At 55.2% G+C, this 261,093-nt stretch overlaps 6 protein-coding genes and 2 long non-coding RNA genes across 15 annotated transcripts; 3 read left to right on the top strand and 5 right to left on the bottom strand.

Annotated features, from left to right (window-relative positions):
• Window positions 1–45,726: 45,726 nt before the first annotated feature.
• Window positions 45,727–164,444, bottom strand: CACNA1I (calcium voltage-gated channel subunit alpha1 I). Of its 3 annotated transcripts, XM_082352714.1 has the most exons (37): window positions 164,367–164,444; window positions 153,892–154,136; window positions 135,141–135,279; window positions 133,417–133,550; window positions 114,451–114,548; window positions 99,988–100,147; window positions 93,337–93,652; window positions 92,080–92,172; window positions 88,537–88,843; window positions 85,715–86,136; window positions 78,139–78,290; window positions 77,287–77,472; window positions 76,859–76,976; window positions 75,965–76,120; window positions 75,381–75,474; window positions 74,507–74,709; window positions 73,366–73,839; window positions 72,890–72,990; window positions 72,011–72,134; window positions 71,668–71,736; window positions 70,874–71,058; window positions 70,293–70,419; window positions 68,856–68,981; window positions 66,370–66,459; window positions 64,787–64,979; window positions 64,074–64,225; window positions 62,715–62,824; window positions 61,979–62,112; window positions 61,058–61,128; window positions 57,750–57,828; window positions 56,947–57,068; window positions 56,122–56,466; window positions 55,727–55,873; window positions 54,751–54,873; window positions 52,949–53,114; window positions 51,236–51,432; window positions 45,727–50,026 (listed from the first exon to the last, which is right to left on the bottom strand). In XM_082352714.1, exons 2-37 carry the CDS (start codon window positions 154,113–154,115, stop codon window positions 49,376–49,378), a joined length of 6,588 nt encoding a protein of 2,195 aa, XP_082208840.1. In that variant the 5' UTR covers window positions 154,116–154,136; window positions 164,367–164,444; the 3' UTR covers window positions 45,727–49,375. The 3 variants fall into 3 exon arrangements, with proteins under 3 accessions (XP_082208840.1, XP_082208839.1, XP_082208838.1); XM_082352713.1 differs by lacking the exons at window positions 153,892–154,136; window positions 164,367–164,444 and having other exon boundaries at window positions 135,141–135,248; XM_082352712.1 differs by lacking the exons at window positions 153,892–154,136; window positions 164,367–164,444 and having other exon boundaries at window positions 51,236–51,435; window positions 135,141–135,247.
• Window positions 164,445–189,358: 24,914 nt separating this feature from the next.
• Window positions 189,359–192,891, top strand: RPS19BP1 (ribosomal protein S19 binding protein 1). Its single transcript, XM_082352847.1, has 4 exons — window positions 189,359–189,515; window positions 189,678–189,806; window positions 191,929–192,026; window positions 192,420–192,891. The coding sequence occupies exons 1-4, from the start codon at window positions 189,464–189,466 to the stop codon at window positions 192,552–192,554; spliced, it is 414 nt and encodes a 137-aa protein (XP_082208973.1). The 5' UTR covers window positions 189,359–189,463; the 3' UTR covers window positions 192,555–192,891.
• On the top strand, window positions 189,813–191,666 carry LOC309610254. Its single transcript, XR_014233805.1, has 2 exons — window positions 189,813–191,217; window positions 191,596–191,666. It is a non-coding gene; the product is annotated as an uncharacterized lncRNA (long non-coding RNA).
• A 3,045-nt stretch (window positions 192,892–195,936) lies between the features above and the next one.
• ATF4 (activating transcription factor 4) lies at window positions 195,937–198,139 on the bottom strand. Its single transcript, XM_082352793.1, has 3 exons — window positions 197,824–198,139; window positions 196,944–197,261; window positions 195,937–196,853 (listed from the first exon to the last, which is right to left on the bottom strand). Exons 2-3 carry the CDS (start codon window positions 197,167–197,169, stop codon window positions 196,024–196,026), a joined length of 1,056 nt encoding a protein of 351 aa, XP_082208919.1. The 5' UTR covers window positions 197,170–197,261; window positions 197,824–198,139; the 3' UTR covers window positions 195,937–196,023.
• Window positions 198,140–198,279: 140 nt separating this feature from the next.
• LOC309610247 lies at window positions 198,280–201,632 on the top strand. The gene is made up of 2 exons (XR_014233798.1): window positions 198,280–198,448; window positions 201,149–201,632. It is a non-coding gene; the product is annotated as an uncharacterized lncRNA (long non-coding RNA).
• Window positions 201,633–202,396: 764 nt separating this feature from the next.
• On the bottom strand, window positions 202,397–212,963 carry MIEF1 (mitochondrial elongation factor 1; the record flags this gene model as incomplete). Of its 4 annotated transcripts, none has more annotated exons than XM_082352771.1 (4): window positions 202,397–204,548; window positions 205,471–205,733; window positions 205,933–206,110; window positions 212,841–212,963. In XM_082352771.1, 3 exons carry the CDS (start codon window positions 206,108–206,110, stop codon window positions 203,742–203,744), a joined length of 1,248 nt encoding a protein of 415 aa, XP_082208897.1. In that variant the 3' UTR covers window positions 202,397–203,741. The 4 variants fall into 4 exon arrangements, with proteins under 4 accessions (XP_082208897.1, XP_082208896.1, XP_082208898.1 ...); XM_082352770.1 differs by lacking the exon at window positions 212,841–212,963 and adding an exon at window positions 206,953–207,096; XM_082352772.1 differs by lacking the exon at window positions 205,933–206,110 and having other exon boundaries at window positions 212,841–212,955.
• MIURF (mitochondrial elongation factor 1 upstream open reading frame) lies at window positions 212,957–215,231 on the bottom strand (the record flags this gene model as incomplete). 3 transcript variants are annotated; one of them, XM_082352848.1, is made up of 3 exons in its annotated part: window positions 215,072–215,209; window positions 213,583–213,776; window positions 212,957–213,197 (listed from the first exon to the last, which is right to left on the bottom strand). In XM_082352848.1, the coding sequence occupies exons 2-3, from the start codon at window positions 213,585–213,587 to the stop codon at window positions 212,957–212,959; spliced, it is 246 nt and encodes an 81-aa protein (XP_082208974.1). In that variant the 5' UTR covers window positions 213,588–213,776; window positions 215,072–215,209. The 3 variants fall into 3 exon arrangements, with proteins under 3 accessions (XP_082208974.1, XP_082208975.1, XP_082208976.1); XM_082352849.1 differs by lacking the exon at window positions 215,072–215,209 and adding an exon at window positions 214,352–215,040; XM_082352850.1 differs by lacking the exon at window positions 213,583–213,776 and having other exon boundaries at window positions 215,072–215,231.
• Window positions 215,232–230,393: 15,162 nt separating this feature from the next.
• Window positions 230,394–260,769, bottom strand: MGAT3 (beta-1,4-mannosyl-glycoprotein 4-beta-N-acetylglucosaminyltransferase). Its single transcript, XM_082352757.1, has 2 exons — window positions 260,645–260,769; window positions 230,394–235,200 (listed from the first exon to the last, which is right to left on the bottom strand). The coding sequence occupies exon 2, from the start codon at window positions 235,197–235,199 to the stop codon at window positions 233,598–233,600; it is 1,602 nt and encodes a 533-aa protein (XP_082208883.1). The 5' UTR covers window position 235,200; window positions 260,645–260,769; the 3' UTR covers window positions 230,394–233,597.
• Between the last annotated feature and the right edge of the window lie 324 nt (window positions 260,770–261,093).

Below are 261,093 nucleotides of genomic sequence, written 5' to 3'. Positions count from 1 at the left end.
ATATCTGATAATTTTGAAGAAGTATGAGACATTTAAAAAGCATTCTAATGCCCTGGGTGCCACTCCCAAATCAAAACTGATTTTCATCATGCAAACTCAGTTAAGAACTAGAGGGGACTGTTAGTGCAGGGACATGGGGTGAGACAGGTAAGCCAATCAGAAGGCTGTTGAAGTTAGCCAGGTAAGAGTTGATGTGGCTCAAACCAGGGTGAGCATAGTAAAGTAAAGTGAGAAGTGATTAGTTTAGGGATTTGCTGATGGGTTGGATAAAATATATGAGAGAAAGAGAGGAGTCAAAGATGAACCCAAGGTATTGGACTAAGCAACTAAAATTCAGAATGAAGTTACCATCAACTGAGATGAGGAAAGTTGAAGACAGAAAAAAAATTGAGGCATCCATTTTGTTAAATATCAGATGTCTATCAGATAACCAATTAAAGATATCAAGTAAACAGTTGGAGATGAGAGTGAGTTTGAGAGACAGGTCTAGATTGGAATGGAGGCTGAGAGTTAGTAGTTGATTTTTATTTAGAGCTATGAGACTGGATGAAATCACCAAAGGAGTCAGTGTGATAGTGGAAAAGAGTTGAAGGCCTGAGCCCTGGGGCATTCTAACATGAGATCAGGAAGAAGTTGGGGAACCAATGAAGGAGCTGAGAAAGAGCCACCACTGAGGTAGGAACAAAAAAAAAACAGTGTGTAGTATTTGGAATCCAAGAGGGTTTTTCTATTCTTGGCCCTTTTGTCTTCCATATGCATTACAGAATCATCTTGTCAAGTTCTTTCCAAAACCCTATTAGATTTTGAACAAAGTTGCGTTAAGTCTATTAATCAATTTGGGGGAATTTTTAAAAATTTAATCTTCTAATCCATGAACATGGTATATCTCTATCTATATCCATATAAATGTTCTCCTAATGTTTTTCAATAGGCTCATTATTTCTCCCACAGAGGGCTTCTATTTCTTTTTTAAAGACCTAATTCTTTGTTCTTGATATTTTTATGCTATTGTAAGTGCTACCATTTTGCTAATTTACCATTTTAAAATTTTAGAATAGAATAGTTTATAAAAATGTTCAGTGTACGGTTATACATTGCACATCCACATAGCCTCTATTCAGATTCACCAATTTTTAACATGTTGCCATGTTTGCTTTATCTCCCTCTGTTGCTAAACACATGTATGTCTGTATACACATTATTTAGGTAGACACACACAAAAACATGTTTTGCTGAGCCCTTTGAAAGTAAGTTTCAGATATCATGACACTTCACAACAGAATACTTCAGCATACCTGTTGCATGAATCAGGGTAATTATTTCCCAACCTACCTTCCAGTTAACTAATTCTCTCTTCAGCTATGTCTAATCTGTTGTTAAATCTCCCCATAGGGTTTTTAATTGAGTTATTGTATTTTTCATTTCTAGAATTCTACTTGGTTCTTTTAAAATCTGCTTTATTGCTTTTCATAGGTCTATGTTTCTTGCAGATATTTTCAAGCATATCTTTGTTACTAGGAATGGCAAGCAAACTAGTATAGAATTCTTACTAATAAGAACAGTAAGTAAACTAGAAAGTATTCTTGATAGGAACTTTTAAGAATGGCTTAATACATGCATTTAAAGCTATAAATTTTCCTTTACATAGCTGCAATCCACAATTTTTAAAAATTGAGATATAATTCACATACCATAAAATTTACCCTTTTAAAGTGTACAATTTAGTTGTTTTAGTTTATTCACAAGGTTCCACTATCCTATTCTAGAACATTTTTATTACCACAAAAAAGACATCCATACCTGTTAGTAGCCACTCCTCATTTCCCCCTCCTCCAAGCCCCTGGCAACTACTAATCTACTTTCTGTCTCCATGAATTTGCCTATTCTGAATATCCCATATAAATGGAATCATATAATACTTGGCTTTTTGTGTCTGGCTTCTTTCATTTAGCATAATGTTTTTTAGGTTCATCCATGTTGTAACATATACCAGTACTTCATTCCTTTTTATGGCTGAATAATACTGCTTTATATGGATATATACCACATTTTGTTTATCAATTCATCATGGACATTTGGGTTGTTTGCACTTTTTGTCTATTATGAATTTGTGTGAACATGTGTTTTCATTTCTCTTGGTCATATACCTAGGAGTTGAATTGCTGGGTCATATGGTAATTCTTATGTTTAACTTTTTGAGGAATTGACAAACTATTTTCTGAAGTGGCTTCAGCATTGAACCACAAGTTTTGATAGGTATTGATAATATTTTCATTGTCTTTTGGCTCAAAATATATTCTAATTCCTATCATGAAGAAATGTAGAAGTGTATTTCTTAATTTCCCAGCTTATTGTACTCGCTGGTAATTCTAGAACCTAAGGTTTTTGCAGGTCTGTTTTTGTTATCTATTGCCCTGCTGATTTGTGCTCATGATGTTATGTTTCTTGTGTACCTGGTTTTTTTAAAAATAAAGTTATTTATTTATTTATTTTTGGCTGCATTGGGTCTTCGTTGCCACACACAGGCTTTCTCTAGTTGCAGAGAGAGGGGGCTACTCTTTGTTGTGGTGTGCAGGCTTCTCATTGTGGTGGCTTCCCTTGTTGTGGAGCACAGACTCTCGGCACGCAGGCTCAGTAGTTGTGGCTCGTGGGCTCTAGAGCACAGGCTCAGTAGTTGTGGCTCACAGGCTTAGTTGCTCCGTGGCATGTGGGATCCTCCCGGACCAGGGCTCGAACCCATGTCCCCTGCATTGGCAGGTGGATTCTTAACCACTGTGCCACCAGGGAAGTCCCAACGTACCTGATTATTTTTGACTATGTGCTGGTCGTGACGCTTGAAAATTTATTTGTACAATTAGCACAAGAATTTGTTTTTTGCTTCTGCCAAGTGCCAGGTGCTATTGCACCACCATACTGGTTAGGTAAATCAAGGTCATGGCTTGAAATTTTCTAGAATGCCCAGGTTAATCTCAGACTTAAATTCCTCATAAGAGATGATTCATTTCTAATTCATTCTCAATGCATAGCCATTGGGTTCCACTTTGCTGTAAGGAGTATCTCTTGTTAGATGCCCCACCTTGTGTGCAGTAATTTCTGTTCCTATCACCTTTCAAGGCCATCAAAATGAAAGTTGGAAGTTGTTGAACTCAACAAGTGCTCTTAGGGAAAAGTGGCTTATATGATCATTTGCCTGTCAGGTCTCTGTCTTTTTCAGTGCCTATTATTTATAAGACTCTGTACCAGGCCCCGGGGATACAGTGCTGAGCAAAATCAGATATAGCTCCTGTCCTCACACAGCTTGAGTTCTAGAATTCTGGAGAAATTTGATAGATTAATCAAATTGTTTTTTAAAATGTGAGAGGCTAATAGTTCTGGGAAATAATATATAGGATTTGACCTGGTGAAAGAATTCTTTAAGGAAATAACTTTTGAGCTGAAATATGAATTCCAGTATTATTGAAATAAATGCCACTAATGACATGTTGGGCAAATAAACTTCTTTATGAAATAAAGCAGAGCATAAAATAAGTATGAAATCTTAAGACATCTTCTGTTGGCTTTCTTCATGCATCTGGGAAATCCACCAATGGATTCTTAAGGGGTAGTAGGATACAATATCTCTTTTTTGTAGTGGCTATAGAATTTCTTAGTTGCACATTGCCAACAGTTGAGAAGAAAAAGCTTCCAGAGATAAAGCATTCTTCACTCCCCACCCCCCCATCACCAAAAAGTGCTACATCAGACATCTTGAAATTTACTCGTTTAGAGAAACCCCACAAATAATTGAGGCAACAAAAACTATCCCTTTGAGAAACTACTTTACTTACTATGTGCTTGTTGCATGCACATAGTAACTTCAGATCTTAACTAGGTTTTACATAGCTCATATATTTTAATTCAACCATTTGTTAATTAGCATAATTAACAAGCACTTATTTGAGTTTCTATTTAGCCAACTCCATTAAACAAATAGAGCAAACTTGGCTTAAATTAGGAGTGGGTATATTCTGATTGACTTTGTAATTATCTCAGATTAAAAATACTTCATTAGATGTTATTCTCTTAAGCATTTTACTTGGAACTTGAGGATCTTATTATAAGGCAGTTATAAAAATATTTTACAGTTTACTTACTGTCAATTACTCATGTGTTCATTCTTTAAACATTTATTAAGCACCCTTTATGAGTAGGCAGTTTGCTAGACATTGGGGATACAATGGTGAACAAGATGGATGCGGTCCTGTCTTCAGAGGCACGGTTTAGTGGAGACACAGACAGATAACTGGGCAGTTAGAGTGTAACGTGCAAGTCCTGTGAATTCGGGAAGCACAGGACGGTGTGGGAGAGCCTGGTAGAAAGCCACAACCAGCTCTGATCTGGGGGTCAGGGACTGCCTCCCGGGGGAAATGAAGTCCAAACTGAATTCTGAAGGATAAGAAGGATTTAGTAAAGCAAAGGGTGTTAGGGTAGAGAGAGAATTTTCTAGGCAGAGAGAACAGCACCTACAAAAGCTGGGAGCCAGAACTAGGAGAATTTGAGGATAGGATTGCAAACTGGTGGGTCAGAAATGTGAGCACTTTAGTTTACCTTTATGCGTCGACACAGTAGGTGATGGGTAGGTAGTATTTATAGACTAAATAACAGAAAAGGACTGAGTGACAAGGAAATGGATCGTATTGAAAATGATGTGTCATAGAAACGTGGGGGTTAAAGGGTTTCCAAAATCCATTCACAAACGGGTAAAAATAGCCTTTAAAAGGGGGTTTTGGAGACCTTGGTGACTCATCTCCTCACCAAATGAGTTTGTGGTGACAGTGGTTTGCTCCTGACTGCCCAAGGAGTCCCTTCTTTCGTGGGCCTTCATTTGACAGAGAAAGGGAGCAGAGGACAACTTGGCAAATCAGTTACGTACTCAGTATACTGGGGACTATTGTAGGTTTCACTTTAATAGAGTGGATTCTGAGATGTGATAAAAAAGGGTTTAGGTATGTGGAACTGAGAGATTTTTATTTCTTGCAGAACACCAAGTAATTTGGGGAGGCCAACCATATTATCGTTATGCCAGAATATATGTGCCACCTTTTATCAGCAGGCAGGCTTAGAAAAGAGTCAATTGGCTCAGAAGAAACTAGTTGTTTGGTAATTTCAAATTCTGTCTTCTCACTGATGGTGCAGAAAGTTCTCAAAGATGTGGTAATTATCGTAGAATTATGGCTTCGGGCATTCGTAGCTATTCAAACAGTAAAATTCCATTATAAAAGATGACAGTCTGTGTGTTCAGTTGTGCTGCAGTTGAGAACTTGTCCCCTATAGTGTTACTGCATCGTTCTTACGCCATAGAGCAACGAAACAAAATGCAAAAAGCAGTAGTTCTAGGACTGGGTGATTGATTAAATCTGGAGGATGCGAAATAGGAATGAATCAAGGATGAGCTCCAGAATTCTGGTGTGTGTGTGTGTGTGTGTGTGTGTGTGTGTGTGTATCAACAACAACAATAAGAATGGTTGACATTCATTGACTGCTAACAATGTTCTAAGCACTTTTTAATTCTCTCCACAACTGTACCAGGAAGCGATTGCCACATTGCTTATGAGAAAACAGAGGCTGAGAAAAGCTAAGGAAGTTGCTTGTTCAGGGTCACACAGGTAGTTGTAAGGGTCAGAGCCAGACCTGGAACCCTGGTCTGTCTCGGTGTAGAGCTTGTGCTTGCACCGCTGCTGGCTGCACTGCCTCGCAATTCGGGGGGAGGGTAGCCAGGTGGGCGGTGGTGCCATTGGCTGGGATGGGAAAGTGAGGAAGATGGGTGGGCCTAGCCTGTCTGCCCCCTGCTTGGGGAGGAGCTGGAGCTCCTGCCATGCACAGCTGCCCTCCCCATCCACACCCTGCTGTCCAGCCGGTTGCCCCCAGTTTCTAGAACCGCTCAGCTCAAGTGGCCGCCCCGGACCTTCTGGGTCTTGTGCTGTTGGTTCTTGTTGCTGAGGAGCTTTCTGCTTCCACACACGCTCCCCAGCCCTTCCCTGCCCTCTTTCATGTCTAGACCCGAATTAGCAGAGCCTGGAGAAAGCTAGAACATAGTAAGAGCTGGTTAGGAGGTGGAGAGACTGCCCCAATTTCTTTTTCCCACATAATTAAACCTGGGAAATGCCATGTAGCCTCACACACACGATTTTTTTTTTAAATATTTATTTATTTATTTATTTTTGGCTGTGTTGGGTCTTCGTTTCTGTGCGAGGGCTTTCTCTAGTTGTGGCAAGCGGGGGCCACTCTTCATCGCGGTGCGCGGGCCTCTCACCATCGTGGCCTCTCTTGTTGCGGAGCACAGGCTCCAGACGCGCAGGCTCAGCAACTGTGGCTCACGGGCCCAGTTGCTCCGCGGCATGTGGGATCCTCCCAGACCAGGGCTCGAACCCGTGTCCCCTGCATTGGCAGGCAGACTCTCAACCACTGCGCCACCAGGGAAGCCCACACACACGATTTTAATTGGGGATTGCGTTCACTGGTTCACCCCAGCAGTGGAGAATTTTCATTTCTATGATGGGTCTCTGCCTCTGGAGTATATAATATGCACTTGAAAACCACAGAGCGCAACCCAGAAACAGCCGACAGAAACTAAAGAAAAAATTAGTTTTGATTCAGTTACATATGACAGTAATATGCTCATACTTCAGTCTTTAAAAAGTGATGGGGGGACTTCCCTCGTGGCACAGTTCATAGGACTCCACGCTCCCAATGCAGGGGGCCCAGGTTTTATCCCTGGTCAGGGAACTAGATCCCACATGCTGCAGCTAAGAGTTCACATGCTGCAACTAAGAGTTCACATGCCGCAAGTAAGGAGCTTGCCTGCTGCAACTAAGACCTGGTGCAACCAAATAAATAAATAAATATTTAAAAAAAGAGAAAGTGATGGGGAGCTCTTTCTCCATAGTGACTCTTGGTGGTTAGTTTCATTATCTCTGAGCTAGTGGTGTGATATTTGCTTTACGTCCACACTCTCTGTGTGAGAGAGTCCCGGGGGGTCCCCGGAGGAGCTGCTTCTATTAACCCTCAACCTGTCTGTTCCACCTGTATTCCCTCCACCCCCAAAAAACCAAAAACAGGGAAAGGACTGAACCAGAAACAGTAACACACGAGATTAAGCCGAAGGTGAGAATAAATACACAGCGTGAAAAGTACAAATTCCAAAGATAAAGAGAACTAGCAAGAGGGAGGAAAACAAATGCGACACCGGGAATGCGGGGGCCCAGAAGGCACAGCAGCCTGTCCCTTTCACAGGGCAGATGGCGGCCAGTACAGACCCACTGTGGACCATGTCAGCTGGCGGTTGCCGAGCCTTTGGACAAGGAACCGGAAGGGATGTAACTGAGAAGTTGGTCTGAAGCTGAGAGAGGCGGTCGTAGGGGAGGGAGGTCAGTCTGCGATGCGAGGCTGGGAGGCAGGGCCCAGCCTCAGTGGGAGCACAGCAGGACCCGAGGCAGTGCCGGCAGGCATACCTCCCCTCGTGGGGACCGTGAAAGAGGACACAGGAAACACGAAGCCAAAGCTTCCTACATTCCTGAGACAAGGTGCCCTTACAGAAGATGCCACCGCGCCTCGAGATCCACGTATGTGCCCCTGAATAAACAGGAGCCCCTGGAGGCCCTGAGAGCCCACGGGGAGGACGGGCTTTCCCTGCCTTCTCCCCCAAAGCTGCGGTGGGGACCGGGCTGGCGGTCCTCGGGGAGTGGGCTCCTTTGCAAACACAGCCGTCTTGTCTGTGGCTGGACAGATCCCAGACCAGCTTACTGGGTTGCTGGGAACCACTGCCGAGTGTGGCCCTGCCACCTTGGCCACTAAATCATCAAGGCTCTACTGAGGGGAGGTGCCCTTCACCAGCTGTGGTCCCCAGTGGGGACAGTAATGGCAAGCAACTTAGGAACCAAAGGTCCAGAGGCTCTTCTACCGGCCGTGTAGGTGGGAGCTGGCCGACAAGCCTCATCCCGAAGCCTGTAGATTTCCTCTTTTAGGGCATCTTAGGAAGCTACAGGAGGAAAATCTCAATACATGGGTTCGTTGTGCTTAACGGTTATTCATCTCAGGAGGTTTTCACTGCTCAGTCTGTTCAAATCCCCTTGGCCTTGTGCTTCCTAACGTTTGTGGGACACCTTACAGGTGGCAAAGCACTTGAATACATCTCTCTTTAGTCTCATGGCTCTTCAGAGAGCGGGGCAGATGAGGGATTGGAGCCTCAGAGAGGCTGAGTCAATGGCTCAAGGTCACACAGCTCTGAGCAGTGGGCGGGACGCCTCCCCCGGGTTTCTGATGCAGGAGGCATCTAGCTGTGCCCCCTCCAGCCCCTCTCCTGGCACAGGGAAGCATCAGCATCCTAATCAGTTGCCAAAAACTCAATATGGAGTCTCTGCCCTTAAAATTGTCTTTTACATTCTTAATCTTGTAGATTAGCTTTGTTTAAGCCATTAACATATTTCATCATCTCTAATATATGGAAATTAGTGTTTTCATGTGGCTCATTAATCTCCACTCCTTCCCCTAAAAGCCAGAGCTGTTGGGAACAATATTACACAAAGACCAGAATACCTCACATCCTTGAGATGAGCTGGAAAGGGGCAGCGGTGATTATCCACCCTGAGTCTGCCTCCACGCCTAGATGACAATCTTTAAAAGGGTGAATTTCAATGACTAATCTGCGGAGGTTTGCAGCCACGCTCTGCTGTTTAACATGAGGACATAAGCAGTATTCGACAGCTTCTCAGCCCATCACCATCACGGCATGGAAGAAAACAGTAAATAGAGATGCTTGATATTCACAAGCAATTGATTATTAAAATTCTGAATTTTAAAGAATTTTAAAATAATCTAGGGGGCGGGACAGGGTTGGGAGTGAGCGTGTGCCTTTCTGTGATTTCTCGCTTCTGTGTCTGCAGCTGGCCCCTGCAGATCCGCCGGGACCGCGTCCAACTCCCTGGTCTATATGGGAAACGTGATAAGGTGAGAGCCGAGTCTTCACCGCAGCTCCCTTGGGATGGGGGCGGGGACTTCCAACGGGCGTACTGGTGTAACCTGAGCCGTCCAACGTGGGTCGAGCTGGCGTCGTTGAGTCAGTGGCCTGTCCAAGCTGAGGGCCAGAGCTGAGGGCTCCCACAAGGGAGGGGAAGCTGAGCCACCACCGTCATCCCTGTATTAGTGTCCTAGGGCTCCTTGGCCACAAGCTTGGTGGCTTAAAATAATAGTAATTTATCACCTCACCGTTCTGGAAGCCAGGAGTCTGAGATCAAGGTGTGATCTGAGGGTCGCGAGGGGAAAGTCTGTTCCAGGCCTCCCTCCCTCCCACCTACTGGTGGCGGCTGGCAAGCGTCATGTTCGTCGGGGTTCCTTCGCGTGGAGACACCTCCCTCCAGCTCCCACCATTACGTGGCGAACTCCCTGCGTCTCTTCACGTGTCTGCCCTGTGCACATGTGTCTGTGTCCAAATTTCCCCTTTTTATCAGGACACCATCATGTTGGATTAGGGCGCATCCTAATGACCTCATGTCAATCTGATGACCTCTGTAAAAAAGACTTTCTGAGGGACTTCCCTGGTGGTGCAGTGGTTGGGAATCCGCCTGCCAATGCAGGGGACACAGGTTGGAGCCCTGGTCCGGGAGGATCCCACATGCCGCGGAGCAACTAAGCTCATGTGCCACAACTACTGAGCCTGCGCTCTGGAGCCCGCGAGCCACAACTACTGAGCTCAAGTGCCACAACTACTGAAGCTCGCATGCCTGGAGCCTGTGCCCCACAACAAGAGAAGCCACCGCAATGAGAAGCCTGCACACCACAATGAAGAGTGGCCCCCGCTCGCCGCAACTAGAGAAAGCCTGTGCGCAGCAACGAAGACCCAACGCAGCCATAAATAAATAAATAAATAAATTTATTAATTAATTAAAAAAAAAAAGAAAGACATTCTGAGATACTGGGGGTTAAAACCCCAACATGTAATTTTTTAGGGGACACAATTCAGCCCGTCACAGTCCCCCTTTCCCACACGCAGCCTCTCCTCTACTCACATGTGAACAAACATTTCAATAAAAGCAACCCCTTCCCCAGGCTCCCACCTAGCTCAATCCAGCCCCGCTCCCGAGAGAGTGCAGTGTGACCCGAGGCCAGCCCTCCTCATGTTCCCTTTCAACCATTCGGAGGCTGTGCAGGCTCACAGGAGGAGGCAGGGTGAGAATCGCACTCTGGGGATCGGACAGTGGGGACCTGAGTTCAGGCTCTGCCCGTTCTGGGCTCTGCAGCCCTAGGCCTACTACTCAGCCTTCCGAAGCCTCTGTTCCTTCACCTGCATCGTGAGTTAATAGCACCCACCTTGCCTGGTTATTGTGAGAATTACGCGAAAACATGTCTACAAGGTGCCTTGCACATAGTAGATGCTCAATAAATGTTAGCTCTCTCTTCCCATCTCCATGTTTCCCACACACCTCACACAGTCCTGGGATTTGGGGCTGACCTGACATTATTATATAGGCAGTTCTGCAACAAATATGTGCTTTTCGAGCTGCATTTGTGGCTCAATTAGTTGGCAAGGAGAAGCATTTTTCAGTGCCTGGGTTTTCAGAATCCACCAAGGGGTACCAAGCCAACTGGTAGGCTGCCTTCTTTGGAAAAGACATAGGGCCAACGCCGTGCCTGGCAAAGATTGACTGTCGCAGTGTCTCTCCAAGTCCCATGTTGCGTGGGCCTTTGTCTGCCGTACAGAAATCAATTGCCCTGTTCCCGGGAGACTGCATCCCGAGGAGTAGTATTCAGAAGAGAGCAGCTGCCCCGGAACACGCGTCTCTCTGCTCAGGGGCCCCGGCTGACACTGGCTCCTCCGTCCTTGCCTCGGGCAGGTGAGGCTGTAACCGCTGCAAAATGACACTCATGGGAGTGCTGCCCCTTGCCGAGGTCACCGCCGCCTCGATTTTGCAGGTTCAGAAATGCTTGCTTTATTAGCTTTTCCAGAAGTGCTCAAGCCAGAGGAGACTGATTTGTAATAACCCAAATCAAAAGAGACTCTTTTATAAGCCGTATCATTCTTTGGCACCAGACTTCAAGTGTTTATTCATTCATTTGTTTATTCATTCACTCATTCAACAAACTTCTAAGGAGGGCCAGGCACTTTCCCATGTTGACTCATTTAATTCTTAAAATAATCCCAAGAGGTCTCATTATCCTTCCCCTTACAGGCGGGGAAACTGAGGTTTGGAAAGATGAAGTCATTTCCCCAGATGCCTGCTCTTGTGGTGAACTCAGGATAGAGACAGGAAAGAATATGGGGGGGCCAAAGAGAAAAGCAGTGAGGAGACAAGGCTGGAGAGGCAGGTTGGGGCCTGATTATAAACCTGGGGGAGGGGGTGTCCATTGAAGAAACAATACACCAGCATCCTGGTGACCGTCAACCCAGAGAGGAGAAAGCGTGTGTGGCCAGAACGCTTGCATGGGCGCATGTGGGTTGCCCAGCATCCTCCCATCTCTTCATTAGGGTGCCTCCCGCTAACCACAGCTGTGCCTCCCCCAGAAGCGTTCCCTGATCAACATTCTTATAGCCAGTGTACTAATCAGCTCTCGCTAAGTTATGCTGTGGTCACAAACACCCCAGATTCTCGGTGGCTTATGACCACCACAGCTTATTTCTCTCTCAGGTTAAACCTCAGCTGCTGGTCAGCCGAGGCTCTGACCCACAACATCTTCTTTTTGAGATCCAGGCTGAAGGAGCAGCCCCTCCCTGGGATGTGCTCTCACAGCAGAAGGGAAAGAACAATGGTGGAACCACACGATGACTTTTAAAACTTCTGGCAAAAGTTACCAAGTAAGCCGCCTGGCCAATCCTGCTGTCCCTGGCAGGGGAGTAGGAACGCTTTCAAGTCAAGGCAGCAAATAATTGGCAACAGTAATATAACCTACTCTAACAGGTTATTTACATTTATGGTCTATTTTACAATATGGAAATCATAGCAGTTCCCTCTTAACAAGGCACTTACGTAGATTAAATGAAATGCAGTGTGTCTGGCAGCACAGTAAATTGTCAATTTACTTATAACTTTTTAGTGCCCAGCACAGTGCCTGACACACAGTGGGTGCTCAAGAGTTATTTGTGGAACGTTATTCATCAATGAATAGTTACCAAGCACCTACTCTGTGCCAGGCACTCTTCTAGGAAAGTTCTTGGGATCTAGTGGAGAACGAGACAGGCAAGGTTCCTGTTGTCATGGACCTTACAGCCCAGTTAGTGGGCACAGGCAATAAACAACGAAATCAGAATTCCAGAGAGTGGTAAGAGCTGTAAAGAAAATAAAACAGATTGACTGAAAACAGGCCAGAGAGTGAATGACACTAATTAACAGAGACCCCACCAAAGAGGTAACTTTGAGCTGAGACCTATATGATGAGAAGGAGCCAGTCATGAAAAGATACAAGGAACCAGCATCCTGAGCAGACGGAGGGTAGCACGGACAAAGGCCCCGAGGCAGAGATGAGCTTGACTGTTTAAGGAACAAGTAGAAGGTCAATCAGGCCAGGGTGTCCTGAGCGCAGGGGGCACCCACACAGAAGGCAGCTGGGGAAGAGGCAGGGGCCTCTGCCCCTTTTCTAGTGTCTTGCTTCCAGGATCGCCAGAACCTAGCACAGTGCCCGGGGCACAGCCAGAGTCTCGGAAGCATCTATTTGAGAAAGAGACCATCACGCTGGGACGACAGCCACACCAGAGGCAGAGCTCCTCCCCTGGAGGGGCTGTGGATGCTCTGCCTGTTCTTTCTTTCTGATTCTCCTTCTTGGTTCCTCATTGGCCCCTGGAAACTTCTCTCAGAGCAGCATCACCCCATGACATGTTACAATTTCCAAAATTACAGCTTTCTGACGTTGTAGAGATGGACTTCATTCTTATAAATAAACCCTCCCCAAATCACAGTGTGGGATGGGCCAAAAGGAATCCCACCCACTGCGATTGCTGTCGGCTCTGCCTCCAAACCGTGGCAGCCACTGACCTTGGCCTGGATTTCAGGGTGACTTTCATTTTGGGGGCCTGCATCTCGCTACCCACAAACAGTGGAGTCACATAGTATGCAGGTCTAACTCCACCTCCACGCTTCATACTACGCCGGCTTGCAGAAGAGAAGGAGCCAGTAATTTAGGTGAACGCGGTGGACTCAGACCTCAGAATGAGCCGAAATAGGACACGAGACTCAACGGTTCCCTCGGTGCCCTGGTGCCTCTCGCGGTGAGAACATCTTTCCTTCCGTGGTCCACAAGGTCCTAGTGTTTAAAGATCTGGGAGGTCTGAAGACACCTGGCTCCTGTAAAGTGATGGCGCTTAGTGCCAGCATGGAGGACGCCTGGGCCGGGCCGGCCACGTGCAAGCCGGGACGGCAGTCTCACGGGGACGCCTTACCAGGGGTTCCAGTGGGGAGTGGGGTGAGGAGTCACCATATGGGCAATCCCACCGTCTGGGCTCATTTTAGAGCAAAGCCCCGAGCTGCTTGTGCACGGAGGGCACTGGAGGAGGCCTGCGTGCTTGGCTGGGAGTCAGAGGACCAGATTCTGGCCCTGGCTGGTCCCTGAGTCAGGTGACCTGGGCCCCAGCTCCCCATCTGTAAGACAACGGGCTTGGGGTGGATGGTGTCAGTGCCCCGCCCCCATCTCTGACATTCTGGGATCTTGCAGGGGTTGCTGCTGTGGGAATATGGAGCATTGAAGTGAATCCTTCTGGGGAGGGATAGTGGGCAGAGGCCACCTCTGGGTCAAAGGAGCCATGGAGGGGACAACCATTGGACCCTCCCAAGCCAGACTGGAGGATCAGCTCCCACCAGGAAGGAATCGGCCTGTCCAGGAACCCCTTCAAGAGGGGCCATGGCCCTGGAAGCAGGCTGATTCGGGCAGTCAGCCGACCTCCTGGTCCAGGGAGGCTCCTTAGCCAGTGTCCTCTTTAGCATCGGACGCCCCAGAGGCAACAAAGTGATGCACCGTGTAGGTGAGCAGTCGGGGTGGAGCAGGCCCGGCCCCGGCCTAATTAGAAAGAGTCTCGAATCTCTGGTGGGGCTGGGGCACGGCCCCTCCTGCCAGAGGTCTCAAGGCGAGGTGGGTATTGGAAGCAGACGGGGGTGATGAGGGGGAGGCAGACCCACGAAGGCAGAAATGACAACCTGAGGAGGCTGCCAGTCAGCTGAAGCACCCCAAGTCCGGATTGCCTAATGATGCAAAGAGGGCTGCGAGGGGGCAGGGCATGACCGAGCAGGCGGCCAGGAGGGTGAGCCGAGGGAGACGGAGGCCCCACCGGGGAGCTGCGCCCAGGGCACCCCTGAGCAGACGCCATGCGGAGCCGTGACCGAGAACCTAGCAGACGGGGCCCTGGGTGGGAACCAAGGTCTCCTGAGTGCCCGGCACAGGCGGGGCCGTGGACGAACCCATGCCAGGGACGGAGCTGTGACACGGGCTAAATATCAACGTGAAGGTGACTCGGAGTCGTGGACGCACGTGGGCCAGCCTCTGAATGGAGTCACAGGCCAGAAGCCCAATCTGAAGAGCCAAAAGCAATAATAAGGAATTCCCCTTTTTGCCTTTACATCTCTTAAAGCTGATGCAGCTTGTGTCCTGAGTGGGACATTTTGGACCCTCTTTTTCCCTCATGCCCCACTCCTCTCCTGGGCTGCTCCTTTGCCAGAGCCCCAGCACCCCAACTCTCCAAGCTCTGCCTGGCCCGCGAGCTCCAGAAGGGGGAGAGAGGCCCTCCCAGCCCAGGGCAAGCCAGGGCCACCCACCTGGGACTGGGGGACACACATGGGGGGTGGGAAGCCCAGAGGAGGGCACTGTGGGCCTAGGGCCAGGGCTGTGGTGGGAGAGGGAGATGGAGAGGGAGGAAGGAAAAGAAAAAATTAATCACCGTCACACACTAAGCTCTGCAAACTAGGCGTTGCCTTCCCCAGGCTGTGGTGAGGACATTAGGCTCAGAGAGGTTAAGGAAATGCCCAAGAGCACACAGCCAGTACAAGTCGGAGGCTGGATTTGAACATGGATCTGCTTGAGGTCAAAGAAGTATTCTTGCAAATACATGACACTACACTTCCTATCAGAGAAGTGCAAAGAGAAAAGTACCCAGAGCTAACTCTGTGCGTGTGTGTGTATGTGAGTGTGTGTGTGTGTCCAGGTCGGGTGAGGGGTGGGCGATGGGGGAGAACAGTGATAAGAAGATACCATTAGCTAGAAAAGAGAAGCGAAAAGAAAGAGCTGCAGAGGGAGAGAATAAAGAAGTACAGTTGCAGGCATGAACCTCAAGGACAGACATCTGGGAACTTTTAGAGGTTGTCAAATCTTTCTTGATGTGTTTTTTCTAAAGCCCTGGTATCCAACTGATGGCATAACTTTAGGACAGAAAAACGGAACCAATTAAATGACACTCCACCACGAAATGTTTTCCCAGAAACCTCTCCATTGCCCTTGCAGGGCCCCAGGGCCCCACTGAATGGTTTAAACGGCACAGTGTTCAGTCACAATGTAAAGACCCAGCACTTTGCATCCGTAGCTGTGCATCATAATGTTTGCTATCAGGCTCTGGGGCCCAAGTCTATTAAAATTCTGATGCTTCTGTGGCTTTGGGATTGGATAATGATAGAAACTTCAGCAGAGGAAGAAAAAGCTCTAATGGCAGTTAGTACAGCAGAAGTCAAATGCAGAGGGCACAGTCACAGAGCCAGGGTCGGCTCAGAGCCTTCTGTCCTGACAGGAAGAGAGCACCTACAACCACTTTGGGTTCATGGTCACAGCTGATTCTTGGATGTTGTGAAAGGCAGGAAGGCTTATTAATAACAGTAATAACAACAATGATAATACGTTAGTAGCTTACATTCATATTTCACATGTGCAATTTACACCTGCAGAGGACTTGATGTTTAACAAAGTGCATGTCATACAATTCCCTCTCTCCATCCTAACAACAACCTAGCGAAGCAAGCAGGAAAAACACTGTGGAACCAAATATACCTGGTCCCCTCCTCCCCCCATGCAGAGCAAAACTGCACGACCACTCACCGGGAGGTTATGGTGGCCATGTCACTTAAAACGTCGCTGAAGCCTTTACATTAAAAGTCACGTGTTCCCTGCCATGGAACAGCCTGGGTCCCAGAGCAGGGAGACACCGCAGAGTCCCCAGCCAGCATGCGTGTGCGTCGGTTGGTACACATGGACGTCACCACAGCACCACCTCACCATACTGATGCCAAAAACTCGGCCTCTGTGCACCAATGTCGAATCGAATCTCGAAGACAGAGTTTTGGGTGAAGTAGAAAAGAATAGCTTTATTGTTTTGTGGGGCAAAGGGGAACACAGCAGGCTCCTGCCTCTCAAAACTGTGTGTCCCAACCTGGGAGGAATTGGTGAGGAGTTTTATAACAGTGGTTCAAGGGCGGGGTTGCTGATAAGGATTAGGGTGTGTGCAGGGCCTGCACCCCTTTAATCTGGCCTCAGGTGGTCTTCTCTGGAACAAAGAATGCTAACATTTTCCATTTGTTGGGGGTTTTAGTTCTATAAAGAGCTCAAAGATACTGTTATTCGTATCCCTTGAGGCGGAACCAGGACCCTGCCCCAAGGCTGCACTATTGTTTCTTGGCTGTTCCTCCCTTGTCTCTGCATCCCACCCCCCCCCCCTTCCCTGATTAGCAGTTGTTCTAATCTGCCCTTTGGGACTCAGGGAAGATCATGGAGGCTGGAGTGTATTCCCTACAAACAATAAACTGTGGGACAGAAAGGCTTCCGTACCCAGGAGGCCCACAGGGTCCCACTTGGTTTCAATACTGACTGGTGCAGAAATTAACCCCATTTCCAAAATGAGCCATCAGGGAGAGGAAGGATTGAATCCAGCCCTGCTTGCGTATTAGAACGGGTGACCCCGGGCAAGTTTAGCCTCTGTGAGCGCTGCATTGCTTGTCTGGGAAACAAGATGAACACCAGGTGGTTGGGAGAACTTAATCGGATGCCGCAGGGAGAGCGCTTGGCTGTAACGGGTGCTCGGCGGCCCTGCGACCCCGGCCCTGCGCCCTCCCCACTCCACCGGCGCCATATCTCACAGGTGCTCCTGCAACTCAGGGAGTTTGAGGATGACTCAGGGCTCCCCAGACACACTCCTTGAATTGCTCTTCCTTCTGCCCTCAGCTGAGTAGAATTTTTATTCCCGTCCGGGCTCAGAATCCAGAAGGTGTCTCCTCTGTGTCCAATTAGAACATTTTTCATTTCAAAATGTACTGTTGTCCGGGAACAATGGTGTGAGGCAGCGCTGTGCTGCTCCTGAGAATAGAAGCAGTGGAAGGCGTCTGAGAACAGTGGCACCTCTGAGCGGCACCAGGTGTCAGCAGGAAGGACTCTGTAATTAATTTTTAAATTTGCTATTATCATGCGTTTAGGCAGTAGGCTGACGTTTCGCTTGGTTTTGACCTTTAAAAATGTTACAGGCAATATCAACTTTTCTCCGATGTGAAGGACACTGACCCAGAGGCTATAAAAACCACAGCCTCGTGGATTGGCATCCTTCCTTTTAAAGATTCCTCTCTTTTCCCTTTATTTTACTTGTCATCTATATAAAGCAAACCCACACACACACAACCTTTGTTTTCCGGAAATGAGGTGTATGTTTCCATCCCTTCATTTTCCATTCCCAAAGTGTCTGTCACACCTTTCTTTTGGTGGTAAAATATACGTAACATAAAGTTTCCCGTGTTAGCCATTTTGAAGGGTTCCATTCAGTGGCATGACGTACATTCACATGGTTGTGTAGCCATCACCACCATCCATCCCCTGAGCTTTTTCATCTTCCCAAACTGAAACTCTGTGCCCATCAAACACTAAGTCCCATCCCTCCTCCCCCAGCCCCCGACACCCACCCTTCTACTTTCTGGCTCTATGAACTTGACTCCTCCAGGTACCACGTATGAGTGGCATCATATCAGATTTGTCTTTTTATGACTGCCTTATTTCACTTAGCAGAATGTCTTCAGGGTTCATCCATGTTGTAACGTGTGTCCGAATTTCCTCCCTTTTATAAATTTATTTATTTATTTATTTTTGGCTGCATTGGGTCTTCGTTGCTGCATGCGGGCTTTCTCTAGTGGTGGAGAGTGGTGGCTTCTCTTGTTGCGGAGCACGGGCTCTAGGTGCGCGGGCTTCAGTAGTTGTGGCACGCGGGCTTACTTGCCCTGCGGCACGTGGGATCTTAGTTCCCCAACCAGGGTTTGAACCCGTGTCCCCTGCATTGGCAGGCGGATTCTTAACCACTGTACCACCAGGGAAGGGCCAGAATTTCCTCCTTTTTAAAGGCTGAATAATATTCCATTGGCTGGATAGACCGCACATTTCTTTTTTTAAATTTTATTTATTTATTTATTTATGGCTGTGTTGGATCTTCGTTTCCTTGCGAGGGCTTTCTCTAGTTGCGGCAAGCGGGGGCCACTCTTCATCGCGGTGCGCGGGCCTCTCACTATCGCGGCCTCTCGTTGCGGAGCACAGGCTCCAGACGCGCAGGCTCAGTAGTTGTGGCTCATGGGCCCATTTGCTCCGCGGCATGTGGTATCTTCCCAGACCAGGGCTCGAACCCGTGTCCCCTGCATTGGCAGGCAGATTCTCAACCACTGTGCCACGAGGGAAGCCCCAACCACACGTTTCTTAAATGGTAAAAGACCCTTAATGGTTAGTGGTTACGCCCTGTTTCTCAGTGTAGAAAGTGTTGTCTCTGCACCTGATTTCATTTGGTCCCCAGCAGTGTTTGGAGATGGACGTGATTAGTCTGTCTCAGATGTGAGGAGCCAAGTCTTGGAGACGCTCAGGCCTCGGACCCAGGCCACCCTGATCTCAAATGTGAAAAGCAGAACTTATGCTTTGTTCGGGCTGATGTTCACTTTCCCATTTTACTTCTCTCCTCACATATATTCATTCATCTGAGTTTCCAGCAGGGGCTCAGACAAGGTCAGGGTGTTAATAGACTCTCATCTCAAAAACCTTTTGAGAAAGAAGGAAAAAAACCCACCCCAATCCCAGTGCCTCCTCTGTGATCTGCCAAGTCTAACTCCCAGTCTTCTTTTTTTTGTTGTTTCACATCTTTATTGGAGTATAATTGCTTTACAATGGTGTGTTAGTTTCTGCTTTATAACAAAGTGAATCAGCTGTACATATACATATATCCCCATATCTCCTCCCTCTTGCGTCTGCCTCCCACCCTCCCTATCCCTCCCCTTTAGGTGGTCACAGAGCACAGAGCTGATCTCCCTGTGCTATGCGACTGCTTCCCACTAGCTGTCTATAGTCTTTTTATAGGAGAAGATCATGATGATCGTGGGGGAAACACAGCAGAAGGAAATCTCTTATTTGCATTTAAAACCACGCAGGTGAGGCTGGGTCAAGGCTGGGGCAGAACCACACCAGGCCGGGCCGGGCCGGGGAAGCCGGGGAGGTGACAGTAGCTGCTGTTGGCCGAGCACCCGGGGCAGCAGGTCCTCTGCTGGGGCCTTTGGTCCCATGTCTGACGACAACCCCACAGCCAGGAACATCTGCCCCCATCGTGGAGACAGGCAAGCAGGAAGCAACCCGGGTAAGGACAGCTGCAAAGTCCACGTTCTCCGGCCTCATCCTCAGCTCCTCTGCTGCCAGGCTGGAGACAGGAAGGTGAGACCACTCCCCAAGTCCACCTTCGGGGACGGGGACCTGTGACAAAGCTCAGGCTGGGGCTCTTCCCACTGCTGCCACCACGGCAGGGCCTGGGGACCCTCCTCAGGGACAGGACTCCAAATGTCATCCCACCCCGCCCCCTCCCTGGACCACCTTCAGGCAGGGAGGTATTGGTGGTGGTCCTTAGCGCCGAGATATTTCTTCGCCTGTTCTCAGTAAACCGTGGACATTTCCTGAGTGCCTCTGCTACGTGCCGGGCTCAAGGCTAGGCACCAAGGCACCAAGATGAAGATGACCTTGTCTGTGACCTTGAGGGGCAGACTAGAGACAGCCGTCCCCTACCTGTTACCATACAATGGTGCTGGGTGAGGGGCTAATTCTGCCAGGGATGGGGAGGCGCAGCACAGAAGAGATGTTATTGAGCCAGGTCTACGAGGCTGAGCCCACCAGGTGGAGGCATGGGGTCCAGGCTCCACAGGGGGCACAGGCTGTGTGTCGTGCGCGGAAAGTCCGGCTGGTGAGTGACAGGAGGTGTTCTGGGAAGCAGGTGGGTGCACCATCCGTAAGACCCTGAAGACAATGAACACAGGACTTGGGACTTTCTCTTGCAGGCAGTGGGGAGCCAGGAAACATCTGTAGGGGGGAATCAAGGGCTCGTCAGCGCCTGGTGGACAGACACAGGGGAGCCGCTGGGAAGGAGTGGGCACGCTACTCCCCCTCCTCCCCCAGGGCAGACAGGGCGCCGGGATGGCGCCTGTCACGTCGTGGAGGCTTCTGGGGAGCAGATGTGTCCTCAGGGGCTTCGGGCCCTCGGATCAGCGTGTCTGTTAACAGCCGCTGCGTGCCTGGACTGAAAAGTCTCTGCTCACCCAGCTCATTGAGGGCTGGCCGGCTACGTCTGCGAGATACCGCCCGCGGCCGCACAGTGGGGAATGGAGGCTTCAAAGGAGGCAGAAAGGCCTGGCTGGCCGGCCCAGCCTTCCAAGGGAGCTTTGGGGTGTCATGAGGGGTGTGAGGCCGTTCCTTCCCCGACCGGCCTGCGGAGGAGGCTGAAATGTCATCAGAGGCTCATTCCTCTGACATGAGGTCTTTTCTTTCCAAGCACCAGCTTTAGAGGTGCCGTTCAACTTGGCCGCTCGCATCAGCTGTGCGGTCATCGGCAAGCCCCTTAAGCTCTTTGAGCCTCGGTTTCTGCAAGGAATTGACCAGTTTCCTCGAGAATGGTAAGACCTACATCCTCCAAGGTTGGCAGCAAGGGGACACTTCCGGGGGGGATGGGGCAACTCTCCACGGTTCACTGATCCCTACTGCCGGCCACATGAACACATGCCCCCGTTAATGCTCTGGTGACAGGTGGACACTGCCCTTGAACCCACAGACTGGACTAGGGTGACAGCAGAAAAGCAAATGTGACTATGAAGAGACAGTGAATGGACACAACACAGCCCGGTCTCTGGGTTCAGAGGTCCTGTTCTGCTTGAACAAGTTCCAGAGGGAAAGAGCCCCGATGGGCACCAAGTTCTGACGTCGTGACTCTCTCTCCAAATCTAGGTACAGTGACTTCACGTGGGTAGCTTGAAATCGGCCATAGCGGAATTATTTATGCCGTGGAAATTGGCCAGCACTACACAGCAGGACTTTTTTCTTTCTCCCCAAAGAGCTGTTGGTTAAATAGTTATTAGCACACCACTGGTTAGTCCCACTTGCCCACTCTCTGACCCAGAAATTCCACCTCTGGGTAAAAAGTAAGAGAAAAGAGTCCAACCATCCATCCAAAGACAAGGGCAGGAATGTTTGAGCTGCCACATTTATAATAAAGCCACATTCATGAATAAACAAAGAGTAGAAATGGGCCGATGTCCACTGGGAGGAGAATGGGTAAACTGAGTCACACCTGTACAATGGATACACCTCGGAGAGAAAGAGGGGCAAATGTTTGATACACGGCACTCAACAGCATGGATGAATCTCACAGACTTTATCTTGTGTCTCACAGAAGTCAGACACAAAAGACTACATTGTATGATTCCATTTACATGTTCAAGAACAGGCAAAACTGGTATAGAATGATAGAGGTCAGGATAGTGGTTACCTCAGTGGGGGGCGCAGGATTGGGATTGAGTGGGAAGGGGCAAGGGGTCTCTTCCATATTTTGATATAGGCGACAGTTACACGGGGGTACATATTCATAAAAGTAAATCAAGCTATGGTTTAAGATTTGTGCACTTTGCACGTTACATGCCTTGCAGGTAAAAACTAAAGACTGTGCGTGTGTGTGTGTGTCTGTGTGTGTGTGTGTGTGTGTGTCCTCCTCCTTCCTAGCTCCCGGGGCATCTCAGCCCCCATCTCCCAGGAGTTCAGACCATCCTTAAAGCGCAGACTTAAGAAAGATCACCTCCTGAGTTCTGGTATTCTGGAACACGCCGCCCAGGCTCACCTAGCTAGGATGTTCCAAACTCAGGCTCTAAACCTACTTCTTCCACCCAGGATCTGCGATGCTCTGGAGAAGGCAGACCTGGGGCGCACAACGGAGGTCTGAACCCGCCTGGGGAGGGTGAGGCCGGAGGATCTGGCCCAGAGGACTTGGGGCTGCAGAACTGTCTGAGTCAGTCCTGGGGACTCAGGAGAGAAGGAAGTCAAGCCTTGGGAGGAACTGGAGATGCAGCAGAGCCAGGTGAGGCCCAAAAGTGTGCTCAGCATCCCGCCGGGCCCCTGCCTGCACGAGACCTCAGACGAGTCTCCCAAGCCCTCTGAGACTCCATTTCCTCATCTGTAAAATGGGGATGAAGATTTCACAGGCCTCTTACTTGGATCACAAGAAGTGATATGAGTGCAATACCAGGCAGAGTTTTAGGATGTATGGAAACACTATATGTGCTCAAGGAATATTAGCTGAATATGTTAAATCTAACAAAGCACACCCCCCCCCAAAATAGATGAATACTAAATACTCCTGCTTAACCAAGCCCAAGGGTCCCAGGGGTTGGAGGGTGGCCTATTTGTGCAGGAAACTCCCTCCCTAAAGCCCTGAAGAATAAAACTTTCTCATGCTTATCCTGCTTTGCTGTTACTTTTATTAGAAATCAGGAATTCACCAAATTCCTCCGGCTGATGCCCTGACCCTATTCCACAGCCAATGCCCAGCTCAGCAGGACAGCTCCCAAGCCCACCCCGCAGTGTCTGCTGGACCTGTAGGGAAATGTCTGCAGTCACCGAGTGGCCCGGGGCGGGGCGGGAGCGCCGCAAGGAGAGAGCAGCCAGGCCTTCTCCTCAGCCCCCTCCCCTGCTTCCTTCGGACCCCTTCTTTCTCAAGGGCACCTAGTGATCAAGTTCATAATGCCCCAAGCTTCTGCCTGGTGAAGACACCTTTAGAGGAAACAGCAAATCTTTTCTGCAAAGCCTCCACCTGCCAGGCCACGTGCAGGCAGGGCATCGCTTTAGGGCTCAGGCCCCCAGACAGAGCAGGACACAGACCCTGCCCAGCAGGCCTGGGGGTGGGGGTCACCGATACCATCCCTAACCAGAGCCAGCAAAAAGGCTCAACCTGCTCTGTGCCACTCATCACAGAGAGTGGGGTAGGGGGTGAGGCTACCTGCGGCCCCTGAAGCAAAGGGAAGGGGAGGCAAATGCAAGCTCTCGGTCCCAGCCTCCCAGGCCTGTGCTGCCGGCTCTGGGGTCCTAAATGGCCAAGTCCAGAGCCAGGGCTGGCCAAGATGCCTGCTCGCCCTGGTGTCTGCTGTGTGTCTGGGCCCTGAGCATCTCGAAGGCTAGCGCAGACTGGGACCAGACTCTCCAGTCACCCTCTTCTGACCGCTGGCGCGGCGCCCAAAGTGCTCCTCCTGCTTGTCTGTGTCGTGGGGATCCTCTAAGTGCTCTCGACCTGTGACCTTCAGAGGAGCCAATGAGATGCTAGGTGGCAGGGCCCAGCGCCAAACCAGGCACATGGCCGTGGCTGTCACGCTCACATATGTCTAGTCTGAGTGCTCGTGTTGGTGCAGTTATTTCTGCTGCCCTTCCCTGGTCTGTGCGCCCTGGGCCCGGCTGCACCACCGTGGCTCAGACCCTGCCTGGCTGGTCGGCGCAGGCTGGCCCGTCTCCTGCCCTCCCTCAGCCCCTGCCCTGAGCCCAGGGCTGATGCCGCCTGCACCTGCTGGCCACCCCGTCCTGCACACCCCCGGGGGGGCCGACCCCCCCCAACTACCTCCCCCAGAGCCAGCCTGGGCCCCAGTCTAAACCAAGGTCACCCCGCCTCTTGTTTGAGGGCAATTTTTTCAAGAATCGTCACATTATTAGCAAGCAACCTGCTCCTTCCTGCCAGAAAGAAGCTAAATAAGTTTGTTGTTATTTTCCATCTTTAATAACTGCTTTTCAAACTGAGACAGAAATAAAATGGAAAAAGCAAAAGGGTTTAGGATCAGTAAGATGTCCTTGTCTGCTTCCCAGCCTTTGCCACGAACATTTCTACACCCATGCAGGGTCACACCCCACCCGCCCAACCATCCCTGCTTTTTCTTACACCATCCTGCACACGCTCTTCTTCATTTCACAATGCCCCTTGCAGTCCTTTTGTTATCAGGCCATGTAGATCGACTTTATTCTCGCTAATGGCTCCTGGGATTCCATGGTATGAATGCTCCATGGTGTATAGTGTTTCGAACCCATTTTGATGGAAATTTAGGTGGCTTCCATGCTGTATTAAATATCTTTGTGTACTTATGCCAGTAATTCCGTGGAATAAATTCCCGGAAGTGGAATTGCTGGGTTGAAAGTCAAGGCCTCTGTGGCTATTTCGTAGTGACTGCTCCCCGGGGGTCAGCCGGCAGCCTGCCAGGTGTCCTGCGCTGGTCCTGCCCAGCCTGCCCACCTCCCCCTGCCCACGAGCTCCAATGCAGGCCTCACAGCCAGGCCCACCCACATTTGACAGTCATTCATTCACTCATTCATCATTAGCTTCTCTGGCCGGCCTCGTGCTAGGTGCTGGGAATGCTACAAGGCCTGGCCTTGGATTAAATCCTCCTCATCGGTTAAGCCACCTGGAAGCCCTCCGTGCCCTCTTCCTGCCCCTGCACCTCAGGGGGGCAGAAACAGCTCCTCCTGCCCGCGGAGAGTGGAGCCCACACACAGAGAAGGGCAGGAACCCCGAGAGGCCAGAAGAGGTGCCCTCCCTCCTGCAGTAAGTCCTGGGGGATCTCCCTGGATCCTGACAGCAGACTCACTAACTCACTCTATTTATACTGGCTCCGAAGAGGTTTGCTCCTGGGAATTCCCTGGCGGTCCAGTGGTTAGGATCCCGCGCTTCCACTGCAGGGGGCCCGGGTTCGATCCCTGGTCAGGGAACTAAGATCCCGCAGGCCCCGTGGCGCGGCCCAAGAAACAACAACAATAACAATAACAAAAAAAGAGTTTGCTCCTTCCGACCCAACAAACCCTAGGGTGCTTCCCTCCTCTGTGGGCCCCTGGGGCGGAGACCCGGCTTCCGGTTCTGCGTCCCCAGCACCTAGCAAGCGCTGACAGTCACTTTCAAGGGCATCCACCATGACCCTGTGAGGGAGCACATGCCCCTTTGAAATCAGGACACTCAGGCCAAGAGGGTCTGTGTTTTGCCAAGAAATGACAGGGTCATGGTTTCAACTCGGATGTTCGCTCTGAGTCCGACTGTAACTGCTTCCCACAAGGATGTTATTGACTCGAATCCAGCAATCCCTCCACTTGTACCAAGTTTCCTCAGAGCTCCAGTCCGACCCCCTGACCTAGGTACGCACCCTGGATCCCCTGTGTCTTATCAGCAGAGAGGTTGGGAGTTGCAGGAGTACTAGCATTTCTGAGAAATGGAAGGAATGCAGATAACAAGGCAAATGCACTTGCATGAAAGTGCCAGGCTGTACAGCACGGTGCCGCCCTGGGGTGGCCCCAAGGGTCCCTGGGCTCCTGAGAGCCCCTGGGGCTGTGCCCCAAGTCCTTTGTGGGCCCCTGAGGAGGAGGAGGAGGAGGTGACAAGACCAGCCCCGCTCGGGAACACGCAGGGTTTACTGTCCCTCAGAGGCTCTTCGGTGTTGGAACAGGGCCCCAATGTGGCTAGGGCTTAGATAAGTCAGAAAATTCAAAAGTTTTCTCCCCATGTGACATTTCACAACCTCGCTCCCGCCCCTCCTCATGACAAGAGCAGGGACACTTCCAGGGAAGACAGAAGCATTCAAGGCCCATGTGACCCTTGTCCACAGGGACCCCATCTGGTCCTTGTCATCCCCTCCTCATGGGCTCTGAGAATCTGGGGTCTATTTGCCCAAGGACATCCTGGTGCCACTTGGGTCCTCCCCAGGCCTTCCTGATGAGAACATGTGATGAAAACAAAATGATGTGATTCTGGGGTGGGTGAGCTGAGGGGACCGGGGCTCTGAGAGCTGAGCAGCCCTCTCCAATGGATAAGACAATGCAGGCTGAGAGCAGCTATAACCGAGTGGGATCTGGGAGAAAAGCCTGCTGGCCGAGGAAATGGGCTTCAGACCCCTTTCACAGGAGCAGAGAGCCCAGCGCTGCTCCTTCCCTCCCTCAGGGCCAGCTGGTCTCCAAGGAGGGAGGTGACAGGGCAGGTCCCAGGAGCTGAGGGGCACGGGGCCCTGGGAGCCCTCCGGCCAGCCTTCTCCCTCAGGATCCCAGCCAGTGCTGGTGCCCGGCCTCAGGAAGTTCTGGGCAGCTGTCTTACGCTGGTTTGCGGGTTCCATCTTGGTGAAGTTAGTTTCTATCTGCATCAGGGGCCCCAGGAGTGACAGAGTCAGGTAGCCTCGTGGGCTGGGATTTGGACAGAACTAGTGTTCCTGGAGAGATGGGACACTGGGGTCAGACAGATCCAAAACAGGCGATGCCATGACATAGCATACTGAGAGGGAGTAGGGTTTTGCAGCTCCAGGAGGACTTCCTGGAAGAGGAAATACCACAGACACTTCTTTTTTTTTTTTTTTTAAAGACTTTTTATTTATTTATTTATTGCTGTGTTGGGTCTTCGTTTCTGTGCGAGGGCTTTCTCTAGTTGTGGCAAGCGGGGGCCACTCTTCATCGCGGTGCGCGGGCCTCTCACTATCGCGGCCTCTCTTGTTGCAGAGCACAGGCTCCAGACGCGCAGGCTCAGTAGTTGTGGCTCACGGGCCCAGTTGCTCCGCGGTATGCGGGATCCTCCCAGACCAGGGCTTGAACCCGTGTCCCCTGCATTGGCAGGCAGATTCTCAACCACTGCGCCACCAGGGAAGCCCCCACAGACACTTCTTATAAAACCAGTAGTCACTCTCCAGCAAAGCCCAGGGAGTTGGGGAGCGGAGAGCATCTAGGCATCCAGGGACCAGCATAAGCAAAGATTTGGGGGGCGGGGGCGACATGAGCCAGGTGGGCTGCTGTAGCTAGCATGGAGTTTTGAGACAGGGTACGGAGAGAAGGCTGGAAGAGTGGGCAGAGGGCAGCTGATGTTAGGGAGAGGGAGTCCTGTGCCAAAAGCACTGGGGAGCCACCAAAGGTGAGGGGCTGATGCAGTCAGATTCATTCATGCTTCACATAGATCCCGTGGGTCAGTGAGGAGGGCGAGTGAGGGGACCCCGTGAGGTCCAGGGGAGAGATGACAAGGGGACCCGGCACAGAGGTCTTGGCGGCAGCAGAAGGACCCCAGAGACATTTAGGAGACAAAGTTCTCGGGGCCTGAAGCTCAGCTCCCTTCAGCTCAAGGCCTGAGCAGGGAGAGCTGGTGGCCTGGGCAGGTCCCAGAACGGAGGTGGGCTTCATCCTGCAGGTGGCGGAGGAGTGGCAATGAGGCGGTCCAGGGCGGGAGCCCGAGGGAGCCCATTACACCCAGAGCCCAAGGGAGGGAGAGGCCATTAAACGTGTTCACTAATTTAAGATCAAGTAGAAGCTTCTCTAATGATCGCTACAGGCTGCCCCGGAGGCCTGGCTTCCGGAAGTCAGGGTTCTGCTTGTCAGCTCCAGGTAACAGCAATTCCATTCACATATTATAATCTCAGGCCTAAGCGTCTGCTTTCATGTTCCAGAGACAGAAGAGAAATGGCCCTTATCGTTTCGTTGTATCTGGTGTCACCACCAAAGCTGCGCATAGAGGGCCCTGAGCTGCTTTTGTACCTTGTTTAGTAGGCACTTCAAGACCTTTCTCCAGGAAGAAGACACATCTGAGCTGAGAAATGACTCCTAGTTTAACACAGTCCAAATCCACAGGACCCACGTAGGGGCGCCCACCCCTCCAATTAGAACCGCAGGGCGAGCCTCCAGCAGGAGCGATGGCATCGGTGCCCCAGGGGGCAGGAAGTCAGCAGGGGGGCAGCCAGCCTCTCTCCGGATGACCGGCGGGGTGTTGCAAGAGCAGGAGAGGAAAGGGTGGCGAGTGAGGGCGGGCTGAGGGCCAGGCAACCTGCCCGGCTCTCACTGAGGACCCTCGGGGTTACTCCAGGCCGGGTGATGATCGCCAGCCAGCAGGGAGGACGCTGTGGTCCAGAGGGAGAAGACACAGCCCCTCCACCAGCACCCGTGGGGAGGCTGGAGGGCCGGAGGCCTGCCCTGTGATGGGTGAGGAGATGGGGGATCTTAAAGCCACCACACGATCCAGCCTCCTTATTATAGACCTAGGTCCTAGTCTATCTTTCAAACTAATGAGAAATCTTGTTTGGACGCATTGGCGGTTTTTTTTCTTCATTTTTTATTACTTTCCCCCAAAGCCTTTCCTGAATACAAATCTATATGGGGAAGGGACGTGGCTTAGTGTGCTGTCAGCTCTGCAGGTCCCCTCTGGGGAGGCCGAGCTCTCCCAGGAACCGGTGCTGACCTGAGGGTCTGTTCAGGAGGCAGAGCTGACACTCACACTTCTTTCTTACTCCCCATCTGCCAAGCACCAAGTTTCATGGGTGAATAAAAATCCCACAAGCAAACAGTTCCGAGTGCTGCCTTCTGACAGCAAGAAAGTTGCAAAGACAACAGCAAGGCTGTTCCAGAGTGGAGGGCCAGAAGGGAGGGGAGGCCTGGGCAGGGAGGGGAGGAAAGGACAGGGACGGGGGGGCAGCGGGAGGGGTGGGAGGGGAGGGCGTTCGGGGGGGGCAGGCACTGGGTGCTGGGGTGGGTGAGGTCTGCAGGCGGGAAGAAGTTTCCAGACCAGGTCCAGGCCAGACTGTACAGGGAGACAGAGGTCAAAGCAAGTTGCTGCCAGGGTGTGGGGACCGTAGGGACCAATCATTTTGCACAAGGAGGACATCCCTGCTTCACAGCCCAGTGGCCTCATCGGGACCCAGGATAACAGCCCATGCTGGCGCTCAGCAGCACCTACCAAGGGCCAGGCTGGACCCCTGTGGAAGTGGGTATCAGGTCCCTGACTCCTTTTTCCGGGAGAGACCGGGTGTGGTGAAGCAACTGGTCTCATAACGCATGACAGTGCAAGATGCGTGGCCTCGCACGTGCTGGAAGTCAGGGTTCGAACCCTATCTGCACTCAGCAGCTGAGGAACCCAGGGAGGCGAGGCCTCGCGGCAGGCAGCCTTCTCACGGCAGCAGAAGGGGAGAACTAGTTCCTGCCTCCCCAGGAGGCGTGCTGGAGGCCGGGCATGAAGGAGGGCACCCCCTCTGCACCCCAGGCCTGCCGCCCCCTCCTGGGCTCCCCGAGGGCACCCCTGCCCCGCACAGCGCAGCCTGGGCGCTGCATCGGAGCCTGAGCCATGGGTGTCCCCCAGGGCCGGAACCGCCTTGGCACGTGGTCCCGCGTGGAAGGAGGGGCGGCACCCTGGGGACCGAGCCACTCAGGGGAGCTGTGAGCGAGCTCCAGGGTGTAGACGCTCCCCCAGGCTCTGGGATGCGGCTGAGAGATCTCTGGAAATGCTCTGCTCCCGAGGATATGGCCACGTGCCGAGGTCCCCATAGGTCCAGCTCCCCTAAACAGAAAGCTGGGCTCTGACACGAGCCTGCGTGGTGGTGGTGTCTGAATCTCCACCCTGCCGGGTGACCCGGGCCCCCCAGGGCGGCTGCTGATGCCTGCCTGGTCCCCCACGGGCAGAGCAGAGGGCCCAGGCCACACCGAGCTTCCCTGTCAGAAAGCTGTCACTCTTTGGGCCCCCATCCCCTCCTGGCCCCAGGCAGCCCCAGAGCTGTGACCCTCCTCTGCTCAGGCGGGGGATGCAGGCCAGGTCTGACCCGCCTCGGGATGAGGTGGTCCAGGAGGAGGGCCGTCGCACAGCCAACTGTGCGTCTGGAGAAGTGGCCTCCCCAGGGCCCCGGGCCTCTCCCCGGGCACCTCCCACGCCCAGTGCAGTAGATGCCCCAGGCTGCTCTCCCTGCCAGAGCCAGCTTCAGCCCTGACAGATGTCACAACCAAGACACCCCTCCTGAAATCGGCTCAGTTTCAACCCGTTACTCCTCATTACTCTCCTGAATGGCTCTGTATAAAGCTTCTCCTCCTCCACATTGGGTTCGTGCCCTTCAGAGGTTTGCAATGGGACTCATTTCTTGGCCCCGGGAGAGGCCGTCCATCTTCTTAATCTGACCTCAGAAATCAGCCACCTGGGCATCCCCAGCGGCCCCACTGCCCCCTCCAACCCCCGAGTCCTCTGGGCGCCTCTCAGGGCAGCACCCGTCCAGACATCCAGCCCCTCCAGGAGAGGGACCGCTGCCCCCACGTGCCCTGCCCCGTCCTCCTCCCTCCCGCCCCACCAGGTGAGGGCTCCCAGCTGCTCCCGCAGGAGTCCGCCCGCAGGCTGGCAGCTGCCTGTCCTGTCAGCAGGGGCTTCTCCCGGAACCGGGACGTCTTAAGCTTGTTGGGATCAATTGCCCGTGGCGTTCCGCCTAGCCCCCCTGCCAGGCACTGACAGCTTCAGTGATGGGGAGGAACGAGGGCTTCTCAGGACTCTGAACCAATCCCTAAGGGACATGGCCTTCAGGGTGGAGAATGAAGCGGGATCTGGAGGAGGCGGGGCAGTAAGAAGCATCCCAGAGCCAGTGACCTTGTATTTAGAAAAAGCCACAAGGCTGTAGGCCCGGGGGAGCCCTGTGAGGGGCAGCAGGACCAACAGAGTCCGGTGCCAGGCCCGGCACACAGTGGGCACTCAAGAAGGCCTACTGAGGGGCAGAGGAGGTACAGCAACTCTGGTGAAGGGAAATGGGGTGTGTGTGTGTGTGTGTGTGTGTGTGTGTGTGTAGGGTGTGTGCATGGTGTGTATGTATGGGTTGTGTGTGTGTATGTGTGTCAGTGATTTCTTGGTGTGGACAAGTCCCAGCCTTCTCTATCTTTGACTTGAACCCCCATTCAAAGACCCACTGGCTGGAATAGACCCTTTAAGTTTATATAGTGAGCAGTTCAAAGAAAACTGATTGAGCATCTGCTCTGTTCTGAGCAGGCAAATGATGAAAATGCAGCGGTAATGATGAAGACGCAGTCCTTGCTTCATGAAGTGTGTGTGCATTCTGGAAGGCTTCCTGGAGGAGGGGTGTTAACCTTGCAACAGACCAGAGAGACTTGGGATTATTAGACTAGTGGTTCTCAAACTGGGGTCTGAGCCCAGCAGCACCTGGGAATTTTAGAAATATAGATTCTCAGGCCAAATCGGACACAGATGGTAAAAAGCCCTCCAGGTGATTCAGGTGAGAACCACTGGGCTGGGCCATGGGAAGACCAGCACCGAGGGAACCAGACCCTGGGAATTCTCTCCTTTGGCCAAGAGTTTGGGGCCTGAAAGCGGTTTCTGGGCTCCTGTCCAGGTGCTGAATCAGCCTGCAGGTCAACAAAGTGTGCACCTGGGGTATGGGCAAAGCAGAAAACATTTCTCAAAGAATTTGATATTTAGTATTTCTCCAAAGAGCATCAAAATCATCATCCGGAAGTACCAGAATCTTGAACATTTTATCTGTTTTATCCCCCAAATTAGTATTAGGACTGCTCTACAAAGTCAGTGTATTCAGGCTTTCCCACGCATGGACCATCTCTCCGCCCCCTGCTCTTGCCCCCAGGGACCCCCTTCCTTCAGGAATCACCTTCCTTTAGATGTGGGTCTCGTGAAGGGCCATTGTGCCCCTCTTGGCTTTCTCTGAAGATGTCTTCATCCTGTTCTTGAGAGATATGTTTACGTGTTACAGATTCCAGGCGGACAATTAATTGACCCGTGTTTTAGTCTTTGATGATATTGGTTTCCAGGCTCCTAGCCTCTCTCACTGTGGTTAAGGAGTTTGCCTTCCATCGAACTGCCATTCACAGGTGGGTCATTTTCTCTTCTCTCGGCTTCTTGTAAGATCTCCTTGCTATTCTGCATCACTGTGACGGGTCCAAGTGTGGTTTTTTGTTAATCCCTTGCTTAGGATTTATTGTGCACCCTGAACTGAAATTCATGTCTTTTATCAGTTCCGGAAAATCCTCAGCCATCACCTCTTTGAGTAATGCCTCCCTCTCCTGTTCTTTGTTCTCTCCCTCTGGTTCCCCAAGTAGCTGCGCATTTATTTCTCACCCCAACCTTCTCGTCTTAGCCTCCATCTCGTATCTTCGGTTTTTCCCTCTGTCCTGCGTTACGCATTCTGGTAATTTCTTCTGCTCCATCTTCTAGTTCCCTGATTCCCTCCTGAACTGGGTCTACTTGCTATTTCTCCCTCCCATCTGTGGAGTTTCGTGTTTCAGTTATTACGTTTTTCATTTCTAGAAGTTCTATTTGGCTCTTCTTCATATCTCTCTGATCACTTTTTTAGCCTTTTCCCCCCCTTGTCTGTGTTCTCAATTCTTCTTTCTTGAAACATTGTTAACTTATTTTTTTTTAACATCTTTATTGGAGTATAATTGCTTTACAGTGTTGTGTTAGTTTCTGCTGTAGAACAAAGTGAATCAGCTATATACTTATTTTGATTCTAGTTCTGATCATTCAAAACTAGATGAAATCTTTTCATCTAGTTTTGCATGCAAGATTTCTGCTGACTCTGACTCATCATGGATCGTTTTCTCATGTGTTTTGCAATTTGACACTGTGGCCTGATGATATTCTGTAGGCACCCAGGAGGACTCAGAAGACGTGGGTGTGCTCCGGCCATGCGCCCCGGGTCTATCCACCTAACACCACTGTAGGTTAATTTCTTGGCCTGGGGTTTTCTGGACCACTGATCTCACAAATTAGAACCCCAAATGCTAGCGAAGTTCAGGCTAAATTGACGCGTTCTCAGGAAGGAATCTTTTTATCGTCCTTCATTGCAGAGCCCCGGACAAATGAATGTCCTTGTTATCTTTCTTTGCCAGAAGGTTGGTTCTTATAGCCCACCCTTATGCCAAGGGTACCACCTTCAAGTGTCCCAGCTTGAGACAAGGATCTCACTTCCCACTCCCAAGCTCTCATGAGCTCTAGATAAGATAGTGTCTGCATTGCAGTTAAAACCAGAAGTTCTAGGCTCCTGATAGCAAATGCCTCAGGGCATCCAAAGGTCAGCATTTGCTTCTTGTTCTGGTGTCAGCTCCCACATCATTACTGGCTCTCAGGAATTTCCCTTACTTTCTTGCCAACTTAGCTATGCATTGAATAAAGAAGTTTGTGGTAACTGAACCTGCATTTTTAGGTGTTATTATAGCAAGAGTGTCCCCCCCAATGCCCAGGGGATCTGACTATAGCAGAACAGATACTGTTTACCAAACCATTTCTTCTTCCTTTGGGGCTCACACCTAGACCACATCCCCAGCCCCCCTTGCAGCTAAGCATGGTGACATGTCCAGTGGGACCATTTCCAGGTCAGGCCCATGAAAACCTCCCACACGATCCACAGCGGCAGATGGCAGAGCCACAGGATGGATGTGCCTGCATCCCTAATCACTGCTTGAAGGAGAACTGCCTACCATTTCAGATGTTAGATGAACAGGAAAAAAGCCCCTGGGACTTAGGGGTTTATCTGTGACAGCAGCTAGCGTTCCTTAACTAGTCCACTGGTCCACCATTTGCAGGAATTAAAGTCTCACTTAGAACTGTCCCACAGTTTAGTATCACCCACATAATCCTTTCACGCCTTAGGGGCTTCAAGGGTATTTATCTGGCCTCGCTCTCAGGAGGCAGGACAATGGGTCACAGAGCCTGAGGGGCTCACTGGAGTTGCAAATGGGATGATGGTTTGAGAAAGATCCCCCTTCCCTTCCCTTCCCCGCCTTGTCACCACTCTGTGCCACGCCGTACACTGGCCACTAAGTCCCAGGCACGGCCCTGCTCTTGAGGAGCTCCTGTGTATTGGGGACACAGATGCAGATACAGGCAAGCCTGGGGCAAGAAGACGATGGTCGTAGTGGACTGAGGGGCTGTGATGACTCAGGCTGTGGCCCATTCAGACTGAGATTCCAGGGCCTGGCTGGGCAGCACCTGTCACAGGGACCCCGTGGTCCAGGTCACTGGAGACAGAGAATCAGGCGGGCCTTTCCCTGATCCAAGCAGGCAAGATTCCAGAGGGCAGCACAGCCTGCCTGGCAGGGAGGGGCCTGGCTCTGGAGGTGGACACTTGGCCCACAGCCAGCAGGACTTCGAGGCCACCCTGGGCAGGAAAACCTCGTTTCCACAGCCCTTAATGACACCTTGCTTGGTCAACTGGCGACATTGTCGGGATAGCACCTACAGTGAGACATCAGGCCAGGGGATGGGGCTACTGGACCCCATCTGGACCCCAGTAGCCCATGGACCCCATGGGCTACTGGACGGCTCACAGCCTGGAGGGACGAGGAAGGGCCCCCTGCTGGGAACCAACACTCCCCCCCTCCTCTGCCCCTCCCAGCTGCTGGTAACAGCAGTGTCCATAGCCCCCAGCCAATAAGAACACAAGTCGATTTTATGTGTCAACCTGGCTGGGCCGTGGTGCCCAGACGCTTGGTCAAACACTATGTAGGTGTTGCTCTGCAGGTACTTTGTGGGTGTGATGACATTTCCAATCTGCTGACTTTGAGTAAAGGAGCTGGCCCTCCATGATGCGGGTGGCCCTATCCAATCCGTTAAAGGCCTTAAGAGCAAAAACTGAGGCTTTCCAGAGAAAAAAGGATTCTGCCTCAGGATTGGAACACGGACGTCCTGCCTGAGTTTTCACCTGCCCTTGGGATTTGGGATTTGCCAACTCCCACAGTCATGCAAGCTGATTTCTTAAAATCAGTCTCTCAATTCCCCTCTCTTTCTCTCTCTCCCCTGCCTCTCGGCCTTCTCAGCCAAACCACAGTCTCGAGAGCTTCCTGCGCACCAAACACGGAGGGGCAGCCCTTGTCTTTCAGTTCCTGGTGGGTCTCGCAGGGGATTCAGACTCATATACGATGCCAACCCTGACATATCCCAGAGGATGGGATCCCAGCCAGAGGTTCGGGGAAGATGGCCCAGTCTGGGAAAAGCCTTGAGGGACAGGCTGAGAATTCTGCACTTCGCTCTGGAATGTCGTGCCGGCCTCCCCACGTCCATCCTGGGCCTGACTCCCACACACCCAAAATAAAATGTCTGAGCGCACCCCACACCTGGGGGAATTGCCGGAACGGGAGGGGGTGACAGCAGGGACGGCCCGGCCTGGCCTCGCTCCCAGAAGCGTTTAGCAGACAGAGGAGCCCCGCATACCCGCACCGGGGCTGCAAACTTGCCTCAGGAGATCGATGGTCACTGGGCTGCACCTGCTCAGCGTTCACTCCACGGCCACAGGGAGGCCAGGCTCCTGGGAAACAAAGTGCCACGTAAACACCCATCATCTGCTACTCCCCTCCCATCCCGAGCTCCACAGGTCACAAATTCCAGAGGGAAGAGGAGGCCGGCACTGGGGGCTGCGGTCACGTCCCAGCTGCATCTGTTGCTGCAGATGAAGGCCCCGTGGGAATGGGGTGCAAAGGGTCGCCATCAGCCCAGGGCATCCCTGTCAACCCCCCACATATCCTGCAGCCTGGGCCAGACCTCTGACCCTGATGGGGACTATTTTGGTCACTGCCCTGCATTCCAGAGAAAAATGCTCCTCCTCTGCTCCTTCCTTCTCTGGTTACCCCACCTTGGAGTAGAGCCTCTGGGTTTTTAGGGTTAAAGAGCAGTGGGAAAGCTGTGAACACAGGTGAACTAGCTGTTAAGAATTAATTAATTAATTAATTAATTAGCTAACAGTTAATTAGCTGTTAAGAATACTCAGAAGGGGGGCTTCCCTGGTGGCACAGTGGTTGAGAATCTGCCTGCCAATGCAGGGGACACGGGTTCGAGCCCTGGTCTGGGAAGATCCCACATGCCACGGAGCAACTGAGCCCATGCGCCACAACTACTGAGCCTGTGAGCCACAACTACTGAAGCCTGTGCGCCTAGAGCCCGTGCTCTGCAACAAGAGAAGCCACCACAATGAGAAGCCAGCGCACCGCAATGAAGAGTAGCCCCCCTGCTCGCCACAACTAGAGAAAACCTACGCGCAGCAACAAAGACCCAACATAGCCAAAAGTTAATTAATTAATTAATTAATTAATTTTTTTTAAAAAAAAAGAATACTCAGAAGCCCACAGACCACTGGGGAGTGTAGTTCATTTTCACTTACATCTTAAACCCTGTGAAGCCAGCCAGAAACAACACAGACCTCGGTGCCGGCTGGTCAGAGCTGGAATCTCGGTGCTGCCCCCGACTGGTGGAGGGCCCTGGGCTGGTCCCTTCACCTTTCTGAGCCTCCAACTCTTTGTCCACAGATGTGGGGATAATAACATCCTCTTCACCAGGCTGCCATGAGGGTGAAGGGCCACAAGGAAGCGCTCAGCCGGCATCCGGAGCTCTGTGCCCAGACCCCCAGCTCCACCTCTGTCCCTGTTTGGAGAAGCCTGTGGGGACACGGGACATGTAACAACTAACACGATTCCGGGGTGAGAGGCAGCTGGGGGGTCAGAGAAGGCCGGGAGGGATTTCAGGTGGGGAAGAGCGTGGGCAAAGCCCAAGACAAAACGTGGGCTTTGTAGGCATTTGAGGGGCGTTTCCTGTGCCCCTTGATACTTTGAGAAGTAGGGGCTTGGAGGCTTCGTCTCAGGCCAGGGCTCCAGATGGACCGAGCGGCCTCCCTCCTTGTGAAGGGAGGGACGGGGGTGAGGGCCCCGTGGAGCCCTGGGCTGTAAGGCCTCATCACCTCTACAGCAAGTCGCGTCCCCTGTGGGATCTGACCACGCGGGAGTGAGGCCCCAGAAGCCCCCGGCCGAGTGTGGGAGCCGCAGAGGAGAGGAGGCCAGCCTCTAAGGAAGGATACGTCTCCCTGTCCTGAGTTACCTACCGTGCACCGCCCCTGGTGGAGGAAGCAGGGCCACAGAGGTGAAGTTCATGCACTGAAGGGTCTCACAGTGCCTTCCACAGCTTCTTGTGGCTACAACACGGAGCCTGTGCGGAGCTGCCCTTGAGAAACATAGACACAGTGACCTGATCCCACCTGATGCAGCAGTTTCCATCTCCACTTCAGAGACTAGGAAACTGAGGCCCAGAAGGACGTGACACCTCTAGACTGACATAGCTCAAACCTTCTGAGTACTCGGACCCGGGGGATTCCCAGCTCTGTGGCTTCCTCGCTGCATGACCCTGATGGAGGCACTCCCACGTGCCTTGGTTTCCCCATCTACAAACTGGGAATCATCACTGCTTCCTGTGCACTGGCCCTAATAATGAAATGAGATAACACACGTGAAAGAGCCTCATCAGATGCCTAACATAATAAACCTTGATTAGAATTAGTATCCAGACCACAATGCTATTATTCTAATTTTCTCCCATTAAGTACTCTGTATTTGCTAAATGAGTGATTTTTTTTTTAGCGTTTTATTATGAAAATTTCAAACACACAGAAAAGTTGAAAGACTTTTTAGTGAACACCCAGATACGATAACAGTAGAATTCTACTGTTTACATTTTGTAATACTTGCCTTATCAATATCCATCCATCAATCCATCTTATTTTTTGATGCATTTCAAAGTAAATTGATGATATCAGTCCAATTCCCCGTAAATGCTTCCTAGTTAACTGTTTGAGAGGTGAAATTTACATACAATGAAATGCACAAACCTTAAAAGTCATTTGCATATAAATGTGTAACACAAACTTGTATCAGAATAAAAGACATGATTATCATCCCAGAAAGTTTCTTCGTGCCTCTTTTCAGGCAGTCCTGCCCCTACTCCAGGGAGGCAACCACTGTTCTGATGTGGTTTCCACTATAGGTTTCCACTATAGGTTAATCTTCCTGTTGTAAAATTTCACATAATACAGGACATGATTTCATAACACAGTACAGTATGTACTTGTACCAGTTATCTGTGGCTGCATAACAAATTAGTCCAAAATTTAGCAGCTTAAAACAACAACACCTAAGATTTCACAGTTTCTGTGGGATGGGAACCTGGACATGACTTAACTAGACCCTCTGGCTTGGGGTCCCCTAAGGCTGCAATCCACACACTGGCTGGGGCTGCAGTCTCATCTCCAGGCTCGGCTGAGGGAGGTCAGCTTCCAATCTCACTGGAATGGGTGTCGGCAGGATCAGTGTCTTGGAGGTTGTTGGACTCAGGGCCTTGTCCCCCCAGATATTGGCCTGAGAGTGGCATCTTTCAATCCCTCGTCACGTGGGCCTCGCACACAGCAGCCCACAGCATGGTGGCCAGTTTCCATCAGAGCACGGAGGTAAAGAGTCAAGAGAGGGCAAGAATGATGGAAGCCAGACTTTTTGCCGACTGCTCTGCAAGTGACATCCTGGACTTCCCTGGTAGCGTAGTGGTTAAGAATCCGGATGCCTGCCAATGCAGGGGACACGGGCTCAAGCCCTGGTCCAGGAAGATCCCACATGCCGTGGAGCAATTAAGCCCTTGCGCCACAACTACTGAGCCTGCACTTTAGAGCCCGCGAGCCACAACTCCTGAGCCCGCATGCCACAACTACTGAAGCCCATGCACCTAGAGCCCATGCTCCGCAACAAGAGAAGCCACCACAATGAGAAGCCTGGGCACCGCAACGAAGAGTGGCCCCCACTCACCGCAACTAGAGAAAGCTGTGTGCAGCAAGGTAGACTCAACACAGCCAAAAATTAATTAATTAATTTATTAATTAATTAATTAAAAGAAGTGACATCCATCACTTTTGTCATATTCTATCCATTAGAAGGAAGTCACTAGGTCCAGCGCACACTCAAGGGGTGGGGACTGTACAAGAGCATGAGTACCAGGGTCAGGGTCACTGAGAGCCATCTGAGAAGCTGCCACCACGGCACCCTTGGGCAAGACACCCAGGGCCTGCCCATCACCAGCTGGAACGGCTCTCCTGGCTGCTCTTTCTCCAAATGCCCCTCTGGCTCCGGAAGATGACCACAGTGACAGTGCTTGTGTCCCTTGGCGTGGCCTCCTGGGTAGGAAGATGCTCCTCTCCGTGGTTGCAGGTGGCCTGGTTCTTGTCCCAAAGCTGACTGGGGCCTTGAGCTCCTGACCTTTGCCTCTCCGTCCTCCTGGAAGGAGCGTCTGGTGCGGAACACCCCTTCGGGGAGCATGTAGCACGGGGTGCCCTGGGGTGGGGATGAGAACTCCCCCAGCTCTGCATTTAGCTCTCTTTTCCTTGGGGACGGTGCTGGCCATTTTCAGCACCAGCACGGCAGGCTGTCCCCTGATTTGCCCAAGAAGCGTGACCCTGGGCCATGGTCACTCAGTGGCAGGACAGGGACGCTGACCTAAGTGCCCTTCCCATCACCTGAGACACAGGACACGAGAGCGCACTCAAAATGTACCGTGTGAGGAGGAAAGAGCGCAGAATCAGGTCCAGGCCGTGACTCAGCCCTCAACCCACGTGGAGACCACAGCCCTCCCGCCACAGACTGTGAACACAGAGGGCCTGGGGTGGCCGCCTGGCCGGTGATGTGCTTTCTATTATTGCAAGTATGAGGGGGAAACGGGCAGGAAATCAGCAGAGAACCAGAGATGGAGGGAAATAGGACAAGACAGAGAGACAGAGATGGACAGAGAGAGGCAGGCAGAGACGAGACACAGAGATGGGCAGAGAGAGAGGGAGAGCAGCAGAGAAGACAGAGGGACCAGGACGTGAGGCTGGAAGGCCCACGCTAACGGGCTGAAATGCAGTGAACGGGGATGTCGGCAGCAGCACGGGGGGAGACCTTCCTCCCAGTGCCCTGCATCGCCCAGGGGAGACTCAGAAGCCTCATCCTCAGGAGCTTACCTCTGGATCGTAGCTGAGGAGACCCCAGGAGCTGCCAGCCTGGCCCCGGCGGGGCACAGGGACCCCAGGCAACTGTTCGGGAGAAGATCAGACCCGACCCCTGGGAGCGGGCACAGCCGGGAAGGCGCTGCAAACCCACACACACCGGACAGATGGACGGGTCAGTGCAACGTGTGTGGAGGGAGGCTTCCCGGCCCAGGAGCTCAGAGAGGCCCGAAATGCCACTTCTGTGTCCTCGGGGGTTGTCCCCACCCAGGGATTTGCCTCAGCGGTGTCCAGGCCTTAGAGACCCCTCCCCCTCCCCCCACCCCATCCCCCGAGCTCGTGAGCCGCGTGTGGCCCTGGGATGCTTCGGCCGGGCAAGTGCTCCACACGGCCATCCCTCCTGGGGTCAGACCCCAGTCCCGCCGGAGCAGAGCTCAGGACCCTCTGCTGGAGCAGCGGGGCAATGCCCCCTCCCCACCCACCCCCCTCCTCCTTGCTGGGAGCTCTCTCCTCCTCCCTCCCCAGACTCTCCAAGTTCTCCTTTGTGTTTTGGAAATAAAAATCAGGAAGTCTTGAGCAGCACTCATCTAAGCCGCTCGCCTCCCCTGAGGCCAGGAGGCCGGAGTGTGCTAAAAAGAGAGGAAAGGAAACGAAGACGGGAAAGGAGAGGCAAAAATCTATAGATAATATATCCAAATATTAGCCAAGCCTCACACAAAAGCGAGGAGCGGAGGGGGCAGTAAAATGGTGCGGCTGCTGTGGAAAACAGCACAGTAGTTCCTCAAAAAATTTAACACAAGATTACTACGATGCAAAAAAAAAAAAAAAAAAAAAAAAAAGATTACTACGACGCAGCAATTCCACTCCTAGATTTGTACCCAGGAGAAAGGAGAGATGTTTGTGCACCCATGTTCACAGTAGCACTATTCACAACAGCCAGAGGTGGAAACAACCCAGATGTCCAACAGCAAATAAACAAAATGTGGTGTATCTGTACAATGGAATATTATTCAGCCTTTAAAAGGAAGGAAATTCTGACACACAGATGAGCCCTGAAGACATTATGCTCAGGGGAATAAGCCAGTCACAAGAAAACCAATACTGTATGATTCCACTTATATGAGCTACCTGGAGTGGTCAACTTCGTAGAAGGAAGAATAATGGGTGCCGGGGGCTGGGAGGAGGGGGAGGGGGAGTTGGGCACAGAGTTTCAGTTTGGGATGATGAAAAAATTCTGGAGATGGATGGTGGTGATGGTTGCACAACCTAGTGAATGTTAATGCCCCTGAACTGCACCTTTTAAAATGGTTAAAATGAAAAAAGAAATGGTTAAAATGGTAAATTTTATGTTATGTATATTTTACCATACACACAAAAAATACATAGCTAATTTTTTTTAAAAAGTGAAGAGCTGGGACTTCCCTGGTGGCGCAGTGGTTGAGAATCTGCCTGCCAATGCAGGGGACACGGGTTCCAGCCCTGGTCTGGGAAGATCCCACATGCCGTGGAGCAACTAGGCCCGTGAGCCACAACTACTGAGCCTGCGCGTCTGGAGCCTGTGCTCCGCAACAAGAGAGGTTGCGATAGTGAAAGGCCCGCGCACCGCGATGAAGAGTGGCCCCCGCTTGCCACAACTAGAGAAAGCCCTCGCACAGAAACGAAGACCCAACACAGCCAAAAATAAATAGATAAATTTATAAAAAAAAAATTTTAAAAAAAAAGTGAAGAGCTGATAGTCATCAGAGGGTGGAGACCACCTGGAGTTGCAGGAAGGTTTCTGTAGGCAGTGACACCCAAGTTGGGGCTTGAAGGCTGGGGAACAATGACCAAGTGAAGGGCAGGGAGGCGGCGGGGACATCATAGTGGTCGGAGGGTGAGGACCAGAGCACCAGCAGGCCTCCGGGCACGGAGCCATGGAACAGGGTGGGGCAGGCAGAGGTGGGCTCAGAGGGCTCAGAGTGAGAACAGATTGCAAGGGCGAGACTGGCAGAGAGACTGCAAGCAGGCTTCCAGGAGGACCAGGGCAGGGTGGCGGGCCACTGGGCAGGGTGTGGGCCCCACTCCACCACTCTGGACCTGGGCAAGTCACCTCATCTCTCTGATAGGCTCGGCAGATTTAGCAATTAAGAATCTGAACTTAAAGAAAAGAATCTGAACTTCAGACAAACCACAGATAACTTTAGTGTAAGTATGTCCCCAGTATTGTATGGGACATACTTGCACTAAAAAATTATTCGTGGTTTATTTGATATTCAAATTTAACCGTGCATCCTGGATTTTATCTGGCAGCCCGACTCTCTGAGGGGTGGCCAACGCATTTGCATGGCTGTCTACCTCTTGTCCTTCAGGCCCTGGCTCAAACGACTCCTCCCCAGAGAGGCCTCCCCTGACCGCCCCTCCCCTCAGTCACTCTCTGTCACATCACCTGGCCGTAGCCTTCTTGGCCCTCGCGGGCTCTAAAACAACCCCACTCATGTGTCTGTTTGCTGTCTATTTTCTGTCTCCCCCTCTGAGATGCAGACCCATCCATGCTGTATCCCCAGCACCTACCACAGGCCTAGCGCATAATAGGTGCTCAACAAACATCTATTGAAAGATGAAAGTGAGGAGCCATCAGGGAGGGGAGTGAGAAGATGTGGGTGACGTTGGGGCACTGTGCACTTGCTGATTTTTCATACCCCACCCCTCCCGCTGGTGACTTGTCCCCTCTCCTGTGAGGCTCAGGGCTGACTAGGGGACAGAGCTTCCCCGGGCCCAGCCCGCAGGTGGGGCCTGGAGGTCTGCACCGGCCCAGCCCAGCCCGGGCTGGCCGCCCCTCCCCACAGGACCAGCCTCCTATCCACAGACTCCTAGGGCAGCCCTGTTACCATGGCAATGGCAATCCGAGGTCACAGCACTGGAAACCAGAGGATGCTTCCCTCCTGGAACGCCACCTCCAAGTCAGAATCTAATTCTCACTACAGTCATAATAGTGGTTTTGCATAATCGTCCATATATTAGTACCTAACATGCCAGTGTTTATTTGGTTAAAATTCATGAATTCAGGCCTAAATAAAAAGTGCTGATGGCCGAAGTTTTTCATTCTCTTAAAATGTTCTTGGTTTTTTTTTTTTTAAGTCAGTCTCTCTCCTTGACAGCAGCTTGCTTTTAATCCCATTATAAACGGGTAAGGGAGAGGAAAACAAAGCACGGCTCTGCTCCCCAGGGCCCCCCACCTGCACCCCAGCCTCAGCAGCAGAGCTGGACGCTAACTCCCCGGAAGGGGCGGTGCGGGTCACCGTCACCCCTGGCATTGCCTCCCTGTGTGACCTGGCACATGCCATGCCGCCTCTCTGGGCCTCAGTTTCCTCAGGTAGAGAAATGAGGGAAGGGCTTAGTTAGTCTTGAAAATCCCTTCTGCTTCCAAAACATAGACATGTAGCTGACATGTGCTGAGGCTCAACCAGGCACCAGGCTCTGGGCTGGGGGAAGGGACCATGGCTGCAGTCCTCTGACTGACGCAGTGTGATGGGGGCTCAGGAAACAGACAAGGACATCGGGGAAAAGCATTGGTGTGGAGGAGAAGTGGAAGCTGGGGGGCAAAGACACGGGGCAGCCAGGAAGCCTTCCTGGAGGAAGTGACGTTTGAGCTGAGGCCTGAAGTGATAAGTAAGAGTTAGCCAAGGGATGGGGAGAAAAGGAACAGGGGAGTCTAGTGGGTGGGCCTTGTCCTATAGGACACTGGGGAAGAGGCGTGGGGTCAGCAGCACACGGATGGTCTGCAGAGTGAGAGAGACTGACGAGGCCTGGAAAGGGTGAAGAGGAGGGGCCTGGCCCCAAGGCTCCTGTGAGAACCAGGAGGCAGGGACAGCCTGGGGGCTGGGAGGGAGGAGAGAGTTCCAGAAGGAGGGATGGTCCTAGTGACAGCTGCCTCCACAGGGCTCAGCAGGGTGAGCTGCGGGGCTGAGGGACGTGGCCCTGGGGGTCAGCAGGGAGGGTTGGGAGGGGATGAACGTGTTTGGATGAGGAGGAGTTTGGGTCAGGGAGCAGGAGGGAAGCAAGTGTGAGGTGGGCCTGATTCAGGCCAGGGTCCCTGGTAAGGGAGGAGTCGAGGCTGGGACCGAGACTTCCAGGGAGGGATAGGTGTTGGGGGACAGCGATCTAGAGATTTTGGACACGTGGAGTCCAGCAGGTCTGCCTCAAGGGGCTGGAGCAGGTGGTCTCCCCAGGGAGCCAGGGCTTGCTGCACCCTTCGGCCATGAGATCCTAGGTTGGGCAGCCAGACCAGGTCTCACAGGTGAAGAATGAGGCTCAAGCTGGGGCCTGGACCTGCACTTGGCCTGCTCTGTGGACAGCCTGCCTTGCCTCAGTTTCCTCAGCTGAAAATGAGGGTAACACCCCTCTCTGGACGGAGGCAGGCCCGTGGCCGGCACACAGCCCCCACCAGGGGTCGCCTCTCTCCCTGCCCCCACTGCTCTATCTACCGTGAGGCCGATGCCCAGGTAGAAGGGCCTTGGAAGGGCTCCCCTCTAGACACCCCGAGCAGGGAAAACATGGTACTCCGAGCAGCAGGGCTGGCAGCTGGGAGGGTCCATGTGGGTACCATGCAGAGGGGCCTAGACAGCTGCAGTGATTTCCCTGTTATCTGCCAGAGCTGCAGGGGCCACCAGAAGGGGATCACAGAGCAGAAACGGGGAAAGCAGGGGCGAGCGGACAGGATCACGCAGGGCCAGGGTTACAGGCCTGTCTGTGGGGTGGCCTCCGCTCACCTCGTTCTCCAGAGTGGGCGGGGCCTCAGAGAGGGAGGTGCAGTGTTGGAGGTTACATGCGATATCCCCGTGTCCCTGCCTTGGCCATGCCGAGACCCCCAGTCAGCCCCTGAGGAAAGACAGCACACACTGGGGGGGTGGGAGGCCCAGAAAAGGCTGTGAGGACCAGGCAGGCCCTCTAGCCACTAATTTGGCTATTCTGCTCCCACAGCTTGTTGACATCCAAGTGACCAGTCTCTGGACCTCTCTGGGCCCCTGGCCTCATCTGAAGGGCGGTGATGAGAGTGCCCTTCCCAGGGACGAAGCTGCAGGGAGCTTAGCCCGAGGCGAGGTTTTGCCGCATGCCCAGCCTTCATCCCCTCCTTCCAACAAGCGCACAGCGGTTCTCCTTGACAGTTCCTCCCTATCCTGCTCTCAGGCCATGATGCAGGTAGGTCACCCCCATCCCTGGATCCCCGAGTTCAGACCTGGCCAATCAGAGCATGGCACGTACCCCAGTCAACCTATGAGATTCCGTGAACTTTGCCAGACTGTCAGGGAGAGGAGCTCTCTTTCATCTGGGGATAGGCAGACAGGCCCAAAGCCTGGGCTGCTGGTGGCCACTAGGAGAGGAGGGAAGCAAACGCAGAAGGAAGCAGAGCCAAGAGGTGGAGAGAAACTTCATCCTAGCAACATAGTTGGAGCTCTTGATCCAACTGCACCTGAAGGCAACACTACCTCTGGACTTTTTAGCTACTTGAGCCACTAAGTTATTTCCTTCTTGTTTCTCACTTTCCTCCCTCCCTTCCTTTCCTCTCTTCTGGCTCTTTCTTTCTTTTATTCTCAATTTCATTTGAGTTGGGTTTTTGTCCTTTGAAGCCAAAACAGTCCTGAAAATACCTATAGTATGATTTCAGGAACAGTGCCAGGTGAGTAGACTATTACTCTCTGTGACCCTCTCACCCAGGTCCAGCATCTTAGCTACAGAACCAGAGTGCGAGAGCCAGGCCCCACTTCCTCCCCAGCCCAGCAGTCCCCAACCCATACCCTGGCCATGAGAGGACACTTTCAGGGGTGTCTCTAAGTCCCAGACACCCCAGGCCCCACAGCGTGGGCATGATGAACACATCACCACCCCACCCCCTAGGAAGCCCCCCAACTCTACACCCACCCCGCTGGAGAAAGAACAGCACAGACACATGGAGAAATTCTGAAATAAGCTTCTGGGTTTTATTCAAAACAGCACTGGTGGCAGCTGCCGCTTGGTTTCTCTATCCCGGGCCATCTGGGCCAGCAGGTACCAGCGCCATCAGCAACTAGGAGGGAAGTTTATTCACACCATAGAAACTGTACAGCGACTGGGAGTGCGATAGTCACAGCAGCAGGGCTGGGTCGAGGGCTTCCAGGAGGAGGCGGCCTCTGTCTCCTCCCTAAACCCCAGCACGGCCCAGGCTCTGCCAGGAACACTGATTATTGCACAGAGACAAAAAGAGTATGTGTATCTGGGCTAAACAGCGGCTTCTAAGACCCCAAGCCCTTACACAGCGCAGCAAAGGGGGCCAGAGGTGGCCCTGGAAACAGAAAGCTCCAGTGGGAAGATTTGGGGGGAAGACAGGCAGACAGGCTGATACTGTGCACACTTCGTCCACTTTTAGGGGGCTGCCTGGTGCAGGAGGCGGCCCAGCAGGGGACAGGAAAAGGGTTTGGCCGGGTAGACTATGCCCCATCTGGGCTTGGGTCCCTTTGTACAGGTGTTGAGTGGCCCACCAGCCACCACTCTGCAGAAGCCTGCAAACAGACAGCTTGGGGTGTCCAGCACCAGGGTCCCCACTCTCCGCAGGGCAAGGCCATGTGGGTTAGGGTAGGTTTGTGCTTTTGTGATGGACAGGCCACAGGATCAGGGAGGGCCGAGGGGCTATTCACCCAACCCTTAGCCATTTGGGCTTTTCCTGGCCAGCCAATCACAGCTTCCCTGGTCTCCCATCGCCTGTAGCTCCCAGGAAAAAGGCCAAGTGCCTGGGGTCAGCATTTGGGACCCTCCAGGAGCCAGCCCCATCTCCCACAACTCCCTCAGACAAAGCTTCTATCTTCCGTGTTCAGCTATTCCCACCTCCAGACACACCCTGCTCTGTCCAGCCCTCGCACCATTGCTCAGGCGATGCCTGGATCACTCTTCCCACGTGTCTGCTTGCTCTGGGGTCACTCAGTTCAGGGTAAAAGGATGGCTCTGTGTCAGACTCGCCCAGGATGTGTTCCCTGCCCAGCCACTTCTAACCCGGTGACACCAAGAAAGTCACTTCCCTGGTCTGTGCATGGGGCAGCAGTGCACACGGCTCAGGGCCACCGTGCAGAGTAAACAGGATGACACCTGAGCCCAGAAGACGGAAGCCGCTGACCGGTGTCAGATGCCATCCCCTTGAACGCCAACCCACCCTCCACACACGGTCCTCTCAGGTCCCACTGGCCACCCTCCGGCCCCCAGCACACACGTCCCTCCAGGAACACGCTGCCGTGCGCAGCCACTGTGTGCCTGGGCTCCCCTCCACCTCGATGGCTGGGGCCAGCATGGCGCTGGGAGGGCGGGCGAGGCAGAGCCGGGCCGGCTACCCGTGCCCCCTTCTTCCCCAGACGAGCGGGCGTCCCCGTGATGAAACCATGGGCGTGGCAAAGGCAGCCAGCGCAAGGCTCTCTGGAGCAGGCAGGCGGCTTGGGACTTGGGCCCGGCCTCCCTCACCAGCCAACAGGCCACCGGGGGCAGGAGGGGACGCGACCCCAGGCCCAGCCAACCTCCCACCCTGGAGGCTCCCGTCCTGGGAGGGAGCACAGCATCTGGGCATCGCCTTGTGTGTCCTCATAGCGACCCCTCGAAGAGGACTGCCCACCACCACACTTCTGGGCGAGGAGAGGGAGGCTCCAGAAGCGCGGGGGCAGATCCAGGTCTCAACTCCCCCGCTGCCAAAAGAGGCCCGCGGCCAGGCTGCGCCTTCTGAATCCACCCGCTTTGAAACACAGGGTCACTGTTTCACATTCCAGGTACTCAGGTGCTGGCCCCCCAATGGCACCCTAGCCTCTTTGCTGCCCAGGCCCCGGGGGATCCTGGGGTGGCCCCTTCACCTCCCTGGGCCTTGGTTTCCTCAGGTGTAAAGTGGGCCTGGCAACCCTTCCCCCCACCAGCTCTGGGGGAAAGGCTTTGCAGGCCACATTGCCCTCTCCCTGTGCACGATGCCCAGGCCTCAGGAGGCCCTATGCTGCCCAGAAGACACCCAGAGCCCGTCAAGCAGACCCTCCCCACTTGCAGCCCAGCCCAAAGCCAGACTCTTTAAGGTCAGGGTTTGGGAACAAGGTCAAGGGCTCCTCAGTGGGGCCCAGCTGAAGCCACTGAGATGATCTCACACAGGCAAAGGGCCTGGTTATTCCTGAAGCACAGTGGGTCCCAACTTGCAGCCTTTCCCACCCCATGACCCCTGCGTGTCTGCAGACCATTCCACCACCACATCCCAACCTTCTTCAGACTGACTTCAAGTCCATTCACTGCTCAAAAACCTAGCCTTGACCTCAGCAATATGTCTGTGAAATCATGGGTTCAGTGTACTGTTTTTTTTCTAATAACTACTAAACTAAATGCATAACTAGTCAAATAAAAAAATACCTGTCCGTGAACCCATTTGAGAAGCACTGCAGCTCTGGGAAAGTGGGGGTGATGGGTATGAAACAGAGACCCAGAGACAAGCAGCGGGAGGAGGAGGGAGGATGTGGTCTCCAGGTACCAGGCTGGGCATCACCCCTGCTTAGAATCCTGTCAGATCTGCTTTACCCTGAACTCCATGGAGGGTGGGGAGAGGGGCAGCAGAGCAGCTCAGGGGACAGGGGGTTGTGAGGGGACGGGGGGTACAACCTCCTGGAATGGCCGTGGCTCAGGGTCCACCTGGGGGGTGAAAGGCAATAAGTAACGAGCCACTGACTGCCCGAGCCCAGAAGCCCCAGGGGCAGCCCGAGCAGCACAGACCAGGCGGGTTCCCTTGACCTCCAAGCACCTCATCTGCTTAACGCCTCCACCTTTCCTCCCCCTCCTGCAGCCTTGCTGCCCTCAGCCTCCTTGGGACAAAGCCACCCAGGCCAGGGACCTCACCTGAGGCAGAGGCCCCTGCCCAGCCTCGGAGCCGCCCTTCCCCCCACCCCTGCCCTAAAAAAGTACGACTACTCACCCCTGGTTTTTCTAAAGAAAGACATCTAACTGGTTGACTAAGAGAGTTTGTGTGCTCTGGGGCATCTACAAAGGACTGTCACAACAACTAGACGGTCGGGAACAAGACAGACACCCCAACACCTGGACGGACGGGATCTTAGCAGCGTTTCTTCTTTAAAGGAAAAAAATGCACCCTGAATTCCACCTCTTCTTCTGGGCCTGTCTCCCCGGCCACGGGACCCTGGGAGGCCTGAGAGCCCTCTCCAAGCTACTCTCAGCCCAGGGGAGACGCCAGAAATCACAGCTGCCAACGCCCGGGCAGGACCTTCTGCCCTGGAGTGGGTCTGGCCTGGGTCCCAAACATCAGGCCAAAGCCCCATCTGGGCCCGGACCCGCACTCCCCAACTTTAGCACTTTCTGGAAGTCATAAGCTCTCGGTAGAAAAAATAAATAAATATATATGTCTGTCTCTATGTATATGCATATGTATACACGTATATGCACGGGCAGGACCACGCTGAGCCCATCTGAGCCTCGGCAACCCGGACCCTGCTCCTGCCCCAGCCCCGGCGGCTCGGCGCGGCGCCCAGGTCGCGGACGAAGTATTGCTGTCTGCCCCTGGCTCCTGAGGTAAAGAAGGTGAGACGGAGCGGGCGGGCGGGCGGCGGCCCTCATCTCCTCCCCTGGCTCGCGGCGTCCCCGGGCTGTGGCTCCCCCGGCGGCGGCTGCGGCTCGGGCGCCCAGGGGCCCCGGGCGGCGGCCGGATCGGCCTGGCACGGCGGGTCCTTGCGGCGATCGGCGGCCCAGGAGGGGCTGCGGGCCAGGCCTTGGGACCGGGCGGCGGCGCGGGGGCGGCCGGGGCCGGCGGCCAGGCTGCTGGTACTGCTGAACCTGCGCGCGGGCGGGAGGCCGGGCGGCGGGGGCGGCGGCCCGAAGAGGGAGGTGAGCGAAAGGCTGCTGAGCGTCTCCGAGTGCTCGCTGCCCGCGCCCCCGCCGCCCCCGTCGGCCCGGCCGCCCGCGCCCTCATCGTCCGACGGGTCCATGGAGTCGTGCTGGGTGCAGCCCGGGCTGGTGGAGCCCCCGCTGCTGTGGCTGCGCTGATGCGCCCGCAGCCCGCGCAGGCTGAACGGGCCCCGGCCCCGCAGGCTCGGGCGACGGAGGGCGGCTGGCGACGGGCCGGCGCGGAGCCCCGGGACGGGCGCGGGCGGCCCCAGGGCGCGCTGCGGGCTGTCGCTGAGGGTCAGGCTGTCCTCCAGCGTGGTCTGCAAGCTGCCCGCCGAGCTGCTGCGGCTGCCCTCCAGCGACGTGTTGCTCCCCGTGGCCTGCGGGGAGGTCACAGGGGATGGGGGACCGCCCGGTGTCCCGCAGCCCGCCCCTCCCGGTGACACGCGGGCACGCCCAGCCCTCCTTCCAAGCCCTCAGGAACTCCCTCGGGTCACACGCGCCATCCCAGGCTTCCCCTTCGCCCTACCACCACCTGTCTGAGCTCCTGGGTGGCCCTCCGACCCGGCCCCCTGCCCCACCCCACTCCCTGACCCTCGGGGACAGTCGGCATCATCCTTCTCGGACCCCATCAGACCCTGGCCCCCGGCGGCGGCGGCGTAGGCTCCGGGCTCACTGGGGGTAAAAGCCCTTGGGCCCCACCCCACCCCTCTGGGACCTCACTTCCCACCACCCTCCCCCTTGCTCACCGGGGTCCTCCCAGCCCAACCACACTCCCCTACCCCCACCCGCACCTCTGCTCTGGCTGCCGCCTGGAAAGTTCTTCCTGGCTGATACCCAGCCGCTTCACCCCTCACAGCCTTCCCAGCCCCTCCGCGCCCCCGCTCCCTGCACAGCGTTCCTCCTGGCCCGTATCACTATCAAAGAGACTGTACTTTCCATGCATTTCTTTTGGTGTATCTTCTCTCCTCCCACATCCCTGCAACGCACTAAACACTAAACTGTAAACCCCAGGAGGCAGGGATTCTGTCATTGTGCCGCCCGCTGTAGCCTCCAAGCCTAGCACACAGCCAGGCGCGCAGCTGGGGTCCGCAGTCACCAAGCAAGCAAACAACTGCCAGGGCCCTGGGCCCCGCCCTCCCTCCGCCGCAGGGTGCCTCTCCCGGAGACCTGGTCCCTTCCCCCAGCACCCGCCCACAGAAGAGGGACCTCATGTCCGCTGACCCTAATCACACCCCAACCCCCTCAGAGCTCCACCCCACCCCCTGCAAAGCCTCCCAACGCCCCCTCCTCCCCATCCCCTCAAGCTAGAGCCCATGACCTTCCTTCAGGGCCCCCCCGGCCTGGGCCCGCCCCACACTCTTCTGTCCCCAGATGCCCTAGGACCCGGCCCTGCCCATTTTATCAGCCTCTAGGGCCACCTCCTCCCTCAAGTCTCAGCACTACCCCCTCACTTTCCCAAGTGCCCCCAGCACTGCCGTGCCCCGTGCCTTTGGCTGGGCCCATCCCCTCCTCCTCCACCTTGGACTTAAGGGCCCCCCTCAGATGTCCCCTGACAGGGGAGCTCTCAGAGCTGGGAGGTGCCATACCTGCTGAAGGAGGGTGCAGTTGACGCTCGGCAACCGCAGGGACGCCCAGGAGCCCTGCAGGGCAATCTTGGGGAGTGTCCCGGCACCAGCGCCCTTCTCCTGTCCTTTCTGGCTGGCGGCCACAGCAGGGTGGAAGAACTCGGCCGGCATGGGCAGGAGTGGGCTGGAGGCATCCGGGGAGAAGCGGCTCGGGGGCGCTGCTGGGGGGGGAGAAGAGGGGGCTGGGGAGCAGGCTCAGGCCCCTGAGGGTGGCTGGCAGGAAGGGGCCACCTAACAAACTGGCTGTGAGGCCGTGGGCTCCCTCTCTGAGCCTCGGTGTCCCCTTTGTGAAAGCAAGAGAGGAACCCCGAGCCTGCCCGTGTGAGTCCTGGGAGGGTGGGCACTAGGCAAAGGCACAGGTTCTGGAGCCAAGCAGACCCAGGCTCAAGGCCCCCTGGGTTCCTTCCTCTGTGAAATGCGGACCAGCTGCCCACCTCGAGGAGTGGAGAGAAGGCTGTAAGAGCAAGAGGCAGCTGTGGAGCTCCCAGCCCCGTGCAGAGCAGTGCTCTCTATGACAGTCACCCCCCCAGGTCCTGACACCCAGGAAGTCTGGCCAGGCCTGGGGGCCCCCCTAGGACGCAGGCAGGTGAGCACCGCACCGGATGGCAGAGCAGACAGAGTGCTGGGGATGGAGAGGGGCAAGGAGAGGGCGAGGGGGAAATGAGAGCTGGGGCCGGTCTGTGGGGGCAACCTCTGTCCACGGTCCCCTCAGTGCCTTCCAGGATGAAGATGGAAGCTTGAATGTCCCCAGGTAGGGGGATTCCTAATGTATGTCTTATTATTTAAGAAAAATGCTAATGAATGGTTAGGTAAAGAAGATGGGATTTCGTTGGATCAGAACGGCTCTTGGGTCCTGTGCCCCAACTTTTGGTTCAGGAAGTCTGGGGTCTTGGCCCCTCAGCCATCATGTCCAGTCCAGAGGCCGTCAGCTTTAGGGAAGGTCCTCGGAAAAGTCACTCCACCCCCAGCTCCTGGAAAGCGCTCAAGGCCAGGCCCCCCAGAATAGTACTTGGGGTGAGCTCAGGGTCTGGGGGCCCCTCTCCTGCTGAGCTCACCCCTCTGCCCCCTTCCCCAGCCAGTGCTGTGAAGCCAGATCCCATCACCCTCCAAGGGGACTGGAGGTGAAGGTAAGTCCGTGATGGACCAGTCAACTGAGTCCTCAGTCCTCCCGCCCAGAGCCCAGCCACAAGCCCAAAGCGCTAACAGAGGATGCTGAGGGCGGGGCTTTGTATGAAAGGGCTGTTGAGGACAACAGGCTTTCTGTTGTTCAGCATTACCTTGTGTGACGATCTGTGGGATAAACACCTCTTGAATTCAGCTCTAGAAAAACCCTTCAATAATTAGGCAGCTTTCGTTCTGCTTGATGAGCTGTGTGCCAACGTGTTTCCTCTTTCACCACAGCTCCTGGGACACTCAGCGTGAATCTTCCACTAGCCTAGACTTCTGGTATAATTATGATCTCATTTCTCTGTATTGTTTGGCTCCTGATCTTCTGTCATTGTTCTATCAGGCCTGAGATTCCTATCTTTTATTATCAGTTATCCATCTGGTTCTTTCTGGACTCAATATAATAGTCTAGGCAAAAATACCAAGGAAAAAACTCAGCCCGCCCCCTCTGAAGCCAACACCCGAGATCAGGGCTGTGGGGAGCTGACGGGGGCTCCCACCCCTCACCTTGGCTGCTCTCGTGTTTCAGCCAGGACCGGACGGGGTTGAATGGGATCGACTCCATCTCACACAGGAAGTTCTCCGGGCCCGACGAGACGGCCGTGTTGGATAAGGGAAAGAAGCATTCACCCAGGTCCCCTACCCGCATCGGCTCAGGCGGGTCCGGCTCACCCTACGGGAAAAGGGAGGTGAAAGGGGCAGGATGGTGGAGGGGGGACAGCCTGCCACAGCTGCTTTCATGGCCCTGCTCTTCAGCCCTTTGCTTGGTCGCTCTCACTGCCTGGGAAGGCCTTCTCGCCTCCGCCACCTGGCCAGCAATCATCATCTTCCAAATCCTGGGTGAAAGGGCCCCGCCTCCAGGAAGCCCTCTCTGATGTCCCAGGCAGGTAGCAGTTTCCCACTCACTCCCCTCATGACTCTGAGATCCTTGAGGGTCTTCCTTGTCTCTGTAGCCAAGTGCCTAGTTCAGACCCTGGCCAGTAAAAAAGCCAAGTCTAGGCGGGTAAAGGCACCAGAAGATTGACCAAGCGGCTGCAGGGCCTCCCTGTGAGCATGACCCTGGGCAGGTCCCTTCCTGTGGCTGAGTCTCCGTTCTCACAGCCATAAACGAGAGAGTAACCCCTCCTTCTGGGGCCTGGCACCCAGAAGCTGCCAGCCTTCCTTCCTGGCACTCCCTGGGCCCTAACCCTTCTCAACCCTGCAGCCCAAGGCGACCTCTGCACAGTAAGCTCCTCAAAAGCTGCCTCAATGTCCCTCCCAAGGCAGATGAGCCCCCTACGAACTGTTCTTTGAGTCCTAATAAAACAGCACCCATCTAAGCCCAACGAGGCCCTAGAAACTGTGCACCCCAACATCCTGTGTGGAAAACAGTGCAGGGGTGCAGGAGATACAGGAAGGGGCTGGGGATGGGTGGCAGGAGCTGTAGGAGCTCTCAGCTCTCAGGGAGGGGACAGGGGGGCAGGGAGGGGCTGGGAAGATCCACTCCCCCCATCCCAGCCTTCCTGGAGCTGATGGAGGACAGCCCTGGGGGGCAGTGGTGCCAAACCCAGGCTGCCCCAGGAGTCAGGGGTCAGGGGGACCGAGGCTCTCTGAGGGCAGGGCCACTGCACCCCAACCTCAGGCCAGGGGCTCCCTCTCTCATCCCCGAGCTGGGGCAAGAACGACTTGGCCTTGAGGTCACAAGCCAGGTGGCAGACCTCCCCTGCCCGGGTCTGCAGGATCAACACAGTGGCCCTTCCAGCCCTCCTGGCTTCCTCAGACTGACCACCTCAAGGGCAGAGGTTGGGGACCAGCCCCAGGGCTGGCTTCCCTGCTCTGCCTTGCCCGGCTGTGTGACAGGACAAGCTAGCTCACTTCTCAGAGCTCTCATGTCCTCACATGTGAAATGGAGCCACATTATCCCTGCCGCACAGAGCTGGGGAATGGACACACTGAGTGCAAGTAAAGTCTGGCACACAGTAGGTGCTTGCACCTGTTTCAGCTCTTCAGCCTTACGGCCCCCTTGTAAGTTTGGCCCACCAGGGACAACTCCCATTAAATGGATCAAAAACATCCAAGGCTACAGTGAGTGGCCAAGGCCACTTGGATGCTGTGATTGGAGCCCTGGCTGGCCTTGTTGCTGTGTGACTTCAGGTAAATCACTCCACCTCTCTGTTCCCAGCCCTCATCTGATCAACAGGAGATGAGGGCCCAGCACACAGTGGGTGCCACTTAAATCGTGAGCCAGGAAGAAGCAGTGTTCCGGCACAGCAGGCAGAGGCCAGGCTCAAGGACAGATCCGCCTGCCCAGGAGCCCACCGGGCGCTCACCTTGCTGTCTCTGGGGCCGGGTGGGCAGGCTGCGGGATCCTCCAGACTCAGGTCATCGCCAAGCAGGATGGACGAGGACCTGTCTGAGTTCAGGGAGAAGGCCTCTGTCTCGGCCAGCTGCACCTGCAGGGAGAGGCGGCAGCGTCGGGTCACCCCTGGGGCTGGGATGGGGCAGTCTGGTCCTCCAGAAGGACGCAGGGCAGGGGTCAGAGAGAACCAGAGATCTGAGCATGGACAACATGTCCACCCTGTGAAGGGACCCAGCCTGGGCAGGGGGTGGGAGACGACACGAGGGTGTCACAGCCAGCAGAGTGCCAGGCCTGGGCTGGGCTGGAGGGCAGGTGAGCTGCCATGAGCTGTGAACCAAAGCTGGTCTGCTTGCCCCCAGGCCGAGTGCCACTCGAGGCTGGCTGGGTCTGACTCACCCGTGGCCCTGTGCAGGCTACCCGCACGTGCGGAGGTGTTTGCAAGCCCGGAGGACCCTGGGGAATTTGAAGCCACTTCAGGCTAGGGGGGTTCCCAGGGGCTGGAACACCCCTGGGGAGGAGCTCAGGGCCCCACTGGGGAGAGGGGAGCGGGCCCGCCTGAGCCCGCACAAGACAGGCCCAAGGCCACTGGACGCCCTGGGATGCCCATCCGGGAAACTCCGCCTGGAGTTTGTCACAGAAAAGGCAAACTGCACCAGAGGTGACACATGGGCTTCCTGCTGGCCCCAGCAGCCCACCACCAAGGTGGGCCCTGTCTGAGCACCCACTGTGTACAGACACAGAGAGGGGCCTCGCAGCTCCTGAGGCCACGCCACAGGCCTGCACTGAGCGGAGGGACAGGCCAGCCCGGGCTCGGGGAGGCAGGTCTGCCACAGCCCCCCGGGGCAGCGTCGGCCAAGTCGGGCCAGCCAGGCCTCCGCCCAGAGCCACTCTCCCCTCCGGCTGGCCCCCCACCCCGAGGCCCCAGCTCCCTCCGGGGCTGACACTACCTCCTGCTTGTCGTGGTGACACTTCTCGCAGCCGGCCGGCGAGGAGTAGTGGTGGAAGATGGAGCCGGACAGGTTGTCAATGATGGTCAGCTCCCCCTCCAAGGAGTCCTTGATGATTAAAGAGACGCTGTCCAGCCACAGGTTCTCCTAGGCGGACGGGGCGGGGTGGGGACAGGCGGGATTATCGGCCGGGTCGGGACGGCGGGGTGGGCGGGCACAGCTGCCCTCCTGGTTCTCTGCCCGTGGCCTGGGCCCGACCCCTCATCACAGGGTCGCCCCATCAGTGGAGCTGAGCGATTGGGGCCCGAAACGACAGAGCTTTCTGCCCGAGGCCCCCGGCCCAGCTGCCCTCCCGGCCCTCGGCGACCCCGCTGCCCTCTCCGGGCCCCGCCCACCTGGGCTGGCGAGTAGCAGTTTCGGATCAGGCGGCCCTCGGCGTCACCCGCGCTACCCGCCCCTCCTGGCCCGCGGCCAGGCACGTGCGCCCCCGGGGAGCCAGCGGGTGGCCGCGGGCCGGGGCCCAGGCCGTGGGCCATCTCCAGCTCGAGCTCGGCGTCCATCTCGGCGTCCTCCTGGGCCTCCTTGTTGCTGTCGTCCAGGTGCTTCATGAGCACGGCCACCACCACGTTGATGAGCACGAACTGGGCCGTGAGCACGAAGCTGACGAAGTACAGCGGCGACACGAACTGCAGGCTGCTCAGGCAGCTGCGCTCGTCATGCGTGCAGTCCCGCAGCGTGTCCTGCGCCCGGCGGGGCGGGGAGGCAGTGGTGAGGCCCGGGGGCCTCCAGGCACAGGCCTCATCTCTGTCCCAACGAGCCCCTCCCCGCCCAGTCCAGGCCAGACCGCGGGCCAGAGCCGGGGAGCCTGCGCTGGGTGATGGGCAGTGAGGCCAACGCCGAGGGCCTGGCACCCGGAGGAGCGGTGCCCGGAGCCCCTGGCCCTGGCCGTGGGCCCCCAGTCCCCTCTGGCCCTGGGTGGAGTCCTGTCCCCTAGAATCTGAGCACTGACCCCAGAGCAGCACTTAGGGGCGGACAGAGACCCTAGCCTCATCTCCACCTCACTGTGCTTCAGGGTCCCGGGCAGGTCCCTCTGCTTCTCTGTGCCCTGCACCCTCCTCCCGTGTGCGATGGGGCGCTGGGCAGGCAGAGGGCCCGGGAGCCCTGGCTGTCAGGACCCGGAACCCAGCCCAACTCTCCCTCCCCAGCCCACCCACGTGTACCTTCATGATCCCGTTCCAGTTGTCGCCAGTGGAGACCTGGAAGAGCGTGAGGAAGGCCATGCCGAAGTTCTCGAAGGTGGCGTGCCGGCTCATGCCCTCACACGGGTTCTCGTCATTGCACACTGCAAGGAGAGTGGGGTCAGCCCGGGCCACCCTGCACTGCTGCCTCTCGGCCTCATCTCAGAATCCCCACGGCAACCTCAGAGGTGCGTGCGGACTGTGCCCAGCCCACAGATGGAGAAACTGAGGCTCGAGGAGGTGGCACACAAGCTGGGACTCAAATTCCGGTAAGCCTGGCTCCTCCCTCCACCCAGGTATCAATTCCTGAGAGAGAAGATGGGGTGGGTGAGGGCCAATGCACAAGGGAGCCCCACTTTCTGGAGTCGGCTGGGCTGGATGTGGGCTGTGTTGCCCTTGGTCTGTGCCCCGGCCACTCTGCCTGCTAGGGCGGCACTGGCTCTGGACGGGCACCGGCAGGTGGAGCCAGAAGGGGCAACCCTGAGACGCTGGACAGTTGGGGGGCCCCAAGTCGGCGGTCCACTGCACAGGCCTGGGTGTGCCTGCGGACCCAGGCTAGCGTCTCTCAAAAGCTCCTATTCACACTGGGAGGGGCATGTGGATGGCTGAGGGTCGCCCATCCATCCCCTCCCAGGCCTGCTCTGGGGGCATCACCCCAGTACAAAGACCTTGACGGGACAGTCTGGTGGGGGAGTGAGTCTCAGGCCTCTCCACCCTGCCGAGGCCCTCCACCAGACCTGTTCCACGAACCCCCCAACCCCAGGCCTGCTTCAGGCGTCACTCACCCAGCTTCCCGAAGAGCTCCACTCCCAGGGCAGCGTAGATGAAGAAGAGCAGCATGAAGAGGAGGCCCAGGTTGCCCACCTGTGGGGACAGCAGGTGGGACTGGGCAGGGCCTGGGGAGGTGGCGGGTGGCAGGCTCCAGGAAAAGGACCAGCCTGAGGGTCGGGGCAGCTGTAACATTTCACCAGGCTCTGTGTCCGTGTCTGCCACCCCCGCACAACCTCCTGGAGGGGAGGCCAGGTCCGGCACAGAGCACAGGACAATAATAAAACACATGTGGAGCCTTTGCTGTGAGAGGCCCAGTTTCAAACACTCCACGTTCATTACTGCACACAGGGATCTATGAACTCTCTTTTATCCCCATTCTTCAGATGAAGAAACAGATGTACTGAGAGGTGAAGTACTTGCCAAGGGCCACATCGCTAGTAAGTGGTAGGACTGGGATCAAGCCCAGCAGGCTGGCCCCAGGGTCCGTGCACACAGTCGCTACACCTGTGTGTGGTTAGTCCCATCCCACAGATGAATGGAGAGAGAGAGGAAAGGAAGGTGCAGCAATAATGCCACCTCCTCCACGAAGCCTGCCTGGATTCCTTCAGGCAGACCAGGATGCAGTCTGACAGCATGAGAGTAACTGGTGTGTCCCTGTCACTGTCTCTGCCAGTCTGGGAAGTCCTTGAGAGCAGGGACATGGCTGAATTAATTCAGATCTGCTTCCTCAGGCCAGCACGGGCCCCGACAACAGAGCAGAGTGAACATAGGAATCATGCAAGACTGGGGGCCCCAGAAGCCTCCTGCAAATGCAGCCACCCCCATCCCACAGCTCCTGTGGGAGAAAAACATCGCAGATTCCAAACCTATTTCAAATCTATCCATAGTCCAGAGACGGCCTTTAACTCGTGTTATGGATGAGATAAGGCTCAAAAATGTTCCTGCCCTAGAAATGAAGTATCTCCAAGAACCCTCAGAAGACCTGCATGAATAGAATCCGAGGATGTTTGCATTAATTGCTGAAAAATAAACCACGTTAATCACAGACTCCTAATGCTTCTTTGCTGCAGACAAGGGTTTCCTTCCGATCTGTGCTACAATCACACCAACAGTGTCTGACTAATTAAATGATGCTCGTTCATTAATGAAACAAGCACTCATTGAGTACCTCTGAGGCCAGATGTGAGTCCCCGACTGCCAAAAGGAATCGGCAGGGCCTGAGCCTCAGCGCAGCTTCCCACCCTCTGCGGGCCCAGGTCAGCGTTTCTTCGACCTCACCTTTCCTACCAGCTCCCCCTCTTCCCTGCCCTCAGCATCTCCGAGTCTGCATGGCTACAGCAGCCTCCTCAACGGCCTCCCTCCCTCCAGCCTCTCCCTCAATCCATTCTCCTCATGGTCACCAGAGCAACCTTCTTAAAGGCAGCTCTGCTTGAGGCCTCCCTTATCCAGACCCTCCCGTGGCTCTCACTGCCCACAGGACAAAGCCCAGGTTTGCTGTCTTGGCATCTAAGGCCTGTGTGATCCAGCCCTGCGGACCCCCTCCCAGCCTGATTTTCCACCCCGACTCCAACCACACAGAAAACAGACTCCATTTGCATATTCTGTTTCCTCTGCAGGGAAGACCCTCTCTCTGTCTTTGCCTGTTAAATGCCTCCTCCCCACCCCTCAATACCCAGATCATGGGTCACCTCCTCTGAGAAGCCTTCCCTGATGCCTCCTCCCTCTGAGTGCCTGAGGCAAAGCCTGGAAGGATGGGGCTGAAGTTTCATTTTCATATCACTTTACATAGAACCGAGGAAATGTCCAGGGTCAGCTAGTAGATGGTGAGGGGTAAGCCCCTCACCCCAATACCACATGGTTCTTGGCACACGCATCTCTTAAAGTATAATTACTGTCACGTGTCTCCTACTTGAGGCTGGGACCTCCTAGGCATCTCCACATGCCCTGTGCCAACTCAGGGCTGGCCTGGGAGCCACCCTAGGATGCCCAGGGGTCAGAACAAGGGGAAAGGGGGAGGGGCAGGGGCAAGGAGGCCAGGCAGCCTGGGGGCACACACTTGCCACCCCCATTTCCATCCTTAGCAGACTCTTACCTGGCACTTCCTATGATCCAGGTACCGTTCAGTGCTTTATAAGCTTTAACTATTTTAAACCTCACAACACCCCTTTGAGGTAAGCGCTGATATCATCCCCCATTTCACAGGCAAGAAAATCAGGGCACGAGAGACTGAGTCACACACCCAGGCTCTCACGGGGGATGAGGCTTTGACCACAGGTCAAAAGGGCTTGAGTCTGGGCTCCAACCCACTTCCTGTCTACACCCCACTCCCCCAGCCCAGCATTCACCCTCCGTCTCCCATGTGACAAATTCCTCTGAAGAGATTTCACGTTAGGAAAGACCACAGCTCTCTGAATGAAGGCCCTTGCTTTCCACCCAGACCTGCTGTAAGCCGTGTCACTTTCCCTTTGCAGCTAGGCTGCTGGGAAGCTCACACCAACCTCAGAAACAGAACTCATTAACATCCTTAGCCCAGGTTCCTGAGAGAATTAGCTTTGCTTTCACCTGCCCCGGGCTGCTAATCTTTTATCCTCATTTTTAGCATGCTGTATCCGTGCCTTTTACTTTAAGACACTTAAAGTTCCTTAAGACTAGGTGAGTCATAACGAATAAATGAATGTATATGAGGCTCACCTCAGAGTGAGGTGAGACCACACTGAGGGGAGGGAGAAGGGGAGCCATCAGCAGTCAGGACAGTCGGGGAGGGGGAGCCTGGGACTGCAGAATTCCGAGGAGGATGAAAGATGCACCCTCTGTGGCCCTGACCCATCTCCCTTCCACTCACCAATGTGGGGGGCTTTCCTAACTTCCCAGGGTTCTCACCCAGGTCAGGGTTTCATGCTGTCCCCTCCTCGAATGTCATATCTGTCACCTCTCCATCCACATCACCACCTCTCCTACCAAGCCACCTTACAAGGTCAAGCTCAAAGTGCCCTGACGCCTTCCCTGATTCCCCAGTGTGAGGGCCTCTCCCCACACCTCCCGGAGGCCTCTGTCTTCCCCACCAGGCTGGTGACTCCTGAGGGCAGAACATGGGTGCTCAGTGGCCAGCCCAGGGGCCGGTACACAGCAGGCATGGGCAAGCGCTTGGCGAATCAGGGAGAAAGAAGCAGAGGGGACCCCGCCCATCTCTCACAGCCCCTGGCTCACATTTGCTTCTCTGGAGGTGGGACTCTGCCCCGGGTCCGGGAAGGTCTGGAGAGAAGGGAAGTCAGGGCCCATGCCCCCCAGGGCCCCAGAGAGGGTCCAAAGGAGCAGCTCTTACCTGGGGCAGAGCTTGCACCACGGTGTCCAGCAGGGCCCGCATCCCCGTGGCCATCTTCAGCAGCTTCAGCACTGTGGGCGACACCCAGCCCGGCCCACTCAGCCCGGGCCAGTGGGGACAGGCGTGTGCACGTATGTGCTCGTGTGTGAATGCAAGAGAGTGAGAAAGTGGAGGAGCGTGACATCAAGGATGACAGCTCTGCGATGCCATACTACAAGCACGTGGGTTCAGCTGAACAGGGCGGGGCGGGGGGGTGGGTGCACAAAAACATGTGTGCCCAAGGTCGGAGTGTCGGTGTAAAAAAGTCCAAGAGAAGGGGGGCAGGCACAGTGGGAATGGAGGGACATTAGGTGTGTGAGTGCGTAATTCACCGTGATGAGGCCACGATGACCGACGCGTGAGTGGCCCTGGGGTCTCTCCCTTCCCCTCTGGCTGGAGAGGGCCCCAGTGTTACTGCTGAGTTTGTCCACTGGCCCCCGCACCACTTCAGAATCTGGGGGCAACAGGCAGGGCAGGTGGAAGGGTGAGCACTAAGGCAGGAGCTTTTTGAAAGAAGTGTGAGGACAGCCGTGGGGAGAAAGGGAGGCTTCCGGGAGAAGAAAGAGGATTTCAAGGAAAGTGCGTCCCAGGCAGTGTTGGAGAAATGCTGGTGAGGACCCAGTGTCTTCCCAGCTGCACTGGGTTCCTTTCAACCCAACCTGAGACTGGACCGCAAGGATCAGGGTGTTATATGGAGGGGGTGTGCAGGGTGCAGTACAGAGCTGTCAGGACGAGGGTGCGTGTGTGCCCACGGCATGGTGGGTTGAGTGCGTATCAGGTATGGGCTCCTCCTGGCTCCTGTTCCCCTGCTCAGCGGGAGGCCCATGCTGCCCCGCAGCCCTCCCCCACCTGTCCCCACCCGGTGCCCGGCCCGCCCCTAACCCCGGGCAATGCGCAGGACCCGCATGATGCGGATGATGGTGGGGTTGATGGGCAGCGCCGCGTTGATCTCGATCTCCTCCAGCGTGATGCCCATGACAGACAGCAGCACGATGGCCAGGTCCAGCTGGTTCCACCTTTGCGGCCGGGCAGAGGAGGGCAGGAGTGAGAAGCAGGGTGAGAGGCACTCGAGGTTAGATACGCCCCCGCTGTGAGGAACTTCCCAGCTCTCCACCCTCCTGCCATGGCCCAAGGGGATCCCTAACAGCCCCTCCAGACCCCAATGGTTCCAGCTCCTTCTCTGCCCCCCACAGCCTCTGATCCCTCAAGCAAGAGGCTGACCAGGCTAAATGAACATCTCTGGCCTCTGCAGGGAAAGAGGAATGGGCTCTGACTCCTAGGTCTGAACCTTGAGCCAGATGCTCCCCCTGTGTGGCCTTGGGCTAGTCCATCAACCTCTCTGGGCCCAATGTGTTCCCTCTGAAAAGAAGGACTAGCATGAGGTATGCCCTGCTCTGCCTGTGGGGTATGGAGGACGCAAAAGAGATGAGCTGAGGAGGGCTTGGCAGAATGCCCTGCACCCATCAGGGCTGTAGGCAGCTCACACCTGGGGTCCCTGGCCATCAGTGCCCAGACACTTATTGGTTCCCCTCCTCCAGCTGCTCCAGGCTTCCCCAGAGGTCAGGACTGCTTCCCCATCCTGTAGCCCACTCTCTGCTGCCCCAGCCCAGCTGCTCACCGGTCCTTGAAGAAGCGCCTCAGACCAAATGCCACCAGCTTCAGCACAGCCTCCAGCACAAAGACAGTGGTGAACATGTAGTTGCAGTACTTGAGGGCTGTCTCCAGAGACTGCAGGGGCAGCAAAGAGAAGCATGATCCAGGCCCCATGACCTGTCCCCCACCTTACTCCAGCCAGAAAATCTCTGCCTTTTAAGGGGAAAATTTACTCCATTCACATTTAATGCAATGATTTACATATCTACTTTTATGCTTTCCACCTTACTTAATGTGTACGATTTACTTTACATTGCTGTTTTCTTTTCCTTATTTCTGCTGGCTTGGTCCAATTGCCACTCTATGGAGGCAGTATGGGGTAATGGTTAAGGGTTGTGGTTAAGAACCAGACTGCCTAGATTTGAATCCAGACTCAGCACTTACTCCTTATTCACTGTGTAACCTTGGCAAGTCACTTGACCTCTCTGGGACTTAGTTTTCTTATCTATGAATTGGGGATGATAATAGCACCCACCTCAGAAAGCTGCTATAAAAATTAAATGAGGTAATAGCCCAAGACCAGACAGAATAAATACTTGGTAAATGTGAACTATTATTATTCCATTTCTTCATGTTAATTTAGAAGTTCTACAATTACTGTTCCATTCCACCAATGGTTGCCTTCCTTTTCCCTGCACTCATAATATTCCTCTCCTACCATTTAAAATAAGATACTAATTCCTCATCTGGAGCCTCTGCTCTCCCCTCCTTCCCCGACTCCAGTAAGTCTTTAAGAAGACTTGCCCCTACGTACCCCTCATGTGTCCCTCACGCACACTGCCTGCAACTAGCTGGGAACTGGTCACCTCTCCTACCGCGGTGTTTGCCCCCAGTGGTCCTGCCCCTCCCCCAGGCTCCATATGCCCCGTAGTGGTGGAGCCAGCTGGCAGGCCTTGAATGCAAATCAAAGTTCCAGTCCTGCCTCCACCACTCACTGGCTGAGTAACTTGCACATATTTTACCTCTCTGAGCCTCGGTTTCCTCATCTACAAAAGCCTCCCCCAGACACACCTTAGGATTGCTGTGAGGATTAGAGAGTTAATATCCGCAGTGTGCCCTGCAGAGTCACACTGAACATACCACAGCTACTGTCACCCATGTTCAAGGCTGGGTCCAAATGTCATCCCTCCTACCCTCACCCCCGCCCCACCCCGCTCACCAGGACCGAGTGACCTTTCCCTCTCACTCATCTGTCCTACCAGGCCCTGCACCTCCTGAGCATGGGGTCGGTTCAGACCCTGCCCGACCCCATCCCTGGGGTGGGGTCTTGCTGAGGACCCAACCCCACCACGTGACCTCGGGCCAGGGGCCAGGCCAGGCTCACCGTGGGCTGATTGTAGTGCTCCAGGGACATGGTGACCACATTGAGGCAGATGATGAAGGTGATGAAGATGTCCAGGTAGTGGCTGGTGCACATGGAGTGGATGAGCAGCCGCGTGGGACAGTAGGTGGCATAGTAGGGCAGCCGCTGGGCCTCTGCAGGGGGTGTGGGGCGGCAGGGGGCAGAGCGGCACAGACCACAGAGGGTAGGGGCCGAGGTGGGGGCAGAGCACACAGAGGGAGAGGTGGAGGGGAGGGAGGAAGCAAGGGGGAGAGGCGCCAGTCCACACCAGGCCCTGGGAATCTCTGTTAGGTCTCCTCCCCCAGGCCAGGGCGCCTTGAGGGAAAGGGGTAGGGTGTGAGGGAAGGTGGCAAAGGGGGCACTGATTCTCCCCATGGTGCCCATGTGGGGGGTCCGGTCTGCTGGGGGCAGGACAGGGCTCCCGCAGCTCAGGGCGGGGCATCAAGGCTCTGCCCTTGCCCTCACCCTGGACTGAGCTGCCAGGGCCTCATTCAGGTGGGCAGTGGGGTCACCATCAGACTCCGGGTGGACACCGAGAGGAGTCAGGTCACCTGGACAGGTGGATGCTGGGGGAAGGGCAAGGCCAGGGGCCTGGGGGCCATGTTCTCTGTTCCCTTCTGGCTCCAAAGGCCCAGCGGCTGGGGTCACGCCCCGGCCTCAGCCCCTGCGCCCCACCCCCCGCGTCACCCACTCACTCCGGCGTTTCTTCTCCAGGCGCCGCAGCCGCTTCTCCTCGCGCCGCCGCGCCTCCTCAGCCTCCTGGTGCTGCCGGCACTTGTGGAAGTTCTCCACCACGACGCCCACGAACATGTTGAGCACGAAGAAGCTGACGATGAGCAGGAAGGAGATGAAGTAGAGCAGCATCCAGGGGTTGTGGTTGGGCACGGGCTGCGGGGACCAGATGGGGCTGAGGGAGGCTGGTCGGGCACCGGGGAGGCCCACTGTGCGGGGCACGCCCCACCTCACCGAGCCTCCGTGCAGTGGGGGCACCGGCAGCAGCCTCCTGGGCAACTGGGAGATTTGAAGGAGGCAGAGGTAGGAAGTGCCCACCCTGCTTGGCACAAGTATGGTGCTCAGCAAAGAGAGCCGTCCCCTTCCCCGCCATCTGTCTTCTTCCTCTCACCCACCATCTATCCATCCCCCATCCACTTATTCATCCGTCCACTCGTCATCCGTCCACTTATCCAACCATTCATCCACTTATTCATCCATCTAGAAACAAGGCAGGAAACAAAGCAGCCAGCAGAGAGAGCGCAACCCTGATGGAGTCTGTGCGTGTGTGTGTGTGTGTGTGTGTGTGTGTGTGTGTGTGTGTGTGTGTGTTGGCAGGGGTGGCAGGCAGGAGGGTACAGACTAAGAAGTGGAGGAGGATGTCTCCACGTGCTCTATTCCCCCCACATCCCCAAGTCCCACCTCTACCTCCAGCTCTAGAGTCTACGGGGTGAGGCCCAAGAGGCCAAGAGCCCGAGACTGCTTACAGGCCTAGGCGCTACCCGCAGCCCCGATTCCTGCACTGAGTGGGCCCTGTCATGACCAAGAGCAACTCCCTGCTCCTTCTCCCATGACCCCCACAGCCATGACACTGCCAACCCTGGTCAGCCACGTGTCTTGCCTAAAGTCCCAGCCTAGCCCCAGAGGGGGTCCGCACTCTCAGGGGGATCTTGGGAGCGAGGGTTCAGGCCTCCTCTCGGGCCCAGCCTCCTCCCTGACCCCTTCCACCCTCCCACTCCCAAATCCATCCTCACCCAGCAGCCTCGGGAAGTTCCCGCAAGCTCACCTCGCTATAACCCATCCACTGACACCCACTGCCCTCAGCTACGCTCCACCCCCGGCGCCATACGCAGGTCTTCCTGACCTTCCCACCCTGCTTCCCCGCGCCACCCGCCTCCTGCCACTCTCCCTCCACCTCTAGCCCTGGCCCTGGCCTCAGGACTCCCTGAGCACGCCACTGTCCGGCCCAGGCCTGCACCTGCCGTCCGCAGAGCTGGCTGGCCCCCGGCCTCCTCCCACACACTCAGTTCTCCACACACGGGCTTTGCAGCCCTCCTGGCGGAGCCAGCTCGCAGCGCTCGCCCTGCACAGAGCGGGTTTGTTGAGGCAAACAGAGCCGTGACTTACACCAGCCGGGGAGTGGCCCTTGTGGGGCAGGGTGCAGGCCAGGGCGAGGAGGGGCGGGCTGTGGCTGACAGTGGGAAACACCAGCTTCAGACCCCGGGGCCCCAGAGACACCGTGTCCCTCCCCCACTGCCCCGGCCGGACCTGGCCCAGCCACGCCCACCTGCTGGTCCACAGCGACCGCGTCCAGTCCATTATACATGATGTTCACCCAGCCGTCCTTGGAGGCCAGCACGAAGAGGGACATCAGGGCCTGGAACACGGGAGGAAAGGGTACAGGGGCAATGGGCGCGGGCAGTTCAGGCTGCATCTGCCCCCGCCATAGCTCTGGGAGGCAGAGGGACAAAGAGGCCTTCCCCAAGTCCAGGGCAGAGCTGTGTCCTCAACCGACAAACCTTTTCTGAGGATGCACTGTGTGCTTGCCATATGCCCTACAGGCACTGCTGCAAGAGAATGAGCACGGGACCGGGAGTCCTGGGCTCCAGTCTCAGCTCTGAAATTAACTGCACAAGAAAATTCATGAGGTCTTTTCCTCTCACCCACGGAATGGCGCTAACACTTCAGTGACTGCCTGCCATGCTGGCTGGGAGGGTCAGCTGAGACTTTAAACTGGAAGGTTCCTGACAAACATGTGGGGCCCTGCCACCATCACTCCAACCTTGCCTCTGGCACCTGAAAACAGGAGCTCATCAGAGAAGTCAGGACCAGCCCAAGCTCTGCCACTCACTGGCTGTGTGACTTGGGGCAGGCTCCTTAATGTCTCTGGGCCCCAGCTTCTTTGCTTGTAAATGGCAATAATTGCCCCATCTAACAGATTTTAGAAACAGAGGTGATCCCCAGGAGACAGCCAGCCAAGGCTCCTATACAGACGGCAGGCCGAAGCATCCTCAGGATAGATCTCCTGCCCTGAACTGGCCCCTCCTTCCTACCCACCCAGGGCACAGACCCCTCCTCTTCCCTTCCAGGCGGGAATGGTGCTGAGGGCTGCCCAGAAAGGGCTCAGGCCCAGGAGGAGGGCAGGGCAGGGGACAAAGAGGGAGCCCTCCCTGCCAGGCAGGCACACGAAGCCCTCACACACCAAGGGGCAAATGTCCCCGTGAGCCCCCGGATCACAGAGGCCTGCAGTACAGAGAGCCTGGGACCTTGGAATCACAGACCTGCTATCACTGTCCCCATTTACAGACGAGGACACGGAAGCACAGCGAGGGTCAATACCGGCCTGAGGGCACACTGCTGATAAACGGCCCAACAAGGAATCCAAGGTTTCAGGCCATGCTGTAACCTCCCACATGGCTCTGCAGGCTGACAACACCCTACTCAGGGGTCCCAGGGCATCAGCCTGGCATCAAGCATGCCCAGAACAGGAAAGAGCTGGGGACGCTCCATAGGGGCCAGGCCTGGGCCTGGCGCTGAGGTCAGGGAGGCAGGAACAAGGTCATAAAGGGCCCCCCGTGGCTTTCCCTCAGCCTCCTGGAACATCTCTTTTTAAATATTGTCTTAGGACTTCCCTGGCAGTCCAGTGGTTAAGACTCCGCGTTTCCAATTCAGGGGGCGCGGGTTCGATCCTTGGTCAGGGAACTAAGATCCCACATACTGCGTGGTGCAGCCAAATAAATAAATAAAACTTAGAACAAAATAAAAATTTTAAAAAATAAAACATTGTCTTACCAACCACTGAGTTGTTAAGAACTTGAAAATGTACTACTTCTGCAGAATCTGGAGGGGCAGGGGGTAACTGGGACCCAGTTCCTGACCCCATTTCCCGGCCACTCACTGCCCCTCTGAGGCCCCACAGCTCCTTTCCCAGGGGTCCCGGGGAGTGGAATCCCTGGTCATGGGGATGAGCGCTTCAGTGGATACAGTTGGACGGTCCTCAGCAGAGAGGCCTGGGCCCTGGGCCACCCAGAGTTGGATCCGTGCTCCCTTCCTGTGTGAACTGGGGAAGGCACTCCCAGGCTGGTCATACCCAGCCACCTAGGTGGGCCCTCAAGAAACAGGAGCAGTTTGGGGGTGGGGGGAGCTCTTTGGAGGCAGCCAGCTGGGGGCTCTCATCTGGGACACTACCCAGATGGCCGAGCCTGGAAGGCCACCAGGAGAGGGGACCAAGGGCAAAGCAGGAACTGGGCAGGGGCCTGCCTGCCAACTAGAGTCGGGACCAGAGGAGATGGGTGATGGGAGAAGAAACCCACCCTGGGCCAGGAGCCTGATACACTTTAATCTCTGCCACAGCCTGTACGGTGGCCTGTAACACTCCCATTTTACCAACAGGGAAACTGAGGCTCAGAGAGGCCACACCTACAGTAAGTGGCAGAGCCAGAATTCACACCTGGTCTGGCAGACTCCAAAAATGCCTGTCAGGGCCCCCTGGGTAGGGGGGTGGGGGCCAGGAACCAATGTCCACTAAAGCACTTCCTAAATGCCAGGCACCTGCTGGACACTCTGTATTCAGGGTCCCTAAGCCTCACGCTACCTGTGAAATGAGTTCTACCCCTACCCATTTTGCAGAAAGGGAAATCAAGGCTTGCAAAGCAGAAGCCCTGGCAGGGGAGGACTGGAGCCTGGTCTGTAATCCCAGGGCTGTCGGCACCAAAGAGCTGTCACCGCCCCCACCGGGGATGGGTCAGGTCAAGAGCAGAAGGGAGCACTCACCTGGCCCAGGTTGTCGAAGTTGTACTTGTGATGGACCCAGCGGTAGCTGGCGGCCACACAGTCGGAGCGGTTGGTGATATTGCGGGTGTCTATGCCCAGACAGTGGTAGAACTTGCCCTTGAAGAGCTGGGGGTAGGGACACGGGTCACAGGGTTAGTGACCGTCTTGCCAGTGCTCCCAGGGGGTGGGGGGGGGAGCGCAAATCAGAAGAGGGCCCCGCCCCTTGGGGTCACTTCCTCCTTGTACAGCCTGAGCCGACCACTCCACCCCACCGTCTCTCCAAGTCCCCCAGCATGAAGCGGGGCTGCTCGCATCCCATCTCACAAGTGAGGAAACTGAGGCCCAGCGGTGTTAGGCAATTTTCCCAAAGTCATTTGAGGTTTAAGAAGTAGCAGAGCCAAGCTTCACACCTGGTCTGTCTGATTCTTAGCTCTTCCACAGACCCCAGAGATCAGACACCAGTACCCACACTGGGGATTCGGGCAGAGACTCCACGCAAGAAAGTTGCCTATACATCCCCGAGAGACAGAGAGAAGTAAAGGGACCCTCTCTAGGGACCCAAGCCCTCTCCGTGTCAACTGCCTGGAAAGGGCAAGGCCACTGTCCACACAGGGTCCACACCAAGCCCGTTCTGCCCAGGAGGCCACGCTGTGAATCTCTCAGCAACCCCAAAGGACACCTGTGCATGGGGTTCCTCCAAACCTACAGCCCCAAACACAGGACCAGGTGGGGAGCCTGGGGGCCTCAGCACCGGGTTCAGACCCTCAAGAAATAGGGTCTCAGCAGCAGCTCAGACCGCAGAAGGCCCAGGTCATTCTGGCCGCCCCCCCAACACACTCTGCGATCTGCCCCACTCCTCGCTGTCCAGCCCTGAGGCCTCATTCTGTTCCTGGGCTGGGCCCCAACCCCAAATCTGAGTCAGCTCAAGGCCCTGCCTGGGTCAGAGACCCTCCGTAACCCCTACCCCAGAGAAGCCAAGCTCCAACTCTTTAGCTGCCATTCCAGGTCTCTCCCCACTCGGCCCGGCTCATCTCTCCATGCCAGCCGTAGCCCCGGGGCTCTCTCTCCACACGTGCCCTGCTTCGTCCCGCCTCCCCACACGTTGCCCATCTGCTCCTGACACACCTTCCCCCCCCGCTGTGACCTGCCCAAACCTCCTGTCTTTCAAGGCCCAGTGCCAAGGCCACCCCCTTCAGGCTGTTTTCCCCACTGTCCCCAGCCCAGCCCCGTGCTCCCATTTACCCAGCCTGCCTGACGGTCAGCCATATGGGCCGTGTCTGTCTCCCTCCCTGGAATGGGAGCTAACTAACTGCTGGCAGGGACCATGTTCCACCAGGGCCGCCTGGCACAAGGTCTGGAGAGTTGGGCAGGAGTGTGGAGCCTCTTCCCCGACTACAGAGCCCACCCCACCCCCTGCCCAGCCTGGGTGCCCCTCACCTGCACCCCCAGGATGCCGAAGATGATGAAGAAGGCACAGCAGATGAGGACGATGTTGCCGATGGGCTTGAGGGAGGAGATGAGTGTCTCCACCACCAGCTTCAGGCCAGGGGCCCGGCTGATGACACTGCAGGCAGGAAGGGGTCAAGGGTACCGTTAGCCGTCAGCCAGGCCCGAAAACAACCCCTACTTGGCCCAGAGTCACCAGAGCAGAGGCTCCCAGGCTCCAGATCTATATGAACAGCAAGGCACTGTGTTTTCACCCCAACCCCTTGGGATCCACACCACACCCTCCTCTAGGTATTAACGCCCAGAGATGGCAGTGAGCCACCAAGGACACACAGGGAGTGGGTAGCAGTCCTGGGGGCCACCTTCAGCCCCCGCCTTCCAGCACCTGCTCCAGGCTCCTCCCCCAGGAGCAGGGCCCACAGGTGTGACCCTGGCCCTGCTCAGCTGGTGCTCGGCACTCGCTATGGAGGACTGAGTGGGTGTGGATGGCCGGAGTGAGGGGTCCACTTAGACCCTGGGGGCTTCCTTGGACAGTGCAGGGATCCCCCATCCTCGGATGCGAGGGTCCTCACCGCAGGGGTCGTAGGGTGCGCAGGAGCCTCAGGACCCGGAGGACCCCCAGGATCTTGGCTCCCCCGGCCGAGGCCAGGGACACCACGATGTCGATGATTGACACGAAGACAAGGAAGCCATCCAGCACATTCCAGCTGCTGCGCAGGTACGCCTGCTCACCGAAGTACAGGCCCAGCGAGACCACCTGGAGAGGGGAGATGGGCGGGGTTAGCTAGACTCCTCAAGAGGGTGGAGCGAGATCAGCTGGGCGAGGGGCCCCGCCCCCTGTTCACCCACCTGAAGCCCTCTCCCCATGGCCAGGCCCCCCCCTTAGGCGGGACCCCTGTCAGAGTCAGGTAGGTGTGGGAGAGCCGGGAGCGGGTGGGCTGGAGCGGACACGTGCCCTGCTGCCCCCTCTGAAGGCGGGCTATAGGTCTCCCCCTACCCAGGGAACCACTCCCTGAAGCACCCCATTCCCTTCTCCCTGCACATCTGGTTAACCCAATTCGAAGCCACGTGCTCCGGGAAGCATCCTAGATGGAACCCTCCCCCTGTGCCCTGCACCTCCAGCAGGTACCTCCACGACACTGGAAATGGGTTGTGAGCTCCTGGGCAGCGGGCACGAAGCTGACCGCATCCCGCCTTCCCCAGTCCCAGGAGCCCAACCCAGGGGCTGGGACCAAGTGGGGGTGAGCCTCCAAGGCCACCTGCGGAATGCTGTTGAGGGGCAGGTGAGTGACAAGCTGAGCGGGGCTGGGCCAGGGCCTGGGGCCCCAGACAAGGGGGAGGAGAGGTCCCAGGGGAAGCCAGGTACCTTCAGTGTCATCTCGCCCACGAAGATGGCTGTGAAGATGTAGTTGGACACAGTGAGGAAGATGCGTTCCTGAAAGAACAGGGAGGTGCCATGGATCCAGGGTCGCCCAGGATTGGTCAGCCTCTGCCTTCAGCCAAGGGGCACCCAGGAGAGGCTGCCACTTCACAGTCCAAGGAGGCGGCCCCCTCTCCAGAGGCAAGCTCCCGGCCACATCTCCCTCCATGGCATCCGGTCTCGCTGGGCTCTCCAACCCTCTCAGCCCAGCATGCTGTCCCCCAGCAGGCCCTGGGGACCTGTCCCTCTGCCTCATTCCTTCCACCGCCCGAAGGCCCCAGCCACTCACGGTGCTGCCGGCCTCAATCTGGGGCCGCTCCAGGGCGATGGTGATGCAGTTGAGGAAGATGAAGGCCAGGACGACATAGTCAAAGAGCTTGTGGGCGATGATGGTCTGACACAGGACCCGGAACCTGGGCAGGGTGGGCAGGGGGCCACGTGAGTGTCAGTTTGGCCCTTACCCCAGCCAGGAGGAAGGTACCAGGAACACATGAGAACCAGGATGGCCTAGAGGAAGCTGATCCTTCTTTTCTCTGGCCACACAATAGGTGGTGGCTTTAGGTCTCTGCTCAGGATGCCCACCTGAAGCCACCTCTGCTGACCACCCTGCAAGCTCCTGGCACCACAGGGTGAAGGGCACCTGCCTAGCCCTGGCACTCAAAGCTTTCCAAACACTGGCCCAAATCTCTAAGCCTTGTCCTCCAGCTGCATGGACACATCGTCTGATACCCTCAGCTTCTGCCCCCAGGCCTTCCCTCGGGCTGCTCCCTCCACCTGGACCAGCCTCCACCTCCTTACCACCCCTTCTTCATCTACAGAATGCTGTCTGCCTCCAAAGCCCAGCACAAAGGCCTCCTCCCCCAGGAAGCCTTCGGATGCCCCCCTCCAGATGGAAGCACCCCAGGTTACTGGAAGATTTATCCAACCTGGTGCCCAGCACAGGATGGCCTAGACTGGAGGAGATGCCCCCACATGAACCCCTCCCTCCCCTGCAGACCCTCCACTACAGGGCCGGGAAGGTCCTCTCGGGTGTGGGAAACCACCCGCCCGCCCCCCTACCTCCCCACCCGCGCCCCGCCAATGGCCCTGCTTGGCTTGGCAGAAATCTCTCCCTCCTAGATGTGTCAGCCCCCTACTCTAACCCCACCCCGAGCCTGGCCCTGCCCACCTGTTCTCGGGGGAGAAGAGGTAGACAGACCAGTCCTCACGGACTTCGCACCAGTCAGGCTTGTAGACGTCAATCATCTTGCGGACGCGGAAGCACAGAGTCTGGCAAGGGGAGGACGGGGTGCTGGCGAGTCAGCGCTGCCCAGAGCCGCTCATCTCCACCCACCCTGGCCATCCAGCAAAGCGGGGCCACTGGATGACCTCCGAACTCTCCCAGCAAGACCAGAACCCTCGCCCCACCCAGGGCGGTCAGGGAGGGCTTCTCTCCCAGGGGCGGGCCCAGCTCAGAGGTGGGCAGTTCCGGCCCCGCCCCCTGTTCGCCCACCTGAAGCCCCCTCCCCACGGCCAGGCCCCCCCCTTAGGCGGGACCCCTGTCGGTCCCTCCCACTCCAGCGCCGCCCCTCGACCGCTCCCCGTTGCACCCCAGCTGACCTCCTCGTGGTCCCCTCCGTGGCCCCTAGAGCCTCGCGCACTCACGTAGTCCATCTCCTCCTCGTCCTCCCCGCGATCCCGGCGGTCGTCCATCTTAGTGAAGACGTCCTTGGCGAGGCTGGGCATCCTGCCATTGCAGTCCTCGTGCCCGGGGGCCGGGCCTGCCGCCCTCCAGGCAGCCCGTGGGTGGGCGCCCACGGCGGGCACCAGCTCGGCCAGGTCCACCGAATCTCTGGTGTCGAGGGACAGCGTCCGGCGGTGGTGGCGGTGACGGTGCGCCAGGTGGGGACCATGCTGCGCTTGGTGGGCGTGCGGGGCGTGCAGGGGCGCGGCCCGCAGCGGCCCCTCCTCCCGGGCACCCTCGCAGGCCCGGGCGCCGCTGCCGCGCTCCGCCGCCGAGAGCAGGGACTCGTGCTCCGCCGACGGTGGCTTGTGCTTGAGGCTGTTCCAGCTGGAGCGACGGCTGGCCCAGGCCCCACTGCGGCCCCACGGCCCGTGATAGGAGCTCCGAGAGCTGGACTGGGAGGAAGCCCGGGGCTCCGGTCAGCGCCACCACACACACCCACGGTTGTGACTGAAGGGAGCCTGCACACCCGCTGAGGCCCAAAGAGGGCTGCCCCCCTGGCCAGTGGGTGACAGAAGGGGCTAGACCCCAGGGGTCCTCTCCCTGCTCTGCCTCTCACTCCATCCACATCTACAGACACATGGGCACCTCCACTGTGTGGCTATGTCCCTCCTGCCACCTCCCTTCCCTTGATAAAGGTACAGCAAGTCATGGCATCTTCCCATTTTACAGGAAGGGAAACTGAGGCTCAAGAAGGACTGTAACTTGGTCATGGTTACAAAGTTTGGCAGTGGCAGAGGCCAGATACAAGCTCAGGTCTGCCCAACCCCAAGGCCCAGCTCTTAACCCTACACATTGCTGCTAAGACAAAAACCCAACTCTCTACACCAGACCCACTGGCACTACTCATTCATTCATTCACTCATTCCTTGTTGCCAGGTCCTGCTCTGTCCCTGGGCACCCAGGAGTGCAACAGACATGGTCCCTGCCTGGTTCTGGCTGGGCAGTCTGGTGCCCTAAGCCTAGGTACCAGTCTGAGGCTGGACTGGCAGACACTTCTTCTCAGGGTCCCTCAGCACACACCCAGCAGGGAGCCATCCAGAGCACCCCACGAGGACTCACCAGGGAGCGCTGGTCGTAGCTCACCCTCCCCAGTGACATGACACTGCTCTTGCGGGAGCCCAAGGCCATTAGCACGGGGTCTGGCTGCAGCGAGAGGCGGGGGGCGGATGCTGCAGCCCCAGTGGGGCCCAGATGTCCACCCAATGGGAGATTGGGGTCCAGGTGCCCGTTGGGGGTCATGGAGATTGGGCAGAGCTTGGGATCTGGAGGGTTCGGATAGAGACAGAGGGAGGAGCAGACAAGAGGACAGAACAAGAGCAAAAGAAGCCATGAGACAAAGAAACAGACAGGGACAGTAACAGAAATGAAGAGTTTTTCTGGAGAGACCTCCTCCACCAGGAAGTCCTCCTGCTTGGACCCCATCACATGTCCCTCCCCTCTGCCCCATTTGCAAGGCTCTCAGCTTTATTTTTGGATGAGTGGATCCCTTGCCTTCTGTGTTCAGGGCCAGCTCCGAGCTTCACCCAACATAGGAACCTCACTCCCATGCCCAACGCAGGAAGAAGGCAGAGCCTGGTTAGCCCGGTTACTGAGAAGGACACAGCATGGGCTGGAGAGGTTTCTTCCAAGCTGCGCAGTGGTGCTAAACAAAACCCAGGCATCCTGAGGCCCAAGGCTCTTCGCTACAGGCCAGCTGTATGGAGGGGTGAGGGTGGGCTGCAGCCACCCCTGTGGCTAGAATTCAGGAGAGCCATGAATGTCACTGACCTTGGAGATTTAGCGATTCTTTCAATTATAAATGTAAACAACAAACCATAGAGAATGAGCAGTCCTGGAGCCTTGGCTTGAGGGGAAACCAGATGCTGTGCCCTCTGCCCACCTAGATCTGGGGAAGAGTCCTGGCCTCCTAGGTGACGAGTGGAGGTCCGTTTACCTCCGCCACTGTCCAGGCCCTCCTGGAGCTTGTCAAACTCCTCCATGTTGGATGAGCTCTGGTCCTCGTCCGAGTAGGAGCGATTGGCGTCGCCCTGGGAGACCGTCCCTCACATTGGAACGAAAGTCAGCTTAGCCCTTCCCTCCCTCCTGAATTTTTCAATGGGTGTTTTCACACCCCCCCATTTTACAGATGGGGAAACTGAGGCTCAGAAAAGGGAAGCGAGAAGCTAACAAGGACCTAGGCCACAAACCCACATCTGCCTGATTTTAAGTGTCCCCAAAGCCTCAGAAAATGAAGGAGGCAGGATCCAGAATCCCAGATCTTGGGGACTTTAGGATCTCAGAGATGGAGAAGCCTAGGCCTACACCCCTGGGGGAGAGGCAGGGATCCTAGATGCAGACCCCCCCCCCACTTGCATGCTTCCTGTGATGGGAAGCTCATCACCTCACTGGCAACCCCCTCCTCTGGAGACCTGTCGCCTGCTAGATGTTTGAATCGCAGTCCTCCTCCATCCAGACCACCCCCCGCCCAGTCTCGTGCAGGCCCCAAAGGGGTGCTTCCTCCACCAGGGCCACAGTCACCTCCGCCTGGAAGCCCTCCACCAGGATGGCCACCAGCAGGTTGAAGAGCACATAGTTGCCGAAGGTCATGAGGGCAACGAAGTAGAGGGAGGCCCAGGGGGAGGTGGAGGCCATGCCATTGTAGAGGACGACGTTCCAGTCCTCCTGGGTAAGGATCTGTGCGGGGAAGGGGGATGACAGCTCAGCCCCTGAGTATCTCCAGGCCCCCCAGCCCACCAGGTGCCCTAGGTGCAGGCACGCCACAGCCCATGAGCACCTAGAGCACCCTCTCACACATGCTCGGGCACACCCAGGGTCCTCAAAAACCATGGCCCTAGCTGGGGGCAGAGCCGCAGAATCATGCACGTGCGCGTGTGTGCGCGCACACACACCCCCCCACACACACACATATACACACACACACTGCTCTTCCTGCTGCCCGGCCTGCCCACACCCTCGAGGCCTACGTCACACACTCCTGCCCTGACACGCGCTCCCCACTGACCCGTGCTCCCTCCTGGCTGCTCCCCAACCCCATCCTCTCAGCACCGTATCCCACCACCCAGGGCACAAGCCCACCGTGCCTTCTCCCCTCGTTCCTTCTGCCCCCACCACACCTGTGTGTACACACCCACTCAACCACGGCCACAGTACACTGGAGGAAACAGTCTCAGGGAAGAATCCTAACCCCACCGTCTCAGGGCAGGAGCGAGGGGGCAGGGACGGGCGCCTGGCAGCCAGACCAGCTCCCAGAGCCAGCGCTGCGTCAGCCTGGCCACTGGAGGCCGGGGTTGAGGGGCCTCCTTGCCAGGCCACTGCTCTTCCCTGGATTCTCTGAGGCTGGGGGCACCTCCAAAAAGTGATCCTGGGAGAAATTCCTTCCCCAGACACCCATGGACACATGCTGGGGCTCACCTGGAACACCGTGACGATGGCCCACAGCAGGGAGTCAAAGTTCTTCCGGTCAGGGACTGTGTCTCCCGTGTCCGTGCGGAGGCTGAATTTGCAGCCAAAGATGTGCATCCCAAGGATGCTGGGGGAGAGACAGAGGTGGCTCAAGGGACTCACACACACCGAGCTCTCTGCCCACCCACCTTGTTTCATTCTCAGAACAACCCACTAAGATGGGAGGGGCCAGTGTTGGTCCCATTTTACAGATGTGAACACAGAGGCTCAGAGGGGCAGTACTCGCCCAGAGCCATAGGGGATTAAGTGATGGTGCCAGGATTCGTATCCAGGTCTGGGGTGTTGCCCGGAGAAGCTCAACCAGCCACACTCCCCAGGTTCCTGCCCACGGGCCTGGCAGGCCCCACAGGTGTGGCCCCAGGGTGGGCGGGACTCACCTGAAGATGAAGATGAAGAGCATGAGCAGCATGCAGAAGGTGGCCACGTTATCCATGGTCTTCATGAGCACCACGAGCTGCCGCCGCAGCGCAGGCATGAAGCGCACCAGCTTCAGCACCCGCAGCAGCCGGAAGGTCCGCAGCACCGACAGCCCGCCGTCCGCCTGCCCCACAATCTCCCAGATGCTGCGGCCCGCCAGGCAGGGGTGGGGAGGGGAGAGAGGCAGGAAGGGTCAGAGGGAGGCCGGGAGGAGACGAGGGCAAAGGAAGAAGGAGAGGCCAGGTGGGCGGAGAGATGGAAAGCTTCCATTCATTCACTCATTCATCCAACGGGTATTGTTTCGCAGGTCACTGCGTCTCGTGGCACCCTAAAGCCAGGACTCTGAACCTGGATTCCATGGACCACCCCCCCCAAGAAGTCTATGGCCCATAAATATCACTGACCTCTTTTTGAGATTTAACATTCTTTTGATTATGAACGTCAACAACAAACAGCAGAGAATTAGCACTTCCTATGACCTTGTGGCCAATCGAAATCACTGATATTTTTCTATCACATGACAGCCGATACAGATGTTTCCAGATATTATTTATACTCATCCTTTCTTTGGAATGATGGTAGTCACGGACCCACTGCTAGATCTTGCTATTTAATGAATTAATCCAGAAGTACATATATTGCTAAATCACAAATTTTCAAATATTTTGATAACTGTATTTCAGTGTAATTAGCTTGATCTTATGTCCTTCATTTACTGTCTGGGGTCAGTGCATTAAATCCCCCTCCCACCCGGCTCTGTTTCTAGGCCCACAGGCTAGGGGCGGGGTTGCGGGGGGCGGGGAGGGCGGCACCTGATGATGACAATGATGCTGTCGAAGATGTTGTAGGGGCTCCGCAGGTAGTCAAAGAGCCCGAAGGCGGCCAGCTTCAGCAGCATCTCCAGGGCGAACATGCTGGTGAAGACCACATTGCAGATCTCCAGGATGTTGGTCAGCTCCTCGGGCTGTGGGGGTGTTGGGGAAGGGATCGGGGACCCGGTCAGGTCAGAGGGCAGCCGGGACACCCATCAGCTCTAGAACCTCCGGGGAGGCCCGGCTCTGCCACCCCCAGCTCCATGACCTGCATGTCAGTGTCCTCGCCGGAGCTCCATCCTCCCCCTGCACTTGGCCTCAAGAACCTTACAACTCTGCCTCATCTCTGCTGTCTTGAGAGGTCCACTGAGATGGGAACACACGGGGCTAACCTTCCACAAAGTTGGCAATGATGCTGGTACTGCACGCTAAGGGCCACATTATGATACCCATTTTACAGATAAGGAAACTAAGGCTCAGAAGCCAGCCAGAGGTTACATGGCTAGACACAGAGCAAGACAAGAAGGCAAACCAGGGGCTGTGGAAACCCCGTTTGCCCACGACCCTAACCCATTTTGGGAGCACGTGCAGGACCTGCCCTGTGCACTTCATAGGCGTCATGTCACTTAGTCCCTCACAAGAGCCCATTATGCACATGAAGAAGCAGGTTCAGAGAAGGCCAGCCCCCTGCCTGAGACTGCACGGTTAGTAAGGGGCAGAGCCAGGGTTTGAACCCAGGCAGCCTGGCTCCAAGTCTCCACCCTTAACCCCTGCCTGTGCAGACCTTCCTACACAGCCTTCCCCCCACCTCGTTCCTTCCTTAGCAATGGCCCTCTCAGGATTGTGGGTGGCTGGAGACCATCTGCCCTGTGAAGAGAGGACAGAGACCGTGCACCTACTGTGCGCCACCACGGCTCCCAATCCACCTGACCACCTGGTCAGTGGGGCTTACTTCGCCCGCTTCTCAGAGGAGGACACGAAGGCCCAGAGAGGTGAAGGGTCAACGTCACCAGCTGCTCAGAGGGAGACTGGCCCCTCTGGCCGAAGACCCAACCTCTGCCCCTGGAGCTGTTTACCTGCTGGTTATTAGCAGTAGGTGACACCCCTGCAAGTAGGACCACCCAAGGAACCCGAGTGTATGAAACAGGCCACCCTGTTGGCCACGACTGGGGGTGGGGTTCCAGGTCCTCCCCCCAACAGCCCGGGCCTCAGTTTCTTCATCCATAAAACGAGGGGATGGAGTCAGATGAGGGCCATACGAGGCTCCAGCCCCTTCTCTCCGCACCCCTCCCCCAGCCCTGGCCCCGCCAGGACTGGTGAAGTTCCTGGTCTCTGCTCACCCTGAGCCAGGTTGTTCCCACCTGAATCACGGAGAAGGGAAGGGCCATTTGTTAGGCCTGAACGTGTGCCCGTGTTGAGCTCGACCCCAACACAATTACTGACAGTCAATCTGTGAGGCCACTGTTAGCAACTCCATTTTACAGATGAGGAAACTGAGGCTCAGAGAAGGGAACTGCCCTGCTCAGAGCCACCCGGCAAGGCTGTGGCAGAGCCACCAAGTCAGACTCCAAACTGCTCTCCCGGTATCCACACCCACACCTCCCCAAGCTATTCCATCCATCATCCACTTGTTCTTCACTGCATGGACTCCACAGGTCTCCCAAGCATCTGTCAGGGGCTGGGCTTGTGCTACCCAGGGTGGGCGGTGCTGAATGAATCAGCACATTCTTCCTGCCCTTGAGAAGTGCAGGCTCCGCTGGCAAAGCCCATCGCTCAAGTTAACAAACCACTCAGCAGTGATAAAAACAGAGGGAACTAGAGGGTGGTTTGGGGGAACAGGGCGGTGGAGTCAGGAGCAGCTTCCTGTAGGAAACGACATCTCAGCGAGACCTCAAAGCCGAGAGGGGGAGTGGGTGACAGGGAGAAGAGAAGGTTGTCCAGGCAAAGGGACCAGCCCGAAATCGGGCTGGGAGGCGGGAGAGTTCCCAGCATCAGCACCGCCCACCCCAGCCCAGCCCAGCCCCCGCACCAAGCAACAGGGCCTCAGGCGCCTGACTTTGATTCCACTTGGGCCAAAGGGAGAAGAGAAAAAAATAACAACCCAACCCTCCCGCTTCCCGCCTGGTGCCTGGGAAATCTAATAAAACTGCCAGCTCCTCTCAAGGCCAGATAAAAGGAGAAGGCACCATTTCCACCTGTAATTACATCTGACTCACAAAACGGTCCCAAAAGGGGAGTGGGACCCTGAGAGAGGCCCCCAGTGGGGGAGGGGCTGAGGCCCGGCATCCCTGGCTGAGCCAGGGCCCAGATGCTACTCAGAGCCACCAATTTCCTAGCCTTTCAAAACAGAGGTGAAAGATTTGGACGCTGACAGGCCGTAATGGCAGTCACCCTGCTCTGGGCCACACGCACTGCACACACACTCCCGCCCACCTGCAACTGATGCAGAGCCCGCAGCTCTGCTCTCCCCGAAAGGTAGGTCACCCACTCGCTCCCCTCCTCCCTCGCAACAGCTGTTTCTCTAGTCAAGCGCACACCTGTTAATCTTTTTCTAATGGACCATCCATCACTCCTGCGAGCATTTTTCTGAGAGAGACAGCGAGTGGGAGAGAGAGATTGACAAATACAGACACAGTGAGTGAGACCAAAGGGGGAGGTATGTGGAGAGGGACAGGGCAGCCACGAGAGAGATGGACAAAGAGATACTCGAAAGAGAGGTGGACCGATAGACAAATATAGACCCAGGGAGTGAGAAGCAAACGCAGGGTGTGGAGAGACAAGACAGAGAGAGAAAAACAGAGATAAACACATAATGAAGGACCAAGATCATGACACTGTGAGTCAGAGACAGAGCCAGAAAGTGAGAGAGAGCAGGCAGACAGACAGACAGACAGACAGGCAGAGACTGCAGAGAGGTGGCTGGAGATGGCAAAGACCCACCCCATGGAAGAGGAGGTGCCGAAGGGCAGAAAAACCAGGTTAAGCCAGAGGCAGGAGGATAGAGGGCCGATGAGGAGGGGCTGCAACCTGAAGGTGAGGCCAGAAGCAGAGGGAGACGGGGCAGGGGCGGGGCCAGCTCGTCCCTGCTGGACGCCAGGCTTGGGAGGCCCAGCTGCCCAGCCCCTGGTCATTTCTGCAGGGCCAGATAAGGGCCCAGCTGGGCAGGGGTCTCTAAGCTGCCCCCAGGAACCCCTTGAGCCCAACATCATCCTCATGATAACAATGGCAGCTGGTGTTGAAACACCTCCCATGTGCCAGGCGGTGCTAAGCATTTTCCACGGATTATCCCGTCTAAGCTCAAACATTACCCTATAGTATCCCCATTTTACAGCCAGGAAACCTGAGGCTCAGAGAGAAGTGACTGTCCCTGGCCACAGCCAGGCAGTGGTAAAATCCGATCTCAAACCCAGGTCTCCTCCCTCTGGCCCGCCCCACCTCCCCGTGGCCTAGGTGCCTTCATCTGCACTACTTTCCCGACTTCAGGCTCCAGTTCAGCACGGGCATGTCACTGCCCTGCTTACAAGCCTTCCATGGCTCCCCACTGCCCTAAGGATAAAGCCAGTCTCAAGACCCTTCATGGACTGACAGCCCCTGGCCTCTTGGGCTGTCTGCCCTGCCCCGTGTGCACATCTTCCTTTCGTAGGAATGCCCATGCTCCTGGTGCCTGCATCTGCCCCTCCTTTGTCTAATGAAATCCCTGTCGTCCTTCAGGATCCATCTCCAGTGCCATCACCTCCAGGAAGCCTTCCCCAACTGCAGTTCATGTTGGTGTCTCTCTCCCCTAAGTCCTCACAGAGCTGGGGAATGTCAGGTACTAAGCCACTCCATCTTCCTCTTCCCAGAGTCGCCCCAGATCTGGCTTGGCAGTGACTTGATGAGACTGCTGAGAAGAGAATAAAGCCTGACCCTCTTTTTGTTGTCCGACGTGGTGAGCACCCTCTAGTTCCAGGACAGCCTTGTGCAGCTCCGGAGGAGTCATGGGCCGGGACGGGCGAACGCTGGGAGAGAGAGCGGCTGAGAGAGCCTGCCCCCAGGAGCAGTGCCTCCCCACCCACCTCCCGTCGGCTTCCTGGAACCTCCAATTCAACCTCAGCGTCTCAGCTTCTCACCACGTCACGCTGGGCAAGCCAGTCCGCCTCTCTGAGCCTCGGTTTCCCCATCTGCCCAGTGGGGACAAGACACTCACCCCGCCTGCCCTGGGGGCTGCCGAGAGGATCACACCGGGAAGATATGTGACAGCAAATGATGACAGAGAAATCTGGCTGCCCAAGCCGACCCCGCCCACCTGCCTGTCACGCAGCCTCAGTCACAGACTGTTCTGGGCCCACTCCCCTCCAGGGCTATGCCGACTTCAGCACCATCTGACCACCCCATGGGTCACACACAGGCCACTGCCTGGCTGACCCCCACTTTCCCCTGTCACCTCCTCCTAGGCCGGTCCCTGCAAGGAGTAGCTGCGGCCACGAGGAACCTGGTGACACTCCCTTGTGATTTTGGCAGCCGTGGCCACCTAAAGGCCACGGGCAACCACAGTCTCACCCCTCGTTCGAGCACCTGTGACCACAGAGGCCGGGGTGGCCCCACTTCACAGATGGAGCAGGAAAGCAATGCCCAGGCTCTGTTCTGCCCTCACCACCGGCCCCCCCGGCCCCCCACCCGGCGGCCACACCAAGCTCCCTGCCGGCAGGGGCCGCCACGATGCCTCCCTTCTGCGGTCACTTGCTCTGCGGGAGGGGGGCTGCAAGCGTTCACCGGCCTCTCCTCCCGCTCCCCCCCTTTTCTCCCTGCCCCCTGGCAGCCCTGGGCCACCTCTCTCTGCAGGCACCGCCTCAGCGGCTGCTCAGAACAACCTCAGGGGCGGAGAGCTTCCTGCCAGCAGCGTCTGGGAGCTAGGGGCGTGGAGCAGAACTTCCCGCGCCCCCCACAAGCAGGCCCTGCGCAGAGCTTGGCCAAACAATGGCTGCCACTCAGAGCTGCTTTAAAGAGAGTATTTTTAAAATTCTCCCTCCCCCTCACTTTTTCCTTAATTAATAATTTTTTGAGGCTCCAGACGGCAGCTGGTAAACTTACCCCAAGGGTGGTGGTGTAAGGCTCCAACAAAAGATTCACAAATCTTTCCTAACGAGTGGGCACCTACTATGCGCCAGGGTTCTTAATGCATCGAACCCTCCCAGCTACCCTGGGAGGAGGGGGTCCGTGTGCCCATTTCCAGATGGGGGGACACTGGCCGAAGGAGGCCAAGTGACTTGCCCAAGGCCACCCTACCAGTCGACAGCAGAAGCAGGGATGGAGCCCAGACCTGGGGCGGCGGATCGCAGCTCTCTGGCGGTGGTCTTCAGAGTGCGGCCGGGGTTGGGGGGCGGAGGGGGGTGTTAATACCTGCCTTGAGGATGGTTGTGAGGACTCAATACACCAGGCTGGCTCGGGGCCTGGCGCTAAGTAGGTGCCAGGGAGCCGATCGCTATGATGGAAAGGGCACGAAGTTAGGGCACCTGCTCGTGGATGAGGAGGCCAGGGAGGATCCTTTGAAGGGGCAGAGAGTGCCTACTGAGGGCAACCCAGTGGGGGCACCAAGAGGGGTCCTACGGTGCCAGAGAGAAGAGGCTCCCCCATCGGGAGGCTAGAAAGTTTGCCCAAAAGGACGTGGCAGAAGGAGTGAGGGGGGACGGGCCAGGCAGGAAGACCCTGAGGAGGCTTGGGCAGGGACCATAGCCTGGCCTGAGGCTGGGGCTGCAGAGAGAGGGGGAAGCTGGACCCAGAGGATGGAGCCACCCTGGCCACCGTGTTTTGCCGTGGAGGGATGGCTGAGAAGGCAGGAACCAGTAGTACACTGGCAAACGGGCCTCTGAAAAATAGCCCTGATTTGCAGCGTATGTCAATTTCCATGGTGTAGATACTCCCACCACGGCCAATTTCAAGCTACCAACTGTTTATAACGATGGGCTTGCGAAATCCTTGAGTATGAGGAAATCGGCTCTTGCGAGCTGGTTCCACAAGCCACTGGCAGGGGTGGTGCTCAGGCCCCGGTGCAGCAGGACTGTGACACGCGCCCTTGGTGCTGCCCCACCCAGAAGCTAGAGCCAGCACCCCAACAGCGCAGGCTCCCTGTGGGGCCTTCCCCGGGGATGCTGGGCCAGGCAAAGGCCAGAAGGCTGGACCCTAGGCGAGGGGGTCCAGCCTGCCTGTCTCACCAGCTTTACCCTGCAGAAAGCCTCCCCAGCCCTCCCCAGAGACACTTAGTTAAGCCAGAATAACTGGCAAACAGGCAGCTCCGAGCAGAGCGTGGCGGCAGCCCCAGGGGCTGCATTTAAGTGAATTGAATGAAGCCTGTGCCTGGTGAGCGAATGAAGAGGGAAATGAGAGTGTGGCCCACCACGGGGCACGGGGGGGCGGGACCTGCAGAAAGAGGGCCACGGGGAAGCCAAGGAGGCGTCGAAACCCTAAACTCTGCGGTGGTGTCAGTCTTGCCACACAAAGATGTGGGTTCAGATTCGGCCCCTGACTGGCTATGGGACCTTGGGCCAGTGACATCCCCTCCCTGGGCCTCAGGGTCACCAACTGCCAGATGGAGTGCCTCATAGGAAAGGGGTGCAGGTTAAGGGAGGGACCCCACCTAGCAGCTGGGGGACAGTGGGAGCCAGAAAATGATGTTTTTCCAAATGGATCCAGGGCTGGACTTGTCCAGGCTGTCACCCGGGGTGCGACCTATGGATTGGGGACATCTGTGCGGACCCCCCAGAGCCCTCCATCCTGTGTCCCCACAAATACCCCCTTGTACACATCCTCCCTGTGCTCCTGCCACTTCCCAGAAGCCATGCCCTCCTCCATGTGCTATCCCCCCTTGGGGACCCTTTCTCTGAACTCATCTCACCTGTGAATCCCCAGCAGTACCCCCGATGGCCTAGGGGGCCTGGGACACACCAATCAACGCAGCCAACACCCTCCCTGCGCCCCACGCACCCAGAGCTGAAGACAGAAGAAACCACAGATGGGGGACAGCCTTTGCAGGGCAACCCTGGGGCCCCTCAGTGCCGCGGGGCTGCGGTGAGGCGGGGAGTAAGTGGGGGTCGTGAGGGGCAGGAGGGCGTCCCACCTGCGGAAGGTATCAATATGTCGCAGGTGGAGCACGAAGGGCCTTGAATGTCAGTGGAAAGGTCTGCATTTTGTGCCAAGGTCAGCGGGGGCTCTGGAAGTTTGGGGGCAGGGGCGCTCCCAGCCTCTGGAAAGATCACTCCAGCCGTTTTGGAGAGAAGAGGCAGGAGGGTCACATGGAGAGGCGACAAATGGAAGTTAGGACTCTGCAGGGACTGGCGGGGGATGGGTTGTGGGGGACCTGGTGTCCACGCTGAGAGGCTCAGAGGGAAAGGAACCACATCCCCCTGTTCACACCCCAAGGGGCCATTCGGTCACTCGTTTACCCTGAGCTCCGCCCCCTCTGTGCCAGGCCCTGGGCTGGGCACTGAGGTCACGTGGCTGAAGGGGACCCAGGTCAGGGGAAGACAGACAGACAGCGGGTGTTCGACAGGCCCGGGCTCACCCGTGCCGGGCCCCCCCGGGCCCCGCCCCCCACACTCGCCTGCTGGTGGTGCTCAATGCCCATGCTGACGGTGTTGACCAGGATGGCCATCATGATGCCCCGGCTGAAGTACTTGCTCTCCACGATGCCCCGCAGCTTGGCTCGCGTCTCCCGCCACACGTCTCCGCACAGCCAGGCAGCCCCGTCCGCCTGCCCCTCCTCGTCCTCGTTCTCCAGCTCCGAGGAGGCCCCATCCTCACTGCTCCGGGCCCCGTGCCCGCCGGCCTCGTCCTCGCCGCCGCCCGAGCCCCCGGAGCCCGAGCCCTCCTGGCCCAAGTTGCTGCTGCCCAGGCCCGAGGGCCGCCGGCCCGCCTCGTGCTGGCAGCGGGGACAGCTGGTGGGGTCGGAGACCAGAATGGCAGAGATGGGCTGCACCAGCGTGTGGAGCGTGGAGCCCGGGGGGCTGTGTCGGGGGCACGGCTCTGGAAAAGAAGCCGAGGACGGGCTTGGTGCCTCGGGTCCCGCAGGAGGCGGCCCAACCTGGGTTACCACTCACGTGTGCCCACAGGGTCTGCCTGGAACCCGCCAGCCCCGCCTGGAGGCCAAGTGGCTTGTGGTTCCTGGGGAAGCAGCTTCACCCTCTGGGCTTCGTTGGCCCCCGAGGAAAAGTGGGGACTGGAAGCACCCACACACCGGGGCCATGGGGTGGATTCTGTTGGTTAATACGCGGCATGAGCCCAGAGCAGTGTCCTCGCCCTGTCACTTCCTGCCCCGTGGCCCCAGGTCGGTCACCGAAAGACCCTCCAGGAACCCCAGGCCCTCCCCACCGTCCTGCTTCATGACATCATGGAGCTTGGAAAATGGCTGAAAAGGCCGTTGTGGAGGGGAGACACCCCTCAGAGGAAGCCAAGGTGGCCTCGGCATTCCTCAGTTCTCCTGCCCGCGTGGGGGGCCTATCACCAGGGAGGAAGGGGGCAGGAGCCCCGGGCAGGGGCAAGCCCTTGCTCTAGAAGCACCACCCCCTACGACTCCCCCCCACAACCCTGCACAGCTGACTCAGGGTTAACCCCGGGAGGGGCAGGAGCTGTCATCCCCCGAGCTGCCCAGGGAGAGTGCGAGAAGCCGGGCCGGTCTTGGACCCACGTTCTGTGATCTGTGAACCATTTCAAAGAGGTGTCAGAGAGGCTCTTTCTGGATAGTTTGGTTCCTTCTTTATATTTGTCTGTGTTTTCCTAGAATACGCAGGTTTGGCTGGCGTAGCAAAAAATAAATAAATAACGTTAAAGGGAAAGAAAAACCTGTAATGTCTACCGTTCATTCCCACACTTGCTTCCGAACACCTCCCTATGTCTGGACAAGGCTCTCTGACTCAGTCACCCTCTAGACCGGTAGGGCGGCCAGAAGCCCAAGGGTGGGCCACCTCAGTGCTGGAGGTCACGGCAAAGTCCTTCCCAGCCCAACTGAACATGGGGCTGGGCCCCCTGACACTTGTTTCCCAAGGAAGGGAGATGGGGGAGGCACGAAGGCCCAGGGCAGGGGGCACAGCCTCCCTCCAGAAGCCTGTCTAGGGCTTCTCTCCACGTGGTTTCCACGGAGAGGGCGATGGGCGGCAGCAGGAAGCCCTGAGCTGTGAACACCCCTCTCCGCGTCATCCAGAAACACGGGGTGCCAGCCTTGCCTGACCCCAGCTCCCCTGTCCACGTGCTGGGCCAGCCCACGGGCCACCTGGAGCCTCCTCCAAGACCACGCCTGGACGGCTGGCCCCCAGGGGCGGCTGGGCGGCAGCTCTGAGGATGAATTCTCCAGCTTGCCTCCGAGAACCTCAGGTTCCCAGAACGTGAGACCTGCAGGGGCAGGGCCTGGGGGTGGCTGGCTCCCACGGCGCACGGCCTCATCCTCACTCCACGGCGGGGAGCCGGGCCGTCCACCGTCACAGCTGCGCCTACTCTGCGCTGATGCCGGCTGACTTCCTTGTGGGCACCGCCTGGGGGCAGGACTGGGCCTGGGGTGGGGCCCACCTCCTGTGGCCCTTTGCCTCCTCTTATGGGAGCGGTTCACGTCCCCCTAGAGGCGGGCTCAGCAGAGCCTGCAACTCTGACGTCCCCAATGCCGAGCTTTTGTCACTGACACGCTGTGTGACCTTAAGCGACTCCCTTCATCCCTCTGGACGTTAGTTTTCCCATCTGAACACTGAGGCTAATATTACTCACTCTGCTCCCTTCGCAGGACTGTTTTCTAGAACAGATGAGAAAACGAATGGAAACCCCTTTTTAAGCCTACGCTGCTAACTCTCTGGAACCGTCTACAGTCGAGCAGGAGAAACGGCCCCAAGGCAGGAGCAGATCACAGTGTTCGTGTGTCCCCAGCACGCCCTGCCTCTCTCTGCAGGGCTGGCCGCGGCCCTCTCATTCCAGCTGCCCGACTTCGCTGCTCAGGTGTGCTAGCAAGCAGGCAGGCGGCCACAGGAGCCCATCAGCGGGGTGAGAATGGAGACAGGCTACGGTGGTGGAGGATTTTATAGTTTCACAGGACTACGGACAGACTATTGTTCATTCTTTCAAGCGTGGCTCCCAGGGCGGAGCCCGAGTCCCTGTGCCCACATGGGATCAGAAGAAAATCCCTCCAGGGCAGGGCTAGGTCCCACAAGCGCAGGGCTAGCCCAGGCCAGGCACCAGCAGGTGGTCAGGAAAGGGGGGCAGGGAACCCGGGGGTGTGGATTGGAGCTGCCAGGGGAAGATCCGGGTTCTGAACTTGCTGGATACCTCTGCTTGTGCTGGGAAGACAGGGCACGTTTGCAAACAGTGCTGTTTCTGAGTCCCCAGCTAGAGGCACACGAGGCCTGCGCGGGGCACCCTGGAGGCCAGGGGAGGTGGGCCACTTACTGTAGTGCCTGGGCTCCTTGACGTGGGGCCCGGGCTTGGTGGAGCCGGGTGGCCCCGGGGCCTGGCGCCGGCTCTGCAGGGCCTGGTAGAGGCCCAGGGCCCGGCGCTTGGCCTTGCGCAGGATGTGGCAGACGTACTGGAAGATCTCCTCGTAGCAGTCACCAGGCTCGGCGTAGCTGGCCACCGTGCTGGAGGACAGGTAACGCTGCCGCTGCTCCAGCATCAGCCGGTGCTCCCGCTGCTTGGTCTCCGAGAACTGGGTCGCTATGACAACGAGGCACAGGTTGATCATGAAGAAGGAGCCCACCTGTGACCAACGGGAGGAGAGGACAGGGACAGAGGGGACGGTGGGGTGAGAGGAGGTGGGGGCAGGGGCGGGAGGGTGGGAGAGGGAGACGGAGAAGGAGAAAGAGAGACGGGGAGACGGCGATGGAGGTGGAGGGACGGAGGCAGGGCGAGAAGCAGAGGGATACAGAGGCCGAAAGGAAGACCGGAGGAGCGGCAGGGGCGGATCCCAGACATGGAACCGGGAAAGAGACAGCCAGAGACAGGGGGTTACAGACAGACAAGGGCAAGGAGGGACACCAAGGGAGAGTGAGACAGGCTCAGAGAGGACAGAAACGGAGGGTGTGGGAGGCACAAAGTGACAGGGGCGGGTGGAGACAGGGAGAGAGGAGGGGAGGGCGGAGCGCCCAGAGAGACGGAGAGGCACGGGCACAGATAGGGACAGGAAAAGATCGCTCAGGCCTTGCTCTGGGAGGAGGCCGGGGCTCAGGACAGCGGTGGCCCAGGCAGCTCCCCAGGCCCCCCTGAGGCCTGCTTCCAAGCCCTCTCCCCTCAGGCCCCTAGGCCTTGGCCACGGCTGCCCTCCCACCTGGGACATCAGCGCTGAGGGCAGGGAGGGAGGCACAGCCCCCCTCAGGCTACGTGGGCCCTGAGTCCCACCCCAGCCCTGCCCTCACTGTGGCCTTGACTTTGGGCCTCCAGACAAGAAAAGAGAAGCTTCCCTCAGAAAGGGCTTAGTTGGGCGTCTTTGTCTGGGCTCGGATGGGGTGGCGGGGAAAGGCTACCGGCTAGTGCTAGGAATTCTGCCACCTCGAGTCCCAGGGCCCAGCCCCAGGGGCCACCACAGGCAGAAGAGCCCCAGTTTCCAGAGGCAGCTCCTCCCAGGCACACGCTAAGCCTTGAACAGACTCTCGCCTGCCAGAGGGAGGGGGCAGCGTGTGTTTCACCCTCCTCCGGGCTGCCTGCCAGGAGGTTCCTGTAGGCCGCAGCCCCGGCAGCTGATCCCCCTTCCTTCCTCTCCCTCACAGCATAGCTGGGGAGCTGGGGCTCAGGAGGGGGGTACGGGGACGGGGGGGCTTCCTGGCCCAGAGGACTCTGGGAAAATCCCCTGCCTCTAAAGTAAGAAGATGCCTCACTCATTTGCTCTCTCCGCATTTCCTGGAGACCCGCTCGGCAGGCGTGTGTGAGGGGCACGGGCCCTGCCCGCTGGGAGCTCACACCTGGCGGCCTCTACCCAGCCCGCCTCTGTGGCTGCTGTCCCTGGGTAACTAGGCAGCTCCCCATCCCCTCTGCACCTCCATTTCCCCATCAAAAACATACGGCTCGGACGAGCTTAGGACTTCTGCAATCAGAAGGAGCCCTGGGGACCTGCGTGCAAAGGCCGAGGACCCCTCACCGGCTGTGTGGCCCAGGCCAGGCACCTCGCCTCTCTGGGGCTCAGGGTCCACACCTGGGAAACAAGCAGGTGACCCTGCGTGGCCAGGGTTGTGAGGGTAGCAGAACGGCACGGTCACTCAGCCTCTGCTCGCTGGATGCGTCCCAGCACCTGGAAAACTCACCATCCTCAGCCTCCTGCCAGCACCCTTTCTCCCGTGACAGGGCCACCCGGGGCCCAATAGTCGCAGCAATAATAGCAGCAGGGCACATTTATTGAGCATGTACTGCGTGCCAGGGGCTGTGCAGCCGCAGGCTCTGTCTCCTCTAACCCTCCCCAGGGCCCGTGAGGCAGGTGCCGTCACTGTTCCCCGCTTCACTGCGAGCTCAGGGAGCTAAGGGTCCTGCCCAGGGTCATGCTGGGAGTTAGCAACCCCAGACTCCACCCCTAAGTCCATCAGGAGAAGCAGATGAAGCGTCCTCCAGCCTCTCTCTGGAACTCAAGGCTCCTCTCGCAACCTCGGTGGTTCACAGTTCCCCCCACTACAGGATTCTGTCTGGCTTCAGGGTCTCTGTGAGGCGTCCCCTGCCCAGAAGGTTCTTCCCCCTCCAGCCTTTAAGGCTCAATTCCGGCATCACCTCCTCCAGGAAGCCTCTCACTTCCCCTATCCCTTCTCCAAGCCGGGTGAGAGGCCTCCTGTGGGCTCCCTCAGCCTCTTGGGCTTCCTTCTGTGATGGCTCCTAAGATGCAGTCTGGTACCTGTCTGCTGTAGCCCATCTTCCCCCACAAGACTGTGAGCTCCCAGGGGGCAGGGAGGGCCTGACTCACTGCTCAGTACCCAGCACGCGGCTCAGGGCCTGGCGCAGAGCAGGCTTCCCTGAATGTGCTAGGGAATGAACGAGCCAGTGGATGGACGGCAATGCTGAACAAAGCCTGGGTCCCTCCCTTTCTATCTAGGGTGTCTCCTCATGGGTCCAAGGCCCCAGCACCCCTAGGAAGGCATGGAAGCTAAGCCAACAGCGGGGGTGTCTCAGGTCAGCTTGTCCTGAGCCCCCAGGTCAAAGTCCCAGCAGCCCAGGATGGGGTGCTGCCCCGAGCCCCAAGCGTGCTCTCTCCCACGGCCAGGAAGCCAGAGATCCCAGCCCTGCAGCAGCAGGGAGCCAGCAGCGACTCTCCCAGGAGTGAATCACCTTGACATCTGGGGACTGTGCTATGGCTGAAGCCGCAGTCAGGCATGACAAGGTGGACGAGCTCGCTCTGCGGAGACTGTGCAGGGGAAGGTGGGAGGGGCCGGCCGGACAGGGGGCCCTCTCTGGGGGCGGAGAGAGCACCCCTTCATCTCCAGGTCTCCCCCACAAGACAGAGCTGCCCGAGAGCTGGGAGTCCCTCCGAGAATTTCAGGGAGTTCTACCAGCTCACAACCAGGCTCAGCCTCCCCTCCAGACCCTGCCCGGGAAGCAGCCCCGGGCTTCCGTTTCACAGCATCTCATCTTCCCGCCCCAGGAAACGAGGGAGGTGCTGGAGCCCTTGAGAAGCTTCCATCCTGAGGCTGCATCCCTGCTATGGTCATAAAAGAATGTATTCCCAGAGACTACGAGGCAGAGAGACACGCAGGAGCAGCGGGTGGACTTAAATGCCCAGAAATGAGAAATGAAGGCAATCGGGAGTGATGGAGGCCTCCACAGCCACCCCCGACGAGCTCCCTCAATCACCTGCTGCTCGGCTGCATTTAAAAACTGCCCCTCCTGCTCTCTCCCACTCAGCTCTCCGGGCTCTGAAGGGGCACCCTGGGGACTCCCAAAGACCCCCGCCCCCACTCTGGGGTCCCCTGGCCCATGGGTCCTTGAGCTTGCCCAGAGAGCCCCAGCTCCCCTGACACTTACTATGATAAGCAGGATAAAATAGATGAAGTTGTAGAAGGAGTGAGCATCCATCACGTAATACATGATCTCCACCCAGCCTTCCAGAGTGATCACCTGCAGCCAGGACAGAGCAGAAGAGGAGAGAGAGCGTGAGACGGCTGAGCCTCCAGAAAGGCGGGCAGCAAAGGGAGTGCCCCAGACAGAAGCCCCACCGCGTGCCGGGACACTCTACACACGTCCCCTCTCGTACTTCTCCCAAGGGCTCCACCGGGCAGACATCCTCATCCCCGACATGCAAGTGAGGAAACTGAGGCTCAGAAGGTCAGGACACTTGCCCAATGCCACACAGCCAGGAAGCAGTGGACCAGGGACTTAACCTGGTCCCTCTCGCTCCAGAGCCCCCCACCTTCCAGTCTTCCACACCAAGGCAGGAGGACTGGAAGCAGGGGGCCCTGGGCTGCGGCTCCAGCTCCCACCCCGGGCCACTCTCTGAGCCTCGGCTGCTTCTTCAGTGTGTGGGATTAACAGAGCCCACCTGGCAGGGTCGGGGCGCAGCTCAGGTGAGCCCGGGAGGGGGGCTGTGAGAAGCCTGGTGTGACTCTGTCCCCCATGCACTTTCCCAGAGAGGAAAGCAGAGGAGCCTTGGGCGAGACGAACGCTGGGCCCCCCAGCACCGCGGTCTTGTTCGCTTCTGGCAAATGCACAGAGCATTTGCCAGGTCACTGCCACCCACCCTCTCGGGGCCGAAGGGTCCCAAAACGCAGCTGCTGGGCTGTGATCACATCACGCCTTGCAGCTCTGAATTCTGTGACCCTGCTGCTCCCCAGAGCAAAGCGTGCCAAGCAGACCCCTCAGCGGCTTCTCAGCCACCGCCCTCTGCACCTGCCCCTTCCTGCCTCTGACGACAGCAGGAAGGCGACCTTGACTGAGCACTCACTGCACACTAGGCTCGGCTCGCACCATCTGGTTTATTCTTTTCAGCCACTCAAGTGTGCGGGGGGAGCTGTTATTACCCCCATTTTAGAGATAAGAAAACTGAGGCACAGAGGCATCAGGCAATACACCCGAGGGCCTACAGCCCTTTCTTCGAACCTCAGTTGCTCTGTCTCTAACATGGGCATGATAGTGCCTGTTGTGCCAGCAGGACGGGTACATTTCAATGACATGGGTGGCAAACCCCCAGCACAGAGCCCCGCCTGCCAGGTGAAGCTGCTCACCCCACCCCTCCCCAGCCCCAGCCCCCAGCATGGCGGCCGGTGCCAGGCCCGAGGGCCCCACCTGGAAGATGACGATCCAGGCATAGCCGATGTTGTCAAAGTTGATGGCGCCCTTGTGGGGGTTGGCGCTGCCTGTGCGGCACACATTGTAGTAGCGGTTCCAGTTGACGCAGAGCCCACTGGCGTTGAGGTCCTGGCGCCCCGCCCCGAAGTCATAGACGTCATCCTTGGACAGGCAGCACTCGCGGCCCTGCTCCTTGAGCGGGGGGATCTCGTGGCAGCCCATGATGCCGTTGTCCCCCGACAGGGAGCAGATGAAGGGCATCTCGTCGTCCTCCTCCGGCTGGTAGTAGGGGGGCAGGGCCACATCCCCTTGTCTGTCCACAGGTGATGGTGGGGAAAGAGGAGAAGGGGAGGGGTCACTGCCACACAGCATGGCAGGACTGGCCCAACATGCCACCATCGCCTCCAGGCCTTCGCACATGCTGTTCCCCCTGCCTGGGACACCCTTCCCCACCTCTGCCATGGTCACAAAAACTCCCACCTGCCCACTGTGGGCAGTTCCAGGGTCCCCCCCACCACCAAGAGGGAGCCTTCCCTGGGGGAGCCTCAGGGAAGACTGGGCCTTGCACTCACCCCCATTATTGCTCTTGGGGAAAATGCACCCAACTCCCCTGGGAGGCTGGAGCTCTTTTAGGGCAAGGACTGGGTCTCAGCATCCCTAGTACCCACACACTGTTTGGTCGGCGCAGAGTAGGTGCTCAATATACAAATGCTAAATTTTACTGATGCAACAGATTAAGGTAAGATACCTTCCTGCCCCACCCTCTCCCATCTATGTGACCTTGGGCTGGTCACTTCCCCTCTCTGGACCTCAATTTCTTCATCTGTAAAACAGAGATGACAATGCCTGCCCTGCCCATCCCGTAGAGCTAATCTATGATTTACTGCAATCCCAATCAAAATCCCAACATGTTTTTGTCTATGAAACCTGGCCAGATGGTTCTAGGATTTATATGAACGGGAGAATAGTCAATACAATTTTTTAAAAGAATAAAGATGAGTGGAGCGCAGCCCTACAGGAGAACAAAATACTCTACAAGTACGATTATTATTACAGTGTGGTATTGCAACAGGAACAGAAAGATTTGTGGAACACCACAGAGCACAGGGACAAACCCAGGTATAAAAGAGAAATTAGTATATTATAGAGACACCTTTTGAGGTCCATGGAGAATGGAAGGACTAGTCAGTAAATGGTGTTAAGACATTTGCTATCCATTTGGAAAATTAAAAAGTTAGATCCTTACCTCACACCATAAACATGTCTTGAAGACATGGTATCAAAAGGAAAAAAGAATGTCTATTATCTCATCATTAATTGTTTATATTGATTGCACACTGAAAATAATAATATTTTGGATATATTAGGTTAACTAAAATATATCATAAAATTTAAAATAGTAAACTGGTGCATTAAAAAGCATAAATGCAGCAAAAATAACCACAAAAACATCACAAGAAAATATGACATATTTTTGTTAACTCAGGATAGGTAAGGCCTTCTTGTATAAGACACATAAAATCCAAAATCTATAAAGGAAAAGGTTGACAAGATTGATTATATACAAAATTTCTATGAGACAAGCAATAGTATACAAAATAGGCAAACTTTTTCCATAAAGGGCCAAATAGTAAGTATTTTTTTGCAGACCACATGGTCTCTGTCCCAGTCATGCAACTCCACCATTATAACATGAACACTGTCATAAGAAACAAGTAAACAAGTGGGAATGGCTGTGTTCCAATAAAACTTTATTTACGAAAACAGGCCGGAGTTTGCCATCCCCTGGGATAAAGTATTTGCAGCGTATAAAACAGATAAAAAATAACCATCTAAAGCATATTAAAATCTCCTATAACTCAATAAGAAAAAGAACCCACTTGGGGGGGAAGGACAAAAGAATGGAAAATTCACAGAAGAAATCAAAATGGCCAACATACAGGAAAAGATGCTCACCTCACTAATAACAGGAAAATACAAACAAAAATAACAGTGAGATCATTTTACATCCATCCCAACAGCAAACATTTCAGGGCTGATAATATTGAGTATGGGGTGAGTGCAAACACGCTAATACACTATTGGTGGGAGTGTAAGTTGACATGACCTTTTTAGAGGGCAATTTGGCAACAACATCCATTAACAATTAACATGTGGACATCCAACCCAAATACATATGGTCCCCTGACAGTTTAATAAAGGCACTACTGCAATTCAGTGGAGAAAGGATGGACTTCTCCATCAGTGGTGCTGGGACAATCGGTCATCCATATAAAAAATGAATCCTGACCCCAACCACAGGTCATACTAAAAATTATTTGAAATGGAATATAGACCTAAATGTGAAAGATAAAAACAAGAAAGCTTCTAAAAGAAAACACTGGAGGACAGTTGGTAACCTTGGGTTAGGAAAGGATTTCTTAAACTGGATACAAAAAGCATACTAGGAAAATGATTGATATCTGGTCTTCATTACAACTGAGAGCTTCTGTTTATCAATCAAATGACACCGTTAAGAGAGTGAAAACAGAAAAAGAACAAAACGAAAAAAGAAAAAATTTTTAAAAAGAAAAGAAAAAACAAAAAGTATAAAGGAACAAAAAAATTTTTAAAGAAATAAAAAACAAAAAAAAAATAAAAAATATTTTAAAGAGTGAAAACAGAAGAAAAACAAAAAGAAAAAAAATTTTAAAGACAATAAAAGAAAAACAGAAAAAATATACAAAAGAACAAAAAGAATTTTTTATTTAAAAAAAATAAAAAACAAAAAGGAAAAAAAATTTTTAAAGAAAAAGAACAAAATTTAAAATATTAAAAAAAAAAGAGAGAGTGAAAACAGAAAACTTAGACTGGAATCAAATATTTGCAATATATATATATCCACCGAAGGACTCAAATCCAGAATATGAAGGTCCGCTACAAATTTATAAGAAAAAGAAAGGCAATCCAATTTTAACATGGCAAAAGACCATACAAACACTTCACAAGAAGATACACCAATGGCTGATAAAACACACGGAAAGGTGCTTATCACCACTAGTCATCAGGGAAATTCAAATTAAAACCACAATAAGGCACCATTGCACTCTCACTAGAATAGTAAAAATTAAAGGACTGACAATTCCAAATGTTGCTAAAGGATGTAGGGCAACTGGAACTCTTAGACTTTGCTAGCAAACATTTAGTGCAACCATCCTGGAAAACAGTTTGGCAAAACCTACTAAAGCCAATAAACATATGCACTCCCTTAACCCAGCAATTCCACCCCTGAGAATTTACCCAAGAGAAGGAATGGCCATATCCACCCAAAGACTTGGACAAGAATATTCATGAGCCATAGAGCCAAAGAACAAGAAACCACCCAGATCAACAGGAGAATGGAAAAACACATAGTGGTATATTCACTCAGCAGAATCCTCACAGCAGTGAAAAAGAAGGAGGGACTTCTCTGGTGGTCCAGTGGGTAAGACTCCTCGCTCTCGAAACATGGGGCCGGGTTCGACCCCTGGTCAAGGAACTAGATCCTGCATGCATGCTGCAACTAAGAGTCTGCATGCCACAACAAAGATCCCCCGTGCCACAACTAAGACCCGGTGCAGCCAAAATAAATAAATAAATAAATATTAAAAAAAAAAAAAAAGTAATCTAGAGATGATTTTTTTTAAAAATGAAAAAGGAAATACACAAGCAACAACTTGGATGAACCTCACAGACACTGAGACAAAGATGCAGACACAAAAGGTAACGGCCTATATGATTCCATCTAAAGAAACCTCAGAAACAGGCAAAGGGAATCTATGGTGATAGAGATTAGAATAGTGGCTACTTTGGGGTGAGGGGGAAGGTTACTGGGAAAGGGCAGGAGGGAGCCTTGCTGGGGACAGTAAGTTTCTCAGGGTAGATTTACAGGGATGTACAACCCAGGTAAAACCTCACTGAGCACTTAATAGCTGTGCCTGCTACTGAGTGTAATTTATACCTTAACCAAAAAAAGTATTTTAAAAAAATGGACACGGGCGCATACCTCGTTTTTTTTGAGATTTGCTTTATTGCGCTTCTTACAAATTGAAGGTTTGTGGCAACCCTGTATCGAGCACATCTATCGGTGCCATTTTTCCAACAGCATTTGCTCACTTTGTGTCTCTGTCACATTTTGATTATTCTTGTAATATTTCAAACTTTTATTATTATTATATTTGTCATGGTGATCTGTGATCAGGGATCTTTGTTGTTACTATTATAACTCACTGAAGGCTCAGATGATGGCTAGCATTTTTTGGTAATAAAGTACTTTTTAATTGGGGTATGCTCTTTTTTTAATACTATTGCACAATCAATAGACTACAGTATAGTGTAAACATAATATGCACTGAGAAACCAAAAAAGTCATATGACTCACTTTATTGTGGTGGTCTGGAACCAAACCCTCAATATCTCTGAGGAATGCCTTACATTTTGACTAGAAATTATGAGTCTAGCCATTGATCACAAAGATCGCAAGCATACACAATGCTCCCTGCAGGCTTGAATGTAAGAGCAAAAACTTGGAAACCATGCAAGGTCCATCAACAGAAGCTGGCTCACCAGCTTCTTATTCATTCGTGGAATAAGAAACACTGATGAAAAACACACTCAAGACACGCTGCCAGAGCAATTCTCATTTTTAAAACCTGTCTGGGGTGTAAATAGTCGTGTGTATGCATTAATGCCTAGACAGAATCCGCAAGAAGGGACCAGATGCTTTGCAGAGGACACCAGCCCAGGGCTCAGATTCCGGGCCCTGCCACTTCCTAGCTGGGTGACATCGTCCTGATTCTGTGCTCATCAAGAACACTGCAAATGACCATCTGGGGTCTCCTGAGGGGCTCATGTGCCTGGAAGGCTGCTTCGCACACACTCCCTGGGGGGCAGTCACGGCAGGCTTTAGAGTCAGGGGAACCCAGGTTCTAATTCTGTCTCTCACTTTGCCAAGCTGGGTGCCCTGGAGCAAGATTCTCCTCTCTCAGCCTCAGTTTCCTGGTCTCCACATGTTATCAAAAGTCAAGCATCACCTCCACGGCCCCTGTCACACAGGAGCGCTTCATCCTTGCTAACCAAGTAAATAAACTGGTCTAGAGATACCCAACAACGAAGAAAATAAACTCACAAGTGACATAATTTCAGACAGAGATAGTGCCAAGAAAATCAAGCAGGATAAGGCAGTAGAGGGTCTGGGGGAGTGGGGTGGTGAGGGAAGGCCTCCAGGATGAGGCGACATCGGGGCTGAGCTGGGATAATGAGAAGGGAGCCATGTCGGAATGACCTAGAGAAAGATCCATATGGGACGGAGGGGCCTGGATGAGACCTGAACCCAAAGCTGAGAGCTCATACCTACCCGTCTCCATCTTTGAAGGCCAGACCAGGAGAAGCAGGGTCGACCTCTCCTGCTGCCCCAGGCCCTGACTCAGGGGCCACCTCTTCCAAATGACTGACACAGTGAGGGCACCCCTGCCCCCCACAGGGCTCTTACCCACAAGGGTGCCCCGTCCCTGATCTACCCAGGTACCCTACTGTTCACGCCCACAGTGGTGGTCGGGTCAGTCCCTTCCCCAGGCTTCCCCCTGGCTCTCCAGCTTATCTCCATCCCCACAACCAACAGTCAGGCCAAGAGGGAGGCCCAGCCCATGCCTGTGCAGTGTCCCCAGGGGCAGGAACTGTCCCTCCTGCAGTCCTCGCTCCCCAGGGCCAGGAACTCCTTCTGCTGCGTCCTCGGCCCGAGTACGGGCTGGGCAAGAGCTGCCACTTGGATGAGTTTGTCGAGTGACAGGATGAATGAAAACGCTTTTTTGCTTCAGTCTCCCTGGGGCCTGGCACACAGCAGGAGTGCACTAATGCATATTAGTGAAACAAAATGAAAATATAGTCATGTCCAAATACATATGGGCATGTATGTACACTGAAAGAGGCTGCTTATGCCTCGTCGCTGAGATTCTGTAGATGTCACATTTCTCAGACAACTCAATGCAACTCCTCCAAGAGCCAAAGCTTGATTTCTGTTTACATAGCTTTGGACAATCATCTCTCTGAGGAGTTGCTCACCCCACTGCTTTTAGACGCAAGTGGGCCACATGTGAGCTGACCTTTCCCTGATGACTCAGAGTCACTGATAGGAGTGTCTGTGCTGTAATTAGAAAGCCAGGTTCCACGTCTGCTTTGAAGGTTTTCTGTCTCTTTATTCCTTGTTGTCATCACTCCTGCTTGGATCTTAACTGCCCTTTCCCCTCTTGCCCGACCTCCTTCTCGTTTGCTGTTTCCACTCCTTCGGTCCCAATTCCCAAGTAAGTTAAAACTATGTGTTAAGTAAGAGTCACTAGGTACTGAATTAGCATCTAAGGGCCTATCTTGGACTGGGACTTTGTGATACCAATTTTGAGAGCTCAGGGGACTTTTGTGCTCATTCTGGTGTCCAGCCATTCGTGAGAGACCTACCACCAACTCACCTGGGCACATCCCTTAATCTCTCTGCACCACTGGAAATAAGGATTGGGACCAGGTCTCAATGTGGAGACCTTCCTAGCCCTGAAACAGTCAGCGCCACTGCTCCCCCAGCTAAAGCTGGCCAGGAGCCTGGGGCAGGGGGGTACAGGGTGGGGGTGGGACTGCACTCACATGGTGAAGTTCTCCTCCAGGAAGCAGCGGTTGCGCAGCAGGCCCGCCCAGAGCTGCACGCCGATGATACCGAAGATGAAGAAGACAAAGAAGCAGAGCAGGAGGACATTCCCCAGCATGGGCAGCGTGTCCAGGAGCAGGTTCACCAGGATCCGCATACCTGAGAGAGGGAAGGGTGGGTGAAGGGATGGGCAGACAGGGGCAGAGGTCCCAGAGAGGACAGAGGGAGAGCGGGGTTAGAGGCACAGAGAGGGGGCAGTGAAAGGAGAGGTGGGACATATGGGCAGGGGCTCCTTACTGCCCTCAGCCTGCTCAGTGGCCACCAGACAGACTTCCTCCTTGGTACCGGCCCCTCCTCCCAGAGGCCATGGAAATGGCTCTGGGCCCCACGACACTTCCACTAGATTCTGGGTGAATAGGCAGGCATTTATGGAACACCTTTTATGTGCCAAGTGCTTTTCTGGGTAATGCACAAATATGATCTCCTTCGTGAGGGTGGTAATAGTATCCCTATTTTATAAAGGAGGCAACTGGAGGTTCCTAGAACTGAAGCTACTCGCCCAAGGTCACACAGATAGGAAGCAGCAGGGTCTGGATTTAAACCAGGTGTCCTGACACCAAGTTAGCACTCTTTCCACAACCCCCAAGTACCCGAAGGCCTAGGACTGAGGCTGGCTCATCTCCTTATGCCCAGCACCCACCCAGGATGGGCACAGTAGGTGCCTAATAAGTGTCCTTCATCTCCGGGGCAGTCAGTGGTTCCCTGACCTTGCCAGGACACATCAGTACCAGCCAAAACCACCCTGCTGACCCGCCCACTGCATGATGGAACCAGGCAGAGCTCTCAGAGCCACCTACAGAAGAACCCTGGCCAGCCGAGGGACTCAGACCTGGCCTGATGCCAGAGGAAGAGGACTTTTCCTTTCCTAAGAAATAGCTGCAATGAACAACCCAAGCCAGAGTCAAAAGAAGAGAAAATGGGGAAATGGGAGTGGAGATAGACATCCCCAGCGAGGGTGACAGGGTGACTTGAAGGGGGCTTCAGGCAGGCATGGGAAGGGGGGCAGAACATGTGTTCCTGGGGAGGTCTGACATCCTGAAATGCCTCAGGTAGGGAAAGCCTGTGGAAAGCACGTAGCCTCTGATTTAGAGAGATTCGGGTTCAAATCCTCACCCTGCTAGCCTCTGGGACCTGTGGGACCTGAACCAGTCCCTTCCCCTCTTGGAGGATAAGGCCCCTCAGCAGAGGGGCCCAAGAAGACAACAACCACTCTACAAAGATTCCCCAGCTCAGGGCCCACACCCAGCTCTCAGCAAACTCCGGGGCTCCCACCCCACAGAGGAAGTGGAGATGCTCAGCTTCCGGCACTGCTCCACACACTTACCACCCTTCACGTCTGTCTCCCCATCCTTCCCCTCTGCCCCTCCTGCCCTGGGCTGACCCATCTGCACCCTCCATGCCCTCTCTCTCCCCGTGGGCTCAGTACCCCAGCTGTGAAAAGGACCCAGCTCTCCCAAGTCTGGGTGACATCATCTGCACAGCTTCAGTAACTGTCTGCATGTCACCCACTCCCTCCTGACTCCTCAAGAAGATCCAGCCAACCCAGTCACTGGAGAATCTGCAGGAATGCAAGCCCCAGACAGGTGGGTCACCTCTGTAGTTTTGCCCAGCTCCCTTTCCCAGTCCTATGAAAACAGCACCAATTCCCCGATTCCAGTCCTATGGTTTGGGTGGGCTGACATGGAGATCACATGACCTAGGCCTGGCCAATCAGCATAGCTTGTTCCTCTAGCCTCAATGATTGGTCCAGGATGGGCACGTGACTCCATCCAGGACCAATGAGAGTCTGCACTGAGATTTCTGCTGGAACTACAGGAAAAGAGATGCTCTCTTTCTGCAGAAGTTACAAGCTGGGAGGAGTTAAGCCTGGAGCTGCTGGGGCCATTTGCCTCCCGGGAATAATGCCTGCCTGGGGTTGAAGCCAGCCCAAGGAAATCAGAGCCCAGGACAGAGAGGGAGTGATTCCTGATAACACACTCTACAACACAAATCTGGGCATGTCATCACTATGTATGAAAATTGCTGGCACTCTTATCAGTTACAGAAGCTGTGGTTTGTGGACCCCTGGCAGGTTGGGGGAGGTCCCTGGAAGGACTACAGAAGGTCCATGAACCTTATGGAATTGCTATAAAGTATGCAAGTATGATGCCATGAATTTTTCTGGGAAAAAGGTCCACACAAATGTCTGTGGCCCCAAAGATTGTCAAGAGCTGGTGGGTCACCCTTGAGTGCACACCCCCCAAGATCCTGTGATTCCTGTGAACCCTGCCTACCTCTCTAGCCTCATCTTCCTCTCTCCCTCCCTCTGTCCCCAGTGTGCACCCTATGTCTAGCAATATCAAATTATTTAAAGTTCCATAAAGCTACCATGGGATTTCACACCTCCATGCTTTTTTACTCACGCTGTTCCCACTTTCTAGAACACTCTTCCGCCTCTCTTGTGCCTGGCAAACCTCTATTCAGCCACCACAGCTCAGTTAAGGATCTGCTTTCTCTCTGTGAAGACTTCCCATACCCTTTCTAACCCCATCCCTCTCTCTCCTGCTCTGGGCAACCTCAGCACCTCTGACCTAGCCTAGGATGTACAGTTGTGCCATGTACAGTTGTGCAGGTTGCATACTGCACAACCTTGGAGGCACCATTTACATCAACATCCAAACTTCTTCTAACCCTAGTGTGTAGTCATCTGTTTACCCTCCTGTCTCTTCCACTTGGCTCTAACCTCCTGGGGGCAGGGCCTGTGTCTGTGTCACCTCAGTGTTCTTGGAACCCAGCAGGTCCTGGCCCAGAGCAGAGGCTCAGCCAACATTTATTGAATGACTGCTTGTGAATGAATGATGTGCTAAGTCATAGGGAGGGAGTGGAATGTTGGAGAGGGGAGGATGGAAGGATGGTGACCAGGAGAACAGTGGCCCTGGCCAGATTTTTATTTATTCCAGGGGTGATGGCTGAGGTAGTTATTAATGAGGGTAATTATTTGGGATTTGCATCACGAGCTCTGTATGGAGTGATTTCCAGTCAATAATTAATGCCCACCCCCATCCTCCCTCCCCACAAAACTAGGTCAGCCTCCTCTTGGGAAAGGCAGTGGGGCTCCTTTGCAAGCTCCTGCTCTCCAACTGAGAGCAAGCCAGGGTGAGTGAAGGCTCAGTACCCCACCTCGCCACATCTGCCCCCCCCCACTGCAGGGTAGCCAGGGGGTGTGCAGAAGAGGGAAGCGAGAAAACAGAGCAAGCACCCTGCAATCCATCCAAATGTTAAGTCAGTTGCAGGCCTTTCTGATGCCCCATCATTCATTCACTCATCAAACACTCATAAATACTGCTGCATACCGGGCACAGTGCTGGGCACATGGGGAAACCAAAATCCTCATTTTTTTATGCCCTCATTTTTTACCCCTGCTGGTAGAGCTTTCAGTCTACCAGCAGGGGGTCAGGGGACCACAGTGTTGGGGAAAGGGACCATGCCTGGGCAGTGAGGGCAGCTCTAGGCACATTCCTGGAGGGGCTGACTCAAGCTGGGCCTTGCAGGATGCCAGGAGCTGTGGCAAAGGCACAGAGGGGTGACCATTCAGAGAGGGCATCCAGACTGTGCTTGGGGGTCTAAAGAGAGCGGGGCTCTCTGTTAGGTGGCTGGTCAGGGTGGTCCACGGGCAGATTTCTAAACAGGCCGAGCGCTTGATCAGCTCTGGGCTTTAAAGGGGAAGGAGTAATCCTGGAGGACAGGACAGAGGACAGGACAGAGGCAGGAGGCAAGCACGGAGGGCCAGGTGGCAGCTGTGAGAAGGGGTGAGATCAGAAAGGCCTGGAGGAGGCGGCTCCGCACCATCCCAGCCCCGCTTCTCCGTGCCTGTTCCCCGGGCCCAGCCTTTGTTGCTCAATTAATTACATTTCTCAGTTCTCCAGGACATTGAAATTCTGAAACGCTCCTGAGAACCTGCCAGGCTGGCTTCCCTGAATGGCAGCCCGGTCCCTCCTCCCCTCCTGCCACCCTCTGCTGAGCTGGGCCGCAGCTCACTTCACAGCCCCCCTGGGGCCCGGGGAGTCCCAGGGCCACTGAGCCACCACATAATTAGCTAATTAGGGACTCAGAACGAGTTCATCACTTCCGCACCAGGAAACAGGGGCCACGCGATTAGGGAGCCAGGAAGGACCCCGCGAGAGCCCAGCTAATCCTCCTTTTATGCCCACGGTCAAGTAAGTAATTAGCTAAGGCAAATCCGATGGTTCCACTCTGCCCTCATTTCCCCTGGCACTGTGTACAGGAGAGAGAGAGAGACAGACGGAAAGTGAAACAGAGAGAGAACTGTAGACAGAGAACAGAGATGGAGAGAAAGAGAGACAGAGACTGCCTTTAAGACCCGTCACCATCTGCCTCAGACCATCCTTCCTGCTCATCTCCCTCCACACCGGCCCCCAGCCAAAGCCTCCTCCTCCAGGCAGTCTTCTCTGATTCTCACTCCCAGATACTTAAGAAGGCTTCCTGCGTCTAGTTCCCCCATGGCTCTCCTTTCTCCTCTCTCAGGATGAGCTTACCTGGTTCTGCTCTCTTAGTGTGACTTTTCAGGCCTTCAGCCTGGGGTGGGGACCAGGTGTGCCTTGGTGAGGGCAGGCTGCAGGCGACCCATGAGCGTGGTTGAGGGCCCTGCTTCCCTAGTTTAGAAGGGAAAGAGGACCCCGGAGTCCTCAGAACATCCAATGTAGCCCCTACCCTGATGAACACCCAGAGCATCAACCCACAACAGGACATCTGGGTCCCAGTCCTGGTTGCGCATCCTTGAGACAGAGCTTGCCCTCTCTGGGCCCCAGCGGCCTCATCTACAGAAGAGGACGGTGGTTCCTGTCCAGCCTCAGGAACACCCCAAGGCCAGGACACCTCAGAGTGGGGTGCCCCCAAAGTTAGAAGCCTCCAGCAGCCCAACCACCCCCCTGGGGAAAGTGTAAATCCTCATCCCAGCTGCCTCCCATCCCCCACCCACAGGCCCCACAACCAGGCTCCAGTCTAGCCCCCAAGCCTCACACCCCGCGTCCTCCACGCCGCACCCAAACCTGCTGCTCAAGCCAGACGGCGGATGCGCCCGGCACCCCGACTCCCCACCTCTGCACACACTCTGTCCCACTCACACCGCCCGCCACTCTCTGCCACAAGGGTTCCTTTGCTATTGTGCTGCCAGGGGCAATGCCGGGTGCACTTCCCACGGCAGGACGGGGTCCATGCTGGGGTCAGACTGACCCATTTCCAGTCCCCGGGAAGCCCAGGTTCTGGGTCACCGCCGGGCCCTCAGAGTCGCCCAGAAGTCCATCTCTCCTCCATTTTTAAAACTCAGCTGCGTGGTCACCTCTTCTGGTCCCTAGGCTGAGCTCGTGCTCCTGCAATGAGCTGCCACAGCCCCATCCTCCCTCCATCGCAGCACTTGTTACACTGTCGGCCTTCATCACAGCTCTGCCCTCCTCTCCCCGCCGGAAACCAGGAGGGCAAGGCCCACCAGGGGTGTTCTGCATCCTCCAACCCAGCCCAGGGCCTGGCACAGCGTGGCCCCTCCGAGGAGGGCAGCTTGAACGAATGTAGGAGTGATGGTTGAGTGGATGGATCTGTTCAACAAATATTTAGTGAGGGCCTACTACGTGCCAGGCACTGTTTTAAGCTCTAAGGATACATCAGTTTAAAAAAAACACACAAAAGGGACTTCCCTGGAAGTCCAGTGGTTAAGACCCCTCACTTCCACTGCAGGGGGCGAGGGTTCCATCCCTGATCCGGGAACTAGGATCCCACATACCACGCGGCACGGCCTAAAACACAGACACACACACACACACACACACACACACACACACACACACACACACCAAATCCCCTGCCCTTGTGAAGCACACATTCTAGGTAGGGGTAGGGAGAGATAGACAGAGAAACAGCAAACATAATAAGTAAGTACATTTCCTCATTTGTTGGGTGGTAAGTGCTACGAACACAAAAAGTAGAATGGGGGAGGAGATGGGGAGGGCCAGACTGGGGCCGGGGGTCAGGCTGGTATAAAATGGGGGCCAGGAAAGGCCACACCAGCAAGATGCGTAGAGCAACTGTGTGCACAGCTGGGGAAGAGCTCTCCAGGCAGGGGGAACCGCCAGGGCAAAGATGGGAGGAAATGGGGCTGCCTGCAGGTGACTGTGAATCTCTGGCTTCGACTCACTCTGAGTGTTGCGGGCAGAAGAGAGACATGGTCTCCTAGCTGCTGGGGAGAAAATGGACGGTGTGGGCCAGGGAGGAAGAAGGAGGCCCGTTAGGAGCCCCAGCCTGCAGGATGGTCTACAAACACACCTGTGTGACCCTGGCACATGCGGACGCATCTCTGGAAAGGGGGCCGGGCCTGTGGGCTGCATGGCCAGGAGGGTGACAGTGGCCACACGGTGGCTGCTTCCTGAGGGCACCCCCTGCCTTCCCCTGGGACAGAAATGGGGAGCACTGAGGGGGCGCCCAGGAAAGATGCGGCCCCTGCCCGGTGCCCTCCCTGCTGAGATTGCCTGGGCCAGACGCTAGGCTTCCTCCGTGACTCTCCAGGGTGGGGACCGGGCCTTCCGTCCACCTGCTCCTCTCCATCCCACCTGGCCTGGCCCAGCCATCGCTCACCTGCCATCCTGATAATGCACATCTGGCTGGTCCAGATGACATGGCAGTGGAGGGGGTCGTGGTTGGGTTCAGGAGACATTCTGAAGGTTGAGCCGAGGGGTGGGATGTGGATGCGGGCGGTAGAGAGGAGCCCAGGCATCTCCAAGGTTGGGGGCCTGAGACTAGAGGCACGGAGCAGCCCTCAGTAAAGATGGGGGTCCGCGGGGATGGGTGGAGTCTGGGGTGTGTGGCGTACACCCATGTGAAGTCGCTTCGTAAGATCTCAGGTCCAGGGTTCAGGAGAGAGGAGTATGGCCTGGAGCGTCATGTGGGTAGCATCAGGGTAGAAATGGTCTCTAGGTGGCATTTAAAGCCAGGAGCTGGGGGAGATGGATGACAGGTGGGCAAACTGATGGAGCTGCTCAGCCTTTTCGCCCCTTCTCGCCAGGGACCTCCCCAGACCAGACCCTCTGCCCTAAGGGAAGCTGGGCAGCAGCGAGGCAGAGGGCCCTGGTGGCGGTAGGGGGCCAGGAGGAAGATGGGGGTGTGCTTCCTGACAGGCATCTCCCCTGGGGGTCCGGGGTGCTCTCTGCAGACGGGAACGGTCAGCCCACGTTAGCGGGGCCACTCTGCCAGGCCAGCTCAAGCAGAAAGAGCCGAACTCGCACCAGCCTCTGCCAGGGGCACAGCCCGCAGCCAGGAGGAGGGGAGCCAGGCCCGGGGCAAGGGGCGCCGAGGCTGGGGTTGGCCTGGGGGATCCCCTCTCTCCCTGGTCTGGCCGGGTCAGCGGAGGGCGCTGAGCAGCCGGGAGAGGCCGTCTGCTGCTCCTACCATGGCCAGTGCCAACTAATCAGAGGCACAGTGGGTACCGGGAGGCCGGGCCAGGCAGCATACGGCTGGGCTGCCGAGGACACAGCTACTGGCCGCAGCCCAGCCTGGGAGGGGCCTGTGGGCTGAAGAGGGGCCTCAGTGCCCACTCCTGAGATAAGAAACAATCCCCAGGCAAGGAGTCTGCAGCCCTGCACCCTCCACCTCAGGGGAGGCCTTGGTTTCCTCCCCAAGGCTGTCAGGGCTCACGCCCTAGAGGGTGGGCCTGGCCCTGTGCCACTGAAGGTCCTCCCCTCACTGGGGCCCCTGCTGCCCTCTTATTCATTCTTCAAACGTCCTGTGCCCCACTCCTCTCTGAAGCCTCCTCAAAGTATGTCGTTGGTGGCCTTCCCCTCGGCCCTGATGCTTCCATTAGAGCACACATCCCCCGGCCCAGAGCTCCTGGCTTGAGTGTCTGCCTACAGACACGGGGCTGCATCTGAGTCTTCTCCATGACCCCACAGCTGACCCAAGACCTGGCCCCGTTGCCCCTTAGTGGATGCTACTTTGGATGAACGGATGATTGGATGAATGGATGAATGAATGCATACACAGTGCCTCTCTCCCTTAATCTTGTGTCCTGTCCCCGAATCACTCCTTCCTGATTTGTAGAATAGAACTTGACCCTGGCGGAGGAGGTGGCGGTAGGCGGGGCTACCTTCACCCCACCCCCACCCCAAGCATCTCTCCTCTCACAGTCCCGGCTGCTCTTTTCTGTTCCCAAGCCAGGTTCTCATCAGATGTTCCAGCCAGATGCTCTCCCGCCCACCCCCACTTCTGCTGAAAGGCAGCAGCCCTGGGGAAATTGGGCCCCTCCACTGCCTCTTCTCTCTTCTCTCCCCACCTTCCTCCTTCCCTCCTTTCCTTTCTTGGGGGCTGCCAGACCTTTCTTCCTCAGGGCAGCTGGGGGACCCTTGTGGGATCCAAGGACAGACAGTCTGAAGTCCAAGGTCCTGCACCCCAAGTCCCATTAAACACACGTACAGAGTAGAAGTGCTGAGATTCTCATGCAAGCTCTGTTTCAAGGTCCCCCAGCCCCACTGCCAATAGATGAGGAGTATGAGACCCCCACGTGATCAATATACGGTGTTTGCACCTTCACTGGGCACCTTCTAGGAGCAGATGTCATAAGGATGTTTTGCTGCCCCACAGCCTAGCGAGGAAGGGCTGGGACCCCATTTTATGGATGGAGAAACTGAGGTCCAAGAGGTGGAGCCACTGGCCAAGATCCCAGGCACAAACCCTGGTCTAACTGCTCTGGATGCAGCAGTCTGTAGCCCCAACACTGGGACCCTCCCTCTGTGAAAAGGGCAGGGATGGGGCAGTTCACAGGGCACATGTTCTACACCTGGCGCTGCAGACTAACCCACATGAAGGTGCTGTGTGCCATCCCCCTTGTGCAGACAGGGGTCCGAAACAAGAGAAGAATCTTTCCCCAGGTCCTGCAGCTAATTAACACAGGACCAAGCTTTGAATGCTGGCAGGGTGACTCAGACACCATGCTCTGCACTAACCATTGCGCCATCCTCCTTCCTGCCCTGACTCATCCACCTCGGGCTGCTTGGGGCCTGGCACCACGAGAACTCTGCGCCCTGACAGTGAAAGGCATTCAGAGGTCTGGGGCACACCATACTTGGGGGTAGATGGGAAGAGAAGGGGCCTTGAGGGCATTACTTCAGCCCACGGGGCCTTTCTACTTTGACCTTGGATGTGGGCAGGGATCTTTCCTGATGCCCTGCAGATGGAGTGGGCGGCTGAGATGCCTACACACTAAAAGGAAAGGAAGGAGGTTGTGAAAAGGAGCAAAAAGCTCTGGCCAGCTGTGTGGCCTTGGGCAAGTTACTCAACCTCTCTCTGACTCAGTTTCCCCATCTGTAAAGTGGGCATCACAATGGTACCAACACCCTAGGGCTGTTATGAAGGTGAAATGATACAGCCCATGTAAAGCATCTGATAAATTTTAGCCATTTATCATTATTAGGAAATCCCTAGAAGATGTGGAATGCTCACCTCCCACCTCCCCATGACATGCAGTCCTCTGCCCAGCCCCACTGTTCCCAGGACAGCCCCTCCTCTCCACCTTGGCACATGCAATTCCACTCCGTCTGCAGGGACCACCCTCCCCAGCCCTCTGTGTCCTTGGTGAGCATCTTCCAAAACCAGCCTCTGCAAAGAGGTCCTGACGCCCCCACCTTCCACCCCCAATGCTCCCAGCACCTTCTTCATAATAGTAGCGCCTATTGGCCACTTACTGCATACAAGGCTCCGTGCTAAGCTCTCTACACACATGAGGGCATTTCATCCTTACAAAACCATATGGAAATTGGTATTATTAACCCCATCTTATCGTTGGAGAAATAGAGGCCCAGGGTCCCACAACAGGCAGGTGAAAGGACTAGAACCGGGGCCTGTCGGCACAGAGTAAATCTCCAGTCCTGCCTGCAGCTGGGGCCGGACAGGAGCCTCACCCACAGCACTGTCAGCTCTGCCTCCCTGTCCCTGGGCCCTGCCCAGCCCAGCCCCATCCCAGAGGCGCCTGCACAGAGGTGGCTTCTTGCTGACCCAGGGGTTGTTAGTTGGATGGGGCTCCAGGAGGTGGGCAGGGGCCCAGGCGAGCCTCAGCATCCCCAGGAGCTGCCCCCGAGCTCCCCAGGCCTCCCGCCCAACGCCCTCCACCGACTGGGCAGGGGTGTGCAGTGGCAGGGTGCAGATGTGGGCCAGCAGCTCAGACTCAGCCGGCTCAGGCTTTAGCAGTAACTGCCCTAGTTTCTTACTGGAGAAAAAAGCACTTTTCATATTTAAATGGCTTGGCCAATGGGCTTTGGGAGGCACTGAAGCTGATTGAGGGGTGTATAGGCTGGGTGAGGCCTGGAGTCCGCTGGTGCCAGGAGGGGGCACTTTCAGAGATAATCCAGCCCCATCTTGCCAAGGCCCAGAAAGGGATAGCAACTTATGAAAGGTCACACAGCAAGGAACCAGAACCCAGCCTCCTGACTGGCAGTCTAGTGCTTCTTCCCTCCCTCCCCAACCTTCTCCCACGCACTATCTCCTGCCCTTTATCCACCAATGGTTCAGTGGCCAGGACAGACCTGGCAGGAGTAGGGTGGAGGGACATATTTTTAACGAGGTTCTGTAAAGAGCACCACGACTCCCAGGTGCCCCAACCATCCTGGACAAAGTCAGAACCACACATCTAATCAATCCCTCCTCCTCCTTTGTGCAAATAGGGAAGCTGAGGCCCAGAGACACCCAGGGGCTTCCCAGGTCACAAAGCAGGCTCCCTGCAGAGCTAAGAAGCAGAAATTACATTCCCTGACAACCCAGCTGAGTCTTCCTGGTTGGTCGTGTTTTTAAACTACTTTTTAAACTACAGGCAGCCGCCCCCCTCTCCACAGCTTTGCAATTAATAACCCATAATTTCACTTAGCCTAGTCCCAATTCTCTAGCCTGCCATCTAGTGGCCAAATTGAAAGCTACAGGCTATTGTTGAAAAGAAAGAGTCCCAGGGCAGAAGCGTCTCTAAAGATAAATAAATTGGAGGACCTGGAATGTTCAGGGAAACATCTAGGAAAAAAGAAGGTAACCAACCAAACTTCTCAAAGACACACTTCCAAGACTCTGTGCCCCCCGCCCATGCCACTCATTCCCCAGTGACTCTGGGCAGAACTCCTGGCACCTGGGAAGGACGCTGCCCCTTCTGTAAATGAGGGTCTGGATCAGAGGACCTGCTCCAACAGCCTGAGGCTCCTGTTAATCAAGTTGTTCATGAAGATGGATTTATCTTAAGGTCCCTTTCCAGGGGGGCGCATCGGTTATATTTTGGATCCTGGAGGGTTGTGCTTCCAGGTTCTGAGAAAGCAAGATTCGAGATTCATTTGTCAGCTGAGAGGTGGAATCAGCTCAGAGTGGAAACAGAACTGCCCACCTCAGGCCACTCTGGGCCTCCCAGCGAAGCCTATTAGAAGGAAAGAGGCCCCTAAGGAAAGACCCGAACTCCTCTCTGGGCCCTTGGGGCTACCCAGCCTCCAAAATCGGAACCTCCAGGAGCGCAGGGCCCAACCCCGCCCTTCTCCAGAGAAGTGAACGGACTGGCTCTGGGGACCTGGGAGCGACCCCTACAGCCAGGAGCGGCAAATGAGCTCCTCACGCGGGCAGCGAGAGAGGGCGAAAAGGGCAGGGAGGAGAGGCACATGGGCCCACACCCCACACACGTGCACACACATATACATACAGCACATGGTCTCTCATAGAGACGGAGACCCTCACACCCACACGCGCGCACACATGTGCACAGGTGTACAGAAACCCACCCAGAGAGAGAGGCCCATACCCTGTGTGTCTATCCTGTGTGTCTATCCTGTCTGCCCCCCACCCAGACCATCTCTTCTGAAATGTCCTGTCACATCGCTGCTCCCATGCCTGTCAGATCCCGAGACCTGACGGGAGGTGCAGGATGCAGGATCGTGTACAAACGCCCCTGTGTGACCCCGACACATGCACCCGCATCTCTGGAAAGGGGGCCGGGCCTGTGGGCTGCGTGGCCAGGAGGGTGACAGTGGCCACACGGTGGCTGCTTCCTGAGGGCACCCCCTGCCTTCCCCTGGGACAGAAATGGGGAGCACTGAGGGGGGCACCCAGGAAAGATGTGGCCCCTGCCCGGTGCCCTCCCTGCTGAGGTTGCCCAGGCCAGACGCTGGGCTTCCTCCGTGACTCTCCAGGGTGGGGACAGGGCCTTCTGCCCACCTGCGCCTCTCCACCCTGCCTGGCCCGGCCACGGCTCACCCACATTACCAGAGCAGTCCTCTGTGTCCACTCCTTCACTTCTGCCAGGTGTTTCTAAAACACTCCCTTGCCAGGTCAATCCCCACACTCCGCTGGGTCTCAGCTCAGACTCCACCTCAGGCCCCCAGTGCCCCCCACTCTGCCCCTCCCTGCACCCCCATAAGCTCCACATGCCCGGCACCCTTCCGTCTGAGCACTGACTGCACAGACTCGATAAACTTGGCCAGCGGGTCCACTTCACACCTATTTACTGAGCGCTTTCCACACACCAGGCATAGCTCTGGGCACTGAGGGAACAAAGTCTGCCTTGTGGTCAGTTTCCCAGTAGGAGGTGGCACCTGAGAGAGAGGAACATGCACCCCTGGGGAAGGTGGGCTGGTTAGAAACAGGCTCCAGTTTAGTCCCTGCCACTAACCTGCTGTGTGACCTTGGGCTGGTCATGGCCCTCTCTGGGTCTCATTCTCCACATTTGTTAAAAGGGGTAAAGATGGTTTTGAACAAGGTAATCTTTAAGGAGACTTCTAGGCTTGGTGGCAAGTGGGAAGGACAGAGACAGTCTGCCACCTAGGATGGCCTCTCTGGATGTCCCTTCCCTGCCCCCGAGGGAGTCTCCCCAGGACAGTGGGAGGGGCAAAGGTGATATAGCTGAACTGCTCCTCCCCCCTCTCCCACAGCTTTGGTTCTCACCGCTCACCCCCAGTCCCACCCCCACCTCTCAACCCCTCCCTCAGGACCTTCACAGCAACTCTCAGGGGCCCCTGGAGTTTCCCATCACGTCAAGGCTCATGTGTGGGGAGGTGACCTTGTATGTGCGACCTTGAGACCCCAGCACTCCAGGACCCTCTATGTAATTCACCCAGCCTGTGCCAACCTGCCCTCCCAGGTCACCTTGCTCCACAAATATCCCAGAGTACAGCCTCCATTGCCCGGCCAGGCCTGTCCAGGCTGACCAACACGTGCTGCGAGCCCAGAGTCAGGCTGGCCCCACAGGCACTCACAGCGGATGGCTGCAGAGAGGTGGGCAGGGTGAGTGGCAGGGACCCCCAAGGCCCCAAGCCTGGGTATTGGCAGAGTGGGGTCAGTGGTGACTCTGGAGGAGGACGAGGTGCCAGGAGCCCTCTCACCTTCTGCAGATTGGGAAACTGAGGCTCAGGCAGGGAAGAGAAGCAAGGGGTCAGACAGAGCCAGGGAAAGAGCTGGGCTTAGGACAGACATAACTATGCTCAGATCCCTGCCTTGCCCCTGAATTGCTGTGTGACCTTATGCAAGCCACTTAACCTCTCTGAGCCTCACATAGGTTGTTCAGAGGGTTAAGTCAGCCAGCGACATGTCAAGAGCCTGGCACACAGGTGGTGAGTAGATGCTCATAAAAGTTCCTGACCTTCCCCATCAGGGCTGAAGCCCCCTGCAGGCAGGGCCCTCCCCCTCTCCTTCCCTGGATCCCCATCCCATTCCAGACACAGGGCAGTGGAAAGAGTCAGGAGACCTCGTGGGCAAGTAACCTCAAGTCTCCAAGTCTCAGTTTTTTCATCTCAGTTTTTCATGAGACTAACCCACCTCCCGCCAGGGAGACTGTAAGGCTCTGAAGAAATCACAGAGATGAAAAGCTTTGAAAGCTCCATGATTCTGGGCAGGTGTCAGCGTTTGTTGTTATCAGATAACCTCTCTCAATACTAGGTGGGCGGACAGATGGACGGGCAGCCGGTCAGATGGGGGAGAGGGTGGGTGGACCCGTGGGAGATGAACCTATGGAGGGGGTGAGTGGGTGGGTCGGGAGCTCGAGCTCCAAGTCAGCACAAGTTGGGGGTCTGGGAGCCCCTCCCCGGTGGAATGCTGCACGACGCCCTCCCTCAAACCGAGCAGCTTCTTTTCACACACCTGCCACCTTGACAGCCCCCCCACAAGGAGCCTTGTCCCCAAAGAGCCAGCACTTGCTGCAGTCCGAGTCCTTTTGGGACCCAGAGGCGCCAGGGCCACCTTCCAGCATCTTCAGTCCCAAATAGTGCCCCTTGAACCCCTAACAGCAGGGCCCACATCTGTCTGGTCACTGAAGGATCCCGTGCCCAGCACAGGCCTGGCATGGGGAGATGCCGGTCAGTCTCTGCTGAGTGAGTGAGTGCCCTGGGGCAGGGCAGGGGGCACCAACTCACTGGGCACACGGTTGATGGCTTTGAGGGGCCTCAGGACGCGCACGGTGCGGATGGCCGACAGGTTGATGTTCTGGAGGTCCAGGGAGTACTCGACCATCCTGCGAAGAGAGGGGAGAAGAGTGAGGCCCGGAGCACGAGGGACAGCAGGGCCAAGGCCGGGCCGGCCACGCCCACACCTGCCTGGACGGGGTAAGACAAGTGGTCAGAAACCCCGCTAAGCCCCAGTCAGCCCTCTGGCCTTGGGCTGTCTCCTTGGGCCTGTCTCCTTCTCTGTAGGCAGCGCAGCTGACATCCACCTCGTGGACTGCCCTGAGGGTCCCGGTAGATGCGGCCAGGGGCACAGCGAATGGAGGAGCAGAGAGCCTGGGGCCCCACCGCATGCCCAGCACTGTGCCAGGCGGCTCCGGCCCCCGCTTCCAGGGCAGCCTCTGAAACAGGGAGGATTCGCCCCATTCCTCAGAGGGGAGAACGGAGGAACCGCCGAGCGGCCCCCAGGCTGAGCCCAGACGGCGACTGGACACCACAGACACAGCAGCAGCAGCGTCTGCGAAGATTCTGCTGAGGGCAGAGGCCGGAGTGGAGCCCCATTCCCTCCGTCTCCCCAAGTCCCCAGGGGCCCCCCAAGCCGGGGTTAGACGCCCAGATTTATGAAGAGATGAGGCTGTAAGAGAGGTGACACCACGTGTCCCAGGTCACCCAGCAAACGGGTAGAGGCTCAGGCCAGGAGTCGCACCAGTTCTGCCCCCCTCCACCCCCTCACACCCATCCCCCACCCCCCAACTCCCAGCTCCGCTGCCGGCTCAGCGAGGCCAGGCGCAAACTGTACTTGGTCTGCAGGAATAATCCCTCTCTCCTGGGCACACCCACCCAGCCAGCCCCTGCAAGGCGCCCGGCTCCAGCCTCGCGGGGCCCACTCCCGGCCTTTCTCCCACTGTCCCTTCTGCCGGCAACGCCTCCATCATCTCTGTCCATTGAAACCTTCCTCGGGTTCTGTGCAGATGCCCCTGGAGTCCTGGAAGTTTCTCCACACATGTGTCCATGATGAACCAGGCCAGTCTAGGTGCTATGGACCCAAGAATGACTCAGACCAGCCCCTACCCTCAGGCGTCCGCACTCAAGCAGGGGAGAGACTGAAAAGCAAAGACAGCACTGGAGCCCTCACCACTGCTCTAGTTCTCATCCTCGGGGCCTCACCAAACAGGTCCCCCTCCCCTTCCAGTCTGCCTCCTCCAGGAGGCCTCCCCAGATCTCCAGGGGAGGCAGATCTCCGGTGTCCCCTCTGTAGTTTCCTGCACGTCCGTCAGATCCTTCCTGCTCAGTTGCTACCTGCCCCCCGTTTCCCCCTCTGAAAGACAGGTCCCAGGGGCCTGCAGCCCCAGCCTGACCCCAGACGTCCCAGTCACCGGACCTGGGCCCCCCACCCTGGGACTCCGGCACTGCCGCCAGCTCCACCTATCACCACCATCAGCGGGAAGTGAAGGCTTTTCCTGCACACCATGCAAACCTGCCCGATTGTTGTGGAGCCATCGCCCCCTCCCGCTGCTTGAAGAGTAATTGAGTGAAAGCTCCGTTTGCCTGAAATGCCTCCATCCATCCCCCAGCTTTCTGGGGCACAGGCTCCGGCTCCCATGCTCGTGTGCTCTCTCTCTCTCTCCTTTTTCACACACACACATATGCAACACAAAGTCAAACGTCTGCACACAACCATTGGTGCGCACACACATACACACTCACTCCTTGGACACCCTCATCCACACTCACTCCTACCAGGGCCCAAATTCAGATGAAGGGACGTGACAAAAAGGTGACAGAGACCTAAGAACTGGAGACGGAGACCAGGGGTCCAGAGGAGGGGGCGGTGGGGGGGGGGGCAGGGGGACAGCAGCCAGGCAGAGAGGGTGAGGGCTGAGGCGCCCAGGGGCAGGGGGTGATCTGGGCAGGGGGCGCCGAGGGCGTGGAGCGGCGTAAGGATTCCGCGCGTGGGTGAGCCAAACTGTCATTTTCGTATTTGGTAGAAAGAGCTCTCCAGGCACCCAGGGAGATGTGTGTGATGGAGGCACTGCGGGGGCAGCACACACGGGCCCACAAACGGGCTCTCACGCTGGCGCGCACACGTGCACGTGCACACGCGCACACACGCCAGGCCCAGGAGAGCCACCCCGTGGCGGGCAGCCCCTCCCCCAGGCCCCAGCCTCTCAAACACAGACCCTCTTCCTTCTGCCTGGTCCTCTCCCTCCTGCCAGTGGGCTCGCTTTATGCTTTGCTGGGTGTGCTGGAGGTGGGAGATCCCAGCCCACGCCAGACTGAACCCACCCAGGTACTACGTCCCAGGAGCCCCTGGGCACACCTGCCGAGATCCATCAAGTGCCAGCGCAGGATTTGTTCCCATCCCGTGAAGTCTCACCACAGAAATAAATAGATGCTTCATAGACGATGGGTGGACAGAAAAGCGAATGGTTTTTGAGGACCTCTTGTGTGTGTTACCTGCGTTAACCTGCTCGAGCCCCCTCTACATTTCTCAGATCCCACCTCATCCCTCTCCCTGCTGCCCTGGACCAGGCCGGGCCCACGGCTACAGGCCACACCAGGGCCTGCCTCCTGCAGGAGCCCTCAGGACAATCCTGCCTGGTCCCTGACTCCCCCGCCCCACTCTGCCACGCGGGCCCTGTGCCCCCTCCATCCCCCCTCAAGGAACCCATCGCCCACCGTCTGGGACTACTGGTTCTAATTAAGTGAGGGGCACCCACCATGGGCCCTGCCCCAGGATAGGCTGGGAGGCAAGAATGGGAAACTACAGATGCGCTGTGTAGTCAGGCCCCATGGTGAGGATTCAGGTTCACCTTTCTTTCTCTAAAATAAGTGTTGGGGGTTGGGGGGGGGCGGCCTCTGGGTCCTGAGTGAGATACAACTTATGGCTGGGTGTCACCGAGGCCCACAGTTACCCAGAGTTAGTAAGCTTTAGGGTCTGAACGCCTCCTAGACCCCACCTCATGGGAGGCTGATCTGACTCTTGTCCCCATCTCTGAAGGGGACTAAGCAGCCACAGCCTGGCAGACCCAGAGCGACACAGTGACCCAGTCCCTTCCCTTCACCTCTGACCTGATCCTCTACTGCAAAAATTCCCCTAAGAATTCATCAGTTGCAGCCCTCAGGGTCCCCACTGAAAAGCCCTCAAGAGAAATTTCTGGGAGAATTTAGTGTCAAGATCTTAGCTCTGAGCTTCCTGGCAGTTGAGTCAAAAGGAGAAATGCGATGAGTCACTAAGTTCTTAGCAGCATGAACAACCTTGGCTCTGGGGGGTTCTGTTTGTTTGTTTTCTGGCTGCACCACGCGGCTGGCTGGATCTCAGTTCCTAAACGTTTCTCCCAGGTCCTAACTCTCTCTTCTATATTTCATGAACCCATCAGGGTGGCGGGGGAGGGTGTCCTGCTGCAGCCGCATCTCCCGTCTGGGGGAGCAAGACCAGATGGAAATGCTTTCAGTGATAAAGAGCAAATAGCAGGTGCGCAGTGAGGAATCCAGGAGTTCCCGTTCCCTGAGGGGAAGAGGATAGAAAGCTGGACATTGGACGAGGACGGCGAGAGAGGGGCTGAGCGAGTAGCCGGGAGGTAGGAACTGCGGGTTTAAGTCTCTGCCCCGGGATCACGCTGTCCTGACGGTGACCGAGCACCAACAAGCCCAACGCGTGGGACAGTCGCTGACAGCTCCAGCACCCAGGCCTCTCTGCTGACAGCTGCAGCAGCCACCTGCTTCCTCTCCACACGGCCCATCCTCGGTTAGTCCAAACCTCCTAAAACTCGAATCTAGGGACTTCCTTGGTGGCGCACTGGTTAAGAATCCGCCTGCCAATGCAGGGGACACAGATTCGAGCCCTGGTCCTGGAAGATCCCACATGCCGCGGAGCAACTAAGCCCGTGAGCCACAACTACTGAGCCTGCGCTCTAGAGCCCGTGAGCCACAACTACTGAGCCCTCGTGCCACAACTACTGAAGCCCAAGTGCTCTAGAGCCCGTGCTCCGCAACAAGAGAAGCCACCACAATGAGAAGCCCACGTACCGCAATGAAGAGTAGCCCCAGCTCACTGCAACTAGAGAAAGCCCACGCGCAGCAATGAAGACCCAACGCAGCCAAAAAAAACCAACTCGAATCTAGCTGTGTCACTCCTGGCCTTAAACCCTCAATGGCTCCCCATTGCCCTTCAAGGCCCTGCAGTCTGGCCTCGGCCCCCTCCCCCCACCCCTTGCTCCTACTCCATGCACCTCGGGCACCAGGCCAGGCCCACGGAGCTCACCAAACACACGATTCTCTGCCCCCTTCCCTTTGCGCGTTGCCTGTTCTCCTCACTCTCGTCCTTCAAGACGCCCTCCTCCATGAAGCCCTGCTCACGCCCTCCCTGCACGGCAGGCTGAATTCAACCCTCTCTGCTCTGGCTGCTTCCACACTCTGTTCACACCTCCTGTCTAGTTTGGGTTCCCCCAAAGCAGACTCAGCCAAGGTTTTGGGAGCAGCAGTTTATTTGGGGGTGATCCCAGGAGGCACAGAGAGAGAGCAGCAGAGAGGGAAAAGCCAGCGAGGGGCTGTTCAGGAGCAGGTTCCCCTGGGGTGCAGTGCCAGCAGGGACCCCGACGGGCTGTGTGCCTCAGACGTGGACCAGGAGGGCGGGGCTGCAGCATTATCCATCGACTGACCGGCCGGATGCTGGCCGGGCACCCCTCTCCTCAGACGCACCCCGCTCCCGCCCCGCCACGCAGAGCCGGCGCCGGGAATCTATGCAGCATGAAGAACGCCTGTGACAGAAGCAGCCACCTTCCGCCTCCTTCCTCCTCCTCCCCACTGGGTGAAAGCTAAGGCAGCATCCCCCACCTCCAAAAAGAAAGAGGGTGAAGAGGGCCGCTCTGTGGGTGAATAACCACCCGGCTGACTTCCCTTAGGCCCCAAGTAAGACATCACTTGCGGGAGTGAGAAATTAATCCCTAATTACACAGTTACTTTATGGTGCGGCTTCAGTGCTAAAAGTCTAAAAAAAAAATCAACAAAAACCCCCACTGCCTCCTGCCAGCTCCCAAGTGCCTAATTAGGTAAGTAATTTTGCTTTAAAGCGAGCACTTTCGTCCTGACATCACCCCAGAAGGAAGCTGACTGCACCCAGCTCCCGGGTGCCATGTCGTCTGGGGAGAGGGGCTCGGAGGTGGCCGTGCTGAGGTGGGGACCGTGCCGGGGTGGGCAGGTGGGGTGGACATCTGCTCTCCAGGGCCCTCCCCACGGATTCCTGCTGAGGGGACACCCTGCCCCACTCCCAGTTCCCCTGGCTCCCGGGACAGGCCCAGAGACCCAGGCCTGGTCAGCCAGTGGACAACCATTCCCCGGCCACCACCCTTGAGCTGGGACTGCAGGGAAGAGGTGCTCTTCCCGGCTAAGCCACCGCCAGGAAACCCGGAGGCACTAATGGCCATCTTGCCTCCGTGGTGGCCTGAGAGTTTTGCCAACACAAAGGAAGGCTGAGGCCAGAACTGGAGAGAAGCAGGATCCTGACCATATGGTTCGAGCACTCCCTCCAGCTGCACCCGAATCGAAGAGCTGCCCTCTATTCTTCCCAGGCACGTGAGCCAGTACCTGCCCTTTGGGCCTTGGGGGTCATTTGAGTTGGGTTTCTGTCACTGGCAACTCAGAGTCCTGCTGATTCAGAGGGGTTTCTGGAGCACTCACCACGTGCCAAGCACTTCACACCCCTTCCCACGGTGGGATTACGGCGCCCCACGCAGATGAGGAAGCTGAGGCTCAGACAGAGCCCAGGTCACCCAGCTGAGTAGTGGGGGACCCAAGAGCTCTGCATGACCCCTCCCCACCTCATCAGTCATCAGGCCAGGCGTGAGCACCTCCCACAGCTGGCCAGGTGGCCAGTAAGTACCAGTAAACTGAATCAGCAGCGCTTGGAGTAGAGCCAGCATCCATGGGGGCAGTGCTGCCCAATGGTTAGAGCATGGGGCCTGGGTTCCAATCCCAGCTCTGCTGCTAGTATGTGACCTTGGGCAAGTCACTGAATTGACCTCATGGGGGTGTGGGGAGGCTGAAATGTGTTCACATATGGGTTCAGTGCCTAGGACAGGGCCTGGCACAAGAAAGAGCCAGCTATTATCATATCACAGCCTCATTCGCTGCCTCGGTTCACACTGGCCCACGAATCACATGATGCCTGCTTAAATCCTTCCCTGGATCCCACCTCCTGCCGGGGAAAGCCCAGGCAGTAAGGGCCTCCGGAAGTTCTCTGACCATGACCTCAGCACTGCCCACCATTCGCCCTGCAGTCCAGGGACACCCACCATCTCAGTTTCCCAGAGTGCACCATGCTGTTTCCAGCCGACGTGCCTTTGCACTTGCCAGTCTCTCTACCTGGAGTGCCCTTCCTGGCTGTCCAGATCCCACCCCCAGGCAGAATTGAACTCTCCTGCTCTGGGTCCCACTGTGCCTCTACTAGGGCACCTCTGGCCCTGAGGGGTGCTGTCGTTGCCCCTGTTCCTCAGGGGCTAGCTCAGAGTCCTAGTTGAGTCCCCAGCCCCCGGCCCAGGGCCTGGCTTGGAGGCAGCTCCCTTGCCAGCTTGTCAAACAAATAACTTGAGGGACAAGATCAGAAAAAAAAAAAGCTTGGAGCTGACAAGAAGCACCATAAAATGACTGAGACTTAACATCTTTCCAGGAAATACCCCTCCCAGGAGATGATTCTTGTGTGTTGCTGATAAAAATAGGGTGTTTCCTCAATCTTTACAAGGGACCCACGGGGGCTTTCTTAAAATGTAATGTAAGATGTAGCTAATGGAAAGGAAGCTGAGATGCTGGAAATGGCAGATCATCTGTCAGGAGGAAGTTCTGTGATGACTCAGGCTTGTGTTGCTTGATAACTAGACCACCAGCCTATGCTACTATGCTGGTACCCAGCACATAGTAGGTGTTCAGTGGAGGGAGAGAGGAAGGAAATAATGGAAAGAGAGAATTAGGGAGTGATAACATTAACCCTTGACTTTGGCCAGCGTTTTATGATTTATGGGTCATTTTTACCCATATATCCTCACACAAATCCTATGAGACCAGAAGAACAGGGTTTCTTTAGCCCGCTTGACAAAGAAACTGATGCGCTGAAACCAACTCAGGCCAAGTTCAGAGTAAAGGGGGAACTGGGGGCCACAAAAGAATTTGGGGACCTCAGCAGGAGACCCTGGACCTTCTCTCGACAAGGCTCCACTCAGATGACAACACTCCAGTGACTTTATCTCTGGGTAGAATTGCCAGATACACACAGGACGCCCAGTTAAGTTTGAACTTCAGGCAAGCAATAATATATAATTTTTTAGCATACATCCCAAATATGCCTCCTGATGAGCCTCCCACAAAATTCAGCTCCCTTACTCCAGGGTAGTCTTGGCACCACGGTAGTTGGGCACAGCTGCTGGAAACCAGACAGAGATTCTTTTGGCTCTACCACAGCTTGAGGGAAAGGTCCCTCTTCCGAGACTCACTCCACATCCTTCTGAGAGCTGGTGAGGCTGCCCAAGTCCTCCAGGGGAGATCAACTAGAATATTTTGGCCTCTGAAAAGGTAAAACCCTTCATATTGTGAGTGAGCATGGGCTCTGGGGACGGCTGTACCTGAGCACCTCCCAGATCTGGTCCATACGGGCTGTGTGACCTGAGGCAGGCTGCTAACCTCTCTGAGCCTCCATTTCCCCATCTGGGAAATGAGGTTAACAACCCCAAGCTCTCTGGACTGTGGGGATGTAAGAGAGCCCAGCCCAGTCAGGAAACTTTAGTTCTGGTAACCCACCTAAGCAGCGGTGGTTTGTGCCTATCTAGAGCACCCTTCTCCGCTTGTAGGGTAACAGTCCTGGGATTTTCCAAGTCCATCCTCCCCACTCTTAGGCCACGTGGTATGAGAGAGGTCGACCCCACACCTAGCGCCAGGGGATGGGTCTTGACCTAGGTCTGGCCAATCAGAGTGCTGCCGCATTTAGGCTACAGTGATTGGTTCAGGGATGAGCACATGCCAATCCAAGCCAAGGAGGCTCTGTTCCGCCCTCGTTGGAGTGGCTGAGAAAGCAAAGGTGTCTTTCTGTTGAACCAGAGGGAGGAGGCTGGGCACTCAGGGCTGCCCGCCACCATCCCCCCAACTGAGAGGAAAGCTGCCAGGGATGGAGGTCGACACAGAGGAATGAGAAGAGCTGTGGGACGGGAGGACACACTGCCTGGTGACATCTTTCAGGATTCTGGATTAAGCGTGCCCTGAAGTCAGAGACCCCTCGACTTTCAGTAAAGGAGATGATAAACTCCCTCGAACAAGGTTCGGCAGGTTCCTGTCCATATAACTGAGAGAATTCTGAATGATTTATGATTGACTAGTGTCTGGCTTGTCAACCTGTAGCCTGAGAATCTCTGGTGATTTACCCCCTACCCCGCCCCCCATGACATCTAGCATCCTGTTTCCATGGAAACGGACCAGAGCAGTGATCATCACTCTCTCCCTCCCTCCCACTTTTCTCCATATGCAAATGAAAAATCATCCACACCAGGATTCTCCCTGGAACCTTCCCAGGTCCACACCCACCCAAGGGCCACTTCGGCTACAAGAAAATGGCCCCAGATCCCCCAGCTCTGCAGTGACTGGGCACAAAGATACACAACAAACATGTCATGGAGCCTCTCCGCCATGCTGGCTCAGGGCCAGGCTCCAGGGACTCCAGGTCGATGGCTCAGCCTCAGCCCTGCCCCGCAGCACGCAGGCCTTGGAGCAGACAGACCTGTAGAGCCCAGGATAAAGCAGGGTGTAAAGTCAGTGGCAGAGCCAGGAGGCTGCCCTGGGCCTGCTAACACGTGGAGTGCTTCCCTGACCCAGAGATCATGCACACAGAGCCATGCAGGAGGGAGGCCGGCAGCAAAGGCTTCTGGAAACAGCCCAGTGGTGACTCTCTGATGCTGGTAACCACAGCGGGCCTGCTGGCGGGCATGGGCCTCTGTGGAGCTTACACAGGTTGGTAATTGACTTTAGATTTCTCAACAGATCATGTGCACCCACAGTCAGCCCAGGTAGTGCTCCCAAGGCTCCAACCAGGACTTGGAGACATGGTAGGGCCACAGCTTTGGCCAAGAGCAGACGAAGAAACTCAGACCCTAGGAGAGGCGTGTGGCAGACTCGGAGAGTTGCCCACCCAATACGCATTCTCTCTTCTTCCAATCTTGCCTGGCCCCAGGGAACGATTCTTGGTTGATTTACCCAAATTCAATGATGTTTTCTATTTTCCTAGCTTCCCCTGCAGCTAAGGATGGCCATGAGATCCAGTTCTGGCCGAGCATGCTGGGACAGGGGAAGGATCTAGAAAAGAAAATGTTGTTTTCCAGATCCAAGTAGACAGGCACGGCTGGCATAGCCCTGTCTCCCTTCACCCTTCCTGCCTTCAGTGCAGACACGATGCCCACAGCTTCAACAGCCACCTTGTGACCATGAAAGAAAGACCTGGAAAATCACAAGGACATCAGCCCCCACATCACAGAGCCATCACTGGTAACCACTGACCTCAGAACATCGTGTTATGTCAGACAAAACACCCCAGGATTTGCACAAGTCACTGTTGGTCATATGTTCTGTTACTTGCAGCCAAATGCATCCCTGACAAATACACCCAGCAAGTTACACAGAACCAGGATTTGATCCCAGCCCATGGAGCCAAGCTGCCTGGGTTCAACTCCTGACTCTGCCCCTTGCCAGTCCATGACCTCGGGCAGGTCACTCCCTGTCCCCGTGCCTCATCGGTGAAATGGAACTGACCGGAGTCCCTCCCTCGCAGAGCTAGTCTGCAGATGAAGCCAGATAACGCACAGCATAGGGCCCAAGGTGAGTACTCAGCAAACAGTAGATGCTCTTATTTTTATCACCTGGATAATGCCTTTCAATTCAATTCCCTTTGCTTTTTAAAGTCCCACTGATGGGGCACTTTGGACAACAGGAACTCTCAGCAAGCAACCACAGAGGGGACACGTCTGCCTGATCTTCCTAGAAAGCCCTAGTCCAGGGATAAGGAACAATTCTTACTGACATTTTGTTTCCCAAGAGCCTGTAAGAGTCAGGTTGGAGAAGCTGTTCCCCACGCATACTCCGGAGAAGCTGTTTCCAGGGTGGGATAGATCCTGGTCCAGCCTCTCCTTCTCCCTCCCTGGCCAAGGCGCAGAGTTCCAGACGTTACCGCTATTTGTGTTAATATTATTAACGATGATAGAAAGTCTTACAAGGAGTCCCCACTGTTCCGTTGACACAGCACATCTGCTTGTCATGAGCATTAATTCAGGTCCTGGACACAGATCAGAGATGAAGCCCTCCCCATGCCTCTCCCCCTTCCTGCGGCTTCCAGGACTGGGAATCGTGCTCTCCACTTGAAGCACTCCCAGTGAGGGGCTCTGTGAGGGTCAAATGAACTAGACCCACTTGCATCAGGGCCACCTGGGCATTTGCATGTAATGCAGATTCCTAGGCCCTCCGTACCTGCTGGGTCTAGATCCCTTGGGTGAGGCCCAAGAATCTATATTTTAACATGTGCCCCAGTAACCCTGTCACTCTCTGAATTTTGAGGAGCACTGAGAAGGGGTACCAGGCTGCACGTATGTTTGAGGATTGGGAGGTTGCCCACTCCTGATCTGCTCACGCTCAGCCCTCAGCTGCTCCAGTTTCTACTCCGAGGTCCTTTCCAGGATACCATCATAGTAAGAAGCTTTCAAGGGACATCAGACTCAAGGCCACTACTGTTCCCTGCACTCTTCCAAGGCGGGGCCCACACCAGCCATGCCCTTGGCAAGGGCTCTGGCTCAGCCTCATTCTGGAAAGGTCCCTACAGCCCAGCCCTAGAGCCCTGGCTCAACCCCACCACAGACACCAGTCATCAGAATTCTTGGGGAAGGTTTTAACAGAAGCACCCAGGCCCCTCCCCACAGACGTCAACGGCCAGTTCATGTTGTTGGTTAGGGGAGGTGGTAGTATTACCAGCTTGATACAGCAAGGGAGATATACAGATAAAGAAAATCTCAAGTTCAACAAGAATGTCATTCAATATTTCACGGCCTCCTAATGGACTAAGGAAGAAAAGCGTAGCTTAAACAAGACAGTGAGGTCGGTTCAACTATTACCCATGGATTAGTGGGGCTTTGTCACACACTGGAAGAGAGTCTCTAGTGAGGTGCCACAGGGCTCACTGTCCTGGGCTGATCAAGCACAGGAAGTAAATGTAATGAGTGACTGAATCAAGACTCCAAGATATCACTATAAGATGAAATTAATAACAATAAATGCAAAGTTTGGTATTTGTGGTTTCAAAAAAAAATCAACTGTGTTTAGTTCCAGGGTGGGAGAGACCTGGCTTGGAAAGTGAACAAGACCTAGGGGTGGTAGGGAGCACAGCCCCTCACAGGTCACCATGATCCCACATGACCCTGGGGCAAGGGCAGTCCCTTCTCTCCCCCATAAGTCATCATTGGAAAGTTGGGGTCCTGCTCCCCAGTCAGGGACCAAGACAGCCTGAAATATGTCCAGCAGGTGAGGCCATGCACCTGTCCTTTGACAAATGGTGGGAGGTGCTGGGGAGACTCAGGGAGAATATGAGCCGCCTTCCAATTTGTGAAGGCTGTCATGAGTCTGTCGGGAGGCACCTGCCCATGCGCTCCAGGCCCCTCTGTGCGATCAGGCCCCTGCCCCCGTCTCTGGCTTCATCTCTCAGCACCCATCCATGCCCCAGATCCCTGGGCTCAGACAGACACCCTCCCCCACCCCCTGCCTGGTCAGCTCTTGCACACACCCCTGCCCCCCTGCCCCCCGCCCAGCCTCTCTTCCTCAGGAAGCCGTACACTAACCCTCCCCCTCCATCTAAATCAGGCCCCCAGTCCACATCCTCATGGCCCTTCTATACTTCTTTGCAACAACATTGGTCCCAATTTAGAAGTTATTTGGAACTTTATTATCTGTTTTATATCCATTTTCTAAATCGGGAGCTCCATGAAATCACAACAGCATCTGTCTTGTTCCTCTCGTGTCCCCGCTGCACAGCACCTGGTGTGTAGTAGGTGCTCAATAAATGCTGATTTTGTGAATGAATGGTCCCATCAGGTGGGAGCTACAGGAAGACAAATTTCAGCTTCGTGAAAGAACTTCCTAGCACATTAGGCTGTCCCAGTTTGCAATCGACTGCCTTGTGAGTTGCCCCCAGTGGCAGCACACAAGCAGGGGCCGAATGGATGTGGAGGTGAAGGCTCTGACCTCTAAGGAACCTTCCAGTACAGAGGTTCTGTCTCCTCCATCACTTGAAGAGGGAGCCAGTAATTTGGGGAAGAGGAGGAGCAGGAAGGAAGAAAACATCCTCGGGATGGCAGGCCGGTTACTCAGGAAACAGGACATTTATAGCTGCGAGCTTGGGTGGAACTGGGCGGGGGGTTGGGCTCTGGAGTCCAGGCTTGTGGCTTCCCATCCTGCCCTCTGCACCCACACCATCCCTAGGCACAAAGGACAGGAAGGACCCAGGACAGGGGTAGGTCTGGGTCACCAGAGTTCCCAGCATCCCACACGGGGCTGTTCATGACTCACAGAATGTCTTCATTGAACCCACCCCCTAAGCCAGGACTGGCTACGTAATTTGCGGGGCCCAGAGCTAAGTGAAAACGTAGGGCTGCTTGTTCAAAACGTATTAAGAATTTCAAAATGGTGAAAGCAGAGCATTAAATCAAGCATGGGGCCCTAGGGGACTCCATATGCACCCAGCCCTCCCTGACTCCCAGGAGGATGCTGGCCTGTGGACCCCACCCCCTCCCACCCCCACCTCAAGGACCAAGAGAAGACATCAAATGGTGACCTCGCCACAATGCTGAAGCCAGGCCAGCACCTCACTCTGCTCAGCTTAGATCTTCAGCGTCTTTATTTATAAATATGTGCAGACGGTGAGGGGGAAATCACTAAGCAATAGAGGAGACTCTTCAAGTCAAAAGGGCAGAGTGGGGTCACCTCCCTGGCGGTCCAATGGTTAAAAATCCATCTTCCAATGCAGGGGACGCAGGTTCGATTCCCGGTCCGGGAAGATCCCACATGCCACGGGGCAACTGAGCCCAAGCTCTAGAGCCCGCAAGCCACAATTACTGAGCCCACGCGTCGCAACTACTGAAGCCTGTGCGCTCTGGGGCCCGTGTGCCACAACTACTGAGCCCATGTGCTGCAACTACTGAAGCCCGTGTGCCTAGAGGCCGTGCTCCGTGACAAGAGAAGCCACCACAATGAGAAGCCCGCGCACCGCAACGCGGAGTAGCCCCTGCTCACTGCAACTAGAGAAAGCCTGAGCACAGCAAGGAAGACCCAGCACAGCCAAAATAAATAAATAAATAAACCATGCAGTACTGACTTTAAAAAAAAAAAATGACTTCCCTGAAACAGGAGCTAAGAAAAATTATCCTAAAACGTGGAAATACAGCAAAGGGAAGGCAGTATTTCTCACAATGTCTTTTGGAGCATTATTTAACAGACCTATCTAAGGATTATTTCATCATCTAGGGGAATATACCTTTGTCTGATTCACTCTTTACCGTTAATTAACAGTCTGGCTGCTGTGCAATTACATGTAAACTCGGAAATATTTGTAAGTGATTTCTGAGAGGGCAGACAGCAGAAGCAAGAAGAACTACAATCCTGCAGCCTGTGGAACAAAAACCACATTCACAGAAAGATAGACAAGATGAAAAGGCAGAGGGCTACGTACCAGATGAAGGAACAAGATAAAACCCCAGAAAAACAACTAAATGAAGTGGAGATAGGCAACCTTCCAGAAAAAGAATTCAGAATAATGACAGTGAAGATGATCCAGGACCTCGGAAAAAGAATGGGGGCAAAGATCGAGAAGATGCAAGAAATGTTTAACAAAGACCTAGAAGAATTAAAAAACAAACTAACAGAGATGAACAATACAATAACTGAAATGAAAACTACACTAGAAGGAATCAATAGCAGAATGACTGAGGCAGAAGAACAGATAAGTGACCTGGAAGACAGAATGGTGGAATTCACTGCTGCGGAACAGAATAAAGAAAAAAGAATGAAAAGAAATGAAGACAGCCTTAGAGACCTCTGGGACAACATTAAATGCAACAACGTTCGCATTATAGGGGTCCCAGAAGGAGAAGAGAGAGAGAAAGGACCAGAGAAAATATTTGAAGAGATTATAGTGGAAAACTTCCCTAACATGGGAAAGGAAATAGCCACCTAAGTCCAGGAAGCGCAGCGAGTCCCATACAGGATAAACCCAAGGAGAAACACACCAAGACACATAGTAATCAAATTGGCAAAAATTAAAGACAAAGTATTGAAAGCAGCAAGGGAAAAATGACAAATAACATACAAGGGAACTCCCATAAGGTTAACAGCTGATTTCTCAGCAGAAACTCTACAAGCCAGAAGGGAGTGGCATGATATACTTAAAGTGATGAAAGGGAAGAACCTACAGCCAAGATTACTCTACCTGGCAAGGATCTCATTCAGATTTGATGGAGAAATCAACAGCTTTACAGACAAGCAAAAGCTAAGAGAATTCAGCACCACCAAACCAGCTCTACAACAAATGCTAAAGGAACTTCTCTAAGTGGGAAACACAAGAGAAGAAAAGGACCTACAAAAACAAACCCAAAACAATTAAGAAAATGGTCATAGGAACATACATATCAATAATTACCTTAAACGTGAATGGATTAAATGCTCCAACCAAAAGACACAGGCTTGCTGAATGGATACAAAAACAAGACCCATATATATGCTGTCTACAAGAGACCCACTTCAGACCTAGGGACACATACAGACTGAAAGTGAGGGGATGGAAAAAGATATTCCATGCAAATGGAAATCAAAAGAAAGCTGGAGTAGCAATACTCATATCAGATAAAATAGACTTTAAAATAAAGAATGTTACAAGAGACAAGGAAGGACACTACATAATGATCAAGGGATCAATCCAAGAAGAAGATATAACAATTATAAATATATATGCACCCAACATAGGAGCACCTCAATATATAAGGCAACTGCTAACAGTTATAAAACAGGAAATCGACAGTAACACAATAATAGTGGGGGACCTTAACACCTCATTTAAACCAATGGACAGATCATCCAAAATGAAAATAAATAAGGAAACAGAAGCTTTAAATGACACAGTAGACCAGATAGACTTAATTGATATTTACGGGACATTCCATCCAAAAACAGCAGATTACACTTTCTTCTCAAGCCCGCACAAACATTCTCCAGGATAGGTCACATCTTGGGTCACAAATCAAGCCTCAGTAAATTTAAGAAAATTGAAATTATATCAAGCATCTTTTCTGACCACAACGCTATGAGATCAGAAATGAATTACAGGGAAAAAAACGTAAAAAACACAAACACATGGAGGCTAAACAATACGTTACTAAATAAGCAAGAGATCACTGAAGAAATCAAAGAGGAAATCAAAAAATACCTAGAGACAAATGACAATGAAAACACGAGGATCCAAAACCTATGGGATGCAGCAAAAGCAGTTCTAAGAGGGAGTTTTATAGCTATACAAGCCTACCTCAAGAAACAAGAAAAATCTTAAATAAACAATCTAACCTTACACCTAAAGGAACTAGAGAAAGAAGAACAAACAAAACCCAAAGTTAGCATAAGGAAAGAAATCATAAAGATCAGAGCAGAAATAAATGAAATAGAAACAAAGAAAGCAATAGCAAAGATCAATAAAACTAAAAGCTGGTTCTTTGAGAAGATAAACAAAATTGACAAACCATTAGCCAGACTCATCAAGAAAAAGAGGGAGAGGACTCAAATCAATAAAATCAGAAATGAAAAAGGAGAAGTTACAACAGACACCGCAGAAATACAAAGCATCCTAAGAGACTACTACAAGCAACTCTATGCCAATAAAATGGACAACCTGGAAGGAACAGACAAATTCTTAGAAAGGTATAACTTCCAAGACTGAACCAGGAAGAAATAGAAAATATGAACAGACCAACCACAAGTAATGAAATTGAAACTGTGATTAAAAATCTTCCAACAAACAGAAGTCCAGGACCAGATGGCTTCACAGGTGAATTCTATCAAACATGTAAGTGATTTCTGCCCAATATAAGAGATAACCCCAAAGGTTATGTTTTATGACCTTATAAGGCTGTTAACCAGCTTTGATTCTAACTGCCTCTTATCCCCACATTTTTTCTCCAGTGCCTGTCTTCCTAATTCTGCTGATTACCATCCTGCTTGTTCCCCATTAATGAGTTGAATAAATCTGATACATTTTCCTTCTAAGATTTGTGTGAGGGTAATTTTTTTTTTAACTTTTTGGAAATTACACTTTGACTTCAGGATCAGGAAAGGACTTTTAAGAAGGCTGATTTGGGGCTTCCCTGGTGGCGCGGTGGTTGAGAGTCTGCCTGCCAATGCAGGGGACACAGGTTCGAGCCCTGGTCTGGGAGGATCCCACATGCCGCGGAGCAACTAGGCCCGTGAGCCACAATTGCTGAACCTGCGCGTCTGGAGCCTGTGCTCCGCAACAAGAGAGGCTGCGATAACGAGAGGCCCGCGCACCGCGATGAAGAGTGGCCCCCGCTTGCCACAACTAGAGAAAGCCCTTGCACAGAAACGAAGACCCAACACAGCCATAAATAAATAAATAAATATTTAAAAAAAAAAAAAAAAAAAGGCTGATTTGTATCTACAAAGAGGTACGAGTGAATAATGCGTCCATAAAAATAAGCTGCTCTGAAAAATAAATTCAAGAGCCAGAAGCGATCCTGGGAATTAAAAAGACACAGAGGAGAGGAACGCTTCCATTAGGGGCGGTAAATAGAGAAAAGGACATCGTTAGTGATTCAGAAGGCCAAGTCAAGGAGTTCTCTCCAAGTACAGATGAAATCTGTGAGAGAAATGAGGAAAAATGCAGAGAATAGAGGAGGGAAATAACCACTTACTGGGAATTCCAGGAGAGAGCAGAGAAGAATGGGCAATCACCAAAGAAGATACAGAAGATTTTTTTTTGACTTGAAGGAATACATGAGTCTTGAGTTCCAAAAGGCCCCACAGGGAGCAGTTCTTCACTTACACCTGCCCTTGTGAAATCTCTGAATTCTGAAGGTGAGGAGAAAACCTACAAGCTTCTAGCAAGGAAAAAGCAGGCTGTCTCACAAGGAAAAAAGAACCAGATCTATAGTGGCCTCAGCTGCAATACTATGGTGTCGATTTGGCTGGTATCATGGGCAGGGTTCTGAGGGAGAAAAACTATGACTCTAGAACAGTACAGACAAAAACTGCCCTTCACCCACAAAGATCAAAGGAATACATGTTCAGACAGGCAAGACTGAAAAATGGCACTATCTAAACACCTTTTCTTTTTAAAAAAAATTACTTAAGGATGTCCTCCAGCCAAATCAAAATGAGAATGAGAATGAAGAATTTGACAAAGGGGTGACACAGCTCCCAGCATAGGGACCCCAGCATTAACTTCTAGTTTGGTCTAAATCATCGCTGATAATGTGGTTGTGAAACTGAATACAGCTCTTAGGGAAGGATACTCAGAAGAGCTGCCACATTTTAAAGAACACCAGTGAGCGAACCACTGCCCTTCAGGACTCATCTGTGGAATTCAGCATATACTTGGGGATACCAACTCCCCATCTCAGCCTTGTGCCTGGTCACCCTCCCTGCCCCTTCTCAAGGGCATCACACACGTATGCTGGCACGCACACATATGCAAATGTACATGCTCTCACAGATACTGACACGTGTATACACTCACACACACACACTCGTGGGCCTCCAGCCTTTTTGTCTCCCCCCCTCTCACCTCTGCCATATTGACCATTACTGGGCATGGTTAACACCTGCTCGTCCTTCAGCTCTTGTGTGTGTGTCACCTCCTCAGGCAAGTCCTCAAGCTCCCGAGCCCCCAGCCTGGCCCAGAAATGCTCTCAGAAAATCATAACACTTCCCCAGAGCTCTGGTCTCAGCGTGGGGCACGTTCACCCATGTGGCTGCTGGATGCCTCTTTCCAGACGGTAGTTGGGAAGGACAAGGCCTATGTCTGGATTTGCCATCCTCCACACCCCACATCGAGGACAGCGCTGACACTTAGTAGGATCTCAGTCAACCCCTGGCTGTGGGATGAATGTGTGAATGGGCCACCAGCCTGGTTTGACCCAGGAAAGCAAGGACAAGGCACAGAGCAGAGTCCAAAATGCTCCAAACAAGCTGAGTTGTCACCTGGCCTCTCTCTGACTGTAGCTTAAGTCTTGGCAGAAATAACCACAGTTTGGAGTCAGACAGTACTTGAGTCTGTGCTGGATCTCTGACTTGCCGAGTGATCTAGATGGATAATAATAATAATAATAGCTGGGATTTCCCTGGTGGTCCAGTGGTTAAGACTCCATGCTCCCAGTGCAGGGGGCCCAGGTTCGATCCCTGGTCAGGGAACTAGATCCCGCATGCCGCAACTAAAGATCCCACACGCGGCAACGGAGCTCCCGTGTGCACAGCCAAATAAACAAATAAATATTTTAAATAATAATAGCTAACATGTATTGGGTGTTCACTTTGATGTAGCTACTATTCGTTAAATTATCTCCATTTCACAGATGAGGAAACTGAGGCTTAGAGAGGTTAAGTGGCTTTCTCAAGATCATAGTTAGTATAAAACAGACCCAGTATCAGCTGACAGTGCAGGAAGACACATGATTTACCCGAATGGGGAGGTATGAATGTCTGTCTGTCCAGGCCACTCAGGGAAGGGACATAATTCCTTCCTTTTCAGGCGTCCAGGAAGGACCCAGACAATACCACACAGCTTCTTCAATATTACCAAGAAGCCCCAGGGATTATTCAAATTATGTCTGGCATGTACCAGAGGCTAGGACCTGTCTGATATGGTCTACCTACCCTGCCATGACAATGAAGAAATCCAGTCGGTTCCATGTGTCCCCAAGGTAGCACTTCTTGCCAAAAATGCCCAGGGCCACCATCTTGAGCACCATTTCCATGGCAAAGAAGACAAAGATGAAGTCATCAAAGACCTGCAGGGGCAGGAGGAAGGCAAGAAGCAAGGGACAGCATGAGGTTCTGGAGCAGGACCCAGGGTCAGAGCCACGGTGTGAGGTGGGAACATGGGCACGGACACGAGGGGCCAGGGAAAGACCTGGAAACTTCTTATCCTAGGCAGGGAGAGAACCTCAGAGATCCTTGTCCAATGGAGTCATTTCACAGATGAGGAGACTGAGGCCCAGAATGGGGAATGAGCTTGCCCAGGGTCATCCAGCCCACTCTATTTGTTCCCTAAAAGCAAGCATAATGACAAGGGACCCAGATGGGAGTGGGGCAAAGAGGGTCTTCCTGATAATCGCCATGCACTGGGCTAGATATTTGACCTCTTCAATTCTCACAATGACCCCATGAATGCTCCCATTTTACAGATGAGGAAACTGGAGCTCAGACTGTTTAAGCGACTTGCCACAGGTCACACAGCAGTGAATGGCAGACCAGAAATGACACTCAGGTCTATCTGACTCCAAAGCCTACATGGAAGGAGCTTTCTCAAGACAGGCCTGACACCCCCAGTGGGCACAGGTCTCGGTGCTGCCTTCTTCCACTCAGAAAGGAGGCCCCAAATATGTCCCTAGTCATGGGCTCAGGTGAGTGTGTATTTCCTGAGGATGGGGCCTGGGTGGAATTCCTCTTCCCAGGATCAATGAGGGCTACAGTCAATTCAACAAATGGGCGCTGAGCCCTTTCTGTGGGCAGCACATAGACTGGGTGTTGGGGACACAGAGGTGAGTGCTCGGTAAACTCACCACCTGGTAGGGAAGCCAGCCTAGTACCCACTGAGGCTAAGTGGTTCTAGCTCTACCCAGGGCCCTGGGGCTCACTGAGGAGCATGTTACCCACTTGGACCCCAGACCCACCCCAGAGATTCTAATTCTGCAGGTTTGGGATGGGTCAGGGGTCTGGATCTTTAACTAGTGCCCCAAGGGAACCTGAGGCCTTGGGCTGCTTGGGAACCACTGAGTCCTGTGGGAACACAGGAAGCAGAGGGCAATTCCTCCCAGGAGGAATCTGACTTTCTCAGGGGGACAGAATTGGATGTTTCCACATCTGTAAAATGGGTATAAACCTAACACCCTGCACTATGGGTGTACATGTGCCACAGGGACCAAACGTCAGGCCTCCATCTGGAACCTCGGTGAGATGAGAACAGGAGAGGTCCAGGAGGCCACCCCTAAAGGCATAGACAGAGTTATGGAGCTGGGCCTTTATTCCATGAGCACTGTGAGCAAAGGGCAGGCTTTCTGCAGGGAGTGTCCGGTCACCTGTGCTTTACTGGATGGGGGGTAGGGGTGGGGAGAACAGGAGGAAGCTGGTGGTGGGAGATAAAGGGGGTGTGGACTAGGGCAGAGACCTCGAGATAGAGAGGGTGGAAGGGAAACGGGTAAGACCAGCTGGGAGTGAGGAAGAAGAGGACAAGAGAGAGGGCAGGCCAGGTGGTGAAGATGTGGCTGGGCAGGGTGGGGCGGGGCATGGCAAGAATGGGCGGGGCATGGCAGGAGGGGCGGGGCATGGCAGGAGGGCGGGGCATGGCAGGAGGGGCGGGGCATGGCAGCCGGCCTCACCTGTAGGATCTGGCAGCGGTCTGACAGGCAGTCCACGTCGTCGCACGGCTGGTACATGCCGAGTGTCACGCAGTTCAGCAGGATCACCAGCATGCTGATACATTCAAACCACGTGCGCGCCAAGTCAAGGACGAAACAGCTGGGGGACCGCAGTGCGCCACCCACCACAAACACAGGGCCACCCCATTGCCCTCCAGGTGCCCCCCCCTGATGGGTCACTCCCCACATTTTCAAAGACCTTGGAGCCAGCCTACCCCTCTCACAACAGACAGGGCCACACGTGCCAAATCCACCAGGGAACCCAAACCCCACCAAGCCACCGCCTGCCAGGACGCCCCACCGCCTTGCCCCAGCCTGAGAGTTCCCCTCAGACCCAGAAAGGGAGAGGTCCCTAGAGGCCCAGCTGGCGGGCCATCTCCGGACTACCCCAGCCGCTCTGTCTCTGACCACCTGCCTCTGACTGTCTTTGCCTCCCTTCTCTGACCACCCTTCGTCTCCGCAACCCACGGCCCCTCCATCTCTGTCCGACCCCTGGAGCTGAAGCCTGCAGAGGGCCCGCCCAGCGTGGCTGAGATTGGCTGGACACCCTGCCCTTCTCTCCTCTCCTGTGGCTGCGTTACAACTCGTGACCAGACTCAGGCACGTCTGTGCCTAGGCCCTCCTCGGTCCCTGCACCAGGCGGGGCGGGGCTCAGCCTCCTCGGGCCTGTCCAGGCAGAAGGTCTCCTGCAGCCACCAGCCTTGGGCAGGGCCTCAGGGGCACTGCTTGGGCCCAGATGAGTGGGCCCCCCAGGCCAGGCCGCTCTCCTCACTAACACCCTCCTGCTTCCTGACTGGTTCCCGCCCAGTCTTAGAACACAGCCGACTGATGTTCAGCCCACCCCTCCCAGGCCACCTAGAGTCCTAGAACCAGGGGGGCCAGAGCTCGAAGGGACCTGAGGGCCTGGGTCATTCACAAGTTATCTTGCTGACATGCTCATGGTCTTTATCCACAACTACAACCGACATTCCAGGGGGACGGGGGGTTACATTCACAGCCCTGACAGGGACAGGCACCTAGGAGGAGTTCAGTAAATGTCTGTTGTGATTAAGTAAATCTCTCTAGGCACTGCCCACTCTGACACCCAAGGATTCTTGAGGGTCCTCAAATGAAAGCCCTGGCCCCTCAATTTCAAAGCCCTTGCCCTGAGCTCAGATGTAGCTATGGAGGCCAGACCCTTAGCCAGACCCCATCCAGCGCAGGGGGCGGGGAGTACCTCTTGCCTGATGGAAGACTGACCTGGTTTCCTTGGCAACGAACTCCTTCCCATCCCCGGCCCTTGCTCAACTTGGGATGCTGCCTTCCCTCCCGCCTTCCCCTCAGACCCTCCTCGCCCCAGCCCTGCTCCTTCCTGCCTCCCCAAACCTCTGTCACTCTCCTGCCACAGCCTGTAATTAACTTCAGTCGCTGCCAGGGCCCCCTTCTAGCCTGAGCATCGCTCCAGCAGCAGCTTCATCATTAATTAAGTTTTTTGAAGTTCAAACGTTCTAATTACCAGCGAACGTCCCCCACCCCCTTGCCTTTCCCCCCTGCCTGTTGTGCTCGCTCTCCTTCCAGCCACCTCTTCTGCTCCCTCTGCCCTTCCCGCCGGTTTCATGTTCAAAGTGCACTTGGCAGGTGTCTCCCAGGAGCCTGGCACTCCCACTTCTTCCTCACCAAGGCCCTGAGCAGTGGAGGTCAGCAGGCCCATTTTACAGATGAGGAAAACTGAGGCTTAGAGAAACAAGGGGCCTCTCCTAGGTCACAAAGCTGGAAAGCACCGGTGCTGAGATTCACACCAGGCCTGCTCTCCTCTGTAACGCAGGGCCCATCTCTGCCTGTGTCTTCACCACCCCCCCCCCGAGGCCTCAGCCCATCCTCAGCGTCTCTCACCTGGACCCTGCACAGCCTCCCCGATAGCCTCCAGCTCTGGTCTCTGCCCCTCCAGTCTGCCCTGTACACAATCCCCAGGCACTTGCTGTGTGGCCAACACTATCCGAGCTCTTTGCAAGTGTTATCTCATTTAATCCTCCAGCACTGTTATAAGCCCCATTTACAAGTGAGGAAACTGAGTCACAAAAGGGAACACAATTTGCCCAAGGACCCCAGCTGGGAAAAGGCAGAGCTGGGATACAAAACCAGAGCCTGCTTTTCTTGCCCCCAAGCTGTTTCATCACTGCCAGATTAATCTGGCTGAAACACAACTCTGATGATACCTCTCCCCTGTTCAAAAACCTTCCATGGCTCCCCATCACCTCCCCTGGCCTGACACTCAAGGCCTCCTACATTCTGACCTCACTGAACTCTTCTGGCCTTACCTCCCACCAGCCTTTGCATGCATTGAACTTCTTGCTGTCCCCAAGCATACGCTTTGCATGTATTTTCTTCTACCATCTTTACTAGGCAAACTCCTACTCATCCTTCAGGAGACAGCCCAGGTCATTTGTCACCTCTTCTTGAAGCTTCCCTTGAAGCACCTTCCCCCACTCACATAGTGGTGGCTCAGCATCCTCTCCGGAAGTGCTCCCCACCCACCTGGTCTACCTCATATCACAGTCATGAACTTGGCAGTAATCATGACTACTGCATGCCAAGCCCCTAGGGGTATGGCCCTAACGCTCATCACAGCCCACTGGGGGCAGGTGGAGAAACGGTCTGGAGAGCTGGAGTGACCTGTCCAAGGTCACACAGTCCGTGAGTGGGTCTGACTTAGTGGTGCGGGAGCCGCCGCCACGGGGGTGCCCCTGTGGCTCATCCCTCGAAGGGGCAGATGGAACGGCTTTCACCTCTAGATTGCTCAGCTTCAGACACTCAGAGATGGACAGTCTCAGCCCTGCCCCGAGGCGCTGGGGGAAATCCCAGATGGCACAGCCTGGGCCCTTTCCAGGAGCCCATGAGACTCAGAAGTCAGGCCAGAGCTGGCATCGCTGCCCGTGGTTCCTGACACGCTCCCCACTGGCTTGGGGATCAAAGGCACCAGCCCTCCTTGAAGTTAAACCAGACCACATGGTGCGGGATCGGAGAACGTCAGAGGGAGTAAAGGTCGCGGGTTGAGCAACTTGGTGGCCTGGCCCAACGCCCAATGTTGCCATCATTAGTCACAAGCACTGAGGAGCTCCGAAAGCCATCAGGCAAAGCTCCCGGGTTCTGGGACAATGTGAGGGAGGACAGAGGCCCAGAGAGGGTGGTAAGGGATTTCTGGGGAACAGGGCAGGCAGGGGTCTGAGTGCCAGCTCCACGAGGTCAGGGGCTTGTAAACAGCCCTGTGTTACCTCCCACAGAGAGGCTCAGGGCCCCCGTCTGGCACCTGAGGCTCTGCAGTTAGGACCCTGCCCCCTTACCCACTTCATCGCCCAGACTTGCATCCCTCTCTGTGTGACCTTTGTCACAGAACAACCCCAGGTCCTCAGAGAGCCCCTGATCCCATCCCCCACTGCACAGAGGGGACACAGGGGCAGAGAGCATCCCAGCAACACGGCGAGCCTGGATCAGAAGTGACCCTCTGACGAGAGACTCCCCGCCCACAGGGGTCTGTGACCCACGGCTGGATTCCAAACCCTACCAAAACCCCACATGTCCCCAAACGTCCAGGCTCTGCGTGTGTAGCAGCTACTAGGCACAGGTCACCACCCCACCTCCCAGCTCCACTCCTGCCCCCATCTCAGCCCCACCTCCTGCCAGCCCCGCCTTAGGAGCCGGCCCATCTCCCCGCACCCCCTGCTCTGCTCCCCTGCTCTGCTCTCAGTGCCTATGGCCCTCAGAACTGGGGCCTCAGAGCCCAGCAGTGAATTAATGCGCACCTACTGAGCGCCTGCTGTGTGCCCGGCACCAGGTTAACAACAGCGATAATGGTAACAATGGCAAACACATCTCAAGTGTTCTTGAGTGTTTGTCTGCCAAGGAGCTTTCTAATCAAACAGCATGTATTATCTCATTTAAACCTTACATGCCAGTCCAGGCCCTACTCCCGGGGCTCCAGAACACAGAGCCCGCGTAGCCATGGACTGAGGACCGGGGTCTGTCATCTGTGTGCAACAGGGGAAGCCCCGGTCCTTGTCAACCTCTTCTATAACAGGGTCCAGAGTTTCCCATTCTTTGGCTTTGGGGGGAAAAAAAAGCCACCTCACCAGCAAAGGACTGAAAATCCCAGGCTGCTGTTATGTGCTGATTACTTAACATGACCTTGAGTAAGAATAAGAGATTCCATCACAAACCCTTTAGACAATGGCTGTCTTCCAAGCGCTGAACATTCGCTCACAGCCTTTAAATACAATCAATCAATTCAGGCCTGGCAGCGTGAAGAGTCGCCCTGCAACTTCAGCCAACTCCCCCCAGCTGGCAGGTACTATTGTTATCCCCATTTTACAGATAAGGAAACTGAGGCACCAGTGCTGGCTCCAGGGCTCCAGCCACAGCCACCCAGGGTCACATGGCTGGTATGTGGCAAGGGCAGGATTTGAACCTGCTTCTGTTGACTACAAAACCCCTGTTCTCGGCCACATGCTCTCTGGCCCCAGGCACAGGGCCTGGACTGGCATGGGCTCTGTGGAATATTTGCTTTTCCCTTCTCGCCCACATTGGCTCCTCCCGATTGGGCCTGGGTCAGCAGTGCGGGGTCAAGAAGGGGGATAGTCCACCCCCGCCGTGGCTGGGAAGGAAGGACCTGTGTGCAGGAGATGGCAGGAGGGGAAGCCAGTGAGGAGAGGGTGCTGGCCTCAAGGCCCCCAGTAAGAGCCGAGCTAGATCAGTACCATCTCCACCCCATGCCTGGCTGCTGTCTTAAGAAGGCCGGGGTGTGACCTGGGAGGACAGGGTCACCAGGGGAGCCACAATGCCAGGGGCCCCCTCAAACCTGCCACTTCCCAAAGAGCAGAAATGACCAGCTGGGCAGTGTCCAAAGCCCCAGCAGGCCCCTCAGGGCAGCCTCCCTCTCCAGGAGCCAGAGCCAAGGCCTGCACAGTTACCATGGCAACCACCGCCCTCCATCCTGTAGGCCCAGCTGACAGTCATGGTTTCTGTAATTTGGGGGGCTCTGGGAAGGTGGGCAGGGGGTGGGAGTGCTGGGTTTGGCTGGGGCAGCCAAGTTTGTTTTAATTTTTGTCAAATCTGAAATCAGATCCATTTCCCAGGGTGCACCTCAGTTGTCTAAATAAATCAAGTGGAGGAAGGGGGCTGGGAGCTGCATCTTCCTGGACCAGGGAGGCAGGGAAAGTGGGCCAGCCCCTATACAGGGTCCCTCCCATATACGTCCCCAGGGAGTCCAAGGATGGGCACGCAGGCCTCGGCCCTTCATAGACCAGGGCCTGAGGTTCCAGATCCCTGTTCTTGGGCCAGCTCTTTGATCCTCCGAGGCCAGGTGCACAAGCATCCATGGAGCACCTGCTGTATACCTGGCCTGTGCATCAGTGTACTGAGATGAACCAGGCTCACTCCTGCCCGGGAGATGTCCAGAGTGCTTCCGTGTTCCAGGACCCGCCGTGGTGTGAGGCCACGTCGTAAAAGTGGTTACCATTTTGAATGTCAGCTATGCTCCAGGTCCTGGGCTTTAAAGAGGATATCCATTCGCTCATTCATTCATTCATTCGACTTATCTTTATGAGCAGCAACCACTCTGGAAAGCTGCTTGGAAGCATTTATTAAAACAAACATAAGCCTGTGTTAAGATCCAGCTGTGCCACTCCTCGGTCCATACCCCAGAGAAATGCCCAAATAAGTCCACAAAAAGGCACGTGCGATTCCTAACAGCCCCAACCTGGGAACAACCCAAGTGTCCATCAACAGGAGAATGAGTCGGGCAGGAGATTTCAGCTGGGGATGATTTTGGCCCCCAGTGGACATGTGGCCATGTCTGGAGACATGTTTGGTTGTCACAACTGGGGTTTGAAGGGTGCTCTTGGCACCCGGTGGGTGGAGACCAGGGACACTGCTCAAAACCCTACAATGCACAGGGCGGCCCCACTGCAAAGAATTATCCAGCCCAAAATGTCAACTGTGCCGAGGCTGAGAAACTCTGTGGTACATCCTTTCGATGGAATACTACCCAGTGATGAAAAAGAACAAACTACTGCAGCAGCACGGATGGAGCTGCCGGGCATAACGCTGGCAACAGGAGCCAGATGCGAAAGAGCAGAGAGTGTCCGAATCCAATTACACGAAGTGAAAACCCAGGCAAAGCAAACCAATAGGGAAGGAGGTCAGAACGGCGGTAACTCTGGGGGAGAGTCCATCGCAGGTGGGGGTGAGGGAGCTTGCGGGGCTGGAGATGTTCTTCTTGGCCTGACTGGGGTCACAGGAGTGTGTGTATATGGAAAAATGCCTTGAGCTGGACATTAAGATTTGTGAGCTCTACTGCAAGCACACTTTATCCCAATAAAAAGTGTAACAGGGCTTCCCTGGTGGCGCAGTGGTTAGGAATCTGCCTGCCAATGCAGGGGACACGGGTTCGAGCCCTGGTCCGGGAGGATCCCGCATGCCGCGGAGCAACTAGGCCTGTGTGACACAGCTACTGAGCCTGCGCTCTGGAGCCCGCGAGCCACAACTACTGAGTCCGCGTGCCACAACTACTGAAGCCCGCGCACCTGGAGCCTGTGCTCCACAGTGCGTGGGGGCCGCCACGGTGAGAAGCCCGTGCACCACAACAAAGAGGGGCCCCCGCTCACTGCAACTAGGGAGAGCCCATGCGCGGCAATGTGGAACCCAACGCAACCAAAAATAAATTAAATAAATTAATTTTAAAAAAAAAAGTGTAACAAAAAAATGATAAAGAATCACAGCTATAAGGAAAAATAAAATGCAACAATTAAAAAAACACAAGCACCCGCTGGGGCACCAGCTGTGATGGACCCCTAGGGCACCTTCACCACAACCCTGCAAGAGAAGGGTGCCATCCTTGTTTCACAGACTTGCCCAAGGCCACAACAAGGGACAGAACCAGATTTGAACCTCACACCATTCCATCTTTCTTTGTTTAAAGATTTGTTCTGTCCAAACCCACGGCAGCCTTGGGAGACAGGCATGGCAGACATCATCACACCCACTTAACAGATATGAAAATGAAGGTCCAGAGACTGCAGGACTTGCCCAAGGTGTCACAGTTGTTGAGCTGAGACAGAAAATTGTTCCACAAAGTGAAGAGACCCGCTGGGCAGATGGTCCTAGGCCTCTCTCCACTTACATGCCTCTAGCAACAGGGAGCTCCCCACATGACACACGGCCCTGCCCAGGCTGATTGGTTCTGGTTATAAGCTATGGAGCCTCAGTGGGCTGAGATCCCTTAGAAGGAGCGAGCTCTCCCTTCCTTGTCCCTGCCCCCCAGCCCACTTCTTAGAGCCCCTGTAATTTGACAACTCATTGAATTTGGCCAGTCTCTGATTCCCAGATGCCCAGCAGGCCTCCGTGCCCAGTGCAGACAGCTGGAGTGGGGGAGGCAATGGTGAGGGAACTGGGGCCGTCAGCTTGGAAGAAAACCCGGGGCGGATGGTCCACAGGAAAGAAGCTCCAGCCAAGTACACTCTCCAGACGTCACACCTCAGCCATCGCTGAAGAGAAGGGCAGGGAAGGCCCCTGGGGGACCAGGGTCTCCCTGTCTGTGAGCTGCCCCAGCCTCAGGAGCCCATCCACAAAGAAGGTGCACCGCAGGGGGCCTCCTGGAGTCCTAGGCAGTGGGTGTGGATACTTCCCCTGGGCCCTCCCAGCACCTTGGACGTCCCCCTGACGACGGTGTGGTCTGTCCTGGCCTCCCGCCCCCAACCAGGCTGTGCTCTCCAAGGGCAGAGCATATCCGACCCTCTCTGTGCCCAGAGGCCCACCTGGAGCGGCAGCTCAGGGGTATCTGCAGCCTCAGGGGGGAGTGAGGTCCCCGTCACCTGGAGGCATCAAGGAGGCTAAGGAGGGACTTCTACACCAGAGGGATCTGCAGCCTCCCTCCCCACCCTGAACTCCCCCTCCTCTCCTTTTTACCATCCATCACTCACTATTCATATATTCAGCCCCTCTTCACTGAGGGTCCCCTCTGTCTGGCCCACATTGGCTCCGGGAACCCCAAATAAAGAAGACATGGTCCCTGCCCTCCAGAAACCATGAGCAAACACTCCGTGGAGACACAGACGGAGAAGGTGAGGGCTGGACAGAGGGTGATGACAATCTCCCTCAGCCTCCTGGGGGCCTGTCCCCACCACACATCTCCCCTGCCTGCCCCTGATCACCCACGTACACACGTTCACGTGTGCATTCCCATGGAGCCCCACAGCCCCTCCCGCAAGTACACGCGCTAACTCGCGTGCACACCATCCTCCACACCCCCCAGGCAGCAGCACTGGCCACGGCCGACCCACTCTCTCCCTGGGGAAGCTCATGAGCCCTTTCTCAGAATAATGTTTTTAAGTGCAAAATTGTTCTTAAAAGAATGCTTAGTATTAGAAAGGAAGGAAGCCAGCTCTGTTAAAATAGTTGTCAAAATATTTTTTAGAAAAACAAATTTGTGATGGGGGTGTGTTTCGTTATCAACACAACGAATAACCAGAGCTGGGGCGGGTCTGATACCGTCTGCCTGGGAAGCAGGGATGAATGTCAATGACATTCCGAGAGCTCTACAACGACCATGTGGCACGGAAATATTAAATATCGGTGACCGCTACTGGTGACAGTCGCAGGCACTGCCAGTAACCCCACCGTGCTTGGTTGCCTCCATTCATAATAGATAGAAATGCTCCATTTCAGTCAGAAGTCAGGGAAAACAAACATGCAACTTGTCCCCATCCAAGTTCACGAACCTTAGTTTAAGACCCTTGTTCTGGAAACTTTCTCCTCCTGGGCACTGGGGACACCACAAGCCCCTGGGCAGATGCCCTTCCTGCCTCGGGGACTCCACCCCTTGAGTGCTGGCCCTTCTCAGGCTCCCCAGTCCCCAATCTCCCTTCTCCATCCCCTGACCCCACACCCTCTCCCAGAGCCTTGACAACCGTCCCTGGGCTGACCAGGTCCTGTCTGGTCCAGCCACAGGCTCACTCCCTGCTGAACTGGCCTCCTGGACACTGCTCTGGGACGTCTCTGGGAACCTCAAATTCATCAGATCCAAGACGGGATAGGTCCTCCTCTCCCCAGACCACCAAATTCTCCCCTGAACTTCCCACCCCCATGAACAAGGACCCCAACCACCACCAATCCTGCAAGTCGTCCAGACTAGAACCCTTCAGAGCCCACCCGCTCCTCGGCACCCCACTGCCCCAGGCAGGCTGCACTGTCTCACCCCTAAGCCCGTGAACAGCCTCCCCCTCCAGCCCTGCCTCCTCTGCCACATCCTCCACGCAGCAGCCTGAGGGCTCCTCCAAAACCAAAAGCCTTCCGTGGCTCCGCTACCTTCCAGAGAATTTCCAAATTCCTTGGCTCGCCATTCCTTCGTGTGAGGGCTCTGGGCCGGCCTCGTCTCTGTCCATATAACCTCCACCTCCAACCTTGTTTACTAGGATGCACCTCATTGAAGGCTTTGCTGCACACTTACTACGGGCAGGGCTGAGGGTCAAAGCTAAATCGGAGACAGGCATTAATGGAACATGGCACCTGTCCTCAAGGAGCTCACAGTCTAGCAGAAGGTGAGGAGAATAAGTCAGGTACAAAAGGTCTTGTAAGTAAATAGTACAAGGAGAGAGTGATGGTGCCCAACACAGGGTTGAGCTGGGGATTCAGCATCTGCCAAACAAGTGAATGGATGAGTGGGTGAATGGATTGACAGATGGGTAGGTAGGAGGGAGGGGGTGGGGCCTTTGGGTAGTTGGATGAATGGATGATTGAATGGGTAGATAGTTGGGAAGATGGGTGAATGAATGCACGGTTGTAAGGGTTGGGTGGATAGGTGGGTGGGTAGGCAGATAAATGGATGCAGAGATGAAAAGATGGATGCATGGATGGGTGGATGGATGGATGAGCAGGTGGGTAGATGGATGGATGAGTGGGTGGGTAGATGGATGGGTGGGTGGGTAGATGGATGGATGGATGAGTGGGTTGGTGGATGGATGGATGAGTGGATGGGTAGATGGATGGGTGGGTGGGTAGCTGGATGGATGGATGAGTGGGTTGGTGGATGGATGGATGAGTGGATGGGTAGATGGATGGGTGGGTGGGTAGATGGATGGATGGATGAGTGGGTTGGTGGGTGGATGGATGGATGGATGAAGTAAAGAAAGGCGGGTGGGGAGGTGGGTGGGTGGGTGCATGGGTGAATGGGGGACAGATGGATGGGTGGGCATATGGGAGGGTGATTGGGAATGTGACTTTCTAGTAAATGGCAGCTCCAGGACTCAAACCCAAGTCTACGGGACCACAGGAAACCCTTCCGGTTGGGACTCAGCACCGTCCCCGACTCCTCTTTGAGTGATTCCCACCCTCCGTCCCAGCCCTCCTCCTCACAAGACCCTCAACTCCGTTCTTTCTCAGAGCTTCAAGAGATCTCAGGGACCACCTAGGCCAGCGCTTCTGAGCCTCAGCATTATTGACATTTGGGGCTGGATAATTCTTTGCTGTGGGAGGCTGTCCTGTGCGTTGTAGGATGTTTGACCTTTATCCACTGGAAATCAGTAGCACACCCTCCCCAAGCTGTGACAGCCAAAAGCATCTCCAGACATTGCCAAATGTGGCCCGAGGGAAAAATCACTCCCGACTGAAAAATCACAGTTGATACAGCTCAACCTTCCCTCACCAACAATTTTAGGGATGAGAAAAGTGAGACGCAGACAGGAGGAGTGACCGGCCTGAGGTCACGGGGCTTGCACGTGGGCTCGGCCTCTCTCCCCAGCCCAGCGCCTCCACATTCATACAGCACCTCACCACCAGCGGAGCCTTCTCCTCCTGCTTTCTCATCTAGATGAGCCAGATGGAGACCGGCGCCCAGAGAGGTCCAGTTGTTTGCTCAGTATCACACAGCAGTAAGCACCCGTGTCAGGATTTGAACTTGGGGAGAGACGAGGGAGACGGGGGAGCAGAGCACAGCTCCACAGGGCAGCTGGGGGCGGAAATGCGGAAGGCAGCCCTATAGGAGAGCTGGAGGGAGATGAGCAGGAAGACACTCTGGCTGATTAAAAAGACATATCGATTTCTCTCCAAGGGAAACAAACAGGGCCATTTGTCTCCCCACAGGACCATGACGCGGTCTGAGGGAGGCGACAGGTCAAAGTTGGCTTCTGACACGAAGCTGCAGCCCAGGCAGGACGGACGAGTAAAAATCCAATCACGTTTTAAATGCCCCAGGAGGGGGCTGACTCTTCATCAGCCAGCCCTCTTTCTAATCCTCCTGCTGTGCACGGGTCAGAAGACTTCCCCTGGTCTGGGCTCTTGGGCTTCACAGGGCCAGCACACAGGCCGCCCCCCAACCCGCCTCCGCCACCGCCAGCCTGGGTGGCCCGCATGAGCTGGCCTCGACTAGCAAACGGGCGATCTCGAGGGGGGCGCTGAGCTGCACCCAGCGCACGGGAGGCCCTTAGGGGACGCAGCGCCCGCTCCAGCACAGCCTTCCAGAAGCTGGACCCCGAACGTCCTTGCACGCTCAGCCTCCACTCCTGTCTTCTCCCCACCCACACCCCAGGCTATAATCAGCAGCCCTGGTGACCCCAGCTTGGCTTGGAGCCTTTGACCAGGCTGTTTCCTCAACTGGGACGCCATGCGCCTCCGCCCACTTCCCATCAAAGTCTCTCCTGCCCTGCTCTTCCTCCACCGACGGCTCCTGCTGCATCCCGGGTCAGGACGGGCTGACCGCTGCAGCCTCCTGGTGCCCTCAGCCCCTCAGGGTCCCTCTGCCCGGTCTTTACCCCATTTTTCTTCACTGGAGTATGATTCGGGTGCGGCTCTGCCTCCCCCATCAGGCTGGGGACTCCTAGGGGTCACTGCGGGGTTCCAGGCCTGGTACACCGTGGTCCCACCCAACATGGCTGAACAGCCCTGGGGGCACCTCCGCTCAAGTCTGGAACAGTGTCCAACACTACTGACGCTGGGCTTCGATAAACACTTGTTGAATCAATCAGTCAATCAATCAATCAATCAATCAATCAATCTTCATTATAGGTGCCTCCTGCTTGGTCTGCAGACCTTACTCTCTCTCCCTCAAGCATCCTCCATTCTGCTCCAGGAGGGACCATTCTAATAAATGAAATTACTCATGTCCTATCCCTGCTGGACCCCCTTCAATGGCTCCCCAGTGCCCACGAGATGGAGAGCAAGCTCTAACCTGACACTTCATACCCTGCTATCCAGCCCCTGCCTCACACTGTTACAGCCACACTAAACTCCTCACTGTTCTCTACACTATTCCCTCTGCCTAAAATACCATCCCTCAACTGTTCTCCTGGAAAACTCCTACTCATGCAGCAAGACCCAGGCAAAATGTCCCCCCTCCAGGTAGGCTTCACCAATGCTCCCAGGCTGGGTCAGGGGCAGCTTCTGCACCTGTAGCTCTCTTTTTCTTTTTTTTTTTTTTTTTTGGCTGCGTTGGGTCTTTCTTGCTGCTCACGGGCTTTCTCTAGTTGCGGCGAGCGGGCGCTACTCTTCGTTGCCGTGCATGAGGTTCTCATTGCAGTGGCTTCTCTTGTTGCGGAGCACGGGCTCCAGGCTCGCAGGCTTCAGTAGTTGTGGCACGCAGGCTCAGTAGTTGTGGCTCACGGGCTTAGTTGCTCCGCGGCATGTGGAATCTTCCCGGACCAGGGCTCGAACCCATGTCCCGTGCACTGGCAGGCGGATTCTTAACCACTGCGCCACCAGGGAAGCCCCCTGTAGCTCTCTTTATATATAAATCTCCAGGTGACAGTACCTGAGATTGCCCTGTGAGTCAGGCTCTCCCTGGCCCAGCCAGGCTCCTCTACCTGGCCGTCCAGTCTACCCTGCTGACCAATGAGCATGCAGCATCCACTCTGACCACCATGAACATCTCCAGGGCACAACTTGATGCTGACTTTTAGTTCTGAGAAAAACAACCTTCTCTACACCAGATGGAGGGAAACGGACAATTTCCCAGACATGTGTTGCTTCTTCCAGCAACACTTGCCGTCCGTCTGGGCATTCCGCTTGGGCCAGGGCTGAAGGAGGAGGGGACACCTTCTCCGAAAGAACCCCTTCCCTGGCTGCGAGCAGGCCCTGGCCTGAGAGTCCTGGGCTCCGGTCTGCCCTGGCTTTGCCAACTACTCAACATGTGACCTCGGGCAGTTCACGCTCCCTTCCTTGGCCTCAGTCTCCCCAGCTGTAGAATGGGGAGTTAGCACACTCCCAGCCCTGCCACTGCATGGGAGGAGCTGAGAGTATCTGAGAGGTCATGGCGAGTGGGAAAGTACTTTGTAAACCGGAAAGTGATGAGCAAGCCCATCCGTGCCAGGCCTGCGCGTTGGAGGCACAGAGTAAAGTGAGAGCCACAGGTCCAGCCCTCTGGGGCCTCACGCCTGGAGGAGGAGACAAGGCCAGCAACAAACAATTCCCTGAGGCAGGAGGAAACTAAGATAGGGAAGGACTGATAAAAGGCTGAGAGAGCCTAGAGAGGAAAAAGCTGAGATCCAGGAAAACTTCCTGTAGGTGGCAGCCAGGAAGCTGGGGCTGGTGGGGCTGGCAGGATTTGGCACCATGGAGATGGGGGAGAGGGCATTGTGGGGGCAGACCCAGCAGAAGCAAAGTCAGGGAAGCAGGGGTGTCGGGGAACACCAGCAGCTTGTTTGGGCTTCAGAGCAGAGTGCGTGAAGGGAAATAGCAGAAAGGCAGCTGGAGGCCAACGAGGTGGATCATGGAAGGCCCTGAATCCAGGCTAAGTGAAACTATTCTGGGGGTGACAGAGAGCCACTGAAGGTGTTTGAGTGAGGAATGAATAAGCAAACAAATGGAAGAAGGCAGGCAGGGAGGGAGGAAACAGTACCTAACAAATGACAAAACGCTTCCATACTGGGAGCCCCAGGACACCCTGAGGGTGAAGGCGAGTGGGGAGGAGAGAGGGGGTCCAGGGGAGAGGCACTGATCCGAGGTTGCTAAGCTTTAGGCTCCTGGTCGGGTGTTCTTTCCACTGTGCAGGGAAGAAGAGGAGGGTGACACCAGCTGTCAGTGGGGCAGGAGGGGTGAGATCCTGGGAGCCACCTGCTTAGACAGGAAGAGGTGGAGGAACGCAAGGCCAGATTTCCCAAGGGCCCAGACACCGGGAAAGGGCTCAGGACAGGAGGGGTGGGGGTGAGATTAAGGAGGACTTCCTGATAGTCAAGAGCCCTCAGAGGCCCTAAAGGTCCTTATCAGGAGGCCCAAGGCCCCGTCTGGTGCAGCAGGACTGAGAGGTAGCCGCCAGAGGCAGGGGGATGGACTAAATGACCAGAGCAGGGGAGCAGGGTGATGGGAGAGGGGTCTTCCTACTGGTGATGGCCCCGTTTCTCTCCCCATGGTTAGGGCTTTTCAGGTTTTTCCCCCTCTCACTCCCCAGCCATCATGCCCTCTCCCCACCTCGACCCTGCAGGAGCCAGCACATTCCCACCCTTGCCAGCACCGCTCTCCCTGGCAGCCCAGCCCACAACCTTCTCAGACCATCGTCAAAGACGTGGGGCCCAGCTCCCCGCCAGCCTTCAGGACCCTTGTCCTGAGCCAGGGCACCCGAGCCACCCTAAGCCTGAAAGCTCCATCATCAGCTCCAGCGTGCACACAGCTGCCACTCTGCACTTAACAGTTTGCCCGGTCAATGCTTGCCCTGGAATTCTCACTGAACCCCCTGACATTCCCAGCTGGGGTGGGGGTTGTCGCAGAGGCTCCCATTTCACAGACGAGCAAACAGAGGCTCAGCAAAGACAAAGGCCTCTCGGCCAAGAAGCCAGGAGCAGGTCATCATTCACACTCAACCAAGCCACAGTCCCGGCGGTCACCTCTAAGTCCTCTCCTTCCAACACCAACCCCAAAGCAGCCACACCTCCACTCGGACCCCCCCTCTCCAGGCCCCACCAGCACCCTGGGCCACCATCATCCCTTGTCACCATCCCACAGGTCCCCTCTAATGATGGTCTCCTGGTTGACGTCTCTCCAAGGGAGCCAGAGTGACCCTCTCCTGCCCAAAATGGCCATAGCTGTCCTCTGTACGTGCCTGGTACACGGCACACACTCAGTAAAGGCTTGTTGACCGAGCTCATGAATGCGTGAGTGAAGGATGGATGAACAAGATCCCTTTCACCCCCAGAACCAACACACTGAACCCTCACAATGAACAGCACAAGGCTTGGCACCGCAAGGCTGTGATGAGACCCTGGGCCCTGCCCTCTTCCTGCCCAGTGACGACCCAGGTCAGAGGGTCTGCAAGGCGGGGGTCTCAGCCAGGTGGACTTCAAAGCAAGAGCACCCACAGACCCCATCCTAGCGGCAGAGGGTCCCCCGGCAGGGGACCAGAAGCAAACAGAAGTGGGACAGAGCGGCAGATGAGAACCAGGACCACAGCCATGAAAGCACAGAGCGATTGAGCCCACAAACAAGGAACGCGGAGCCCCGTCCCCACAGACACCACTGAGATGTTTCCTGACAAAGGCGGCAGGGAAATGGGCACCCCAGGCAGCCTCTCCTGACTTCACTGCCCAAGTATCCCCAACCTGCAGACAGGGAGACTGAGGGCAAGAGAGGGGAAGTGACTTATCCAAGGTCACTGGCAGCTGGTGGCTCCCCGCTCCCGGGCCAGGCTGGCGCCCTCCCCCGGCCCAGCAGAGAGGAAGCCCTCACAGCCCACCGGCTTCCACCGTGCATGGCTGGTTCGCGCCACGGCAGAAGCGCTGGCTCAGCGCTGGCTGGCGCGGGGGACACAGCAGCCAGGAGCATGCCGGAAGGCAGGGGGCTGCGAACTCCTCCAGGGGGCAGCCCCTGGCAGGGCACAGTGAGGTGGCTGCCGAAGGTAGACACTGGAACCCAGGAAGACCCTTGCCCGGCCACCCGGGACTGCAAAGCAAACGTCCCTGCTCCGGTGGAGTGGGGAGAACCCCGTCTCCAGGCTCCGCAGGGGGCAGCCGTGTCCTGGATAAAAGCTGAGCCTGGGGATTCAGAGAAAGTGAGGATTTCACGCCAGCTTTACCACATCCTGGCTGCACAACCTGGATAAAAGTTACTCAGCCTCTCTGAGCCTCTGACAGCACCTACCTCTTGGGGTGGTTATAAGGGTTAAAAGGTGATACTTCAGGCAAAGCGTTCAGCACAGGAAGCGCCAGCTCTTGTTATTATCGTTCCTGAGCCCTCCTCTGTGCTGGACACACGGCTGGGTGCTTTGCAGGAATCATCTCTCATCATCTTTAATCGTCCAATTACAGAGATGAGAAAACTAAAGCTCAGGGAAGGGAAACTAGAGTGAGTACAGCCCACCACTGGCCCTTCTCCCACATGCAGCCAGTTACACGCCTAGGAAAGGCTCTCAAAGTCTAATCTAGGGCGGAAAATAGGTTTCCAACTGATTAGTCATGCTGCCACGGGTGCCCTGCTGGAGGATGCTGTTATCGATTAGCAATGTCTGCACGGATAAGACATGGGTACTAGCAGCGAAACTGGCACAAATGTACCTAAATCACAGAGATAGAATCTGATTTTCCCTGGAAACAATGTCCTCTGAAGGCATTATGTTCTATCTAAAGACTTTATGCCCAATGTCTTATTGAATCTACCACGAGCAGTGTTTACTCAGCTGTATGTGAGGGCTCTGTTCACCTTTTGGGCACAGGTAATAAGAGTGATAACCACATGTGTGGCAGTTTTTCGAGTTTACAAAGATCCATTTTCGCATTATGTACTGCTTTTGTCTTCAGTGCAATCCTGTGAAATGGGTAAATACCACCCCCGTTTGACAGGTGGAGAAACTGGGGATCAGTGAGGCTAAGAAACTGGCTTATGGTCACACAGCAAACAACAGGCAGAACCAGCCCATGGGTCTGTCTCACTCTGGTTCCCAATGCTTTCCGCACGCCACCTACCCATGAGTCAAACAGCACCACGGACCCCTTGACATTTCAGACCCAGGGTCCTCCCTGCTGAAACCCTGCTGACGGTGCATGTTCAAGGCCCAGGCCAGGCAGGCAGGGAGTGGTGCTGACATTTGGATGTGCGGACCTTTCCCACCCCGGCTCACCAGCTCGTAGAGGGTCCCAGCAGCCTTCTGGCTCTCCAGTGAGTCAGGCGGTGACTCAGGGCCTACCTCTGGGCTGGGTGAGGAGCTGAGTCAGGGAGCACCAAGCTTCAAAGGGCAGCTGGCTCTGAGCCAGGGCCCCTCAGCTCCAGGGACACTGGCGCTCAGGACAGTCTGTCTGGGGCAGACCTCCCACACTGCCCTGCCCCCTCCCAGGCCTGCTGGTCCTGATAGCCATTCCCGCTGGCCTGACCCTGACGCCTACATGTCCACCCACGTTCCTTTGGGTTCTTGATGGGGAGCAGAATCCTGCAACGTCTGGAAATGCGAAGGGTCATTTTTGGTTGTCACAATGATTGAGGGCCACTACCTGCCAATATGTAGGGACCAGGAACACCAAATGTCCTGTACTGTGCAAGACAGCTCAGACCACAAAACACTGTCACATCCAAAATGCCAACCGTGCCCGCATTGAGGAGTACTGCGTTAAGCACTGCCCCCTCCCTGAGCTCCCTCCCAAGGACGAGGGGCGGGAGGGAGGTTTCTGGCCAAGGAAGAATCCTGGAACCCTCAGCACCTGATCAATGACATCCCCCTTCCCCCCCCCCACCCCAAGACCCGCAAGCCCAGCCTGAGTGCCCCATGGTTAAGCCTCCGCTCCATTCACTCCTGGAGACCCAGCGAGGACACTGCCAACACGCCCCCAGCGAACACTACAGGAGCACCCGTGGTGCGCCAGGCACTGTGCTGGGTGCTGGGGTCCCGCAATGAACAAGACAGGCTCGGTCTGTGTCCTGGTCACCTGACAGCACCCTGGAGGAGGCAAGTGTTAGATTCAGAATCACATACTGGCTAAAACGGAGGGGCTAATAAAACGGAGGGGCTAAGGGGGAATCACAGAGGGCTGCCCTGAGGAGGTGGCACTTAACTGCGATTTGAAGGATGCAACAAAGGACCTGGCCAGGTGAAGAGGAAAGGAAAGCATTTCAAGAAGAAGAGCAGGTGAGAAGGCCCTGAGGCCTGGAAGAGCTCGGGAAGCAGAGTGAGGTAAGCGAGGCAGGGCTTAGGGGGCTGGTTAGGACTTTGCTCTGCTCCTGCAGGGCAATGGGAAACAGTCAAGCGTCTTGAGCAGGGGTGACCCGAGCAGACGAGAGGCAGCAGGTGGGTACAGAAGAACTGTAGGAGGCAAGGTGGGTGGAGCCTCGCCCTGCGTGCTGGGGTCAACTGCCTCCGGTCCAGGCCCCTGGGCTTCCCGTCAGGCTGTCATGACCCCTGTAGTCACCACCCACCAAGTGGCTCAGTCACTGGGAGCTGGGCCACAGGCCAGGGTCTGGCTTAACTCTTCCTCCTCAGTCCCGGTGCAGACCTGAGGTTCACACCTGAGGGCTTCCTGAGCCAGCGAGACACTGCACTGACCCCCACGGTCATCCACAACTTCCAGAACATTCACATCAGCAGGACCCCAGGTCCTCATCCATCCGAGCTCCACGGCCCGAGCAAGGTGTCCCCTGACCCAGCACGTGAGTTGGCTCACCACCACCAGAGCCCTGAAGCCTCAGTCCAGGCCTCAGGCCTCCTGACCAGAGGGAACAGCCGGGCCCCGGGCAGGACCCAGACAAACCCAGGCCGCACAAAGGATATGGGTTACACACCATCTTGATGCACCAGTTCCGGGGGCTGGTGGTCTGTCGCAGGCAGAAGAAGGCAACGGGAGCCAGGTCTGGGTGAGGGACGTCTGGATTGACTCCGTCCAGGGGCTCCTCCGGGCCTGGAGGGGAGGGAGGGGGTCTCTGGGGCCCGGGCTGCTCCGTGAGTCCTGGCTCAGCTGCCCGGGCTGCGGCAGGGGAGGAGGGCCGTGGGGAGCTCTCGGCCATGTCGGCGCTAAGCAGGGAGCCCTGCGGAAGAAAAAGAGATGGCACTTGGCGGGGGACAAGCTTGGCACCCGTTCTGCGACCCGCCTCCCCCGACAGGGGGACACGGCTCAGACAGCCCAGCCTCAGGCCCCTCGGCCTCACTCTGGCTGTGAGGATTAGGAAAGAGCTGGTGGTCCTGGGGCAGGTCTGGTCAACCTTGCTGAGCCTCAGTTTGGGGAGATGAAAAGTGGGGAGAACAAAACCTTCTTAGAGTGTAGTTGTGATATTGTTGTGAGTTGTTGGTTGGTTGGTTGGTTTTTTTCAATGAGACTAGAGTTGTGTATTTATTGCATCACTGAAGTAAAGAAAATTTGCAGGAAAAAGGTGAAAGTGATTGTAAAGACAGACATTACTGCCAGGATGATGCGTGTTACAAAGCAGAGGTTGGGGTGCCGTGGGACCAGATGCTAGCGTACCTGGGCAAGCCAGGATGGAATCAGGGCAGACTTCCCCGAGGAAGTGACATCTGAGACGAGACTTACGGCTGAGCCCAGAGGCACCCCCACCCACTGCCCCGCAAAGCTGAGAACCCAGAACCCTCACACACCAACCTCTCTGCTTTACAGACGGAGAAGCTGAGGCTCAGAGAAGGGACACGATGGACACAGCCAGGTAAGAGCAGAGACAGAGCTCCGCCAGGGCTGGATTCCTGGGCACCCACCCACGGCAGCACTCAGAAGGGCCCCGTGCTTGGTTTAAAGCCCGGCTGTCACCAACTTGAAATCCTTAATACTTTTTGATCAAGGGGCCCACATTCTCATTTTGCGCTGGGCCCTGCAAATCACGTAGCTGGTCGTGACTTCAACACAGAGGTACGCTGACATCCTGGCCTCGTCTAATGCTCATTACAACCCCAGAAGCCTTATTAGGCCCATTTAGCAGATGGAGACACTGAGAAGGGAGGGGCATGCCAAGGCTACACACTGAACTAGGGCATGTCTAGAGGCCAGAAGCCCAGCACCAGCCCACCAAATTCAGTGATGACTGACTGTGGCCTTGCTTAGCCCCCTCCTCAGCCAGCCAACGGCAGGGCCCGCCCCTCCGCACCTCACCCAAGAGGTTACCAATCCCTGAATCCTCACCCACTGGGGTATCCTGGGCCCTGGCACCCTGGCAGTGCCAGGCTGGGCACTAGGAGTAAGAGATCCCTGGCACCCACCCGGCTGCCGCCCGCGGCCGCTTGGCAGTCAGCTGAGCCGCCCAGAGCTGATACATTTGGACATTTCTCTGGCTCCTGGGGGCAACAGGCGGGAGATGGCGCCTCCTGCCACTTCAGCCGGCTGGTCAGACAGGCAGAGTTTTCTCCTGAGCTCAGGGCTTTGCTCTTGGTTCTAGAAAAACAGCCACAGGCCTTACATAAGCTCCCAGGCACCTCGGTCCTCCACGTGTCAACCACTGGGCGGAAAAACATCCTTCCCAGGGTTGCTGCGGGTCTGCTCACCGCCGAGCCCGCCCAAGTCCACCGCTCCCCGCACTGGCCCTCGCTCCCGCCAGACTCAACCTCGTCAGGTCCCAGGGTGCCGGCTGCCCCACCTAGGTCTCTGCTCACACGGCTCCCTCTGCCGGAAGCACCCTCTCCCCATCTCCCATTCACCGTTCTCCCAGGCCCTGACGATTCATTCATCTGTCCAACAATTATTTCCTGAGCACCTACTATGTGCAGGCACTGTGAGGGCTCTGGGGTTAGGCTGGTGAAGAAGCCAGACTGGGTGCCAGCCCTCATTCAGCTTTCACTCCAGCAAGGGAAAGAGGCACACGGGTCAATTCATTTCTCTCTCTGGGTTTCCATAGCTCTTATCACCACCGAACATACCGTATAATTTATGTATTTATGTATTTATGATCCAGTGTCTGTCTCCCGACCTGAAAGGAGGCTGTAAGAGAGCAGGGACTGTGGTCTGTTTCGTTCACTGCTGTATCCCCCCAGAGCCTGAAACAGTGCCTGGAACATACTAGGTGCTCAATAAGTATTTGGTGAATAAATAAAAAGTGCTGGGAAGTAAATAAACAAGGAAGAAAGGTGGGAGTGGGGAGAACCCACCTCGCCCTCTCTAAAGAAAGACCTTTAAGATAAAAACAAGAATCAGAGGTCACCAGCCATGGGTGGGCTCGGGGAAGAGCCGTCCAGGTACCAGGAATGGCTGGGAGGCTGGAGCGCCCAGTGCATTTAAGGAACGGAAACGAGACCAGGGTGGCTGAACAAGGGGCAAGGAGGGGGGATGAAATTGAAGAGTTTGGCAGGGCCCACTGTGAGCCCACGGAAGGAGCTCGGGCTTTCGTCCGAGCGCAACAGGAAGCCACAGGAGGGTTTTTACACAGGGAGTGGTTTGCTCTGGTCTCTTTTTTTAGGCCATCCTTCTGTGGGCTGAAGGGAGACAGGGTGGAGGGGCAGGGGTGAAGCAAGGACGGCCAGAAGGAGACGGGAGAGATGGGCTGGGCTGGACTGGGATGCTGGTGGAGGTGAAAAGAAGGCGGTGGATTTGAGGTATATTTCACAGGCAGGAGAGCCTGGCCTCGCCTTGGCCCCAGTGCCACCCCACCCAGCTCTGCCGAAGTCCTGCCTGCAACCGCAGAGGTGGAAAGGGCTGCCGTGGCCTCTGGGACCACACAGAGCCGCCTCCTCTCCTCCCTCTCAGCTCCGTCCACGTTGTACTAACTTGCCCTTTGCCTCGCTCGGCCCTGTTTAAAGCTGTCACACTGTGCTGTCCTTTGCCCTCACACCTCTCCCCACATGCTGCGGGGCTCCTAGAGACCATGACTGCCAAAGCCACCAACCCACTCCCCAGGGCCCACCCAGCCTCCACCTCCCCAGGGCCCACCCAGCCTCCACCTCTGACCTGCTCCCCAGGGCCCACCCGGACCATCTCCCTCTGACCTGCTCCCCAGGGACCACCCAGACCATCTCCCTTTGACCTGCTCCCCAGGGCCCACCCAGCCTCCACCTCCCCAGGGCCCACCCAGCCTCCGCCTCTGACCTGCTCCCCAGGGACCACCCAGACCTTCTCCCTCTGACCTGCTCCCCCGCAGCTGCCCAGGCGACAGCCTTCTGGCCTGCTCCCCATTCCCAATTCCCTCTGCTCCATGCCTGTAGCCCAGCTCCTGTCCCCAGCTGCCCATGTGCCCACAGCGGAAGGCTCTTGGGCATTCGGCCGCTGGGGCCCCCTGGGCTCCAACCTGTCTGCAGATGGAGCCTCGGAGAGAGCAGAGGACTTGCCTTAGGTGGCAGCATTGGTGGATTCCAACTCAGGTCCATCTGGCCCCAGAGTCGGAGCTGCTTCCACAGCCAGAGGCTCCTCCCCCTAGATGCTCCCAGGGGGGCCCCGCAGGCAGTGGTGTCGTAACTCGACTGGCCTCCACGAGCAGGGGCAGGAGCAGGACCCCACTGTGTCTAGAACACCCTCCCCCCACTCCTGACGCCACTGGCCTCCTGGAGCCTCAGCCTTCCTCTCCGTTAAGCTCAGCCTTCCTCTCCTGCCTCCCTCTGCAGGCCCCTGTAAAGAGGCAACGTAACCTCAATGGAAAGGCTCTCTAGGACCCATGAAGGTGGCTGTCCAAGCGTGTATGGGGCCAGCTGTGCCATCCCCAGGGGCTGCCACCCCAGCGCTCTCTTTGCTCTCACCACCGTCACCACCACCAGAACTGCCATCACCGCCATCACCATCATCACCATCATCTCCACCGTCACCACCACCGCCACCATCATCACAGCAACACAGAGGCTCTGACTGAGTCTGACCCTGTACCAGGCAATGGGCAGAGGGCTTTCTATGCATTGTTTATGTCGATTCCCAACACAGTCCCATGACGTACAGACCATGATTATTCCTACTTCATGGAGAAGGAGACCGGGGACCAGGGAAGTCCGGCCCGAGTGCCCGAGACCATGCAACTAGTATAGGGCAGGGTCAAGGCCCCAGTCCAGGTCTGCAACCCCTGAGCCCAAGCGCTGAACCATCATAGGCACCACTTTGGGACAAGGAGAGGTGCCCTGGAACCAGCCCTTCCCCTCCCACCTAAGTCACCAGGCAGTGCAGATATAGATGCTGGTCCAGCCAAGACCCCCAGTGTGGGCAAAGACCCTCCAAGTCTTCCCAAGTCTATGGGGAAATCTGCCTCCCAGAGCCTTTAGAGTGTGGTATGGGGAAGCCTTGTGTCTGCAGAGCTCAGAGTCCTGGTGGAGAAGGACCTGAGGCCTGGCCTGGTGACCCCAGGCCGTGTGCGTGTGTGTGCATGTGTGTGTGTTCACAGGTGCACACAGGCAATAAGCAACTTGTTTATCCCTTTGTCAACAACCACACATCAGCTAATGTCACAGCTCGAAGAACAAGCTACAAATTCAGTCCGGAATTCTAGAATCCAGGAATCTCAGAATCCGAATATCTTAGAATCGCCCAGGACCTTAGAGGCCCAAGATATTAATGACGGTCACCTTACACTCTATAGTGTGTGTTTCAGAGCACAGGCACAGGAAGCCGAGACCTGTGTCAGAGTCCCAGCTCTGACACCAGCCCACCTTGGCACATGGCTCAGCCTGGCAGGGACCTTGGATACCCTGTCTATAAAATGAGGGTGTCGGCTGTCCCGTGGCAGGCTCGCTGGGAGGATGAACTGGGGTAACACATCAGCACCTGACCACGCCACCAGCCACTAGGCCAGCACACAATGAGCCCGTGATGGTCTCCCACGCTTGTGAGCGCCATCAGCCACGGAATTCCAGAACCCTGGAATGTAGGCATCCCAGAAACACAGCATCTGGTTTTAGACCCTGTGGGCTCCAGATCTTTACACAGGGAATCTCTGAAAAGACTGGGACCCCTGAAGTGGCCTAATCATCACCACACACATTCACCAGCACAAAGATCACACAGTCACACTCACACACACCCTCACACACACAAGCACACACAGAGACATACATACAATTACACACTCACACGACACCCAGTCACACAGACATCCATCTTACTATCACACTCACAGACAGACATGATCAAACTCACACACAGACACACACTCACAATGACACGCACTCACAATGACACACACTCACACACAGACACATACAACGTTTACTCACATAGACATGCACTCACACACCTCACACACTCATTATCACAGACACACAGACACACACCACAGCATCCACTCACACACCACACACACCAATGCAGAGCCTGCATCTAGAGGCCTGGAGAAAAGTCTCTATGAGGCTGCGGGAAACCTGCCTCCCAGAATCTTCCAGCCGGTGTCTCAGAGCCCCTGGAACCCTCTGTCTGTTCCCTCTTCCGCATGACAGCCCTGCAGATGCGTGACGACAGCCCGATCACCCCCAAGCCTCATCTGCCCCAGGCCTCCTGTCACCAGCTCCCTCATCCATTCCTTGGGTGGCAATTTCCAGATCATCTGTTCCTTGGGACCTCTCCCCAGTCATGCTCAAGTTTGCCTTCTTTCCTCTGCAAGGACTGGACCAGGTTTGCACCAAGTCACCCAGAGTAGAGCAGACAGGTCACCTGCCTGATTCTGCAGGGACAGAGATGGATCTCTCTTGATGCAGTCTGGGAGCCCCAGAGCCCAGCTGGCAACCCAGTCAGACTGAAGCAACTATGGGGCATGTGGTCCACTGGTCCCCTCTGATCTTCTTCCGAGGAGCTGCAGCCAAGTCAAGGCTCCTCTAGCCTAAAGAGGAATGGCTGAAATCTGTCCTCTAAGTGCAGAACCTGACACAAAACTTGCTCTGGTCTGGCCAGCTAAGCCTGCCCACATATTGCAGCCACCGTGGTTCTGTCACCAAAATCAACAACTCGCCCTCCCAGCTTTTCAGTGTTAAATGAGTTGGATCAGCAACCCCTCCCATGATGGCTAACAAGACTCATAGCCAATATTATTTGTTGAGCACTTACTATGTGCCAGGCACCTCATTACAATCCAGTGAAGTAAGCAGTTTTGCCCGCTCCAATTTATAGGTGAAGAAACTGAGGCACAGAGAGATTAAGGGATTTTCTCAAGGTCAAGAGCTACTTAGTCAAAGAGCTGGGATTTGGATCTGGGAGGTCCGAATCCAGGTTCCCTGTTAAAGGGTTGTCCAGGCCTGGCTGTATACAGAAGGCTGCAGCCCCCTCCCCCTCCCCCAGTACCTGTCCATCTGTCTGTCACTAGGCATCATCGTTTGTTTGCTGGCCCTCGGCCTCATGACAAGTACCAGCAAGTGAGGCTGTGTTTGAATCTTGATCAGTGTGTTTGAACATTTCCCAGCAGGTGACTCTGCTGATCATTTTTCACTCACTCTGCAGTAATTAGAGCTTTGGGTCTTACTTCAGCGAACAAATCAGGGTGAACATGGCCCCTGATGTAGGGAGAGTATTCTAGCAGGAAGAGCACTGGGTCAGGAGTCCCAGGGCCCAGGTTCAAGTCCCAGCTCCACCCTCTCTGCATCATAGAGTCTCAGCAAGCTTCATTTCCTCTTGTATAAAATGCAGAACAGGATTCTTTCTCTACCTCACAAAAGGGACAGCAAATGGGAAAAGAGATTCAGAAAGTACCTTAATGAAAGAAAAACGGCTTCCCTGTACCAGGCCCCATGCTAGGCACTGTAGAGACATTTCTAAGCCTCACAAAAATCCGTTAAGGTGCAAGTTATTATCCCAATTTTACGAGAAGCCGATGCTCCCCTGATGCTAAGTGCCTTGCCCCTCGGGGCCAGGCCTGTGACCATGGACTGGCTCATGCGTCTCCCGGCCAGGACAAGAGCTGAGTGATGCAGGGTGGAGGCCTAAGTCCCTGGACCAACGATGAGGGAAACACAGCCCTGACTGCTCATCAGGGCCGGTGGTCTTGGGTTAGGAGAGGGAAAACCCTGATGCTCTTCTCAAATAGCCTCATCAGCGAGATTGCCCAGGCCAGAGTGCAGGAAAGGGGGATTTGGTAGAGGGAGGGCCTCCAAGATGAAAGGAGAAAGTCTGCAAGGCAGGGCCAGGCCTGTGCTGACCTTGGTCCCAAAAGACTGTGGCTTCCACCCTGGAGAAACCACTACCCTCTCATCCTCTCCTGCACAAGGAGCCCCAGAAGCTCCCAGCACTTGCTCCAAGGGTATCCAAACACCTGTGCTTCCAAAGCACCCCTCCCCACATGCAACAACCACAGCCCTGGTTCTCCTTTCTGAGAGCACAAGAAGAAATCAGGCCCTATGGCCATGTGCCCACACGGCACCTGGCACAGGGGGTGCCCCAGGCCCCCTCCCAGGGGCACAGAAGCTCCAAGACTTTGTCTGTTCCCTTCTGTTCACTGCTATGTCCCCCAGTGACCAGAACAGAGCTTGGCACATAATAGGTGCTTAACAAATACAAAAGAGAAAAAGAGAGAAGGGAATCAGGAAATCAGGTTTGTTTTCTTCCCTCCTTAGACTGGCAGCCATGAGGGGGAGAGACTCAGCCCACATCTTTCTGGATATCAGGAGCCACAGACCCACGAACCTACGCCCACGGACCCATGAATCCACACATCCACAGGTTCACAGACACATATACCCACAGATCTATAGATCCACAGACCCATGGACCTAAAGACTCACAGACCTACACACTCACACATTCAGAGATCCACAGACCATGGATCATGGAGCATGGGCCCACAGACCATGCTCCCAGCTCCTTGGACTGTCTCTGAGCCCCCACCCCAGCCGTAGCACTCCTGGGGGCATAAGGATTGAAGGCACAAGGCAAGAGCACATCCTGGGAACGTGCGGGAAGAAAACATTCTGCAGCAAAGAACAAGAGGGAGAGGAGGGGTCGGACAGGAGCAAGGGGAAGGGAGGATAGAAGAGAAGAGGGGAGCCAGAAGAGGGGGAGAGAGGATGGGGGAGAGGGGAGGAGGGCGCTGCTCCCCCGGCAGCCCCCAGCCAGCCCAGCAGCCTCTCTTTCCAAACATGGTTTTTGAGCACCCTGAGCTGGGGGCTGGGCACCCAGAGAACAAGGCAGCCGAGGGGGAGACAGACGCGACTCAAGGAGCCCCACAAGAGCCTGTTATTACCTTGGACCATGTTCAGAAGCTGCTGGGGGTGGGACAGAGCTGTGCCCAGAAGCAGACTTTCCTGGGGAGCCCCACTCGGGGCACAGGGTGAGGGTGGCAGAGATGGTAGTGGAGGGGGACAAGGGCAGGAGCGTCGGAGGCGACCCCCCACGGGCTCAGGCTGTGGGTCTGGGTCCAGGACCACAGGGAGGCTGCAGCCAGGCCAGTCCTTGAAGCTGCTCCCAGCTTGGCTGCGGGCTCACGAGGGTCAGGCTGTCTGGAGCCAGCGACAGCGAGTGGGAGAGGAGGGGTTCTGGCAGTCACCTCCCCACCCAAGGTCAAGGGGAGTCAGGGCACAGGGATGTGGAACTGCTGCTTGGTGCCCCCTGGTGGGCCTAGAAGATGCCCTCTCAGAAGCACCTGGAACGGGGGTGGGGGGGAAGGGGGCAGAGAACCTTGGTCAGAGGAACCGGGAGGGACCTTCAGCCAGGCCGGTAGCCCCTCCCCCAGGCTGCCCTCCACGGTGCTCCAGAGGCAGGCCTGGGCAGCTCTGAGAAGCCAGGCACGGAGCTCAGAGGTCCTGGTGTGGTACCCAGGCCCCCGGGGGGTGTGTGTTGGGGAGGGTGGGAGCGAGTTTGGTGCCAGCCAGCTCGGCACCACCCCAGGATATGCTCTTCCCTTTTCCTCTTCCTCCCCACCGGACTGCAGCCCCAGAATCAGTCCCACTCAGTGCCACCTGCCCTGACACCTACTGGATCCTCTCCCTCTGGTCTCAGCACGGATGGTGGAGGTGGGAAGGGGACAGGGAGGTCTCTAGACTCCCCCGCCCAGTCCCCATCCCAGGCCGAGGTCCTGGAGCCTGAACAGAAAGTTTGTCCTCAAGCATGGACAAGAGTTTCCAAAGCCAGTCCTTGGGGCTGAGGGGAGACACTGATCCGAGAGGTGGCCTCACAGCATGGGCAGGGCCTGAGGATTGAGACGGTGGGGAAGCAGGCCCAAACTCCTCAGCGAGACCCTCTCCCGCGGGGCCTAGCCCACGGACCCACAGCTCCATCTGCACACCACTCTAGCCCTAGGCAGTGCCAGGATCTGCTGGGTAAATCCCCCAGGCGGCGAGAGACAGAAGGACAGACTGGGTCCCTGGTCAGGCCAACCTGAGCACCCCAGCCCCTAGGACGCTGCTCACATGGCGTGTCAGACCCCACCACACTGCACGGCAGACGCAAGCAAGCTTCCTCTCTCTCTCTCTCTCTTTCATACACACACACACACACGCAAATAGGGACACACGCACACATGCATACACCTGGGCCCAGAACATAGACTCCTAGGGCCTGAATACGGCTCGGGGTTCTCTCCAAATGCCAGTCTCATCCATGGCTCAGGAGCCCCCAGGACCCCAAAGGGAAAGAAAGACACAAGCAGAGCAGCTGACTGACGCCTCCGCCTGGGCCCATCCAAGAGCCCCCTCCCCCAGGCATCATGACCTCCCCCAGAGGCCCTCCCACTCCCTGCCAAGGCCTCTTGCCCCCCACATCCCACACACACACCACTCAGCAGACAATTAAAACCCGATCATCATGAACACTCATTATATAACCAGCCCCGACCTGCTGAGGATTCCTTTTACCCCCTAAAGTCCCAGCTCCCTCCTGGCTTCCTACAGCGAGGAATTGGGCACCCCCTGGGTGCTGACCAGAGAGGGGGCCGGCTCTCGCCCCCACCCGGGCCTCGAGGAAAGTTAAGGCTGCCTGGGATTTCCCCCATTGCATCCCCTGCTGCGGCTCTCCCTCCACCAGCACTCCCAGCTCAGTCCCGTGGACACTGGCACCAGCTATGGTCCCGCTGGCCGCAGAGCCGCAGCAGCTTAGGGGCAGCGGAATTGACAGCCCCCGGCCGGCAGCCTGACTTGTTGAATAAATTTCTGCAGCGCTGGCTCAGCCGGCTTCAGCATTGGCACCGAGAGAACTTTCGTGGCCTTGGAGAAGGGGCCGGTCAAAGTTTCCCGTCCTTCCTCCCAAGGCGCCTACCCCGAAGGCACGGGGTGGGGGGCCGGCCTGATGGGCACGCGCGGGTGGGGGACCGGTCCCCAGAAATAAATAAATAAACGCCTCAATAAAGAAAGAACCCGACGCGCCAAGAAACTGGCATGGAGCGGAGCCCTCCCTTGCTTCCCCTTCCCCCCATCCCCGCCCCCAACCCACCTACCTTGGCATGGACTTGGCCGGGCAGCGGGGGGTCGTCCACGTTAGAGCCGCAGGGGCGACGCGGCCCCCCGAAGCCAGAAATCGAGGGGGACCCGCAGCCCCGCCAGCTGCCCCCCGCCAATTCAGGATCAGCTGAGCCCCCGGGGCGCGAGGGGCGGCGGGCAGTGGGCTGCGGGCCCCGGGGCCCGGGCCATGGCTGGAGGAGGCGGCGGGCTGGCGGGAGTGTCGAGCGGCTCAGGCGAGCGGCGAGAAGCCGGCAGCGCGAACGAGCCGCGGACCGAGCCGGAGTTGGAGCGCGCGGCAGGCGGCGGGCGGGCGGGAGCGCGGCGCTCCGGGGCCGGGGCTGGGGCCGGGGGCGGGGGCGCTGCGGGGACCGAGCGGCGGGCAAGTGCCCGGAGGGGAGCCGCGCGGGCGGCGGCCCAGGGCGGGGGCGCGGGGTCGGGGCCGCGTCCCTCGCCCGGCTCGGCTGGGCTCGCGCCTCCGGCCCCGGGCTCGAGGCGCGGGGTCTGCGCGCGGCGGGGGCTGCGGAGGAGCCCGAGCGCCCGGCGGTGCGGGGACGTGCGGCAGCGGCGAGACCGAGCCGCGTCGCGTGCGAGGCAAAGCCGTCCTTATACTGACACCAAATGTCTTCGGGGAAAGCTGCAGGCGCGGGACGCTGGAGGGGGGAGGCGTGGAGGCGACAGACAGACTGACGGCGACGGCTGGTGAGGCCCCACTTCTCCCAAGCGGACAGGTAGCCCCCAGCCTTGAGGACACCTCCTTAAAATTCAGGGTCGTGCCTGGGGGAGGGTCCTAGCCCCTCAACATGGGGGCTGCGTCATGCATAAAAAGGGAGGGACCCTATTACCGACCATTCCCAAGTCCCAGGTACCTGGTTTGCCCACATTACAGTCCGGATTCTCACCGAGATGCGCTGAGAAGGGTGGGGAGAGGGTCCTTCGCTGCCCCAGTGAGGGCCTGCCCATCTAAGACCACCAGCTTTTACAAGGTGGAGCCTGGCTAGAACTCAACTCCAGAGGTCACTCCACAGCCCAGGCAGCCTCCCCTCTTCTCATCCACATCCAGCTTCTTCCCACCCTTCAAGGCTTGGCTGAAAAGCCACCTCCTCCAGGAAGGCTTCCAAGAGGGCTCCCAAGTGGAACAGATGCCTCTCTCCAGCTGCAAATGCCCCAGCCTTGCCAATTCCCCTGGACAGCCCAGGCCACAGGACCCTGAGGGGTCAGGAACCTCAGCTCAGCTCTCCCACCCCCACTTCATCTTCTTGGGGGTTGGTGGGTGGGGGCATCCTGCTGAGCTGGGGGCTGTGGTGGGGGGATACTGAAGCCTGCCCTGCTTGGTCTGGCAGATGGACAGAATGTTGGGGGAAGGTGCCTTCAGGCTTGATCCCAGCTTGGCCCCTTCCTGACTGAGGGCCTTGGGCAAGCCCCTTAAGGTCTCTGAGCTTCAGGTTCCTCATCTGTGAAATGGGGGTAAAAGTTCACACTTTGCAGAATGAGAGGAGTCTAAAAAGGTTTTAGCACCATGCCTGGCGCATAGTAGGTGCTCAACAAATATTCATCGCTTCCTACCTTTTCGTCTGTCCAGGGAAACAAGACAAACCTCTGTCACCAGACCACAGTGCAAGGTCTTATAAGCACACACCAGGCTAGGCGGTGTCTCACAGGCATGAACTGAGCAGGCCAGAAGGTGTCCACCGGTGGGATGGATTTATTTCAGAACAGAGTGGGTTTCAGATCAGGAGTCTCGGGGAAGACCTCATCAAAGGCCAGAGGCTTGCACCGGGCCTCGAAAGCTTGTGCAGGATTGAGATAAGAGAGGGCGTGGGTGGAGAAATGGCATCGAGAAGGGATAAAGGACATGTGCAAAGACATGGAGGTGGGAATGAGGTGGCGAGAGCAGGCACTCCATGCCCTGACCGGCTAAGTGCCCAGCTGGACAGCCCGAGGCCTGGGAGAGTGCAAGAGATCAGGCAGCAAGGCAGGGAGAAGATGCCAACTATTGCTCGCTTCCTCTCCATTCTCCTCTGGCAACACTTACATTAAGTTCAAAGGCTGGACGGGACCCTGAGAAGCACCAGGTGGTGAGTTCTCAGGACTGGGGCTTTTCAGTTACAGTCTCCCAAAGTGACTGCTCAGCTGCCCCCACCCCAGGTGCATACCTGGAGTGACATAAATCTCACCGCCTCCTGAGGCAGCTGCTTTGTTCTCTGTGCATCTCTGATCCTTCAAGTTCTGTTTCAGATTTAAGGAGAAATTTGCACTCCCCCGCTCCATGATCCAAGTCCCTTCCCTGTCCGGACAGGACTAACAACCCCTCCCAGCCTCCTTCAAGCATCCACACTGGCAGGAAGTCCTGCTTTATGTCCAACCTAAATGCTTTATGCTTCAACTAAAACCTTCATTGTCCACTCCTTCACTCTTCTGCCCACCCCACCGCTCAGCATTGGGATGGGCTCTGTGGACATGGGGGGCACACATAGACTAAAGGTCACGGAAGGAGTGTTGATGAGGGGCGACCCTCAAACCTGCTGGTGAATGGAAGTGCAATTCCAGGTCTCCGCAAGAAGCAAGGCTGTGGCAGTCTCTCCTGGAGGCCCTCGCTGGCTGCAGGAGCTTCATTTATTCATTATTGCTATTTATATTGGGCCTGGTATTTGCAGAAGGCTGCAGCAGTCGCGCACACTCATTAGGCCCCGCCATGCCCTGGGAGCGGGAGCCTGCCAGGGCCCTGCCAGGGCCCTGCCAGGGCCCTGCCAGGTCCCTGCCAGGTCCCTGCCAGGAGGTAGGTGTGATGGGCCCCAGCCCGGAGTCCCCTAGTGCACCCACCTGACAGCTGGGCCAGGCTCCCTATCCCCTCCCCCAGGGACAAGGCCCAATCCTTGTTGGGCCCTCACTCCCTATTCCAGCAGCTGCTGGGCTTCTCTGCCCGTCCCCGAGGAGAACTTTCTAGCAATTATAGTGGCTGGAAGGGTAGGGAACACCTGTCAATGGGGATAAACAAGCTGGGACTAAAGGAAGCTGGGGCAGGATTCCTGCCCTAGGACATGAGATAGGTCCCTTCCAGGCCTAAAGATCCAAAGAGTACAGAGACAAAGATTCCGATATCCTCAGAATCCACACTGATTTATTTCTTAAACACTTACAAAGCATTTTTCTGTGCCAGGCCCTGGTCTAAGCCCTTGACAAATATTATTAATGCGTTTAATCCTTTCCGCAGTCTTGTAAATTGTCACTACTATTTTACAGATGAGGAGCCAGTGGCAGAGAGAAGTTAGGTAACTTGCTCAAGGTCACACAGCTAATAAATGGCAGAGCTGGTATTTGAATTCAGGGGACCAGGCTCCAGAGTCTGTGCTCTTAACGAGGATTCTGGATTCTAAGATTCAAAAACTCTGAGGCTTCCCTGGTGGCGCAGTGGTTAAGAATCCGCCTGCCAATGCAGGGGACACGGGTTCGAGCCCTGGTTCAGGAAGATTCCCACATGCTGCGGAGCAACTAAGCCCGTGTGCCACAACTACTGAGCCCACGTGCCACAACTACGGAAGCCCACATGCCTAGAGCCCGTGCTCCGCAACAAGAGAAGCCACCGCGATGAGAAGCCTGCGCACCGCAACGGAGAGTAGCCCCCGCCTGCCACAGCTAGAGAAAGCCCGCGCGCAGCAACGAAGACCCAACACAGCCAAAAATAAATAAATTAATTAATTAATTAATTAATTAATTAAATTAAAAAAAAAAAAAAGATTCAAAAACTCTAAGAGTCAAGGTTTCCAGGATTCCCAACAGGCAGAATAACCCCATCTACTAGGGCAGGGAGGGGATGGACTGAGATACCCTCACATGGGCCACCCCGTGCCGCTTCGAGCACATTCCCCCGGGGCATGGAGAGGGACTGCTCTCAGCCCGGTACCCTGGATGCCTAAGAACCAGGCCCTGGGAGCCGCCCGCCATGATCAGAGCTAGGGATAGAAGAAAACCAATGGCAGAAAACGAACTTCAACATTCCAAGAGCTTTTATTAAGCATCTACTGGGTACCTACCGGGCCTGTGCCAGGGCTGAAGGACGTGACAAAATAGAAAGGTAACAGAAATGCTGACTGTGGATGAAACAGGGCGGAGATTTGGAGTCAGACTCAGAGGGAAGGTGGGCCAAAGCTGGGCCCCGCAGAGACAGGTGCTTGATGGGTTCAGAGAGGCCAAGACGGACCCAGAGCCCAGTCTGGAGGGTCGTGGCTGGATTGGTCAGGGGAGAGAAGAACCGGAAGTTTCAGAAGGGAAAGAGCAGAGAGTGAAGGGAGAGGAGAGAAGATGAGGGGGTGGGGTCACAGGGAAGGAGAGCCCCTGGGGAGGAGTCCCCGGAGAGCAGGACTCCGATGTGCCAGTCCCCTCTCCCCACAAGCCCCCAGGAAGTTGCTAGATGCGCACAGTCCTTGTGAGAGTGTGGGAATGTCAAGAAAGGGATGAAACCCCCTGGGAGCTGATGTGCACGAGGCCAGCCCTGGGCAGGTCAGCCAGCCCATCCCCCAACTGGACTAAGCTGATGGAAGCAAAGGTCAGAGCCAGAGGGGCCCAGGAGGACGCTGGCATCCCTTCAGAGTCGCTGCAGCCACAGGAATCCCGCCCAGGCTGGAAGGGTGGTGGTCCAGCATCTTACCCAGCTGAGGAGAGGCAGCCCCCTCCCCCGGACAGGTGCCCATCTCCTCCATCAGCCCACTTAACCCTGGTGAGAGGGATCACGAAGCTCATTTTACAGATGAGAGAACCAAGACCCAGAGAAATTAAGTCAATTGCCCAGGGTCACATAGCTAATGAGCGGCAGAAACAGGGTTCTATGCCAGAGTGAGTGAGTGAGTGTGTGTGTGTGAGAGAGAGAGAAGAAGAGGGAGGATAGAGATCCACCTGCCCAGGAAGGAGGCTGGAGATGGGCAGAGGAAGAGGGGACAGATCTCAAGACCCCCAGTTTCCTGGCAGGTGGGAGACCCCTGACTCACAGCCAAAAGAAGCCTTTGTTGCCCTAGAAGCTTCGCAGATGGGGCTTGAAGAACCTAGTCTGGGCGCAGTGGACACGGCTGCTGGATGCCCCAGAAGTCTGCAGTGGGTGGGGGCGGGGGGCAAGGAGGGGCAGCAGCTTTATTCCAGGGTGAACGTCAGAGAAGAGAACGGCAGCCCTGCCCAGACCCCCAGCCCAGACAGGACACCAGAAACCCCCTAACATCCGACTAGCGCTTGACCATTGGCAAATCACCCCCTCTGTGCCTCACAACATCCGGCACGCATAACCCGGCATGCAGTAGGTGCTCAGCATTTGCTCAGTGCATTCCTTGAATGCCAGCACTCAAACAGTCATTTCCAGGTCCATGTTACTGATGAGGGAATTGAGGTGATGTGGCATGCGGACAGTCACTCCAGGTGGTCACTCAGTGACATTTACGAACCACCTACTATGTGCCAGGTATTGGATGTACCGAGACGAATGAAACCCAGCCCAGCAGGGGGATGGCCATGTTCAGATAACAGGTGTTAAGCGCAGTGGAGAAGGGGGCCCACGAGGAAACCGTCTTTTCTGGTGGGGGAGGGTCAAAGCAGGCTTCACATGCAGAGCAACCCTCTGAAGTCTTGGTGGGGGGCAGTGGGCAGTGGGTGGGCGAGGGCTTTCCTGGCAGAACATTGCAGGAAGATCATCTCAGGCAGGGGTCAGGAGGAGCAAAGGCCTGGGGGTGTGAAGGAGCAGAGCTTGTTGTGGGAACAACCCTGCTTTGAATGCCAGGCCAAGGGGGTGTAAGTGGGGAGTGGCAAGGTCAGGTTTGTTGTGGAAGCCCGGACCTGGGTGCCATGTGAGAGCCCATCGCAGAAGGCAGGATTAGGGCCCGGAGGCCTAACTAGCCTGGGCTGTATTGCTGACAGGAGGGATGGGGACAGACTTGAGGGATGTTTTGGAGGCAGAGGGACAGGACTTAGAAACTTAGGGAGGGAGGGCCCTGGTTTCTGGTCCTTCCCCAGGTGGATGGTGGTGCCTGACATCTCCCCCAGCAGAGCCCCCAGGGCTCCTCCCAGCCTGGGAAGGCAGACAGTGGGTTGGGGGTGAGACAGGCACAGTGAGGGAGAGACAGCAAACGAGAGAGATGGGAGAGTATGAGATAAAGGACACAGGAAGAGAGAGGTGAAGGGAGAGACCAGAGACACAATGGAGCCGGAGGAGAGAGCGATGGGAGGAACCAAGGGAAATCAGCCTCTGCTTTCTTCTCTCTGTCTCTGTCTGTCTCTGTGGAAGTGCTTCTCCTTTTTCCTGTTCCTCTTTCCCGTCTCCTTTCCTCCTCAGCTGCCTCTCTGTCTTCTCCTTTCTCTGACTCTGTCCATCTTTCTCCCTCCATCCCCCTCTGTCCATGTCCACCTCTCCTCCCAGTATTTCCCTGTCTCCCTAACTCCGGGGGCCACTCCCTCTCCATCTGTCTTCATCCTCTGTGTGTAAGTCTCCCTGCACACATGCTCTCACTGCCTTTTTCTCTCTGCCCTTCCTGCTGTTTGCAGAAAGAATAATGGAGCAGGCATCTCTTCCCTTTATCCTCCGCTGGACAAAGGCTGGAACCCCTGCAGTCAAGCCTCCGGGAAGCCACCTTCAATGTCGCCCTCAAGGAGAGATGATTGGGGGCTGTGCGGGTGGGAGAGGGGCCCTGGGCTGGAGAGGCTGCTCCAGGTTGGCCTCAGTCCTCACCCTGCAACCTCGGGACCCCTGCTGGCTCAGGATAGGCATTGGAGGGAGCAGCTCCTAGACCTCCCTGCTTGGTCGAAATTCTTCCTTTCTTTTAAGGTTCTGATCTTTGTTAAAACTGGAACCCACCTCACCCCACCTCCCACTCCCCTACCGCCCCCCCCCCCCCACCCCTGGCTCCGGGAAGAATCATGGAGCCCAGTTCCCCAGCCCTGGGGCCAACTCTGGGTTTTACAGAATAATCCCCAGTCCTGCCCTCTGTTTGGCCTTGGTCTTGGGGGTTGGGGGGAGGGGATGAAAAGCCATAATCAAATGTCTCTGCCTAGAGAGTGCCTTTGCGTCCTCTAGGCCAGCTCAGTCTCTTCCCCCCATCACACCAGACGAGTCAGAGGTCCCTCACTCCTCACCCCCACCCTGACTTGATGGCCTAGCACTCTGTCCTGCCCCTGCCAGACTGGGACCCCTGCAAAGAAGGGCAGAGCTGGGCATAGAGCAGGTGGCAGAGGCTTGCTGAATGAATGAATGGATGGATGAATGAATGAATGATTACAAAGGAGGGTGTAACAGGGCCACTTTGCCCATTTAGCAGCTCCTCTCTGAGCCCCAACTATGTGCCAGGCACAGTTTTAGGCCATGGGGGTACAGCAATGAACAAAATGAAGTCCTTGCCCTGTCATGGAGCTTATATCGTAGTCAGCGAGTCAGAAAATACGTAAGATAAAAATGTGAAATATATAGTACATCAGATATGATCAGCCTGTAGAGAAAAATAAAGCTGGGGAGAAAGATAGACAGTGAGGATGGAGGGATCATTTTAAGCGAGGTAGTCAGGGACATGATCAGACTCAGATCCTAAAAACTCATCCTGGCTGCTGCATAGCGACCAGGCTGGGAGGGGGCATTGCTCATCGGTCTCTGCACGCCCTAGGGCCAGAGGACCGATGCTTTCTCAGCAGGTCCTTGGTCCCTGATGCAAATGGCCCTTGACATCTGGGCCCACCTACCCAGCTGAGGGCCCAGACTCTTCCTTCTCCCTCTGGGTGAGCAGGGCCTGGGGCTCAAGCTGCCCCCACTTTATCTCAGCCCCTCCCGTCCATCTCTCATCTTCCATTCTCTTCCACCATCCCCAGGGCACACACATTCCCTTTATAAAACCTTTCCAGGAGTCCCTCCATCTAGGGCAGAGACACAGACCATGGTCAGGGTGTTTGAGGGGTCCACGGGGGAATGGAGGACACAGGTGCACATCCTCAGCGGAGATCTGGGAGGCTTCCTGCAGAGAGTGGCTTTCAAGATGCACCTTGAAGGTGAGAGTAGCCATCCACAGATTAAGGTGGGGGGACACTTCCAGTGGGGGGTGGGGGGGTCGCAGAATCCAGCCTCCAATTCTGTTTGAATGTCAAATTATATATACACGGTTGGGGAAGCAGTATGAGCCAACCCACTGAAGCAGAAAAGCACACACCTGATGGAGAGGCCTCAGGTGCTCTGGTAACCAGCATGACCTCACCACCTCCACATCCATGAATTCCCTTGCTCCCCACCCCCAGCTTTTCAAGGTGAGCAGGGTCATCATGTTCCTCTGGCAGATGCAGAAGCAAGGACCAAAGAGGCCAACAGACTGGCCCGAGGTCACACAGCAGAAAGCGACAGAGCTCCAAAGCCCAGCCTGGGTCCACTCTCTAGATAGCCTGGAGCTTGCAGCCACCCTGCTCCCAGTCTTTGGGGACCTGGTGATCTCCCCGCACCCCAAGCCTCTGGGTAAAACTGGAGAGGGGTTCTCCACTGCTTTCGCTTCTGAGGTATAGAGCTGCACGCCCCCAAAGAAGAAGAAACACACAGAGACACACAATCCCCACACTCCTGTGTGTACACCACAAACACCACAGACAGCCTCACACATACACCCAAACAGATAGAATTTTTATTAAATACATCCTCACAGCAAGACACAAATTCGCACAGATACGTTCACACTCCCTCTCAAGTACACACAGCCACTTGAGTGTTACTGTTATTAGGTTCACACAAACACAAACACGAGAGCAAAAATACCCTTTCTCAAATGCACTCATGAAGGGAGAAAGACAAAGTTAAGTGTTAGAGAGACAGAGGGAAAGGGAAGGATGAGAAAGAGGAGGAAGGTGGAAAAATCGAGGGAGAGAGAGAGAGTGAGGGAACAGGCAGATCAGGGAGGGAGCGAGTTTAGAACATCCAAGAGGAGAGAGATTTAGGGAGAAAGATAGGAGAGGAGAGAGGAAAGATGGGGAGGAAAAATAAGGAGACAAGGAGGCAGTAAGGGGACAGAGAAGGAAGAAGGGAAAGAGGGAGAGGGAGCCTGTGATTGGAGCCTAACTTTAGCTGCAGCAGCGCTGATGACTCACACTCGGGGGGGAGCGTTGGGTTGGCTCCAGGCTTCTGTTTATATACCTCGATGAGCTAAATATACAGGCTAAGGGGTTCTTCTGTTCTGGCCCAGCAGCTCCTCTGCGTTCTTCCTCCCGCCCTCACCTCCCCTCCCTAACACACACAGGCACACACACGCACACACACACACACTCAGAGCCCCTGCCTCTCCCTCCCCCAAGCCCACAGGGCCCTGCCTGTGCCCTCCTGCAGCCACCAGCACACATCCTGCCCTTGCCTACAGCTCTCCCCACCAGTATATTGGCTGCCAGGAGCTGACCATGGAGCTTGGCTCCGAGGTCAGAAATAACATGGTCCAAACTGCCCCTTTCTGATTTCAGGAGGTCGGGGGGGAGGGGTTGACACTTGTCCAAGGTCACACAGCGTGCAAGTAGATGAGCCCCACCAGAGCCTCCTGTGACTGCCAAGCCAGAAACTCCCGCAGGAGGCAGAGGTGAGGGCCTGACGTGGTGGGACTGAGTGCCCAGGGGCAGGCAAGCTGGGGCCTGGAGAAGGAAGAGTGGAGCTTGGAGGGAGAGAGAGCACGACGAGCCAAATCCTGCAGAACAAGGAAGAAATGGAACTGGGGCTGATGGTAGGGGGTGGTGATTGAGGGTCTTGGGAGAAAAGGAGAAAGAGAATTCCATTGGCGAAATCATCTCTGGACCCACAGGGAGCTCTTCTGTCATCATCAGCCCCCAACCCAGCTCCCTGCACCCAGACCTCCTGAGTTGGCGTGCAAGGCCACCCCACCAGCTCAGTCAGAAGCCTGTAGGATCCCATCCTGTAGATCGTGGGCCGTGTCGCTGTCCGTGGTGCTGAACCTCTCCGTGGCCTCTCCCCAGCCTGGACAGTGTCCATTCCCACCCAAACCTCTCCCGGCAGTTCAGCAAGGTTGAGGGATGAGATAGTGGTGGGAAGGAAGGGGGAGATGGAGACAAAGGACAGGGATTGTGAAGGAGGTGGCCTCAGCCAAAGATTTTCAGGGAGAGAGAGCGATTTCTCCTTTGACATAGTTTTCAAATAACCACAGTGACCAAGAACACCACAGCAAAGATGGCTGACAAGTCGCAGAACCAAGGCAGAGTGAGATGTCTGCAAATCTGGGCGAGTGTTGACACGCACAAATGAATCCAGGCCGGAGGGCGGGAACTGGGCAAGCTGAGAGTAACGTCCTCAGCAGACTTGAACCAAAACACTTCTAGTTTTCCTGTGTTTTTATTACCCATCTTGATGAAAAGATTGTGAGTTTTCACACTGTCACAGAACAAACAGAGCCGTGACTTCCGTTTCCCAGGGTATGTGGCTATTTCACGTACTCCTAACAGCTCCATCACATTCCTGACAGTTTCGAAAATTTTTGTTTTCCTCTGGGAACGTAGAAGAATGCTAACCCTCCCTTTCTCCATCACACGCCAGGCTCAGGAGCCTCGTTCCCTGGCACACACCTGCCCCCGCCACCAATGCTCTACTTACACTTGCCCCCTCCCTATGCTGTCTCGTGCCTCCAAGGCCTTTGCACATGCTGTTTCCCCACACACACCTGAAGTGCCTTCCTTCCCCCTTTTCTCCATCTAGGCCGAGCTTCTCTGTCTCCTCTGCTGGACACTGCAGGGCAGGAAGTACCACACTCATCTCAGTAACCCCAGCAGCCAGCATAGAGTCTGTCATACCCATTTACTGGGCTTCCCTTCCATTTAGATGAGTGAGCTGAACCGAAGAAACACTTGACTAAATATCCTAGGATTGGGGAGGAGGGGTGCAAATTGACTTTTCGAGCAAGGAGAGTGTTGCAGGTGTTCAAAGGGAGAGGTCTCCAAGTTCTTAGACAGAAACTTACTGCATAAAGCAACCTTAAGGGAAGTTTAATAGAATCCTCCCTCCCTACTTTGTCTCATTTTGCAGATGAGAAAACTGAGGCTGAGAGAGGAAGGGCCTTGGTGCACGGTTGTCCAGGGAGATAGTGGGCATCCCGAAGTTGCCCGAGACAGCAGGGATGTCCTTCTGAGTGGGAGCAGGCGGGGAGGGGGCTGGCTCTCTCTTCCAGGCCCCTGGGCCCCAGCTTGGCCATACATATCCCTTAGGAGAGAATCTATCAGCCCTGGCAGAAAGATGGCCCCACTCCCTCTCCTCCACCACCCCACCTGCCAGAGAATCCCAGCCTTCAAATAATGAGCGATTCCTAATTTAATTACATCTTTAATTCATTTGGGTCTCTGAGGAGCTTTGAGCTGGAGTCTGAGGAAATGCTCAATAGTTTCCGAGAGGGAGGGAGGACTTCTTTTCCTGTTTCAGAGAAGGGAGAAAGAGAGGCCGTGGTCCCCTTTTCCTCTGGGACTGTGTGTGCCCCCTACTTTCCCTGAAAGGAATCCCTCCATCAGACTTGGACTTTGAGACAAACAAGGTGCTGGCAGAGGGCAGGGTGGCAGCTGGTGGAGGAAGCAGGGGGTATTGGGGAACACCCTCCCAAGTATTTTAAAAGACACATTGCTCACTCACGCAGCAGGAATTGGTTGTGGACTGCCTTCCGTGTGCTGGAGCCTCATAATCACTGCAATCATTTCTTGAGGGTCTTCCGTTGTCAGGCACTGCATCCAACTTAACTTTTACCTCTCAGTATTACCATCTGTGTTTTGCAAAAGAGGAAACCAAGGCTCCGAGGAGACGAAATGACTTGCCCAAGACCGTAAGGTAGGTAAGAGGCACAACCAGGACTCAACAGTTTTCTTTCTGGCTCAAAGCCGCTGCCCATAAACTCTACCTCCACCCCCACCCCCACCCGCCGCATCTCGGACAAGGAATCCCAGGAGATGTCTAATCCAAGGAAGCTGACACTCCAGGGATGAACCTCTTGGAAGTATTTGGGAAATCTTGTGCCTATGTGCAAATTTCATCAACTTATAATAATAAGGGCAGACATTTATACCGTCTTTACTGTGAGTTAGGCACTGTTCTAAGCACTTTCACATATTACCTCATTTAACCTTCACATCAGTCCTATGAGGTAGGTGCTAGTATTATCACCCCCATTTTACAGATGAGGAGACTGAGGCACTGAGAGGCGAGTAACCTGGCTAAAGGTCACATACCTGGGAAGTAGTGGGCTCTTAGAGTCCTGCAGAGTAAGGTTTATAATTCTGACTCTGAAGATCAGGAAACAGGCTTAGAAGGGGCAGGGCATCTCCCAAAGACACACAGGAAATGACCTAACTTAAACTCACACCCAGGTCTGACCAAGTTCCAGGCTCTCCATTGCATTGAGTAGGTGGGAACCTCAATTTCCTCATTTGTCGAATAGGTCAGACTTCTGTGTCACAGATTAAGTGTGAGGACCAGATGTTAACTGGGAAAGCACTCTGTAAATGGATAGGCACCAAAAACATGACAGCTACGTTCCTAAGGCACTTAGAATGTGTTCATTTAATCCTCACAACAACCTACAGGGTTGACATTATGGTTAAGCACAATTTATGATGAGGAAACTAAAGCACAGAGAGTTTAAGTAATTTGCCTAAGGTCACACAGCCCATAGATGGCGGAGCTAAGACTTGAACCCAGGCAGCTGACTCCAGAGTCATGCCCTTAACCACCATGCTCTGCTCCCTCCACCTGGGAGCATCAGGGAGGGTGGGGAAGGGATGGGAGCCAGTGACGAGGCCTGGGAGGACACAGAAGGAGGTCATCTGGCAGAGAAGAGGGGAGAGCAGATGAAGAAGAGGGGACAATTCTGGGACCAGACCTGGGGTGGGGACACAGCCTAGTGCCCCACCCCCAGGACCGAGGGGTCTTAGGAGCCTATTTGTGTAGAAGCCAAAGCCGTGGGGCCCCAGGCACAAAGGTTTGTATGGTGGGGAGGGGGTGTGTTGCCAGCCCAGGGGCCAGCAGATGGGGCAACAGCAGCCCTAAAGGCCACATGGGCCACCAACTGGACAGGCAAAAGGTGCCCAGCAACTCCTGCCACAAGGAAGCATCTGAAGGGGGACAGGCCTGGGGGCAGATGAGAGGCTGTCCAGAGGGGCTGATGACCTGGGCTGGGGCGCAGTCCTGGAGGTGGAGAGACAGGAGAGTCTGAGGTGATTTAGAAAGTTGAATGGACAGGACGGGTGACTTCTCTCATGGGGGGTAAAGGACAAGGGGAGAGTGGCACCCCAGTTTCTGGCTGGCGTGAGACAGAGGAGAGGAGAAGCAGGTTTGGGGGAGGAAAGCAAACTCCAGTTGGGACAAGTTGAGGCTGAGAGGTTTATGCAACATGCAAGAGCAGAGGACACGCCCAGGAGGCCATGGAGACATGAGTCTGGGGCCCTAGAGAGAGGTCTGAGCTCATGTAGAAGCCATACAGCCTGGGATGGCTCAGCCAAGGGCTGGTGGACTCACCAGCCTCCTTTTACCTGTTTCTCAGGAGAGGAGTTGAGTGGAGCTGCCAGGACCCTCTGGGGACATCTCCTGCCACCGTCCACCAAGCCAGGGCCCCAGTGGGGTGGGGGGGGGTCACCCAGGACTCCCTCCTAGACGGAGGCTGCAGGTTGCACTGTCCTCAGGCTGGGCTTTGCCTCCCGTCCAGGCAATTCAAGAGACAGGACCTCAAGCACAGATGCTGGCAGACAGTGTGGGCGCCAGGGGCTGACTTTACCCCAGCTTCAGGGAGAACTCTCCAAGTCTGAAAGCCATCCTGCCAGGGAACAGGCTGCCCGCTAAGGAGTGAGCTCCCCATGACAGGTTACAGCCACACAACTAATGAATGCTCCCTCCTCCCAACCAAGCCTTCCCACCCATCTCCCTGTCTTTGAGTCTGTGGACACCATCTGTACCCCACCCATCACACCAGGCTCTACCATCTCACATTCACACTCACTCTGCTCCCCTGTCATGCTTCCTGCCTCAAACCTCGCTCATACTGAATGAGGAAACAGTCTCCGGCACATAGTAAGTGCTCAATAATATTTTTTACCTAACAAATGGCTTGACATTCATTCAACAAACATCTGCCAGGCACCATTTGAGACCCATTTGAGGGTCTGTGGCTACAGGCAAGAACGAGATATAAACTGTTTCCCAGACAAGCAAAAGCTAAAGGGGGTCATCACCACTAAGCCAACCTTACAAGAAATGTTAAAGGGATTCCTTTAAAAAGAAAAGAAAAGGCCATAACTAGAAATACAAATACTATGAAAGAGAAAAATCTCACAGTAAAGACAAACATATAATAAAGGCAGTAGAACAACCACCTATACAGCTAGTACGAAGGTTAAAACACAAAAGCAGTGAAACCGTCTATTCTACAATAATGAGTTAAGGGATACACAAAACAAAAAGATGTAAAATATGACGTCAAAAACATAAAATGTGGGAGGGGGAGTAAAAATGTAGTGCTTTTAGAACACACTCAAGCGACCATCCACTTACAAGAGACTGCTATATACATAGGTTGTTATATAAAACCTCATGGTAGGGCTTCCCTGGTGGCCCAGTGGTTGAGAATCCGCCTGCCAATGCAGGGGACACAGGTTCGAGCCCTGGTCTGGGAAGATCCCACATGCCGCGGAGCAACTAGGCCCGTGAGCCACAACTACTGAGCCTGCGCGTCTGGAGCCTGTGCCCCGCAACAAGAGAGGCCGCGACAGTGAGAGGCCCGCGCACTGCGATGAAGAGTGGCCCCCGCTTGCCGCAACTAGAGAAAGCCCTCGCACAGAAACGAAGACCCAACACAGCCAAAATAAATAATAAATAAATAAATAAATAAATAAAACCTTATGGTAACCACAAACCAAAAACCAATAACAGATACACAAAAAATAGAGAAAGGAAGACAAACATAACACTAAAGAAAGTCATCAAATCACAAGGGAAGAGAGCAAGAGAAGAAAGGAACAGAGAAGAACAACAAAAACAACCAGAGGCAATTAACAAAATGGCAATAAGTGCACTCCTATTACATTTAATAATTAATTTAAATGTAAATGGACTAAAGGCTTCAATCAAAAGACTCAGGGGAAAAAAGGGTGTATAGAAGCTCTGTGGCCCTCACATCATGATTGAGAAGACAGACAAGACAAGAATAAGAAGTGGAAGTAAAGGAAGGGGTGCGGGGAGTGGGGTGTTGGGGGGCAGGCCACGGTAATTTGAAGATCCCAGGGTGATCCACCTGTGGATCCATTACTGCCCCACGCTGGCTCGAGGCTTTACATGCTGGCACTCCTGAGTCCTCACAACCCTAGAAGGTGGGTGTCATTCTTTTCATTTTGCAGATGAGGAAACCGAGGCACAGGCAGGGTGAGTCTCTGGCCCCTGGTCTCACACAGGACCTGAACCAGGCTGTCTGGTTCCTGTGCTGGGAGGGTGGGGTGAGAGCGTCTTAGAAAACCCTTCCAGGCAACCCGTGTGGCCTCGCCCTCGGGCAGGGCAACATCACTGGGGTGTGACAGGCACAGTCCCACGGGGCTCCCCTCCCCCCGCCCCCAGAAGGGCCTCATGCTTAGTTCAATGCTCTGCTCTCAGCTCACCATCTCAATTATTTTTTAATAGTTATTATTTTTTAAAATATTTATTTAGTTAGTTAGTTAGTTAGTTATTTGGCTGTGCCGGGTCTTTAACTGCGGTATGTGGGATCTTTGTTGCGGTGTGCGAGACCTTTTAGTTGCGGCACGCAAACACTTAGTTGCGGCACGTGGAATCTAGTTCCCTGACCAGGGATCGAACCCAGGTCCCCTGCATTGGGAGCGCGGAGTCTTAGCCACTGGACCACCAGGAAAGTTCCCCCATCTCAATTATTTTTGAACAAGGGGCTCCACACTTTTATTTTGCACTGGGATCCACAAATAGGTAGCCAGTCCTGCCCTCAGAGAACAAGGCCTCTAACAGATGCTCTCCCCACCCCCACCCCCACCCCCTCTTCCTCAGGCCTGCCAGCCCTAATCACACAGCCAAGGGGCACTGTCACCCGTCTTCCCCACCAGACTCCTTGACGGTGGTGGGGACAGAGCGTTCCTTCTCTGTGTCTCCAAAGCCCAGTGGGCAAAAGCAGACCCTCTGGGACTGTTGGCTGGGTTGGACCAGCTGGGTTGGGATGGAATGAACTGGCCCCTCTTGCGGGTCCTTGGTGGAGTTATTGGTGCAAATCTCTAACAACTCTGCCTCCTTCTGGGAGATCCTGCGATTCCCCTCTGGCCACGTCTGACTCCTGATCCCAGGCTCCTGACTGGGAGGCATCCCCTCAGGACACACCCAGTTAGGGGCTCTGGGGTCCAGGGACGTCCCCACCACCCGCCCAGCCCCTGCCCCCTGCACCCTCAGCTCCACCTGTGTGGGGTGAAGAGAGTCAGACATTTCACACCCTCTCTTTTCACTGGTTGGCAAAGAGGATCAGGGACTTCCCTGGTGGCACAGTGGTTAAGAATCCGCCTTCCAATGCAGGGGACACGGGTTCGAGCCCTGGTCTGGGAAGATCCCACATGCCGCGGAGCAACTGGGCCCGTGAGCCACAATTACTGAGCCTGCGCGTCTGGAGCCTGTGCTCCGCCAGAAGAGAGGCCGCGATAGTGAGAGGCCCGCGCACCGCGATGAAGAGTGGCCCCCGCTTGCCACAGCTAGAGAAAGCCCTCGCACAGAAACGAAGACCCAACACAGCCATAAATAAATAAAATTTAAAAAAAAAAAAGAGGATCAAAGGGGGCTGCCTCTCCTGGGCTGAGAGCAAGGGCGTGCAGGAGCGGGATGGGAGCCCCAGCCTCTGACCCTTGTTCCTCTCTAAGTCCCCCCTCTGAGCAGCTCAGGACCCTGGGGTTCCTCCTCTGTGGCTGAGGAAGCCCCAGAGGCCTGGCCAAAGTCTCAGTACACCCATAGGCCTGAAGCTCCAGCTCCAGGCTTCTTCGTCCTCTGCATTCTCGAAGCCTGAGCCTGCAGGAGACCAGGGTTTTCACCACCGAGCAGACACAGGACCCTGAAGCCGTGACAAAGCCTGCTCCTCCTCGTTCTGCTTCTGTTCATAACCTTCACATGACACAGGTCATTCCAGAGCCCCAGCCTGACCTCCTGGAGGCTCCTGGGGACGGTCAGGAGGGGAACTGGGAGGTGTATTAGTCAGGATATGACTGGCTATGCTGTGGTAACAAATCGATCCTGAAATCTCAGAGCTATAAAAACTATAACAGCAAGAGTTTATTGCTTGGGCTTCCCTGGTGGCGCAGTGGTTAAGAATCCTCCTGCCAACCAATGCAGGGGACACAGGTTCAAGCCCTGGTCCGGGAAGATTCCACATGCCACGCAGCAACTAAGCCCGTGCGCCACAACTACTGAGCCTGTGCTCTAGAACCCGCGAGCCACAACTACTGAGTCCACGTGCCTCAACTACTGAAGCCTGCACGCCTAGAGCCCGTGCTCCGCAACAAGAGAAGCCACCGCAATGAGAAGCCTGCGCACCGCAATGAAGAGTAGCCCCCGCTCACCGCAACTAGAGAAAGCCCTTGCACAGAAATGAAGACCCAACACAGCCAAAAATAAATAAATAAATTTATTTTTTTAAAAAAAAGAGTTTATTGCTTATCTGTGTCACAGTTCAACTGGACCATCCTCTGCCATCCACAGTGTAATGTACCAAGGTCATGGTAGCAAGAAACATGAGCCAAAGCTTGCAAGGGATGCTTTCAAGAGCCAGGCCAGGCCCAGAGTGGCAGTATCCCCTCCACCAACACTCCATCAGCCAGAACTAATTTCCTACCCTACCTAATTGCAAAGGAAGCAGCGGTAGAGGTAGGGGAGCTGATGTAAACACCAGCACTGTCCAGTCATCATTGGTAAGGGAGTTAATGCATATTCTCTGGCCACTTCTGAGAACTGAGCCCCTGTCTTGTTCAGTATCTGGTCCCTCCAAGACCAGCTCCTAGAGCCCCACCCTTGTTCTTGCAGGGATGCAATCTTACCAGTTTAGCATTAAGAACTCAAAATCAATCATCAGTCGCATTTTACAGCCGTTACTCCCCACCCCTGTCTTCCCCTCCCAGCACTTAGCATAAGCCCACAATCACCCAGAAGTTCAGGAGCTGAAAGGTTTGCACAGAACAGCCCATGCTCATTCTTTCTCTCTCTGTCATAATTGTTAATTTACCATTTATACTCTCAGCTATTTCTAAAGAGGATTTCTTAGAAAGTGAAATAAAAGATTAGAAATCATTTAGGGAAAAGGAATGAGCTAGATATATTAGAAAGTTGAAATGGACACGTTACAGTTGAATAATATAGTAATGTAATACAATAATGTAATCAGTTACATTTATTACTGCAGTACAGTAATAATGCTATCCAACCTGAGCTTCCTAGCAACAGAGGCAAAAAGGGAAACAACTTCTTCCTCCATATAGTCATCCCTTCCTGCTTCTTTTGCTGGTGCTCTTTTCCCTTCTCAAAGTTCTTTCTGTTTATCCTCCCTTGTTTTCAGATCCACTGGGGATAGAGAGATCCCCCCACCATTTTTTAGGCACCCATGTCCCCCTTGCAAGGAAAGAACAGCATAAAGTCAAATGGCTAAGGACATGGAAGCAACCCAAGTGTCTGTCGACAGATGAATGGATAAGGAAGATGTGGCACATATATACAATGGAATATTACTCAGCCATAAAAAGAAACGAAATTGAGTTATTTGTAGCAAGGTGGATGGACTTAGAGTCTGTCACACAGAGTGAAGTAAGTCAGAAAGAGAAAAACAAATTCCATATGCTAACATATATATATGGAATCTAAAAAAAAGGGGAAAAAAAGGTTCTGGGCAGGACAGGAATAAAGACGCAGACATAGAGGACACGGGGAGGGGGAAGGGTAAGCTGGGATGAAGTGAGAGCGTGGCATGGACATATATACACTACCAAATGTAAAATAGATAGCTAGTGGGAAGCAGCCACATAGCACAGGGAGATCAGCTCGGTGCTTTGTGACCACCTAGAGGGGTGGGATAGGGAGGGTGGGAGGGAGACACAAGAGGGAGGCGATATGGGGATATATGTATATGTATAGCTGATTCACTTTGTTATAAAGTAGAAACTAACACACCATTGTAAAGCAATTATACTCCAATAAAGATGTTTTAAAAAAAAAGTCAAATGGCTACAGTATTAGTGTAAGGGAAGCTCCAACCTGAAGAACTGAGCATACACAGGACTTGAAGGTCACTGTCACTCTTTTGGCTCTTGGTTCAGGGATGGAGCAGAGGCTAGAACTCCAGGGCAAGAGATACCTTATTCTTCATGGGGAGGGGTCCAGGCCATGGTTTCATCAAGTACCCTGGAACTGCATCTGGAGGGCAGACGCCCCCTTCCCTGATGTCCTACACATTAAATCACTGAATCCCCAGGATGACCCTGCAAGAGAGGCCTATATCTCCAATTCCCAATGGAGACACTGAGGCCAAGAAGGGAAATGACTTCAGCAATGTTACCCAGCTTCCCCTAAAGACCGAGCCACAGGGCAGGAGACCCCCAAGCTGTGGATGAAATGCTCAGAGTTCTGAGAGGGGGAGAAGTGGGGTTCCCAGGCAGGCCCCAGCTTGGTCAGGAAGGTTCAGGAGATGGAGACCAGTTCCCCTCTCCCCAACCTCAGACTCCAGTTGCCATGACAACAGGGCCTCCATTCCGGGTGTTTGTTGGAAATTTGCATTTTAATGGAGATGTAATTAGAATTTAAAAGCTGAGGCTGGAAGGGACAGAATCCTTCCCAGTCCCTGGGGAGTCAGAACCCCCCCTCTCACTACTCACCCTCTGCTCCACCCAGAGCCCTATTCTGACACTTTCACAACCACTATACTCCTGGCGTCCATCCCCACTGCCCAGATGGGGACCCTGAGGCCCCGAGCAGAGAAGGGACTTATTCAGGATCTCACAGCGAGGACAAGTCCCCAAGGTCTGCTCTGCCTAAGGACTCCCAAATTGACCCCCTCCGTGGTGGTGAGGTCTCAGAGCAAGAGTTGGCTGGAGGCAGGGGTGCTGGCTTGCTGAGGGCCCCTCAAGTCCTCCCCTCACTCTTCCAAGCTCACCCTTCCTCTCCCTGTAACCTCACAACCTCTCAGTGGCCCTGGGGGCCTGGCAGGGCTGGGGGACTCCTCCCATCTCAGCCCAGGGGGAACTGAGGCCCAAGGGATGTGCCACGGTCACACAGCAGCTTAGTGGCAGAGTTGTGCCTTTGGCTGGTCATCGCTGAGCCCTTAAAAATATCCCACCCTTGACCCCCCCACCCAGAGTCACTATCTGACCCCAGATCTCCGTGGAGAATTTCTAGCAGCTTCTTCCTGTGTCTTTATTAAGTTCTTAAAATCAGTCATGCCAGCAATTTTGTCTTTTCAAATCGTTGAAAAGAAGCCACTCTGCCTCTGCCTGGACCCCCCCAGACAGGCTGCTGTCCCTGGGAACTGTCTATGGGCACCACCCTAAACTCCACAAACCCTGGGGTCACAAACACAGGCCCTCAAGAGGCAGAAAAGGCTCACACCTGCTGAGAGTGTAACACAAGTGTGTGAGCAGCACAGGACCCAGATCCCTTGTTCATCTAAAATCCACTTCCCTGCACATGGCCTGGCCCCTAGTATGGGCTCAGCAGATGTTTATTGAGTGAATAGATGATTAAGCGCCAGGCCTGGTGATGAGGACATGCCATGCAAACTCCCACTGCACCCTCCCCTTCCACAGACCCGCCCCCACAAGAGCCCCCATGAAGCTCAGAGAGGCCATGTAACTTCCCCGGGTCACACAGCTGGTAGGTGGCAAAGGCTACATTTGAACACAGACCCACTGACTCCAGGCTCTTGAGCATTACTCTCCCCTTGTGCTGATCACAAGAGCATGGAGGTCCAGCAGCTACATATATGTGCAGGTCACACTCACAAATGTGGACACGGGTCCCACGGGCACACTGCTGGCCCACATGGCAATCCTTTATTTTCAAACATATAGTGCTTACTCTGTGCCCGATGTGCTGTTCCAAGTATATACTTTGTACTCAACCCTCACAGCCACCCTGCAAGGTAGGGACCATTAACATACAGATGAGGAAACCAAGCCACAGAGAGGTTATGTGAATTGCCCAAAGTCACACAGCTAGTGAATGAAAAAGCCAGAATCAGAACCTACACAGCCTGGCTCCAGAACGCATGCTCCCTCCAGACCTCAGGACCCCAGAGCCAGGAGCTCTGGGCCCCCACCACCCTCAGCCCTGGGAGGAGGGCTGGACAATATTTCTCAAAGCCCAATTCACAGAGGAGGAAACAGGTCTGGAGAAAGAAGGTGGCCTGCTTTGGGGTACACAGCTCTGTGAGCCCAGGCTGTGAAGCCCAGAGCATCTGCATCAGCCCCAGCCCCCTGGGGGTTCCCCCAGCCCTGCCCATCTCCCAACCCTTCCCTCTGCCCACGGTGCCCTCCCCCACCCGGGGGGACTGAGGAGGAGTGATTGCCTGGTGACAGTCTGGTCAGGAGGAAATGAGACCTGAGACATGAGCATCACCTCTCAGAAAAGAAAGCTCCAGAGACCCTGAGAGGGACGTGATAAAACCAGAGGCCGAAAGGAGCCCATTCCTCGTCCATTTAGAACCAGACAGCACAGAAATGGATTTTCTCTTGAGAGCTCTTGTGAACACACTTCAAAGCCACTGATGGCAGGAGTAGGAAGTGAGAGGGAGGGAGGGAGAGGGACCTCGGAAGTAACGCAGGGCCAGGCAGCAGAGAGAAGGGAGAGGGCCAGGCAATCACCGGTCAGAAAAGGCAATTGGAAATTCCATTTGGGTTTTCAATTTGAAGGTGGAGAAAGGCCAGGAACTTGGGGGGGGCAGAGACACACAGAAAGATGGGGAGGCAAAAGGAAATTACAAGATCCCAGGTGTCCCCCCCCCAAGACACAATCCAAAAGGTCACACACACGCTCACTCATGCTCTTGCTCAGGACTCAGAGACCTGGGTTCTAGTTTTCCCTCTGCTCTTGAAATACCCTGTGACCTTGCAGAAGACCCTACCTCCCTCTGAGCCTTGGGGTTCCCCCCCACCAAGGCCTGGTGAGGTTAAGTTGGTTCCAGAAAGGCCAGGAAGGAGACCGGGATGGGGCACGTGGGCGACAGAGGCTAGGGAGGCGGCCACCTCACTGTGGTGCTGCTTCTGTGTGGCCAAGGGCCTGGGCTGAGCAGGCACCGAGGGGCATCCAGAGAAGGGCCAGGGCCAGGCGGGAGCCCAGCGCTTCCACGTGTAGATGAGGAAACAGGCTGAGAGCAGGAAAGCACCCTGAAGCCAGGCAACCAGGACAGGAACCCACCTGTGAGACCTCATGACTCCCGCCCTCCACCCCTCACAGGGACAGGGACAGAGCAGGAGGGAGCTGCCCTTTCAGAGTCTGTCCCATCAGGGGTCCAAGACAGGCCTGGCACTTCTTAGGTGCCCATCTGCGGGCACCTCGTTCTTGCTCAGAGTGGGGCAGACCCGTCTGTAATATCACTGACCGACCCAGTCCCTATTCGGGTAATAAGAGCTTTACCCGTATTAACTTACTGGCTCCTCACACCCACTTTATTACGGAGCTAAGCCCCATTTAACAGATGAACAAACTGAGGCACTGTCTATTAAGGGATTGAGCGAGTGAGTGCCCAGCTGTCATGTGCACACCTTTCCGGAAGAAAGCCTCATCTCCCCGCTGGGCAGCCCAGCCTGGTGGTTCTGCCTCAGCTTCCCCACTCAGTCTTGGAAGGCCGCGGGGCAGGGACAGCCGGAAGCCAGGGCCACGCAGGGCTGGCCGCAAACAGCCAGCTGACGTCAAGGGGCGTCCAGGCCCCACCCTCGGACACCCCGGCCTGGACGGCGGCGGACCAGATCGCGGAGCCGCGCCGTGCGAGAAAACTGTCCTGTGGCGCCACCTAGTGGCCAGAGTGGCCGCTCGGCCCCTCCAGAGTCTGGCAGAGACGCTGCAGGAATCTACTGCTTCGCTGGGACATTGGAACACAAAAGATCCCTCCACCCTGGGGACCGTGTTCTGACCATCCCAGGTCGGGAGGAGAAAGAGGGTACGGTGGAGTTTGGTCCTTTGCCCTCCTGAGGGGCAGGCTCACTCATCCCACCTGGACATCTCTGCCTTCGTCTATCTGATTCGTGCATTTATGGAGCCCTTACTATATGCCAGACTCTATTCCAGGCTCTAGAGATGTAACAGTGAACAAAGAAACATCCCTGCCTTTGTAGAGTTTACAGTGGCGAATGGGTGAAGAAACAGTCAATAAACAATAAATGAGTGGGACTTCCCTGGTGGGCAGTGGATAAGACTCCATGCTCCCCGTTCAGGGGGCCCAGGTTTGATCCCTGCTCGGGGAACTAGATCCCACATGCATACCACAACTAAGAGTTTGCATGCCACAACTAAGGAGCCCTCCTGCCACAACTAGGACTCGGTGCAACCAAAAAAAAAATAAAAAAAAAAAATTAAAATAAAACAATAAATGAAGATAATAAAAGAAATTAAAAAACAATCTGGCTATTTCAGAAGCAGGAGAAAAAGAGCCTGTCTGACAGCATCACTGAGCTCCAGGGGACCCACAACCCTCAGGGCAAATCCGTGGAGCCTGATGTCAATGAAACCATGCAGCCCTCCTTGCTCCTCTGGGGCCACTCCTGTCCCAAGGGACATGCCCTCACTACAGAATCCTCCTGCCTGAGATACTCCCCTCCCACATGGCCATCTCCTCTTCTCCTCCGGAGTCCTCCTGACCCCCACCCAGCGCCCCAGCAATACTCTCCTGGGTGGCTGGCACTGGAGAGCAGTGCATAACTGCTCAGGCCAGGCTGTCTGTCTTGATTCCCAGCTCTGACACCACCTTGTGACCTGGACAGGTTCCTTGGCCTCTCTGTGCCTGTTTCCTCATTTGTAAAATGGGGAAAGCAGTTGTTCCTGCTCCAGAGGAGGGGAGGGTGGTGGTGGTATAAGTGAGTTAACAAATGTAAAACACTTAAGACAGCACCTTGACACAGTGTTTGTTATTATTAATGTCTGTTTAGGTTTTTCCCTCCTGGACTAGCTGATGGAGGTTAGTGAGGTTCATTCACAAAGGACCAACTGAGTCATCTCCATGTCCTACACTCTACAGTGTCAGGTATACAAAAGGATCTCAGAACATGTTTGTACGGTGAATTCAGTGGTTCCCCCTCATTCACCACTGATTTATTGAGTGCCTTCTGCATGCAAAGTACTGGGCTAGGAGCTGCAGATGGAGCAGTGAACAAGACAGGTTTCCTCCCCACAGCAAGAAGAGTACTAATTTCTAAGCCAGAAGTTCTCAAACTATTTTGTCTAAGAACTCTTTACTCTTAAAAAAATTCAGGATCCCAAAGAGCTTTTGTATGTGTAACTATCTAACAAGAGTTACCATGTTAGGGACTAAAACAGAATTTTTAAAAATACTTATTAATTCATTGAAAACAACAATAACAAGCCCACATATTAACATGTGACATATTTTAATGAAAACAAAACAAAATAGTGGGAAAACACTATTGTTTTGCATTTTTGCAAACGTCTCTAATGGAAGATAGCTGGATTCTCATGCCGAACTAGATCTGTGCGAAATGTTGCTCCGGTTGAAGTATATGAAAAAATACTTCCAAAAATACATTCCCCTTTTTCGTAAAAATTGAGAATACTAACACTCCGTCCCGCCCCCGGCCTCGCCCACTACGGAGACGCCTGACGCGAGAGAACTGACCCACCAGGCTGGGCTACCGGTGGACGGCTTCCGGGAGAAGGCGGGGCCTGGCTCCCAACGGGTCGGTTGGGTTGCGATTGGACGACAAATGCGTCCTTCGGCGCGTTGGCCCCGCCTCCAGATCCCGCCCAGTGGTAAACCTAACGCATGCGTCCTAAGGAAGGTGGGCACTTCCGCCCGCCCACTGCGGAACCTTTTGTTCTAGCTCGCGTTTCCACCGAAACGACAAGTGCGGCCAAGGCGGAAGTAGTTGAGGCGTGTGGGCGGAGCTAAGCACCGCTATGTCGGCTTCCTTGCTGCGGCGGGGTTTGGAGCTTTTGGGGGTGCCTGAGGGTGAGGAGCTTCTTCCCAGAGACGTCCAGCCTGGGCGGGAAGGCGGCAGGGGCTGGGGGCAGGAGCCCCGAGGGTGCGAACGATCCAGACCGGGCTTAGCCTCGGTGGGATGGGAACCCTGAGCGCCCTCCGAACCGAGTCGGTTCCTCTCTTCCGCTACAGCCCCCAGGGACGCGCCAGGCCAAACCAAGCCGAGCGAGGCTCCGATGAAGCGGACGCGGAAGGCGAAGGCGACCCAGGCCCAGAAACTGCGGAACTCGGCCAAGGGAAAGGTGCCCAAATCGGCGCTGGGTGAGCTCGGCAAGGGGCTGGACGCGCTGCTCCCGGGGTCGGGGGCGGTGCCCTGGAGGAAGGGGCGCTAGAGTGAGGGCTTGAAATGTTCCCCAGGAGTTTCTAGAATACCTGCTGTGCGACGGGCGCGGGGCGGGGCCCTGGGAACACGGAGGTGAACGAATCACATTGTCCTGGCCTTCAAGGTCTACAGCCCTAATAGGGAGAGAAGCATCGAAGAGTTTCAAAATCAGCGTATGGTTGCTGTGATGGGGTCTATGCATTAAGACTGTGGTGCTCTGAGAGGGACTTAGAATGAAAGGCCAAATCAGGCTTCTCTGAGGAAGCAACATTTAAGCCCAGACCCGATGGAAGTATACGAGTGAACCGGGGGAAGAGTATTCTAGAGAGAATAGCATAGGCGGAGTCAGAAAGAAGTTTATTGCCTTTGAAATTTTGAAAAAAAGAAGCCTGGTCATAGTGACATACAGTGAACGAGGGTCAGAGACGGAGCATTAAATAAAATTAATACTCCTTGTTCCAGGTGCTGTTCTAAGCCTCGTACAAATGTTTGCTCATGTAATTGCTCACAGCAACCCTGTGAGGTCGGCACTGTCATTACCTCCATTTTACAGAAGCAGAAACAGGCCCCTGCCCAGATAGTACAGGTAGAAACCAGGCAGATTGTCTCCAGAGCCCTGATCCCACCTACTGCTTCAAGGTGCTATGGCCTGGGCAGCGGTGATGGTGCGGAGATAAGAGAATTGTGCAGGTGGAAGATGCGGTGAGGAGGGGGCATTGATGGCGTCGGTGGTGAATTGGCTGTGAGGATGGAGGAGGAGGGAGTCAGCGAGTACGGAATATCTTGGGGGATGTGGCACCACTTAACAAGACCTACAGACTTGAAGAGGAGCAGGAGTGGGCAGGAATGCAGGGTAATTTTGACCTGTGGCAGGACTTGGTGAGCTCCTAGTGTGTCTTTGAATCTCCAGGGCCTGGTGCATAAAAAGTGTTCAAGTTGTTTGTTAAAAGAACTATGAATTCCGAGGAAATACAGCATGAGCAAAAGTGTGGAGGCAGGAAAGTGAGCCTGGGTTGAGCCACAGTGATTCTGGTGTGGAGCAGGCACACAAGGGGCCCGAGGGAGGTCACTCCTCCATCCCAGCCCCCGCCCCACCGCCCTGTCATGGCACGTGACTGAGGACTGAGGGGACTCTCTCAACCCTCAGTGGCCAACCTAAAGAACACCTCTGTGGCTGCCACCTTGGTCTGAGCTACACCATCTCTTGCCTGGATTATTGCAGAAGCCTCCTAACTGGTCTCCCTTCCACTCCCCCCCTCCCCCAGTAATCTTGTTCTCACCATAGCAGCCGAAGTGATCCCGTAAAATCCTGAGCCAGACCTGTCTCTCCTCTGCCCTGCACCCACCAGGGTGAGAGCCTGAGTTTTTCGGTGCCTGCTGAGGCCCCACATGATCTGCTCCTTCCAGCTTCATCTCCTCGGCTTCTCCCCTCTCTGTCTAACCACCTTCTGTTCTTCAAGCACATTAGTCACACTTCTGCTTCAGAGCCTTTGCACTGGCTGTTCCCTCTGCCCAGAATGCTCTTCCCCCACAGTGTCACACTCTCTCTCTCCAGTCTTTGCTCAGAATTCATTTCAGTGAGGCCTTCTCAGAGCCTCCTGTTTAGAATTGCAACCCTCCCCCTGGCATTTCTCATTTCTGTTTACTATTCTCTTTTTCTCCATAAAATGATCACCCTCTGAAATACTGTTTACCTTGTGTACCATCTCTCTTTCCACGGAATGGAAGTTCCATGAGGGCAGGACTTTTTGTCTGCTCTGTTTCCTGCTCTGTGCTCTTGCACCTAGAACAGTGCCTGACAGACACACGGTAAGTGCCCAGGACACCTTTGTTGAGTAAATCACTTGAGCAGGTGGAACCAAGGGGGACTTTGAGCAGGATCTGTGTGGAGTGTGGTTTTGACAGAAGAGCCCGGGCTGTTGCAGTGACCTGGGGAAGGGACGACGGGGCCTCTGGCAGGGCCATGGGAGGTGGGAGTGGAGTGGAGAGATGTCAGGAAGGGACCCAGAAGGCTTCCAGGGAGTGAATCTGAAACGATGCCACCCTGCCTGCCATCCACAGCTGAGTTCCAGAAGCGAGAGCGGCGAGGTTACCTTGGATTAAACCTGAGGTTTATGACTAGTGCAAGAAGCACAGTGGCCGAATCCGTCACCCAGCAGGTTCGTCAGGGGGATGGGCTGTGGGAAGGAACCTGGGGGGTGAGAACTGAGGCTGTTCCTGGGATCCGTGGGAGCCTCAGCCCTGAGCACAGGCTGGAGGGTGGGGCCCCCTCCAGGCTCCTAAGATCTGGACACCCGTCTGTGCTGTGAGGGGCCTCCCCCTGGAGGGCCGAGAGCAGAGCGGGGAAGGTGGGAGGCTGGGCCTGGCCTTGCTCCCCTGGGACCCCTGTGGGCCTCCGCTGGCTCCTCTGTAAATGGAAACCACGTGCCCTGCCTCCCGGGACGGAGTGAGGGCCAGGTGAGAGGGCGGCACTTGGGCGGCTGCACCAGGTTGTGTGGCTGCAAGTGGCTGCGAGTCACCACCCAGGGCTCCTGACTCTCACCCGCCCCCAGATTGTGCGCCAGGACCGGGGCCGCAAGGCCTGTGACCGGCCTGTGGGCAAGACTAAGAAGAAGAAGAAGGCCGAGGGCACCGTGTTCACCGAGGAAGACTTCCAGAAGTTCCAGCAGGAGTACTTCGGCAGTTAGGCTCCCGGGAGGGCACAGCCGCCTCGGGCCTCTCAGCCTGGCTCGGGGAAGCCCTGGAGTGGAGGCTGGCGTGGAGCTGGCGAGCTGGAAGCCTAGGGAGGACCTTCGCTCAGACCCGAACTGACATCTGCAGGCTCGGGAGGTGCCACCTGCCTGCTGGAAAGGAACACGTCGGGCTGTTTTGTCTGCTTTGGCCCAGGGAGGGCCTCGGGGCTGTTGGCTGTGGAGAGGCCGGTCACTGGGCCCTTGGGGACCACACCTCTGATAGGAGGAGGGCCGCTGGGTGGGCTTCCAGGTTCTAATAAACGTGGCCCAGGGGCTGTGTGCGCTGCTCTAACAGGGTGTCTCCCGCCTCCTCTGGCAGCGGGGAGCCTTCCCTCCCTCCCCCACCTCCCGGCTGGTTCTCAGGGCTCCAGGTCAGAAGTCCTGCAGCCCAGCCCCAGCGCAGGCACCACTGGAGGGCAGTTCACCGCACCTGCAGACCCCGCAGGCCTCCTCTCCCTGGGGTGGCAGCCCCAGCTGAGAAGGCAGCTGTTGAGGAAGCTGAGGGAGGGAGCGTGGCTGCCTCAGCCCGTGCCCAGGGCTTGTGCCCTTGTGTGTTTGGCTGGGGGGTGGATCAAAGGCCACTTGTGTTTTCTCTTACTTCTGTCACAGGAGGTGGGGACTAGTGGGGCGACTCAGGAGGTGAGCTCAAGAAACAGGGTTTTACGCTCAGGTCTGCGGAGCAGAAGGGTGCTGCCGGCCCAGAGCTGCTCCACCAGGGGAAGGCGGAGGCCGGGCCGTGCCCGGCGGGGGCAGCGCAGGGCAGGTGCTGTTGAGCAGATGCCCGAGTGGGTGGGTGGTGCTGCCCAGCTGGGTCTTCAGTGTGGCACTGATGACAAGTCCTAGAAGCCCAGGAGTCCCTTCTGAGGAGGGGGCCCTGGAGGCCTCCAGGTGGCTCGGTCTGGCTCACCTAGAGCCGCCCCCCGCATGCCTAAGGGCTCCTTGGGACATGTGTTGTCTGGTAGAGGACTGCTGAAGGGACCCTGCCGTGGGTTCTTCTGTGCAAGAGGAGGGAAAGTTTTATCCCTCACACAGCCAGACCCCGGCGGGGCTGTTCCTGGTTACTAGCCAGCTTTCCATCCTAAGTGGGGACAGGAGGGGACCACAGAATTGCCTGAGGCAGAGTTGGCGCCTGTCCTACGGTGCAGGTGGCCTCCGAGAGTAGGAAGCAGACCAGCCATCCAGGAAGTCAAGGTGGGCAGGAGAGGTGTCGTGACTCCAAACCGGAACTGCGCCACCGTCCTCGGATGGCTTGTTCCAAGAAGGGAGAAGGGGGTGTTTTCCCAAGCTCTCCGGCCGCCTGCGGAGCTCCAGTGGTCGCTGTGAGGAGAGACACTCCCGTGTCCTGGGAGGCTCATTCCCTTCCTCTTTTAAGCGGCTTAGCAAGCAGCAGCCTCAGCTTCCCCCTCTCTCTCACCAGAAGTTCTCTGAAGAACCGGCTGACCAGGGCCCCCTTCTAACAGGCACGCACCTGCTGTTATGTCATCACGTAGGGGTTCCTGCCCCCTCCCCAGGTGTAGAATGAGGGGCCTGCCTCTGCGGGAGGGTGAGAGCAGGGGTCCTGGGCTTCTCTGCTCTTGAGTTTTCCAGTCTTAACGTTTGTGCCGAGTAGCACCAGTAGGTGTGTGTCCGTGACCCCTAGGCGTGACTGACGTTAGCGTTCACCCGAGACTGGTCCTGTGGGTCAGGGTGGGACTCCAGAATCTACTGTTAACAGTCACCCTGGACGGTTCCGTTGCAGGTGGTGAGAAGGCAGCAGGGGGCCCTGGGGAGGGGCGCGCCGGTGCAAGAGCCATACATGGGGGTGCTGACTGAGAGCCGCGGACCTGGTGACTGACAATCTGCTGGGAAAGGGACAGGAACCAAGTCAGAGGACACTGGGGTGCCACATTGAGGGCCGGGAGGAAGAGGCCTTCCCTGATGGAGCGGCTTTATCTCCGGTGGTTTGGAGCAGCTGACACATTCACTTAGAGACCCAGGAGAGGGCAGGACTGCCACGCGGGACCTCCGCCAGGGTGTGTGTGTATGGGAGGCTTAACAAGTTCCTGCAGGAGCTGGGCGGATCCCATCAGGTGACTTTCTCCAGCACCGCTGGGGCCGGGGAGCCCTCTTGGAGGTGGGTGGGACTGTGTGCCCATTCGTCCCCACCTCCGAGGCTTCTTCTCAGGGTGCTCTTCCCCATTCTAGTGCACAACTTTCCCTGTCCTTCGAAGCCCAGCTCAGGGCAGTTAAGACCTTGAAGATCACCAGGTCCAAGGTCCACATGTGACACCCACTCCCTTGGTGCCTTGGGGAAGCATTCCCATCTGGGCCACCATTACTTCTCCCACATTACCCTGTTAGGCATCAGGAAGCAGGTCAGGGAAATACCAGCCCCACCACAGGGAGCAGAACAGGCAAAAGCCCATAACCCTGGGTTCAAACAGGCTCTACAACTTCTCCAAATGCCCTCTGCCACAAAACCTGTGACGGGGTCACCACAGGGGCTGCGTGCAGTGTTTACAACAGTGCCTGGTGCCACATTTGCATCACCCGCGTCCCAGCCGCTCGTCTACATTGTCTTTCACAATGGAAAACTGGTCCTCCCTCAACAGGCCCTAAAGGACACAAGAAACCTGCCCAGGCTGGGTTCAGACTCTTGTACTCAACGAGAGATGCCTGCCTTATCTTGCAATAAAATGTTACCAGCCAGGATTGCAATAAAGCAGCGTGGCTCCAGTGCCCTTCCATCCCGACATCAGGGATGGCAGGCCTTCCAGCTTGCCAAGGTGCCAGCCAGGGAAGCCTAGGAACCAGCCAGCCTTTGGGGCCTGCTCTTCCGTTTGCTCCAGCAAAAACTAAGACATCTTTCCCTGAACAGACCCTTCTGGGAAGGTCTCTCTACAGAACTGCAGATCATCAGTGAAACCTAATCCCCTTGTGTGCCCAGCTCAGACCGTGGGGCCTTATCTGGGTACTTAATATTGGCACAAAGCAACAATCATGAGGGAACAAGTGGAGCCCAGGCTCTTCTCTGCCACCCTGGTCCTTAGGCTAAAATTCCCCAGCCTCACTCGCACCCAAGGGTGGTTAACATCGAGTCAAAGTTTTTGGTCCTGGGGCAATCACCCAGCCACCTACTAGGGGGGGATCTAGCCCAACTCCCTGTCTCAGGGGTCCAACTGAAGTCATCAGTGATCCTGACATACAGCCCTACAGTGTCAGGAAAAAAAAAAAAAAAATTTGACTCTGGACTTAAATTTCAAGTCCTGACAACGAACCCCACAGCAAAATGCTGCTTCTGGGGATTGACTGGGCTCTTTACCAAAGACAAGAAACCAGACACAGCAGTCTACAGAAGTACTTTCACTACAAAATAATTTATTAAAACACACAGCTTCAGCACTAGCCTCCTATGTACAAGCACACACCCTCCTGACTACCCTAACTAGGGGATCCTCTTCTTCCCCCTTGCCTTGCGGACCTCTTCTATTAAATCTTTCAGATACTGGATCTCCTTGGCCAAGGAATCTGCCTTCTCTTTCAGAGCCTCATTCTTTTTTTCTAGCTCTTTACATTCACCAGTGAGGGCCTCCTGCTCTGCCCTCTTCTTCTGGCGATACCTAGTGGCTGCTGTCTTGTTCTGCTCCATTTTCTTCAGTTTCTTATCTAGTTTCTCACCCTTTACTTTTGCTATCATCTTCTCTCCAGGAGGGTCGTAGGGTTTGGGGCGGGCAGAGCCACCAGGGGCACCTGGAGATAGCAGGCTTCTATTCGGAGAGCCCCTTGAGGTAGGGGGGCTATGCTGGGGAGAGCCCAGATAGGAGTCAGGGCTCATACAGATGCCACTATCATTATCTGAGGGGGCATCCTCTTCCTTTACGCACTGAGGGTGCACCGTAACGTAAGCAGTGGAGTCTGGCTTCCTATCTTCTTCAGAGATCACCACTTCACTGCATAGCTCTAAAGTAAAAGAATGATCTGGAGTGGAGGACAGGGCCCCTGGGGAGAGGGGAAGAGGCTGTAAGAAAGTGAAAGGGGCACCCTGGTCAGTTGTTGGCAAACTTTCTGGAAGATGGCCTATTGGGTTCACTATCTGGCGGGGCTCCTTATTAGCCTCCTGGAGTAGGGGGTCAAAAAGATCACACGTGTCATCCAACGTGGCCAAAAGCTCATCTGGCATGGTTTCCAGATCATCTATACCCAACAGAGCATTAAAATCAAACTCCTTCAGATCCATTTTCTCCACCATCCAATCTGTCCCAGAGAAAGCATCCTCTGCAAAAGATTAAAGAGAGTTGGAACCAATGAGTCAACTGTACAAGACTATCACCAGATCCCACCATCAGATAAAAGAAGCCCACTCACCCTTGCCGTTATCTGAGGCACTGACCAACCCATCCACAGCCAGCCATTCGGAGAAGCCCGCCTTAGCCTTGTCGCCAGAGAACCCATGAGGTTTGAAGTGCTTGGCCACCTCCAGGTAGTCATCTAGGAGACCCAGGCTCTCTTCAGCCCCCAAACCCGACTGGTCGAAGGGGGACATGAAGTCCCCCACCAACACCTCGCTGCTCAGGAAGCTCATCTCGGCCATGTTGCGAGGTTTTGGTGGAATCGAGGAATGTGCTTAATTCGAAGGTGTCTTTGTCGGTTACAGCAACGCTGCTGCTGAATGCCGTGAAAAACCTGAATACGAATCAGAAACCAAGTCCCATTAAAGATCAGCTGGCCTAAGAACTTCATTTTTTCATCCATAAGGCTACATGGCCAAAACAGAACTCCATTCGGTGTTGAGAATCGGGACCACGTGGCCCCAGAGCCATCGTGTCACCCCCGCGTCCATCAGGCTGCACAAGATGGACGCCCGGCCGTTCCCCAACCGGCCAGAAGGGGAAGCCGCCCCACCCGCATGTCCAAATCCGGCTCTGGACGCCCGGCCCCGCCCACGCCCCCCCCATGACTCACGCCGCGGCCGCCGCCCTGCCACGCCGCCATCTTGGCTGCTGCCACGTTTCGCGGGGCGCCAAGTGGAACCCGGCGGGTTCGGGGGGGCCGGGGCTGCCGAGGGCTCCCGACCCAAAAGCGCCGGCGTTTTGGGGACACCCAAGCAGGGGCCACGCGTCCCGGGCGCTCGTAAAACCGCTCCCGCCTCCGCGAAGCCGCCCAGCCGCCGGCCGCGCCCAAGCAGGCAGAAACCCCTCACCGACCCGGGGGCGCACGGCCAGAGCGGCGCAGGCCCACTACTTACGCCATGGCTTAAGCCGCTGGGGGGTGCCGCTGCAGAGCCTGGTGCTGCTGCCGCTGCTGCAAAAGCCAATGCTGCCGCAGGCACTGCTGCCTCTAATACGCCATGGTGGCCGCGGACCCTGCGGGAGCGGAGGAAAGAAGGCACGCACTCGCACGGAGAAACCACATTTAGGCAGAAGAAGAAAAAATGGCGGCGAGACGCTGAGCGCGGGTCCCTTATAAACTCTGCTCCCTGTAAGGACGCATCACGGACCACATCCTTCCGCCGCGGTCACGTGACTCGCTCCTCCCACCCACGCATTGCCATCTATTCGACGCCCCTACCGTTTCCAATCTCCGACTTTTAAGTCTAGGGCGTAGCTGTGAAGAGAGAATGAATTGTTTTTATTTACGGCCTCAAGAAAAAGGCGCACTACTTTACAAGGCTTTTAAGATCAAAGGGTCACTCCCGTCCGCCTCCGGGGAGCGCGGAGGGATCCGCCACACTCATTTCCGGCGTTAGCCCGAAGGGCGGAGAGAGAAGTCTTTCAGCCCAAGAAAGGTTTATTACTGTGAAGTATGAGTTCTCCTAGTTCTCGCGCGAGATGCTGGAGGAGAGCGCGCATCAAGATGATTGGTCAGACATGGTGAGTCATATATATCTCGAGTTCCTATTGGCTCAGGCCCCTGACTTGCGCGGGAAGGGGCGGAGCGGCCGACGGTTCCAGCCGTCTGGTTCTGCGGTTCACTCGGTCTTCTCTGTGACGCCGCTTTGCGGTGGCTTCCTCAGCCGTACCCACCCGCAGCCGGTCAGGATTGCCCCAGGCAGCCCTGGCCCAGTGCGTCCCAAATAGTGGCGTTAAGCCCCGGCCCTTGCAGTCCTTTCCTGCCGTCCTCAGTGAAGCTCCAAACTAGCGACCAGGTTCAGGCCCAAAGATGAAACTAGGCAAAAGGAAATGTCATTTCGTGTGCATTTTCACACGCAAACACTTGCAAAATACTGAGGACGTGCAAGCCCTTCAGTAGTTGAAAGGGGAGGCTGATGACCTCAGTCGAGATCACCCGATCTATGTGCACTTACCATCAAAGGCGAGTCGGGGAAATGCGTAATCCTATAATCTAACCTATCGTATTTTTACATATCCGTTTAGCTAAAATATAACTTAGCTATTTTATTGAAGAATGCAGCCTATCACAGGGGAACTTCTTTCGGTTTATGTAGTTTCAGTTCCTCTAAGAAGGAGAGATTTTATTCAGCTGCTATCTCTCACTCTAGGGTAGTTTCAGTTAGCTCCCAACGCTGTAACTCCCAGGCATAACCGCTTCCCAGCAAGTCCTCCTAATGCCCAATTGCCGGAGTTTGTGTGTTTGGAGGCCGCAGTCCAGGTCAGGCCAACAACTTGCCCTCTCTACTGGGGAACTGTTAAGAGCAACAAGAAAGCCCTCCCCCACCCTCCAGCCCTCTCGTCAGGCACTGCAGGGGCGGAAACCTTGAGTTTCTGCTTCCATTCCTTTCAGTAAGCCCTACAAATATTATTTCTGAGGACTGATGTCAAAAATTTGGGAAGAACTGTCCTACATTACTGACCATTGACTTGATTCAGTCTAGCCCAGCAATTTTACAGTGGTAAACTGAGGACTAAAGGGATGAAGGGTCTTGCCCAGTGAAGGCAGTATGGGGTAGGAGTTATAAGAGATTTTAGGGGCAAACCCCCAAAACTTGGCTCTTCCATTTATTAGCGGAGACATTTTGGTTGAGTGACTTATCCTCGCTGAGTCTCAGTTTCCTGAGCTGTAAAATGAAGCTAATGGTGAGTATCCTTACACTTAGAATGAAGTAAGATAATATAAGAAGGCACTGAGCTAAGCGCCTGGTATCTGATAAGTGCTGGATAAATGGTTGCTATTACTGCTATTATTAGAACTCAGGTCTCCTGACACACCTCCCAAGGCCCCCTCCCCATCTTCATTACATCATCCTGCTTCCTCAGAGGACTATTATTTACTGAGATGAAATCAACAACTATAAACAACTGGTATATGCAAAGCATACTGGATGCTTGATGTGGGTTTTTTTTCCCCTTGGGGAATCACGAGTATCTACATATATATAAGGCATCTAGTCTTTCAGTGCAAAGGCAGTAAGAATCCCTGAGCCACTACCCAAATCTTACAAAGGACCCTCGGGGCATGTCCTCCTTTCGCTGTCAGATGACCATGCAGATGGTTGAGAATTAAAAGTAATGCTGCCCCAGGTTGACACCGCAGAGGGGTGGGAGAATGACTCCAGTGGCACTTTGTCCCATCCTTTCTATTATGGTGACCCAGATCAAGCACTTCAAAGGTTCTCCTAGCTGCAAATGGAGAACCAGTCCCACTCCTGTAGGAAAATGTTTCATACCACACACACAAGTCAAAGCTGTTGGAAAGGAGACTTTTATTTTCTTCTTCCCATGCTGTGGAAGGACAGCATGTTCCCCAGCTTTATTTCCTCCCTCAAGGAGAAAAAGGGACAGTAGTTTTCTGGGTCTCAGGGCTAAGCTGCTTCTATATGGACCTAGCCAAGACAGGACAGAAAGACTGGTGACTGATTCCAAATCTATCAGCTAAACACATCAACTGCTTATTGAAGGGCAAGCGACTGGAAGGCAGGTTGTGGACTTGGCCTCAGGGGCCAAGCATAGAGAGCATAACGTGATCAGAATGGAAAGGTAAACACCACGCTATATGCGGTTAACCCCAGAACTCACATCTCTGGTGTTTTGGCCGCTTAGAATCAGCCAAGTGTATCTACAAGGGCTACAGCCTCACAGCTCTAGTCCTAAGTCCTCTTACCGTTCTCTTTGGCCTTGAGCTTCAGCACGAAGAGCAGGGTTCTCACAAATCCTGTAAGAGCAGAAGTTCTCAACCAGGGTCATACTGTCAAAGATGTGCCACAGCAGAGCCTCTGGACACATGCAGGGATCCCAGCCCCGCCAGCACCTCTCCAGGACCTTTTGATCCTGAAGCTGATTCCTTGTCAAAACCATTTGAGCTCTCAACTTGAGTGGAGTAGAAGGGAGCAAAATCAGCTAATCCGGAGTGTGAACAGGACCACCAAGGGCTGAGCTCAGCAGGAAAGACTGTAGGCCTCACAACAGTTTTTCCAAACATGAGCTTCAATTATTTTTTTATTTGAAAAAAAAAAAGTCACAACCAAGCGTATAAAGAAAACTACTGTTGTCCTGAACTCATGTTTTAGGAAGGGGCAACAGGGAAAAGCAAAATACACTTTGGAATTGATTGGGTTTTCAAGATGATGAGTCTTTTTTCAAGCATTAGGCTAACTATGTGCTTTGCTAACCTAGATGGTGCAAAAAAACTTCCAGCTGGAGAAGTCGGAGCAGATGCTGTTGCTTCAGGCAGAGGTGGGGGTTACTGAGTAGAAGGGCAGAGAAGCAGGAAGAGGCCCTACATCTTTCCCCAGAGATTAAAAAAAAAAATGTGTGTGTATTGGCGGGGGGGGGGGGGGGGGGGGGGTCTTCCCCTCCTCCAACCAAGAATCTCAAAGCACTTGGCTGTCATCCAGGTGTTATGATGAGACTTGCCCCATCTCAGTCAGCAAACCCACCAGGACCTGAGCCAAGGATTCCCACCGCTTCTAGTTCTGAGGACTTCTAAGAGGTTCTTGCTTGTGAAGTGGCAAAGTTCTGCTTTTTGGTTTTGTGAAACATAGGTAAGAGACAGAGCTGCCCTGAGAAAGATGCTCTTTAAGAGGAGATACACTCAAATCACCATTACACTTGGCTTTGATAATTCAGGATTTGATCTTTAAAATCTTTTCTTTTTTGAGCTCTCCTTCCAATGTTTTATATGGAATTTGGTCAGACTCCAGCTTGGGAAAATTATAGGTTTTATAATATTCACATTGGGAAAACCAAATTCTTTATCTGAATGAAGACAAACCCATGCTTTTCCAACACATTCAGCCCTCCCCTCTCCCTTCCTTCCAGTGACACCAGATGGGCGCACTGGAACCGTCAATGCCAGGCTCCACCCCACATCCTCTACACCCTCTGTACATCCTCTACACCAACCCCGCAGGGTAGCACTCAGGCATATGGAGTGTTTTATAAACTCCAAGTTGATTCTGATGAACAGCCAGGATGGAGGAGCTCTCTCAGGGTTCTGGGTTTTCTATTTTTCATGCTCTCTCAATGTGTTCATACAAAAGAAACAACTGAACCATTTTAGGGAAGCTTTGCATGTATATGAGAGAAGAGGCAGGAAGAGTCTCCAAACATAGCCAAGGTTAACCCTAGTTCTCAACCTCCTAATCCAGGACAAAAAAGGGGACGGGAAGCTCTACCTTAAATTCAAAGGGAAGCTAAGGTTTCAATGCTATTTAAAGAGTCATTTCATGTCGCGGTCATTGGGAAGGAATGAGACAGCTGCAGAGAGCTTCACCAGAATCTCACTGATGGAGAGGTAGTAAGAATAAAAATAATAATAGGATTTGACGGCAGGAGAACAAAATACTGGATGGGCAGATCAGAAACAGAATTATCATCAGCCTCTTGGCACAAAAAGGAAAAAATAAACACAGAACAAGAAGATGCACTGACATTGTATATTAAACATTCCTCCCCACTCTCAGGATACTTTTTACATTGCAATAAATAGTGCAATTCTAGCAGCGGGAAACAAGAAGGAACGTGGCAAGTACCCACCTCCCTCTCATATGTGTTTTAGCCATATGCTCTCTTCCTAGGTAGCACCGATTTCCCCAGGTGCTGGGTGAGAGACAGGACAGGGGGAAGAGGTCTGTGCATCTGTGCCTGCCCTTTGGCCTCTGGAGGTGCCTGGAGAGTTCAGCAAACACCTCCATCACGTTCCTGTGACAGACACTGGGGAGCGGAGGGCTGGCTGTTGGGCCCGTTCTTGCTCTAAGGCAACATCCTAGAAAGGCAGGGCCTGACGTGGGAGAAACATGGTCACTGACGTTCAGCCGCCTGTATAGCTGAACCTCTAGCACTAAGACTGTGTCCTTGAAGGCCTTGTCCTAATTGGCAAGAAGGTGAGGAAGGGGGCAAACAACAGCCCCTTCCCTCCCGGTCTTTGTCTGACTCCTGCACACGGTGATGCTGGGCTGGACCAGCCACAGATGAGGCACAGACATCAAGCACGCAGACCCTCTCCACCACCTCCAGGTTCCCCCACTCTACACTCTCACTGATGGCCACTGAGAAACAGTCTCCGAATAACTCTGCATCCAGTTTATCTTGAGCCCTCACTCCTGGGTGCGGCATCAACAGTGCTCCCGTGAGAGACCTTCTTAGCACTTACGGATATGAGTTGGTCAAGAGTTGGCGGGGGGGGGGGGGGGAATGGGCTTCTTTTCCAGGAACCTGGGTCAAAGGCCAGCTTTTCCACCAGCTTTACCCCTAGAAACCCTAAATACTGTCTGGGCGCTCTCTGCAGAGTTCAGTTTGAAACATGCAATCATAACTTCAGTGACAGTCAACTACAAGGCAGCATCTTGATTAGGCAGATGTGCTCCAGAAAAAAAAGCAAAACAGGTGTGAACAGGTGGAAAAAGAGAAGACACTGAAAAGGGGCAGGTGGCAGGGCAGACGGAGCAGACCCATGCCAAGATGCAGAGCACCAAGTGGCCTCCACAGCCCGGGCCAGCGCTCCGCCTTCTCAATTCACTCAAAGAAAAACGAGCCTGGAGCAAGGGGGAGGGGAGGAGTAGGCAGCACAGTGCTTGGTAACGAAAATAGAAACGGGTGGTGAGAAAAGAGGAGAGAGAGATGCCTTTCTCATCAGCGTGAAGTGCCCAGGCCGATGACCAGCAAAGATGGGAGGCACCTAGGGACCCTGTGAGGCACCAACCATGGAACCAAGTGTTTCTAACAGAGAATCCAGGGCCTGACCGCCCGACACCTGCCTTCACCTGCCCTATGTCTGCAGCAGCACCTCCGGCTCAGACAGTGAGCAATAGAGAGTGTATCCCAATTCGTCTATTTCCTCAGGGGTGAGCTCTGCAAATAAGTTCACCTTGGGGTTTAGGGCGCTGGGCAGGACTCCGGCCTCTAAGTAGCTGATGAGTCCCCTCAAGGCCTGCAGGAATCGGTCCGCCAGCACATCTGGAGACCAGTCAGCCTCCTCCTGGGCCAAGTGGAGGATGGCGTTGGTGAGCTGGCTGGCGCTGAGGTGGCCCAGGGCCGGAGTGGACTTGCACACGGCCTTGAGGATCTTGAGGCACAGAGAGCGGCAGCCCGAGTCGGCCTGGTCCAGAGCCCGCAAGCGCGCCGTCTCGGCGGGACGCAGGCTCAGCCGCCACAGGTTGTCATACTGGGCTAGCCGATGTGGTTTGGCCACCAAGACAGTGTCACCAAGGGTCACTGATGGCAGGAAGTCAATGACGAGATGCCTGTCGCGCTCATACTGCACTTCCAGAGTCAGAGCCTCTGGGGGTGGGGCCGGTCGAATCACATAGTCCAAGAGGGACCCGATGGCCGGCCAGTTGATGGAGCCAGCCACTACCTTTTCGAACGTGTCTGCCACTGTCTTTGGAGAGAGGTAGCCCCCTACTACACAGCGGTCCCAGTAACTGCTACCACGAGGAAAGTACTCTGGGTTCTCCCGGCGAACCAGGAAGAAGCCGGGGATGTTCATGATGGTGTCCTCTCCAGGGATACACGACCACAGGTTCTGCTCCAGCACGAGGGGCACGATGAGTTGGATGTGGTCGGCTGTCACCACCTGGTGAAGAATAATTAAAAAGGTTTTGAGGGATTTAATCTGCTCAAGAGCCAAGTTTCCCCAAACACGGGTCCCACCATCTTATATCCCCCCCAACAAAAAGGGAAACTAGGGCTTCCGTGGTGGCGCAGTGGTTGAGAATCTGCCTGCCAATGCAGGGGACATGGGTTCGAGCCCTGGTCTGGGAAGATCCCACATGCCACAGAGCAACTGGGCCCGTGAGCCACAATTACTGAGCCTGCGCGTCTGGAGCCTGTGCTCCGCAACGAGAGGCCGCGATAGTGAGAGGGCCGCGCACCGCGATGAAGAGTGGCCCCCGCTTCCCGCAACTGGAGAAAGCCCTCACACAGAAACGAAGACCCAACACAGCCAAAAGTAAGTAAATAAATAATTAAAAAAAAAAAAAAAGGGATATTCCATTGTTTAAAAAAAAAAAACAAAAAACATTTGGGGCAAGCACCAAAGCTGCTTAAGAAGCTCCCTATTAAAAAAAAAAAAAAAAAAAAGGAAACTAAGAATTCTTCCACGTGACTATATCAATTCAGAGTGTGGATTTCAACCCAGGTCTGTCGGACACCGGCGCCCGTGCTCATTCCACACACCACGTTGCCTCTGGACACAGGAGTACACATGACATCCCCCAGGCCTTGACGACCCGAAGGAAAGCCAGAAAGGAAAGATAGGGACAAGAATATAGGAAGGAGGAGGCCTCTGACAGCTTCCTAGAAGTTGTGAGTATGACTAAAAAACAAAAAACATTAAAGGCAGGGATCTCCAAATGCTACCGCAGTATGTGGAATTCAGACGCAGTAGGACTGACCTTTCTGGCAAGCCTGGGGGACTGACCTCCTGTACCAACAGACCTACTGAGAAGCATCCTGGTCAGTACAACCCTGCCCTTCGTTAAGAACCCCCTGCTTACCTGCAGGTCATCATAGAGGCTGCCACTCAGGTACATGTCCCGAAGTGGCATGTCAGGCAACTTGGCCCGCAGGAAGCTCCGGAGCTCGGCACATATGTCCACGGCAGCTTGCTTGGCCCGAGCCTGCTCGCCAGCAGGGATGGCCGCCCGCTTCCGGTAGTAAGTAAGAAGTTTCTCCTGCAGGGACATGCGGAGTCGTGACTTCTTCAAGTCTACCTGGCCCTTCCTGGCCAATGGCTTGGGCCGGGGCAGGCAGAATGTATCTGCCAAGGCAAGAGAGAGAGGCACGTGAGCTCTTCCCGCGCTTGCTCATCCATGGCTGCCTCAGCCCCAAAGGAGACGGGCTTGGCACAAAAGGCTAGCATGGTGCCTGGCACGTATGTCCTTAAGAAATGTGTTGAATGCATGAGTAGCACTGAGAGCCCCGAGGTCAGTCCCAGAAGGGGTACCAGCCTTCCTCACCTGTGTCAAAGGCCAAGGAGCCTGTGGGAAGGGCCTGTAGGGACCTACTCAGGCCTGTCTTCATGTCCTTGTTGAGCAATCGGGGGGAGCCCATCCAGTTTGGTTCTTCCCAGCTCCTTTTCCCTGAATGGCTCAGGCGGGTGGGGCTGGTAGGGGCACTGATTGCCCTATCGTACATCTGAAACAGCAGAGAGGACCCAGCACATGACCTTCTTTCCTGTTTCCCTCCTTCCCAGCAGCTTTGCCTTAATGAGTTCAGCTACTATTTTTCAATAACTTTGTTTTATTCTAGATTATGGAATACTTTGCTCCGCACAGAAGATCTCAGGAAATACTAAATGATATAAATAAGAAACAGATTTATCCATAATGTCATAACCCAGAGATAATGGTTAATATTTTGGTATATTTCTTTCTGAAAATATATATTTGTGTAATTAGGATCCTCCTCTATATACACTTTTGAAAACTGATTTTTTTTACGTATCATTTTTATCACTCCCCCATATCACTAAAAATGAATCAGTGTTGAACATTATGGTACAATTTCACTGAATGGCTACTCTGTGCCAGGAGTTGTTCTAGGTGCACAGAATAAAGCAGTAATCCAAAGAGACCCAATCCCTGCCCTCATGGAGTTTGCAGTTTAGCAGAGGGATACAGGCAATATATAATCAACAAGCTAAACCATGCAGATATAGGTGTTAAGAAAAGTAAAGTAGGAAGGAGAAATAGGAAAAATGTGTGGTGGGAGTCCTGCTATTTTAAATAAGGTAGTCAAGGAAGGATATTTTGATTATTTGCAATTTTTCACTCGCTGGGATAAACTTTTTATTTGTATCTCCAACAGTTTCTTTAGGGCGGAGTCCTAGAAGTAGATTTACTGAATCCTCTTAAGGTCTCGTCTAATAATGCCAAATAACCAAGTTACATTTCCATTAGCGGTATCGAAGTCTTATTCTAAGTCAGCTCCACTCGGCAGCCTCACCACCTCTCCAACCCCTGGCTGAGTGCACTTACCCGCTTAACCGCCAGCGTAGCAATGCCCAGCATGGCTGCTCCGCCCACCCCCAGCACCAGCCGGGCGTTGGAGAGCACAAAATCAATGGCCGTCCCGATGCCATTATCATCCTTCTTGCTTTTGCGCTCACCAGCGCCTGCCATTGCTCACCTGAGGATGAAGGCAGAACACAGCCATCACCACCTCGGACCCTGAGAACCAGCCCTCCTCCTCCCTCCCCCGTCAGGCCGGTCCCCAACAATTTCAGGGTACTCTGTGAGTTCCAGGAACCCAAATCCTCCTGCCTCTCGCGCTCCATGTTCTAGGGTCAGGAGGGAGGTGTCGTGTCCCTTGATGTATCTGGATGCAAGGCGGAGGAAATGATCATGCTAGTCACGGGAAAACCTCCCCGCCAGTCCATTGAGATTACAGAGAGCGATTAGAAGCTGTCAGCCCTTTCTCGTGTGAGTGAAGTACCCCGCCCCCACGCAATACAACCCTCCGGACCCCTTCCCAACATTACAACGCAGATCGTATTTTGATCCTCTGACCACTGCTTATGGAAGGTTAGATCTGAGAAGGTGTAAATTAATTAGAGACCCACCTAATCCCGTCACATCACTTCACACATAGGGAGGTGACTTGCCAGAGGTCCCAGAGAAAAGCAATGACAAAGCCATATGCAAAACTCAGGCCGCCTCTCAACTCCTAGCATGATGGTTTTTCTACTGTATCATGTTTCCCCTTACCCAAGTCAAACTGTTCCTATTCTACGTATTTTCTGCGAAAAATAATAACAACAACAACACGGACTAAATACCCTGGCACACGGAGACATAACTACAAGTCCATATGTGAGAAAGATCCAAAGAAGAAAAGAACTCTCTGTGGACAGTCCCACTTGACAAATGCTTTGTTTCTTGGGGAAAGTGTGCAGGGGCACCACAAGAAGCTCAGGTGAGCCTGGCACTGCGACAGAGACCGAGAATAAACAAAACGGTCACTGCAGACTCAGCTGTTAACTGGAAAACCAAATACCCACCTGCTCAAGTGTGCTTGGAAAATGAACTAAAAACGTGGTCGCCTACGCGGAGCTCATGGGCACAAGGCAGAAGAGGCTGGCCTCCGCACAGCGCTGGAGCGAGGCGAGCACGCCTTTGCTCCCCGGCAACAACGGGGTCACCCTGACTGAAGCTCCCCTAGTCTCCCAGGAAGCCCATTTCCCATGGAGTTAGAACCCTGGGCCTGACCCAGTAAAGGATGGCAAAGTGGCTCAAATCTGAACACTGCTACTCCTCCTACCTCCCGTGTCCTGCACGCCAGGAACTATGTAGGGAAAAACAGCTGTCTGCCATTCACCAATACCCCTGTAACGGGAGGACAGAGCGGGACGAGATCACTGGTGCCTCTCCCAGTGAGAAGTAACATCCTCTCTAAACCCTTACAACTGGGTGTTGCTAGCGTTGCACGTCACGCCCCCGGCCTCCCCTGTCAACAAGAGAGAAATATGTCTGCCTCTACTTATTCCAGCAACTGAGTTAACTAAGAGTCGCTGTCAATCCCAAAATTATTTTCTTCCCTAACTAGAGTTCACAGCCATGGCACTTTTCTTTTCTCCACCTTTTACCATCGATAGGAGCCTCAGGTTTAGGGACCTAATGAGAGACTGCTTGGCCAAATGAAATATACTCCCACTTCAAATGCACAGAGCAAACAAGGCTGAGGAGCAGAGTTAAACTCTGTATTTACAGGTGGGGTCAGGCAAGAGCTCTAGTCATCCTCCCTCCAGTGGCCACTGAGACAGAGATGGGACAGAAACTCATCTGAGGCAGAGTAATCCAATCAGGACAAAGCTGATCATTACACAGTTCCCGATACAAAACCATGACCACTGTTTTATTGCTTTTAAAACAAAAGAAACTTTAGGGATGTATTTACAATAGGGAGGACCACCCTCTGAGTCAGGGGTCCCCAACCCCCGGGCCGGTAGTGGTCCACAGCCTGTGAGGAACCAGGCCACACAGCAGGAGGCGGGTGGTGGGCGAACGAGGAAAGCTTCACCTGCCGCTCCCCATCGCTCCCCGTCGCTCCCATCACCGCCTGAGCCATCATCCCCGCCGCCCGGGCCCGGGGAAAAATTGTATTCCACGAAACCGGTCCCTGGTGCCAAAAAGGTTGGGGACCGCTGCTCTAAATGATCCTTGCATGTGATGCAGCAGAGCAAGAAGGGCACATTCTCACTCCGCGCAGAAGCCGGAAGGAGCCTCTCTGGTTCCTTGGCCCCTCGGCCCCTCTGATGACTGGTGAGAACAAGGCACTGAGGTGGCATAATAGAAGAGCCTGGGTTTTAGTCGGAAATCTTGAGATTGAGTACTTGCCTTTGAGCCCTAATTAGCTGGGTGACCTCAAATGAGTTTCTTAACCCCTCAGCTATGTAATGGGGATAATGATGTCTGCATGGCCTAAATCACAGGGTTGTAGTGAGGAAAATATATCTACTAAAATACCGTATGTGAACACTTTATACACCGTAAAAGGACTCTACAAATGTGGGCCATCATTAAGTCTTTTAAGATCTCCATCCACAGGACAAAAGGTCAACTTCCAGAAGGCAGTCAGCAATCCAGACTGTCCTGTGAGTTACATTTTACCTTCTGAGATGGAGCCAGGAATGGCCTATGAAACCCAAGGTGATGCTATCCTGGGCTTGAGACCAAAACTATGAAGTTGAGCAGGCTTGGGAAAAGGCTTTTTTACTCTAGTGCAATATACTCCCCACCCCATCCAAGGACCAGGTGATGTCAAAGACCTGGTGACCTGGAAGAGGAAAGAACATCCACAGCTCCCATAGGGAGATCAAAGTTTCTATTCTAAAACTGAACTCAATCTGTTCCAGTTGAAACTACTTAAGCACAGTCTACCGTCCACTCAGGCTCTGCCGCACTAGCTGGGAGCCTGCGGGAGGCGGGAGCTCTGCCTGGCAAGGAGAGGGGCCTGGAGGAGCCCTGTTGTTTAATGGGTTTAGTTCCAGTTTTACAAGATGAAAAAGTTCTGGAGATCTCTTGCGCAACAATATGAATATTCTTTTTTTTTTTAATTTGTTTATTTATTTTTGGCTGCATTGGATCTTCGTTGCTGCGCACAAGCTTTCTCTAGTTGTGGCGAGTGGGGGCTACTCTTCATAGCGGTGCGCGGGCTTCTCATTGCTGTGGCTTCTCTTGTTGCAGAGCACGGGCTCTAGGCACGCGGGCTTCAGTAGTTGTGGCACGTGGTCTCAATAGTTGTGGCTCGCGGGCTCTAGAGCGCAGGCTCAGTAGTTGTGGCGCACGGGCTTAGTTGCTCCGCGGCATGTGGGATCTTCCCGGACTAGGGCTCGAACCCGTGTTCCCTGCATTGGTAGGCGGATTCTTAACCACTGCGCCACCAGGGAAGTCCCTACAATATGAATATTCTTAACACCACTGAACTGTACACTTACAAACAGTTAAAATATTGGAAAAAAAAAAAAAAAGAGGAGGCGGAACACTGACCTGGTGGGCAGGGCTAAGGATGGGGAATGTGAACTCTAGGCACATTTCAGACAAGTTGTTTAACCTGTCTCCTTAGATACAAAAATGGGAATAGAAATACTCATCACCGCATTACAGTGGGAATGATGAGTAATGGAGGCCCTGTATCTTCCTAGGATGACAGCACAGAACTGTGAAAATTCCAACTTATTCTCCTTGAAAAGGCCATATGACTTAAACATCTGGCTTGAGTAAACTTGAGAAGAGCTAACATATACTGAGTGTGTACCATGTGCTGGGCATTTTACACCTATTAGTTCCCTTGATCCTCACAACAATCCCATGAGATCAGTCACATTGTTATCTCCAACTTACAGATGAAGAAACTGAGGCAGAGGTTAAATAATGGCCCAAGGTCACCATGTCAGAAAGTTGTGCAGCCAAGAGTTGAACCTAGAGCTCACGGGGCTGGGGAGTAGTTTACAGGGGTCCAAGTAGCCTGCAGCCCCTCCTCGTACACGTCTCCTCTCCACTAACCACTCGGACTCGGCCATACACTTCCCGGGGGCATTGTGGCTCATTCCCTGCTGTGTCTTCAGGGCCAGCAGTATTTGACACGTAGCAAATATCTGTTGCATGAATGAGCTACTGATTCTATGGCTTTTTTTTTCTGGGCGGGGCGGTGGGGGTGGCGGTGAGGAGGTGGTAGCAGCACCTGTAACCCAACTCAGTCAAGAGACGAGGAACACAAAGCCTTCGGTGTTCACTTCCTCTCTCCCTGGGCAGGCAGGCCCTTGTGGGCATCATCTCTCACCTGGCCCTTTACTCCCCAAAGCCAGTCTGCCCATCAACCTGTGTAGCCGAGGAGGACCCAAAGCCACTACGTCAGGCTCCTCCTCCTGCTTTCCCTCCGTTAAAAACAGCGCCGTCCACCCAGCTGGCACGCCTCACACCTCACGGCCATCGCTCGCTCCTCTCTCCTCCTGCTGCGCCAGCTTCCGCCTGGAGAAGTCCGCTGCCGCACACGGTGTGCTCACGAGCCACCCCACCGCCGCAGTCCCTCCAGCTCACCTGGTCAGAGCCGCGGCCTCTGGTATCCCCTGCCAGTGTATTCTCCATGCTGCCACGGCCACGATCCCTCACCCACGCCATTCCCCTGCTGACAAAGCTCTGATGGTCCCCCTCTGTCAGATATCACGACCTCCTCAACAGGGGATTCGATGTCCTTCCAGACCTGGTCCAGCCTCACTCTGGTCACCTGCCTTACAGGTGCACCATTCGAGCCACTCTGGACTCGGGTTTCCAGACTATAAAATGTGGCAGTCTGTGTTTTCACCTCCACACTTGCTCATTGCCCGTCTGCCCGGCGAGCTTCTATTTCGCACCTGAGGCAGACCTCAAATGTCCTCTTTTCTGTAGCCACCTGTGATCCCTCCACCGCCACCCGCCCCCAAGGCACGGTTTTGGCATCATCCCTGTCTCCAAGCTCTTTACCCGACCTCTAGTACAGAGCTGTTCGCCCTGGAATTACCTCCCGCCGATCTCCACATGAGACCCGTCCCTTGATGGGCCACATCGTTCATCTCCACCTCAGAGCCTACCAGAATGCCAGGGCCAGAGAAGGCCCTCTGGGAAGTTGCTGAATTAAATACAATCATTTGGTTACAGTGGGACTATCACACTGGCATGGGAAGTAAATAGAACTAACATACCACTGGCCAAGAACCATTCCAAGTACTTTGTTTGCATTATCTCTTTTTTTTTTTGGCCACACCGTGCGGCCCTCAGGATCTTAGTACCCGGACCAGGGATTGAACCTGGGCCCTCAGCAGTGAAAGCGCAGAGTCCTAACCACTGGACCGCCTGGGAATTCCCGAGTTGTCTCATTTAATTCTTGCAATAAGCTGAAGAGGTTAGGTACTGTTATTTCACAAATGAGGGAATGGAGGCCTAGACAGATTTAGTGATTTACCCTAAATCCCACAGTTGTTAGTAGCAGGGCCAGGAAGGCACCGTCCTCCAAGGTCTGTACACTATGTTTGCTTTAGAGACTGTTGCAACAAAGTCTAGTTATGTTTGGGGAAACATGATCTTGCCCTCAATAGAAGTGAATCTACCAAAGAATGAGGCAGCCAGGAACTGAGCTCTAATAGTTTTAACCAATGTCTTTTCTAGCATTTTCATATGTAAAATGTTTTATGAAACAAAATGGTCTCCCGGTGGGGCCTGAAACTCAGGGCCTTTTTTTTCTTAACAAGGGAACATACTTCTGTTAATATGTTGTATTTCCTCCATTGATTTATGACTAAAGGACTCTGGTCACTAAAAGGAAAGGTTCTCCCTCTCCTGGTCCCCTGCAACAGAAAAAATGAAACCTATAGGAACAAGGGCCTACCTACCTGAGGCTTCTTACCGCATCTGTGAGGTGGAGGTGGGAGAGAGGCAGGCGTGTCTATGGAAGGCACTTTTGTCCTCTTTCCCTTGGAATTAGGATGGGAGGGGAAAGGAGAGGATCCTAAATAATCCCTCCCAGTTTGCTGTGGAGGAATGCCAGGCCCTTTTCCAGCTGCCTCTCCCGGGCCGCAGGATCCTCTAGCTTCTGATTTTTCCGGAACTCACGGCGGATGGAGGCAAGGTAGAAGTCTCGATCAGTGTAGCGAAGCTCTCGGCCTTGGCGCAGCAGAGCCCGGTAGAGACTCAGCACCGCCTCTCGGCTCCATGGGGCCATGGGGGACTGACAGGGGCTGGGCGTCAAGCTATATGCAGAAGGGAAGAAAGAGAAGCCTAGAATCAGAATTAATGCTGGAAGGGCCTGTGGAGACTATCTAATTCAGTAGTTCTTAATCTAGGTCTCAGAGACCCCCCCCCAAGGTCACAATATGACTTAGTGGCGGGGCTGGGACTATATCCCAGCCTACCGACTCCTGCTCCTGGGAAACTGCCGGTTACGCTGAAAGGCCAGGGCTTGGAAGCTGGGCTGTGTGTGCTTGAATCTTGGCTCTGCCACTTGTTTGCCATATAGCTTTGGGCAAAGTACATAACCTCTCTGAGCATCAGCTTCCTCACTTTTAAAATACAGATAATGCTATCTACCTTTACATATTGCTATGCATCAATACTATATACACTAACAGTACTTACCACATAGGGTTATTCTGAGAATTGCCTGAGATATCACTTGTAAAGCACCTGTAACAGAAGTTCACCACAAGGGGTGGTCTAGAGTCGTTGGAGACGAGGGGTCTCAGTCATACTTGAATCCTGGCACCACCGCTTATGAGCTCATTACCTTGGGCAAGTTTCTTAACTTCTCTGGGCTTACCTTAGTTCCTCATCTGTAAAATGAGGATTAAAATTGTATTTACCATATGGTTTGTATGAGGATTAAATGAGTTAATGTATGTAAACGTGGTTAGAATAGCACTCGGCATATACTAAGCAGTCTATCAGGGACAGGTATCAATATTATTAATGCTACCTACCCTCGTTTGTAAGTGCTCGATAAGTATTAGAATTAGATACACATAAACTGTCACCAGCTTCCTCCCGTAAAAATAAAGTCTTACACAATCACAGAGGGTTACCATCTGTAAAGTGCTTTGTCATCCATTATCACATTTAAACTGAGGACTTTATGAAGTAGCCAAGGTTCATAACAAGAAGCGTTAACGCTTATGGAGTGTTTACTATGTAGCACGCATGGGCTAAGCAGATCCCACGTGACAACTCTTCTCATTCCATCAACAATCCCAGTGTCGTCAGTATCCCCATTGTAAGTGGAGGAAACGGACGCTCCCAGAGGGAAGTAACTTGCCCACAAGCACCCAGCTATAAAGGGGGGGGGGGGGCACTCCTGACCCCCAACTCTGACTGCCTGTGTAATGATAACTACTATTTGCTGGGATCTTACCATGTGTACAGCACTTCCAGGTGCTTTACAAACTTTCCCAGCACAGCGCCTGGCACATACCAAGGGCTCAAAAAAGAAACTGAACGAAAGAGGGAACCCTCACAACGTCCCTGTGTGGAAAAAAGCATCATCCCTCTTTATGAAATAAAGAACTGAGACTGAGTGGAAGAGGTATTTGACTGGTAAAAAGGTCTGGACTTTGGGCCCAAAGTCGGCTAGCCATCAGCCTCCGGCCTTCATAACTTGCTGCGCGAGCTTGAGGAAGCCACTGTCCGCGTCCCTTTTTCCTCAGCTGTAGAAGAGCGCCCCTCGGCCCCAAGGGCCTCCCGGAGTGGGAGAGATGAATCCAGAAATCAACAGGAAAAGTGCTTTATGAAGTAGGAGGCGATTGTCACGCGAGGGCTGTTACTACAAGGTCGATCGGCGAGTGGACCGCTGGGCCCCGGCAGGTCCCCCCGACCCTGCGGGGCGTCGCACCGAGGCGGGGTGGAGAGACCCCGAGGCTGGGGCAGGCCGGCTCAGGGGCCCCGGGAAGGCTCCGGAGGCTGAGGCGGGGCCCCGGAGCGGCCTCCAGGGGAAAGCCCAGGGCGGGCTGGGGCGAGACCCCCGACGACCAGGCCGGTAGCCCGGACCCGGGCCGGATGGGGGGGCCCAGACAGTGGCCCTGAGAGAAGGCGTGGCGAGCCCCCGACCCCGGCCCTCACTCCAGCCCTCACTCACCTGCGGACCGCGCGCGCTTCCACTCCTCGGGATTCGCCTCTCGCCCGGTATCTCTCCTGGGGTCACCCACCAACATGGCCCCTTCACTTCCGGGACACGACCTTGCGCACGGAGCTGAAGAGTGGGACCGAAGAGAACCTGGAGGCAGGCGGGGACTGGAGGACTTCCGGTCTTCCAGGCCTACGCCTCTCTAGGGGTGGGGCCAGGAGCCGCGTCAGGCTACGCCCCTTGCGCGGCTCCGCCCCACAGGCCGGAGTCCCTCCTCCGTAAGTGACATCACCTAAGGACGGGCCGGCCGAGGCCATTCGGGCCCCGCCCACCCACTCGGGCCCCGCCCAGTCGGAGGGCCGAGGAGCGGTGGTCCGGGTTGGGTAGAGCTGGGGAAGGCCGGTTGCAGCCGTTGTGCGGCGTAGTCCCCCAACCTGCTGCCAGCTCTGTAGCCTGTCAGGCCCCAGCACTGTCTGCTGATCTCGGGCTGGAGCCATGGGCGTGCCTGGGGGAGGTTTAACACTAAGGGTATTCCCTATCGTGGCTTTTAAAGGTCTTCCGTTTTGTCAGACGGCTTTCTTTTCATCCCTCCGTGCTGTTCCCGCACCCCTGGCAAGGACCTACCTTTCAAGGTCCCCTTCAAATGTCCCCCTCTAGAAGTCTTTTACAGCCCCTTCCTCGCCCCTCATCCAACACACTTAGGTGTCTCCTTTGGGCCCCACAGAAATGTCTGCACACCACCGTTAGGGCTTCGCTCCTTCAACAACGAAACGTGTTTATTGGCGCCTGTTATTTGCCAGGCACTGTTTTTTAATTTCTGCATTAGTTTCTGTCTCTCATCAGATTTGAGGGCAGGAACCATGTCATTATGGAATCCGTAGAGGGAGAGGGGAAGAGGCAGGCTTTGGAATCAGGCCCAGGTGGCTCCAGATGCAGCTCCACCACTTAAGGACAGCTGCCTGCCCTCTGACAACTTTCCTAACCCCCTCAGCCCCTCTCCGCTTTTGTGAGGATTTAAAAGACATCTATCAGGAAGGGGTGGGCACTTACACAGAGCAGTTGCCCACCCATCCATTTATTCTTGCACAAATCCTTGTTTGGGGTGTCTAGTGTGCAAAGCACTGCCACAGGCATTGCAGGGAACAGAGAAATCAAGTCCTCATCTTCTAGTGGGGGCTGATGTGAGAGGAGGTGATAAGGGCTGGGAGGAGAAATACTGGGTGAGAGGATGGAGAGAAAGGAGTTGCTTTTTTTCTTGGAGTGTTGCTGGAAGGCCTGTCTGATAAGGGGACCTGAGTAGGACCTTCAGGAAGGGCATTCCATGTGTTGGCCCTCAGGTGGGCCCTCAGGCTGTCCTAGGAGCAACAGGGAGGAGGCCAGTGCATGGGGAATAGCGTGAGAGCGTGAGCAAGGGCTGGGGGGGGGGGGGGGAGGCGGGTGGCGAAGAGGCAGGACAGGGGGTCCTTATCAGGGGCAGGGGAGGGGAAATCTTGCTGGGACAGGAGCCACCAGAGAATCTGGAGCAAAGGAGTGATGGGACCTGACTTCCATTTGTTTGTTTGTTTATGGTGAAAAAATTTATATTTAGAATTAGCCAGCTGGATGCAGTTTAGATGATCCCAATTTTGTTGGCACCACCGCAAGCATCATAGTCAAGGCCAGTTAAACATATGCCTTCTTCTTTCCATCAGACCCCATCAGGGTGTTGGCCTTGGCTATGTGATGTCATAAAAGTGTCTTCCCAGCCTGTTTGATACGTGTTGATGGCCTTGACCTCCACAGTGAACACAAGTGCGTTGCTCTCTTCTTCATGGCAGACTCAGTGGTCTGGGGAACGTGGTGTTGGTGTAGTGGTCAAGCTTGTTTCTCCTGGGGGCGCACGTCCGAGGATATTTAGGCTGCGGTTGGAGCCGCTGTGTCTTTTGTGTGTGTGTCTGTGGATTCATTTCAGCACTGCCTTCTTGGCCTTCAAAGTCTTTGCTTTGGCTTCAGCTTTGGGAGGGCAGGGGCTTCCTTCTTCACTTTCGGCACCATCTTTGTGAAAAGGGTCCCTGACTTCCATTTTTCACAGGATCAGTCTGGCTTTGAGGCTAACGGGAGGCTGCAAGGGCTAAAGCAGGGAGACTGGTCAAGAGGCTGCTGCAAAGCCACAGGGGAGAGAGGACAGGGGTTCAGACCAGGGTGGCAGTGTGGAGGGGAGTGGCAGTGTGGAGGGGAGTGGTCAGATCCAGGAGGTATTTGGAGGTAGAGCCACAGAAGTTGCTGATTGTGGGGGTGAGATAGAAGGGTAACCCGTGGCTTCGGGGTCCTGCCTGAGCAATTGCCCTGGTGCTCCTCTGCTCCAGTCTATTCAGGAGCATCTTCCAGGCCTTCCAAATTGCTAAAAGAAGGCAGTTTTCCAGGGCCCTAGGGTCCCCACTCAGGTAAAGGAAGACTTTCCATGGCATAGGGAGCCCCATCAATACTGGGGAGACTGTGAACCCCTGGAACCTCTAGGAAAGGGAGGGGCCCAGATGGGGGTCTTGAGGAGGCTTAAGATTTAAGAGCAATAATGCGTGTGGCATCTGGGATCTTAGACATCATTCCCCCAGGGCTGGCTTGGTGTGGGAAAAGCACTCACACTGAGAGGGCACCAGCCTCTACAGCTGCCTTTATTAAGCATCTCTTGTGTGTCAGACACTGGATTGAGTAGTTTACAAATGTTGTATTATGTCTAATCCCAACAACCCTGTTTGGTCAGCATGATTATCCTGATGATGAAAACCAAAGCAGAGAAAGGTTCGGGCATTTCTCTAAGACACTGAGCCAGGCAGCCAAAAAGCTCGCTGTGGAGCCCAGGTCTGTCTTACTCCGAAATGTGTGTTCTTTCCGCTCTTCGAGGCTGCCCTACTTTGCTCTTTAAAGAAATAATTTTGTGACACAAATAAATCTAATTGGTGACATTCCCGGCTGGAAGACCAGGGGAGCTTTTATGTCTCGCCTAATCCTCCTGTTCTACAGAACATTATTTTTAGGAGGGAAGGAGGGAGGTCCCTTGGCGGGGAGGGGTCTGCCCTTCAGATCAGCTCCCCCAGACTCTTCTTACTCTTCAGGGTCTTCTCTTTATTTCCAGACTCACAAGGCTCCTCCCTGCCCACCCCATCCCATGCTCCCATGGCAACGGAGGTGGGGCAGTGGGGCAGGCATCTGGCAACCACATGCATCCATGGTGCCGAGATCTCAGGGCTCTACCTGGTTCGACAGGATGGGCAGGCTGAGACCTGCAGGAGATCAGTCCCCAGGCCACTGTGGTGTCCCTCGAAGGGGTCATCAGTGGACAGTAAAAGTGAACAGTTCCTGAGCTCTCTGCCTGTGCCAAGACACACGTGCCAACCCCCACCTGCCATCAGAGTCCTGTGAGGATAAGACTGTCATTGTCCCAGTTGCATCCAAGGAGATGGGATCTTGAAGAGCCGTAAGCGGTGGGACTAGGGTCTGAGCTCCAAACCATCCAAGGGCTAGATGAAGTCACTCAGGACAAGGGTGGAGGGAGGGCACAAGGAGGAGCAGCCCTGGGGACACGTATCGGAAGCAAAGGATGCTGGAGAGGGCCAGTCAGAAGACAGGAGTGTCCTGCAGTCTTGGGGGGAGGAGCGTATGGTCACAGAGGCCGGCGCCCCAGCAAGTCCCGTATCATCCTTCCCCTGTTAGGAGCTGGTCTCCGACTGACTGGCTCAGCAAGAGGTGGGGGCAGAGGCCCAGGGGCTGAAGAGTAAATGGAAAGTAGAGAGAGACACAGTGATTTTGCTGAGAAGGGAAAGAGCAAGATGAGAGGACGGTTAGAGGGGAAGAAAAGCAGGTTGGGTCGGGTGGGCTTGGGCTTGGGCTTGGCTGATGCTCGTTCTAACCGCCAGCAGGGGAGGGAAGGAGCCAGTAGAGGGAGAGAAGCTGAAAATGCCAGCGTGAGTAAGCCCTCCCTGGAGTGATGTCACAGAGGGGCAGGAGGGGAGAGTGAGAGTGGGCCAGGTTCCCCTTTACCTGCAGGAGGAGTGGCTCAGGCCAGCCCCAGGCTTCCCTAAGAAGGCAGAGAGAGTGAGAACCCTGAGGCCGGGTCTTTCCGGTCTCATTCCCTTTACTTTGCCGGGGAGGATGCCTTATAAAATTGAGACGCTCTGTAAATGCTTGGTGCTCTGAAGTGGAGGGAAATTGCTATTGGATGACAAGACAGAAGGCTCAATCCAGCCCACCAACCCTCAGCAGCCCTCCCAGGGGAACCCAGGGTGGAGTGAAGGTGTAGATGCTCGTATTACCCAGGATGATGGAGATGTTGGCTGTAACCAGATCCGGGAGAGTGAGAAGCCAGGGACCCGGAAATCATTCTCAGAGAGCCAAGCCCCTCCGAACGGGGTTTGCTGTCTTCAGATGTCACTGATCCTGTGTTCACCACACGAAAACCTGATATCCCTGGACGGGAGTGAGGTTCCCCCGTTGTCCTGTGAAATCTTTGCTGCCCGCGTTGTGCAGTCAAGGAGAAAGTGTTACAGGGGGCAGATGGGTGTGGTGGGCTGAGGTCTCTGGGCTTAGAGTCGGGGTGAAATGAATGAATGGCAGCTGTCGCCGCTGTTAGACCTGGGAGTTTATCCAGCTCAACCCTCCCTACTGACCCCCCCCCCAACACACACACACACACTCAACTGTACAGCCACCCAGAGACAGAATATACTGACCAAATTTTACTTTTTAAAGTTTTTATATCTGTGGTGTATTCATCTGGAATTCACTTTGGTGTAAGGAGTGAGGGAGGGATTGTAATTAGCCTTTTTTCTAAATGGCTGTCAGATATTTATGAAATAATCCTTCTTTCCCCCAATGCCACCTTTATTATATATTAAATTCTTGTGTGTATGTAAGCACCCCATCTCCAGTTCTTCAGAATATTGTGACAAGTTTACATTTTCCGACTTCCGGGTGAGTGTGCCCTCCGCAAGGCTCACTGGAGCTGCATCAGGAACTTTGACTTGGCACTGTAGGTGATGAGGAGCTACAGACTATATTTAAGTTGGGAAGGGGTGGTAATAGAATCAGATTCTAGATTGTAATAGAATCAGATCTAGAATGTAGAGGCAGGGCTGCTGGGTGTGGTTGTTCAGGTTATGTACTGCACAAGGACACCACATCCAAGGAGCCCCTGTCACATCTTAGACCTTGTAGAGTTGTATGTTTCTTATGACATTTCTTTAGCAGAAGGCAGTGATTTGTCTCATTCTAATGAAATCAGTACATTGTGGCAATTTTCCAATAGATGAAGGTAAAATGTCTTGAGGAAGAGATGCCCTTCCCAATTTTGCACGAAAGCCTTTATGGGCTGGCAGTAGCCCTGCATGGAGAATGGATTAGTAGAGGGAAACTGGAAGAGGGAAAAGGAAGAACAATGGATGATTTCTGCATTTCCAGGTCAAGGTCTGGGGTGTATGGCAAGGCCAGTAATTGAGTCCTTGGGGCCCGACTGGGAACACGCCAGTGGAGCAGATAGCAACATCTACTACTACTAACTCTAATGCCAGTTAGAGGCCTGGGAGACCGGTCACCCAAGGAAGGGTGAGTTACTACGTGCATCTCGGGTCAGTAGAATTCAGCAAGGATTTCGTGAGCGTGGCCAGGCCCTGGGCAGAGTGCTAGGGACCCAGAGGTGAGGCCCAGCCCTGCTGGGTAGACAAGACAAATGCTCCAGAGGTGTGTCCTCCACCAGTGTTCTTCCTCAGAGCGCTGACACCTCCCGTGCAAGTTCTGGAAACTTCATTCCCTCTGTAAAAGGGGAGACAAGGATCCCTTTCCTCTGTCTGCCTTTAGCACTTTGACATTCCCCCAGCACTGCCTTCAGCGTTTTGAGTTATTTCCTAGGTTTGGTTTTCTTTTATCGTTATCATTTTCCACGGTTCTGATTTTTATACATTTGCTTTTCCATTCTGTGGCCTGTATTTGTATAATCTACCTCATATCCTGGGTGGTGTCCAGTGAGAAGGAAGAAAGAGGAAGGAAAGGAGAGATGGGAAGCCAGCGCCGCGGGTCACGGACATGCCCGGCTCTCCCACCAGGCGGCAGTGCTGCACCACGAGAAGGCTGGTGGAACCCTGGTCCTAAATCCCAGCTGGGAAGCTGTGTGCCACTGAGCAAATTCTACCCTTAATGTCCCTAAATCCTAGGCTCCCCACCTCCAATCTCGCAGGCTGGAAAGTGGGAGGAAACCCCCCCCCAAATACTATTCAGATTACAGGAGGTCGCGTATGCAAAGGGCCTGGCGTGGACACAGCAGATGCTCAGTGGTCGGGTTCTCCTGCTCCAGGGATCCTTACCTCTAACAATGTCTGGAGACATGTTTGGTTGTCACACTTGGGGGAGTGGATTCTACTGGCGTCTAGCGGGTAGAGCTCAGGAATGCTGCTAAACCCTCTGCAGTGCACAGGACAGCGCCCCCAGCAAAGAACGATCTGGCCCACCATGTTGGTAGCGGTGAGGACGGGAAACCCCGGTCTACTCCCAATCGATTTTGAGCTCCTGGAAGGCAGAAAATGTGTCTTGTCCATTTCTGTATCTTCCTCAGGGCCTGTCACACGGCAGTCTGTCATTGAGTGGAGGGTCAAGTTGAGAGGCAAGTAGTGGCCCGTATATGGTGGTAGGACCAGCGGGCATCAGACCAGAGGACTGACGGGCATGGAGCAGGGCCACGTGCCTGACTGCATTAGCAGTGGGGCTTCCTGAGGGCTGAACAGGATTTGCAAAAACGTAACTGCCTCCTAAGCACATTAGTCAGATTGCTTCAAATGCTAACGATCAAGGGGCCTCTTTGAAAGTTTTATTGACTTGAGCACCCCCAGCAGAGCCTTCTGTCCCAAGAAGTGGTCTCATTAACTGGAACGGGTGAATCAGGAAACTCTCTGCCTCCTACAAATCTCAAGAATGTCGTGTCTTGTTCCTCGCACCCCTCAACCTACGCCCCAGGCCTTGACCAATGTTTGTGGAACCAAACGGGAGAAAGTCTAGAAGTCCCGTTCCTGGAAGGGCAAGGGAGTGGCGGGCAGAGCAGATCAAGGAAGGGAGAGGATTGTTATTTTTGCCTCCCTGATGGACTGTCACATGGATGACGGCCTGGCTTTGTCCTGTGTGACCCTCTAGAAGGCGGAGCCCCCTAAAGGGGGGCTTGTGGGAGGCAGGCTGGGTCTTCAGAGAGGCAGCCTGGCAGGACAGGCCGAAGGTTCTAATTACGCCACAGAGGCTGATCCAGTGTGATATTCAATAGAAGTGGCAAGTCTGGGCTAGGCTGGGTGGATAACTGCGGGGCAGCTGATCCTGTGGGCAAGCCCTGCAGAGGAGGAAGTTTGGGCCATAAAATACCTACTGCCCTCGGGTGGGCAGGGAGGGTGTCCGTGACAGAACGCCAGCCCTCAGGCGGGCAGAGTTGGGTGACTAAGGAGCAGGGGGTCAGGGAAGTGGGGGTATCAGACAGCACTGGAGACAGTCCCGGGTTCAAATCCTGGCGCCTCCACTGTTTAGTGGCGTTGAGTTGTTTAGTCATTCATTCCTCTGATAGCCATTGAGTTGTGCCAGAACTGTTTCTGGGAGACAAACCCAAAAGCAGGCAATTCTAAGTCCGTGTGGAAAGGGCATCATTGGAGACATTCAGGCAGAACGGGAGCCCAGAAGGTCAGCACCTAACCCGGGTGTGGAGAACCTGGGTTAGGAGAAGGTCAGCACCTAACCCGGGTGTGGCGAACAAGTTGGGTGCAAAATGGTGGCAGAAGGTTCTGGGATGAGATAATAGTGGGTACGAACTGGCAGAGGAGTGCTGAGTTCCATCAGATGAGTTCAAATGTTTCTGGCTGTGAGTAGCAGAAAACCCAACTCAAAGCGTCTTTATTCTTTATCTTTTTAAAAATATTTATTTATTCCACTTTCTTTATGGTCGCATCGGGTCTGAGTTGCGGCACGCAGGATCATTGTTGTGGCACGCGGGATCTTTCGTTGCGGCGCGCAGCCTCTTCGTTGCAGCTCATAGGCTTCTCTCTAGTTGAGGCGCTCAATAGTTGTGCTGCGCGGGTCCAGCTGCCCCGCGACGTGTGGGATCCTTTCTCCCTGGCCAGGGATCAAACCCGCGTCCCCAGCATTGGAAAGTGGACTCTTTCACTGGACCACCAGGGAAGTCCCTCAAGGTGTCTTTAACAAAAGGGAATTTATGGGCTCACATAGCTGAGAAGTCCTAGCTGTGGGTTTTAGCGGAGGCTCCACACAGCAGCCAGTGCTATAAGCTATATGCTCTACACACACCCCTGTATTTTTTCTGGTAGTGGAAGGGTAGTAGTTCCTTTTCTATTACTCTTGAAGAAGAGAGAAGAACTTCTTTTCTAGGAGCTTCCCGCGATTTCTTCTGTATAACTAGCCTGAATTGGTCCACTTGTCCATCCCTGAAGCAATCGCCCTGACCTGGCAGCAGATGTCACTAATTGGCTTAGCCATGCAGGGCTACTTCAGGAGCTGGTGTGTGCATGTGTGGGCATGTGTATGTGCACATGTGTGTGTGTGTCAACCTTGCCAAAATGCATGGTTAAATTCTGGGAGGAAGATCAGGAAACTTGCACAAGCCTCTTAGATAGCCTCATCCACCAGAGGGCAGACAGCAGAAGCAAGAAGAACTACAATCCTGCAGCCTGTGGGAAAAAAACCACATTCGCAGAAAGACAGACAAGATGAAAAGGCAGAGGGCTATGTACCAGATGAAGGAACAAGATAAAACCCCAGAAAAACAACTAAATGAAGTGGAGATAGGCAACCTTCCAGAAAAAGAATTCAGAATAATGATAGTGAAGATTCTATCTTCACCACTATCTTCACTCTCACCACTATTATTCAACATAGTTTTGGAAGTCCTAGCCATGGCAATCAGAGAAGAAAAAGAAATAAAAGGAATACAAATTGGAAAAGAAGAAGTAAAACTGTCACTGTCTGCAGATGACATGATACTATACATAGAGAATCCTAAAGCTGCCACCAGAAAACTACTAGAGCTAATCAATGAATTTGGTAAAGTTGCAGGATACAAAATTAATGCACAGAAATCTCTTGCATTCCTATACACTAATGACGAAAAATCTGAAAGAGAAATTAAGGAAACACTCCCATTTACCATTGCAACAAAAAGAATAAAATACCTAGGAATAAACCTACCTAGGGAGACAAAAGACCTGTATGCAGAAAACTGTAAGACACTGATGAAAGAAATCAAAGATGATACCAACATATGGAGAGATATACCATGTTCTTGGATTGGAAGAATCAATATTGTGAAAATGACTATACTACCCAAAGCAATCTACAGATTCAATGCAATCCCTATCAAATTACCAATGGCATTTTTTACGGAACTAGAACAAAAAATCTTAAAATTTGTATGGAGACACAAAAGACCCCGAATAGCCAAAGCAGTCTTGAGGGAAAACAACGGAGCTGGAGGAATCAGACTCCCTGACTTCAGACTATACTACAAAGCTACAGTAATCAGGACAATATGGTACTGGCACAAAAACAGAAATGTAGATCAATGGAACAAGATAGCCCAGAGATAAACCGACGCACCTATGGTCAACTAATCTATGACAAAGGAGGCAAGGATATACAATGGAGAAAAGACAGTCTCTTCAATAAGTGGTGCTGGGAAAACTGGACAGCTACATGTAAAAGAATGAAATTAGAACACTCCCTAACACCATACACAAAAATAAACTCAAAATAGATTAGAGAACTAAATGTAAGACCGGACACTATAAAACTCTTAGAGAAAAACATAGGCAGAGCACTCTTTGACATAAATCACAGCAAGATCTTTTTTGATCCACCTCCTAGAGTAATGGAAATAAAAGCAAAAATAAACAAGTGGGACCTAATGAAACTTAAAAGCTTTTGCACAGCAAAGGAGACCATAAACAAGACGAAAAGACAACCTTCAGAATGGGAGAAAATATTTGCAAATGAATCAATGGACAAAGGATTAATCTCCAAAATATATAAACAGCTCATGCAGCTCAATATTAAAGAAACAAACAACCCAATCCAAAAATGGGCAGAAGACCTAAATAGACATTTCTCCAAAGAGGACCTACAGATGGCCAAGAAGCACATGAAAAGCTGCTCAACATCACTAATTATTAGAGAAATGCAAATCAAAACTACAATGAGGTATCACCTCACACCAGTTAGAATGAGCATCATCAGAAAATCTACAAACAACAAATGCTGGAGAGGGTGTGGAGAAAAGCGAACCCTCTTGCACTGTTGGTGGGAATGTTAATTGATACAGCCACTATGGAGAACAGTATGGAGGTTCCTTAAAAAACTAAAAATAGAATTACCATATGATCCAGCAATCCCACTACTGGGCATATACCCAGAGAAAACCATAATTCAAAAAGACACATGCACCCGAATGTTCATTGCAGCTCTATTTACAATAGCCAGGTCATGGAATCAACCTAAATGCCCAATGACAGACGAATGGATAAAGAAGAGGTGGTACATATATACAATGGAATATTACTCAGCCATAAAAAGGAATGGAATTGGGTCATTTGTTGAGACGTGGATAGATCTAGAGACTGTCATACAGAGTGAAGTAAGTCAGAAAGAGAAAAACAAATATCGTATATTATGCATGTATGTGGAATCTAGAAAAATGGTACAGATGAACCGGTTTGCAGGGCAGAAGTTGAGACACAGATGTAGAGAACAAACGTATGGACACCAAAGGGGGAAAGCCGCGGGGGGGGATGGGGGGTGGGGATGGTGGTGTGGTGAATTGGGCGATTGGGATTGACATGTATACACTGATGTGTATAAAATTGATGACTAATAAGAACATGCTATATAAAAAAATAAATTAAATTAAATTCAAAAATTCAAAAAAACAAAATTCTGGGAGGAAGAGATGTGAGAAAGAGCAGGTGCAGATGTCCACAGCAGGTAGCACTGCCTGAGTGCCTACTGGGTGCCCAGTTCTGTGCCAGCTGCTTCACAGGCATCATTTAATACCCATGACAACCAACGCTTTGAGTCGTCATCTCTCCTTTTTTTTTTTTAATAAATAAATTTATTTATTTATTTATTTATTTATTTATTTATTTATGGCTGCGTTGGGTCTTTTGTTGCTGTGCGCGGCTTTCTCTAGTTGCGGCGAGCAGAGGCTACTCTTCGTTGCGGTGCGCGGGCTTCTCATTGCGGTGGCTTCTCTTGTTGCAGAGCATGGGCTCTAGGCACGCGGGCTTCAGTGGCTGTGGCTCGCGGGCTCTAGAGCGCAGGCTCAGTAGTTGTGGCGCATGGGCTTAGTTGCTTCATGGCATGTGGAATCTTCCCGGACCAGGGTTCGAACCCTTGTCCCCTGCATTGGCAGACGGATTCTTAACCACTGCGCCACCAGGGAAGCCCAGTCATCTTTACTTTACAAATGCTGAGATGGACACATCTAGGGTCATGTGATTGGCAAGTGGGAATCTGGGATTTGGACCCTGGATGGTTAGATCATAACACAGTCCCCGGTATACAGCAGGTACTCAATAAATGGTAGCTACTATTAGGGAGAATTCAAGAATGGCTCTCAGATTTCCAGCTGTTGTGATTGGGAAGATGAAGGGTCATCAATGGGATGGAAAGTACAGAACAGGGGGAAGAGCCTGTGGGGAAGCTGAGTTCCATGTGGCTCCTTGGTGTTTGAGGTGACCTTGACACCTTGGGGACTCATCTAACAATGGGATCCATGGACCAGATGCTCAGGAGAGAGGACTCCCTGGAGAGAGTGAGCCGACGCCACCTTGACTAGAGTCATATACTGTAAGTAGAGCAGTGGGCCCAGGACTAAGCCATGGGGAGCCCCCTTGTTGAAGGGGTGCATGGCGTAAAAGGAGCCCAGAAAGGCAACCAAGGAGGAATGTCAGGGAGGAGGAAGAGGAAATCACAGAGGCTAAGGGAAGGGGTGCTGAGACAGGCTGTGTGATCCGTGTGTCAGATGCACCAGGTGAGGAAATGGAGCAGGAGAACATAGTCATGATGAGGATAGCTCACACTTACGACACTCTCACAGTGCTCCGGGCTTTGTCCCAAGCTCTGAGCACCTTCACAACCACTCCGGAAGTCTGTCCTATGAAGAGCCTCATTTCACAGATGATCCAGGAGAGGGAGTTTACAAAGGGCTGGTAAAAGGCCTGATGGAGGCAGTTGAGGTTGTACCAATGGTGACATCTTTGCCCCCACTTTGGGGGGACCATCCCCCCTCCTTTTCAATAAGGCGATCAGTATATTCCAACCCCCCTACAGCCTCAGGGCTCAAGGCATGATCACATGACCACATACAAGTCAGTGAGATCCAGGCACAGGACTTTTAGAGGGAGGAGCTCTACTTCTTCTGTGCTGAGTACACAAGATGAGATGGTGTGAGACCTGGAGCTGCTACAGCCATCTTGCAGGCATGAGGGGTAAACCCATCTAAGAATAAGGACAGCACAGGTTGGGATGTGGAACTGAGCTGAGCCACAGAGAGAGCTGGATGACAATGTGACACTGAGCTCTGCCTCAAGCTGGATCCAAAGCCTTTGCCATTACTGAACTTTATCCCCAGCAAGCCAATAAATTCCTTCTCTGCTTTTCTAGTTTGGGTCGGCTTTTCTGTCATTAACTGAAAGCAAACTGTATCAGTTATGTAGGGCCACAACTAGCTGTGCAACAAATCACCCCACAGCTTAGTGGCTAAAGCAGTTCAGCTCATGAGACTGGATTGATCTTTAGATTGGACTTGACTGGGAAGTTCTCTGGCCTTGACCAGTTGGGATGATGGGGACAACCAGGCCACATGTCGAGGCCACACTGGTAATGATCTGTGTCACTGTTGATGTTTTGTCTCTGGAACCTTTCAGTAGTCTAGGATAGGTGCTTCAAAGATGGTCTGTGAACTGCTGAGCCTGCGCTCTAGAGCCCACGAGCCACAACTACTGAGCCCGTGTGCCACAACTACTGAAGCCCACGCGCCAAGAGCCCGTGCTCCACAACAAGAGAAGCCACCGCAATGAGAAGCCCGCGCACCACAACAAAGAGTAGCCCCCACTCGCCGCAACTAGAGAAAGCCTGCGTGCAGCCAAAAATAAATAAATAAACAAATAAATTTATTTTTATATATATATATATATATATATATATAAAAAGATTGTCTGTGATACTAATACAGGGTTGGGCTTTTCTCGCAAATACTGCAGGACAGGGTTGCAGGCAATAAGGGGGGTATATACATGAAGGGCCGGTTTTTTTGTAGATTGTTCCTTAATGTGGGTTTGTGTGATGCTTCCTTGGGATCATCGTCAGGCAATGCCTTTTTTGGCAGTAGACCTCATGGGTGATGTGGGGTCCTTCTCAGAGCATCTTCTCAGTGGGTCTGTGAGGTTGGGGGAGTCCTGTCTGTGTGTGTGATGGCTGACTGGCCGACAGGCTCATTCTTTTGTGCGTTATCCCTTCCTTTGTCACCAACAATGTAGGTCAGGTCTGAGCAGGTGGGTGCGTCCCTGTAGCAGCTGCCCGCCCGCTGCTGGGCAGAAGAACTGTTCAGCTGAACCCAGCCTGATGGTAGAACTGTGAGCAGATACATTGTTGTTTTATCTACTAAATTTCATGGTGGTTTGTGTTACAGCAATAAATAAGCAATAGAGTAAGGAAAAAAAAAACTATTAAAAGACTATATGAATTTGAAAGAGTTAGTTTCCTGCAATAACGGAGTCTCTGGAAATTCACTAGAACAGCAGGTGAGGGGCCAAGGATGCTGGCCAGAAGGCTGGCCCTGGGCCGGGCCTTTCACTCCTTTGAGCTTTAACCAGAGATTTGTGGATGTTTCATGATTTGGGGCACATGGGTGGGGACTTCCAATGGGCTCCAGGATGAAGGGCCTTCGGGATTTGGGGGTTTTATCTGCACACAGCTGAAGCTCCAACTTGCAAAGCAAACTGGGCAGGGCGGTGGTTAATGACTGGTGTTGACTCTAGTCATCACTTTTGCTCTTGTCTCCTCCATCCTGATGGAGCTTAACGGGTTGTCATGCATTTCCCTTTATTTCATTTTACCCTCTATGTGCAGTAAAGCTTTCTATGGGCCATTTTTACAGAGAGAAGAGTCTGGAAGGGAACATGCGTCCTTCCCAAGGTCATGGAGCCCGTCAGCACCCCACACCCTCCTGGACAGCCAGCTGACGGGGAGTGTTGTACCTGATGCTCATGGACAGAGCACCATGCCGGTTCCTGGGCTCTGAGGACTCTGCGCCAGCCTCACCTCACCGTCCTGAGGTCGTGCTTACCTGTCTGTGTTCCCCCACTGACTGTGGTCCTTCTGAGAACAGGGACTGTCCTCGCTCGCAGTGTCCGGTGACCCAGCACTGTGCCTGGCTCAGTTAGGAGCCTGGATGATGTCTGAACATTGACACAGGCATTGCCACCATCCTCTCCTCCTCATCCGCTTCCTCGCCTCTTCTCCCCCTTCCTCCTCCTCCCCGAGTGGATGCTGATAGAGGCAGTGCAGTTTGGCAGTTAAGAGCTCAGCTTCTGGGTTTAGGCAAACTCTGTCTGCCATTCACTGCCTATTTAATGTGTCCAAGCCTCACTTTCCACATCTGTAAAATGGGAATGATGGGGAGGGAACACTCTTAGCCCAGAGTTTGGCACGAAATAGGCATTTAATAAATAATGTCTATAAATGTTGATGGTGATGATTCACTCTCAGACACCATCACAGCACAAGTCCAGATTAGCTCCATAGGGGAGATGACCCATCCTGGAGGCTGACGCCCTTACCTGCCCTGGAGGGTTGGTGACAGGACTAGTCCTGGGAATTCAGATCTGGCCCTGGTCTGCCACCAAGTGGCTGTGTGGCCTTAGGACCCCTGACAGGCATAGGGAGGAAGACCACTGAGAGCACAATTGCAGGAGAATCGCTCCACTCTCACTAGAGGCACCAAAGTCTTCATCTAGATCCCCAAAGGGGTCCCCACCCACCTCAGGAGGGTGGGTATTGCCAGGCCAGGTCCTTCTGGGAAGGACTGTCAGCGCCCTCCCTTTCCAGGCCCATTTCCACCAGTGGGAGGGACAGATGCTCCCTTGGTCGGGGCAAGGGGAGGTGGTAACTGCATCTCTAAATGAAGATGCTCAGAACGGCCCCCTCCCTCACCGCTGTCCAGTCCTCAGGCAGGCTCACACCCCACCGACCCAGCAAGACCAGAGCTACCCACCCGCACCCCTCCCTGCCCCAGAGCACCCCCAAACTGGCCACTCAAGCACACACTTCAGACTTTGTAGCTGTTTTTATTATTAATATTATCTTCTCCTTTAAGCATCCCTTTAAGGGTGAAATGAAATCCAACCATTTACAGAGAAAATGATTTCAGAATGTACATATTGATTTTCCCTTACAAAAAAAATAATACTATTATTATTACTGGTGTCCTTAAATTACACATTTCCCAGGACTCTGCCCGTTGCTTGGGCAAGTCCCGTCTCCCCACCCTGTCACCTTTGTCCCCAAAGCTCTTCCACGCCTGCCCATGGGAACCAACATGATCCGAGGTGTGCTGGGCCTCCTTGGGTCTGGAGGCCACAGGGCGGGTGGTTCCCAGAGGAAGAAAGCTGGCTGCGGCGCCAGGGCCAGCAGTGCAGGGTGCTCACGTTCACAGCTTGGTTTCCCTTCATACTGGGGGAGTGGCCCAGGGCTCCCCTGCCCCCGAAATTCCCAGTGTCTGACGTGCCTATAAGTGAAACTCTTCAACCCCATGCCTTGGCCCCCACAGCCCGCTGGCAGCCGTGCGCTCCACTCCATGGCCAGGCCTCCACTTGGCGGTGACCATGAACGCGCCTGGCCCTCCTGGGTCTGAGAGGGAAGGTGGGGCCTGGCAGGTCTGAGCTCTTCCCCTCTGCCGTCCCCTGCCCCTGAGCTGGTGAACTGGAGGCCAGGGACCCCTGACAGCCTGGAGGAGGCATCCCTGCAGCAGCAGAGGGTGCCAGGGGCGTGGGGTGAGGAAGCTGTCAAGGAGGGGGGCCCTGGGCTGGGGCTCAGGCACGAGTCAGAAGCCCCCAGGGACCGCCCGCCCGGCGGGGAGCAGAGGTGGCTGGGAGGTGAGGCCAGGTCACCCTCGCCTGGGTGACCCAGAGCCACAGGGACACCCTGACCTCTTGAGCCCCTTAGCCCCAAGAGGGGCCAGAGAGAAGGGGGCTGCTCTACCTCCAAGGGAAGGGTTCCCTTGGGACACCCCCTCGACGGGAGGGACAGTGGGGGCAACAGAGACCCCCACACCTGCTTCACGCCCGCTCGCCTGAGGCTGCTCCGCGGCCAGCTCCCCGAGCCACACCCACGCTGGGCGCCTCCCCAGGCAGAGCTGTGGCAAAGGAGACGCCCTCCTCTCCCGGCGCATCAGGAAACCCCCAATAAGACACCCCAAGAAAGTCCCGGCTGGAGGCTGGAGGGGCTGGGGTGGAGGGAAGGGGCCGGGGGGTCGTGGTGGGCTCTCAGCCCTACAGAACTCTGGTCGGGAGGATTCTCATTCCTTGGACTGAAAGACAGACAGACAGACAGACCCAACATCCCCTTTAGCCTGGCTTTCCGGACTCCCCAGCTTGCTTTCTGCCTCAGTCATTTTGGGAAGTTGCAGGAGGTGTGGCCACAGGCTCCAGGTCTCGGAAAGGGTGGCCCGGGCCCTGCTTCCACATCCACACACAAGCATATATGTACAGGGACACACCGACACAGTCACGTACAAGTATACAGCAAGCATGCACCCATGCCCATAAATACACACACACACACACACACAAACACGTACGGTTCCACAGGCAGGCTCTGCGACCCGGCATCACTGGGTAAACATCTGAGGGGGCCTCGGGGAGGGGGCGTCTCTCCCAGCCCACAGCGGCAGGCTCTCACTGCACCCCGGCCCTGGGCTGGCAGTGAGGGGGGCAGGGGCAGGTTTCAGGAGCCCTGAACATGCGAGCAGGATCTACAGCTGCAGCAGTCATTTCTACCCTCTCCCCTCCTCTCCCTGTGCCAGAGATGCTCCTTGTGCCCATATCCATCCTCTCCTCCTCCTTCCTTTAATAAATGAACAGGGCAGCCCAGCTGAAAACTACTTTTCCCGCTTCCCTTGCAGCTACTTGTGGCCATGTGACTAAGTCCTGGCCAGTGAGACGCCATCGGAAGTGACTGTGCCATCTCTGGCTCATGTTCTTAACAGGAAGGGTGTGCACTTCCATGCCTTTTTCTGCTTCCCTCAGACATGGATGCACATGTGATGGTGGGAGCTCGAGCAACCACTCTACCCAGAATTGGAAAGTGTGAGGAAGGAAAGCAGAGCTGCCCTACCAGATCCAGACAACCTCCCTCTAGAGAGTTAAGTTAGAAACCAGCTTCTGTCTGCTTAAACCACTGTATTTGGGGGTCTCTTAATTATAGCAGCTTAGAATCTACTCTAACAAATACATCCCCTCCCCCACGAGGCAACTAAGGAATGAGATGACACACAGCTGGCCTTAATGTCCCTCTTGGGCCCAGGGCAGCCTCATGGCCCCTTCCTGGCCCCTAGCCAGCCCCAAGGAGGGGCACATGGGTGACTCCACCTGAGACGGTGGAGAGCTGGGGCCGTGGGATCCAGTGGGAAGGGGTGATGGGGAGGAGGAGGCCCCTCCCCCAGGTCTGACTTACTAGGCTGCCTAACGGTCCCGTCCCACCCTGAGAACTGGACTCCTGGTCTTGCAAGCACTGGGTGGGCAGCCCACAAGACAGCGATATCAAAAGTAAGAAGGAATGTCAAGGCCAGGTTTGGAACCAAAAGGAAGACTTCCCAGGCTTCCCCAGGCCCCACACCTGTGTCAGGTCCGGAGGGGCTGGGGGCACAGGGCCATCTGCGCAGTGTGTCCTGTGGGGCAGGCGGGTGGAGGTCCCTGCTCGCTCTGGCCCAGCACTCCTGAGGACACTACAAAGCATCCATCGGGGCTTCCTTCCAGCTGCCACTTTTCATCCCCTCCCACCTTGGTGTCCCTTCTTCCTCCTGGGCCCAAATGCATCTATTTACAGAGCCCTGGAATCTCCCGGCATCCCCCTTTCCCACTGCAGGTCCAAAGCCCCAGGAGGCCGAATGGTGGGCTTCTCCCCAGAGGGGACCGTAGCTCCCACTTGGCTGCCCTAGGGAGTTCCTGCAGGCTCCCTTCCCCACCCTCCCCTGCTCCCCAGTAACCACCGTGCACTCTCCGTTGGCACCTCCTGGCTGCAGCACTCTTGGAGGGGTGAAAGGGCCTGCTCTCCTCTCCTGACGAGGAAGGATGTTTTCTGAGCTCACAGGCCTGACCCTGGATTCACAAGGGCTTGAGTAGGAAAGACTCCCCCACCTATCCACTCCTGGTTCTCTTAAGAGCCACCCAGACGGCGGAAGGAGACATGAAGGTAACAGGGGGGCAGCTGCCCAACCCCCCTACCCCGGCCACTGGCCCTATAAGATCATGCAGCCTTAGCCTTCAGCCACGTCCAATTTGCTCCTGGCGGGTGGCCTTCCCTCCGGACCCTTGCTCCACCGCCCACCGTCTGCTGTGCTCTTGGGCTCCTGGTAGGGGTTGTCCAGCAGGTAGCGGAACTGGTCGTAGTTCTTGAGCAGGTACTTAGGGGCATACATGTGTTCGCCGGGGTCGGCCGGCGGGTACTCCTGCTGCGTGCCGTCGAACCAGCCCCCCGTGCGGATCAAGCTCCGGATGTAATTGAGGTCCCGCTTATCCTCGTAGTCACCCCAGCGGGGGAAGTCGCCGTTCTGGGCGGACACCAGCTTGAAGTAGATGCCCTCGGGCGTGAAGCACCAGGAGCAGTGCCAGCCGGCGAAGTGCAGGGGGCTGCCCAGCGACCACTGCACCAGGATGTGGCCCGTGTGGTTCTCGTACTGGCGGAAGTTGGGCATGGTGTAGTACTGGCGGCGGCGCAGGCGGATGCCGTCCAGCCCGTATACCGTCTGCAGCATGCCCACCGTGCAGCCCGACACCACCTCCAGGGTGCCCGGCTGCTTCCAGAAGAAGCCGTACAGTGACTTGCGCATGTGGAAGGCGAAGGGCTCCGTCCAGCCGTCGTAGAGCTTGAGGAAGAGCACGCCGTCGCGAGCGGGGATCTCGTCGGCGTCGTCGATGATGAAGACGTCGTCGGGCCGCAGGTTGCGCAGCCGCGACACGCCGTCCTGCGTCAGGAAGGTGCGCAGGTAGTCGTCGGCGATCCAGCCGTCCTGCCGCCCGCCCAGCGGGAAGTGGTCCAGGAAGACGTAGAGCACCTTGTGCCGGATGTACTCGAAGGTGCCGTTGGTCAGCATCTCGCGGAACTTGAGCGGCCGCGGCTCCCCGTAGGCCGTGAAGTTGGACTCGCACACCACGAAGGCGTCCACCACGTCGCCCAGCTCGTGGAAGCGCACGTCCAGCAGGTCGAACTCATGGTTGATGTTGATGGCGTTGATGACCCGCCGCGGCACCTCCCGGGGCACCAGGCGCTCCTTGGTGGGCAGGTTGGAGTACTGCACCACGGTGGGCACGCCGCAGCTCGGCCCGTGCCAGCCCGGGAGGCACACGCACTCCACCCACTTGCGTCGCGCGCCGCGCCCCCCCGGCCGCTCCCGGGTGCTCAGCAGCTGCCGGCCTGGGCCCCGCGCCGACGCGCCTTCGCCCGCCTCTGCCTTCTCCTCTGGCCGCCCTGATGGCGGCTTCTCCAGCATCTTGGTACCTGGCTTGAAGCAGACGCCCCCGGCTTTGGTGCGGAGGAAGTACTCGGTGGTGTCCTCGGGCAGCACAAAGTCCATCCGGTGGATTTCCTCCGTGGCCTTGCTTGGCGACAGCGGCTGGAGCAGGGGCGAGTGGGAATAGAGCGGGTTACGCAGCAGGTCGGGGCTGCCTGGCTCGGGGCTGGCCTGGGGCGTGACCGGGGCATTGTTCCAGAAGAAGCTGGACACCAGGTTAGGGCTGAGGGAGGCCAGTTCTCGGGGGAAGGTGACATAGGACAGGGTCTTAAAGAAGTGCAGGAAGGAGATGAGGCACAGGCCGGCCATACAGAACATGAGAAAGAGCTTGTAGCGTCTCATCTTCATCCTGCAGGAAACAGGGAGACAGCAGATGGGTCAGGGGTCTGCAGACCCGGGCAAGGGGAGCCTGAGGCTCTTCTCCTAAGGGAGGGAACGGGGAGGGCTTTGTTGCCACCGTGTTTGTGCATGTCCTGACCAGCGCCCGGTGACCCTGCAGGAAGTCACCTCCAGGCGACTCCTCTAGAAGTCAAGCCTGTGAGTCCAACTCACTGCACCAAGGACCCCTGGAAGCCCCAGCATCAAGGAAACCCCACCAGGCTCAGGACCCCTCCACTCCCACAACCTGTCCCCTCCAAGACCACCAGGTCACCACACATCCCCCTGGCAACCTGCTCCAGCACCTGGCCCGCCCCACCCTGACTGTACCAGCTGCATTGCTAGGCTTTGCTCCAGGAACAAAATGCATCCTGGGAAGAGCGCAACCCTGCAATGCAGAACCTGCCCCAGGGGGCTTCCAGGCCCCAAGGGAGGGGGAGGGTGTGTCGCAGGCTGCGGAGGTGGGGCCCCTTCCCTGCACCGTCCAGGGTGCTTTCTCGTTCTATCTGTCCATCTCTCTGTCTCTTTAGCTATCTTTTTTGTGTCTATATTGACAAACCTTTTTCACTGAAAAAATTCCCAGGTCTCAAGGGAACACTTTTAATTCTAACATATTTAAAGAACAAAATCAAGTAAAAGTTCCCCTTCATTACCCCATGCCAGGCAGTAGATTGCTATCCAGCCATAAACAGTTCATGTGTTTGAGGTGTATCACCAGTCTTATATGCAATTTCTCTGTTCTCAGTTTTTTATAATTATTATCATACTTGGTTGGGATGACCTACAGAGTCACAGGAGGGGCTGGGACAGAAACCGGCCTCTGGCACCTGGTGTTTTCATGTCCCCTTCCATAGATCCCTGTGTAGGGGACGCTGTCCTTTCCCTTAAAATGTTCCTTTCTGTGGCTTCCCCTTACATCTCTGGTTCTTCCTCTGGGTCATTTGGGTGCCTTCCTGCCATACCCTCCCCTTCATATCCTAACTTAAGCAAGGCTCCTCACCATTCTGAACCTCAGTTTCTACATCTGTGAAATGGGCACAGAGTTCCTGCTGTGCAGCAGGTGCTCAATAAACTTTCGCTTCTTTCAAAGCTCGAGGCTGGAAGACTCCAACATAAATTTTCTCTAAGCTACATGGTCATAAGGCGCAAAATCATGAAATGCTGGACCCAGAACAAAACTTTAAGGACCATCTCCACCAACCCTTTCATTCTGTGGAGGAGGCCCGCCCTCCCCGGCCTCACCTTGGTGAGGAGTCCTGAGCACGCTAGTGAGGAGCAGTCGAGTCGCCGATCCCGCTGGCCAGGGCGGTACTTGTGCTCTCAGGACCCAGATGTCCCCCCTCCTCCAGTTTAAATGCTGACCCCCTGGAGCCTGCCATTGGGGGGCCGGCACAGCTGACTATAGGAGGCAGGACAGTCAGGGGTGAGGGCCTGACCTCTGCTAAATGTCAGCTGCCCCAGGGCAGAGGGGGGACAGGTCTCCACTGGGAGGCAGGAGGGAGGGCTGCTCCTTGGCAACATTTTGAAGTGGGTCTTCCAGGTTCCTCTCCCCACCATGGGTTCCAGCCCTGCTCTGGCAAAGTGAGACCAGGCAGGCCAGGCCAGCAGGGCGAGTGGAGGGGCAAAGGGCTGAGGCCCAATGGAGGCGGGCGGATAGGAGCTCTTGCTGGGGTAGGGACTAAGCACAAGGCGACACTGCAGAAGCCTCCAGAGTGACCCACCCGAGGGCTTTTAGGACCTGGCAAGGCAGCCCTGATTTTTCTGGCAGATTATTTTCCCCACTTGGGGCATGTCTCTGTGGGGCATCCCATCCCAGCCCTTGCTGGACTGGCCGTGAGCTGTGAAGGGCAAGGCCGGGGCTGCCACTCAGACTAAATTCCCTGGCAGCAGTGAACAAAGGCCCTAGGAAGGTAAGTGAAACTCAGGGAGGCAAGAACGCCCTGCTTAGAGCAAAGGGGCCCCTACGGCCCTGCTGAGGTCACACTGACCCAGCTGCCCCTTGGCTCCCTGGTCAGGTTGGCTTTCAGGATCTAGTTACACCTGGCCAGCTGTGCGCTTCAGAGGACAGACTCACCAGTGCCTGGGATCCCCCTCTTAATCAGTGGGGTCTTCAGGGTGAGGCCGTTTGATAAGGCCCAACCTGGCTTGCTGCCAAGAATCATGGAACCGAGTGTGTCTCCCTCATCGCTCGGGCTGCTAGGAGGCTCACAGACACGGTGGTTGGCCCAGAGCAAGTCAGTGCCTCACAGGCCAAGTTTTCCAGGACACCTTCACACACAGCTGCCTGTGTTTTTTAAACTTATTTTTCTTGGCCCGATCCCTTTTTATCTTATCTTCAAGTATTTTGATAAGTGTTTCAGATACATTTTTTAGACTGAATGGCATATTAATAAGATACCAAATAAATAAATAAGCATTGGCACCCGGGGTCTCATGTAAGTCTCACCAACCCTGGGAGACTGAGGACTGTAATTGCCCCATTTTTACAGGTGGGGAAATTGAGACTCAGAAAGACGATGAGACTTTCCACAAAGAACCTTAAGAAGGTGACTGAACAGGACCTGAACATAGGTTCTGTTCCTGAGCCAGCCTCTTCCTCCTGACAGCTGAGACCATAGCCCTCCCTGGAGAAGCCGGCCTGGCTGTGGGCTAAAGCCATGGAACCAAATTTGGCCCCAGCTCCAGCATTTCTACCTCCATTATAAAGCTTCATCCAGAACCATCAGGTGTAACGATAAAGCTGATGATCGCTGACCCTTACAGGCCAGCTACTGTCCTGAGCACATTACATGCATGTCCTCACTGAATCCCCCCAACACGCAGCAGGTACCCTTGTCCTCTCCATTATACAGATGAGGAGACCGAGGCCAGAGAGATGGTATAACTTGTTCAGTGACACACAATTAGCAAGGGTCAGACTCGATTCTGTGGGGTCAATAATGGGATTTCATCCAGTGGTAAAGCTGTCCTGGATCCCTTCCATCTGCCAAGATCAACCCAAGTGGGGTGATAAGGGTCCCACGGACAGTCCACCAGTGACCAGTGAAGACAACCCAGTGGATGGAACAGCCACCATTGCATTTGACCCACACGACCCCCCGTGGGGTGTCACCCAACCCGTCTCCTCCATTCACTCAGCGACTACTTACTGAGAGCCCACTGGGTGCCAGGCACTGCGCTGGCCCTGGGAGCACAGGGGACGCAGATGACAAGAACCCCCATCCCGTGGAGCGGGCACGGGGGTGAGCCGGGCAAGGGACTGCGGCAAATCACATGGTACGTTACCAAGAGTCGTGCTCTGGGGAAAAATACAACAGGGTAAAGGATGGGGGGGGCAGGTTCAGTGGTAATCAGGTGGCCAGGGAGGGCCTCACTGAGAAGAGTGAGGCCAGAAGACGAGGGTGCAGGGCAGCGGGTTCCGGGCAACAGAACAGCCGGCGCCCAGAAGGAGAGCGTCTGCCGCGCACGAGCGAGGAGCCACACGGAGGGCAGAGCGGAGGGAGGTGGACAGGCCAGATCGCACGGGGCCTGGGGCCGCGGCCGGGAGTGCGGCTTTCACGGGAGGATTCTGAGCAGAACCTCCAGTCTGAACAGGCTCGCTTGGGCTGCTTGGCTGACAGCAGACTGTTGCCTCGAGGGCAGAGCAGGGAGAGTGGCGAGGAGGCCACTGCAGTGTCTGGGCGAGAGGCGGGGCTGCGGGAAGCGGTTAGATTCTGCTGGATTGCCGATGACCTGGATGTGAAGTGTGAGCAAGGAGTCACATTCGGTGGATCCAGGATCTGCAGGATGGACCAGCTTTTGACTGGGGCGGAGGCCACCCCTCAACGGCCTCCATGGAGATGGCCAATGGCAGAGCTGGGGCTGGAGGCAGCTCTCTCTGCAGGGTCCTCTCTCTAAGCGCTGCCCTGCCCGCTTCAAATGAGACACCAAATCGGAGAGACCAATCCACAGCCCCACCCCTGCCCCCTTCCCAGCGCTCGCCATGCTCAGCCCATCTCCTCGGATGTCTGTCTCCCCAGCTGGACACGAGCCCCCGAGGCACGGGGGCCCGGCCTCCAGAGCCCCGGCCTCCAGAGCCGCCTCCACGGGCTCACTGTCACTTGCGCGCGCACAGACTCTAGAATCAGACTGCCCAGCTCCAATCCCGGCTCTGCCACTTCCTATCTGTGTGGCCTGGAGCAGGTGAGTAACTTTCCTCCTTTGGCTCATCCAGAAAATGAGGGTCGAATAATAATCCATGCAGAGCGCCTAGCACATAGTAAGAGCCCAATAAGCTTCGGCTCGTCTTATCATTACTGTTATTCTCCCGCCTGGAAGAAGAGTAAGTAGAGAGGGACTTCACGTGGGGGGCGCAGCTGGTGCAAAGGCTCGGAGCTGAGCCCCTGGCAGGGCCTGGGCCCTGGTGGGTGCTGCCTTGTTTAAGAGCAGCAAGGAGCAGAGTGGGGGCCCAAGTGGAGCCTGGACAGAACCTGAGCCTGACGGGGGGTGGGCTGGGAAACGAGTGACCCGCGTCCTGGGGCTCCAAGGAAAGGAGGGAAGAACAGTGAGGCTCTCTGGGAGCCTCCCTAGAAGAGTCCACACACACATACACACGCTCCGTGTGTTGCACCCAGCTCCAGGGGCCTGGGTTTCCGGCGTGAAGGTGATGGGGGATGGGCCAGGTGCTTCCTGGTAGCGAGATAGTCATGGATGCAGGAGGCTGACCCAGACCCAGGATAGTGGCAGGACCAGCCCACCCTGGGCCTCCTCTTTCTGTACTGACTTGCAGCCGTGCCCATGCCCAGAAGGTTCTAGCTGGGCAGATTTTCTTCCTTCCCTCCCTCTTCCCACTTCTCCCTTCTCCTAGTGACCTCTTTCCTTGGGCTCTGCTTGATAAGCTTATGAGGTGAGAGACGGAAGCAGATGAGCCTCACCCCACGACCCAGTCACAACCTTGGGGTCTGGGCTCAGGCTGAGTCCAGTGGGGGCTGCTGGCCAGAGAGAAGACAGGTGCTCCCTGGAGGCCACAGGCTGTGACTTTGGGGCTAGCCAGGTGGGCAGCAGCCTCCCGGGTGCAGACGCACCCTGACAGCTGTCACCGGGTGACAGGAGTCTCCTGTGGAGCTCTCCGTGGTCCTGAGCTCACATGCGCTGACCAGGGTCCTAGCTCGGCCCTGGGATGCCCTTGGCCAGCCTCACCCTGGCCCCTGCCAGCCTCCTCTGTGGTTCAGCAGCTTCTGTCCTGATGGCCACTTCCCCTGTCTGCCACCCTCTGGCCCCCTTCCCCACCTGCCTTACAACACCCTGGTGACAGCTGTGATCCCTGGTGTCCTCAGCTCTGGGAGAGCCTCAGGGCACTCAACTCCTCCAACTGGGAGAAGGGGCCAGCAGTGAACAGGTCCGACACCTAGTAGGTGCTCAGGGTGCTCTTGGAATATCCATGGGGGAATCTTAGAGGTCGCACAGCTCACCCTCAGTCTCCATTCCTGGCAGGAATTGGCCCATCTACAACCCCCAACCCAAAAGTACCTTCAGATGGACCCCCACCACCACCCATCTGCTTCAAAGGGCACCTTGACTTTGAGCTGAAGGCTGACTCCCACCCCATCCCAGTTCTGCCCCATGTTACCAAAGGGCTCTGCCAGTTCCGTGTGCCAGGCCTTGCTCCTGGCCAGCTCTGTTAAAGGACTGGGCCAACTGGGGGGTTGCTTACTACTGACGGGCACCCACCACCCTGCAGGGCACTCTCAGTGACCCATCTGGCTTCCAGAACCAAGGCCAGAACTGGGAAATCTCGAGCCCCATGGAGGGTCCAGACTCCTCTCCCGAGGTTTGAAGGACCCTGGAAAAAGAATATTGCCCAAACCTTCACCCTAGGCCAGTATCCCTGCCAAGTGCCCATCTGGCCTCTGCTTGTCCAATTCTTAGTATCGCCCATTCCAGGCCATTTGCGCTGCTAGAAATTCTTTCTATTGGCCTAAATCAGCCTCCCTGGAACTTCCGCTACCACTTCTGGGTTCTTCCTTGGGGTTAAGCAGAACCAATCAGCATCTCAGAGATCAGAAGACGGCAACCACCACCCGACTCTGAAACTAAATAAAGGTCTTTCCAGCGTGAGGTTCCATAATCCCACATGGAGAAGAAAGGCAGAGGAGGTGACTACGGAATATGATAGATTCCAGAGTTCTGGCAAGACGGGAGAAACAGCTGACGCTGTGTTTATTCCTGCGTCTCTCCTTGTTTTATTCATTCCTTTGGTTCATATCCATCAGGCAGGCTCCACAAAAAACAAGCCTACACCCTGGGATCACTCTACAGGCAGCACATCATCCAGGCTGCTGGCGGACATTCACCAAGAACCTGCCGGGAGCCAGGCACTGCCGATGCAAGGGCTGGAGAGAAATCAGGGGCACATTCATGGGACCAACCCTGAAGGAAGGTATATGTGTGTCTCCATTTTGCAGATGAGGAAATGGAGGCTTCAAGAGGCTAAGCTGGGGCTTCCCTGGTGGTGCAGTTTTTGAGAATCCACCTGCCAATGCAGGGGACATGGGTTTGAGCCCTGGTCCGGGAAGATCCCGCATGCCGCGGAGCAACTAAGCCTGTGAGCCACAACTACTGAGCCTGCGCTCTAGAGCCCGCGAGCCACAACTACTGAATCCCACGCACCTAGAGCCTGTGCTCCGCAACAAGAGAAGCCACCGCAATGAGAAGACCATGCACCACAACGAAGAGTAGCCCCCGCTTGCCGCAACTAGAGAAAAGCCTGTGTGCGGCAACGAAGACCCAACGCAGCCATAAATAAATAAATAAGAGGCTAAGCTATTTGCTCAGCCAGCCAGGGCTTGTGGGAATGAAGCAGATGGAAACTGAGGCTCCCCAAGCATCCTGCACCTGCCAACAGGTAGACCTGGAGCCCAGTGGGGCTGCAGATTTGGGAGTCCTCTCCCAGGCTAAGCATGAATGTCTTGGCCAAGGGAGGGTCTGGTGTATCATGACCTTCAGTCCCCAGAAATTCTGCTCCCCTGGCACTCCCCGGAGAGAGGGAATCGGCTCAAGGGGCCAGCCCCGGCCAAGGACTCCCTCTGCCCAGGTGACCAGAATGTCCTGGCAAAACCTGTTTACCATGGGCTGGGGGTGGGGGCAGCTGCTGCTCTTTCCATCCACAGATAAGGACACCAAGGCCCAGAGAGGCGAGGCAGAGCCATACTGGGAGCCAGTTCTTAGACTAGCCGGACGGGGCACCCAGGCCACTTCCCTGGGCACAAGGGTCTGGGCCCCACTCTCTCTGCTGGCTCGGCTCCAGGGTGGGAGCCTGGCTGAAGGCTCAGTCCCATGCCCATGCTGAAGCCCACCCCCTCCCTGCTACTCCACAGCAAGCCCCTGTGCACCCTGGCCCTCTCTCTCCTTCTTCCAAACCCCTCCCCACTCCGCCTGATCCCAGCCCCTTCAGCTGCCTGAGGACTTTCCCACAGAGTGGCTAGCACGTGCCTGGGAAAGTTAGTCTCCGAGGCTGGGACCCGCCCTCGACTCCCTGGGGCTTCCTCCCCTCTTCCTACCGGTCACTGGCCCAGCCAGGACATCAGCCTCTGGTCCCCAAAAGCCCATGGGTGGGGAAGATATAGAACATTTCCACCGTCCCAGGATGTCCTATTGGACAGCACTGGAGGCTAAACAGATGAGTCATCCTCCGGCACCAGCCAGTGGGGTGTTTGTGTTCAGAAGCCTGCAGTGGCTCCCACTGTCCAGAACCGAAGTTCACAGCTGTTGTGACCCCTGCCTTGAAAGCTGCCTCCGCCTTGCCTTATTCATGTTAACTCGATGGTCACCACCCAGCACATGCTTAAATCTGTGCCAGCTGTCAGCTGGGGGTTTTACTTATACTTGACCCTCACAACCATCTTCGGAGGTAGGAATTATTGTCCCCATTTTACAGATGAGGAAACTGAGGCTCAGAGGGTAAAGCAACTTGTAGAGTATTCCTCTGCTCACCTGTGCAAACCCAGTGCTCTCCAGGGTCTGAGACCCACACAGCCTCCACTTTTAAAGGGGGCAGGGGGAGGTGACACTGGCCTGAGCCCCAGGCCACTGAAGGCTCTGAGTGGCGCAACCCCAACAGCCTGTGCCTCAGGGTGATCAAACTGTTTGCTTCCAGAGCTGTCCAACAGCACAGTCTGCAATGGTGGAAACGTCTAGGCCTGGGCTGTCCAATGCACCATCCACTAGCCACGTGTGGCTACTGAGCACTTGAAATTGACAGGGGAGACTGAGGAATTAATTAATAATTTAATTTAATTTTTAGTTTTAATAGCCACGTGTGCTAGTGGCTACTGCATTGGACCGCCCAGGATTAGAGGGACTGTGGAGGACGGAGGCAGGGAGGCGGGTCTACTGCACCCGCCCTGTGGGAGTGGTGGAGGAGCTGCGGGGGCGGGGACACACAACAGGACAGCCGTGGTGCTGAAGTGAGGGGGCAGTGGTGAGCCGTTGGTGAGGTACCTGCTAAATACTAGGTGACTGAGGGAGGGAGCGGGAGGAGGGATGCAGCCCGGGGGGGACTGGGGCCAGACATCCTGGGACCGAGAGTGGGTGCTGGAGGCGGGACCTGGGGAAAGTCTGGGAAGGAAGAAGAGCAGAAGCAGAGCCGTGGAGGACAAGCAGGTGCCGGTGGTCAGCGCGAGGCCGGGACACACACTGCCCCAAGCCTGGGGGAGGGGCCTAGGCCTGGATCTGCACACAGGCCACCTGAGGCAGCGTCCAGACCCTGCAGCCAGACGGCAGGACTTCGCCATTTCCCTGGGCCTCGGCTTCCTCATCAGTGTAATGGGGCTATAATGGCGTCCATGTCACAGGGCTGTGGTGAGCGGTCCACGTATCTAAAGTGCCTGGAACAGGAAGTGGGTGTGAAACAAGAGCTGGTGAGGGGCACACGGTGAACGTTTGTCACAGGAGGAGGGAGACCAAGGCCTCTGAGGTGGAAGCAGGGACTCTTGGGTGGCTTTGGGGACAAGGAGAGGGGCTAGACGCAGAGACATACAAACACCCCACAGAAAGGGCTCTGTGGGTGCTGAGAACAGGCGTTCCCAAATCCGGCGCCCCTCCAAGGTGCCCGAGCCCTAACCCTAACCCTAACCCCCCGTCCACGTGACCGGGCACCGCCGAACCGTCTCTTCCAACCCCTGCTTCTGCCCTGTCACAGCAAACCTCAGCAGCAACTGGGCTGGTCCCCTGCCTCGCCAACCTCCGTTCCCACATCGTGAATTCTCCAAGTCAGGTGGGGCCCGTGCTCCCCACGCCCAGCCCGGGGCCCAGACAGACAGACATTCAGTGAGTGTTCGGGACAAGCCAGAGCGAGGAGCACTACGGCGGAATTTCAGGCACGGGGATCTGCGGGCGCTGGGCCAGGGTGGAGGGAAGCCACCCTGGGGCTGTGAGAGGGCCTTGCGGGGATATGAGGACCGGGGTCGGGCCGCTGGTGCTTCTGCCCTGTCCTGGGGTGGGTGGAGAGAGCAGACTGGCCCCGGGCGTGGAGCTGGGGGTGCAGCAGGAGCCAGATGGGGGGATGAGGTCCTCACAGAGCTCAGTCCAGTGGAGGGACAGAGGACAAATGAGAGAACCGGCCAACAGAGGATGCCAGGCGTCAGGGAGGGCCTCCCGAGGAGAGGACACTTCAGCCGAGACTCAAGGTCAAGAAGGAGCCACCGCGCAGAGTGGGGACAGCGGCCCAGGCATTGGGCCAAGGGCACAGAAGCCTGTGTGTTGGGAACCCCAGTGCAGCGGCAGCAAAGCAGGGGCCCCAAGTCTTGTGAGGGGGTGTAGGGCCTCGAGGAGTGGCAAGGACACTCCCCACACTTCAGGGGCTCCTTAGGCAGAAGCCTGGGCACCCCATCTTGGTCAGCACCCTCTTGGGTCGCAATCCTAAGGCTGCTGTGAAAGATTTTCAATCTAAAATAGAACCAGAGGATGTAAAATGGAGAGTCTCACGCATGTGCCCTCAGGGAGACAAAACTTAAAGACCAGGAGACTTGATTTCCCGAAAACTGATAGCGATGGAATTTTCTTGCATTGGAGGGTTGATCAGAGGTTGCCTCCTATCAACCTTGGAAAGTTTTGCCAGAGGCAGGATGGAAGATGACCCAGGTCGAGTTGGTCTCACAAAGTGGACCAGATTGAGCTTTGTTTGTGTGACTAGACTGATTCTGTCTGCTCAAGAAGTTTTTAAGGCTGGTCTCCTTTTGTTTCTGATTTTAACAAACCCTCACTGAACTCTCCCCTCTACAGTCCCTGCCTGTAAATACGACCTGCCCCAAACCCTCCACAGACTTGCTCGTAGCTGGCTCCAGTTTGCTTGTCCTCACCTCTTTGAGCTGGCCTCAGTTTACCTCTTTATTGAGGTCAACACAGCTACACCCTCTAGCTGGGCAGGGCTGGGCAGGGCTGGAGAGCAGCAAGCCCGGAACATTCCTCCCAGGAGATGGCGCCTCCATCACCACCGCCTTCCTCAGGGCAGCTGGCACTTACTGATTGCGAGTGCCCGCGGGTGCCAGGTGCTGTGTGCGCTGGCCTTACTCCATTATCCTCAAGGCAACTGGGCGGTGAGGAGAGGGGCACAGGGGCTGAGGGACCTGCCTGAGACTCAGCTGGCAGCAGCAGGACTCACACCCACACGCCACCCCTGCGGCTTCTCGTTCAGGGTTTCCCGCACAAAGTCTGGGCTGCTGCCTTGAGCCTAGCCCGGGCCAAAGGCCCCCGCACGTCTGCCCCGGCCCCCAGCAGGAGCCCGTGGGCCTGTGTTTGTGGGTCACAATCCTCCCTGGCTCTGGCATGTGCCCAGACCAGCCACCAGAGCCCCGTGCCCAAGAGAGCTGCACCCTCCCAAAACCCCTCTGCCTGCAGCTTCCCCGCCCCCCGCCCCCGACTCCCCATGGAACAGTGTGAGCGCCCCCTTCCCCCGTGGCACTCTCAAGGCTGGCCTGCATTGACTTAAAACCACATTTCACAAAACCCAGGCTTCCCTGAAAGGCTGCAGGAGCCCCAGAGCCCTTTCCCATCCCCCACCAACTCCAATGGGAACAGATCACCCTGGACAGGGTCCCGTGTCACGGTCTCCAGTAGCCTGAAGGGGGTCTGATGCTCTAAAAAGTTGAGAGACCTCTGAGGCCAGGCCTGGACTTCAGGAGCTCTGGCGGCCTGAAGCTCCTTAGGGGACCTGACTCCTGCAGACCCCTGCCAGGGGTTGTCGCCTGCCCATGTGTACTGCCCTCTTGCCCACACCCTCCCTCTCTTCAACTTCTATCCCCACCTTCCCCATTATTTTTTCCCTAGCCCTGCTGGCCTGGAGCTCAGAGACAGTGAGGGAGGGTCCCACACCGACTGCACCCACCACTCAGGGGTTTTTGTTTGCTTGCAGGTTGCCAGCTGGGCCTGGCCGTATCGCCTGGGGACACACAAATCCCCGCGCCCGTGGCCACCCCTACCAGCCTGTTGCCGTATGGGGGGAAGAAGAGGGCCCACCTAAGGCCTATCCCAGAGCCACTCTCTGGCAGGTGCACTAAGTGCTTTAGCTCTAATCTGACCCTTACATTAGCCCCCATCACCATCCCAGGTGAAGAAAGGGGTTCAGAGTCTGAGTGACCAGCCTGACTCACCCTCTAAGTGGCAGCAGAGTGGCCGACCCAGCCCCTGGGCCCTCCTGCTCCCCACCACCCCACCCTGCCTTGATCTCTGCCTGGCACCTCCCTGGAACCCCCAGGCCCACCCTCCCCTCACCTCACCCATTACCTGCCCCGGGTCCCGGTGTGGCACACCACAGGTAAGGCAGTGTCCCATCCCGGCGGCTGCACCGTGCTTCCCGACCCCGCTCCCGGCCTATATGGCTTGATGGCAGCTGTTTGTCCCTGGAGGCTGTCCCCCAACCCCCAAGCTGAGCGCAGGCAGCAGTTAGGTGACTATGTGGTGAGCCAACTCTGGCCTGGCCTGACACCAACTCTGCCCTTCATCGGGGCTGGTTTCCTGGCTCCACCTCTTCCGAGCTGGGTGGCCTCACCTCTCCGGGCCTCAGTCTCCTCATCTACGAGGTACAAACAGGTAACCGAGCGGCAGGGCAAGGCAGCCCCACCCCGCGGGAGCCACTCCCCAGAGCCAGGAGCTGAGGAGGTGAGGGCACCTGGCGTTTCCGCCTCACAGGTGAGGGGGCCTGTCGGTGCCCTGCGCTCAGTAAACCGCGAGCCCAGCTCCTCTTGGAGTCTCTCCCTGCTCCCTCTCTGGGCAGAAGGTCACCGTGAACTGTGCCCTGACTCCCAAGGGGCTGCTGGGCACGTCCAGCGGGACGCGGATGGGACACGGAGGTACACACAGAAGAGCTCAGAAGCAAACTCCCTCCACCGGTGGGACCCAGTGGCTCAAACAAAGCGGGGGCTGGGGGCGGGGAGAAGAGCTGGGGAACCTGGGTCTGAATGCGACTCTGCCCATTAGAGAACCTGGGCCGTTCACCTGCATGGGGGCCCAGCTCTCCGGGGGTGGGGGGGGTGGGAAAAGAGGCTGGCCAGGGATGAGAAATCAGAGGGCTCAGAGGAGACCCCCAAACAGCTACCGTACTGCCTGGCTTCACGTCCGAGCCCACCACTGGCAAGGCATTAGTCCTCTGCGTTAGGAATGGCCCTCTCCGGGGTCCTCCCGAGAGGGTGAAGACGTAAATCAGGCCCTGGCGCAGAAGGGGGCTGGCCGGCAGAGCTGCCAGCATTCGTGCTGCTGGAGGGTGGGATGCATCAGAGGCCTTTAAACACGCTGCCCCACACCCCTGGGACCCCCTCTCCCCCTCCTCACAATCCAGCTTAGCCCTCGGCTCCCGGGGGGGCGGGGGGCGCGGCGCTGCAGGGGCGCCTCAACCCCAGCCTGCTCGGGAGAGAAACTTCCTGTTGGTCTGTCTGCCTGCGCTGCAGCCCCCCTGTGCCTCAGTGTCTCCCTCTGTCACATAGGGTCAGCCCCACCCAGTAGGGTGGCTGGAGGCCCGAGTGAGGAGAGTTGAGAGGACGCCCCCATGTAGGGGGACGTCCCAAGGGCCCAGGGGCTGGGTCACCTCTGCAGGGAGAGGGCTGGGAGAGGCGGGGCTGCGTGCGGTGCCAGAAGGGAGAGAAAGGAGGAAGAGAGAGGAGGTCAGGGTCCAGCCAAGGCGGAGCCAAGGCAGCAGGAGGCAGCAATGATGACTCGGGCAGACTATTAATCACTAATAGAGCTTGTGATTGAAGGACTGAGAAGAACCCGGCTTCCTCCAGTTCATGACAGTAACACGCTGTCAGTCCTTCAACGAATGTGGACAGAGCCCCGCCCCACGCAGGCCTATTGCTCACATCCTTATGGAGCCCACTGAGGCCAGTGGGGAGGAAACCCCCCCAGAGACCCCTGCACCTCAGGCTTGCAGATCCTGGCCCACCTCCGAGCCACTCGGCCTTCCAGACCCAAATGACCCGCCCTGGCCCGTCAGGAAGAGAGGGCGGCCAGAGCAGACCAGTCCAGGGGCCGAGACCAGCCCTGCCCTGCCTCAGTCTCCACATCTGTGGAATGAAAATCAGAACACCCACACCTCCCAGACTCACAGTGAGGAAAAAACAAGGCCAGTCAGGCCGGGGCTGAGCACTTTCTGCCTCTACAAGAACTCATTTCGGGATCCGGCACGATGTGAGATGCCCTCATCCCCATCTCTCAGGAGACAGAGCACTCAGTGACAGAGCAATGGGGCAGCAGCTCCCTGGAATCCAAACTCCAGGGGAACTGTACTCAAATCCGGCCCCTGCGCCTTCTCGACCCCCTATGTGATCCTGGGCAGGTCACTCAATATCCCTGGACCTCGGAGTCCCCGTCTACAATGTGGGATCATCCCAGCCCCTCACCTCATGAGAATTAAACGGGGTAACACCCAAAGCTCCTTGACAGGGACCAGTCCCTCTGATCTCCTAGGCTGAGGTTCATGCCGGCTCTCACACAGCCTCACCACGTGCCTGGGTGGTCTGGCTGGGGTGTTGCTAGGCCTGTTGGCACCTCCCTCCAAAATGCCTCTACTCCTCCTCCTCACTGGCTCCCCTTGCCTTTATTTATTTTCCATCTTGAAATTCTTAATTTTTGAACAAGGGGCCCTGCATTTTCATTTGGCACTGAGCCCCGCAAATTCTGTCACTGCAAATCCCCACCAGGCCACACCCCTCTGCTCAAACCCCTCATCACACTCAGAATAAAATGCAAACTCCTTTCTGCACCCACAGGCCCTGGCCATCAGGTCCCTGCATCTTTGCTGACCTCGCCTCCCTTGTCCACTTGACTCCAGCCACAGTCCCTGCCTTCCCGTCCCTTCCACACCCCAGGCTCACCTGTCTCAGGGTCCTTGCACTGGCTGTTCCCTCCGCCTGGAATGCCCTTCCCTCAGATCTCCACATGCCAGCCGCCTGCTCAGAGGGGCCTTCCTGCCCAGCCAGCTAAAGGGGCCGTCCCCTCCCGGGTCATCTGCTCCACAACACTCCTCACCGCGGAAGCTATCTGTCTCCTTGTTTATGTGTTAGTGGTCTGTCTCCCCCACCCACACCCTGCTCGCTTGGAATGTCAACAACATGAGAGCAGGGTCACCATGGGCCCCAGTCATCGGTCACAGCTCCCCACCCCCTAGGACAAAGCCTGTCCATAAACAGCTGTTGAATGAGGATGGAACTCATATGAGAAGTGATGCTAGACCCCTGGTGGCAAGTATCATCTGGTTTGGGGGTGCCTGAGGCAGCAGGCCCGCCACTGCACACCCACACCTAGCAGGCCTCCCTCCACTGCTCCAGAGAAAGCCCCCCCAGCCCTGCTGAGATCAGCGCCGTCCTGCCCAGGCAGCCGCGGCTGTGCCAGCCCCTCCCGCCAGGCTCGCCCATCCTCCAGGGACAATGTACAAAGGGCCACTTCAGTTCGGAGCCTCAGCTCCATCTCCAGCCCAGCAGGCCTGAGTGTGGGGGAAGGGAGGGGAGGGCACACCCCACCCCTCCTCTGTCCTCGTGGAGCTTTCTCTAGCACAGGCAGGATGCAGGGTGGGTGACAGAATCAAGCGATAGCTGGAGAGACTCTGTCCCATGTGCTGCACCTTGGGGGGCGGGGGTAGGTGAGTGCCCACGTGGGGGGCGGAGCGGTGCCCATGCCCAGGGTGGAGGCAGAGGTTGGTCCCCGTGTTCCTAGGCAGTAGGAGTGGAAGGACTCCCACGGGCACCTCCCCACGTGTACAGGGTGGCAGGTGGTGGGTACACCTGTGCATGCGGGAGGCCCGAGTGCCGGCTGGGTAAGGGAGAGAGAGGAGCAGGGCCAGTGGGGTCTGGGCCAGGCTGCAGGGAGGGTGGGGACCTGGGCTTTACAGTCGGTTCCCATCATGCCTGGGACCCTCCACTGCAAGACGGGGCGTAAGGGACTTCCCTGGTGGCGCAGTGGTTAAGAATCCGCCTGCCAATGCAGGGGACACGGGTTCAAGCCCTGGTCTGGGAAGATCCCACATGCCGCAGAGCAACCTAGCCCATAAGCCACAACTACTGAGCCTGCGTGCCACAACTATGAAGCCGGCACGCCTAGAGCCCGTGCTCCACAAGAGAAGCCACCGCAATGAGAAGCCCGTGCACTGCAATGAAGAGTAGCCCCCGCTCACCGCAAACAGAGAAAGCCCGCGCGCAGCAACGAAGACCCAACGCAGCCAAAAATCAATCAATCAATCAATATTAAAAAAAAAAAAAAAGACAGGGCGCAAAGAACTTGCTCAAACAGTTGTTCCAACAACCTGAGCTGATAACCTGTGACCTGAGCCTGGCACCCAGGATGCTTGTACAGCTTCGGGCATTACCAACTTTCCTCCTTCTGGAACCCGTCAGGGATGTAACCGTCCACCCAGCCGCCCACGCCAGGAACCCAGGAACCTCCCTAAATCCTCCCTCACTGACCCTGCACGACTAGGCCTGTCTATTCCATGCCCTGATACCTCTCAAGTCCCACCCTTTTCCCTGTGCCACTGTTCCACACTGGTTGTGCCACCACCAATGCTCACCTGCACAACAGGAGTGGCCTTCCCAAGGGGGCTCCCAGCCAGGTGCCTGTAAGCCAAGCAAAAGCCCCATCTGACGCTGCCCCTCCTAGCTTGGAACCAGTGTCCTCAGGTTAAAGTCCAGATCTTCCAGGAGGCTCGATGTTTCTGTGTAATCTTACACTCCCCCTCCCCATGCCGGTCTGGGGAGGGTTCAGCTGAACTGGACTTCCTCCGGGTCTCCCTGACCCCAGGCTATGGAAAGAGCCGAGCTGTTTCAACCCTGGCCTGCCCCCCACTCCCCTGGTCCCCAGCTCCAGCACAGCGCCTGACACAGAGGTTTGCTGAATGAATGAAAGACCTTCCTCCCAAATCCACACACCTGCACTTTTCAGTCAATACCGCCGGGCTCTCAGGCCTGGTCTGGGGCTTGGAAAAGTGCCTGCGGGTCCTAGTCCTGCCTGCCATGTGACCTCGGGCTCAGCACGCCCCAGTGAAGCGGCTCATCTGCGTGAATTCTCAGGGTCCCTTCCAATGGGCTGGTGGTGAAGGGAATGGTTCCATCCTCAGAATGCTCAGCAACATGACGGCTGATGGCTGGGAGGCAGTACGGGAAGGAAGAAGGTGGAAAATGAAGCAACGGCTTCGAGCAGGTGAGGATCCTCCCCACCATGGCTCACCGCTGCGTGCTCAGTGCCCAGAGCCAGGCCTGGCCTCAAGCAGCCGCTGCTGAATGAAGAAATGGGCTTGAACCCTGGCTCTGCCACCCATAGCTCTGTGGCCCCAAGCAAAAGTCCTACCCTCTCCAGGCCTGTCTGCTGAGCCATTAAAGGGAGGCTGGTAACACCACCTGCAGGGTCCTCGGAGGGATGTGGGGCTGCACCTGGCCCAGAGCCTGTGGCTCCTGCAACCTGGGAACCTGAGCACCACAATTAGCTTCCTGCTGGGAGCGGTTCTGGCGGAGCAGGTGCGCAGCTGGTTGGCTCTGCGGCTCTGGGCACCCAGTGAGCCTCCTGGAGGCTGAACAATGAGCCTTTTCTCTTTTCCCTTCCCGATTACTCTCTGTCCGCCCCTGCCTGCGAGGGGCCATAGCTTCCTTGGGTCGGTCCCCACCAGGGACTCTCAGTAAGCCCTCACCAGATGGCAGGGGACATCACCCAGGGCTGCAGGCACCGGGCCCCGCTCCTTAATTTCATGGAAGCCACCAATCTGTTCTTGCTCCTTTAATTACTTAGTCCTTCCCACCTGCTGGATCCAGAGAGCATTCTGGAACAGGCCTGCAAGTGCTCAAACTTCCCACTGACGGTGGGGCAGGAGAGAGGGAATGAAACAGCAGTGACAGAAGTATCACCACAGGTGAGAAGGTCATTCCGGGGGTCAGGTGGCTTGGGTCCCGGTCTCAGCAACTCTGCTAACCTCCCGGGAGACCCTGGGCGCCCAGAGCAGCGCCCCCTTCCCAGGTGACGCGCTTCATCTCAGCTCATCTTCGCGAGCCCACTTCACAGATGGGGACCGGGGCTTAGAGAGGGGACGTGCCTTGTCCAAGGTCAGGTGCCAGCAGGCCATGGGAAGGGCCTGGCTCAGCAGAGACCACGTGCGTGCCCACTGCTGCTCACCAAGGTGCAGGACCGCCCCATCCTCTCTGGACCTCGGTTTCCCACTGACCCCTGGGGGCACGGAGTTGACCTTCCAGCTCTGACTGATATCAGTGTTCCGCGTTCCAGAAGGCCGCATTCTGGGTTTGCTGCTCCATTTCCCCCCTCCAAGTTCCATAATCCAGTTTCTCTGCTCTGAATTGACGGGTTCTACTTCTAGGTGCTGTGTTCTGGGGTCTGGTCCCGAGGCTCTCCTCTCATGGAAAGTTCTGCAGCCCGGGCTCTCCAGCCAACATGCTACTTCTTCAGGGCACTGTACTCTCCTCCCTGCACTGGGAGCGGGGCTCACAGCCCACAGCTCTGTGTTCCAGCCCCATCAGCCTTCAGGAGCACTTCAGAGCAGCGAAACCAGCAAGGAGGGTCAGCTTGGGGTCCCAGGGCCATCGGGGGATTGCAGAGCACACCCACAGCTGGGCAGGAATGCCCCTCCTCACCCTTCTCCCCATCCCTCCAGGATGCCATCCTGCCCACCCCCACCCCTGCTGGCCACCGTCCCCACCAGTCTGCACTGGGATGACCCGACAAGATGGGCACTTCCCAAGAGCAAAGACCTTGGGACACTCATCTTCAGGGTCAAGGCCTGGCACCCCCTTGTGGGCACTCAATAAACGCTTGCTGAATGAATTAGCTAGGCATGCTCAAGACTGGCAAGGTTACACATGGGCACAGCCTAAGGGACACACATTCATACGACGGAGGTGCTCCTGCTGTGTGCATGCGCTGGTGACGCACAAAAAAAAAAAAAAAAAAGTGTGCACAAAAACAAACACGCTCACACCCTGCAGTCGGCAGATCTGTGCCCTGGCACCTAGCCCAGACCCTGGCACAGAGTAGGTACCTGGAGATTAAGTGCTGAATGAATGAATGAGTGCTTTGTACCAGGGACAGAGTCAGGGGCCATGGGGGAGACAGAGATTGAGTCCCCACCCGGACTCAGGGCTGAGCTGTGATTAGGAATACTATTACCACAGGGGAGAACTTGACCACATTGCAGGACTGCAGAAAGGTACTTCGAGGCAGGAGTCCGTCAGGAAGGCAGTCAACAGCGGTGCACACCCACTGGGCACAGGGGTGCGGGGGTAAAGCCAACAGCTCTGGGGTCACCCCTGGCTGGAAGGGGCAGGAATGGCTTCCTGAGTGGGTGGCAGCACCTGGGGTGGAGTGGGTTGGCTTTCCAGGTGGAGGGTCCAGCACAGCTACGGCCCTAAGGCTGGAACGTGGGGTACATGGGAGAAGAGGAGCGAAGGCCGGACCGGCGCCATAGGAAGTCAGAGGTTGGGATGGAATTCTCGGGGCGCTGCATCCCAGTAGTCCCAGGCCTGGACTCTCACTGACCCAATTTCCAGGAATGAGAGAGACGCAAGCTGTTTGCCACGGGTGCATCTGTTCTGGGGGATGTGCCTGGGACGGGCCAACTCCCACCCTGAGACCCCACAGCCAGTCCCCCTGGAGGCCGCCCACAAGCAGTGACCCCAGAATCCAAAAAATGGGGAGGTGGCTGTTCTCACGGCACCTTTTCTTTCATTTTATTTTTAAATTAATTAATTTATTTATTTTTGGTTGCATTGGGTCTTCATTGCTGTGCGCGGGCTTTCTCTAGTTTCGGCGAGCGAGGACTACTCTTTGTTGCGGTGCGCAGGCTTCTCATTGCGGTGGCTTCTCTCGTTGCAGAGCATGGGCTCTAGGTGCATGGGCTTCAGTAGTTGTGGCACGTGGGCTCAGTAGTTGTGGCGCACAGGCTTAGTTGCTCCGTGGCATGTGGTATCTTCCCAGACCAGGGCTCGAACCCATGTCCCCTGCATTGGCAGGCAGATTCTTAACCACTGCACCATCAGGGAAGCCCACGGCACCTTTTCTTACCTCTCTCCTTTAGAATATTACTTCATCTTTCTGGTTATAAAGGTTTCTCATACATTTTAGGGAATCTGGACATCACGGCGAAAGAAACAGGATGATACCACCCACCATCCCGCCACCCCCTGGGCTAACATTTTGGCTTAAGTTCTTACGGAGTTTTTTCCTGCGCACCTTTTTGCTGGAATGAGCTATTGACATGGATTTCCTGCCAGCTTTGGGGCAACACACATTTTTCCTAAGGAGCTTTGTCTCCCACCGGAGGACCAGAGGGCAGACCTGAGCCCTGGGGACGCTGCTCTCCTCGACTCCTTCTCATCCACCCCCTAACCTGGACCCCACTGAGAAACACCCCAGCTTGGGACAGGAAAGGGGGTGGGGTGCAGCCCCACAGTCCCAGGCTCTCCTCCTACAGACCACAAAGGTCTGGGTCAGTGCCAAGCACCCCGGGATCCAATCTTCCCTCTGGGAAATGAGCCGGTTCAGCTCCCCGGTGGCCCCAAGCTCCCCAGTCTGGCCCCCTCTCTGGACTGAGGTGACAGTCACCGAGTGGGCTGCACTTTGCAGCTGCCTTCAGGAGCTGCGCCGGGAGGCCCCTTGGTCTTTCCCAGAATCCCCTCCCTTTGCCACCCAGACACAAGGAACAGCAAAGCAACCCCACTGCTGGCCCTAGTGAGCTGCACCCGAGTCCCCTGACCCAGTCCTCTCTGTTCACTCCACTGGCATCCCTGCCAGACCCTCAATAGACCTGTCCTGCACAAGGTTCTCATCCCATGGGGACGGACAGACAGAAATCCCCGGCGAGGAGGATCAGCCTTGCCTTTGGGGTAGGGGTACGGCGTGGCTTCCTGAAGGAGTCTTAAAGGATGAGTCAGGAGAGGAGGGGAAGGGCATTCTGGACAGAGGGACAGCAGCAGAAAAGGCTTGAGAGGAAAGGTGGAACCTGGATTTCTAGTCTGGCTGGGGGAGCTGGTGCATTGCCCCTGAGGTATGGAAATGAAATCATGCAAGAGAGCACCAGCATCTCGTTCCCATTTGTGCCATAAATATGAGTTACGACCATTAACATTCACAGTCCCGGGCGATGGGTCGAGAAGGCACCTTCTCAATCTTTCACCTAAACCAGCCAATCTGCCTTGTTTCCGGAAGTGGCCCTCACCTTCCACTCTCAAAATTACCATTCAACAAGTACTAAAGAAATACCTCTCGGGCTTCCCTGGTGGCACAGTGGTTAAGAATCTGCCTGCCAATGCAGGGGACACGGGTTCAAGCCCTGGTCCGGGAAGTTCCCACATGCCGCGGAGCAACGAAGCCCGTGAGCCACAACTACTGAGCCTGCGCTCTAGAGCCCACGAGCCACAACTACGGAAGCCCACGCGCCTAGAGCCTGTGCTCCGCAACAAGAGAAGCCAGCGCAATGAGAAGCCCGTGCACCGCAACGAAGAGTAGCCCCCGCTCGCCGCAACTAGAGAAAGCATGCACGCAGCAACGAAGACCCAACGCAGCCAAAAATAAATAAGTAAAATAAATTAATTAATTAAAAAAAAAAAAACTTCTCGAGTGCCTCCTCTGTGTGAGGCATGGTGCCAGCCCCCAGAGAGTGCCTGTGTGCCCAGTCCAGGAACGATTCCCCCACCTTAATGGGCAGCTCTCCCTGGTCCCCCTTCCCTGGCCACCACGGTTCACCCAGACTGTGTGCTGGTCCCCAGTAACAAGAGGAGAGTGGTGAGGAGGGATTTGTCCAAAGTACTAAGCAAGCTCTGGGGTGTCCACAGCCAGCCCAGGACCTGTTCCCTGGAGGAAGCGGCAGTAGCAGGTGCTGGGATAAAAGCAATGGGCGGGAGGAGGGGAGGAGTGGGCGGGGGGCGTGGCACAGTGTGTGCAGAGCTGGGTCGAGGCTGGGGATGGAGCAGAGGCCGAGAACACAGGAGGGGGCTGAGTCATAGGGATCTGGGTCCCAGAGGGCGGGGGTCTCATCCTGGAATTCATGGGGCTAAGCAGTGGTTCTTGGAGTCCACAGACCTCTGAATCCCCAGGGGATTCAAATCTGGGTTTCCAGCCCTCCCTCCCATGGTGTGATTCTGACTCAGCAGGGCAGGGTGAGGCCTGGGAAATCCGTACTTTCCCCAAGCTGCCCAGGTGAGGCTGAGCAGGCCTTCCTGAGGCAGGGTCCCAGGACTATGGGAAGGAAGGAAGTAGCACCAGGGCCCTGAAGAGGGTGGCCTGGAGGCCAGGACACGGGTGAGGCAGCTGTCTCAGGCATCCAAGCCTCAGAGAGCAGTCACCTCTGGGTGATTGAGGGGGCCTAGACAGGCAGCCCCATCAAGCTTTGGGGTCCTACAGGCTGGATATAATCCCAGCCCTGCCACTTCCCGTCCCTGGGCCCCAGGCCCCCTCAAACTGCCAAATGGGATAATAATATTGATAGTACCTACCTCGAGGGAAGTTAGAGGCACCTCTAGGATAATGCAGACAAAGTGCTTTGGCCCAGAGCCCAACACATAGTAAGTGCTCGATAAATAGCAGCAAATTATTATGACTGGAAAGTCCTCCATCATGGGTCTCTCAACCGGAATCTCAGAGACTGCCTCTGGCCACCCTTCCTCCACCAGACGCTGTCTGGCCTGTTCCTTCTGGGAAGTTCCTGGCCTGCCTAGAGAGGTAGCCAGAGGCTGGGCCCTCAGGAGGCCCCAGTGTCCACACAGACTCCTACCTTCTGTCCTGGCCTTCATCCTGCACCCCACCCCACCCCCGGGAGTCCCACTTCAGTGGGAACCAAAGTCTTAGCCAAATAAGCTCTAAATTCATAAAACAACAGAGTAATTAGGTGTGTGAATGATTCTTATTGTTCCAGTTTTATTTTTACGGAAAAGATGAAAATAAGTGAGCCAACAGGGGAATTTCAGCAGTGCGAGGAAAAGTATTTGGGGACTCTGTTAACTTCTTGGATTATGGGCAAAACCTCGGGCCCCCTTGTCAGCCCATTCTAGACCACAGGACCCTGGGCCACTACCCTTCCACCCCCCACCCCCCAGGCCCGCTTCCAGCCCTTGGGACGTTCCCACCCGCTCCTGAAGCCTCTCTTTCCCCTTCTGGAAGATGGGGACAAGCAAGGTCCCTGTGACCATTCTGCTGCAAGTGAGGCTGCCCTCTGGAGGGTCAGTGTTCTCCATCAGGGATGGAGAAGGGGGAAGAATGGGTGGAAGGAAGAGCAGGGCCGTTCCCCTGGGCTGAGAATCATTTACACCCCAGCTCATTCGAGACCCAGTTGCCAGCATACCACTGCCCCCTGCTCAAGCAATGGGTACAGAAAGGCAGGCTCTGGCCCATGGGGACTCACAGACAGAGGGGAAGACAACACGGAAGTGGACAACACATCTACCGGGGCAGGCTGTGTAGTCTCTGAGGAAGCAGGGGCGAAGAGGGAGACACATTCAGGAAGGGGGGCAGCGAATGCCCAATAGAAATTGAACCAGGCTGTTCAAATAGCAATAATGTGCATCATCCCCATTTTAGAGACAAGGAAACTGAGGCACAGGGAGGCAGAGTCACTAGTACACTGTCACACAGTAAGAAGTGACAGGATCGGGATTCGAACCTGGGCCACTGGATCTGGAATCCTTGCTTTTTAACTTCTGCACTTGGCTGCCTCATGGCACAATTATTGAGACTCTCCCCCTACCCCCAAGCAGCCAGCACAGAGCTAGGCAGACCATGGGTGCCCAGGGATATCTGCTGGCCAACTAGATTCCAATCTCCGGGGGGCAAGGCCTGTGTCCTCTCCACCTGGCTGCCCGGCACAGTGCCCCTCACAGGAGGACATCATGTTTGTTGGTCAGAATATCTGAAGAAACTTCTGGAAGGGAGCCCTGGTCCCCATGTGGTAGACTAGAGCTAGCTGGGAGTGGGGTGCACCATGCGGTATGGGGAACAAAGAGGCTTTGGCCTTGGGGAGCAGAGCAGAGCCCCCTGATGGGCATGGCTGGGGGCCAGAAGGTGGTGGGTGCCCACGAGGGCAAGAGGAGGCTGTCTGTGCAGACCCCCCTGCCCCCGGTCACTCCTCACCGCTCCTCCTAGAAGGAGGACACGGACACACAGCTCCCCCAGGCCTCGGCTACCTCCGAGTCACATCCAGCCCTCACGGGATCCTCACCACCACCCATGAAGTGGACGTGGCCTGCCAGCTGGTATCCATGTCCCTGTTTTACAGGTAAAAGTACGGATGCAGCAGCCAGCGCTTCCCGAGTGCTTCTCAGGTGCGGCATGCAGCATCTCATGCAGTCCTCGCCACAACTCTGTGGAGGATTCTCCCCACGTGACAGATGTGGAAACTGAGGTTCTGAAAGCTGCCCAGCCTGAGGTGGTCCAACTTCCACAGTAAAAGGGATCACCAGTGTGGGTCAAGCAGCCCTGACCACATCAAGGGCACTGGGCAGACCCTCAGAAGGGGGGCAGCTGAGCCAGACGGCGCCATCCCAGTCAAGTCAGCCCCTCACTGAGCTGTCCTCGTGCCAGCTCCCTGGTGTGACCCGCCATCTCGCCTCCACCTGGCCCTCCTTCCCTCCAGCCTTGGCTCCCCTCTCTTCATCTGGCTTCTGATTTTGGCCCGCCGCAGTGCTTGACCATCCCCCCACCTCCATCTCTCAGCACATACTCACATCTCTGAGCCTTTGCTCATGCCATCCCTCCTCCCAGAATGCCCTTCCCACTTTCTCCATCAAGCAAACCCTTCCAGCTTCCTTTTATGTTTCCCAGCAAGTTCTCTCTCCCCCTTGGGCTGGCAGCCCCTTTTTCAAACTTTCCTAGGACCTTGTGCCTATCTCTTTAGCACTGATAAGCCCACACAATTGCCAGCTCCTCCAGGTAGGGGGTGGGGAGGCACTTGTCTTGCTCTTCCCTCCATCCTCAGGCCTGGCCCGTTGCCTGGATTTTTAGTAACTGCCCAGGAGGTGACACAACAGCGCCCGCAACTCCCCCATCAAGGAAGGTCTGGCCTGGTGGCCCAGGAGTGAAGAGGAGTGCTCTGGGGTGGAGAGTGCCTGTGCTGGGGGACCCTGGAGAGAGCTCATCGGGGTAGTGTCCCTGCCTACGCCCCTTCTAGGAAGTCTTCTAGAGCCTAGACAGTCACCAGACCTCAGGTCACCAGGGTTGGCTGAGACTCATCTCTGCCTCTCTGGCACCCCAGCTCAGGCACCCCCCCCCCAATATAACCCAGGTGCACTCCCCTCCCCTCCCCGGTTCCAGAACTCACTATTTGCAGATATTTATAGCGCCCTCCCCCAGCCTGGTTGCCTCCCCCGCCCTGGGCAGTGCAGTGGAAAGAGCGGGAGCCCCCTCACCAGGAAGGGTTGGGGTTCTTCCCCCACTCCCCTCTGCCTGGTCCCGGCCTCCGCACCCGCCCAGCACCCAGACAGCGCCTGGGCCCCTGCCGCCGCCGCCGCCGCAACCTGGGGTGGAGGGAGGTGGATGGGGGAAGGCGGGCGCTGAGGCCTCCCACCCCCAGTCCCGCGCCGCGCGGGAGGTTTGTCGGGGGCGCAGCGCACAAAGCCTGGCTCAAGCCCCGAGGCTCGGGGACGCCCCCAGCCCAGGCCGGGGGTGGGGGGGTCGAGGGGATGAGGCTTTGCCCTCCGGGGCCACGGAAAGCTCCACTGAGCAGCCGGGTTGGGGGAGGGGGCGCCAGAACTGAGAAGCCGCCTCTGCATCCGCCCCTCATGTCGGCCCCCCAGCGTAGTGCTCCCGCCCCCGCCCCCAAAGGTCACGCTCAGGGAGAGGGTCTGTGGGAGCTGTGACTGGGGGCGCAGCGAGCGCGGAGGAGGAGGCGCGGAGATGGAGGCGGAGGGCCGGAGTGCAGGGATGGAGGGGCTGCGGCTCGGGCCCCCAGGACGCCAGGGTCAACTCACCCATCGCCCGCCGGGTCTCAGCAGCGGCGGCATCAGCGGCGGCGGCGGCTCCGCGGCCCCCGGGGCCCCCGGCGGGGAGATGCTGGCGTCCGCCGCAACCTCTCGCCCCATCCCGGGCTCCGGCGGCGGCGGCGGCTGCGGCGGGCGCCCGGCATCGCAGGCGGCGCGGCCCCGGCCCGGCCCCGATCCCCGCCCCCACCTCCACCCCGTCCCGCGGGCCAGGCGCGGCCGCCTGCCTGCACCACGGGGCCGCGGCGGGGGCCCGACGAGCAGACCGGCGCCGGGGAGGGCCCCACGGGAGGCGCGCGGGGGGTGCGGAGCCGAGGCCCGAGCGCTGAGCGCAGAGGTGCCGCTCCCTCCGGGCTCGGGCGGCTCCGGCCCCCGCCCCGCCCCGCCCCCACCGGCGCCCCCTCCCCTCCGCCGCCAGCCGGGCTCCGCTCGTAGCCGCG

Source organism: Balaenoptera borealis (assembly GCF_965194805.1).
Source record: "Balaenoptera borealis genome assembly, chromosome: 13".
Classification (NCBI taxonomy): domain Eukaryota; kingdom Metazoa; phylum Chordata; class Mammalia; order Artiodactyla; family Balaenopteridae; genus Balaenoptera; species Balaenoptera borealis.
The sequence above is the reverse complement of the archived record's forward strand: the minus strand, read 5'-3'. Positions and strand labels throughout refer to the sequence as shown.

What these genes read in the sequence shown, in the direction of transcription:
- CACNA1I (XM_082352714.1), bottom strand. Translation starts at nt 154,115, where the DNA reads ATGGCCGAGAGCTCCCCACGGCCCTCCTCCCCTGCCGCAGCCCGGGCA. An exon ending in GGAGCTCTTCGGGAAGCTGG is followed by an intron (nt 57,069 to 57,749) that starts GTGAGTGACGCC and finishes CTCTCCTTGCAG; the next exon opens with TGTGCAATGACGAGAACCCG. An exon ending in GAAACACGAGAGCAGCCAAG is followed by an intron (nt 51,433 to 52,948) that starts GTGAGGGGTGGG and finishes CCCCCCCAGCAG; the next exon opens with CGCCCCCGAGCCGCTTCTCC.
- RPS19BP1 (XM_082352847.1), top strand. Translation starts at nt 189,464, where the DNA reads ATGTCGGCTTCCTTGCTGCGGCGGGGTTTGGAGCTTTTGGGGGTGCCT. An exon ending in GGTGCCCAAATCGGCGCTGG is followed by an intron (nt 189,807 to 191,928) that starts GTGAGCTCGGCA and finishes TGCCATCCACAG; the next exon opens with CTGAGTTCCAGAAGCGAGAG. An exon ending in CCGAATCCGTCACCCAGCAG is followed by an intron (nt 192,027 to 192,419) that starts GTTCGTCAGGGG and finishes ACCCGCCCCCAG; the next exon opens with ATTGTGCGCCAGGACCGGGG.
- MGAT3 (XM_082352757.1), bottom strand. Translation starts at nt 235,199, where the DNA reads ATGAAGATGAGACGCTACAAGCTCTTTCTCATGTTCTGTATGGCCGGC.
- ATF4 (XM_082352793.1), bottom strand. Translation starts at nt 197,169, where the DNA reads ATGGCCGAGATGAGCTTCCTGAGCAGCGAGGTGTTGGTGGGGGACTTC. An exon ending in TGCCTCAGATAACGGCAAGG is followed by an intron (nt 196,854 to 196,943) that starts GTGAGTGGGCTT and finishes AATCTTTTGCAG; the next exon opens with AGGATGCTTTCTCTGGGACA.